We start from the raw sequence: 288,358 nt of genomic DNA, 5'->3' as shown, positions 1-288,358 counted from the left end.
GCCTCATAGCTCACGGCGATTATACCGGATTGGCATACCGATTCCAGACTGTAAGGCCTTAGAATTGAAACTCTTTTTTGGCCCTTTATACTTACGTTACATACGTGAAATGTATTCGTAGTTGCAAATACGGACTTCCATTAGCTGTATAATGGAATGACAGTGAAAATTTGTGCCGGACCCGGGATCGAACCAGTATTTCCCACTTTACGCGAGCAGTTGCTTTAAGATTCATGGGCCAGACTCATGGATGTATGTGCGAAGGAACATCGTACCTTTCATCTCAGCAACACAGGCACTGTAATTCCGTATTTATCCGTCGGTACCAGGCAGCAACGATAAAGTGTATGCATGCCTGTGAGAAGGAAGATTGCATCGTACTACTTAAGCAGAAAGGTACTGTAATATAGTATTTATCTGTCGATACCAGGCAGCGGTTTTCAATTAAAACGTCCTCCTCCGCACGGAAATTACGTAATGTGTGTAAGAATACAGGCTGTGACGCAGGAAGTTTCGTTCTGGCCGTGAGTCGTGCACGGAGAGCCGAAGCGGTTAAGGTGACCGCTCGCGTAAGGCAAGAAATCCAGGTCCGAATCCTAGTATGGCACAAATGTTCACTGTCGTTATTCCCTTAAACAGCTGATGGTAGTTCGTATTCGTAGCTGCGTATGCGTTTCATGTATTTCATGACGGCTGTAGTCGCCGCAGTTCCTTTTCCTTCGGACATGCATGCCTATCGGAAGGAATACTGCATCGTTCTCCTTACCAACACAGGCACTGCAGTATCGTGTTTCTGTTACAGTTCTAACATCTTTGTGCACAGAATTTCTGTGAGGCATAAGTGCTGTGGCATTTGTAATACTGTGCTAATGCTTTTCTGAAGGCGTTTGTAAATCGGATGAAATCCGTTCATCATAAGAATAAACCTGATGTAAACAAACACAAATGTGATGATTGGTCAGAAGCCATGGCACACGTGCACTGGTGTTGTTACGCTCTTGTAAATAGGTCCAACCTATGTATTAGATATCTTTTTACTACGTTGCGTTAAATTAAACTTTGAGGTATTCGAGTGTACTAACAGCCATCAACGTTTTTCTTAATCACGTTTAGCTACGTAGTTTTTATTTAAAATATCCTGTACAGTCACAGCCTCTGCTGCATTGTGCTCTGGTTGTCGCACTGTCAATGCGCAGTATGAAAGTGGCTGAGGCTGCTTTCTGTTTCGTAGTGAAACACACGCGTGGAACACGGTTAGAGAAATTGGAGGCTATTAATGTTTTTTTTTAATTTACGGAGATAATTGGGTTTGAAGTTTTCCCAGCGTTGTATATACTGCAGTTGAAAACTAAGCGACATTGACCAGGTAATGCAGAAGGTAGCATTACAGACTGTGAACCAAATCCAGTTAGTCGTGCTTGGTCTAATCTCCACAGTATAATTTTGTTTCCTCGTTCAGTTTGAAATACCCACGTCTCGCAATTATAAAACCCACCATCATTTTTTTGTGAATAATGCAGGTCTTCTTGTTCCTAATTACATTTGGACGAGACATTCCTGTTCCCATTTCAAATAAAAATTCTTAATTATCGATGTTTTATGAAAGACTGCTAATAAAAGTTGTTTAAATAAAGAAAATATAACAATTGAATTTTTAAGGCAAAAATGAAAAACCAAATCCTCTTTATTTGGACTATGTCCATCGTTTCATACCAGAGAGGTAGATTAGTATCGTGGAAACATGAAAAACAATCATTTTTCACAGCATCGAGCACTTCATACAAATGCTGCATATTTGCATTTCCTGCTGTACCATTACAATATGAATCCAACAGGACTGATCTGGAGCCAAGCAGTGGGATTTGCCCCGCGAAGTAACAAGACTGTTAAGCTGCCAAACGTACTGGAACAAACGCACGCAGCTTTTTCACACGTCGCTGCCGAAAGCTGGCGGGATATAAAACGGCTTGTCATAAAAGAATAAGAGAAAATGCTGCGCCTGGTTGGATTCGTGATTTCTGTTATTGATAGGCTCGTTATTAACGTAGAAGGCGAGAGTTCCAGAAATGAAATGTATTTCTCGGATTCGGATAAGGAAAGAAATTAGAGATTGCCAGACGACTGATTGTAATACCTTCAGTTGCTTCAATATTTAACTATGCAGTGAAATCCTTCAATACTCTTTTACGTTGCACACAGCTTATGCAGAAAAATTACCCTGTGGTTAATTCAGGAATTTTAATTATTCTTGTTTTTAATTACTATGGTACTTTAGCTAAAAACGATATCGTGTTGCGGTTTTCGTCTAGTCGTCTAACGAGCGTATTGTCGGAGATTTGCAGTGTGTTATTTGATTTTGATCAAAAATTAAATGACATTAGAAGTTGTATTGCTTTTCTGCCGCCGGCCGGTGTGGCTGACGGTTTTAGGCGCTTCAGTCCGGAACCACGCTGTTGCTACGGTCGCAGGTTCGAATCCTGCCTCGGGCATGGATGTGTGTGATGTCCTTAGGTTAGTTAGGTTTGAGTAGTTCTTAGGGGACTGATGACCTCAGAAGTTAAGTCCCATAGTGCTCAGAGCTACTTGAACCATTTGAGCTCCTCTGCCCGTCTCTTTTTACGTCACTGCAGGCTAGCTGTACCGGCCGACCGGCCAGTGCTGTCCAAGTTAAATGTGCCGGTAAAGCTATTGTCCCGTATTATCGCTGGGAAGTAAGTAATGGTCTCTTAAACCAATTAATAGTAAATTAACGACTACTTCTGATGGGGAAGTTTTAACCAAATCCCTCAAATATCTCCGCTCCTATGATTCTCTCTATTCATTATATTTTCGGCTACTTTAATTCTATTTAATGAAATACGTCGATGTGTTCGTAACGTACGCTTATTATCGTACTTGACAGTACTCGAGACAGCTTGGCTGCAGTCCCACGTAAAACGAAAATCCAATGAGGTTCCAGCAAACGCGGAAGAATATGTAGTGCAATGTTTACATCAGGTTGATTCTTATGATGGACGGGTCATATTCATACTCCTGGTCTCCCGACCATAATACGACTATTTCCATGGTTTTATATTTCGAACCAACTTTCTTTAGTTTCGAGGCGGCTTTTATGTACAGAGCTAACCCAAATATAATAATAAGTATTAAACCATATGATCTTAATAATCAATGCCACGTGCATTTTTGAGATTGACTTCTCAGTACCATTCTTGATCCTCTAACATAATCGCGTAAATGGTGAGCACAAAACGTTTATATCGTAGGATGAGCTTCTTCCATCTTTCTTCCGGTGCAGACAACCGACTTACGGCCCTTTCCAGGTCAGCTGTCGCCACTGGACACTGGCTCGTTAATCACGTCGCCTGACACACGAATAAAGGATTTCCTCTCTCTGCTGTTATAACTGTCACCCCACGCAAAAGTCATTATTGGCTCTGTGTAGTCACTTACCTAATTCGATTAACATTTCATCTCGCTTGAAGCGCCCGATTTTCGTTCATTACTCTGCTCGCTGAAACGGCTACACACCTGCGCACTTTAGTTTCAGCTGGTGCGTGTCATACACTTGATGCTCGCCTTACTCTGAGGCGCACTTGCACACAGTAGGAATAAATATGGTAGGACGAGTGACTGCAAGAACGCGTAGGTCATACTTCTCTACTAGAAGGGTAGCAAAAGTGATCCAGAAATCCACTGGCCAATCTCACTGGCGTCCACTTGTTGCAGAGTCTTGAAAACCCATTCCGATATCAATTGAATCAGTGGTTTTGGAAAGGTCAAGAGTCCACAAGAAGCAGTTTTCGGGAAATTGATTAAAACTGTTTTTAAAAAAGCGTTATTGATTTATATTTTTTAAGAATTTTTCATTAATGTATATATTTAACATTTATTGTGTAGCTAAATTTCAAGTGATTACCTTTTTTTTTTTGCTTCCGTCCAAATTTGAATAATAGCACTTTCTAAGAAAATGTGTTTTTGTATTTAATGTTGAATTTGAATATGTTAACAATGGATCAAAAATCACTACTTATTTGCATTATCAATTAAAAATAACAAAATATGTACATTTTGAGGTTATATTTTATATTCAGTCATCACTGAGTTCTTCGTCTTGTGTCGGCCATTCACATATTTCTTCATAAAAGGGCTCCTGTGGAATGTACTTACCAACTTTTTAATATCTTCAACTTACTTATGGTTGATTGGGCACTTGCTATGGTAAGCCTCTTCTGTTGGTAAGGAATTGTTTCCTGCCTTAGCCAGTGTAAAGTGGTGTACTTGTAACCCATCAATATGTTCATAAGTTTTTTAACATACCGGCATTATATTTTGCAGACTACAACATAAAATACTTTGGCATATTAAAATTAATTTTGTCCTTTTTTGGCACCCTGTTTCCCAAAGATTCAGTCGACTTAGTTGTCTTTTTGTAAAATTTTGCCCACCAACCTTTATAATGAATAATGCACGATTTTTCTGAAGTACGCTAGTAAATTTACATTTTGAACTTGATTCAACTACTTTCATCGCATACTCTTAGGCGAGTATACACGACCACTCCGCTTTATATACCTTTTAATTACCCCAAAGTCACGGTCACAGGGAGGAAAGAGTGCCCCCGTGTAGGATAATATTGTACAATTTTGTCGAATCTTCCTGTTGCAACCAGACTCATGATAAAGCGTGTGACTGTGTGGTTTCAGTTTTGACCAGCACAGGAATCTGAAAACCAATGTAGCTCCTTAGTGCTGTCAGATATGTTATTACATATGTAATGATTAAGAAGTCAGCACACCTCATTAGGTCCTTTTCTGTCCAAGCCCTCATGATATAAATGATGAAATGAGGTTCCCTTTTTCATGTCATGGATGCAAAACGAGTACACCCATAATTGTCTCATGTAAAATACCTCTGAGCCGTGTGTACTTCCATCTTTCCACGGCTCGTTTCCTGAGCGTCGTGTGGAGCCAATATTTTTGGTAATCGACAGTGTTTGGGCGCGACCGGGCTCTAGCATCTCGCTGCTGTCTTTTATTGCTTCGCTTCTATTTCGTTTTTCCGAGGTGGTTCGGTGTTGGTCTTTTATGAAGCTCTTTCCTTTGAACCCCCGCCCGTAGTGTACCCACTATCGATTGCGATTTCTGTCTTTGGTGTACTTGGAAACCGTAGATTGGTAACACGACCGACTCAAGTGTTCACTCCAGCAGTCGAACCCGCACCTCTACACGTGGAGGAACGCCGGCCTGGTTTGGCCCCTCTGTCCTCTCTTCACTGGTTGTCCGCGGGAGGCGGATGGCGGTCTAATCATCGCCTGCGTCGACGAAGGCAAACAAACAGTAACCAACATGGGGCGGTGGAGCCGCTGTTCGGCGAGGGTTTGAGTCCGGGAGCAGTTCGGCTGGGTCGGTGTCTGCCGAGACGACTGGGGACGGCTCAGTATTGTGCACAGCAGTCCCAGACAAACGACGAAGTGCGCCGAGGGAAAGGAGAAACGAAGTTAAGTGTGAATATTTCGATTTGATCGTCCTTTGGGATTGAATTCACCCAGTCGTCTTTCCCGCCTTGTGACCACCGCTGTGGCAATCCTCTGTTCTGTTCACTGGTGCAATTCCGACAGTGCAGATTCCTTCACGTATCGTTGCTAACCGGTGTAGTGGTATATTTTTGGTAGTTATTTGTTTACATTTGCACTTCTATGTTTTGGTAGTTCATCCTCCCGCCCTATTGTTGCAGAATTTCAGGTGGTGAGCTAGTTCCTTGTCTCCCAAGATCTAGTGCTCTATTATTAAGGTTAATTCCAGTTCAGTCTAGTGTTCTGTTAATCCCTGGGTATGTGTGTCCGCCATACTATTTGCGCTGTATTTATTCTAAGTGAGTTGCACTGACAGTAGTTGGGGGTTCGTCCTGTCACGGAGCTGATAAGGTGTTACATTGGTTTCGGCTTGTCAGTTGGTGTTGCCTTAGCGGTTTGTTAACATTGGCATGTCAGCATCGTCTAGCGCTACCGGGACCTAACGAAGAACATTGTGCTGATTAGGGAATGTTGTTACACGTTCTTGTTTTCATTTCGATATCTGTATTTGTGAAGGCAACCGCAAGAAGTAAGATCTGTTCTGAAGCTATGCTGGATCTTGCGCTCTTTGTATTTTTGGTTTTGTTTTGATCCCGACTATTGGGTATCAGGAATATGAAACTGTGTTATTAATGTTTGGCTTGAACAGCGGACAAGCGGATAGTTTAGTACGTGTGTAGTGGCATGGCGTCCTCGTGAAGGCGTGCCCGCTAGATTTCTATTGCATCTCCTCAAGTGTAATTTCCACCTTACTAAAACCCCCTTGTTAAAAGGGAGGGGAAAAAACCGTTAGAAATACCTTCTATTTGCATTAACTATCTTACCTGTCGCTTAAGTAAATATCTGCTCAATGATTAAGCTAATGGGAGCACCTATCCTAAAAGCAACCAGCGCAATTCTGTTATGGTGGCCCTCGTGCCTATTTTGGTCCGAAAGATTGTATAAACAGACTTACATGCTCCGTATCGAACTTCTGATGTTGATTTTTGAGTGATTATGGATTATTAAAATTCATTATAGTGCAAACGTTTGTATTTTACCAACTGTGTTTATAAGTTATTAATGTGATTGGCTGGAATGTAATACGAAAGTTTTAGGACCATAGGTTGTCCAGGTAGAAATTCTGAAGCCATGCTGTGTTGTGAATTCATGTATTTATATTTTATATTGCAATGAAAATTTAAATGCGATAAACCCACGCTTTGTGATTAATAATTAAAGATTTAAAAGTGTGTTCACTTAGCCCTTACTTATGTGTTGTATTATTATTATTTTAAACAAATTATATTAGGCGTTTTAATTTCTTAAATTAAAGCTTTTCCAATTCGAAAGTGGTGGCCCTCCCATTTTGAGCAATTGTAAGCATTGAAGCAGAATTTACGTAGTTGGTGTTATGTATTGTATGTTATGAATAAATTATTTATTTGTTAAATCACGTCTGATATGTCAATTCCTTGGCCCCGTCCACACCTTGGTCGTAGTCTTTTAATATTAAATGATCAGACCACCGTTCCAACCTCTTGCATTGGAATGTGCGACAAGGACAAATTCTGTATGTAATGAAAACAAATACATGCGATGTCATCTCGATCGACACAATTTGCTCTTACTTCTTTCATTTTGTTGTAGAGCTTTTGTGATCTAAACTTATATGGCAACAGCTCTGCGGCTGCAACAGCCTTAGCATTATCATTTAGAAAATCACTTTTAAGTTTTGACCGAGCTCCTCGCAAGTAGCACTCACGTCTTTTTGTGGCCTTCCAAATGTATAGCCTAAGTTCTCCTTGTAATACTTCAAATAAAATAAATAAGTAACTTTAATGTCTGGATACTTTTTGGAAAAGAGTGCATGCATGATTTGTATTGTTAGCTCGGGAGTTAAATACTTGATACTTCGATTTGCATAATGTGTTTCCATTACCGGGAAAAAGGAAATATGTTAATTTATTTTTTCACAAACTGCTCCTGCTACGGTTTTGTTTCTAGAGTTTTCTGATTTTCCGCGATTTTCTTTTGGACATTCCCCTGCAGCCGCTAAGTCAACAGGTCTGCTCAGCTCTTTTTGGATTTTCCATACAAACTGATAAACGCTTTTTTGCAAATAAAATGTCTCTTACTGCAAGAGTAATGCTTCACAAAACATTGTGGCGTCTGGCCTTTGGAGTATCCTTCCATGGTCTACGGCGATGAACATAAGATAAAGTCAGCTGGCGTTGTAGGATAAATCTGCTCCATTTTAGTTTCAAATTCATGGAAATTTTTCAAAATTGTTATCTTTTCTAAGTCACTGAATATTGTAAAACACTTCATACTGCACCTGAAATCAAACAAAAGCTACTAGTTTTGGATTTAGTGTCTTGTAATGGGCATTTAGGCAAACTGTGTTATCTCCAATCCGTGGAAATATAAATTTAGTACTATAGATTTTTAGTTTTTTAATTTATATGAGCTTAAATATAGGAGAAACTCTTTTTGTGATATGTGGTTGAAGATTAATAGCCGGCCAGTGTGGCCGAGCGGTTCTACGCGCTTCAGTCTGGAACCGCGCTACCGCTACGGTCGCAGGTTCGAATCCTGCCTCGGGCATGGATGTGTGTAATGTCCTTAGGTTAGTTAGGTTTAAGTAGATCTAAGTTCTATTACTGTACATGTTTGCACGCGGATCAAGTATAAATCTAAACTCAACCAGCTGCTTGAAGAGTTTACTAAAATGGTCACCAGACAGCAGCGTAGTTGTTTTCAAAGGGGCTTGAGTCCACGACTAATACCCTTTTCGAAACATTCAACAAACTCATTGTCTCTGCCTATGTTACGCTTTGGACCAACACTGTTTTCATAGAAAACGATGTATCTATCTCTATAGATACCGAATCCTATCATAATATGGGGAAAAAATGTGACTCGTGCCCTTTTCAAAATAACTGATTCAATTATAATGAGATATCTCGAATAGAATGACCTCAGTAATGCCAGTTATTATGAATTCCGAAAATAACGATTATGCGAAAGCCAAATGGTGCTATTCTCTCACGACATTCTGAAAGCCCCGTACTAAGGTGTTGTGTACTACTTCGTGCGAGAGGTGGGCTGCAGAATGGTGCAGCAGCTGTCGCCGCAGGGAAGCTGGGCAGGAGCGGAAATGATTAATGAACAGATGTCTTACTTAACTTGTAGTTTTCCAAGCATTGCAAAGAACCTTTACAAAAGAACAAACAACAATAAAGTCCGGCTGTTACAAGATGCAAAAGAGCATGAGGCAGTGCGGGACTCCCGCTGCTGCTGCTGCTGCATGACCGAGCTGTGGATGACTGCGACTGGGCCGTGTAGCTGACGCTGGACAACCTGTAACCAGGCGGCAGAGGGCCCTCGCAGGCGGAGCTGCTAGAGGCGAGGCTCAGTGGGCGCGGACCATTCGGTCCGCCAGGAGCCCACGCGATCGCTCTCAACGTCGGTCGGAAATGTGCGTTTCCGTTGCCAACTGTGAGCCACTGGTGAGGGTTGAGAGTACTATCGATACGTGAAATCACATAGGACAATCACAAGATGCAGAGTAAAGTATCTGGCTCAGTGATACTCTAACATTTGTTAACATAAATACTATTATTGACAAGAATACGGTCATGCGTGTTACATTAAAATATTTGTGCCTTGATTAACGATTTTTTTGATAGGATAGTGCAGCATGTTGACAGTGACTCATCAGTATACTTAGAAGCAACATCAAATGTGCACCAAGTTCATATGTTGCTGGTACTCTTCTTTATTAACGACATAGTTGCTGTTGTGGTCTTCAGTCCAGAGACTGGTTTGATGCAGCTCTCCATGCTACTCAATCCTGTGCAAGCTTCTTCATCTCCTAGTACCTACTGCAACCTACATCCTTCTGAATCTGATTAGTGTAGTCATCTCTTGGCCTCCCTCTAAGATTTTTACCCTCTATGCTGCCCCCCCAAATACTAAATTGGTGATCTCTTGATGCCACAGAATGTGCCCTACCAACTACTACACAATTTGTGCCACAAATTTATCTTCTCCCCCATTCTATTCAATACCTCCTCATTAGTTATGTGACCTACCCATCTAATCTTCAGCATTCTTCTGTAGCACCACATTTCAAAAGCTTCTATTCTCTTCTTGTCCAAATTATTTATCGTCCATGATTCACTTCCATACATGGCTACACTCCATACAAATACTTTCAGAAATGACTTCCTGACACTTAAATCTATACTCGATGTCAACAAATTTCTCTTCTTCAGAAACGCTTTCCTTGCCATTGCCAGTTATTTTACTCCCCAAATAGCAAAACTCCTTTACTACTTTAAGTGTCTCGTTTCCTAAACTAATTCTCTCAGCATCACCAGACTTAATTCGACTACATTCCATTATCCTCGTTTTGCTTTTGTTGATGTTCATCTTATATCCTCTTTTCAAGACACTGTCCATTCCGTTCAGCTGCTCTTCCAAGTCCTTTGCTGTCTCTGACAGAATTACGATGTCATCGGCGAACTTCAAGGTTTTTATTTCTTCTCCATGGATTTTAATACCTATTCCGAATTTTTCTTTTGTTTCCTTCACTGCTTGCTCAATATACGGATTCAATAACATCGGGGACAGACTACAACCCTGTCTTACTCCCTTCCCAACCACTGCCTTCCTTTCATGTCCCTCGACTCTAATAACTGCCATCTGGTTTCTGTACAAATTGTAAATACCCTTTCGTTCCCTGTATTTTACCCCTGTCACCTTCAGAATTTGAAAGAGGGTATTCCAGTCAACATTGTCAAAAGCTTTCTCTAAGTCTACTAATGCTAGAAACGTAGGTTTGCCCTTCCTGAATCTAGCTTCTAAGATAAGCCGTAGGGTCAGTGTTGCCTCACGTGTTCCAACATTTCTACGGAATCCAAACTGATCTTCCCAGAGGTCGACTTCTACCAGTTTTTCCATTCGTCTGTAAAGAATTCGTGTTCGTATTTTGCAGCCGTGGCTTATTAAAATGATATTTCGGTAATTTTCACATGTGTCAACACCTGCTTTCTTTAGGATTACAATTATTATATTCTTCTTGAAGTATGAGGGTATTTCGCCTGTCTTATACATCTTGGCCACCAAATGGAAACGTTTTGTAAGGCGGGCTCTCCCAAGGCTATCAGTAGTTCTAATGGATTGTTGTCTACTCCCGGAGGCTTGTTTCGACTTAAGGCTTTCTGTGTTCTATCAAATTCTTCACGCAGTGTCATATCTCCCATTTAATCTTCACCTACGTCCTCTTCCATTTCCATAACGTTGCCCTCAAGCACGTCGCTCTTCTATAGACCCTCTGCTGCCAGGGTGGCCGAGCGGTTCTAGGCGCTACAGTCTGGAATCGCGCGATCGCTACGGTCGCAGGTTAGAATCCTGCCTCGGGCATGGATGTGTGTGATGTCCTTAGGTTAGTTAGGTTTAAGTAGTTCTAAGTCTAGGGGGCTGATGACCTCAGAAGTTGTTCCATAGTGCTCAGAGCTATTTTATAGACCCTCTATCTACTCCTTCCACCTTTCTGCTTTTCCTTCTTCTGGGTTTCCATCTGAGATCTTGATATTCCTACAAGTGGTTCTGTTTTCTCCAAAGGTCCCTTTAATTTTCCTGTAGGCAGTATCTATCTTACCCCTAGTGATATGCGCCTCTACATCCTTATATTTGTCCTCTAGCCATCCCTGCTTAGCCATCTTGCACTTCCTATCGATCTCATTTTTGAGATGTTTGTATTTCTTTTGCCTGTTTCATTTACTGCATTTTTAAAATATCTCCTTTCATCAATTAAATTCAATATATCTTCTGTTACCCAAGGATTTCTATAAGCCCTCAACTTTTTACCTACTTGATCCTCTGCTACCTTCACTATTTCATCTCTCAAAGCGACCCATTCTTCTTCTACTGTATTTCTTTCTCCCATTTTTGTCAATCGTTCCCTAAAGCTCTCCATGAAGCTCTCTAGAACCTCTGGTTCTTTCAGTTTATCCAGGACTCATCTCCTCAAATTCCCGCCTTTTTGCAGTTTCTTCAGTTTTAATCATAACCAACAGATTGTGGTCAGAGTCCATATCTGTCCCTGGACGTGTCTTACTATTTAAAACGTGTTTCCTGAATCTCTGTCTTACCATTATATAATCTATCAGAGACCTACCAGTATCTCCAGGCTTCTTCCATGTATCAACCTTCTTTTATGATTCTTGAACCAACTGTTAGCTATGATTAAGTTATGCTCTGTGCAAAATTCTACCAGTCGGCTTTCTCTTTCATTCCATACTCCCATTCCATATTCACCTACTGCGTGTCCAGTCACCCAACACAATTAAATTTTCGTCTCCCTTCACTATCTGAATAATTTCTTTTATTTCATCATACATTTCATCAATTTCTTCATCATCTTCAGAGCTAGTTGGAGTATAAACTTCTACTACTGTGGTAGGCGTGGGCTTCGTGTCTATCTTGGCCACAATAATGTGTTCACTATGCTGTTTGTTGTAGCTTACCCCCATTCCTATTTTCCTATTCATTATTAAGTCTACTCCTGCATTACCCCTATTTGATTTTGTATTTATAACTCTGTATTCACCTGACCAGAAATCTTGTTCCTCCTGCCACCGAACTTCACTAATTCCCATTGTATCTAACTTTAACCTATGCATTTCCGTTTTTTTCTAACCTACCTGCCCGATTAAGGTATCAGACATTCCACGTTCTGATTCGTAGAGCGCCAATTTTCTTTCTCCTACTAACAACGTCCTCTTGAGCAGTCCCCGCCCGGAGATCGGAATGGGGGACTATTTCACCTCCAGAATATTTTACCCAAGAGGACGCCATCATCATTTAACCATACAGTAAAGGTGCTGGTCCCCGGTAAAAATTACGGCTGTAGTTTCCCCTTGCTTTCAGCCGTTAGCAGTACCAGCACAGCAAGGCCGTTTTGGTTAGTGTTACAAGGCTAGATCGGTCAGTCATCCAGTCTGTTGCCATTACAACTACTTAAAAGGCTGCTGCCCCTCTTCAGGAACCACACGTTTGTCTGCCGTCTCAACAGATTCCTCTCCGTTGTGGTTGCACCTACGTTACGGCTATCTGTATCGCTGAGGCACGCAAGTCTCCCCGCCAACGGCAAGGTCCATGGTTCATGGAGGGGGGCGGGGACGGGGGGACGACGACATAGGAGCCAATGTTAATAATAATCTTAGATTTTTTGCATGATGTAGTTACCTATAACACCAACGATCTTGCTGCAGTGGTCACGTCGGTTCCCGTCAGGTCACCGAAGTCAAGCTCTGTCGGGCTGGGCTGGCACTTGGGTGAGCACCCGGTCTCCCGAGCGCTTTGGGCAAGCGGGGTTCACTCAGCGCTTGTAAGGCAAACTGAGGAGCCTGCTTACTTGAGAATTAGCGGCTCCGGCATCGTAAACTGACATACGGCCAGGAGAGTGGAGTGCGGACCACTTGTCCTTTCGTATCCGCATCCAGTGACGCCTGTGGGCTGAGGATGACTCGGTAGTCGGACAAAACCGTTGGATTTTCATGGTCTGTTCGGAGGGAGTTTAGTTTAGTTTTTGTTACCTGTAACGGAAAAGTGCATGAAAAAAATTCAGGAATAAAAAGATGCTGCTTGATAAAATGCTAATGCAGCATGCTTTCTTAAGCGTCCAGAAATATAAAGTTCTGTTACTATTCTATGACTATTGATATCTATTAGTCACTACTGGAATCAGACCACTCATAAAAATACGCTCTAGTAATATTCTGGAGATGTATGATGTGGAATGACCACATAGCCGCAATCGTATGTAAAGCAGGGAAAATGTGTCGAATGTACAGTCGACATTTCTTTTGAAACGGTAGCGGGACGCGTCCTAAAATATTCACCAACAGTGTGCAACCAATAGCAAATAGAACAGGGAAGGCTGAACGTATACAAGAGGGGCAGCAGGAATGGTCACAGGTTTGTTTATCTTGCGGAAATGCGCAAAAACCTAAAGTGGCAGACGCTTGAAGCAGACGGAACCTATCCCACGAAGGCCTTCCTACAGTCAAAAGTAGTACGAGGGTCACCAGAAAAGTAGCGCCTCTACTTCTTCTGAAGCAAAGTTTTTCAGTGAAAAGTTTGAATTTGGCGCTATTCCGCAAATTTTATTCTGCGATCAGTTGCAGTAGCAATGACAGATGCGAGTGCTGCTGTCGCTTGCAAAATGACCGACATCTATACTCGTATGAAACAGCGTTCTGTTGTAGAATTCTTGAATGCAAAAGGTGTGACGCCCACTAGCTAGGCTGAAAAATGTGTACAGTAATGCAACAATAGATGACGATGGGCTCGTCGCTGCAACGAATCTGAAGGCCAAGCACCGTTGGCTGAAGAAATGGAGAGCGGTAAGCAGGTAACAGCTATGGTCCCACACAAGATTCAGCGAGACGATGACGTCATTTGTCGTGGGCAGTCGAGTGACTGTAGATGATTTGTGTCTATCTCTATATATACTCCGAGGCGACAAAAGTCATAGGATAGCGATATGTGCAAGCACAGACAGCGGTTGTATAGTACACAGCGCGAAATGTTAGTTGAAGCTAGCTAGATGGACAGGACATTCCACTTAGGAAACCGTTAGAGAACTCAGTATTCCGAGATCCAAAACGTCAAAAGTGTGCCGAGAATACCACATTTGAGGCATTACCTTCCACGACGGACAAACTAAGTGGTCGACTGCCTTCGCTTAACGACTGAGAGCAGCGGCGCTTGAGTATAGCTGTCAGTGCTAACAGACAAGCAACACTGAGTGAAACAACTGCAGAAACCAATGTGGCATATACGACTAACGTATTTCCGGCCGCGGTGGTCTCGCGGTTCTAGGCGCGCAGTCCGGAACCGTGCGCCTGCTACGGTCGCAGGTTCGAATCCTGCCTCGGGCATGGATGTGTGTAATGTCCTTAGGTTAGTTAGGTTTAAGTAGTTCTAAGTTCTAGGGGACTAATGACCACAGCAGTTGAGTCCCATAGTGCTCAGAGCCATTTGAACCTTTTTTTTTTTTACTAACGTATTCTTTAAAGAGCAGCGAAATATGGAGTTAATGGGCTATGGCAGCAAATGAAATACGGGAGTGCCTTTTGCTAACAGTACGAAATCGTCTACAGCGCCTCTCCTGCGAGCCTGACCATTTCAGTTGGACCCTAGGCGACAGGAAAACTGTGGCCCAGTCAAATGAGTCTCGATTTCCGTTGGTAAAAACTCATGTTAGGATTCGACTGCGGAACAGACACCGCGAAGCCATGGACCCAAGTTCCCAACAAGGCACTGTGCAAGCCGGCGGTGGATCCGTAATGGTGTGGGCTGCGTTTACTGAGTCTGAGTCTTGTGGACCAACTGAACTGATTATTGACTGGAAATGGTTATATTCGGCTACTTGGATACCATTTTCTGCCATTCATGGGCTTCATGTTCCTCAAGAACGACGGAATGACAATGCACCATGTCGCCTGGCCTTAATCGTACGCGATTAGTTTAAAGAACATTCTGGAAAATTCGAGAAAATGATTTGACCACCCATTGTACGTAAATGGGACATAATCAGGAGGTCAGTTAGTGCACAAAATTCAGCACCGGCTATAGTGTGGTGGGCTATAGAGGCAGCATAGCTTAACATTCCACAGACTTACTGAGTGCATATCACATCGAGTTGCTGCACTACACCAGGCAACAGGAGGTCCGTCGCGATACTGAAGATATCTTGTACGTTTTGTGACTCATTGCCTATTTAATAGTCTTACTCAAAGGGTTACAGAAACAGCGATTCCCTCATTCACAGGTACGTAGAGCCATAGACTTCAGACTTCATAACCTTAGTGCTAAGCGGGATTTTGATAGCTTTTAGTGGACCATTCGATTTTGTATTGTGGAAATTATCTCATTGTCAAATGCCTGGAAGCTCCCCACTGTCCTAGTTCTTAAATTAACGGCACTTCTCAAATTTTAGGAACAACATGTTTCAGGTGATACATTTCTTTGAACTGATATTTCTTGAATGTGAAATTAAAACTGCAAAACCTTCCGTGCGAGAGAGAAATATAACGTCTGTCTTAATCTAAGAGTAATCGATAACCTGGCTAAATGTAATGTGATCTGCGGATTTATTAAAGCTTTAATTGAATTGTTGCAGCTACGAATCCAAAGGTGGATAATTGACATAACAGTATCATTTAATGGAACTGGTTACGATACTGAACACGGGATTTAAATAACTGTATCATTTATTATCAAAAGCATATATTTTAATGCAGTAAAACACAAGAATGGTACAAAGATTTTCTCTACTAAACGTATTGCCAACTAACTATCTGAGCTGGCAAAATTACTGAAAGAGGCGGAGTGGCATCAGATATCGGATCTACTTCTGTGAGATACATACAGTAGCTTCACTATCGTGATCACAGTGACAGCTTGTCTGGAACCGACAGCCAAACATACCACACAAATGACCAGGTATAGTAAATGAGCCAGTGGTGGCTGTCTTGCTACTGTTAATGAGTCAGGATTGGCCAGGAGGGGAAAGCTGTAGGCACCCGTAAAGAAAACATATTTTTATATGCATCGAAGTTTAATGCCATAAACAGCCAGGCCTGGAGAAGCCGCCAGGACTGAATGGACTACCGCCCAAGAGAGCAGCAGAAGAAAGCGTCTGGTCGGTTTGGAAGCTGTCAGCAGAAGAGAGCGAACAGCGTGTCCGCTCCCGGCAGCTAGCCGCGGTTCCTTCCCCACTTGACCACCCGCAAGCCTCCCTAATGGCTGGTCAGATCGTAAGACATGCAGTTCGGTAGCGTTACCTCGTCAGCAACACGTGAGTTTAGCTGCTGATGGTTCATCACGTGAGTTTCAGGGTGGTTCTATCAGATTTAGGGCAACGTGACTGAGACGCTGCACCTTACTGACAGGCAGAAGGAACTGACGAACATCAAGTGAAAAATAAAAATAGTAACGGCACCAACTATACAGTACTGAACTAAAATATTCCAGTTTCCCTATTATTCTGGAGCTGTAAGCGATGATTACCATAATCTTCACTGACCTACAAGGAGAGTGGAGACACAGTAACTCGGTGGCTTGAGAAAGCAGCCACAATGTAGTCTCTCGAGCGGCACTTTTCCACATCCTTATCCTGATCGACTCTCTCTGGCCTCATCACCCCATTGACTCAGTTCTCGCGTCTCTGAAAACGTAGCTTCCTGCCATTTTTCGTGTCCACAAATTCTCTATAAAGGTGACAGCGCTGCCCAATGGTGTAATTGTTTCACAGGCTATATTTTGAGCCAAAAAATACTGAAAACCCAGATGGCCAATGAGTGCCTTTTAATCCACTGTTCCTAAAAACCTTGCTGCCCTGGCTTTCATTTACATGATATCACAAGTAACATGGCAATCGGGGTTCATTCTGTCACCAGCTAGCCTGCTACAGTGCCCATCCGTTAAGTAGACCAGAGCTGTTTTCGAGATTTTTGGGGCGCCAGAACATGTTCGTCTACACAAATGTGTCACTTCACAACCGTCCAGTGCCTCTCGCCTGATGGCAGAGTTCGATTTTTGGAACAAAGGTCGTTTTTATCTTGGCTACCCACAGCCATAAACTGACAATATATTGTCCGCTAGTGCTCCGTCTTTCTAAGCGATTTTTATTCCCTCGACTACAGGTGGGCGCCACAACTGCAATCTTTATCTACACTCCTGGAAATTGAAATAATAACACCGTGAATTCATTGTCCCAGGAAGGGGAAACTTTATTGACACATTCCTGGGGTCAGATACATCACATGACCACACTGACAGAACCACAGGCACATAGACACAGGCAACAGAGCATGCACAATGTCGGCACTAGTACAGTGTATATCCACCTTTCGCAGCAATGCAGGCTGCTATTCTCCCATGGAGACGATCGTAGAGATGCTGGATGTAGTCCTGTGGAACGGCTTGCCATGCCATTTCCACCTGGCGCCTCAGTTGGACCAGCGTTCGTGCTGGACGTGCCGCCCGCCTGAGACGACGCTTCATCCAGTCCCAAACATGCTCAATGAGGGACAGATCCGGAGATCTTGCTGGCCAGGGTAGTTGACTTACACCTTCTAGAGCACGTTGGGTGGCACGGGATACATGCGGACGTGCATTGTCCTGTTGGAACAGCAAGTTCCCTTGCCGGTCTAGGAATGGTAGAACGATGGGTTCGATGACGGTTTGGATGTACCGTGCATTATTCAGTGTCCTCTCGACGATCACCAGAGGTGTACGGCCAGTGTAGGAGATCGCTCCCCACACCATGATGTCGGGTGTTGGCCCTGTGTGCCTCGGTCGTATGCAGTCCTGATTGTGGCGCTCACCTGCACGGCGCCAAACACGCATACGACTATCATTGGCACCAAGGCAGAAGCGACTCTCATCGCTGAAGACGACACGTCTCCATTCGTCCCTCCATTCACGCCTGTCGCGACACCACTGGAGGCGGGCTGCACGATGTTGGGGCGTGAGCGGAAGACGGCCTAACGGTGTGCGGGACCGTAGCCCGGCTTCATGGAGACGGTTGCGAATGGTCCTCGCCGATACCCCAGGAGCAAGTGTCCCTAATTTGCTGGGAAGTGGCGGTGCGGTCCCCTACGGCACTGCGTAGGATCCTACGGTCTTGGCGTGCATCCGTGCGTCGCTGCGGTCCGGTCCCAGGTCGACGGGCACGTGCACCTTCCGCCGACCACTGGCGACAACATCGATGTACTGTGGAGACCTCACGCCCCACGTGTTGAGCAATTCGGCGGTACGTCCAGCCGGCCTCCCGCATGCGCACTATACGCCCTCGCTCAAAGTCCGTCAACTGCACATACGGTTCACGTTCACGCTGTCGCGGCATGCTACCAGTGTTAAAGACTGCGATGGAGCTCCGTATGCCACGGCAAACTGGCTGACACTGACGGCGGCGGTGCACAAATGCTGCGCAGCTAGCGCCATTTGACGGCCAACACCGCGGTTCCTGGTGTGTCGGCTGTGCCGTGCGTGTGATCATTGCTTGTACAGCCCTCTCGCAGTGTCCGGAGCAAGTATGGTGGGTCTGACACACCGGTGTCAATGTGTTCTTTTTTCCATTTCCAGGAGTGTATTACTGCATGGCTCCCATGACTCGTTTCGTTATAAAAAAAAATTATGAAGACGAAGTGAACTCATGACATGCCATCACCGTGATAATACATGTCACGTTATGTTAATTCGACACTCCTCCATTTGCATAATTAAAAACGACGAAAAAGTGGAAAAGAGGATCGACGAAGCGCTTGTCACGTTTCAACGTCATGTAGAGGGCGTAAATAAAATAGGGAAACACCATGAGAAATTCATGCATGTACTTAAATGACAATGGCAGCCAAACCTGCAGGTTCCGATGTTGTATTTGATCGTGAACGGCACAAGTACGATGTTCTCAACACGCTGCAAGTGTCAGTCGGGTCAGAACAGTATTCGGTCTAGTTTTGGGTGACTTACGTCGGAGCTACGTAAATTCTAACTTAGGCAAGTGGTTGGAATTCGTATAGTAGGTGCTTCCATAACCAAGTTAGCTAAAGTGTTTGGTGTTTCAAGAGGTAGCTTATCAAGGCTTATACAGCATACCAGGAAAATGGGAAAACATCATCCACTAAGCTACAAGGTGGACGTATGTGTGTGTTAATTGATTGTGATGGACGGTCATCAAAGAATATTGTGACGAAAAATAAGAGGACGGCAGCTGCAAATCCTGCGTTGCTGGTTTTCGAAACTTAAAGCAAGAGATCGAGGATCACAGAGATGCAGTAAGCGAGCACAGCCTCTCTGGCGCGGCTAATGCAAATGGGCCTCGTACAAACTCCACGGAAATCAAATGGTTCAAATGGCTCTAAGAACTATGGGACTTAACATCTGAGGTCATCAGTCCCCAAGACTTAAACTGCTTAAACCTAACTAACATAAAGACAGCACACACATCCATTCCCGACGCAGAAATCGAACCTGGGACCGTAGCAGTAGCGCGGTTCCGCACTGAAGCGCCTAGAACCGCTCGGCCACATCGGCCGGCTCTCCAAGGAGTTCCCAGGCGCCACAAACGCAAAGAACGGCCACAGAAGAGACGCAGTTCTAGTGAACTGGTAGTGACGTTGCTACGTTTGTGTATCCGACACTACAGTATTCTTCGAGTGTTATTAGTCACTGTCGCCGAGTCAGTTCACAGAACTGTCACCAATTCGTTAACTCTGTGCACATTGTCTGGAGTGTGTGCAGTACGAGGCCTGCCGCTGCTAGGAAAATCCTCAATATTGCGGTGCCCGCTTTCATCACGTAACCTGCTTGCCCAAACTGTACTGCGATCGACAGCAGCATCTCCATGCACCTTTTTCAACCTCTTGTGGATGATTCCCACTGTCTCGATTTCACAGTACAGGAATTCTATGACAGCACGCTGCTTCTGACGAACGTCAAGTGTAGCAGCCATCTTGAAGACATGCTGTGACACAGCCCCACTCACGAGAACAAGTTTAACTAAGTTTGAAAACAAGCGGGAAGGATATATATACACACTGTAAAACTTTCACACATGCAGAATGTAACCTGTATTGGTGGTGAGCGTACTGTAAGACCTCAGTACACCCACCATCAGATTATTTGACTTGTCGCTCTAACAAAGTAGGCGAGTATCCGCAATATGTCTCATGGTGTTATCGTGGCATGTTTATCTTCTGCCATTAGGTCAGACGATAGAAATGTCACTTGCACGCTTAGAGTAGCAGATCGAAGGTGACCAAGTTTAAACAGAACTTGATTAATTTTCACACACATTTATTAAAATAATAACAAGCATAAAAATTACTAAACTTGGTTGTGGATGCTATTTACAATTGACAATCTGAAGTTCCTTTGGTATTGATATGTTAATCTTATTCTCACATATACTTGACAAAAGTGTCTATACATTTATCTTCATGGGTGTGTACAGGAATATAGTAATCTTATTAGGCACAGACTGAAACTTGACTATAGATTGGTGCAGACAAATGCAGACTGACTAATCGGAGGTTTGTACACTAGTTATAATACCTCGCACATTCAGGTATCACTGCGCTAGTGTGATCCGCTAGGAGAAAAGGTTCTACGTTAACAGCAATCTCATTGGCTGTATTACATATTAATACGCGTATTGGCGGAACCAGAATTTGGTCCGTCTCTATGGCAGCGCCATCTCGTAGTGCAGAGACGGACGAGAGCTGCGCCTGCGCTGTTGTGCTTAGCGGGGTGCGCTCTAGTGAGAAAGTTCTGTACGCGCTCACTACGCAGAACTATGTACACAACAGTATTTTTACAAAAATATTGTGCATTTCATTTGGAGTGACCCTCATATTATTATCAAAACCGTAGGCACGTTAAACTGTAAGTGACTGGAAGTAAGATTTGGGGGACGTGAGAGGGGGTGGGGAAGTAGCAAACCGTGACCCCTCAGAGCTGAACCCAGCAGCTGCGTCTGGTGAGCGCCATGCAGACACCCTGGTCGCGGCATGTGCAGAGGTCCGCAGTTTCTGTTAACGGCCGCGGCTTGGCGCGGCGCCACTGTGCCCCGGCCTGGCTGCAGGGAGAGGAGACCCACGCCCGCCGCGGCAGTCGCAGTAATCCCGTAAGCTGCTTACTATTCGCCGCTCCCAGGGGGCGCCACAGCCGGCCCAGACAAAACATTTCCGTCTCTGCTGCGGCCGTAGTCGCGAGGAATTCTTCTGGCATATGACAGACTCAAAGGGGGCGGCCGGAGCACCTAAACCTCTCCGAAATGCTGCACGTGCGTAATTTTCCTTCTCGTTACTCCGACATATCATCTGCAGAAATTAGTCTGCCTCCCATTTGAGATAGCTCCCTCCTTTATTCACAGAATTCTAAGTAGTTAAACGCAACAGTGAACGAATAATAATAATAAAAGTAATATGTAGCCTCTGGCTAGTTGGTGCTGTGGGTTTTGTTTGGAAAGGGTTTCCTTTCTCCACGCACACTAGGCCTCTCCGTCGCGGTGAATGAGACTTACAATGATGAGCCAAAACATAATGATCAACTGCTTAATAGGTTATTTTCGTCTTCGGAACGAAACATATTACTGACTCACTGACTCTGCGTATCAGGTATCCGACAGTTTGCTGGGAGGTTTGTGGAGGTATGTGACATTAGATGCCTATACACAGCTCTTGTAACTGGCGTAAATAACGGACCAGTGTCCGTTCCAGTAGCTGAGTTGTGCCGGCACGCTAGCTCAGCGTGTTCGGCCACAGAGCTGGCTGCCCTCTGTAATAAAATAACTGAGTGAAAAGATCAACAACGAGCTTCGGCGGATCACACGTGACAAAAAAAAAAAAAAAAGTGATCAGCGCTGCAGAATGTCAATCCTAAGGGCCCGGTTTCGATTCCCAACTGGGTCGGAGATTTTTTCCGCTCAGGGACTGAATGTTGTGTTGTCCTAATCATCATCATCTCGTCCCCATCGACATGCAAGTCGCTGAAGTGGCGTCAAATCGAAAGACTTGCACCCGATGGGAGACCCTAGTCACACGACATTTACTTTTTTTTTTTTTTTACTTGTACGCGGTGATGGTACCTGATGGGTACCCAGATGAGTTCCATACGATTCACATCAGGCTAATTGGGTCACCGAGATTAACATGAGATCACTGTAATACTCTACTGACCATTAAAATTCTACACCAAGAAGAATTGCAGATGATAGACGGGTATTCATTGGGCAAATATATTATACTAGAACTGACATGTGATTACATTTTCACGCAATTTGGGTGCATAGATCCTGAGAAATCAGTACACAGAACAATCACCTCTGGCCGTAATAACAGCCTTCATACGCCCGGGCATTCAGTCAAACTGAGCTTCGATGGCGTGTGCAGATACAGGTGCCCATGCAGCTCCAACACGATACCACAGTTCAGCAAGAGTAGTGACTGGCGTATTGTGACGAGACAGTTGCTCGGCCACCATTGACCAGACATTTCCAATTGGTGAGAGATCTGGAGAATGTGTGGCCAGGGCAGCAGTCAAACATTTTCTGTATCCAGAAAGGCCCATACAGGACCTGAAACATGCGATCTTGCATTATCCTGCTGGAATGTAGGGTTTCGCAGGTATCATTTGAAGGGTAGAGCCACGAATAGTAACACATCTGAAATGTAACGTCCACTGTTCAGTTCTGTCAATGCAAACAAGAGGTGACAGAGACGTGGAACCAATGGCACCCCGTACCATCACACCGGGTGATAAGCCAGTATGGCGATAACGAATACACGCTTCCAATGTACGTTCACCGCGATGTCGCCAAACACGGATGCGGCCATCAAGAACCTGGATTCATCCGAAAAAATGACGTTTTGCCATTCGTGCACTCAGGTTCGTCGTTCAGTACACCATCGCAGCCGCTCCTGTCTGTGATGCAGCGACAAGGGTATCTGAGGCCATGGTCTCCGAGCTAATAGTTCATGCTGTTGCAAACGTCGTCGAACTGTTCGTGCAGATGGCTGTTTCTTGCAAACGTCCCCATCTATTGACTCAGGGATCGTGACGCGGCTGCACGATCCGTTACAGCCATGCGGATAAAATGCCTGTCATCTAGACTGCTAGTGATACGAGGCCGTTGACATCCAGCATGGCGTTCCGTATTACCGTCCAGAATCCACCGATTACATATCCTGCTAACAGTCATTGGATCTCGGCCAACGTGAGCAGCAATGTCGCGGTACGATACACCGCCATCGCGATAGACTACAATCGGACCTTCATTAAAGTCGGAAACGTGATGGTACGCATTTTCCTCCTTACACGAGGCATCACAACAACGGTTCACCAGGCAACGCCGGTCAACTGCTGTTTGTGTATGAGAAATCGGTTAGAAACTTCCCTCATGTCAGCACGTTGTAGGTGTCGCCACCGTCGCCAATCTTGTGTGAATGCTCTGAAAAGCTAATCATTTGCATATCACAGCATCTTCTTCCTGTCTGTTAAATTTCGCGTCTGTAGCACGTCATCTTCGTGGTGTAGCAATTTTAATGTCCAGTGGTGTACTCCTCAAACGACGGTAGCGTGGTTCTGCCTCCACAACATGGACAATTATAGCGCTGAAAGATGACACCACCGACGCTGGGGAGACATCAGATGAATGACACAGGCGGTTTGCCGCCGTCAGCGTGTCTTCAATTGCTACCACAGGCCCCACGCAAGTTGAGCAGAATGTCTTCCATACCATAATACTGCTCCCACTAGCGTGCGTACGTCGCACGCTGTACTTTTCGAGCAGTCGTCACGTCGCTTTCGGCTTTTAGGGAGACGACGATCGACATAGAGTAGCAAAAACGTGATTCACCTGAAGAGCCGACACGTTTCCATTGATCGGCGTTCGAATTCCAATTGTATAGTGTCTGCAACAATAAGAGTTGACGATGTCGTTGGGTCCACATGTGAACTCGTAGTGATGGTCTACTGTGAAACTCCATGTTCAACAATGTACGACGAACAGTGTGCTCCGAAACACTTGTGCATGGACCTGCACTGTGCTGTTTCGGCAGAGATGCCACTGATCACCACCTATCCAACTTAGCAGCGCAGACAAGCCTCCAAACCCCATGTTATGTGAAGAGTCATGCGCGTCCAATCATTTAGCGCTTACTGGTAGTTTCACCGTACTTCTACCTCTTTCCGTAGTGCTCGCAACAGTAGCAAGTGAACATCCAACTACTTTCGCAATTTCCGAAATACTCATTCACAGGCTCGACGTAATAATAATCTGCCCTGTCGCTTATCTAAATTGATTTCCCCATTTTCAGCCCGTATCTTCTGTAGGTTTATCCCCATCTGTGTCTGCTCCTCTTATGTACTTTCATTACCCCATCATATGATGGCAACAACACCATCTGTCAACCAACATCGCGATGGACAGTGGTCATAATGTTTCGTCTCATCAGTGTATGATGCCCCTTCCACACTGCAACCTTCTTGTTCCAATGGTCTATATGATAAAGGCGGGTCTGCTGCAGCGCCGCTGGTTTATAGTTCTTGTACTGAGATTTCGCTTGTCAGCAACGGTAGCAACAGCATTAACGAACTAACAACGATGGTCTGTTGTTCGTCTGTCAGTGTCAGTTGTTCCTCGTGAGTGTGAGTTGTTCCTCTATGAGTGTCAGTTGTCCCTCAGCGAGCGTCAATTTTTCCTGTGTGTCAGTTTCTCTGTGAGTGTCAGTTGTTCCTCAGCGAGTGTCAGTTGTTCCTCAGCGAGTGTCAGTTGTTCCTCAGGGAGTGTCAGTTGTTCCTCAGCGAGTGTCAGTTGTTCCTCAGCGAGTGTCAGTTGTTCCTCAGCGAGTGTCAGTTGTTCCTCAGCGAGTGTCAGTTGTTCCTCAGCGAGTGTCAGTTGTTCCTCTGTGAGTGTCAGTTGTTCCTCTGTGGGTGTCAGATGTGCTTCAGTGAGTGTCAGATGTTCCTCAGTGAGTGTCAGTTGTTCCTCTGTGAGGTCAGTTATTCCTCTGTGAATTTCAGTTGTTCCTCTGAGTGTCAGTTGCTCCTTAGAGAATGTCTGTTGCTCCTCCGGGAATGTCAGTTGCTCCTCAGCAAGTGTCTGTTGATCCTCAACAAGTTTCACTTGTATCTTTAGTAAACATTATAATGAGTACAGAATACAGATAGAGTAAATCAAAGAAAGATGGAAGTATTGGCTAGCAGCAGAAACGACTAGTAGGCCTTATAATAAACTAAGGAAGCAATTCTGCTACCTTGGGGGCAAAATAAGCCTTGACTGACGAAGATAGCAGACTCAAGCATCAAGCTAACACAAACATACAGAGTATTCTTTGCCAAAAGAAGTCTGTTAGTACCAAATAAACGAGCCCTAATATGAGGAATAAATTTCCAAGAATGTAAGTTGGGAGGGCAGCATTGGTTGGAAGACAGGAAAGCAGATAACAGGAAAAGAAGAAAAACTAAGGGTTTGAGATGTTGTGTTACAGACCGTTCTTCGCACAATCGGCTAGGAAAGGAACATATGGAGAACACTGACAGTCAGCAGCAGCCAGCAGAGGCACAAGCAGCCACAGGGAAGCAACCGATATTGTGACACTAAAATCTGAAGAGCCCAGTTCGAGTGCCGGCCGCAGCACAAATTTTAATTCATCTCTTCAATCATTATCGTACATATTGCGACATTTTACGAGTTCCTAACCAGGAGCGAACTGTATAGTCTCATTTGCGTGATTTGGTAGCTTAGTTTCTTGAGTTGTTGCGTGTTAATTTTATATTTAATAGATACAATTCTCACTTTTTTGTTTGCATCAGAAAGTAAACAGATTTTGTGAATATTGCAAGTTCCTCATTAGGAGCGAATTATTTAGTCTCACCTGTGTGCTTTGACAGTTCAGTTTTTGAATTTCTTCATGTTAATCTTGCGTTTTCCTCCGTGTCTATAGTAGAGTTCCGTAGCACGTGGCGATTATCTTTGCTTGTCTCTGTAGTTTTCCACTGTGTTTAGTATGGATAGAGATTGTGATGGCTGTGTGCGGATGCGAGCCGAATTGGAGAAACTTCGCTCTCAGCTCAGTCACACAGCCATAAGCTGCAGTGGATGGGCAATACTGTTGTGGGCCGGCCGTGCAGATCCAACGGACGTCCAGCAGTTCTGAGTACGCCGATTGGCCCACACCAGTGACCTGCCAGGTTACTTCTGGCACTGAGGTTGACCACTCACTCGTGGTTGAGTGGGAGGTCGCCTCAGGACGTGGCAGGCGGCAAAAAACTTCTCAGAGGGCAACACATAAGGCCTCCCCTTACAGGCAGGTTCATGGTGCTGTTTGTGGCTGACATTGTCCCTCAACCAGATGTAGTCACTTGATCTGTTTCAGAGGGAACGTCTCAACGTGCAAGATCCGGCAGAGGGTGAGATTATTGGCATTTGGGAGCTCCCGTATTGGGCGCGTTACGGGGCCCCTTAGGGACACAGCTGTCAAGAAGGAGAAGAAAGCCAACGAGCATTCCGTGTGCATACCGGGTGGAGTCGTTCCAGACGTGGAAAGGTTTCTTCCGTATGCCATGAAGAGCACAGGGTGCAACCGAGTGGCTCATGTCGGTATCAATGATATATGTCACTCTGGATCGGAAGAGATTCTCTCTCGTTTCAAGCGCGTAACAGAATTGGTAAAGGTTGCCAGCTTTGCTTCTGAGATGAAGGCAGAACTCACCATTTGCAGCATAATCCACAGGACCTATTGCTGACCTTTGGTACAGAGCAGAGCCGAGTGAAGGGTCTCAATCAGAAGCTCAGACAGTTCTGCGCCCGTGTAGGCAACAGATTCCTCGGCTTGCGCCATAGGTTGGTGGGACTTTGGGTTCAGTCGAATAGGACAGGAGTCCACTACACGCAGGAGGCGGAAGTTTAGAGTGTCTCGGGGAAATACAGATAGGGCTTCAGTCTCAAAGGGTGCGAGTCGAATATAGGAAGAGCGTAGATACAGGAACCATCGGTACAACAGTTGTAAATCGTCGTAGCTGTGTTGGAAAAGCGGCAGATCTCCAAGCGCTAATAGAAAGCACTGATGCCCAAATCGCTATAGGCACTCAAAGCTGGCTAAAGCCGGAGATAATTCCAGCTGAAATTATGGCGAAGAACTTAACGGTGTTACGAAAGGATAGGCTAAACACAGTTGGCGGTGACGTGCTTGTTGCTATTAGAAGTAGTTTACCTTGTAGCGAAATGGAAGTAGATAAATCCTGTGAGTTAGTATGGACAGGGGTCATTCATGGCAACATGAATAAAATAATAATTGGATCGTTTTAACGACCTCCCAACTCAAATGACATCTTTGCTGAAAGGTTATTTCAAACACATACCCGACTCATACAATTGTAGCTGGTGGTGACTTTAACTTACACTCGATATGTTGGTGCATCAGAAATTGTGCTACAAGCATTCTCTGACAATTATTTCGAGCTGTTAGTTCATGAGCTCACGCGAATAGTAAATGGTTGTGAAAACACACTTCACCCCTTACCAACAAATAATCCTGAGGAAATAACGACCATCAAAACGGATACAGGGATTAGTGAACGAACACAGGGTTCTCGTAGCGAGCCTTAATATTGTAACCCCCAAATCCTCCAAAAATAAACGAAAAATATACCTATTCAGGAAAGGAGGTAAAGATTCATTTGACGCCGTACTGAGAATCAATCTCCACTCCTTCCAAATTAACAATATACCGGTAAGTGTGGACCACATGTGGTTTGAATTCAAGGAAATAGTATCGACAGTAACTGAGAAATTTATACTAAATAAATTAAGAAACGACGGAGCTGATCTTCATTGGCGTACGAAACGGATCAGAAAACTGTTGCAGAAACAACGAAAAACCATGCCAAATTTGAACGAACAAAGGACTGGCGATCTTTTACAGAAGCTCGGAATTTAGCGCGGACATCAAGGCGAGATCTTTATAGTAGTTTCCACAAGTAAACTTTGTCTCGAACCTGTAAGAAAAACTCACGAGATTCTGTTCGTATGTAAAGTATGCTAGAGGTAAGACACAATCAAGGCTTCTCTGCGCGTAGCAATGGAATTATAAGTACTATCGACAACACTGCTGCCAAAGCAGAGTTACTGAATACAGCCTTCCGAAATTCCACCACCAAAGGAGACGAAGTAAATATTCCAGAATTCGATTCAAGAACGGCTGCCAATATCGCTAAGTGGATATCCTCGGAGTAGTGAAACAATTTAAATTACTTAATAAAAGCAAGTCTTCCGGTCCAGTCTGTATACCAGTCAGGTTCTTTTCAGAGTTTGCGGATGCAATAGCTCCATACTTAACAGTTATATACAACTGCTCCCTCGACGAACGATCCGTACACAAAGATTGGAAAGTTGCAATGAACAATCTTACAGTGCTGTTCAAGTTAGCTTATCGATCTCTTCGTATGTCCAGTTATTTTAAACTGGGTCCAAAATTTAGTAAATAAATTAGTGTAATAGATGAAGCTGCTCTGAAGAAACTTAGTTTGCTTACAAAAAAGGCTTTGCTACCACTCAGAGTTTTATGTGATTTTCTGAACTATCAAAGACGTTGGTAGCGTCATTATTCAGTCTTTTCTGTGGTAAAGTCAACTGAATAACGAAGGTCAATTTTCCTTATAATGCTGTAATTACGGATACGATTATCCTTTTAAAAGTTAATCATAACATTATATATGTTTCACAACGTGTAAAACTCAGCGGCAAGTTTGCCGATATACAGGACTATAAATATTAGGGGCTGAAAAAAATGTCCGTAAGTTTTGACTGTTCATTCCTCATGAGCTATCGTTAGTAGCATAGCGCAATATGTAGGTAAATTTGGGAAGAACTCTAAGCTCTCCACTACTCTGTTTCTCTGGCTCTTCGCTGTCTTCCTCTCCTTGCTTTCACTTTTGATGGGACGCTATCCAGCCTTCAGATGATTGCACAGCCTCTGCAGTGCAGTGCTGCCTGTGGGGCACTTGGGAAATCTTCTGAAACTGACGGATAATGATGTCACTCCAGATACCTGCAAACAGAGCCAACACACAAGCAGAGCCACAAGGAGTCCTTTCCGTTTCATCTACGTCCACTTCACTAATTTGTAGCAAGAGGCAAACACGCAGTCAGTACACTGCAATAACCGCTGAACAATCAGGACGGCATTTCTGCAACAACGTGGAACTAGTTCCTCCTGTTATGGTTGAAGTGTTACGGCACCGTCCCTATGAGTCTTATCTTAGTAAAATATCTACGCGAACTGCCGCCTTATGTGTTTTGCAAATGATACAGAGATTCTAAGGAATACCAACTGGGGAGGACTGAAACCCAGGTCTTGGCAAATAGATGCTAATTCTTTGGCACAACATAGTCATTTTCGCCGTCACTATAATCGTAGGTTGTCGCAGTAGGACTAATGCATGTAGTGGCAGATGTGCCGTCACTGCGACACAATGAATTGTAATTGCAATAAACAAACAGTAATATTGGTTGTTCATGGCGGCTATTCGAACCATTTTGGCTGTCCACTCACAACCCGCCATACACACATTATGTTAGTCCCATACAGGGGAGGGGGACCGATGACCGTAGCAGTCTGGTCCCTTTAATCCCCCAAACCAGCCAGCCATACAGGGGAGGACATTTTAATCGAAAATCGCTGGCAGGTAGCGGCGGATAAATACAATATTTCTGTGTCTCTGTTGTTAATAACGATGCAGTGTTCCTTCTGTCACGGATGCATGTCCGACGAAACACGCACTGCAGCTGTGTATTCGAAGCTGCGAATATTCTCGCTTTACGCGAGACATCCGGGTTCAAGTCTCGGTCCAGCACAAATTTTCATTTTCATTCCTCTATACAGCTGACGGTCGTCGATATTCGCAATTTCGAATACATTTCATGAATTTGATAACAGCTGTAGTGGACGCATTGCCTGTTCCTTCGGCCAAGCAAGAATGACCAAAGGACGATCACAACCTTTTTCTTAACAACACAGGCACTGCAATATCGTAACTATTGGTTGTGTTTATGAGTAACAATAAGCCAACCACAACAACTCTGTGCACAGCAGATGGGCACTGAAGTGCGACTTCCAAATTTTAAAAGTAATCAGTTTATGCATTCAGTACGGCGAAAACTAATAATTGATGCTTTTTAGGGAGGGAGGGACGAGTGTGGGGCTGTGCCGTTGCGTAATGTAATTAGCATCGCATGCTTGTTTGGGAGTACATTACAGTACAAGAACCATTACAACAAGTTATCTTTAATACTGCAACTTAAGTTCTTGCGTCTATCACACTATCTAGTCAGGTACTTTTCTTGCATACATTTTTGTGCTTAACTCTTACTCATAGAACCAAGAATGACAGAGAGCAAAATGTATACACTATATAAGCAGCTGGACCATTATTTTTGATTATTAAATGCTCAGTTATGATGGATTTTTCTTCTGTGTATTATTATTAGATATTTTATATCACGAAGTTTTTTAATGTTAAATTATCTTAGAAAGCATTTGAAAACAGTACTTTTACTGCTGAAATTTGATCTTTGGGAAATTTGTTTCGATTTATTGATTTACACTATGTGATCAAAAGTATTCGGACACCTGGCTGAAAATGATTTAGTTCGTGGCGTCCTCCATCGCTAATGCTGGAATTAAGTATGGTTTTGGCCCACCGTTAGCCTTGATGATAGCTTCCACTTTCGCAGGCATACGTTCAGTCAAGTGCTGGAAGGTTTCTTGGGGGATGGCAGCCCATTCTTCACGGAATGCTGCACTGAGGAGAGGTATCGATGTCGGTCGGTAAGGCCTGGAACGAAGTCGGCGTTCCAAAACACCCCAAAGGTGTTGTATAGGGTTCAAGACTGGACTCTGTGGAAGCCAGTCCATTACAGGGATGTAATTGTCGTGTAACCATTCCGCCTCAGGCTGTGCATTAAGAACAGATGCTCGATCGCGTTGAGAGATACAATCGCATTCCCCGAATCGCGTACAAACGTATGACGCAGGTGACTCCCAATCACTTGAGCACTTCAAAGTCCGTGATTTCTGCGGAGCGCCCCATTCTGCTCTCACACGATGTCTAATGACTACTGAGGTAACTGATATGGAGTACCTGACAGTAGGTGGCAGCACAATGCACCTAATACGAAAAACGTATGCTTTTGGAGGTGTCCGGGTACTTTTGATCACATAGTGTACCTCGTTAATACCGGATCGCCTCAATCAATTGCACGCCATTTTCGTCTGAATACAACAGCGGCAGCAAGAAACTGGTGCGTTTGTTCGCGACCAGGAGAGTCGAATGTGGTGCTCTAGGCATTAGCACCAGGGTCTGTGTACCACGTGTATTAGAGCATGCATCTCAGATAGACCTGTGCAACGAACAGCGGACTTGACCACGTGCAGGGGCTGCTGTACAGCAGAAAGGTAACGGCTCCACGTCTCTCTTCCAAGCTTATTTTATATCCAAATGGGGCTTAGCTGGATGTAGAGGTTCCTTTATCAAATCTATATCTGCATCCTCTCTAGAATCCCTTGAATCGTGTAATATGAGTTGGTAAGCACTCAGTATAACTAAACTAAAACAATAAACAGCAAAGGTTTTCATTAGAGAGCTTTAATATTGTAAGGTGGTGTGGTCTCCCGACCTTCATTTCTTACATATTCCGACCTCACCATCGTATTCTGCGTATCAAGACGTTTCATTTGAGCCCAAACTCGATAGGTTGGAGTCAATTTGACATATTTCAATTTAATCGATACGCAAATCTAATAAATAAATCGCAAGTGCGCACCGAGATTAAAAAGTTGAGGCTGGCGTACACAAACATTCAGGACACAACAGCCACAGGAGGTTTGTCGCCAGAGGCAACCAGCCCGTTGCAAAGTCCGTAAGAGGATGGGTTAGCATGCATCTGTGCCTGCCGGCCAACCACCCACGGACCAAAACAGTTTTTGTCAAAGAAAAGGGATAATGGCCTACGTGTTCACCTTAAAAGCAAATCTGACTGTATTGTTGGGAGAGCCCCAGTATACCCCTTTCTTTTACAGATTTATTGCGCAGAACTCTGACTCACAAGTCAACAGTAAATGCCTAATGCAGGTGCTATATATTTCCGGATTGGTCGACTTAAATGGAGAGCCATTTTCCCGTTTGTAAGAGTAACGCTGATCGCCACGCTAGTTCTGATGCTACAAGCCGAAGGAGTGGGAGAAAGACAGTGGATGATATACTCTTTCGCTTCTTTTGCATGGAGGGAAGTCGTTCCGGTGACGCTCTTGTAGTGGGAATACGTAGCAGGAGCGAGTGCGCCGTGCGTGTACGCGGAGACTGAGGAACGAGGTCTCTACTGAGTACTGCACTGAGAGAGCACCTCTGTCGCTAGCGAATCTGAGTGATACTCTATATTGAGTCGCTCACGATTAAGTGTTTATTCACTGTGTTGGCCATGACACTTAATGTGAGGTGTTAACACAGAGTATGAGTTAGCGCCTGCGAGTGAACACTGAGTGGCAACACGGTAGACTGGTTATCTGACCGGTGTACCATGCCAATAGTTGGACTAGCGGCATATAGGAGTCCTTGACTTCATCCAGGCTTAGTGAGAGTTCGATTGGCGAAGGTCAATCCAGATAGAAAGAAATAGTTTTGTTATTTTTCAGTGGCGAACGACGCAGGCAGCAGTGTCGCAGCTCACGGTATTGTGCGCTACAGCGTAGGCGAGCCCAATCTTTCCTCCATTAGAAATAACACACTTCATTCACGTCACTCGATTACATTTCTCAGGCGACAGCCTCGACTGTACTTACAAAAATTCATTCGGATAATTATTCAAGTTGAGTAGGCACAGCTCTCAGCCATTCTGCCGAGTAAATAACGTTCTTAAAGAAAAGGGATAAAAGAGCTTCCCTACACTTTGTATATAAATGTCATTAACAGGATTCCTATCCATAAGAGGTAACCTCCAGTTCCGCAAAGAACCCGAAAATTTGTGTATCAGTTTGTAAATAAAAGTTTCACTTGATTTCCTTAAATTTTACAATGAATAATATTTTCCGATAGTTTAACGTTTTCCTTACACTTAACTAGCAATACTCCAGTATCCAAGTATCCCACTGGTTACGTAAGAGAATAGAATATATTTATGTCTTTTCCTTACAGTGGACAATTCCAGAAGATATTTATTGCTGATAGTTTTTCAGGCATTTCTTTTTGGTACGTTAGGAGCTCTGTTTGAATTCTGTAGTAGTGTGGGATGGAAATTGCTTCTTGCAGGAGCCAAAGAGTACTTGACAGATCAATCCGTTGCGCAGCTCGTCAACATAACAGACACACACTGACGAACCAAGAGGAAGAATGAAAAAGTATATGTTTGTAGCTTACAGCCGTATGTTATCTTTGCCTACTGGCAACCGGTTTCGGAACACACAACTATCCTCAGGCCAACCACTGGAACGCAGTCGACAAGCTCGCTTACTAAGTAGATGTGTCAAACATTTGTTCTCTGCGCCGAAACCAGCGGCCAGCAGGCAAAAATACTGTTTCACTGACAGTATGTCGGGAGTAAGTAACAGCAAGGATCTGACCAGGCGAAAGAGTTTCCTATAAATCCAAATTGCTGCTAACATCCAAAAACCTAAACGTGCGACCAGAAAATTTTTGATGAAGAGTTGTGTTTGCAGTGCAGCAATGGAACTTAACTGTGGGGTGAGACGGGAAAGAAACCACTGGAAAGCATTACAGGAGGCTGCTGAAGATCAGATGGATTGATCTAGAAAAGAGAAAAAGCACTGATGACTTATGTTTAACAATGGTAAAAGAACAGACCCGCAAAGTTACAGACCAATATCCTTAACACGTGTTTGCCGCAGAATTCTTGAGCATGTTTCAAGTTCGAATACAATAAATTTCCTTTAGACGGAAAAGCTCCTGTCTACCAATCAGAACGGGGTTAGAAGGCATCGCTCATCTGAAACTCAGCTTGCTATTTTCTCGCACCATATCCTCCGAACCGTGGATGAATCTTCCTAGATTTCCGGAAAGCATTTGACGTGGTTCCTCACTCCAGAATGTTACGAAGAACCGAGCATACGGAGTTGATTCCCACGTATGTGAGTGACTCGAAGTCTTCGTAAATGCGTTGTCCTGTATGGCGTGTGTTCAAGAAAGATAAGGGGATGGACAGGAGTGCCCCAGGGAGTTGTGAGAGGACCAGAGTTGTTCTCTATAGACATGAGTGAGTGACCTGACGAACAGTTGAGCATGACCCTGCGACTGCATTCTGGTAGCTTACGGCAGGGGGTCGCCGTTGTGTGACTGCAGCAGGATACAGGATGACTTCGAAGAATTTCTATTGGTTCAAATGGTTCACATGGCTCTGAGCACTATGGGACTTAACTTCTGAGGTCATCAGTCCCCTAGAACTTAGAACTACTTAAACCTAACTAACCTAAGGACATCACACACATCTATGCCCGAGGCAGGATTCGAACCTGCGACTGTAGCGGTCGCGCGGTTCCAGACTGTAGCGCCTAGAACCGCTCGGCCACACTGGTTGGCAATTTCTATTGGTCTGATGAGTCGCAGTTTCCTGTAAGTAAAGAAAAATGTAAGTTAATTCTGATGGATCGAGGAAAACTGCAGCGATGTTCCAATACAGCATTAGTACTGTGTTGCTTGACACAGTAACGCCAGTTTAATATCTGCGTGAAATTTTAGGAAAGTTCAGCTCATCTACAATGCTTGACAACTGCGAAGAAACAGAGACGTTGTTAGACAGGAATAAGCACGGTCAAAATGAACAGCATGAAATGCACTACATACATATTTAGAGCTGGGGTGGCATTTTTATAATGAAAAAAACTACACATTTCGTCACTTTGGAAAGCAGGATAGTAGACATAAATAACGTTTGGACTACCAACTTAAAGGTCGATATCATATGGTTCAAATGGCTCTAAGCACTATGGGACTTACCATCAGTCCCCTAGACTCAGAACTACTTAAACCTAACTAACCTAAGGACATCACACACATCCATGCCCGATGCAGGATTCGAACCTGCGACCGTAGCAGCAACGCGGTTCAGCACTGAAGTGCCTAGAAGCGCTCGGTCACAGCGGCCGGCTAAAGGTTGAACCATCAATAAGGAAGATGTCTCTATCGGGTAGTAATGCACATTTAGCACCTTTTGTTTATGCTGCCTGCCAAACTGTTGACAAGTCCTTGGGGATATTGTCCCACTCCTCTCGCAGGCGGTTTTCAGTTCTTGCACGGTCCGGGGAGGGGGTGTTAGTTGAGAAACATACTCTTCCAAGTGCATCCCAAGCATACTCTATAGGGTTTAAGTCCGAGGCGTACGCAGGCTCTTCCATACGTTCAAATATTCTAATATATATACAAATGCCTTTGTGCATAACATCGGAAGTTCACAGGCTTTTTGTGGATGATACTGTATCATGTCGAGAGGTTGTAACAATGGAAAATCTAAGAATCGACGAATGGTGCAGGGAATGGTAATTGAATCTCAATGTAGACAAGTGTAATGTGCTGCAAATACATAGAAAGAAAGATCCTTTATCATTTAGCTACAATATACCAGGTCAGCAACTGGAAGCAGTTAATTCCATAAATTATCTGAGAGTAGGCAATAGGAGTGATTTCAAATGGAATGACCATATAAAATTAATCGTCGGTTAAGCAGATGCCAAATGCAATCCGAAAACATAGGAAGTAGGTTACAGTACACTTGTTCGCCCACTGCTTGAATACTCCGCACCGGTGTGAGATCCGTACCAGATGGGGTTGATAGAAGAGATAGAGAAGATCCAACGGAGAGCAGCGCACTTCGTTACATGATCATTTAGTAATCGCGAAAGCGTTACGGAGACGACAGATAAACTCCAGTGAAAGACTCTGCAAGAGAGACGCTCAGTAGCTCGGTACGGGCGTTTGTTGAAGTTTCGAGAACATACCTTCACAGAGGAGTCAAATTGGTTCAAATGGTTTTGAGCACTATGGGAATTAACTTCTGTGGGCATCAGTCCCCTAGAACTTAGAACTACTTAAACCTAACTAACCTAACGACATCACACACATCCATCCCCGAGGCAGGATTCGAACCTGCGACCGTAGCAGTCTCGCGGTTCCAGACTGTAGCGCCTAGAACCTCTCGGCCACCCCGGCTGGTGCGAGGAGTCAAGCAGTATATTGCTCCTTCCTACGTATATCTCGCGAAGAGACCATGAGGATAAAATCAGAGAGATTAGAGCCCACACAGAGGCATACCGACAATCTTTCTTTCCACGAACAATACGAGACTGGAATAGAAGGGAGAACCGATAGAAGTACTCAAGGTACCCTCCGCCACACACCGTCAGGTGGCTTGCGGAGTATGGATGTAGATGTAGATGTCCGACACTCAGCGGTACTGTGTGGTCAGGCATTATTGTCAACAGAAACCAGGGCGTACCACACCCCTAAACACACGGACATGATCCAGAATAATCTCCCTGCAGTTCTGCTGTGTTGCAACGGTACCTCGCAGCGGCATTGTTCATCACGAATGCCCACACCTTAACGCCCAGGCCATACCAATGACGTTCATGAACAATTTGTGGTGTGTAATGCGTTCCCCCCTCTCTCCAGAATCACTTGCCACATGAAGCGGGATTTGTCGGTGAGAATCATTCTGGATCACTGTTGCTCACCCCCATCAACATGCTCCCTACACGAACGAACTGTTTCTCGTGGACAGTTTGCTAGAAGTGGGATGCATTTAACAGGCTTCCGATGATACCGCCACGGAATGGTACTGGAAAAGACGCGTGTAGCAGTAAAGGGTTACAAGGTCTGCAGCGAACTGATTAGCAGTGACGTGTCTGTTCGTTTTCGCCACTAGGGTTGCTTGTCGCGTGGCGCGTTCACGACCGCCAGCATGCTTTCCCATAGCATTTCCCCTTCAGCGGCCTTTTATAATCGCGATATGACACTTTTGGACACACCCAGTATTGTGTCCCCAGTAGTTAAACTTTGACCGGTTTCGTCAATTTGCTTGTCCACTATCGTTAGCACTCAAATGATGTCTTGCAGACATGTTGCCGTACCACACGTAATGTAGCACTAATCGGTTCCACAACAATTTTCGTCAAACACTGTTTTGCATGAACTGTCGAATGCATGCAGAGCGTACGTCCACAGCCTTTGTTGCAGTTCCCGTGTCCCACCCTCAACATTTCTTTCTGCTATCATGGGCCGGGCGTTCCCGTTGTTCCGATTACATTTTCCGTTTCTTCGTAGTGATTGTCGGTTGTTCCTTAGCAAGCGTCAGTTGTTCCCTAGCAATTGTAAAATAATGTATAACGAAGACCGCGTGTGGAACACTAGTGTGATCCCATTCTGAATATTGCTCGAGTGTGTCAGAACCGCGCCAGGTCGGATTAAAACTGATTTTTTACTGGTAGGTTCGATCAACAAGCAACAATTACATAGATAGTTTGTGAACTCAATGGGGAATCCCTGATAGGACGACGACGTTCTTTTCCCGAAACACTATTGAGACCATTTTGGCTGACAGCTGCCACCAATGTACACTTCCCGTAAGGGCCGTAAGAAAAGAGATATTAGGGCTCTTGTGGAGGATTATAGATTGCCGATTTTCCTGCATTCCATTTAAGAGTGGAAGAGGGAAGGGAATGGCTCTTACTTGTAGAAGGTACCCTCCGTCATGCACCGTTGTGTATATAGATGCAGTCCAATTAAGGAAGTCTGCAACTAGTCGAATAGAAAAAAAATGTCTCGTAAAGAACATAATGAACAGAAGAGGCAGAATGGTTGAGCAGCTAATAAGACTTGAGAAATTTAAAAGAAAGTAGCAAAAGAACACCAGAAAAGAAATTATTTTCAAAGATATTCAACGTATAAATTCACATGAAAGATTTGTAGGGCTTATTGCAGTCACTTAGGTCAGCGATTAGAATTTCGAATAAAGTAACAAAGTGGATAACGTCGTTCCGACGATGAGACCGTTTCTCTGGTGTGAGTGGAGACTTCTTGTCTATGTAGTGAGGTCAGAACACTCAGAAAAGCTTGTAAGGCTGTTACAGGGTAGGTTGTGCTGAGAAGTAATTGCCGGCCGCGGTGGTCTAGCGGTTCTAGGCGGTCAGTCAGGAACCGCGCGACTGCTATGGTCGCAGGTTCGAATCTTGGCTCGGGCATGGATGTGTGTGATGTCCTTAGGTTACTTAGGTTTAAGTAGTTCTAAGTTCTAGGGGACTGATCACCACAGATGTTAAGTTCCATAGTGCTCAGAGCCATTTTTTAGAAGTAATTGTTAAGGACAAAAAGTTCGATAAGTTGTGCCGTTTGCGATTTAATTAGCATTGAAGTTAACCAGTCGGTCCGTTGCGAGCGCAATCAGCTTGTCGGAGACAGCGCCAAATGTGTCCGCAGTTTGATTTCCTCAAATCGAAGAAACGTAGCTTTTGTGCAGGTACCTTCAATTTATCACTTCCAATAGACACACATTTTAACTGGTAATGAGGGTCTGAACAAGTGGTAACTGACGGCCCCAGGGATGTCTGTGCATTATCGCATTGCAGCGCGTGCTTATACTTGAATTTGCTCGAGCAACGACCTGACTGGATAATATGAATGCTAATTAAATCGGAAACGGCACAACGTATCGATTTTTTTCGTAATATTTATCAGTGCTATTTGCTTTTCAGCACGTTAATTAACTTTTCAGACTGTTTCTGACCAACCTATAAGTTAACGTAGAAAACCTATTCTACATCTATGTCCGTACTCCGCAAGCCACCTGACCGCGTGTGGCGGAGGGTAGTTTGAGTATCTATCGGTTCTCCCTTCTATTCCACTCTCGTATTGTTCGGAGAAAGAAAGATTGTCGGTATGCCTCTGTGTGGGCTCTAATCGCACTGATTTTATCCTCATGGTCTCTTCACGAGATATTCGTAGGAGGGGACAATATACTGCTTGACTCTTCGGTGAAGGTATGTTCTCGAAACTTCAACAAAAGCCCGTACCGTGCTACTGTCTCTCTTGCAGAGTCTTCCACTGGAGTTTATCATCTCCGTAACGCTTGTTTGCAGAAGGCTTTCAAGTGATGTTCGGTCATATTAGCAGTATTATTCTTCGTATTTTTATGGCAAATAAATTTGCTTTTATTCTTTGTAAGGCAATCTCGATGTTGAAGCTTAAATGTATCCTTCGTCACAGAATCTTTTCGATATGTTTTATAAATTGCTTTGCATAAGACGAGGATCGTTGAGGGGAGGCGGTTATAAGGTTCTTCGACCCGCTCTTTCTTTCTGAAAGATCACTGTACTAAAACGTATCAAAATTCAAAGTAGTCTCATCCTAAACGAACGAGCTTAGAAGAGGAGATCTAGGATTTCTATATCGCTGACAGCACCAAAGGGGCCGCTGAACTTAACGTCCCCATCCGACAGACGGATCGCCACCACCTCCAGTCACGTTCCGTCATTTCATGGGACACTGGCGCAAAGAATGGTGATCAGGTACTTTACGCCACCACCTCGCGTCCCCTTACCGACCAAATACTAGCAATTTAAATTCCGTCTGTCAACAAGATTCAAAGTTGCGTACCTCTTAAAAGAGGATTCGTAGGAAATTACGAGCTACCTTCAACACAGAATACTTTCCAGTTTCTGGCCTAAGCACTACGCCACGTGGATAAGTTTGCGGCCCGACTGCCAGCATAAAACGTTCGAGCCGCGTAGAGGTCCAAATTCAGGGGTTGACCGCACCCACTCCCAGCAACAAACCTGAGTATGGCAAACAACAGGAACTTAGTGAATTATCACAGGAAAACAAATAAATAACAGAAAGACTGCCATTTCTTGAACGCATACCCATACGTTTCGAGGATCGTACAGCCACACACTTCAGGTATATTTTCACAATCGCAATGTCGGAATTGTATGTGAAACACATACCGAGATTGCTGCAGACTTCGGTTTTATACTGTGCATACAATGTGGTGGCAAAAGTCATGACATAGTGATATGCACTTGTACTAATGGCATTAGTATCACGTACTCAAGATATAAAGGAGCAGTGCGTTTGCGAGTTATTTGTAACCAGGTGATACATACGCAAAGATTTCCGACCTGATTATGGCCGTACGACGGGAGTTAACAGACTTTGAACACAAAATGGCAGTTGGAGCTAGGCGCATGGGACATTTGATTTCGGAAATCTTTTGCGAATTCAGTATCCCGAGATCCACAGTGTCAAGAGTGTGCCGAGAACACCAAATTTCTGGCATTACCTCTCACCACGGGCTACGCAGTGGTCGGCGGGCCTCACTTAACCACTGAGAGCAGTCGCATTTGAATAGCATTGTCAGTGCTAACAGACAAGCAAAACTGGGTGAAATAACCGCAGAAATCAATGTGTAACGTACGACAAATGTATCCGTTAGAACGGTGCGGCGAAATTTGGTGTCACTGGGCTATCCCAGCAGACGATCGACGCGAGTGCCTTTGTAAGTTATCGCCTGCAGCAACTCTCCTGTGCTCGTGAGAATGGTGGTTGGGTCCTGGACGACTGGAAAACCGTGGCCTGGTTAGATGAGTCCCGATTTTTCACTTGGTAAGAGCTGATGGGAGGGTTGGAGAGTGCTGCAGACACTTCAAAACCATGGGCCATAGTTGTCAACAAAGCCGTTCACAAGCTGGTGGTGGCTGCGTAATGGTGTGGCTTGTGTTTGTACGGAGTGGACTGCACACTTAGGTCCAAATGAACCGATCATTGACTGGAAATTGTAATACTCGTCTATTTTGAGGCCAACTAGAGCCCTTATGGATGTCATGTTCCCAAACGACGATGGAATTTCTATGAGTGACAATGCGCCATGTCACCTCTCCACAATTGTTTGGGACTAGTTTGAAGAGCATTCTGGACAATTCGACTGAATATCTGGCCGCCCAGGAACGTTTATGGGACATAATTGAAAGGTTAGATAGTGCAGAAAACCCTGCACCGGCAACACTTTCGCAATTACGGACGGCGATAGAGGCACTATGGCTCAATATTTCTGCAGGGGACGTCCAATGAGTTTTTGAGTCGGTGCCACAACGAGATGCTACCCTATGCCGGGCAAAAGGAGGTTCTACACGCCATTGGGAAGCATTCCACGAATTTTTCACCTCACTTTATAACGAAATTGCCGAAATTTTATGTGTTTGTTGCGATTATAATTCTTAAATGAATTTGATGAGCTTTAAAAATTTCAGAGATATCCTTCTTGGTAACGTATTTTTGTCAATCAAAGTGATATCAAAGGCACTGACATGAAGACATTACACTTTTATTAAAATATTTTTCGTATTTTATTAATGCTATTATTAGAATTCTAGGAATCTGTGGTGCTCAAAATTGGTGGACACACATTACATTTCGATAGGGAAAGGGGGGGGGCGAAGAGGAGGGACGGGAAGCAGGCGAGATGATGTAAAATACTGTGATTTCTCCCCTCCCCTGTCCCCCGAGGGTGTAAGCGTATATCCACGCCTGCATACTAATGTTTTATATCACATCACGTCAAGTTTGCATCATACCGCTGTCTGAGGCGTCTCCAGATGCGTCTTCGATCTCAAATCTGACTGACTGGAGTAGTATTGTCTTCAGCGGTGACTCACGATTCGAACATAGCGAAGACGTTTCTGGAGATGCCCGGGACAGCGATGGGATACTAATTGTCGCTCGCCGTATGGCCTCACCGCCAGGTCTGATCGTCTGCAATGCTATTTCATTCACAGCGGACCCTTTTGGCCTGTTTGGTTGTCATCCGCGCCATCCTGACAGCACAGCAATACGTCGACGATATTCTACTGCCCGTTTTGTTGCCCCCCATGGCAAGCAATCCTGGGCAAGCAATTTCAGCAAGATAATGCCCATCCGCACACTGCGAGAGTTTCTACCTCTTGTCTTTGAGCATGTCAAACGCTACCTCGGCCAACAATCTTCCCAATTGAGAACGTTTGCAGCATTATGGAAAGGGCCTTCCGACCAACTCGTAATTTTGTCTGTCTAACGCGTCAGTTGAACAAAATTTGGCGGACATCCAACAGATCTATCAACCAATACTAAACCGAATGACCGCTGTCATAAGGACCAAGGATGGACCAGTGTGTTACTGACTTGCTCAATTTGCGAAGCTCTGTGTCTTGAATAAATCATCCAATCTTTTTGATACTATGAGGGTCACTCCAAAAGAAATGCACTCTACTTTTTTTAAATCTATCTTTTATTCTTCATGTTTAGAAGTTTTCAAGTGTGTAGATACATCCTTTAGTAACAATATTTTCATTTCTCCACATAATTTCCATCCCTCTCAACTGCCTTACGCCATCTTGGAACCAGCGCCTGTATACCCGCACGGTAAAATTCTGGACCAACCTGTTGGAGCCACTGTTTGGTAGCGTGCACAAAGGAGTCATCATCTTCAAAACTTGTTCCATGAAGAGAGTCTTTCAGTTTCCTAAACAGATGATAGTCACATGGAGCCAGGTCAGCACTGTAAGGCGGGCGTTTCAGTGTTGTCCATCTGAGTTTTATGATTGCTTCCATGGTTTTTTGACAGACATGTGGCCGTGCATTGTTGTGCAACAGCAAAACATCCTGTCTCCGCCATATCCTTCCTTTCAGAAGTGATAGTTCTGCAAGGTTCATAGGAGAGCTTCTGTAAAGTTTGGAAGGTAGGAGGTAAGGTACTGGCAGAAGTAGAGCTGTGAGGATGGGGCGTGAGTCGTGGTAGGGTAGCTCAGTTGGTAGAGCACTTGCCCGCGAAAGGCAAAGGTCCCGAGTTCGAGTCTCGGTCCGGCACATAGCATTAATCTTCCAGGAAGTTTCATATCAGCGCACACTCCGCTGCAGAGTGAAAATCTCATTCTGAAAACATCCTGCTTTGCCGATGTGGTCGAACACTACTCAGTCGAGCTTGAAGTTTTTTCAGTGTTGTCACATATGGCTTAGAATTTGTGGTGGTTCCACTTGGCTTGATGTCCACAAGCAAGAGTCTTTCGGAATGGAAAAACACCGTAACCATAACTTTTCTAGCAGAAGGTATGGTTTTGAATTTTTTTCTTGGGTGAATTTACATGATGCCACTCCATTGATTGCCTCTTCGTCTCTGGTGAAAAATGATGGGGCCACGTTTCATCACCTGTCACGATTCTTCCAAGAAAGTCATCTCCACGATTCTCGTACTGTTCCAAAAGTTCGCTGCATACCCTTTTTCTTGGTTCTTTGTGAGCCAGTGTCAACATCCTGGGAACCCACCTGGCACAAACCTTTTTTAACCCTAACACTTTCAGTATTCTGCAGACATTTTCTTCCCCTATCCCAATGTAGCGTGACAATTCGTTCATGCGTCTGCTGGCAGTCACCAATTGGTTAACTCTCTGCACATTGTCTGTAGTGTGTGCAGCACGAGGCCTGCCGCTGCGATGACAGTCTTCAAAATTGCCGTGCCATCTTTCATCACGTATCGAGCTTGACCACCGACTAACTGTACTGCGATCGACAGCAGCATCTCCATACACCTTTTTCAACCTCTTGTGGATGTTTCCTACTGTCTCGTTTTCACAGCACAGGAATTCTATGACAGCACGCTGCTTCTGACGAACGTCAAGTATAGCAGCCATCTGGGAGACATGCTGTGACGGCGCCACTCACGGGAAAAGGTTGAAATAAGTTCGAAAACTAGCAGGAAGAATGTATCTACACACTGTAAGACTTTCACACATGCAGAATGAAAACTGTATTTTTACAAAAATAGTGTGCATTTCTTTTGGAGTGAACCTCGTACAATAATTTTCGTACGTCTATACATGTACACGACATCTACAGATTTCGGTCTCTTTCAGACTATTCGTTCCTGCTGCATCGTTAATGCTCAAATTCACACAAAAGATTATGGATCTTCCATAGCCGTCTTAAGCATTTCTTGTTAGAAATTTCTGGTAGTAGTCTGGGTAACTAGTACAACGAACGAGCATTGTACGCAGTCATCAAGGGAGGTGGTCAGACGCTTTCGTATCAGAGGGGGCGGCGGTACAGGTCGCCACCTCCCTTTCCTGGTTTAGTTTTCGCATGATTTCCGTGATTCGTTAAAGGCGAACATAGAGAAGAAAGGTCATGGCTTATATCCTTCTCCACACACACTCCAGTTAAAGCATGTAGTTTGTCTCTAATAACAAGATCGTCAACCAGACGTTAAACCAATGTCCCCCTTCTTCATTACTTACTACTAATGTTGAGAACGTAAATGTAATCGCGAAATGAGAGCACATTTTCTCAAAACTATGTCGGACGATTGGTCAATAATTCATAATTTATTCCCATTTATTTACGGTATATAATTTAAAGCAGAAATAAACAAACGTTCACCGAGGAAGCGACACAAAAATGTTACTGTGTCTTCCTAGAAGGCACACATTGAGAATGGCACTTTATGCAAGCTCAGGTGCAGAGCTTTGCAAACCCAAGATGGCCCACTTGCATAGTTAAAATGTAAGAAGAGAGAAACTGGCTGTTTTGAGTTTGTAGCTCTAGGACTTTCTGCAGGAATAACTTGTTTTGTCCATTATAATTATCTGGGCTGTTGTGCCCTGGTCGGTTGATGAATTCTGTTTATCAGTTCAGTCTCATCGTTCAAAACATAATCTGCCTCCATTCTATGCTAATATAGATATCTATATGTTCAAGAATGTATTTTACAGCTTTTTTGTGAAGACGTGCTCCCGAAAGTTTCCGTTGTAGAAAAACTGTGTGGTGCAACCCATTGATGAACTGGAGACTGGCTGCGCCATTCTCTTGGGACTCCTCTAGTGGTTTGCTATAGTAACGAGCTGCAGGGGATTCTGTGTGTATGACTTCAGACATTTTCCGGCCGCGGTGGTCTCGCGGTTCTAGGCGCTCAGTCCGGAACCGCGCGATGCTAGAGGTCGCAGGTTCGAATCCTGCCTCGGGCATGGGTGTGTGTGATGTCCTTAGGTTAGTTAGGTTTAAGTAGTTCTAAGTCCTAGGGGACTGATGACCCCAGATGTTAAGTCCCATAGTGCTCAGACATTTCCGTGGGAAAAAAGATTGAGTCTATAACTGTTTTTTTCGAAGTGGTAATCAAAATTTTATGATAACCTCTTGTTGTGGTAACTAAACTAACAGTAGAAATAATTTTGGACGCAAAGAAGCTTATTTCTAGAGCTACAGGACGTATAGCTTTCTTTGTGAAAGACCTTCGCTAAATGGATGACCTTGCGTTGGCGCCGCAGACGGAACTGTTTAGTGTGGTTTAACTTGCGGATCACGCCTACTTAATTACCTGCCAAATGAAGTGTCAACACAGAGATGCGTAACCGCCTTAACCAGTTGGATAGGAGGGTAGGGGAGTGGAGGGGACAGGGGGTGCAAACAGTAGAGGGACGGAAATTCAAGAGCCTGAGCGACTCATCACGGAGGCATCGTCAACTGCCGTCAGAACAGTGGGAGTTGAGTTTAGCGCCGAGTTAGCGTCGCGTTAACAAACAGCAGTAACTGTTAACTTAACAAGTGGCGCACCACGCTCTGTTGGCGCGTGGACCGGTACCGGCTGGTGAGTCACGGAGAGTACGGACCTAAGCGGAACATTCCTACGGCACGAAGCCGTGGTGACAGGCGAACGGCGTGCCAGAGTAATGCACTTCCAACGCTTTTATATCCCAACCATCAGCTGTCCATTGAGATGAAGGCAAAAAAGTCACCAGGGTCAAGTTGGTTTTACTATTCCAGTGGTTCAGTAGGTACGATACCGTTGCAGATGTAATGGTCGGCCCTTTCTATGATCACTGAGCTACTTATAGAGGTACCTATAATTCAACACGTAACACAAATCAAGGTGCAGATTGTTTTTTCCATCTTCGACCAGGAATCAGCCTTTTGATTCGATTACAGGATGAAACAAGCTGTGACCGACTACTTATCCTATCAACCTTAGCAATTTCATAAACTGCAAAGTGTAATGATAATATGTCAGTGGAGGAGAAATTTAGTATGATGGTACGGTGTTTCTGCAGTGGATCGTGGCCAGCCATTCGCCCTGATATTTCCCAATAGAGCTTTCAACAGGGTCAGTGACTACACATCACAAGTGTTTAAAGACGTTTTCCCGGCAAGCTCAGATAAAGACGCGCCTGACTATTATTTATGTGGCGCGGAAATTTAACCTTCGCAAGAACAACGGAAAACTAACTCTTGAACTTTAAGAACAATGGTGACCTCCTTACAGTAAACCGCTAGCAATACGCGCATATTTGTATGACCTGTTGCCACTCGGAATGTTACGTAAGTACTACTAATCTCTGAACACGAATGGAACTTTTAAATGAACATCTGGAGAGTGCAGATGTATTGCAAGTGGTACAGCGTAGCTGCATTTACCACCAGTCTTATATATGAATACTTAACTAAAAAATATCTGAAAACAACGTAGGGCTAATCCATACGTATAAAGATTGATGGATGTGTGTATGTTCTATATCTCGTTCTACATCGCTGGACCCATTTCAACCAAACTTTGTACACACATCCCTTACTGTCAGCCAAAACTGGCTATGGGGATAAGAACCATCCATCTATCACGACGTCATAAACCATGAGACCCGTGGAAAACTACCATATCATGCAAGACGTTTACATTTATTACTTATGTTGTAATAGCTCTTTTCACAATAAATTTTGCAGACAGTATCCACATGTGCTGCTAAATGTACCTACAAAATTATATCATGGTACCACCCATAGTTTAGGAGATACAAAGTAATGAACACTGGTGACGATAGGTGAGTTATGGGTGAGGGCGTTTAACAGCAACGTCATCAGCGCTCGTGCATTAATTGTATACCGAAAAATATGGTAAAAGTCTATCAAAAGATAACAGTAAAACGGGAAATCAAGTTGCATTCTATCACAAGAGTTGAAAGGCAACCCCGGTAAGACGAGCGTCACAAAAGCCCGTAATAAAATCCAGACGAAACGCATAGGAATCACTAGATAAAATAGTAGATAAAATACCAGTAAAGACACTGTTAAAAAGGATACAGATGACTGTGGCTTGATAACTATTGTAAATAACGAGTTAACAAACCAACCTGTGACACACTAAAATCTCACGCCCAATATTTTGGGAAGAATTCCGGACACCACACAGCATCCTAAAATAGCGAACACCACTCGCCTCATTATCAGTTGAAAAAGAGGTCAGTTCCTGTGACAGACCCAGATCAACCTCCAGATCATGATATAAAACACACTCAATCAAAATATGTCGTATTGGCAGCTGTGTTCCGCATCTGTGACACACTGCGGGCTCCTCGCGACGTAAGAGGAAGCCATGTGTCAATGGGCAATGTCCCGTTCTCAGCCGTGTAAGGGCTACATCTTCAGACCGTCACGGGCTGTAGAAGGTGAGCCACAACGGTATTGAAGGTTACGTGGAACGTCATTTATTATTACTCACTTTCAGCCATCGAGCCTCCCACCTATGCATAGCCTTCCTGGTCACAAATGAAGTGACAGTCCGCAGAGATACTGAATAGCGAGCAGGAGGAGGAAGGGAGGAAGCTCTTGCTCTAAATGGCTCCGAGCACTATGGGACTTAACATCTGAGGTCAAAAGTCCCCTAGAATTAGAACTACTTAAACCTGACTAACCTAAGGACATTACACACATCACATGCCTGAGGCAGGATTCGAACCTGCGATCGTAGCAGCAGCAGTAGTCACAGTGGCTGGCGCGAGAGAGCAAGCCTCCTTGGCAATCGCATCAACGAGTTCATTTTCCTCAATCCCTGTGCGCCCTGGTACCCAGCAGGAAATGATTTCCTTGTCTTGCCTTTGCAAAAGAAGGAGATCGTCCTGCACCCCTTGCATCACCCGATCTGCTGGGGACATCTGTCCAATAGCGAGAAGGGCATTTCGAGAATCTGAGTAGACGAGGAGTTTCTTGTCATGTCGACATCTCATCTGCTCCACTGCCCTCCAAACAGGAAACAGTTCCGCGTACTAAACTGAAAACTGCTCTGGGAGCCATTTCTTGAGGACAATGTAGGGAAACACGACAACGCTACCAATAAAATATCCCTTCTGAGATTCATTCGCTTAAGCAGTACGCAAATCAGGGTGGCGATGTAAAACCTCGTTAAATTTAATTGTAAAAATATAGTTCGGGATACAGTGCTTCCTGGGATCAATCAGTTTGAGATGTAATCTGGGCCTCGTTTGAAGCCAATGGGATGCTCTGCTCCACTCCTGCTTTGGACCTGTAATAACTGAAGGATCTCTATTTTACAGATTAAATATGGCCTCGTTGCCTGTGCAGGTGAGCGAACAGCCGTTCCAGTGTCGGCTGCGTATAACGTACCTGGGTGTTGGCGAAGTAGGAACGGACAAAGCCGTATTTACTTGGCAGCAGAGACTCACAAGCATCTGCGCACAGGCTACCGAAGGGACTCGTACGACAGGAGCCTGTTGACAGCCTAATAGCCTCATGGAGAACCACATCCTTCGTCTTGAGGCACGAAGGCCTTTCTGACTCATAAACCTGGCAACCAAATTCAAGCTGGAGCAGACATACCCTGTCGGCTACTCAAGATACACCCATTTAAGGATGTTTAAAGCGCTGAGACACCTGTTTCAGTTCTTTAAGGTGTACCAGCCATGTTAGCTTCTCATCAAAAAGTGAGGCCGAAATATTTCACCTTTTCCTTGAAAGTGAGAACGGAATCCCATTTTAAAAATAGGTAAATTAAAAAGAGTGCGGCAGCGGTTAAAATCGTCACAGTTTTCTTCAGAGAGAATTAAAAACCTGTAGTGTAAGTCCTTTCCTCCAATCACCTAATCGTCAGCTGCACCCGCCGACTAGCCGTTGCAAGGTTGGAGGACGCACGGAAGATGGAGGAGTCGTTCACAGACAGGGAACACATTACTGGACGTCGAAATGTGGACGTAATACAGTTTATTGAAATGATGAATGCGGTGACACTTAAAACACTCGCTTGAAGGACACCATTCTCCTGCTCTAAACGGCCACACAGAACATTCTCAGCTATATATCTAAAATATCTGTCCGAGAGGAAGAACCGTATGAAGGTATGCGACCAACCAACCAACACTGATAGAACTGCAACAAAAAATATTATGCCTCTAGATAGATCGAAGAAGGCGTTGCTAATGAAGAAGAACTCGTTGAATTGCTACGTCAAGCAAGGTCATGTTATCGAATATGGAGTGATACCCCATGAACCCACCATCAGATCCAGTGTTCACACTTGCTACTGACCAGGAGGTTACACGCATTTTAGCCCAACCATCCCCCACGATATTCGACGTGCTAGTACAGCCGAAGTCTCCTGGGCAATAATGCATTCAGCTGTTAGGAAAGCACCTGGTCATGATGGCATTCAAAACCATGTCCTCCAGGAGTTCAGTCATAAAGCCACTGAATACCTAAAACACATAACGAATGCCACACTAAAACACCAACACTTCTCCGCCTCTTGGAAGACGGCCAAGGTCCTGTTGTTCAGGAAGCCGGCGAAAGACCACAGCCTCCCACAAAATTACCGACCCATCAGCCTTCTGAGTTCGCTCAGCAAGATTGTTGAGAAGGTGATTTTCAAACGCACCACTAGGCATCTACTACATCTACATGACTACTCTGCAATTCACATTTAAGTGCTTGGCAGAGGGTTCATCGAACCACAATCATACTATCTCTCTACTATTCCACTCCCGAACAGCGAGCGGGAAAAACGAACACCTAAACCTTTCTGTTCGAGCTCTGATTTCTCTTATTTTATTTTGATGATCATTCCTACCTATGTAGGTTGGGCTCATAACTGCATAACAAATGACATCCTGAGACCGGAGCAATTCGGCTTCAGGAATCACCTTTCCACAACAACTCTCACAGGTCGTTGAACAATAACACATGGCTTCAACACAAACAAAGTAACAGGGGCGTTCCTGGGCATCGAAAAGGCTTTCGACCGTCTATGGTCCCCCCATGAACCATGGACCTTGCCGTTGGTGGGGAGGCTTGCGTGCCTCAGCGATACAGATGGCCGTACCGTAGGTACAACCACAACGGAGGGGTATCTGTTGAGAGGCCAGACAAACGTGTGGTTCCTGAAGAGGGGCAGCAGCCTTTTCAGTAGTTGCAGGGGCAACAGTCTGGATGATTGACTGATCTGGCCTTGCAACATTAACCAAAACGGCCTTGCTGTGCTGGTACTGCGAACGGCTGAAAGCAAGGGGAAACTACAGCCGTAATTTTTCCCGAGGGCATGCACCTTTACTGAATGATTAAATGATGATGGCGTCCTCTTGAGTAAAATATTCCGGAGGTAAAATAGTCCCCCATTCGGATCTCCGGGCGGGGACTACTCAGGAGGATGTCGTTATCAGGAGAAAGAAAACTGGCGTTCTACGGATCGGAGCGTGGAATGTCAGATCCCTTAATCGGGCAGGTAGGTTAGAAAAGTTAAAAAGGGAAATGGATAGGTTAAAGTTAGATATAGTGGGAATTAGTGAAGTTCGGTGGCAGGAGGAACAAGACTTTTGGTCAGGTGAATACAGGGTTATATAAATACAAAATCAAATAGGGGTAATGCAGGAGTAGGTTTAATAATGAATAAAAAAATAGGAGTGCAGGTAAGCTACTACAAACAGCATAGTGAACGCATTATTGTGGCCAAGATAGATATGCCAACTAGCTCTGCAGATGATGAAGAAATTGATGAAATGTATGATGAGATAAAAGAAATTATTCAGGTAGTGAAGGGAGACGAAAATTTAATAGTCATGGGTGACTGGAATTCGTCAGTAGGAAAAGGGAGAGAAGGAAACATAGTGGGTGAATATGGATTGGGGCTAAGAAATGAAAGAGGAAGCCGTCTGGTAGAATTTTGCACAGAGCATAACTTAATCACAGCTAACACTTGGTTCAAGAATCATAAAAGAAGGTTGTATACATGGAAGAAGCCTGGAGATACTGACAGGTTTCAGGAATGGGGGAAAGAAATACAGTAGAAGAAGAATGGGTAGCTTTGAGAGATGAAGTAGTGAAGGCAGCAGAGGATCTAGTACGTAAAAATACGAGGGCTAGTAGAAATCGTTGGGTAACAGAAGAAATATTGAATTTAATTGATGAAAGGAGAAAATATAAAAATGCAGTAAATGAAGCTGGCAAAAACGAATACAAACGTCTCAAAAATGAGATCGACAGGAAGTGCAAAATGGCTAAGCAGGGATGGCTAGAGGACAAATGTAAGGATGTAGAAGCTTATCTCACTAGGGGTAAGATAGATACTGTCTACAGGAAAATTAAAGAGACCTTTGGAGAGAAGAGAACCACGTGTATGAATATCAAGAGCTCAGATGGCAACCCAGTTCTAAGCAAAGAAGGGAAGACAGAAAGGTGGAAGGAGTATATAGAAGGTTTATACAAGGGCTACGTACTTGAGGACAATATTATGGAAATGGAAGAGGATGTAGATTAAGATGAAATGGGAGATATGATACTGCGTACAGAGTTTGACAGAGCACTGAAAGACCTGAGTCGAAACAAGGCCCCCGGAGTAGACAACATTCCATTAGAACTACTGGCGGCCTTGGGAGAGCCAGTCCTGACAAAACTCTACCATATGATGAGCAAGATGTATGAGACAGGCGAAATACCGTCAGACTTCAAGAAGAATATAATAATTCTAATCCCAAAGAAAGCAGGTGCTGACAGATGTGAAAATTACCGAACTATCAGTTTAATAAGTCACAGCTGCAAAATACTAACGCGAATTCTTTACAGACGAATGGAAAAACTGGTAGATGCGGACCTCGGGGAGGATCAGTTTGGATTCCGTAGAAATGTTGGAACACGTGAGGCAATACTGACCTTACGACTTATCTTAGAAGAAAGATTAAGAAAAGGCAAACCTACGTTTCTAGCAGTTGTAGACTTAGAGAAAGCTTTTGACAATGTTGACTGGAATACTCTTTTTCAAATTCTAAAGGTGGCAGGGGTAAAATACAGGGAGCGAAAGGCTATTTACAATTTGTACAGATGGCAGTTATTAGAGTCGAGGGGCATGAAAGGGAAGCAGTGGTTGGGAAAGGAGCGAGACAGGGTTGTAGCCTCTTCCCGATGTTATTCAATCTGTATATTGAGCAAGCAGTAAAGGAAACAAAAGAAAAATTTGGAGTAGGTATTAAAATTCATAGAGAAGTAAAAACTTTGAGGTTCGCCGATGACATTGTAATTCTGTCAGAGACGGCAAAGGACTTGGAAGAGCAGCTGAACGGAATGGACAGTGTCTTGAAAAGAGGATGTAAGGTGAACATCAACAAAAGCAAAACGAGGATAATGGAATGTAGTCAAATTAAATCGGGTGATGCTCAGGGAATTAGATTAGGAAATGAGACACTTAAAGTAGTAAAGGAGTTTTGCTATTTAGGAAGTAAAATAACTGATGATGGTCAAAGTAGAGAGGATATAAAATATAGACTAGCAATGGCAAGGAAAGCGTTTCTGAAGAAGAGAAATTTGTTAACATCGAATATAGATTTATGTGTCAGGGAGTCGTTTCTGAAAGTATTTGTTTGGAGTGTAGCCATGTATGGAAGTGAAACATGGACGATAACTAGTCTGGACAAGAAGAGAATAGAAGCTTTCGAAATGTGGTGCTACAGAAGAATGCTGAAGATTAAATTGGGTAGATCACGTAACTAATGAGGAGGTACTGAATAGGATTGGGGAGAAGAGACGTTTGTGGCACAACTTGACTAGAAGAAGGGGTCGGTTGGTAGGGCATTTTTTGAGGCATCAAGGGATCACAAATTTAGCATTGGAGGGCAGCGTGGAGGGTAAAAATCGTAGAGGGAGACCAAGAGATGAATACACTAAGCAGATTCAGAAGGATGTAGGTTGCAGTAGGTACTGGGAGATGAAGCAGCTTGCACAGGATAGAGTAGCATGGAGAGCTGTATCAAACCAGTCTCAGGACTGAAGACAACAACAACAACAATGGCACAACGGCCTCCTTCGCAAACACAGTGCCGCGGGATTCCTCGACGGGCTGGTGCGTCTCATACACTCAATACTTCACAGACAGGAGTTTTAACACTGACGTGCAGGAAAAACAATCAACACAACACGGTATACACGCGGGAGTATCCCAGGGAAGAATCCTAGGGCCCCTACTGTTTCACCTTTACATAAACGATCTCCCAACCACACACAACACAACGATGGCAATCTACGCGGATGACACTGCCATCCTCGCGCAAGATTGGAAACCATCAAACATTACGTCACGCCTACAGACTGCACTCAGAACGGCTGAGCCTTGGTTGGAGAAATGGTGTGTTAGAGTAAACGTCGACAGGTGCGAAGCCGTTATGTTCACTAGAAGACCGAAGCAACTGCGCAAACACCGATACTGCAGACCAATAACTCTACATTCACGCTCAATACGTTTCCGTGAGAAAGTCAAATACCTCGTTGTCTGGCTGGACCGGAAATTACTCTGGGGGGACACAACACATGACCAACCGAGGAAGCGCGAGGCTCAAACAACTCTACCCTATTCTCAACAGGCGTAGCACACTGAACACAAGGGTGTCGAGGTCCGCAGGATCTTGGCTAGAATCGAAGATGTTACGAGAGACTCTTGCTGTCATACAGCTGCTATTGGCGCTCATGAATTGCTCCTGGAGATTCATTCTTTACTTGTGGATGTGAACCTGTTGATGGAGTTCAGGAACCCTTGGAAAGACCTCTGCTTACTCTCCCGAAATATACTCTTCAAATATACTCATAGATGTTCCCACTGATCTTGGGATGGATGCATTAGCAGTATGATGAACCATGGCTGTAATGTGATCCACGAAGACCTGGGCGCAGTGACACTGCTCGAAAACTACAAACAGTCTGTAAAAACCCAGGTTATTGACAACCATCTCGGCGGCTTCCTTTCGGTATCTACGCCATTGGGCAAATGGATTCAGATACGGTAGTGGTCACTACTTTGAAGGTCGTCGCCCTACTGAACAGTGTCTGCAAGGGCAGGCGAGCAGAAGGTTTGGTCTACGGCTGTAGAAAAACCCTTAGTGGTGCTAAAATGTATAACTTGACGCATGTTCATTAGTATGATATCCATCGTGCGTGCAGTTTCCTCAAATATTCGACCCTTGGAGCAATTGGTGTTAGAACCCCATAGTGCACTGTGTGCATTAAAGTCCCCTAAAAGGAGAATGGTTGGGGCAGTTCATTGAGATGATATGTGAGAACCTCACTGTCAACAGGCTAATGTTGTGATAGATATACAGTGACAACAACATGGGCTGTTATCTCAACAGAAACCGCTTGTAGTGTTGTGGTTAAGAGCACAGGTGAGGAGTATAAAGTGTCCTTAACGAACAATGCTGCCTCACATTCGCCCTGTCACAAGTAAGGTTGTCTTGAGGTGATAGACTCCAAGTACAGGCATGTCAGTCTGTTTAAAATGAGTCTCTTTAAGAGACAGGTAAAAAGGTCTGTCCTGTACAAGAAGTCTCAATTCCTTCAGATGATTCCTGTATTCATCCATGTTACAATGGACTACAGGAGCCATTTCAACTGTGTGTGTTTGAAGGGGGGAGGGGGGGTCGAGGCACTTTTAGAGCGAGGGTGTGGAGGGGCTGCCTGGGTCTGGTGATGAGGCATCAAAATCCACGATGTCCTCCTCATCATGCAAACGTGACTAATGGCGCCCAGGATAGCTTTCGAACCGAATGCTGAGACCCTTTCCCTATTTTCCTGGTCCTTTTCCCTTCAGGTATGAGGGGGAAAGGTGGGCCTTGAGAGGCACTCTGGTTTGGGGCTGCCTTCGTAAGGCTCACTCTGTAAACACTGTTGGTCTCTTACTGACGTAACTGTCTGGATCGCTTTGTCTTTGGAAATTTCTGATACTTTCCTATAGGACCTGCTGAGGTCATCAGTCCCTACGCTTACATACTACTTAATCCAACACCTGACCCATACCCGAGAGAGATTGGAACCTCCGATGGGGGGAGCGGTGCGAACCGTGGCAAGGCGCCTGAGACCGCGCTGCTACCCCGTGCAGCCGCTCTGTCTTGGTGGCGCATAGTGGTACGCTGGACGTCGTTTGCGTCCAAGCGTCGACCTTGGGAACAGGTTGCTGCACCATGGAAGCCTTAGAATTAGCAAATACAGGGGTTTTGTTCGCCTTGTACTGGCAGTAATTATTCGGAGATGAAGAGGCTTGCACAGGCTAGAGTATCATGGACAGCTGAATCAAACCTGTCCTCGGACTGAAGACCATAACAACAACACTTCTTTTCTGCTGGTAGCTCAGTTCGAAACATATTTCGCAGAGAGTATCCACATATGCCGCTGAACGTACCTACTCAAATACATCACTGTACGACACATAGTTCAAGATGTGTGACATCAAAATCCCTGAGATCCATCAAAAAATGTCGCATCGTGGATATAGTTTTAATACATGTATTTTTTGCTACTAAGAGATTCCTACAGTCGAGTCAATGTAACGAAATCCGCGGCATCTGGCAGCGCTTTTGACAGGTTTCAACTCCAACGTGTCAACGGCTTCAGTCAAAAACAATAGCTGTCTGCAGAGAGACCAAAAGGCGTTGTCATAGAGAAGTTTAAGAAATCGCACTATGGACAACCACTTACCATTAAAATTAATGAGTCACAGGGGCATCCAGTTAAATACTGAGGAGTGGATTTCACATCTCTATTTTTTTACTCGTGGACAACTTCATGTCGCTTGCTCAAGGGTGACCTCACCCGAGCACATATTCGTCGTAGCTCCTGGACATGAACTAGAAAAGTATGTATAATCGAGTTCTAAGTTTCCAGAATGAGATTTTCACACTGCAGCGGAGTGTGAGCTGATATGAAACTTTCTGGCAGATTAAAACTGTGTGCCGGGCCGAGATTCGAACTCGGGACATTTGCCTTTCGCGGGCAAGTGCTCTATCAACTGAGCTACCCCAGCACGACTCACGCCCCGTCCTCCACTGTCAGGAAGTTTCATATCAGCTCACACTCCGTTGCAGAGTGAAAATCCCATTCTGGGAACATCCCCCAGGCTGTGGCTAAGCCATGTCTCCGCAATATCCTTTCTTTCAGGAGTGCTAGTTCTGCAAGGTTCGCAGGAGAGCTTCTAAGTTTGGAAGGTAGTACACGAGGTACTGACAGAAGTAAAGCTGTGAGGAGGGGGCGTGAGTCGTGCTTGAGTAGCTCAGTTAGTAGAGCACTTGCCCGCGAAAGGCAAAGGTCCCGAGTTCGAGTCTCGGTCCGCCACACAGTTTTAATCTGCCAGGAAGTTTCGAGTTCTAAGTTACATAAACAGTACAAAAAATTTGTCTGACTTATACATTTGTACATGATGCTTATTTCTTTGTACGATTGTTTCGGAATTCGAAAGATATTTTCAGGAATAAGGAGACTAATAGAAAATTGACAAAATGGATACCAGGGTAGTACCGAATTGGTGGCTAGTGTCATAATAACGCTTGTGGTATTGTTGTGGTATTGGGGAGTGTGCCATATTTTTGTTAGCGGTGGACAGTTAAACAGAATATGGAATCATTCTACGGCGTGTTGCAGACAGTGATCTTACAAGCACATGTTTGCGGGAAAGAGTGGCGGAATTTACTAATACACGCTCTGTCACGAAAACCATGCGTTTTACACGATAAGTAGGGGTGCAATTAAGCTCATTAATGAACATCGTAATTCAAGCAAAGCACAAAAGAAATACATCACTTCATAGAACACATAAAATGATTGCAGTATCTAACTGACCTATTACAGAGTGAAAGGTGGGGTTTAGTGTGTAGTGTAATCATGGATGGCAATAGAATATATGTATGTCCCAGTCCACATAGGCACACAGAACTAAGTTCCATTTTCAGTGGGAATACCAAGCAAAAGTATAATATTTACTGTTCGTAACAGCAACATCGTAATGATAAGTTCTTCCTACGTTAACGCATCTCACCAAATTTGCAATGAACTGCTTTGGCCAAAAGCATGTAACATTTCACAAGAAGGAATTTCCGGAAACACTAAAGTAAACGTCGTAACCAAAGAGCGTGTAGCTGACCAGAACCAAGGCAGACACGCGAGAGGTTACAACGCTTCCTCGCGGAAAACAAATAGCGTCCCGTGAAACATATCCGTCTACGTTCAAGATCAAAGAGTGTCACAAGACAGTGCGGTATCGTTATAAGAGTATCTACGTTGAGTGCATCTTTGGATAACACAGGAAAGCTTCATGTTGTTATATCAATAAGAAGTGTGTAACAAATTGCCGTGTCATTTGCGTCTTATCCAAAACCATTGTGCATTCAGGAAGAGATTAAAGCTTTATCTTTTATCACGTAGCTTCCTTCCCTTAGCTTTTCAAATTCCTTTCTATTTCTGGTTTCATCTTTTCATATATTTGCAAATCTTACACTATTATTTCTCGCTCTTCTTCTGAGCGGTCAAATTCTTCACACTTATTCCTTCTGTACTGTTATTATACGGTTATGTTGGTTATGACTACTTGTATTCCGAAAGAACATACTGAGGAAATTGCTTAATGTTAAGAAGGCTGGCATTTCTCAAATTCCATACATTCGTTATTATACGAGGGCTGTCCAGAAAGTAAGTTACGATTGATCGCGAAATTAAAATCACAGTGAAAATCAGAAATGTTTCATTTGTAACAGTTAGCTACACCTTTCAGCTACCTCCATACGTAGTCGCCGTTCTGACTCAGACATTCGACGTAGCGTTGTACCAACTTTTTAATACCCTCATCATAGAAGGCAGTCGCCAGTGCTTTCCGCCAATTCTCTACGCTGGTCTAAAGCTCGTTGCCTGTGCCAAAATGTTGTCTTCATAGCCAGCGGTTCGTCTGAGCAGAGATGAAACTCAGTGGGAGACAATTACGGGCTGTATTGTGGGTAACCAAACATTTCCAATTGATACGATGCAGGAACATCTTCATTGCCCCTGCAGAATGAGGCTGAGAATTTTCTTTAAGAAGAAACCGCACGACAATTATGTAATGTTGGTTGCATAGCTTCAGGGGAAATTCTCACCAGGCCCTCGTACTTGGCGGGAGACACTATTTTCTATAACATCTTCACGTGCTCACTAAGAGCTCAGGAATGAAAAGAGCCACATAATTCTACCTAGAGTCATACTAGAGACACTGCCCAACACATCTTTGCAAAGCTTTATCGGATTTTCATAGTAGTTTCCAATTCGCGACTGATCGTAACATATTTTCTGGACAGCCCTCGTACATATTACTATTATAGTTATAGACAAATTGTAATCCTCAGGTAATCTGTTTATTGCAACTCGATTTCAGCTCTTGTGTTGCTATCATATTAAATTGGAAAGAACACACAGAAAATGTAGTGAGGAGGAGATTGAAAAATCTATTCATTGGTAGAACACTTAGAAGATAAAACAGACCTACTAAAGAGGCTGCTTACACCACGCTTGTCCGTCCTCTTTTGGAGTACTGCTGTGCGGTGTGGGATCCTTTCCAGATACGATTAACAGCGTACATCAAGAAATTTCAAAGAAGAGCAGCATGTTGTAGAGAAATAGGGGAGAGTGTGTCACGGGCATGATACAGGATTTCTGGTGGACATAATTAAAAAGAAGGCGTTTTTCGTCGAGGAGGGATCTTCTCACGAAATATCAGTCACCAACTTTCTCCCCCGATGCTAAAATATTTTGTTGACGCCGACCTACGTAGGGAGAAGCGATCATAATAAAATAAGGGAAATCAGAGCTCACATGGGAAGATATAGGTGTTCGTTTCTTTCATGCGCTGTTCGAGAGTAGAATAAGAGAATAATTATGAAGGTGGTTCGTTGAACCATATCCAGACACTTAAGTCTGATTTGCAGAGTATCCATGTAGATGCAGGATGACTCATCGGAAATAAAATCGTACATGGTAGCACACTGACATTACAAACAACAAACAGTTTATTAGTTATCTTTAATGTCAGTGGGGTACTATGTACGATATTGTTTACGATGAGTCATTGTGATTAGGATGTCATTGTACTGAAGAAAGATACTCAGTAACTAAAATCGATCTACAGTAAACAGATTGAAAATTTACGGCCGTTAGTTTCCTCTCTTCTGTCTACGAGCCAACTGTAATGCCGACTCAACAAGGATGGCTGATTAAAGATAGGGTCTGTAAGCTCTAATCTTGTCAGGTAAAATAAATGCATAAATAAAGGTAGAGGTCCTCTAGTCCATATGTATCACTAAGGCGCGATGAAGAGCGGGTGGAATCTCTCTAGAGCACCATTTTTATTTGTGACCACACCCTGACATTAACGCGCGCTCCGAGGAAAACAAATCGTCAAAATCACACAGTAGGGACCAGATTTTCGCAACGTTACAAGATTGGTTTGCGTGAGGCCCCACCTCTGAAACGCCGATTCATGTTGCTCCAGCATGATACTGGAGATACAAAGACGCAATCCTATCGGGTATGGCTGCACTCTAATATTTATTACTGATTACCCCTGAACATGGATATTAACCACCACAGGCAGTGAAATATGCTGGCCAGCGAGTTTTCCGGTCGTAGCATTAATGTATCGCTGTGATGTCGAATAAAACATAAATATTCCAGCAGCTAATTAAACATCGCTTACATTTCTGCACGACCGGTTGGTTGTCATTTCACCAGAGGGCTGCCTCCAGGAAACACTGGGCAATGTTTCGATGCTATGGGTAGTGGAACATAGTTAATTGCTGTTAAAATTTGTTTATGAAAAAGGTAAATGAGATTATGTTTCTCTCAAATATGTGTATTGAAGCCGTAATAAAATGTGTTTAATTTTTTCAGCTGTCGGTTTCTTCATTTGAACTCCATTTTGATTCGGTGTACTGTGTAGGGTAGTTCAGTATCTGATAAAAAGTATGCGAACACCTCTACGTAATGCAGAAATGGACCAACAGATGCCATGAGAGGCGAACCCGACAGTGTAAAAGGAGGTAGGCAGTATTGTGACGTCAGTACAGCAGTGGTAAAAACAGAATAGGTGGGTCAGCAGTTGTCAAAAGTGGATAGTCATTGGATGTTACTTCCTAAAGATGTCTAAGTCGACAGTTGGTGACGTAATTGTGAAATGGAAACGTGAAAGCTGTCGCCAGCACACCGGTCGGGAAAAATGAAAAGCGAAGATCGATTAGTAGGCGCTGGATCAAGTGCGCCTGTCACAAGAGAGGCCAGGAGATGAACGCATTGTGTACCGTGTAGAGTAGAGGAACAGTTCGTATGTGATGATTGTATCAGCATAACTGTTCACCCTGTCATCAAGGAGCATCTGTGAGGCAATTGCTTACGGACAATCACTTTGTGAAATGGGCTGACTTCCGCAGAGCCCTGCTGTGAACCTAATGAAGCGTCTATGGGATTAGTTACAACCTCGAGCTTGCTCCAGACTCTAGCGTCTAACTCCATTATCTTATGTAGCTTCGGCACATGGGAAAGAATTGGCTGCCATTCCCCCACGGACATTCATACACCTCACTGAAAGTGTTCTCATCAAAGTTCAAAGTGTCATAAAGGAGGAAGATTGGGTACACACAATATTAATGTCTACTTATATGTCCAGATACTTCTGATCACATAGTGCTCGGAGCATGGGTTTCCACGGAAAATTACATGTTACCGGCGTTGTACTTTCGACTAAAATTACTCTAACTGTATTGAAGAACACTAAGGCTCCGAAACCCTTACAAAATGGACTGCATTCCTGAACGAGACGTGTCAATTAAAATAATAAAATATTTGAAATACGTTTATCTACAGTTAAATATGTTGGTTAAGTGTTTTATTTGTTTTATGCATTGGTTTTTAGCTTGTAACCTGCACCCTGCCTTTGTACAGATGATGCACACATTTGATTCGTTATATATCAGGACTGTTGCCATATACACTCCTGGAAATTGAAATAAGAACACCGTGAATTCATTGTCCCAGGAAGGGGAAACTTTGACACATTCCTGGGCTCAGATACATCACATGATCACAGTGACAGAAGCACAGGCACATAGACACAGGCAACAGAGCATGCACAATGTCGGCACTAGTACAGTGTATATCCACCTTTCGCAGCAATGCAGGCTGCTATTCTCCCATGAAAACGATCGTAGAGATGCTGGATGTAGTCCTGTGGAACGGCTTGCCATGCCATTTCCACCTGGCGCCTCAGTTGGACCAGCGTTCGTGCTGGACGTGCAGACCGCGTGAGACGACGCTTCATCCAGTCCCAAACATGCTCAATGGGTGACAGATCCGGAGATCTTGCTGGCCAGGGTAGTTGACTTACACCTTCTAGAGCACGTTGGGTGGCACGAGATACATACGGACGTGCATTGTCCGGTTGGAACAGCAAAGTTCCCTTGCCGGTATAGGAATGGTAGAACGATGGGTTCGATGACAGTTTGGATGTACCGTGCACTATTCAGTGTCCCCTCGACGATCACCAGATGTGTACGGCCAGTGTAGGAGATCGCTCCCCACACCATGATGCCGGGTGTTGGCCCTGTGTGCCTCGGTCGTATGCAGTCCTGATTGTGGCACTCATCTGCACGGCGCCAAACACGCATACGACCATCATTGGCACCAAGGCAGAAGCGACTCTCATCGCTGAAGACGACACGTCTCCATTCGTCCCTCCATTCACGCCTGTCGCGACACCACTGGAGGCGGGCTGCACGATGTTGGGGCGTGAGCGGAAGACGGCCTAACGGTGTGCGGGACCGTAGCCCAGCTTCATGGAGACGGCTACGAATGGTCCTCGCCGATACCCCAGGAGCAACAGTGTCCCTAATTTGCTGGGAAGTGGCGGTGCGGTCCCCTACGGCACTGCGTAGGATCCTACGGTCTTGGCGTGCATCCGTGCGTCGCTGCGGTCCGGTCCCAGGTCGATGGGCACGTGCACCTTCCGCCGACCACTGGCGACAACATCGATGTACTGTGGAGACCTCACGCCCCACGTGTTGAGCAATTCGGCGGTACGTCCACCCGGCCTCCCGCATGCCCACTATACGCCCTCGCTCAAAGTCCGTCAACTGCACATACGGTTCACGTCCACGCTGTCGCGGCATGCTACCAGTGTTAAAGACTGCGATGGAGCTCCGTATGCCACGGCAAACTGGCTGACACTGAGGGCGGCGGTGCACAAATGCTGCGCAGCTAGCGCCATTCGACGGCCAACACCGCGGTTCCTGGTGTGTCCGCTGTGCCGTGCGTGTGATCATTGCTTGTACAACCCTCTCGCAGTGTCCGGAGCAAGTATGGTGGGTCTGACACACCGGTGTCAATGTGTTCTATTTTCCATTTCCGGGAGTGTATTTTTACACACATATAGCGAATTGTATTGGTGTTAGAAATCAGAGACCAAAAAGGTAGTATATCTGAAAAGGGCATCGGAAGAATGGCACTGGCTAAGTGTTAGAATAACAAGAAGTTAGCGATTGACAGCTTCGTTCATGCATAGCTTTTATCGCGTGCTGAATGTGGCCTTCGTATCTGTAAATACTGAAAACCAAAGACGAATATTGCAGCATAATTCAAATTCCAGTCACAGTAGTAGATGTTTCATGTAATTATCTGGATGGAGAATACGTGTACCACTCCAGTAGACTTGGAAAGCACTTTGGTGTAGAAAATAGTATGGATCTTGTAAGCTTATCTTCGACGTGTTTAAATGTTCGGTCTCGTGTGCTGATGGCAAGATCTTCTGCATTAAGAAATGTCAGCGTCTGGGAGGACTTGGTTGATAATTTTCGAACAAATTGAACGATGTCGGTGGTAACACATTAGTATTGTTTTCTCCATTTAGTTTTCAAGCCAAACACGAAATCACCTGTTGAGAAAATAAAGTTTCATTTATTTGAATGTAATGACAGTCTATGAAAGTTCTGCATAACTTCACAAGCAAAAGTACTTAACATATAGCGTCGTACACGTTCTACAGGTCTACCATTCCAACACGAACAAGTATAGCCGCGTGGTCTAGGGCGCCTTGTCACGGTCCTTGCCTCTCCCCCCGCCGAAGGTTCGAGTCCTCCACCGTAAGTTACTTTAAGTAGTGTGTAGGCTTAGGGACCGATGACTTCAGCAGTTTGGCTCCATGAGACCTTACCACAAAATTCCAATTTGTTCTTTATGCATGTTCAAAAGAACAGAAACTACTTTTTGATTCCATGGTAATCTATATTCATTGCCTAACATAAACTCTGATCTCAGTCACAAAAATTGATGACACATGAAAATTTGTGCCGGACAGGGATTCGAATTTCCTGCTTTTAAAGACCAGTCACCTTAATTGCTTCGGCAGTCCGACCCAGACTCTCAACTTGTTGGTAACCTCAGACGCAGCGGCTACTCTCCACTATCATCGTTGATTGCCGCTTCAAGTGATTCTCATAAACGTTCAGACGTAGTGTGCTTCTGTACTACAGGTGTCATTATACGCCATCAGACGCCACACATGTAATGACATGCGTCCGATAGGACAGATACCACACATATATAAAAATAAATGATATCCTGCCTAATATCGTGTAGGACCCCGCGAGCACGCAGAAGTGCCGCAACACAACGTGACATGCACTTGAAGTAATTCTGGAGGGAACTGACTCCATGAATCCTGCAAAGCTGTCCATAAATCCATAAGAATACGAGAAGGTGGAGATCTCATTTGAACAGCACGTTGGAAAGCATCCAAGATATGCTCAATAATGCTCTGGGGAGTTTGATGGTCAGCGGAAGTGTTTAAACTCAGAAGAGTGTATCTTGAGGCACTGTGTAGTAATTCAGGACGTGTAGGGTGTCGCATTGGCCTGCTGGAATTGCCCAAGTCCGTCGGGATGCACAATGGACATGAATGGATGCAGGTAATCAGACAAGATGCTAACGTACGTATCACCCGTCGTAGTGGTATCTAGGCGTAGCGGGGATCCCATATCACTTAAACTGCACACTCCCCACACCATTAGAGAGCCTTCACCAGCTCGAACAGTCCTCTGCTCACATGCAGGTTGTCTCCATACCCGTACTCGTCAATCCGCTCGATAAAATTTGAAACTAGACGTCTAACCAAGCAACATGTTTCCAGTCATCAGCCGTTCAGTGTCAGTGTTGACGGGTCTAGGCTAAGCGTAAGGCTTTGTGTTGTGCAGTCATCAAGAGTACATGGGTGGTCCTTCGGCTCCGAAAGCCGATATCGATGATGTTCCTCTGAAGTGTTCGCAAGCTGACACTTGCAATGAAGATGATTGACCGTGGACGCCGCACGTGCAGAGTGTGACAGGCTCAGAATTTGGGTTGGAGGATAGCGTGGTAAGATAGCCGAAGCTGCTAAGGTGACCGCTCACGTCAAGCGGGAAATCTGGGTTCGAGTCCTGACCTGGCAAAAACTTTCGCTTGGCAGCATTAGACTTATTTCAGCACCTTATCGCGCCTGTGGTCTGAGTTTCTCTCACGTTATGAATAAATAGCACTTTATAGTGCAAAATTTGTGTGCACACGTACTGGCTGGGAATGGAACACACCTCCCTGATGAAAAAGGAACTGTAGCTGAATAGCTTGGTGGTGTTATGGATGACGCCTGCAAAAATACAGCGTTATCCGAACAAATACTATATTTGTGTAGTCACTACAGGCTATGGCCCCTGACACCATTCTACCTGGAGTTCGTCCTATGCGTTGTCACCTAGTATTCTCTGCCCACTCGTCTAATATAAGGTGCCTAGGAATCTGTCTTCTCGGATCGCTAGACAACAATTCAAGCAAATAGTATTAATGGAAGTTCTTACAGTAAATTGACAGTACTTAACTTCATGTTCAAATGGTTCAAATGGCTCTGAGCACTATGGGACTTAACTACTTAAACCTATCTAACCTAATGACATCACACACATCCATGCCCGAGGCACGATTCGAACCTGCGACCGTAGCGGTTGCGCGGTTCCAGACTGTAGCGACTAGAACCGGTCTAATTTCACGTATTAACAAAAGTGTGCCTTAAGCAAATGGCGACATGCAAATAATCAATGTCCTTCGGTATATACACTCCTGGAAATTGAAATAAGAACACCGTGAATTCATTGTCCCAGGAAGGGGAAACTTTATTGACACATTCCTGGGCTCAGATACATCACATGATCACACTGACAGAACCACAGGCACATAGACACAGACAACAGAGCATGCACAATGTCGGCACTAGTACAGTGTATATCCACCTTTCGCAGCAATGCAGGCTGCTATTCTCCCATGGAGACGATCGTAGAGATGCTGGATGTAGTCCTGTGGAACGGCTTGCCATGCCATTTCCACCTGGCACCTCAGTTGGACCAGCGTTCGTGCAGGACGTGCAGACCGCGTGAGACGACGCTTCATCCAGTCCCAAACATGCTCAATGGGGGACAGATCAGGAGATCTTGCTGGCCAGGGTAGTTGACTTACACCTTCTAGAGCACGTTGGGTGGCACGGGATACATGCGGACGTGCATTGTCCTCGAAGATCACCAGAGGTGTACGGCCAGTGTAAGAGATCGCTCACCACACCATGATGCCGGGTGTTGGCCCTGTGTGCCTAGGTCGTATGCAGTCCTGATTGTGGCGCTCACCTGCACGGAGCCAAACACGCATACGACCATCATTGACACCAAGTCAGAAGCGACTCTCATCGCTGAAGACGACACGTCGCCATTCGTCCCTCCATTCACGCCTGTCGCGACACCACTAGAGGCGGGCTGCACGATGTTGGGGCGTGAGCGGAAGGCGGCCTAACGGTGTGCGGGACCGTAGCCCAGCTTCATGGAGACGGTTGCGAATGGTCCTCGCCGATACCCCAGGAGCAACAGTGTCCCTAATTTGCTGGGAAGTGGCGGTGCGGTCCCCTACGGCACTGCGTAGGATCCTACGGTCTTGGCGTGCATCCGTGCGTCGCTGCGGTCCGGTCCCAGGTCGACGGGCACGTGCACCTTCCGCCGACCACTGGCGACAACATCGATGTACTGTGGAGCCCCACGTGTTGAGCTATTCGGCGGTACGTCCACCCGGCCTCCCGCATGCCCACTGTACGCCCTCGCTCAAAGTCCGTCAACTGCACATACGGTTCACGTCCACGCTGTTGCGGCATGCTACCAGTGTTAAAGACTGCGATGGAGCTCCGTATGCCACGGCAAATTGGCTGACACTGACGGCGGCGGTGCACAAATGCTGCGCAGCTAACGCCATTCGACGGCCAACACCGCGGTTCCTGGTGTGTCCGCTGTGCCGTGCGTGTGATCATTGCTTGCACAGCCCTCTCGCAGTGTCCGGAGCAAGTATGGTGGGTCTGACACACCGGTGTGAATGTGTTCTTTTTTCCATTTCCAGGAGTGTACAATTTCAATGCAAGCAAAACAAAACAGTTCATAAGTCACTGCTGATGCGTTTGTAGGACGGCTCGTCTTCCATTCCGACCGCGGCTAGGGGGAGCGGCTCTTATATTCTCTTCGTGTAGGGTCACTCCTTTCGTGGTGTCGTCCTAATCAGCGTACTATTGGCTGACGTCGTCTCTCAGCCCTCTCTGCTGTATCGTTCCAGGCCGACTTGGTATTTACCGCAGACGCACAATTTAGTGCCACCTGTGGCTGGCAACACGGGATTTGCAGCTGTTCTCGAGCCAGTGTGCAAGCGCCTAGACGCCACGACCAGCATCCCTCTAGGCACGTCTCGTAGTCAGGCCCTCTGGTTGTGGTCTACAAACAAAACCGGCTCAGTAGTGCACAGTCTGTGGTATGTTTACTGTGAATCCAATACTAAACCATCTGTCAATATCATCTACATCTACATGACTACTCTGCAATTCACATTTAAGTGCTTGGAAGAGGGTTCATCGAACCACAATCATACTATCTCTCTACTATTCCACTCCCGAACAGCGAGCGGGAAAAACGAAAACCTAAACCTTTCTGTTCGAGCTCTCATTTCTCTTATTTTATTTTGATGATCATTCCTACCTATGTAGGTTGGGCACAACAAAATATTTTCGTATTCGGAAGAGAAAATTTTTTGACTGAAATTTCGTAAAAAGGTCTCGCCGCGACGAAAAACGTCTATGCTGTAATGACTTCCATCCCAACTCGTGTATCATATCTGCCACACTCTCCCCCCTGTAACGTGATAATACAAAACGAGCTGCCCTTTTTTGCACCCTTTCGATGTCCTCCGTCAATCCCACCTGGTAAGGATCCCACACCGCGCAGCAATATTCTAACAGAGGACGAACGAGTGTAGTGTAAGCTGTCTCTTTAGTGGACTTGTTGCATCTTCTAAGTGTCCTGCCATTGAAACGCAACCTTTGGCTCGCCTTCCCGACAATATTATCTATGTGGTCCTTCCAACTGAAGTTGTTCGTAATTATAACACCCAGGTACTTAGTTGAATTGACAGCCTTGAGAATTGTACTATTTATCGAGTAATCGAATTCCAACGGATTTCTTTTGGAACTTATGTGGATCATCTCACAATTTTCATTATTTAGCGTCAACTGCCACCTGACACACCATACAGCAATCTTTTCTAAATCGCTTTGCAACTGATACTGGTCATCGGATGACCTTACTAGACGGTAAATTACAGCATCATCTGCGAACAACCTAAGAGAACTGCTCAGATTGTCACCCAGGTCATTTATATAGATCAGGAACAGTAGAGGTCCCAGGACGCTTCCCTGGGGAACACCTGATATCACTTCAGTTTTACTCGATGATTTGCCGTCTATTACTACGAACTGCGACCTTCCAGACAGGAAATCACGAATCCAGTCGCACAACTGAGACGATACCCCATAGCTCCGCAGCTTGATTAGAAGTCGCTTGTGAGGAACGGTGTCAAAAGCTTTCCGGAAATCTAGAAATACGGAATCAACTTGAGATCCCCTGTCGATAGCGGCCATTACTTCGTGCGAATAAAGAGCTAGCTGCGTTGCGCAAGAGCGATGTTTTCTGAAGCCATGCTGATTACGTGTCAATAGATCGTTCCCTTCGAGGTGATTCATAATGTTTGAATACAGTATATGCTCCAAAACCCTACTGCAAACCGACGTCAATGATATAAGTCTGTAGTTAAACGGATTACTCCTACTACCCTTCTTGAACACTGATGCGACCTGCGCAATTTTCCAATCTGTAGGTACAGATCTATCGGTGAGCGAGCGGTTGTATATGAGTGCTAAGTAGGGAGCTATAGTATCAGCGTAATCTGAAAAGAACCTAATCGGTATACAATCTGGACCTGAAGACTTGCCCATATCAAGCGATTTGAGTTGCTTCGCAACCCCTAAGGTATCTACTTCTAAGAAACTCATGCTAGCAGATGTTCGTGTTTCAAATTCTGGAATATTTCATTCGTCTTCCCTGGTGAAGGAATTTCGGAAAACTGCGTTCAATAACTCCGCTTTAGCGGCAGAGTCGTCGATAACAGTACCATCGGCACTGCGCAGCGAAGGTATTGACTGCGTCTTGCCGCTTGTGTACTTTACATACGACCAGAATTTCTTCGGATTTTCTACCAAATTTCGAGACAATGTTTCGTTGTGGAACCTATTAAAGGCATCTCGCATCGAAGTACGTGCCAAATTTCGCGCCTCTGTAAATTTTAGCCCATCTTCGGGATTTCGCGTTCTTCTGAACTTCGCATGCTTTTTCCGTTGCCTCTGCAACAGCGTTCTGACCTCTTTTGTGTACCACGGGGGATCCGTTCCATCTCTTACCAATTTATGAGGTATGAATATCTCAATTGCTGTTGCTACTATATCTTTGAATTTGAGCCACATCTCGTCTACATTCGCATAGTCAGTTCGGAAGGAATGGAAATTGTCTTTTAGGAAGGCTTCTAGTGGCACTTTATCCGCTTTTTTAAATAAAATTATTTAGCGTTTGTTTCTGATGGATTTGGAAGAAATGGTATTGAGCCTAGCTACAATGACCTTCTGATCACTAATCCCTGTATCAGTCATGATGCTCTCTATCAGCTCTGGATTGTTTGTAGCTAAGAGGTCAAGTGTGTTTTCGCAACCATTTACAATTCGCGTGGGTTCGTGGACTAACTGCTCGAAATAATTTTCTGAGGAAGCATTTAGGACAATCTCGGAAGACGTTTTCTGCCTACCACCGGTTTTGAACAAGTATTTTTGCCAACATACGGAGGGTAGGTTGAAGTCCCCACCAACTATAACCGTATGAGTGGGGTATTTATTTGTTACGAGACTCAAACTTTCTCTGAACTGTTCCGCAACTGTATCATCGGAGTCTGGGGGTCGGTAGAAGGAGCCAATTATTAACTTAATTCGGCTGTTAAGTATAACCTCCACCCATACCAATTCGCACGGAGTATCTACTTCGACTTCACTACAAGACAGACCGCTACTGACAGACACAAACACTCCACCAATTCTGCCTAATATATCTTTCCTGAACACAGTCTGAGACTTCGTAAAAATTTCTGCAGAACTTATTTCAGGCTTTAGCCAGCTTTCTGTACCTATAACGATATCAGCTTCTGTGCTTTCTATTAGCGCTTGAAGCTCAGGGACTTTTCCAGCGCAACTACAACAATTTACAACTATAATTCCGACTGTTCCTTGATCCAAGCACGTCCTGTAATTGCCAAGCACCCTTTGACATTGCAACCCATCCCGCACTTTCCCGATGCCTTCTAACCTAAAAAACCGCCCAGTCCACGCCACACAGCCTCCGCTACCCGTGTAGCCGCCAGCTGAGTGTAGTGAACTCGTGACCTATTCAGCGGAACCCGAAACCCCACCACCCTATGGCGCAAGTCAAGGAATCTGCAGCCAATACGGTCGCAAAACCGTCCGAGCCTCTGATTCAGACCCTCCACCCGGCTCTGTACCAAAGGTCCGTAGTCGGTTCTGTCAACGATGCTGCAGATGGTGAGCTCTGCCTTCATCTCGTAAGCAAGACCGGCAGCCTTCACCAAAGCACATAGCCGCTGGAATCCAGAGAGATAACTTGAATGGTAACTGCAATTTCAGAAAAATGCTCGCTTGGCACTTACCAAACTCTGGTAATAAATTCCCAATAAAAATTGTAGCTCAGAAACATGCAGCACAATCCTCATCAAGTCTAACTAATAGTAGTTCAGTTTACAAGATTTTTATGATCAAAATGCGCCATGGCGTTCTACAAATGATAAATTAAATACCAACAGGTCAGTGGGAAGTAATGTACGAACTTAAGTGTTAGCAGCCATCAGAATGAAGCCAGATTTGTTGAAGAAAGTAGGATACTGCAATAAAGTTATTACTGTTTTACAAATCCAGTCTCGGACCGTCAGCAGACCGACATGAAATGTCTCAGCCTTTTCTAACACCGGACGTCAGTCAGTCGGTGGATATGTCGCTAAGGGAGCGGTCAAGCCTCACGGCCGACCAGTGCAGCGAAACCTGCCCTGAGGTCTCATCGTTAACTGGGTTGGGGTTGGGTTGATTTGGGGACCAAACAGGGAGGTCATCGGTCCCATAGAACTACGGAAAGATGGGGAAGGAAGTCGGCCATGCTCTTTTTCAAAGGAACCATCCCAGCATTTGCCTGAAGGATTTAGGGAAATCATGGAAAATCCAAATTACCACGGCTGGGAACAGGTTTGGACTGTGGTCCTCCAGAATGCGAGTCCAGTCTGCCAACCACTGCGCCACCTCGCTTGGTCGTTAACTGGGGAGATGGACTGAACTACAACAGACTAAAATTGTAAACCAACGTATTATTTAAACACAAGGATGAGCAATTACAGATGGGCCGGCCACTATCGTCGAGTGGTTCCAGACGCTTCAGTCCGGAACCATGGGGCTACGGTCCCAGGTTCGAATCCTGCCTCTGGCATGGATGTGTGCGATGTCCTAGTTAGGTTTCAGTAGTTCTACGTCTAGGGGACTGATGACCTCAGATGGTGTCCCATAGTGGTTAGAGCCATTTGAACCGTTTTTTGAATTACGAATGGGGAACAAACCAATTCCACCCAAGGGAAGTGAGAGTTACATTCTCACATTGGTCCCCACGAACAGTATCTATGCAGAGGATTTGAATTTAAGCTACAAAAAAAACTGTGAACGCAACCACAAGTCAGGCAATTAATATTGGTCCCAAAACATCAATAACGGCCACCAAACACAAGGTAGTGTATTAGTCTTATAAAGCCACAGCGATCTGTCTAAGGTCATGACTATGTGGAACTTCGATTATCACATATTAAGCTTCTTCACTGTCTTAAGTGGCGGCTTCCTAAGTCTCAGCATATGGTAGAATTCTTGTCCATAAGCTTGACTAGAACCTCAAAGCAATGCAGGACGTCGTCCTTTACTTGCAAACATGCACTATCGTTCGAAATATCTCACCAGATTCAGAAACTGGAATTGGCCACATGAGTTAGCAACAAGTCCTGGCTGGAAATCCACACTTGAAGTTTTCCACTCCTTCCAGCGACGATATTAGCATACAAACACCACACACGCCAACACGAAGGCAGCAGCGCCATTGCCCAGGGCTCGGTGCCTCTCCTCGGCTACGCGCATGCCACTCGCCCCAACCACGCCAAGTTCCTGACCGCCCCCTCTTTTTCACAGCATGGCACCCCCCCCCCCCCCCTTATATCCCACGACCTCACTCGTTGCCGACGTACAGCTCGCACCCTCTCTCGGACCTTTCTCATGCCCCTATCCAGCCAATTCTGCGTGCAAGGATAGCGAACCAGCCCGTTTGGATTACATCGAATCGAGCGCTGTGGCTCACACAGTTACTGTCCAGCTGTCTACGCGCAAAGAAATTCGCAAATACTTTATGCCCTGCTATTGACAGGTTCTCTGTTTACTCTCCTTGACAGCTGTGCGGTGAAATTACGCCGCAGCATCACACATTCATGCACTGGACGTCAACGTTTACTGTTTTGTATTTTCTGTCGACATCTGTATGAATATAAATTTGTGTCCTGATTGTATAGCTCTTTCGTGGTGAATCGTTCTTTTTCTGCCCATTTTGATCTCTTTACCAAATATAACTTTCCACCATTCAATCTCGAATTGCATCTCTCTAGCCGTGGGCGAAGCGGTAATAAGTTAAGCGAGGGACACCATCTACAATAAAATGTCTGGCATTTTCGGTACGACTGAAGCCCAATAAGAGCCACGTCCTCCATGAGACCAGCAGTAGGCTAAGCTGGTCAGTGCTGTCATCCTTAACCAAGAAGATGGTTCCTGATATCATCAGAACCAACACCGATACGAATCAGATACGTGACATCCAACGCGTAAGACAGTTCTGCGGTGAAACCATTCTATCATCGCTCCCAGAGGTCCACAGCACGAGATCGCTGATGTTTCGTGCCCGTCTAAGCCGTCATAACATGTCAAGAGTGTTTACGAAGGCAGTAACATCCTCCTAACAACAAACCACTGTGTAGAGTTACTGGTTTACAGACACGAGAAAAAAAAGTTCTCGCTATATGTTGCACGCTCTCCCAGAAGTTAAGAGGTAGCTGTATCTTGCACAAAATTTTATTGTAAGAAAGTGTATGTTATTTGCGTTCGATTGCTTTGTAGCAGTCGATTATCGCAGCGCTTGTTCAGTAGAAGAGATGTTTCACAACAGCCAAGATGTACAACTACTCATAACTCTTAAGTTTTGCAACACAGAGCTCATGTTTAGCTGACTTTTTTTTCTTGTTTTGTTCCATACTACCTGATACCAAAACATGAAAGAACTTGCAGTAGAAGACGTCCACTATCAGAGATGATTCTCGCTTATAACTTTAAACTTTCTCGTTTCGACTCAAGGTCCTTTACCTCAGATTGATACATTTACCCTTCTGCGTCACCTGTGAAAATTTCTAAAAAAAATTACGAAATCACCTTGTATACGGATTTCTCTGTCTCTATTGATCTCTCGCTCTCTTCATCTTCGCGAAACTTGATGTATCGTTGATCGGAACAAAAGGAGTGTCGGTAACGGCAGGCAACTTTGATAAAACTTGTTTCATTGTTCTACTGTGGGTCATATGAAGTGACGTTGCAGGATGCAGGATTCAAGTAATTCTGGTGTGAGCTTCCATTCGGCTGGTCCCAGATTGCCGCAGTCAACCGCAGTTAGCGACTCGTCTTATCAAGAACTCTCATACGCTGTTAAAAAAAAATCGTACTATAAAAAAAAGTACCAACTTCAGTATCTCAGTTGATGTAAGGAACCTCGTTTCAATGTTTTGCCGGCAGGAGTGGCCGTGCGGTTCTAGGCGCTACAGTCTGGAACCGCGTGACCGCTACGGTCGCCGGTTCGAATCCTGCCTCGGGCATGGATGAGTGTGATGTCCTTAGGTTAGTTAGGTTTAAGTAGTTCTAAGTTCGGGGGGACTGATGTCCACAACAGTTAAGTCCCATAGTGCTCAGAGCCATTTGAACCAATGTCTTGGTTACAAAATAAAAACAGTGCAACTCTCAAGTAATTAACCGGCCGTCCTTCCTAAGAGTTGTCAGGCATAACTATATCTGATGTTTGGATAGATATTTGCAGTTTCATTCTTTCAATGAGTAACTGGTTCCAGCCCAAGAGAACACTGCTTATCATATTTTTCATGTAACGCCCTCTATGGAAAGCGTCCGCTTGTTTCCTGTCACAAATAAAATGATTTTTAAAGCGATATTTTACGTGCCCATTTTATAGAGATGCCCCAGATAAGTCTAGTGCAATGTTAGATTTTTATTAACAGGGACAATAAGGCATAGTAAAACCTTTGTCCGTGACGTACTCGTAAGCGAACTTAGTGCATCGCTGGTCCTCGCTGTCTTCTGCCTTCTACCGCCATGCATAAGCGCTACTCATTCGGTGCTCGACTCCTGGTTATTCTTCGTTTTATGCTGTCTCTGTTAATACACGTCGATAAAACGAATATTGCGCTGCACTACACTGAAGTGCCAAAGGAGGCATGCGTATTCAAATACAGAGATATGTAAACAGGCAGAATACGGCGCTGAGGTCGGCAACGCCTGTATAAGACAACAAGCGTCTGGCGCAGTTGTTAGAGCACTGCTGCTGTAATGGCAAGTTATCGAGAAACGTGGGTTTCAACGTGGTTTATAGTCGCCGCACGAGCGATAGGAAACAGCATCTCCGAGATATCGATAAAGTCGGGATTTTCCCGTACTACCATTGAAGGAGTCTATCGTAAATATCAGGAATCCCGTAAAACGCCAAATCTCCGTCATCGCTGCGGCCAGAAAAAGATCCAGCAGAAACGGGACCGACGACGATTGAAGAGAATCGTTCAACGTGACAGAGGCGCAACCCTGCCGCAGACCGCGGCAGATTTTAGTGCTGGCCCATCAGCAAGTGTCAACGTGCGAACCATTCAACGAAACATCATCGATATGGGCTTTCGAAGCAGAAGGCCCACTCGTGTACCGTTGATGACTGCACGACACAAGGCTTTACGCCTCGCCTGGGCCCGTCAACACCGACGTTTGACTGTTGATGACTGGAAACGTGTTGCCTGGTCGGACGAGTCTCGTTTCAAATTGTATCGAGCGGATGGACGTGTACGGGTATGGAGACAACCTCATGAATCCATGGACCCTGCATGTAATGGTGTAGGGTGTGTGCATTTGGAGTCCTATGTCATCCTTGATACGTGTAGATACTGCTCTGACAGGTGACACATACGTAAGCATTCTGTCTGATCACTTGCTTCCATTAATGTCTATTGAGCATTCCGACGAACTTGGGAAATTCCAGCAGGAGAATGCGACACACCAACGTCCATGATTGCTACAGAGTGGCTCCAGGAACATTCTTGTGATTTTAAACACTTCCGCCGGCCAGCAGACTCCCCAGAAATGCCCATAATTGAGCATATCTGGGATGCCTTGCAACGCTCTGTTCAGAAGAGCCCTCCACCTCTCGCACTCTTACAGACTTATGGGCAACCCTGCAGGATTCAGGGTGTCAGTTCCCTCCAGCACTACTTCAGACATTTGTCGAGTCCATGTTACGTCGTGTTGCGACACTTCTGCCTGCTCGCAGGGGACGAACATGATACTAGGCAGGTATACCAGTTTCTTTGGTTCTTCAGTGTAATTTGTGCACGCTCTGTCGAACGTGTGCGTCAAATTCCGCCCTAAGTCATTTTGTTTGTAACTGGGAACAAATCGACACTTTTCGTTGACGCTGGGCATCGAATGAAACATGTAATCGGCACTCTTTTTGTGGACCGACTCGATCTACACAACAGAAAAAAGAAATTGAAAATATCGGCCGAAACACCAATCAAAAAGTATCCCGACTAATCTTAGAGAGACGCCCTGTATACAGATTCTGATTACAGCATATATTAGGATCTGTTTCGCAACTACTTGAGTTAAATTTATCGACGTAAATTCTCTTGCGCATGAATTATTCTATCAGGCGTTATTTAGGAAAGGTATTCCTGTTATAAATGAACTGAAATTTCTTTCACGCTAGTACAAATGTAGTCCACGCTGCTAGACGAGAGATTATAGATGTAGCCATTTGTTTTACACTGATACATTGTAACATTTTACTTACGATTAACGTCGAACAGTTATTTTACTCCCCTCGAAATGGTGTCCCTTGTGTCAATTTCCTGGCGTAGCCAACACGTGACCTCCATGTCAAGCAGTCAGTGTTCGCCACGATGTGTCCCACATTGGGTCCCATGTCGGCGAGATCACATTCACAGAGGTTCACTTAGAGCCTCTAACATAGACCTCGACGGTTACGTTTCGCCAGGGTTGCATTGCATTCACGATCGGAAAGTGAACACTGGCTACACGCCGAAGTACTGCCACCTACACTATAGGTCTACACCAACAGCACACCGACATATTCGTCTGTCGCTTCCCATTGCTCGATTCCCTTCTTTCGACATTCTTCCCCGATATCAGAGATCAGTCGATAATTAAACACGTCGACCGCAGCCGGGGCATGGTTCGTTTCTTAGCTGACGAAGGCTGACTGTGACACCAGAGAGACAAGGATCCCAGAGGATACATGTTTCTGTACTGCGCTCCTTGGTAGCAGGGTACACGCCTAGCACACTCACTCGGAGTTGTAACACAATCACTTTCAGATTAGACGTAGAAGACAGATCTCACCGGCTGTGGAGACAGAATACATGAAGTTGCTTGTAGCGACAAGCTTGTTGGCGGCAAAGTGCACAGGCCACGAATGAGTCCACGGACAGTGCTAGCGAGGCAGGCGACTTTAACAATGGGTGCAGATCAGATGACAACCGCACAGGGCAAGAGGGACCAACATGCAGTAACAAAATGAGAATTACTAAAACTGGCTAGGTGATACTCTGGAATTTCAACTACTAATGAAGTGCAGTTGTACAGGGTGTTCCAAAAAGAATGACCTGATTTTGGTCTGTAATAATTATGAAACATTAGACGTGCCGGCAAAGAAATGCGTGTTGTTTGAATGGGCGTGGCCTAGAGTTTGAGAAAATCACCGTTAGGTGTCAGTCAGTGCGTCTTCTCACTTTGCAGTCAGTCAGAAGTAAGATGGCGTTCACTCAAAACTAGGCGTTTCGTGTACTGCAGTTTGTAAAGAGTGAGTCAGTGATTTCGGTCCAGCGTGCTTTTCTTCAGCGTTTCGGCATCGAACCGCCTTCACTCAAAAATATTCGTCGTTGGTATCGCCAGTTTGAAGAGATAGGATGCTTATGCAAAGGTAAGACTCCAGATCGACTTCGCACTTCTGATGACATAGTGGAAAGAATTCGGGAAACGTTTGAGCGGAGTCCATGGAAATCTATTCGCCGCGTAAGCTGAGAAATGCCAAACGGGTAATATACGACATGTACAAGAGCCAGGAGGCAACAACAAGTGTGGAAGACCAAGAACGAAGTGCTTTCGTCCCTACTGTTGAGCTTATACATCGAAGAAGCAATGACTAAAATAAAAAGAAGATCCAAGAATGGAATTAAAATTCAGGGTCAAAACATTTATAAGTGAAGATTCACTAATGACATTGCTATCCTCAGTGAAAGAGAACAATAATTAGAGGATCTGCTGAATGGAATGGACAGACTAATGAGTGTAAATCGAAGAAGAAAGTAATGAGAAGTAGTAGAAATGAGAACAGCAACAAACTTAACATCAGGATCGATGGTCAAGAAGTAGATGAAGTTAAGGAATTCTGCTACCTAGGCAGCAAAACAACGAATGACGGATAACATAGCTCTTAATTTGCGGAAGAAATTTCTGAGAATGTACGTTTGGGACACAGCATAGTATGTAGTGAGACATGGAAAACCAGAAAAGAAGAGAATCGCAGCGTTTAAGATGTAGTTCCACAGAAGAATGTTAAAAATTATGTGGACTGGTAACGTAAGGAATGAGGAGATTCTGCGCAGAATCGAAGAGGAAAGGAATATGTGGAAAACACTGACAAGGATAAAAGACAGGATGACAGGACATGAGTTAAGATATGAGGGAATGACTTCCATGGTACCAGAGGGAGCTGTAGAGGTCAAAAACTGTAGAGGAAGAGATTGAACATATCCAGCAAATAATTGAGGACGTAGGTTGCAAGTGGTACCCTAAGATGAAGAGGTTGTCCTGTGAGAGGCATTCACGCTCGGTCGCATCAAACCAGTCATAATGCTGGTAATTAAAAAAAAAAAAAGAAAGAAAAAGATCAACCAAACTCCGTTCGTTTTTTACAATATTCAGGTCCATCTAAAACCATGGAAGTTACTCCCTGGTGTCTTAACACATCTCCAATGATCTTGCTCCGTTTTCTGGCAATCTTTCCCTCACCACCCTTTGCTCGCCAATTCTGAATAGAAACTTCTCTTTTCTGACCTCATCAGCCTACTTCATTTCCCGCCTCCTTCTGAAGAAGCACGCCTTAAGCGTTTTAAGTCTCTTCTTTTCCTCCTTCTCCACAGTCCATAAATTAACTTCATACAGTGATTTACTCCAAACCCATCTCGTTTATTTCTTCGAGGCCTACGGTTGATACTAGTAAATTTCCTTAAGCGGTGAATGCACTCTTTGTCTGTGCTTGTCTGGTTGTTACATCATCCGTACTTCATGAGTCATGACTTATTTTAATTCCAATGTAGCAGTATTAATTCGCTTCGTCTATTGCTTGATTTTCAATAGGAAGTTTGTCACTAATCTCCTTCCTACTTCTTTTTGATAGTGTCGTATTCCTTTAGTTTACAGCCAGTAAATTTCTGTGCTCGTTAGACAAATCCGTTCAACTCGTCCTATAACTCTTCCTCACTTGGGAAGAGGTCTCTAGTCAAGTATCATGAGTGAAGGTTATCACTGATTCTTTTCACCTCTGATTTTAAAACTCGCTTTCAGCCCTTCAGTTGCTTCTTCGATGCACATAATGAACAGTAGGGGAGACAGACAGCTCCTTTGTCATACGCCCTTTCCAACACGAGCACTTGCCTCCTGGTATTCCAGTCTGATTGTTCTCCTATACACTACTGGCCATTAACATTGCTGCACCAAGAAGAAATGCAGATGATAAATTCACTGAACAAATATATTTTACTAGAACTGACATGTGATTACATTTTCACGCAATTTGGGTGCACAGATCCTGAGAAATCAGAACAACCACCTCTGGCCGTAATAACGGCCTTGATACGCCTGGGCATTGCGTCAAACAGAGCTTGGATGGCGTGTACAGGTACAGCTGCCCATGCAGCTTCAACACGTTACCAAAGTTCAAGAGTAGTGGCTGGTGTACTGTGACGAGCCAGTTGCTCGGCAACCATTGACCCGACGTTTACAATTGGTAAGAGATCTGGAGATCTGGAGAATGTGTGGCCAGGGCAGCAGTCGAACATTTTCTGTATCCCGAAAGACCCATAGAGGACCTGCAACATGCGGTCGTGCATTATCCTGCTGAAATGTAGGGTTTCGCAGGGATCGATGGAAGGGTAGAGCCACGGGTCGTAACACATCTGAAATGTAACGTCCACTGTTCGAAGTACCGTCAATGTGAACAAGAGGTGACCGAGACGTGTAACCAATGGCACCCCATACCTTCACGCCGGGTGATACGCCATTATGGCGATGACGAATACACGCTTCCACTGTGCGTTCACCGCGATGTCGCCAAACACGGATGCGACCATCATGATGCTGTAAACGGAACCTGAATTCAACCGAAAAAATGACGTTTTGCCATTCTTGCACACAGGTTCGTCGTTGAGTAGACCATCGCAGGCGCTCCTGTCTATGATGCTGCATCAAGGGTAACCGCAGCCATGGTCTCCGAGCTGATAGACCATGCTGCTGCAAACGTCGTCGAACTCTTCGTGCAGATGGTTGTTGTCTTGCGAACGTCCCCATCTGTTGACTCAGGGATCGAGACGTGGCTGCACGATCCGTTACAGCCATGCGGATAAGATTCCTGTCATCTCTACTGCTAGTTATACGAGGCAGTTGGGATCCAGCACAGCGTTCTGTATTATCCTCCTGAACCTACCGATTCCATTTTCTGCTAACAGTCATTGGATCTCGACCAACGCGAGCAGCAATGTCGCGATACGATAAACCACAATCGCGATAGGCTACAATCCGACCTGTATCAAAGTCGGGAACGTGATGGTACGCATTTCTCCTACTTACACGGGGCATCGGAACAATGTTTCACCAGGAAACGCCGGTCAACTGCTGTTTGTGTATGAGAAATCGGTTGGAAACGTTCCTCATGTCAGCACGTTGTAGGTCTCGCCACCGGCGCCATCCTTGTGTGAATGCTCTGAAAAACTAATCATCTGAATGTCACAGCATCTTCTTCCTGTCGGTTAAATTTCGCGTCTGTAGCACGTCATCTTCGTGGTGTAGCAATTTAAATGGTCAGTAGTGTAGTTCTTAGCCATGTTGTGCGTTACTAACTCTTCCCTTTATATTCTACCTATTTTTCTAACGATCTGAAACATCTTTTCTAGGTCGAAAAAGCACTAGGAAGGGTCGTAATTTTTCTTATGTCATGCAACTATTAACAGGGATTTGAGCCACGAGAGAGTTTCCCAGTAAATGCCGGCATGGTTTTACCTTTCATGACGAATAGCTCTGTGAAGACTTGCTAGCAATCAACACTCTTTGCACGTTCTGGGTTTCTTCAGACTGTAATGAAGCGACGCCTCTGTCAACCTGAAAAGTATCCTGGAAGAACCCGAGTCCATACGTGCACACACCGTGTTTATTATTGTTACCAGACCTGGTAGGGTAAGTAATGGACCTGAACAGTGTCATATGTTGAGTGGTCAGTGTGGAGGACACGAAATTGCCAAGTAGTGGGGTGAGACAGCGTTATCGCTACCTGGCAGAGTTTGGAAGTGGCCTCGTCGTTGTCCCATTCGGCCTGCTTTGCGAGGCACTTGGATATGAGAGTGACGCGACGTTGGACTGCACGAGGCAGGGGTACTAGTCGTCAAGGTACGGGTCGGGCACGTGTGACTACCGCCAGGAAGGACCGCCGTGTTGTGCAGCAAGCCTATGGACCTGCCGTACGAGAACAAGTAATCGGCTCCTTGTAATATTTCGCTCCACTGGCCCGAGACTAGCAAGAGTCGGAGTACGGGACTACCGTCCCATAAACGACAGCTTTTGCAGTGGTGCCTGACAAGGAAGAATAGACTGACGTCGCCTTGTGTTCAGCAACGAATCACGGTTCTGGACTGTCGTAGATGGCTGTCGATGATTTGCCTTGGAGAGAGGTATCTAATTCTTCCAATGTTCCGCAGAGACACAGCGGTGTTATTACTGGCGACATGGTGTAGGCAGCGATCGGATATGACTTCAGGTCACAGGTGGTAATTTGTCTATTTATCTGTTACAGTTACAAGTTCATGTCAAGTGATTAATGTTACGTTACAGTTAATTCTATTTCCGAGTACATTACAATAATGGAACATGTTGCTGCTGGCTTCATACAGTGCTGCAACATGAGAGTGATATTAAAACTTCAGTACATGACAATACCCGCCACCATTACTGATTATACTCAACCCTTTTCGAGCTACAACAACAGCTGCTACTACAGCTGAAACTACAAGAGAGATAAGCTAATAGTACGGCTGGTAATGACTGGGTTCTCTGAGAGCACAACGGAACGCCATGAACACCCTGCATCATCACGTGTTCATGTCATGCGACATGTTGTGGTGCCATTTTTGTATACGCCAATGCTCATCTGCACGTGACTCGTGTCTCTATGAACTGTACGCCTGATGTTCGTTCTGAGGCTTCCATGCCCGGCGACGTTTTAGATAAAATATCTTTTGGTGACGGTACTACCACAGCAACTAAACTGCCGACGTTTCGACCGACATGCTGCGGTCATCTTCAGGACGATTCACTCATACCCTGAAGATGACCGTAGCAAGTGGATCGCAACGTCGGAAATTCAGTTCCTTTAGTAATTTACAATGACCCAGCCAAATACCCAAAATTATCTCATCGAAAATGTACGCGTAGTCTTCAGGCACTTCTGTGGCAATTTAGATCCCCAAATGTGTCCGCGATCCCGGCCGGGGTGGCCGAGCGGTTCTAGGCGCTACGGTCGCAGATTCGAATCCTGCCTCGGGCATGGATGTGTGTGATTCTTAGGTTAGTTTTAGGTTTAAGTAGTTCTAAGTTCTAGGGGACTCATGACCTCAGAAGTTAAGTCGCATAGTGCCCAGAGCCATTTGAACCATTTGTGTCCGCGATAGAGCACGAATGGAACCGGCTGAGGCGTTATCTCCATCCCAGTGACGACGTCGGGGACACCAAGGATCACTTATACTACAGCTGTGCGCCAGATCGATTCAGGGGAGGAAACAACTGCTTTAAGACACCATTCCCAAACGAATAAGGGCATACATTCAGGCCACAGCGTGTGCGGCGTCATAATGATAACTGGGCGCAAACAGACAAGCTATTTCTCTGTTTCATTCGACCCTGTTTCACTGCAATATCATCACGTACCCTCTTAATGCGTGGAGTTTCATATCGTATAACATTTCCCATTCTGGTTGCTTCACTTCTTTTTTATGAGGCAATATAGTTCGGTTGGTGACGATTAATTTTATGTAGCGGAAGCGAACAGCCTACGTCCTCAGCATCTCATTGGGTAATAACGCTAGGCGAAGGGACTCTGGCCTGCGTGCTGAACTGGCGCGAAACGGACTCTCCTGGGTGTATGCCGGCCGGCTGCCTGGAGCACTATTCTCGGCCCGTGTGCGGCACCGTACGTCTCCGTTACGACCCATAAAACAGGGGGAGCGCCTGTCTGCCCCTCCCCCTCTGCCCTCCTCTCACCGGACGTGGAACACCCCACCACGTCACACGAGACGGCGGGCGTCATCCTGCACTAACCGCGTGGCGACGGATAAAATACGAGACGCTGCTAAGCGAGCACGTCCTTCACCCGTGTCCCCTTTCGCAGACACTTGAAGTTCAAGATTGCGACAAGAAAACGACACTCCATTCTGCACGGATACGAGGGAAAAAAACAGCAAATGCAGCACCACGTTGCCTTACAGTACGAGCAAACGGTCTCTCAGATACACAGATGTGAAGACGTTGACTAAATACAGGCTGATCATTCCCATGAACTTCTATCTACACTTCCGCGTAACATAGTTTTAAGACAAAAATGCCACGCACCACAAAGGAATTATACGAATTAGATGGAAATCGGTGGATGTGACCTACATGTACAAACGAACAAATGATTACAATTTCAGAAAAATCTGGATCATTTATTTAAGAGAAAGAGCTTCACAAATTGAAAAAGTCAATAACACGTTTGTCCAGCTCCGGCCCTTAAGCAAGCACTTATTCGACTCGGCATTGGCTTCTAGAGTCTTCCTGAGAGATACGTGCCAAATCCTGTCCAGTTGACGCGTTAGATCACCAAAAATCCCGAGCAGCTTGTAAGGCCCTGCCCAAAATGCTCCACGCATTCTCAGTTGGGGAGAGATACGGCGACCTTGCTGGATAAGGTAGGATTTGGAAAGCAGGAAGGCAAGCAGTAGAAACACTCGCCGTATGTGGGCAGGTATTATCTTGCTGAAACATAAGCCCAAGGCGACTTCCCATGAAGGGCAACGAAATAGGAGCTGCTATGAAATGAAATGCCATCTCAGACCATCACTTCTGATTCCAGCCAACATTGTCAAAAGCTTTCTCTAAGTCCACAAACACTGTAAACGTAGGTTTGCCTTTCCTTAACCTATCTTCTAAGATCAGTCGTATGGACATTAATGGCCTCTCATGTACCTATATTTCCCCGGACTCCAAACTGATCTTTCCCAGGGGCCACTTCTACCAGTTTGTCCATCCTTCTGCAAAGAATTGGTGTTAATATTTTGCAACCATGAATTATTAAACTGATAGCTCTGTAATTTTCACACTTCTCAGGAAGTTCTTTCTTTGCTATTGAAATTATCACATTCTTCTTAAAGTTTGAGGTTATTTCGCCTGTCTCATACAAACTGCGCATCAGAAGTAAGAGTTTTATCATGACTGGGTCTCCCAAGGTTGTCATTAGCTCTGGGGAAATATGGTCCATCCCTGGGCCTTGTTTCGACTTAGATCTTTGAGAGCTCTGTCAAATTCTTCTTGGTGTTTCGTATCTTCCATCTTATCTTCACCTACGTCCACTTCTCTTTCTGTAATATTGCTATCTTGTTTATTTCCCTTGTACAGACCTTCTATATACTCCTTCCACCTTTCAACTTCCGCTTCTTTGCTTAGAACTGGTTTTCCATCTGAGCTTTTGATATTAATACAGCTGCTTCTCTTTTCCCCAAAGGCCTCTTTAGTCGCCATCAGGCGTTACCTATCATTTCCCTAGTGATATATACTTCAAAATGTTTACACTTCTCCTCTAGCAATGCCTCCTTATCCGTTTTGCAATTACTAAATCTCAGTTTGAAACGTGGGTATTCCCTTTCGCCTGCTTGATTTGCTGCATTTTTATACTTTCCCCTTCGCTCAGTTAAACTCCATATACTTTGTGTTATCCAAGAATTTCTACTAGGCCTTGTCATTTTGCCTGTTTGAAACGCTTTTGCCTTCAGTGTTTCATCTCCTAAGGTCATCCATTCATCTTATACTGTAGTCCTTTCCCCTGTTCTAGTCAACCGTTGCCTGATGCTCTCCATGAAACTATCAGCAACCTCTGGTTCTTTCAATTTATACAGATCCCATTTCCTTAATTTCCTACCTTTTCCCAGTTTCTTCAGTTTTAATGTACTGTTCATAACCAACAAATCGTGACCAGAGCCAACATCTGCTCCTCAAATGTCTTATAATTTAAAATCTGGTTTCTAACTCTCTGCCTTATCATTATATAGTCTATCTTAACCCTTTCTGTGTCTCCAGGCCTCTTCCATATATATCATCTTCTTTCATGAGTCTTAAACCAAGTGTTAGCGGTGATTAAATTATGCTCGGAGAAAAACTATACAAGGCGGCTTGCTCTTTCATCCGTTCCTCGAGTCCCTATTCACCTACTATTTTTCCTTCTCTTCTTTTTCCTACTTCCAAATTCCAGCCCACCATCACCATTAAATTCTTGTCTCTTTTAATTATCTGAATAATTTCATACAATTCTTCAATCTCCTCATCATTTTCAGAGCTACTTGGCACTTAACTTGTACTACTGTAGGCTATGTGGGGTATGTGTCTATTTTTGCTACGATAATTTCACTACGCCGTTCATAGTAGCTTACCCGCGTTTCTATTTTCTTACTCATTATTAAACCCACTCCTACATTAACCCTATTTCATTTTATGTTTGTAACCCTATATTCACCTGACCAGAAGTCCTATTGCTTCTGCCAACGAACTTCACTTATTTCCACTATATCTAACATGAACCTATCCATTTCTCTTTTTGAATTTCCTATCCTACCTGCCCGATTATGGGATCTAGCATTCCAAACTCCGATCCATAGAATGCTAGTTTATTTCTCCTGATGACAACATCCTTCTGAGTAGTCCTCGCCAAGAGATCCGAATGGGGGACAGTTTTACCTCTGGAATATTTTACCCAAGAGAGCACCATCATTACTTAATCATACAGTAGAGCTGCATGCCGTTTCTGCCATTCACAATATCACCACGGCAAGGCCATTTTGGTTGATGTTACAAGGCCAGATCAGTCAATCATCCAGACTTTTGCCCCTGCAACTACTGAAAAAGCTGCTCCCCCTTTTCAGGAACTGCATATTTGTCTACCCTCTCAACAGGTACCCCTCCGTTGTGGTCGCACCTACCGTACGGCTATTTGTGAGGCGCGCAAGCCACCCCACGGATGGCAAGGTTCATGGTTCATGGGGCTGTTAGCTAGTTATACCTAAATTTCTCTAATTTCAGTTATGTATATTTGCCAAACATACTTATATAGATTGAATTCAATTATTTAATTCAATAAAAAAATACATATTTCAGTGTGTAAGTGTAATTACTCGTAAATACGTAAGTCCATTGCAGTTTGGGTTAATATTAATTAATTGCAATGAAATTTGGCACATTATCAGTACACGCCAAACGTTGACTTGACTTTTTATGTAACCCCCATATAAGGACGACCCTAATGATAGCAATCAAGCACACATGCAAGCGGCAATAAACAACACCTAGTGACATGATGCAACTTCTCCAGCACTGCGGCATGGGCTCCTCATCTTCACTTTCAACAAAATAGGTCTTAAATTCTTCTTATAACAAATGGAAAAAACTAATTGCAACACGCTCCATTACAACCTTCTGTAATACTACGTGTATGTATGAAATGTGTGTGTGTGTGTGTGTGTGTGTGTGTGTGTGTGTGTGTGTGTGTGTGTCTGTGTGTGTGTGTGTGGGTGGGTGGGTGGGCAGGTGTGTGGGTGCATGTGTGTTTGGAGTGTAGTGTAATGTTTGTGTTGAATGATAACGATGATGACGAGAGCTGGGAGACGGTAAAATGCGGTGCCAGCACATTGCTTCACGAATAGCACCAAGGGGCCCCCCAAGCTTAACATTCCCATCTGATGGATGGGGCATTTGGAGCAGAGTGCGTCCTCAGCAAGCTGTACAGTGCATAAATAGTCTCAGGTGAGAAAATTTTTAGTCGTCATCATATACCACAGCTTACTCATCGCGGTGGGAAGGAAAGGCGAGTGTATGTTACTCCACACCCGCTTTTATCCAATCGCTAGATGTCGGCGTTCAGTCATATTAGAAGTAAAAATCTTTGGTTTTAGGCGCCCACGTCATCGGTAGAACATCCAGCACATAACTCATATCGACCAGATAGGTGTGAATGTGACATAGTGGCGGTGCGATACGCCCAACATGAATCAGCAGCCAGATAGTTGTGAACAAATCAATGAGGATCTGCAGAAAATAAATGCAGGGTGTAATGACTGGCACTTATCTCTCAATATCAGTAAGTGTAACCTACTGCGTATAGCATGGCGAAAATCCCCATTAACGTACGAGTACAAAGTAAATGACCTGTCTTTGGAAGCGGTGACATCCGTCAAGTATCTGGTTGTGACTATTCGAAATGTTTTCAAATGGAATGATCAGATTACACAAGTAAAGGGCAAGGCGAATATATTGCAGGTTATTGGAAGAATCCTGAAACGATGTAGTCCTTCAACAAATGAAATTGCTTACAATACGTTAGTTAGTCCAGTCTTAGAGTATTGTTCCCCTCTCTGGGATCCTTACCATTTGGGTCTGATTCAAGGTATTGAAAAGGTCCAAAGAAGAACGGCAAGATTCGTGCTTGGCACATTTAGGCATTGCGAGAACGTTACAAATCCCATAGAAAGTCTGAAGTGCGATACAGTTACAGATAGACGACGCGCTAAACGGAAGGGGCTGCTCACTAAATTCCGAAATCCGATCTTCGCCGAGATTGTAGAGCACATATTGTTATCACCAACTTTCAAATCGCGCAATGATCACTATTCAAAGAAACGTTAGAGCTCGTATTGAGGCGTTCAGACAGTCGTTTTTCCCTCGTGCGATCTGCCTAGTGGAACAGAGGGAGGAAAATTGTGCCCTCCGCCACACACCGCTTGGTGGCTAGCGGAGTATATATGTAGATGTAGATGTAGAGACCGAGACGCCACCTCCTCAGTCAGTGTGCCCTGTTTGAAACACGTAGGTGATGCATTGTCAACAGAAAGAGAGGGCGCCCCCTATTTGGCACGTTTATCTTCCCAATGCCCCCCACATGTGTGGGCAACGCCAGTGTCTTATAATGGGTCTTGAACTGCCTAACATCACTGACGAAATCATCAATGTGTTTGTAATGGTTAAGTTTTGGGTCGAGGTAGTCGGTCAGGAAATATACCTGCATGATGAAGTCAAGTTCTCCTAAGGTATGAAGACGAAATTGGGTACGGATCATAATAAGTAGTCTGCGATACGTGGCTGCTGCTGTATGCTGCGCGTTCCCATGGAAGGTCACTCCCAAGAATTTCGTCACTGGGATCGTGGTAACGGGCCCTGGAATACTGATGATCAGTCCTCTGCCAACATCCACTTTGTGTGACGTCCAGAGTTTGATATAGTTGCTGCCACCTCGCCGTAGCGCTGAAGCCACGTGTTCGCAATACATACATCTTTTGCCAACCTCGTCAAGAAAACTACAGCGCACATGTAGGTAGAACATTGTTGCAGAATGTCCTCCAAACGCTGAATGAGACCATGAAGTGCACGCTCAAGGCCGACGGCGTGTAGAACAGATGACAGAGGGCAACCTTGTCAAACTGAGTGCTCAGTAGTGAATGGTGGCGATCAGCAGCCATTGACCTGGTCAGTGGGAGGGGCCCAGTAGACGAGGCGGAGAGCCACACAAGCCCACAGGCCGATCTTGTCTAAGATAGCCTGGAAATAATCGTGCTCAACCCAGTCGAATGCGAGGGTTTAGGTCAACCGCCACAACGACCCATCCTAAACGACATGCCGACGTGAGCACTCCCACGTTTCTATAAGAGATCAACGCCATGTGTGTGTAACTGCCTTTCCCAGACATGTTTACTCAGCATGAATGGCATCCTTGACACTAGCGCAGAGGCGAGCATGAAGTATGCATTCCAGCAGGTTCCAAGCCGAATTCATTATCGTCAACAGCCGGATGTCTTGTGATGTACACTCCCTATTTGATTTTGGCACAGGGATTACCAAAAATTCGGATGGGTGGAGGGAGGGACACGAACGTCCGAATCGATGAGTTCGCAGCACATCTGCCGCCAAACTTCCCCCATCAGGTCAGACAAGGTGCTATAAAATTCGAGACGAAGATCATCAGGTCCAGGGGATCGTTTCCCGAGCCCTGCAAAAGGGTCGTGTGCAGTTCGTCCAGCACGACCGTCGCTATGAGTGTGTCCTCTCCTTGTGCCCAACCCGAAGGCGGCAGATCGTTCAGGACTTCCTCCACGTCGTTGTCAAGCCGTTGAGCGGCCAGATAGAGAGCGAGACAATAATCTGTGATGACATGGGAGATGGCGGTGAATGTAGCTGCATGTTTCCTTTCGCTGCAATAACTACCGTGATAAGTCGCCTTTAACGATGTCTCCGTTCTCTGACGATATGACAGAGAGAAGCATGTTCATTTAGGACAAAGTTTTGTATTCTCTAAAGTTAAAAGCTCCTTGGTTGTTAAGCTGTGTCCTATTTCCTCTAAAATAATCAACATTTCGACCCCTCTACTGGGATGTTAATGGTCTTCCGGTGTCCAATACTGTTAGAACATTGCAGTCTCGCCCCAAACCCGCCTTCCTTGCAATCCGGCAGCCATGATCTGCAGGAGGCCCGTCCATGTGCAGTGGATGGCCGTGTGGAGCTCTGTTGAAAGTGGTTGCAACACTAGTTGCCTCAAGACCGCGTAGTAAGATTCTCAGGTCTATCGTTGCCATAGCCCTCTGTCTCGCCCATACACCACGTGGAGAATAGCTGGTTGGGCCACTGTATCGCAGAATCATAGGTATGATGTCGCTGTTCATATTTGTGGCAGGTATCTCTGATTGCTAGATGGCAAGCCCCTTCCCACAGAATGCTGATGTTAAGATTCCATACTCCTCCATTACGGCTCTATGGCTCATCAGTTGTCGTAGCAGGGTCACGGCACAGATGAAGGTCTGATGGTAGGTGATTGTAGTGGGCCACAGCTCAGCCGGCCAGTGTGGCCGAGCGGTACTAGGCGCTTCAGTCTGGGACCGCGCGACCGCTACGGTCGCACGTTCGAATCCTGCCTCGGGCATGGATGTGTGTGATGTCCAAAGGTTGGTTGGGTTTAAGTAGTTCTAAGTTCTAGGGGACTGATGAGCTCAGATGTTAAGTCCTACAGTACTCAGAGCCATTTGAACCAAGACAGATCGCCACCAACAGTCGCTGCCTGAAGACTTTGGCAAACGTGAATCCTGTGTAACCTGCTGGCTGAGTGGCTGGTGAAGTATGTATATCCACACCATTCACTGTGGATGATGGTCCATGTATTGTGCAAAGATAGGTCCCTGACCATCACGTGAAGGGTCACACATGGGACATGGTAAAGAATTTGATCCTCAGGGACTATGACGCTGTTAAAATCCCAAGTGACCAATAAGTGCTCTGTGGTGCCTTGAAACAATGGAACCACCTCAGAAGAGTAATAGAGTATATGCTCTAGACGTTTCACCATTCTAAATGGGGCATACAAGCTGGACCAGACCGATGGCAGATATTGAATATCCGTTGCTTCTATGCCTCTGCATATTAGTATCGCTATAGCTCCACCATCGCTGGTAGTTGGGTTGCCGTATTTGTCAGCGTCCTCCCCCCATGAACCATGGACCTTGCCGTTGGTGGGGAGGCTTGCGTGCCTCAACGATACAGATGTAAAGTCTCTGTTGGATTCCTTTCATGTAAATTTCTTAAATCTGTTGTCATTTACGGCATAAATTCCTCTTCTAAATTTACTGTGGCGTTTCTATATGCGAGGAGACTGAGCAGTGGAACGTGTTACTTCTACACTTAAACAAGAACGATCTGTCACACTACTACACTTTAAAACACAGTTTATATGTAATTCATGTCACACAGTCTCATACGGGACCTACATCCGCTTTCTTTTATATACTGTATATGATAAGATACTGTCATCCCCCTTCCCTTCTGTGTGAGAGGATGACTGAGCAAATGTATTTCTTGTTGCTGCTGGATGGTAGCAGACAAGCCTGTCTGCTAAAGAACAGTAGGACCAACGTCGGAACAGGTAGCTACGCTTTCTAAAAGCAAAGAGGTTTCTATCCTTAGTATGGTTCTGTCCGTCCCTTGTCATGTTGGTATAGGAAGCTGCCCCTCTGGTCACTTCCGGTTTGTATACGGAAGCACCCTTGGTAGGAGCGCAGGTCAGCCAGTCTGTCCGCGGCGAGCGTCTGAAGTGGTAAGATCTCCGGCTAAGTGCGTGTCTGCTAAGTCCGCAGGACAATGGATTTCTTAAGTTCAGCCTAACTGAAAATTTAATCACCTTTATTTCAGGTTTTAGCTCTAAAATATCTAATGTTATCTTAAATTGCAACGCAGTGTATTTCGAGTGTCAACTTCAGAATATCTTCCAGTAGTTGCTTTGTCACTACTTTGTGAGTAAAGTGGAACTACGTGTTGATCAGTAACTGTAACTAAGATCATCAATCTTAAATGCGAATGTTCGTGAGATTATAACGTCTCGTCTTGACAATATTTTTCAATATAGCACTTTTCTTTATCTTCAACCCACGTGGGGTGTACATTGTGAGACCAGACCAGTACCACGTGCTTATACAAATGTTTCACCCATCAGGTTAATAGTAAGACGATAGTAACCAGTTCGAGGTTTTTCTTTTGTAAATTGCTTTTCGATCTAATTTATTTTAATTATCAGAATTACTGTGGAGTTACACTCTTTGTGTAAACCAAGTTGACCACGTGAAGCATGTGGTGTAATCATCAAAGTAGCCCTCAGCTATTCTTTTCGAGAAGATTTCACAGAGAGTTAGTATGAATTTTCTATACCAGTGTGTGGTAATTACATGACGGACAGGATTGCGCTACGAACGTAACTTCTTTGGATGAAAATTGAATCGGTTGTGGTTAATTTCCTCTTGCATATGTTTCAACGTTCTTCGTGTGTTAATTATGAATGTAGTGTTGTATGCAGTCTCCCAATCTTGGCTCCATATTTGATGTGTTCCGTAAGATTACAAACTCACATTTTCACAATCCTAAATAAGGCACCAGCTTAGTTGTGACTCAAGTTTAACATTCTGAAATTTCAATGATCAATGTTAAAATAAATTTCCAAATATAAACTGATTTATTTCTTTTTATTTAAATTTATATATGTATCACCGGCTTTCGTATGACTATTAAAAGATTATAATTAATGTTAGTTTGGTTGGAAATTTTGTAAGCTAGGCTGGATACCTGGTGAAACAGTTGCTCAGTAATGCAAGGTTAACTTCCTCAGATAGCTCACAGCTTTTAAACCGCTTTTATTGTCTTTCAGCACCGCTTTCGCATCAAATTAATGCAACAATATTACACAGATAGCCGTACCGTAGGTGCAACAACAACGGAGGGGTATCTGTTGAGAGGCCAGACAAACGTGTGGTTCCTGAAAAGGGGCAGCAGCCTTTTCAGTAGTTGTAGGGACAACAGTCTGGATGATTGACTGATCTGGCCTTGTAACACTAACCAAGATGGCCTTGCTGTCTGGTACTGCGAACGGCTGAGAGCAAGGGGAAACTACAGTCGTAATTTTTCCCGAGGGCATGCACCTTTACTGTATGATTAAATGATGATGGCGTCCTCTTGACTAAAATATTCCGGAGGTAAAATAGTCCCCCATTCGGATCTCCGGGAGGGGACTACTCAAGAGGACGTCGTTATCAGGAGAAAGAAAACTGGCGTCCTACAGATCGGAGCATGGAATCTCAGATCCCTTAATCGGGCAGGTAGGTTACAAAATTTAAAAAGGGAAATGGATAGGTTTAAGTTAGATATAGTCGGAATTAGTGAAGTTCGGTGGCAGGAGGAACAAGAATTTTGGTCAGGTGAATACAGGGTGATAAATACAAAAGCAAATAGGGTAATGCAAGTGTAGGTTTAATAACGAATAAAAAAAATAGGCGTGCGTGTAAGCTACTACAAACAGCATAGTGCACGCATTATTGTGGCCAAGATAGACACAAAGCCCACTCCTACTACAGTAGTACAAGTTTATATGCCAACTAGCTCTGCAGATGATGAAGAAATTGATGAAATGTATGATGAGATAAAAGAAATTATTCAGGTAGTGAAGGGAGACGAAAATTTAATAGTCATGGGTGACTGGAATTCGTCAGTAGGAAAAGGGAGAGAAGGAAACATAGTGGGTGAATATGGATTGGGGCTAAGAAATTAAATAGGAAGCCGTCTGGTAGAATTTTGCGCAGAGCATAACTTAATCATAGCTAACACTTGGTTCAAGAATCATGAAATAAGGTTGTATACATGGAAGAACCCTAGAGATACTAAAAGGTATCAGATAGATTATATGATGGTAAGACAGAGATTTAGGGACCAGGTTTTAATTTGTAAGACATTTCCAGGGGCAGATGTGGACCCTGACCACAATCTATTGGTTATGAACTGTAGATTAAAACTGAAGAAACTGCAAAAAGGTGAGAATTTAAGGACATGGGACCTGGATAAACTGACTAAACCAGAGGTTGTACAGAGTTTCAGAGAGAGCATAAGGGAACAATTGACAGGAATGGGGGAAAGAAATACAGTAGAAGAAGAATGGGTAGCATTGAGAGATGAAATAGTGAAGGCAGCAGAGGATCAAATAGGTAAAAAGACGAGGGCTACGAGAAACCCTTGGGTAACAGAAGAAATATTGAATTTCATTAATGAAAGGAGAAAATATAAAAATGCAGTAAATGAAGCAGGCAAAAAGGAATACAAAAGTCTCAAAAATGTGATCGACAGGAAGTGCAAAATGGCTAAGCAGGGATGGCTAGAGGACAAATGTAAGGATGTAGTGGCTTATCTCACTATGGGTAAAATAGATACTGCCTACAGGAAAATTAAAGAGACCTTTGGAGAAAGGAGAGCCACTTACATGAATATCAAGAGCTTTGATGGGAACCCAGTTCTAAGCAAAGAAGGGAAAGCAGAAAGGTGGAAGGAGTATATAGAGGGTCTATACAAGGGCTACGTACTTGAGGACAATATTATGGAAATGGAAGAGGATGCAGATTAAGATGAAATGGGAGATATGATACTGCGTGACGAGTTTGACAGAGCACTGAAAGACCTGAGTCGAAGGCCCCCGGAGTAGACAACATTCCATTGGAACTACTGACAGCCTTGGGAGAGCCAGTCCTGACAAAACTCTACCATCTGATGAGCAAGATGTATGAGACAAGTGAAATACCGCCAGACTTCAAGAAGAATCTAATAATTCCAAACCCAAAGAAAGCAGGTGTTGACAGATGTCAAAATTACCGAACTATCAGTTTAGTAAGTCACAGCTGCAAAATACTAACGCGAATTCTTTACAGACGAATGGAAAAACTGATAGGAACCGACCTCGGTGAAGATCAGTTTGGATTCCGTAGAAATATTGGAACACGTGAGACAATACTGACCCTACGACTTATCTTAGAAGAAAGATTAAGAAAAGGCAAACCTACGTTTCTAGCATTTGTAGACTTAGAGAAAGTTTTTGACAATGTTGACTGGAATACTCTATTTCAAATTCTAAAGGTGGCAGGGGTAAAATACAGGGAGCGTAAGGTTTTTTACAATTTGTACAGAAACCAGATGGCAGTTATAAGAGTCGAGGTACATGAAATGGAAGCAGTGGTTGGGAAGGGAGTAAGAGAGGCTTGTAGCCTATCCCCGACGTGATTCAATCTGTATATTGAGCAAGCAATAAAGGAAACAAAAGAAAAGTTTGGAGTAGGTATTAAAATCCATGGAGAAGAAATAAAAACTTTGAGGTTCGCCGTTGACATTGACTCGGAAGAGCAGCTGAACAGAATGGACAGTGTCTTGAATGGAGGGTATAAGATGAACATCAAAAAAAGCAAAACGAGGATAATGGAATGTCGTCGAATTAAGTCGGGTGATGCTGAGGGAACTAGAGGTGGAAATGAAACACTTCAAGTAGTAAAGGAGTTTTGATATTTGGGGAGCAAAATAACTGACGTTGGTCGAAGTAGAGAGGATATAAAATGTAGACTGGCAATGGCAAGGAAAGCGTTTCTGAAGAAGAAAAAATTGTTAACATCGAGTATAGATTTAAATGTCAGGAAGTCGTTTCTGAAAATATTTGTATGGAGTGTAGCCATATATGGAAGTGAGACGTGGACGATAAATAGTTTAGACAAGAAGAGAATAGAAGCTACCGAAATGTGGTGCTACAGAAGAATGCTGATGATTAGATGGGCAGATCACATAACTATTGAGGAGGTAGTGAATAGAATTGGAGAGATGAGCACAACTTGACTAGAAGAAGGGATCGGTTGGCAGGACATGTTCTGAGACATCGAGAGATCACCAATTTAGTATTGGAGGGGAGTGTGGAGGGTACAAACCGTAGAGGGAGACGAAGAGATGAATACACTACGCAGATTCAGAAGCATGTAGGCTGCAGTAGGTACTGGGAGATGCAGAATCTTGCAGAGGATAGAATAGCATGGAGAGCTGCATGAAACCTGTCTCAGGACTGAAGAACACAACAACAACAACAACATTTGTCAGAGTGGGATCTTGGTGCGAATCGGCAAGGACACTTCGCCGCGCCCGTTCGTGACTGGGGCGTGTTCTGCCAAACCCAGGAGGTTGTGACATCACCTGGGCCAGGTTAGCTGGATCCGGTTTGCTGACCAACTGGGTGACTGGCCCTCCACCTGAGTATGAGTGGATCCTTGGCCAAGAGGTGGAAACTCGGGCTAGTAGGCAGCAAAGGGCGAGAAGTGCATCCGCTTGTCTGGAGTGTGGGGCATACTTACCGAGGAGTGCTGAGTGAAATCATCGATGACTGGGCCACGGAGGGGGATCACTACATTGCTGACAGCGTGCTTAACCCAGTGAAGTGTCTTTGACCTAGGGGCGAGGAGCCGGTCCAGCGCAAGAGACGGGCCCGCACCCTTTTCACTCGTCTACAATTAACTATGGCAGACCACGAGATACGAGTGCACCTACAAGGGCTTCGATGGTTACTATTCCTACCTCAGAAGAGGGTCTGGGATAGAACGAAGAAACAGTGAGAAGCATGCTAGAATTAATCAAATATTAGATTCAAGTGCAAAAAAAAAAAAAAATGGGAAAATCAGTCCTGGTTATCAACATTGAACTCGCTGCCTGGGCTTTCGCTGGTGCGAAGCTCGAGGGGCGAGTTGAGGAACTAGAAAGAGAAAGCGAGAGGGTGCGTAAGCAAGCAGATAAGAAAACTTCCTGACAGATTAAAACTGTGTGCCGGAACGACACTCGAACTCGGGACCTTTTGCCCGCGAAAGGCAAAGCTCCAGATTTCAAGTCTCGGTCCAGCACACAGTTTTAATATGTCAGGAAGTTTCATATCAGCGCACACTCCGCTGCAGGGTGAAAATCTCATTCTGGAACCAGATAAACGTTAACGGGACTGGATGCGCAAGCAGCCCCACAGAGACAGACAACCAAAGAGACTGTTGGCAAAATACGGAAAAGATCGGACATGGCAGTCTTCTTAAGACCACTGCCGGGTAAGGACATCAAAAAGGTGCAGGAAATCTTTACAACCACAATAAATCCTGCAAAAGATAAACTCAAAATAAACAAAGTAAAGGAGACCAAAATGTGATTATAGTGGATGTCGTTACAAAGGAAGATAGAAACAAAATTTTAAATAATTCAAAACCAAACAAAGTAGTAAAGTGTGAGCTGCCAAAAAAGTGGAATCCTCTAGTAGCGGCATACGATGTACCTGTCACATTATGAGAAAATGAAAGGTAGTTGGTTTGCTCCAGGTCATGAAAATCTGCGGCAGAGCTGGGGTATGCATCCCCTGCAATCTAAGACGGAAGAGAACTTGCAGCACCACCAGAAGAAACTGCCCTACTTACAGGATGTAAGAGCAGAGTCTCATTGCCATAATTGATTATGGCTGAGGCTAAACCTGTACACAGGAAGTCTAAGAAGAAGTCCCCGAGCAAAATGTTGAGTGACCCAATGAGGGCCAGAAGATGTAGGGAATTTCCGCTGCTGGCCTGAGTGGCCGAGCGGTTCTAGGCGCTACAGTCTGAAACCGCGCGACTGCTACGGTCGCAGGTTCGAATCCTGACTCGGGCGTGGATGTGTGTTAGGTTAGTTAGATTTAAGTAGTTCTGTTCTAGGGGACTGATGACCTCAGAAGTTAAGTCCCAAAGTACACAGAGCCATTTAAAGCCACTTAAAGAATTTCCGCAAAAGTTAACCAAGACACAAACACAGAAAGTGGTGATGAAGGATGTATGCATTCAAACAGACCCTTGTGGTCAGAAAGGTGCTCCCTCTCCTCCAAGCCTAAGGTCGCCTGAAGATCATGAACGACCACAAGGGCGTCCTGTGGTAGGGAGTCGACCGGTAACATGGCAGAATGAAACGGGTACTGAAGAGCGAATGCAGGTTAATGTTGTGAGCAGGGCAAGTGCATCAACAGAACCACCTTCCCGGAGGGGTTGGGGCTTGGACTCTGCTAGTGTATACCCAAACCTAGAAAATGCAATGCAATTAGCGCGGCAGCGTGGAGCGGCCGCGCGGTCTGAGGCGTCCTGTTATGGACTACGCGGCTCCTCCCGCTGGAGGTTCGAGTCATCCCTCGGCCATGGGTGTGTGTGTTGTTCTTACCGTAAGTTAGTTTAAGTAGTGTGTGAGTCTAACGACCGATGTCCTAAGCAGTTTGGTCACTTAGGAATTCACACACGCACACACACACACACACACACACACACACACACACACACACACACACACACAATTAGCGCGCCTGGAGGAGCCGGCCGTCCTCACTAGCGCTTTGAGGCATGTGGTGCCGAGACCTAGTCAAAAATGTGTTCGAAAGAAGAAATGAAAAGGTCGATCTGGACGCGTTATATAACCAAACTTTCATTACAAATGGTAGGAAAGAGCCAGACTGGAGGAGAAATTGGCCCGAATCTCATATTCGAACATACTTTCCATGACTGCTACTGTAAATTTTGGACAGATCAACGCTCACAACAGTAAATTGGTAATGCAGGAGCTCCAAAGAGTGGTGGAGGAGAGGAGTCTGGACGTGCCGTCATTGACTCCATTACTCCAGAATAGGAAATCACTTATACTGCCTTTACTTAAGGTAAAACTTGAAGACTGTCGATTTTAGAAAAAAAATTCTGTATTAAGGCAATTACTTCAGAATTAAATTTCATTAAGGCAGCCTTAAGGTGAGCGGAGACAGTGAAGTGGAAGGGAAAGATTGCTCTCTTTAGAAACCGTTTTCCAGGAAATGAAACGATGCTGGAAAGCGAAGCCACGTCCCGATGAAAAAGACAGTGAAGCTCTCAGATGACGGGAGCGGCATCTCTGGGGGCTGCTCGGCAGAAAACCTTTAAGGGAGAAACGATATTCTCCTCTCGAGAGGCCGCAGCGGCGGAAATCGGAGGAGGTGGCAATTTCATGAACAGGCGGGCGGTGGGGTTTGTGGGCGGAAGTAGTGGGCGAACGCCGGCCCCGATATCAGTCGTCCGAGGGGTAAGGCGGGGGCGTCCTGCCAGTGAGAGGCAAGCAGCCTTCCTTGAGGTGCCGCCTCACCCTGCCAGCGGCTGCGTCGCAACTCTCTCTCAGTCTTTGATAGCTATTTTTTATTTTCAATGACCGGTTTCAGGGTGTTCGCGAACCGATGGTTCTGTACTCACAAGTTACTCTGTATATGATCTGAAGATGGGTAGCTAGCCTGATGGGTGATCTGAAGATGGGTGATCTGAAGATGCGTAGCTAGCCTGAAACCGGTCATTGATAATAAGAAATAGCGATCAAAGACTGAAATGCCATATTTTTATTTTATTTGTTGGCGTTGTGCCACTGTAAGTGTGCATTTAAGCTGATTTTGCTGGTGATTCGGTAAGTATTCTCCTTTTACTGCCTTTAAAAGTAACTGAGTAAATTCGCTTCCTAACTCAGTGCCCCTTTGATGTAACTGTCTCACTATACAACTACCTCTGTCCAGGACAGAGTAACGCTACCTTCACGAACAGCTGAGAGGCGCACGTTTTGTTGCTTTTTTGTTGTCTGCCCCAGCAGTCTGTTCCCGTGATTACGGCATGCGACTCTGTGGACGTACCGGAGGGAGTGATGCCAACTCAGGAGCGACGTAAGTGGAAAGTTTCAGGGTAAACTGGAATTCCAAAACTACTCATCAGTGATACAAACGCCCGTAACAGGAAAACTTGGAGATAAAGGCGTGAAGTCTGCATTGTGGGGCAATAAATGAAAGTCATTTCGTCGGATGGATACTGTTGCACACTGTTTCCAAGCTGCGGACGGGTTTACGTCGAAAGAGTGAAACATGGAAGAGCTTCGGTGATGATTTGGGCAGCCATTGCGTGGCTCACTCTGCGACGTCGCAGTACTGTCAAGGGTTTGTGGCCAGTTTGGTTAAACAGGTCCATCCAATGGCACAAAGTCTATTCCCCAATTGTGATATTGAGCTGGCGTACACCTTCGCCAGCACACCAGCCAGCGCTAGGGAACATTGTATAACAGGCACTGAACTAAGCTTGCCGATGGCAAGAGAAGACCAAGACACGGCCTCAGGCTACGCGCCGATAAAGCCCCGTGGGTAACGTCCACATAGACCGCCACCGCCGCCCACTGAACAATTTCAGATTCAGCTCAATATATACTGTGTTTCAAGATGATAGGCCTTTGTTCACACAGCTCGCATGGTCCAGGACTGGTTTTGTGAGCACGAGGAGGATCTCCCAAGGCCACCACAGTCGCTAGATCTCCATATTATGGCACCTTTGTGGTCTACTTTGGAAAGAAAGGTGCGTGATTGGCATTCACCTCCACTGGCCCGTATTTTACAGGAAGACTGGTGTGTGTGTGTGTGTGTGTGTGAGAATTTACAACGGACCAAACTGCTGAGGTCGTCGGTCCCTAGACTTACAAAATACTTAAACTAACTTTCATTTCTTCTTTCGAACACATTTATAACTAGGTCTCGGCACCACATGCCTCAAAGCTCTAGTGAGGACGGCCGGCTCCTCCAGGCGCGCTAATTGTGTGTGTGTGTGTGAATTCCTAAGTGACCAAACTGCTTAGGACATCGGTCGCTAAACTTACACACTACTTTAACTAACTTACGGTAAGAACAACACACATACCCATGACCGAAGGAGGACTCGAACCTACGGCAGGAGGGCCGCGCAGTCCGTCACGTGGAGCCTCAAAACGCGCGGTCACTCCGCGCGGCTTACAGGACGAATAGTAAGAGTATGCAGGCTTTCTCGGCGAATCTTGATGATAAATTCTTCTCGGGTTGACAGCCGAGTCAATGCGTTGTTCTCCAGCAACGTTTCAGCAAGTTTCTTACTTGCCATCTTCAGGCGAAGTGTCGGATTCACGTCTCTTCCGGGTCTTTATAGCCGCTGGACCACGGATACCTCTGCATCCTTGGCGCGGGTCGGGCCAATCAGGCGCGAGCGGAATCGGCGCGGCGGCGCGTTGTGTGGGGGGGGGGAGGGGGGGGAGCCGCGGGTGCCGGGTCCTGGCGTCTCGTCTCGGTGCGGCCTGTTTACTCCATACGCCACCACCGACCTGCCTCCATCGGTGCGCTCTCGTCTCATTCTTGATAATGTTGTATTCCACGCGCTGCTGAGTTGGAAGCCACTGTCCCGATTGACCAGGTTGTCACTAACCCGTATTTCCACTGCCTCTTTAATAACTGAGTCCCAGAAACCTTTCGCTCTTCATAGTCTCTTGGTTTCTTCAAACTGAAATGTGTGTTCTTCACTGAGGCTGTGCTCCGCTACCGCGGATTTTCCTTTTTTTCCGATGCGGACGCTTCTCACATGTTCAGAGATGCGTTGCGTTATGCAACGCTGCGTCTGCCCAATATATTGTTTCCCACATTCACAGGAAATGTTGTAGACACCCGGAGTTCTTAGACCCAAGTTGTCCTTCATTGAGCCCAGCATATTTCTGATTTTTGTTGGAGGATGGAAGATCGTTTTTATCTTGTTCTTCTCCAGTATCCTGGCAATGTTGGCCGTGGGTGGTCCTGTGTACGGGAGGAACGCCAGACTTTTGTTGTTCTCATCTTCCTGAAGGTTCTTCTCCTTCTTCTTCTTGCTCATATGGAGGCCGCGTCTAATCTGCGTGTCGGAGTATCCATTCATCTGGAAGGTTTTCTTCAGGTGCTGAATCTCAGCAAATAAACTGTCCTTATCGCATATGTCATGAGCTTTGCGGACCAGGGTAGTGAGCACGGCTGAAACGTTGCTGGAGAACAACGCATTGACTCGGCTGCCAACCCGAGAGGAATTTATCAACGAATAGTAAGAGATTCCCCCGAAAACCATACCTAGACAACTGGAAGGTGTTTTGAATGCCATCGGTTTCCCTGTAGCGTATTAGGTATGGAAATATTCTATGATTGGTGTGAGCCGTGCGCCTCTCGTGTTCATGCCGTTTCTTGCTTGACAACTTCTCTTTCCGGAACTGTTGTCTCGTTTCTTATTCGATTTACTGGCGTCACTAAGTTGCTGGCCTGCCTGTCCGCCGGCCGCGGTGGTCTAGCGGTTCTAGGAGCGCAGTCCGGAACCGCGCGACTGCTACGGTCGCAGGTTCGAATCCTGCCTCGGGCATGGATGTGTGTGATGTCCTTAGGTTAGTTAGGTTAAGTAGTTCTAAGTTCTAGGGGACTGACGACTACAGTAGTTAAGTCTGATAGTGCTCAGAGCCATTTGAATCTGCCTGTCCGTGAGTGGCAGCAGCTGCGCGTATCGATAAGAGCACTGTCGTATTATCTTTGAAGCGACCGCTAGGATTTCATTGGTTGGCGACTCCATGGCGTGTTGTGTGCACCACGACAAAATAGTGGATAGAATTGGAAGGAAAATCAGCATTGGCCGTATTTTGTTGTTTTATTGTCAGCAAAATCGATTTTCGGTCACTTAGTGACGATGCTCAGTGGTAGAAGTTACAAATTTTCACATAATGATCAGAGAGTATAAAAACGAAAATCACAACTACACCTACGTATGAACATAACAGTTGGTAGGAACAGACCTGTAATATACAATTAGAATTGGTAGGCACTGGTATCAAGCTATAACTACAAACTGAGGCCGCTGTTTACATGGACCTGTACAGCAGACCTAGGTGTGACAGGGCTTGGAAAGCCCCCTATGTGACACGTGTCACGTGAAGACTTAATATTACTGGTTTTGCCAAGATACTAACACAAAATACCTCTTGTGCATTTGTGACTCATGAAGTAATTCAATTTTAAAATGTATGTAAAAAACATAGCAGACGAAGGGGGAAGGAAACATCTACAATACACTGGCGTATTGTTTTTTTTTTTTTTAAAAAAAAGCAGAAATCATAAGACAGATCGATAATAAGTGGTGAGGGTGCAGTTTTAAAAAACTGTGTTATACCTCATTTCATGTTATTCATATATTATTCTTTTTCCTTTTCTTTTTCTCTTTTACTTGTCCTACACACATGACTTGAGTGGCAACGACCTTGGTTGGTCGTTCGGTCGACCGTCTCTTCGTACGACGTGAATTTGGTTGCCGACCGCTTCGGGTTCTCTGTGTGTGTCGACTTGTCATTCGACCTGGTTGTTCCACAGTGATTGCTTTTACGATTGTTTGAGTTCTTGTGGAAGTGTTTTCGTGGAACTGTGTCTAGCTTGTGTAATTTCGACTGAGCAGTTATGTTAATGCTGTCTTCATACTGGAGTAGGTAGTCGGTCGGTTGGGACAGTGCAGCGAGGAAGTCTCCGCGGCGAGGACATTAGCGTAAGTGTTCCGCAGTGTGTTTTTCCTCGCCTTGTTGATGCAGTCCGTATCGTGTGTAGTTTGACAGCTTTTGGTGTTGTTCATATTTTTGAGTGGTTATTGTGCCTTGGCTGGTTTTAGACGCCAATTTTGAAGATGTAATGCTGCTGGTATCTTCGCCCTCGACTGATATTTTCCGTTGTCGTGCCGTTGGTCGGCGCAGCGGAATTGCTTCGGTTGTTGGTCGGTTCTTTAGCCGTTCATGGGTCGGGTTGCCACCTGATTACTTGATCTTATTCTTGGCTGCCGCCGGTCGCGGTGGTCTCGCGGTTAAGGCGCTCAGTCCGGAACCGCGTGACTGCTACGGTTGCAGGTTAGAATCCTGCCTCGGGCATGGATGTGTGTGATGTCCTTAGGTTAGTTAGGTTTACGTAGGTCTAAGTTCTAGGGGACTGATGACCATTGATGTTAAGTCCCATAGTGCTCAGAGCCATTTTTTTTTCTTGGCTGCCTACCTCACCTAACCTTACGTTGGAGTTACCTTCTCAGTCCGACCCTTGGAACACTTCTGAGCACCATTGTTCCGTATTTTTCAGATTGTGATTTTTGTCTCAAGTGTGAGGCCTTCAGCCGCCTATGAATTTAGTTTGCTTTAATTTTTAAGTAAGGCCTTCAGCCGTCTTAAGATAAAATTTTCAAGATTCATGTTTGAACTAAATTTTTAAAGGAAAAAGAGGGGAATCCTTGTTTTCCAGGCCTTAAGCCGTGTGTTGTTCTATGTTCAGTATGTGGCTTTCAGCCGAGTTCTTACGTTAAATATTTTTAAGGCAAGGCCTTCAGCCGTCTTAAATTAAAATCTGAAAATTCATTTGTTTAAAAACTTTTTACATTTTCTTCTCTATTGGTAATTCTTGTTGGTTGGTTGGTTTGGGGAAGGAGACCAGACAGCGTGGTCATCCGTCTCATCGGATTAGCTAAGGATGGGGAAGGAAGTCGGCCGTGGCCTTTCAGAGGAACCATCCCGGCATTTGCCTGGAGTGATTTAGCGAAATCACGAAAAACCTAAATCAGGATTGCCGGACGCGGGATTGAACCGTCTAATTCTTGTTATTTAGGCCTTAAGCCTCAGTTCTTCTGTGTCCAGTCTGTGCCCTTGAGCCAAGTATTTACGTAAGAATTTCTTTTTCAAGTAAGACCTTCAGCCGCGTTTATTCCTTAAAGCATTTGTAATAACTTGTGTTCGGGCTTTCAGCGGTATTGCTTTAAATCCTTTTAAGGGCATGTGTGATTAAGTGTTTTTAGGAAAATAAAGTTTGTTTGCTTTGTGCAACTGACAATAACTGATTTTGGCACCTTTCCACAAGTATAACCTGATCCGCTCTGTCCTGCGAAACCAGATTTCATGGTGTTTCCGTATTTTTGTCCATCCCCTGTATGTGCAGAGTGTTGAGTGCATCTTTAGCACCGCACAGGGGGCAGTCGCCCACGTAGAGAGGCTGGCCCTGGAGGTTCCGCTGTTGTCAAACAGCGGCGGCGACAGCGACTGGCGCAGCCCACTGCAGGCAGCACCTGTGGCACGCCCCCTGAGCTGAGGCCCCACCGGCGAGTAAGAGGCTGTGCGCCCACAACTCTAGCCAGTTCTAGACCAGTCTACGAAAGTAGAATACCGCAACAGGCCCCAAGATTTATATTTCTTCCTGTATACTGAACTGTTTAAGTATTTAACTTACCCCGGCTTCCCCAAGAACTTTTATTTGATTTAGACCAGGATACCCCGTACGAAAGTTGAGTATAATACAGTATTTCTCTCAGTGATTGTGTTCACTCATTCGTTTGATTTGTACCTCAGAACCGACTCATCGACCAGGCGGGACACTGTACTTTTGGCGACGAGACATACTTGGGCACTTTAGAGTCCAGTGAGTGACAGAGCACCTAGGTGAAAGCATACGTTAAGAACAGTTGTACTAGAGCAATATAAAGCCTGCCTGGGTTGCCTGATTCCGAAGAGGACGCACGCACCATCACTGCTCGGTGTTCGGACGCGGGTTTAGGCACTCACTAATGGTACCGCTAGCATTTTCTTTCATACTTTGCAGGTACATGTATGTATTCGTGGTACACATTGAAGTCTCCGTGGTTCAGTATCGTAGCACGGCCGCTAGCTGATCTGGAGGGATCACTTGACACTAACACACCATGACTGACGTACGAAAATGTAAGCCATAGTGGAAAAAGTGAAAATGTATCTCGGTCCAGTTATCAATATTTACACGACATTTTGGGCATGCCAAAGGCCGCTGATAACTGTGTTCCGTGACTGCTGACACCCATTCAACAAGAACTTCGTCCGGAGGAACAGCATAAATGTTGCAGCTGGTCTGACTAATTCAGAAGACCTATAATCGCCATGGGCGAGTAATGGACGTATCGCCATGACCCGGAGACAGAGCAAAACAATGACTGGTTCATCATTACCAATAAATGCTAAAGCTGAATGTTTTTCTCGGTCAGCCACGGTGTGGAGCTAAGATATTGCGCTGGTAAGTGAGCGTACTACCTCAGTCTCTTGTCAAGCTGAAGCACCGCAGAAAGTTGTCTGAGAGGGAGTTTTTGCTCCACGATGTCACTCCATCTCACTCTGCACGGCGCACCTTCACGCGTGCTGCTTCTCTCGACTACCAATTTCGTTCCTTTATTCTCCTTAAATGGCACCCAGTGACTTCTTCCAGTTTCATACAATGTGTGGCAGGCACTTCTAGAGGGACGAGGAGACGATTTACGAGGTAAAATATCTCCTGAATAGCCAAAATACAGAGCTCTTAGAACCAATGTGTCCTCGAAGTAGCCGCGCGGTCTCATGCGCCTCCCCCCATGGGAGATTCGAGTCCTCCCTCGGGCATGGGTGTGTGTGTTGTCCTTAGCGTAAGTCAGTTTAAGTTGTATTAAGTTTGTTTAAGCCTAGGGACCGATGACTCAGCAGTTTGGACCCATAGGAACTTACCATCACCACCCGCGAAGTGATCCATCTTAGTAGAAAATTTGTTGGCTTGAAGACTGAATATGTAGAGAAGGACTAACACAGTTGCTAAGTGTCTTTGTCGGGGTTTAATTTTTGTGGTGATAATTAAAAGCTTATGGCTACTGACCATAATGTCATGGGTGATGGTACATACTATTCCGAAACGGAAACGTAAGATAAATTTTTAACCTTTTTTTAAACAAATATGGGAGGCAACTTCTGGAAATTCAGGTTTATTTCAATTTCTCTTCACCTGAATCAATCAATATATTCCTTCGTCTTACGTATAGCTCGTGAAAAAACTGTGAAGGTAAAAACTTGAAAGATTCGAGCTCACACGGACGCTCGTCAGCAATCGTTTTTGCCACAAACCATTCGCGACTGGAACAGTAAAAAGGGCAAATGGCAGTGGTACACAAAGTAGCCACTGCCACACACCAGACACGAAACCGAGTTAATATTGCAATGTCATCCGATTCTGAATACCGAAAGTTTCAAGTCTCTAGCCCATCGGGAAGTGACAGTGGCAATCAAAGTATGCCTCGCCACACACCAGATAAGAAGCGAATCAACATTGCATTGTCCCCGACTTCTGATCTATGTTTGAAATTTGAAGGCCTAGCTCATCGGTAAGTTGCCTAAACGGCAAAATGTGTACCGAGACCATAAAGAGACCTAATAAAAACCTGATAAAAAACTCATTTATGCTTACATAAGGTCGTGGGTAGTGCTAGCCTTTGGTTCTTACTTTTGTCAGCTATCGTTTTGAGGCTTATTTGTGTTCCAGCTACTACATAGGAAAGGAACACAAATGTCTAACTTCCCGCCGACCATAAGGTTATAGGTGACACGGTGCAACTAGGGAAGAAAAGGTGCAACACTACCACACAATACCTCACATATTTTCAGTCACTTGGTTCTATGATTTTAAAACAATTTTTTAATTGTATGTCCTTTATAGTTTTCTCAGTAATTAGTGTTTATGAAACTATAGTATAATGCTAGAGGAACAAAGAAGAAATGGTTATGCAATATCTGGAAAAATTCATACTCACAAAGTCTAACTAATATCTTTTAATGTAACAATAACATCGTTGACATATGCCAGCGCAGTCGTAGTAGTGGAGGCAAAGTAGGGAGATGCGAATCATTTCTGCTGAGATACGGGCCTAAAATGTTGGTGCGCTAATGCTAAAGGGTGATTGTTCTAAAGTTGGTTTTATAACATGTTACAAGGCAAAAAATGTGAGTGAGGTATGAGCACAGTATATGATTATAAGAAGATTGGGTACTTGAGGAAGGTTATTGTATGGTCCAAGGTTATTAAAGCTGCTCGCTAACCAAGAAGAGCTTGTTATCAATAATGGATACCAAAAAAAGCATTGCGTTGTACCACAGGCAACTCACCGCAAAGCAATGTTATGACATTTTTTAGTTACGCACAAGTCTTTCCAGCAAAGTAGTTAACTTTTTCGAACACAGTGATGTTGTTTAGTTAAATCAAGAAGTTACTGACTGAAGCTAGCAGACGGAAGTCATTAACCGTCATCAGGGTCCCATACTTTCAGCAAAACTACCGAGAAAGGCACACGTGTTAGAAATTATTAAAAGACGATAAATCGAATTAATATACGAATTCATGGTTTCGTGGCGATATGTACTGCTAAAATTCAGTCGAGCTTCCAATCGCGTCAAGTTCAAATGGTCCAACTGGCTCTGAGCACTTTGGGACTTAACTGCTAAGGTCATCAGTCCCCTAGAAGTTAGAACTACTTAAACCTAACTAACCTAAGGACATCACACACATCCATGCCCGAGGCAGGATTCGAACCTGCGGCCATAGCGGTCGCGCGGTTCCACACTGAAGCGCCTAGAACCGCACGGCCTCGCCGGCCGGCAGTCGCGTCGACTATTTAAAAGTCGACGTTCTTTAGGCCGAGTATTCCTCGGGAACTACGTCACTGATGTTCGCTCCAACGCCGTATAAGGGCTTCAATCTTGCGGTAGCCGGGTCGCAAACCGTGCTGAGCTGCAGGCCGCCGTCTTTATTGAGAGTGTTGTCACAAATTTTTATCTCGATCGCTTCTTTCATGACGCTATCCCAGAAACTGTAGGTCTGAGGAATAACAAATGTCTCATAGAATGCAATACTATGTCCATTTTGTAGAAATTCTCTGCTCCCGCTGATTGCTCAGGGCACCGAAGGTGAAATCATCTCTCGTGTTCTAATGGAATAATGGAAATAAGCGTTTGGCGTCATTGGCAGGGAGGTCCCTTGAGGAGCAGGTCCGGCCGCCTTGGTGCAGGTCTTATTACATTCGACGCCACATTGGGCCACCTCCGCACCGGATGGGGATGAAATGATGATGAAGGCAACAACCAGTCCCTGAGCGGAGAAAATTTCCGACCCAGTCGGGACACGTACCAGGGCCCGTAGGTCGGCAATCCGTCACGCTGACCACTCAACTATCGGGAAGGACACATGAGTAATGAAGGTCGATGACTTTAGAACCGACCGGTCTGAACATGATATCAGTTTACTCGGAATTTTATTGGAAGTCCGAATCTGTGTTCATAATGAAAGAATTAATTTTATTATTCTCTCTTCCTTTGTGGTGGCAACTGGTCAGGACAGACGCTGTGGCCTCGCCATGTGATTTATGTGTTTGACAAAGCCACTGGATTACAGCTGCCCCTCAGGAGACGCCATTTACGTGCATATCCATCAAACCTTCCAGTCTACTTTCCCAGTTATTTAAGGACATTATTGTGGGTTTATTTCAGCACACATTAACATCACAGTATTTTTTGTATGGTGGAGAATATTTTAACGAGACGGCGTGGCGATGGGGAGCCCATTAGCTCCAGTTGTAGCCAACCTGTTGGTGGAACAGTTTGAGGACACAGCCCTGGACACGGCCCCCGAAGAGCCTAGCGGCTTTTGTCGTTAGGTCGACAACACGTTCTTTGTCTGGACTCATGAACCTGAAAGTCTGGAAGAATTCTTGAACCGCGTCAACGATATCCATCACATCGCGGTGGAGGTGGAGACGGATGGTGCCTTGCCGTTCTCGTCCACTTTAAAACAAATGTGTATCCCAGCCACAGTGTTTACCGGAAACCTACACATACTGCACTCTATCAGCTATCACCACTCGTCGCAGAAACGTTCTGTTCTGAGGACCTTGGTGCACTGAACGGAAACAGTCTCAGACGCTAAAACACTGCCGAAGAAATTGAGTCACTTTCGGAAAGTATTCCAGGAAAACAACTACAACAACTGCTAGATTTCACAATCCTCCTTTCGGAAAATGCATAAGCAGAAGGACCCTAGGAGAACACGAAGATGTTTGTGTGTCTGCTGTTCTGTGGCTCAGTAGCCACAGTAGTATCTTACCGTGTGTGTGTGGATAGTTTTATGCCGGACAGACTATTTAACAGCGATGTGTAGAACACGAGAAATCAGGGACATAGTACTGCATTCGACGAGACATTGGTTCAAATGGCTCTGAGCACTATTGGACTTAACAGCTATGGTCATCAGTCCCCTAGAACTTAGAACTACTTAAACCTAACTAACCTAAGGACAGCACGCAACACCCAGTCATCACATCTGTTATTCCTCAGACCTACAGTTTCTGGGATAGCGTCATGAAAGAAGCGATCGAGATAAAAATTTGTGACAACACTCTCAATAAAGACGGCGACCTGCAGCTGAGCACGGTTTGCGACCCGGCTACCGCAAGATTGGAGCGGGTGCTGAGGGCACGCAACGAAAACATTACCTTATACGGCGTTGGAGCGAACATTAGTGACGTAGTTCCCGAGGAATATTCGGCCTAAAGAACGTCGACTTTTGAACACTTGACGCGACTGCCGGCCGGTGAGCCCGTGCGGTTCTAGGCGCTTCAGTCTGGAACCGCGCGACCGCTATGACCGCAGGTTCGAATCCTGCCTCGGGCATGGATGTGTGTGATGTCCTTAGGTTAGTTAGGTTTAAGTAGTTCTAAGTTGTTGGGGACTGATGACCTTAACAGTTAAGTCCCATAGTGCTCAGAGCCATTTGAACCATTTTTGACAAAGACCCTAGCCACAGCTACTGCTACACAACCAACAATCAGACTACATCCTCAGTCCTCCGTCTGAAGTGTTCTACCAGTGAGAGACTAGTGTAGTGCAGGGGGCATCGTCGTTATCTTTTGATGACGATCCGACCTTCTTTCTACGTACTCAAGAATGGCATGCTGTCGATGTTTCTAACTTAAAAATAGCCAAGCTGATTACGTGCTATCTCAGCTACTTGGTTGAAAAATAACTAACTATTGCTTCCAAAAACTTGAAACGGACATGACGTTAAACATGCATTGAAGATTGCCGGATTGTTTTCACTCGATTTAATATAAACACTAATTCTTGTATTAATGATTGTATGTTGAACACAAAAAAAACTCTCCATAATCAGGCAAGTTTTTTTATACGGTTCCTAATAGCACCTTTGATTCAATTGGGAATGAGAGGCCATGAAAGTCTTCCGTTCCAGACGATGAAAAGAAAGTGAGGTAAATTTATCGTAGGTTTGTTCTCCGTAAAGGGAAAAGTTGATGCAATACTCTACCACGCTTTACGGTTTGCAGGTGGCACGCATTACATTCGCAAAGATCCTAAAATGTGAGATGCAGTTAACTAACAATCATATTACGGTTGTAATTAACTTCGTAATATCCGTTACTATACTCTTGAGACGAGATAAAGAAATTCCTTGCCTAGTCTAACGTCGCGGAATTGTGAATGGCGCATAATCACCGACCCATTACATGTAAAAGTCGTTTTACATGTTATATTATGCGTAAAGATATTTGTTTGTCATGTGACTGCAGAAACAGTATTTTTCTCTTTATCGTGTAATGATCACGGGAAGAATGTTTATGCTTTTGATAACGGGCCGCGCTTGGAATATGTTTTCACAAGCTGTAACACGCTAGCAGGTGATCAGCTTGGCGATTTTTAAGCTAGAAACGTTTTAAGTAAGCGCTCCGTGAGTACGTGGAAAGAAGGACCAACCGTCATCAGACTTGAAAGATAGTCCCTCAGAGCAACGATGGCATATTGTTCCTCTCTGTTCCGTGAGACGATTAATGTGAGATATGCTTTTGGAACTGGACTGAATGGAGTTTCAGTTTCTCACATAAGCTGGTTGGTATTAATATACGAAACTTATAATATCAATAAATCTTTATTGTGGGTACAAAGCTAAACGTAGAGGCTCTGAATTCGAATATATCGATTTTGCGCAGGCGATGGAATTTAATTTCGTCGGAACAATATATAATTTTTCCTATAAGCTGGAGTCTGGAGAGGAGCTTATGGGACGCATGACAAAAGGTTGGCGAATTACTTATACGTAGACCACCTTAAGAGACAAGAATTCGATTTAATATGTTTAAGCCGTACAGGGAAGCTTCGTGGCACACAGCGGGGATTTAATGAATGCTACTGACGACTCTGTTGGTCCATCATGGGCAGGGGACATCAGCTGATTAAGTAATTGCCGATATCAATGAAATTCTCCAACAGCCGTGTAATTAAGATGTTATTTTATTTTATTTCGATGACAACCAGTTTCGGCATTCCACTGCGCCATCTTCAGGCCCCATATGCATCTCTCAAAATGAAAGATAATCCCATCCAGTGCCATATATCCCTGGATTTCGTGAATTCAAGCCTTTCAGCAAGAACGAAACACTGTATGGCACTATCCTTTATTTTAAGAGATGCATATGGGGCCTGAAGATGGCGTAGTGGAATGCCGAAACTGGTTGTAAAAAAGAAAAAAAATAACATCTTAGTTACAGAGCTATTGGAGAATTGCATTGACATTGACAAAGTATCAGCATTTTACCACGGTAGTCATCCCTCCTCTGCGTATCCTGCTATCTTTTCCTTTCCACTCTGGACATTGCCGAACCTGCAATCTAGAAATAGAAATTAATGTCATTGGTCAGTGAGGAACTTTGGTACACAACGATCAACGTAAAATTTTGGCAGAGATTCTTTGCTGTCTGGCGTGTTATGTTGCTCTCAGCAAACTTGGAGATGATTACACACAACAAGGAGAAGTTACATCGACCAACCACGGCACCACACGAGATAAAACTTTACTGTTACAGTCACCTGAGGATCCCAACCTCGCTCTCATAGTGACAGTCGCGAATGTAAACTCATGGCAAACCTAACGGAGACTGGCCCTTCTATCCGCAAATACCCACACCAAAGAAAGTCTGCCACCCCAAGGAGACATGACGCTAATATCTCCTCTACCCATCAAAATGGCCTCATTTCAACGAGGAATTGAGTCGGCAAGCTCCATCACTTATACCATTTCCAGCTGAAGCCTCTCAATGATTATTATACCCCGTACAGACACAAAATTGAAGGGATGTTGACTGCAACGTTTCGCCCCCAGTTCCAACTATCACACACGTTTTCTATGTGGTTGGTGTTGGGTCGTTTAAAGGGCCCGTCAAGGTGACATACGGCGTCTGGATGTTAATTGAGCGTATAGTGATTAGCCAAAACATGAAGACCACTGCGCACCGCGAGATTGAATCCTATCAGTTGGCGTTACAGACAGATGGCGCGGTAAGCAACGTATACTGTACGTAACGGGCAGAGACGAATAGGGAGCCATTTTGGCAACGTTAAAGTCTGAAAATAGGGAAATCCACAGACATAAGCAATTTTAGAAAAGGCGGATTCTTATGGTGTGGCGATTGGAAACGAGCATCTCGGGAAAAGCTAAAACTGGTCGGTTGTTCGCGTGCTACTGCAGTGAGCATCTACCAAAATCGGTTGAAGAACGGAGAAACCACGAATACGCTTCAACGTCTGGATGTCTACGCCAGGTAAAGGAACGTGGACATCAGAGGCTTGCGCACTCTGTAAAGTAGGACAAGCGACGATCTGTGGCCGAGCAAAGATGGTTCAAATGGCTGTGAGCGCTTTGGGAATTAACATCTGTGTTCGTCCCCTAGAACTACTTAAGCCTAACTAACCTAAGGACATCACACGCAACCATCCCCGAGGCAGGATTCGAACCTGCGACCGTAGTGGTCACGCGGTTCCAGACTGAAGCGCCTAGAACCGCACGGCCTCATCGCCGGCTTGTCGAGCACACCGCCGGTGCAGGCACAGGTGTTTCAGAGAACCCTGTTCAGTGCACACTGCCAAACATTGCTTTCCGCAGAAAATTGCCCGTACGTCTTCTCATGTTGACCATTGACAAAGAAAGGTAGTATTGCACTGGCACGAAATCATCGAGACTTGACTGTAAATAGTTAGGAACGTGTCACTCGTTCGGATGAATTACGTTTCTTGTTACATCATGTCGACGGTCACGTCCGCATACACTTTTAACCAGGCAAATGGCTGCTCAAAGCATGCACCACACCACAACGCAGGAATGTGGCGTTATGGGGACGTTCACCTTGTGCTCCATGGGACCCACGGTAGTAATCGAAGGCACCGTGACAGGTGTTGACTCAAAACATTGTTGCAGACCATCCGCATGTCTTCACGGCTGACGTCTTCCCTGACGACGGGATAACTGTTCATGTCACCAGGCACGAACTGAGCTCCAATAGGTTTAGGAGTCACCAAACTCGCGTGATTTTAACCCTATGGAACACATCATGGATGCTGCTGGGCGCGATCTCTGCTCATAGAAACCACCAGCCCGTAATTTACGGGAGTTGTGTGGCCCGTACGTCGACAGCTGTGGCCAAATACCTCCGGATTTCTACCGAAGACATGTTGAATCCATGCCACACAGAACCGATGCTTATTGCGTTGCAGATTTGGACCAGTACGTTATTGAGGAGGTTATCACGCACTTTCGTTCATCATTGTAAATGGTGACTCCTAAAGCCTTTGCATCACACTGAGGTGACAAAATTGATGGCATGCCTCCTAATATCCTGCCTTACCTCCTTTTGGCCGAAGCAGTGCAGCAACTCGACGTGACATGGATTCAACAACTCCTTGCAAATCCTTGCAGAAATACTGAGCCACATTGCCTTCAGAGCCTTCCGTAATTGCCAAAGTCTTTCCGGTGCCGGATTTTGCGCACTAACTGTTGTGTCTCATAAATGTTCGATGAGGTTTATGTCGGGTGATCTGAGTGGCCAAGTCTTTCGCCGGAGAGCCCAGAATGTACACTACTGGCCATTAAAATTGCTACACCACGAGGATGACGTGCTAAGGACGCGAAATTTAACCGACAGGAAGAACATGCTGTGATATGCCAATGATTAGCTTTTCAGCGCATTCACACAGGGTTGGTGCCGGTGGCGGCACCTACAACGAGCTGTCATGGGGAAAGTTTCCAACCGATTTCTCATACACAAACAGCAGTTGACAGGCGTTGCCTGGTGAAATGTTGTTATGATGCCTCGTGTAAGTAGGAGAAATGCGTACCATCACGTTTTCGACTTTGATAAAGGTCGGATTGTAGCCTATCACGATTGCGCTTTATCGTATCGTGACATTGCTGCTCCCTTTGGTCGAGATGCAATGACTGTTAACAGAATATGGAATCGGTGGGATCAGGAGGGTAATATGGAACGCCGTGCTGGATCCCAATGGCCTCGTATCACTAGCAGCCGAGATGACAGGCATGTTATCAGCGTGACGGTATGGTGTGCCATTGGTTACACGTCTCGGTCACCTCTCGTTCGCATTGACGGCGCTTTGAAGAGTGGACGTTACATTTCAGATGTGTTACGACCCGTGGCTCTACCCTTCATTCCATCCCAGCGAAACTTTCATTTCTCCCAGGATAATGCACGATTGCTGCCCTGGCCAGCACATTCTCTAGATCTCTCACCTACTGAAAATATCTGGTCAATGGTGGCCGAGCGACTGGCTCGTCACAGTACGCCAGTCATTACTCTTGATGAACTGTGGTATCGTGTTGAAGCTGCATGGGCAGCTTTTACTGTACACGCCGTCCAAGCTCTGTTAGGCTCAATGCCCAGGCGTACCTTGGCCGTCATTACAGCCAGAGGTGGTTGTTCTGTGCACCCAAATTGCGTGAAAATGTAATCACATGTCAGTTCTATTATATTTTTCCAATGAATACCCGTTTATTATCTGCATTTATTCTTGGTGTAGCTATTTTAATGGCCATTAGTGTACTTCACACCACATCGCGAAGGATGTGTCCCAGTGATATGGGGGCATTGACATCCATAAAATTTCCCTCGTTATTTTGGAACATGAATTCCATTAATGGCTGCAAATGGTCTCCAAGTAGCCAAGCATAACCATTTCCAGTGAATGATCGGTTCAGTTGGACCAGGGGACCCAGTTAAGTCTATGTAAAGACAGCCTGCGCCATTACGGAATTACCACCAGCATGCACTCTACCTTGTTTACGAATTCTGTCCATCGCGTCGTGGTATCTGCCCCAGATTTCTACAGTACCATCATCCCTTACCAACGGAAAGCAGGGCTCATCTGATCAGGCAACGGTTCTCCAGTGGTCTGGAGAGGTGCTGCAGGCGTAGAGCTGCTGGCAAAGGCACTCGTGTCGGTCGTCTGCTGCTGCCAAACATCGCCGCACAGTTCAAAGGATTCATTATTCGTCCGCCCCACAGTGATTTCCGAGATTCTCTCACACAGTCTTGCTTTTCTGTTAGCACTGACAACTCTACGAAAACGTCGCTGCTCTGGGTCATCAAGTGAAGGTTGTTGTCCACTGCACTGTTTGTGGCGAGTAGCACCTGAAATTTGATATCCTCGGCAGATTTTTGACACTGTGGATCACGGAATATTGAATTCCCTAACGATTGTACAATTTTGGTAAACATTTTTGGAAACAGTCATCAGTAGAGTATTATATTTTAACTAAAGTTCAGTCTTGATCACAACACTTATGTTTCAATAACATAGGTGACCGGTTTCGGCTATATTTATATAACCATCTTTAGACCTGTGAATTAATTTTAGAAAACAATAGAGACCAATCTTAAAATAAAATGAAAAGTATCTAATGACGACAAAACTGTAACAAGATAAAATGAAACTTATTACACCCATGGCATCCTTGGAGGATGGTAGGCGGAGCTTTCATCAGCTGCTACGAAGTCAACTGATTGATGATACTTTTCATTTTATTTTAAGATTATTCTCTAGTATTTTCTAAAATTAATTCACAGATCTGAAGATGGTTATATAAATATAACCGAAACCGGTCTCCTATGTTATTGAGACATAAGTGTTGTGATCAAGAATGAACTTTAGTTAAAATATAATCCCTAACGATTTCCGAAATGGAGTGTCTCATGCTCCTAATTACAGCTAACGTTTCGCGTTCGAAGCCCGTTAATTGCCGTCGTGTGGCCACAATCACCTTTTCACATGAATTGACAAATGACAGTTCCGCCAGTGACCTGCCCTTTTATATTTTGTACACGAGATTCTACCGCAGACTATTGTGTACATATCGCTATCCCATGACTTTTGTCGCCTCAGTGTAGGAGTATCATCATTTCGTGCAGCACTGTACAGAGGTTACTGCTCAAGAATACTCAAATGAGTCCACAGCAGCTGTCGGTGTCGAGAAGGAATGGGACCCACGTTCTGTAACAGGTCTGCCGGTGTATCTGACGTCACTAGACCGGACGGTGAATACAGAGGGTGAGAGGGCACTGCGGTCTATACAGTAGCTGGGTGGGTCCCGAGGTGAGGAGCGCGGGGTGACCGCAATCCACTCTGAAGGGGACCACGCCCTGCCAGACACGCCCTCGCCCTCGCCCTCGCCCTCGCCCTCGCCCTCGCTCTTCCCTGCAGAAGTTTCCGCAGCGGCGCACGACATGCTGCCCCATTAGGCGGCCGCCGCTCTGCCATCACTGTCGGCGGCGCTGACGGAGGGCCGCCACGTAATGGCCGGCCGCCGCGCCGCCGCTCGCCCGGCTTCGCGCCCCGGGCGATAAGGGCGTGGCGAGGACGCGCCTCGTACGGCACAAACCTGCTACTACAGAGCACGCTTTCACGGCCGCTATTTCCGTCGTTGGTGAGTTTAGTTTCATGGCTGCGGACATGTTTCTCCCCCAACGTTCTGCCTTCCAGCGCAGGAGACATCACAAGAGGCAATAGAGTCTCAGATAACAGGACGATGTTCAACGAACTGTTTATAGGCACATTGGTGTGCAAAATTAAAAGAAGAAAGTAACTTTCACGTGGCGTGTTACTGCTGAGTAACTTAGCTCAATGAAACGTGGGCCAGACATAGATGTAGCTACTGCAGTATAGTGTGAAAGAAACAGTAATAAATACCCAACGAGGTGAAGAGAAATGACGCCTTTGTTGAAATACAGTAGTTACACTGAAATCAATGCGATTCACGATGGTCCACTGGACATTACAAGTGGAGGGACAGTTCCTAATAGGGTGCACAATCACAAGAGATGGCTATGCAGCCTCTGCAACGTGCTCCCATGCTGGTCTCCAGGTTGTTAAGGAGTTCTTGTGGTAGGGCATTCCATTACTCCATCGGTGCAGGTGACAACTTCTGGATGGTCATTGGCACATGTGGACGTGCTGCCAAATGTCCCCCCAACCCATCCCACACGTCCATGACGTATGTTGAAGGAGCCAACAAGCCATTCCATTCGCTGCATATCCTCTTATTCCAAGAAAAATGCAGTCGCGCATTATCATTAACAAAATTTAAGACAAGGCTTCGAAATGCGCACATGGGGAATAATTATAGTGTTACAATAACGTTGGCAAGTATGAGTACAATCTTCATACTTTTGGATATCAGTGCACCGATGCAACATTACACCTCCCCACACCATAATACGTGGAGCCGGCCGGAGTGACCGAGTGGTTCTAGGCGCTACAGGCTGGAACCGCGCGATCGCTACAGTCCCCTCGTCCATGGATGTGTGAGATGTCCTTAGGTTAGTTAGATTTAAGTAGTTCTAAGTTCTAGGGGACTGATGACCTCAGAAGTTAAGTCCCATAGTGATCAGGGCCATTTGAATCATAATACGTGGACCACCATATGTTCCTCAATGTTTCTGGCTACATTACGTGTTCTCACCACCCAGCATATGAGGGTGCATGCAGCAGGACGTTTATCACCGGTGACAGTTATTGGGGGTACTATTCTAAATCTAGTGAGACATCTATCACTGATGGCAGTTAAGTGGCACTATCACAAAATCAAAGTTCAGTTGAAGGAAACGACCCGAGGAACACAGCGTCCGAATGAGACTGAGATTGGTGGAGTCGAAAGCTCAGGCTCCAGCTGTGACTCTTGGCTCCTCAATGCAGTGTTGCTGCGGTGGTGCTCCTTTGCTAGTGCTGCAGTTACAACTGGCGATCTTTGGCCTGATGGACACTTAAAACAGATTAGGTGGACTGATACGTGCCCAGTGTTCTTGGTGGTATATGACTGGTGGAGACAAGTAGTACTGCACAAGCAATTTTTGCTGTGGTGGTGCAATCATTGCAGGTGGCGAAGCTACCACTGCACGTTCCTGCTGCTTGAAATCGGACTAGCTTGCTTTGGTCAGCTGCTCTGTTGCCTTACAATACCTCTGGAGTTGTGGAGCGAGTGGGGCACCTAAGCTGTAGCAACCCTGCCAATTGCGCCTGTATTGCAGACAGATGGAATTGCCAGATACATCATACATACCATCATGAATGCATGTACCTATGAAATAAATAAATACGAGTGGCTTTTATTCGCAGGCGAATTTTGGTTGAAAAAATGGGTAGTTTGTTGTGGGACATCGTGGAATGTTTCCACTTCGCTCCCCATAGTTTTAGAGATTCTGATACGTGGCAGCACTACATGTAGTCTTCAAAATGGCGCCGGTAATGGAGATCTTTTCCAAGTAGACAGCTGTCATTGCGTTTCTTGTGGCAAGACACCAAAGCATCTCACGTATTCATAGGCAGAATGTCTACAGAGGCCTGACAGTGAACAAAAGCTCAGTGAGTCGTTGGGCGAGGCGTCTGTTATCATCGTAACAAAGTCGCAAAAACCTTTCCGATCTTCAGCGTGACGGCTGGCCGCTCACAGCTGCGACTGCTGCAATGTTGGAACGGGGAGACACTCTCTTTCGAGGTGATCAACACATCACAATCCAACAAGTCGCTGTTCAACTGGATGTCTCTGTTGATGGTGCTGGTACAATCTTCCACCAGGTATGTATGCTCGCTGGGTTGCTCAGCGCCTAACGGGCTAAGAGACCATAGAGAGCTTGCGTGTTTCGAGTCTGAACGAGACAATATTTTTTCGAGATAAGTTCATCATCTTGAAACGTAAACAAAACGGGAATCCACGGAGTGGCGTCACACCACCTCTCCTCAGAAAAAGGTTTCTAAGCTGGTAAAGCCCATAAAGTCATGGCGACGGACTCCCAGAAATATGAAGGGATTATTCTGTTTCATGTTATGGTGCAGTGGTAAACTCTGCAATGTATTTTCCTACCCTCAGGGAATTACGGGGAACTGAATAAAAGACTTCAGCGTAATCGTCGCTACAAAAATGCAAAAGAATTTCTTTGTCCCTATGACAACACAAGGCATCACACAAAGCTGTGTACCCAAGAGGATCTTACAAAACTTCTTGATCCAACCTAGAGCCCGGATATTCCACCGTCCGGCTTCCATCTGTTTGGGCCTGTGAAGGGTGCATTCCGATGGGAGCAGTCGTAGATGATGAGGAGGTTACTGAAGCAGGAAGACGTCGACCATGTGGGCATAGGTGCCCTCTCAGTAAGGTTGCGTAAGACCGTCGAACTAAACTATGTTGTTGTGGTGAGCCTTGTCAGCTCCAGCCAGCCGCCTTGCGCAGCTTTACACCGTGGTGGCACCGAGTCTGCGCTCCAGCCCCACCCCTGCAGGTGGCAGCTTGTAGTCTACTGGGCAATGTCACTCAGAAAGCAGAGGCTAGCAGCCCTCCCCACACCATTATCTCCAGTTCTAGATCTGGACAGAATGGCGACATGACTCCCCATTAGATCCTCTTGGCTCGCTTCTTATTATTAGTCTATCCTTTTCCCTACCCCTCGGCATAGTTCCTTTGGAGAGGACAAGTGGCACAAGTGGAGTGCTCTTTAATAAGTACAGTATCAGCTTTCCTCAGCACACTTCAGTCCCTAGACAGAGGTCACTACGCGCTGTTGTAACTACAACATATGGGTTCTTCACAGCACATTAGTGCCTGCCGGGCCTCCTGCAACAGTGTTGTGAACCTGCCACACAGATCTGTTTGTTAAATATCAACATTGCCCACGCCTACCACCCTATGTGAACCTTTCAGCCATAGCTGCTCCGAATCCATGGGTTTACTTATTTTTGGCTCAACATACATCTGCCACTTCGAGAAGATTCGTCCTGAATGCTTATCATCGTGCTCCCTTTGAACTGTTCACCATACAAGGCGTCCGCTCACACTTAACTGCTACCATGTACACCTTATCATAGCCCTATACACAAATTAAGACCTCAATTCTGATTCCTTTTCCGACTAACGCTGGTCAACCGCTCTATTTGTAACTGGTGTGTTGGAAAGTCCACACCCTGTGTTCTCCAAAGCCTGCTAGGAACATGCTACAACTGGTGGCCAGTATAGTCAGCGCTAGTACTTTGTGCTCTAGTTCTTCCCAGGAATCGCAGACATGCTGTCACGTTTGTTCCATCGGATTCCTCCTTGCTGGGACTCTATTGATGTGCCCAAGGACTCCAGGAAGTCTGAACTGAAAGTGTCGTTTAAATAAGTTTAATTTTGAATGGGCAATACCCTGAAATATCCCTCTGGACAATACGATGTATTCCGAAAGAATGTCATAATACTTGAGCCTGTAAGTGTAGCCGGAAGCCGAAAATCCGTCCCGACTACCTGACAAGTCGTGCCATTAATGATCATTCCGCTTTCCCGAAGCTGGAGTTTTTTCAAACCTACCCGTCTGCCTCCTTTCAAGTAATTCAACCGTAAAGGTTCTGGCGTGAATACGCAATATAATCAGTGGGTACCCATATAAGGGAAGTATGTTTGAGCTGGCAGAAGACCCTCCTCACACTTCTATTTACTTCCCCCAGAAACAAAGTCTCTTCATGTGTCCGCATATCATCCTCTACTTGGCCATCTGGACAGATCACAACCTTCCTCTGTACACATCATTCCAACTTTCCGTGTGACATTACTACATGAGCCTGCCTGTCCTACGAGACTAGCAATACTTCACATGTTCTAATCTCCACGCACTTCCCCAATATCACCCAATTCAATGGGTAAGGGTGAATGTTGTAGCAATGAAACTCTGAGTTTCTCCCCCCAAACAGGTACACAGATTCTTATATGTACCCTGGCTCCATCTGTTTCCACCTCCAGATGTGTCAGATTTGGCCGTGTGGTTCTAGGCGCTACAGTCTGGAGTCGAGCGACCGCTACGGTCGCAGGTTCGAATCCCGCCTCGGGCATGGATGTTTGTGATGTCCTTAGCTAAGTTCGGTTTAATTAGTTTTAAGTTCTAGGCGACTGATGACCTCAGAAGTTAAGTCGCATAGCGCATTTGAAACATTTTTGTGCCAGATTCTCCCGCGACACTCTGACTATACACTGTAGCGTCGCGGGCCAGTAGTTTTCTACTGCCAGATTCCCATCATGAATTCTCTCGGTGTAACCAATATGGGAATAAGTTGTCCATTCACTGCACGAAACATCGCCTCTTCACTCCTAGCATCCCCAAGTTGGTCTACTAGCCCACGCAGCTACCTCGCTACATACAATTCGTTGTCCAACGCACTCATTTCCTCCTGTATTTTCTCCAAGTCGCTATTCAGCATCTCCCTCGTTTCACTAGATCACTGGGATAGCTCTGCGGCTAATTCACATTCTAGTCTATCGTGGCTTAACACCCCTTGTTCTAAGATCGATAACTGCATTGCTTGCCACTCCACGGCATCCTTCATAGAACTTGCCATCTGCTGAACCTGAACAACCGTTCTATTTAACTCCTGCACTTTCTCTTCGTGTGCTGTTCCAAATATTGTCTTTAACACTTTTCCTCCAGCATGTACTCTGCAACTCTTCTGCCGATCCTTACCTTGAGAAACCGCATTCACGAATTTTGACAACTGCGCCCGTAATTTAATGTAAGTGTACTACAACTTCTGGTACACTCCCCCTAAATAAATTATTCCCCTGTGTCTCCTTATACAGCATCCTTATAAAACATCCTCCTACCCACTAATACCATTCCTAATCTCCCAGACCTCCATTGTTGTTTTTAGCATCCATTTATGACTAATAAGCCACACATCGGGTCGTCTTGAGAAGATCGCAGCCGATTCTAGAGGCTAAACAACTGATACCTGTCCCTCCTAGGCCTCGCAGATTTACAGCAACATCAGGACCATTCTGTTCCACAATACGTCCTTATTCATTTGCCACGAAATTATTCTGTCACCCCTTTCTTCCTTCTGAGAACAAACAATTCACAAAGAAACGATATTTAACGACATTAAAAACCAAAAAAACCGCAAACAAAAGCAACAAATATCTCGATGGCAATAAAAATAGATACTCCCTGATATACTAAACCAAGAAGAAATCCAAATAAATTCAATTATACTACAAGCTTACCGGACCTTAACCTATACGACACATCAATTGCAGGTTCTTTCATTTTACCCTTTGAAACTTTTACCTCCTGGGTGATTGCAGATATCTGTGATATACCCTATACAAATATTTTTAACGTTTTTATGCGACGTGTATAACAGACGTTTTTGTGGGAAACTGTATCTTCACTTTGACCAATGAGGTCATTTCCAAGATGTATGGCCCCTGGTATTTTGTTAAAAATTGCTTCGTTTTCTCCTTTGACGTATAGTGACTGGTGACCAGTAACCCCAAACTTTAATATCCAGCTGTTTGCTTGCCAATACCTGCGCTACAGTACTAACCCGTTGGTCGGGCATTGGTACCAGTGCCAATACTTGAGAAAAAATATCGATGATTATGAGAACGTAGCTATTTCCTGCTGGTGTTTTATTGAATGGCCCGAGGACATTCAATCCTAACACGGAAAATGGACTGGACGCCCCTGGTAGCTTTTGCAATGGCACTTTCTGATACATAATTTCGGCCCTGAGCACACATGGCACACTGACTTTAACATGTCACATTTCCTGTTCTTCCACCAAAACTGCTCTGCTACACGTCTATCTGTCGCACATCACCCACCATGACCTGACACACATGGTCGTGCGCCAGCTGCAATACTTCCTTCCGAAAACCGTCTGGAACGACCACACCTGCTCCACAACTTATCATTCTTCACAAAAAAAATCTTATGCATAATGAAATGTGGCTGCAAGTTAAATGTCTGCAACTCCTTATCCCTTGCCAGTGCCCGCTGAAACTCTTCAGTTCTCTTTCATAGCATACATGACATCACTACCCCATGGCTAAATGAATCTACAATTGTATGTGATCTCTCTCGCTTATGGACCCCCGCACTCGAATTCACTAAGCTTAAGTGTACACCGAGTTAATCTACTAGATGGATCTTTCGAACCAAGCAACCCTTTCAGTGAAGCAGGACTTGTCACGACCTTAAACTTCATACCATACAGATAACATCGAAAATACGTAATACTATTGAAAAGTGGCTACACTGAGTCACAGCGCCAGAGATTGCGACAAAGATTATTATTCCGCCGCCTCCACTGGCCAGTAGTAGATCAGAGCATGTTGAGGACAGTTGCTGTTCGGTTCGGTGTAATGTATAGATGGAAGAAATTGCAATTGTCAGAATATATTTGAGAAAGAAGATGGGCTTTTGATTTATGATCCTGGTGTAATGGAATATTTTCGTCAATATATAATGAGGTAAAAAGGTATTACAGATTTCTTTAATGACAATCCCTCTTGCTCACAGGTACAGTCAACAAAGCATCTGGCTCGTGTTCATTTATTATACTTGTAATTCTGGTTTCTATGTGCAATTATAGTATTCTGGTTTTTCAATCCGTTCATTGTAAATGGTGTTTAAAATATTTTGTCGTATTGAGAAAGAACCGAGCCAGATGCATGTACGTTGAGTCACTCTACCACACATAGAACATTCACACTTTTGCTTTGTTGTTTCGTATCTTTTACAGTTGCAGGGGGCTTAATTAATCAATTGTGTTAATGAAAATTCCTTGTCATTCTTTATTTTTATGTTATGCAGTCAGATTACGTGCTAATACTAGTCAGGGCCTACGGGTTACGAGACTTGTAACCGGTCACACAGCTACTAAAATGATTGCATTTATTCATTAATATTAGTCCTTTCTTTTTAATTAAGCCCCTATGCACCATATCGTAATATCATACATGACTGCCAACATCTCTTACTCCATTGTTGAGTGGTTATGCTCCGACTTGTTTAATTGCCTTTAAGTGTAAGCTACTGGATATTCCTAACAACCTGCCATCTGTCCCAAATCACAACTGACTGCCTCATTTGAAGCACCATACGAAAGCCGAAAAAACCAATACTGGATCTGAAAGTAATATTTCTGTGACAAATGGAATTTCGTCCCCTTCTTCAGTAACTTGTTCAAGGGTCTGGCTATTTTCGCAATGTCCTTCACGAACCGTCTATAATAACTACAGAGCCAAATGATCGACTGTACATGCTTAGTTCTTTGTGGTAGTGGATAATTTTGAACTGCATGTGTAAGACAAGGATCAGTTTGTACGCCACGCTCCATACCTCACATCAAATGTGTTAAAAACATCCTCCAAACGTCTCACGTCCTTCGGTAAATCCTTTGAATAGAGAGTTGCGTCATCGAGAAAGACCAAACACGATTTTGGCTTTAATCCTCTCAGTACGCCATCTGACAACCGCTGGAAAGTGGCCGGTGCATTCTTTAATCCAAATGGAATGCGTTTGTAATGAAAATGTCCTGCTGAGACGGTAAACGCTGTTATTGGCCATCTTTCACTCCAGAAGTCAATAGCTGTAAAGGACCGACACTGATCCAGATTAGACGAAGTTGCCGTGATGGTTGGAATTATATAAGTATCCACTATGATTTGCGCATTTAAATATCTGTAGCCACAGCAAAATTTGTATTTCCGTGTCCCGTCCGCTGATTTCTTCAGCACAGTGACATTGATATTCAGTAAATTCTTCTAACAAAGGTTTCACCCGCATTGCTTTATGGTATGGCTTCCCATAAGCTGGTGTGCTATTCCCTGTTGGTGTGTGATTTGCGTCAGTGGGCTTACCAGTAACCCTCTGGACGCACAAATTATATCACTAAACCTTCATAGTCATTCGGCCACTGCCCTTCAAATAACCTCCTTTCTCTCTTAGCACTACCATATCTACAATTCGCTTGTGGTTTGCCTCTGGGCTCGACCTACGGCAGGCATCTTCGAAGAAGACTTCCACAGCGGCTATTGATACGCCCGCTAAATCCGCTGGGCACAACACGTAACAGGATTATTTAAAGGGCCAAAGGTTGAGGTGTTTCTTCTTCTAATTGTCCTTTTTTTTTGTAACTTAATAGCCCGTACAACCAAAGCGTCACATAGCCGGACCTTTACCCAACACAACCCTTTCACGGCTGAATGCTCCCAAACAAAAAATCTTAACAAATCAACAGGATAAAAATCCAGTTAAGATAGCAATAAAATAATTTTTAAAAAACTAGCAAACATATGCAAAGTGCAATACAAATGGCTGAGGGCCACAATTAAATTTCAAAATTTTAGAATATATTACCATAGACTTTTAAAGGCAGAAGGCCAGAATGTTTAACAACAAGAAATCTTAAAAAATCAACAAGATTAAAATCTAATTAAAGATGCAAATCAAATAAATAAGAAAATCGTATCACGGCTATGTGAAAGCCTCAAGGCTAAGCAGATAGAACATACATATGCAAGGTGCAACACCAATGGCTGTAGGCTGCAATTAAATTTCCAAATTTTAAAATGTTGTTGTTGTTGTCTTCAGTCCTGAGACTGGTTTGATGCAGCTCTCCATGCTACTCTATCCTGTGCAAGCTGCTTCATCTCCCAGTACCTACTGCAACCTACATCCTTCTGAATCTGCTTAGTGTACTCATCTCTCGGTGTCCCTCTACGATTTTTACCCTCCACGCTGCCCTCCAATGCTAAATTTGTGATCCCTTGATGCCTCAAAACATGTCCTACCAACCGATCCCTTCTTCTAGTCAAGTTGTGCCACAAACTTCTCTTCTCCCCAATCCTATTCAATACCTCCTCATTAGTTACGTGATCTATCCACCTTATCTTCAGTATTCTTCTGTAGCACCACATTTCGAAAGCTTCTATTCTCTTCTTGTCCAAACTAGTTATCGTCCATGTTTCACTTCCATACATGGCTACACTCCAAACAAATACTTTCAGAAACGACTTCCTGATACATAAATCTATATTCGATGTTAACAAATTTCTCTTCTTCAGAAACGCTTTCCTTGCCATTGCCAGTCTACATTTTACATCCTCTCTACTTCGACCATCATCAGTTATTTTACTTCCTAAATAGCAAAACTCCTTTACTACTTTAAGTGTCTCATTTCCTAATCTAATTCCCTCAGCATCACCCGATTTAATTTGACTACATTCCATTATCCTCGTTTTGCTTTTGTTAATGTTCATCTTATATCCTCCTTTCAAGACACTGTCCATTCCGTTCAACTGCTCTTCCAAGTCCTTTGCCGTCTCTGACAGAATTACAATGTCATCGGCGAACCTCAAAGTTTTTACTTCGTCTCCATGAATTTTAATACCTACTCCAAATTTTTCTTTTGTTTCCTTTACTGCTTGCTCAATATATAATCGGGGAGAGGCTACAACCCTGTCTCACTCCTTTCCCAACCACTGCTTCCCTTTCATGCCCCTCGACTCTTATGACTGCCATCTGGTTTCTGTACAAATTATAAATAGCCTTTCGCTCCCTGTATTTTACCCCTGCCACCTTTAGAATTTGAAAAAGAGTATTCCAGTCAACATTGTCAAAAGCTTTCTCTAAGTCTACAAATGCTAGAAACGTAGGTTTGCCTTTTCTTAATCTTTCTTCTAAGATAAGTCGTAAGGTCAGTATTGCCTCACGTGTTACAACATTTCGACGGAATCCAAACTGATCCTCCCCGAGGTCTGCATCTACCAGTTTTTCCATTCGTCTGTAAAGAATTCGCGTTAGTATTTTGCAGCCGTGGCTTATTAAACTGATAGTTCGGTAAATATATTAAAATAATCTTTTAAAGGCAGAAGGCCGCAATGTTTAAAATTAAAAGATAAATTCAAACATTAATTTTGAAACTTTTGTAAGAAAATTAAAAAATAATCATAAGCCTTGAATTTTAAGTAACTGACAACAGATAATTAAACACCGGTGGCACTCAGAAGCCTCCAGGGGGGGGGGGGGGGGTCGGTCTGCCCTCGTTCACTTAGGCGAGACAGGTGGTGAACCCAACCAGGGGACAGACACAGACCGACCGACACAACGACTTGCTTCCCATCAATCATTACATGAGAATTCAAACAGAAGAGGTTACAAACGTGACAATCCACAATGGAGTATGTATTATCTGTCAAAATTACACACCATGATGGACAGCGGCAACAGGTGAGGAAAGGACGCTGCCTGAAATTACGTTAGTGGCCAGGGCAGGTAACTAGAACACTAACGGCCACAAGGCAGAAAATTCCGCTTGTGCACTTGAATTGTCGTCAACCAATATAGTTAATTCCACCGAATGGCGGCTAAATTTCAGCACTACACACACTCGGTGTTGCTCACTGGAAAACAGCCGACCTCTCAGAGGCAGTACTGCGAAATCATTTAAAATAGTCGTCAGTGGAACTAACGCCAACTGCACACACAACCTGACAAACACTTGCACGAAGACCTGAACGATACCCAACAATAACTTAACACGCACGAAGGCAGATGGGGAGTCGATGCACACGCACACAGCCGGCTCATGAATGACCGGCGAGCCAAAGCGCGTCGTCCGGTAGGACGACCGACCGACGATCCACCAGGACCGAGGCCCGGCTCAAGTGATGCGTGGCGGCAATGGTTGGGCGAACCATGTCGACGCAGACCTCACTGCTGCTCCAACCCGACTGCACCAGTGCCGCATTGCAACTCCCGACTGTTAGGTCCGGACTGCGCTCCAGACACGTTCCCGCTGAGTGGCAGACCCGAACTCGCAATCCGAACCCCAACCAATTCACTTACAACAGACAACGAGCGGGAAGTAATAGCAGTCGAGCTACCCCTACGAGAGGGGGTATATCGATACGCAATGCAAGCTCCGTTCACGATCAAGAAAAGCAGCAACTCTGTGACAGCAGTAATTTAAATTAACGTAGTGAGATGGAAATACGTTAAAAACAGGGTGTACAATACATGATGGTGGGAACATGAGCCACGCACGGCTCAGCTATTATTGCACCCTTTGACGGAGTCATCTCCCCTCCATCAAAGTTATTCACACTAACTGGAATCATCTGTTGCCTGTTAATGTTGCTTCCCAACTCCTCACTGCTTAAGAGCAGTTCAAACACATATAACGTTTCCCTTGGCAAATCCGTATCGACTCAAACCCGCGCTATCTTTCCCATACCTGTTGGTATTTTATCCTGCTGATCGATCTTTACTGAAAATGTACGTAGTTTTGTTGGTCTCACCCCCATGTTAGGTGAGCGTTGCTCCATTGTCTTAATTGCAACTATTTCTCCCACTTAAATGAGTCCCATTGAGTTCCACTTGTACTGCAAAAGAAGTCTTAGTACGATACTTGTCAGAAAAGTCTATCCAAAGAATCGCTGAATAACCTTCGCCTACACATGGCGACACTCGATGCATTCTTTGTACGTAGTTTTCCCGGCCGAAAACTCCAGCACTGCCGTACCCAATGATTCCACCGTGTTATCGCCAACCCCACGAAACCTATACCGTGGTGACCCCAGTCTCCTCTTTCCCTCCCCTAGGGGCTCAGCATTCACTTGCTGAGTACGGGCTTGGGGACCCCGGGGTCCTGAGCTGGGGACTGGTCTGCGCCACCAGTCTCCTGTCACCGTAACCCCCGGACATGCTTCAGCGACCACCGTATGGCGCGGCGGTGGAATGTTGTGTGGTGCGGGGAATGGTAATCTTGGCTTGACCGCCTGGATTGCGAGGAAGGCCAACCTCTATAAAAAAAAAACTTCAATCTTTCGGTGTGCTCCGCGCCTAGAAGATGCATGGCTGTTGGGATGGAACAGTCGCAAGCGGGCAACCTCTGGGGCACCTGCCGCACCCCAGTTGTATAAGGCTTACTCAGGCACGCGGGGCTCTGTCTGAGCGGACTTTTAGTTCCCTAGCTGCTCGTGGGACCGCAATGGACCCTTCGACCTCTACATTTCCCCCTACCAGTGGCTTGGGTGGGCCACTGGCAGGGAAACACACCCCATCGAAAAAGCGGCTACGCGCTGCGAGTCCTCCAGCGCCTGGTGTTGCTAGAGATTTAACAGAATGTAGTAACGGAGCACATGCTGATAATCAGAATGTGTTTTTGATTATTAAAAGGAAGGAGGGTAGCTTTGAGAGGGTTTCTCCCTTTTACATTCACTAGGGTCTTGAGGGAATTGCAGGAACACTGAAATCTGTAAAGCGACTGCGCAATGGGACTCTGTTAGTTGAGACTTCTAGTTCCCGTCAAGTCGCTGCCCTTCGGAAAGCAACCTGTCTAGGAGAGTACGCTGTCGAGACCGAGCTCCACTCCACTTTGAATTATAGTAAGGGTGTTGTGACTTGTAGGGACTTGGAGAATATCCCCATAGACGAGTTAAAATCTGAGTGGGCTGACGAAGGTATTGTTGACGTGCAGCATGTTATGAAACGAGTCAATGGGGACCTCGTCAAATCTGACTCGTTTATTCTCACGTTCAGTTGCCCGAGACTCCCAGAGCATGTTAAAGCGGGGTTCTTACGTTTGCCAGTACGGCCATATTTACCCAACCCAATGCGCTGTTTTAAATGTCAGCGCTTTGGGCATACTACGTTGGGGTGCAATGGGATAGCCACTTGTGGTAAATGTGGTCAGCCTGCCCATGACGGAGCCGATTGTTCATCGCCTGTGAAGTGCGTGAATTGCTCTGGGAGTCACCCTGTCTGGAGCCGGGTCTGCCCCAACTATATCGAAGAACGGAAGATACAGGAGATCAAAACATCTAAGCGCATCCCCTATGGTGAGGCCAAGAAGCTCTTTAAGGCCATGCAACCTCCTGTGTTTTCAACATATTTCGCTTCCGCTCTCAAAAAAACCTGTACAACTGGCGACTGTTGCTACGCAAACGGAGGTTGCTAGTGTTAGCACTAATACCTGCGCTTGCCAGTGCACTTGTGCTGCTGCGGTTGTTTTGCAATCTGCGGCTCTCTCCGCTACATCGGACAAGGCCGTGGTTGCTGACATTGGGGTACTTCCTGCCTCTCCCCATGTGGAGCCTTCTGCCCAGGCGAGTAAACCTCCTACTGTTGACAAGGCTCTGCATTCTAAGCTCCCCAAGACAAAGCCGCAGAAGGTGAAGGTTTTGCCACCTGAGGAGACTAGTCAGCGTCGGTCCGATGACGAGGCCATCGTACTGTCTGACATCTCCCGTGGGTCGTCATCAGAGCTTATGGACATTGATGTCGACTGGGGGCGAACTTCTCGCCCCAGGAATAAATCTTCGGCCAGTATGGTCTCTCCTCCAAAGCACAGAGGCAGGGTGAAAGTTCAGCCACCCTGATCACTGGCTCCCATATTACAGTGGAACCTGGATGGGTTCAGGACGCATGTGGCCGAATTACAACTCCTTATACGAGAGTGCCCCTTGTGCTTATGTCTCCAAGAGACACATTTTCGGGCCACTGATGCTCCTTCTTTACGGGGCTATACCGTATATCGAAAAGATGATCTGACAGGGGAAAGGGCAAAGGGCGGTGTTGCGGTTTTTGTCCGTGACCTGCACCCCTCATCTGAGCTTCCTCTCGTCACTGACGTGCAAGCAGTTGCAGTTGACATTCTTGTGAGTCGGAGGCTCACAGTCTGTTCAGTTTATTTACCGCCTCCGGATGCGATAGACTCTGAGGCTCTCACGGACCTTATTAGCCAACTCCCCCGCCCATTTCTTCTTCTGGAGGACTTCAACGCTCATAATGTCTTATGGGGCTCTCCGACTACTTGCCCCAGGGTTCGCATTCTGGAAAGCCTCATGATGTCTGAAGAACTGTGCCTCCTCAACTCTGGTGCTCCCACTCATTTCTGTACTGCTTCTGGGTCGTCATCGGCTATTGACCTTTCCTTTTGCTCTCCAGCACTTGCGGATTCTTCTCTGTGGGAGGCTGCAGCTGACCTCCATTCTAGTGACCACTTCCCCCTTTGGATTCGCCTCCTGGATGAGGCTGTGGCATTACCAGTGCCGCCCCGGTGGCACCTCTGCAGAGCTGACTGGACACTTTTCAGCCAACTGGCTGTTTTGGAACACCGTGCCAGCGTCCACGAATGGGTAGACCATGTTACAGCCGTGATCTCCCATGCTGCTGAATTGTCAATTCCACGGTCATCCGGTCATCCCAAGAGGCGTCCTGTCCCTTGGTGGACCACTGAGTGCCGCTCATCCATCCGAGCCCGCCGTGCAGCTCTGCGCCGCTTCAAGTGCCGTCCCTCAGCTGACAATCTTGCGGCCTTTCGGGTGGCAAGGGCCAGAGCGCGGCGAGTGATTAAAGAGAGCAAACGACGGTCATTGCAATCGTTCTTGAACTCCATCTCTCGCTCCACTAGTTCTACTAAAGTATGGGAAGCCATCAGGAGGATTTCCGGGAAACTCAGCCAGCTACCTGTCACGGCATTGCTGCATCAGGGATGTCTCCTCACGGCGCCGAGAGACATTGCCCAGACACTGGCCATGCATTATGCGGACTCTACCGCCACTATTAACTGTGATCCAGATTACTGCCGCTACCGCACTGCCATCGAGAGGGGTCATTTGGACTTCCGGTCTCTAAATTCTGAACCCTATAACTGCCCCTTCACAATGTGGGAACTGGATTCTGCGCTGTCTGTGGCTCATGATACTTCGCCTGGTCATGATCAAATCCGGTACAGCATGCTGCGGCACTTGTTGCTGCCATCCAAGGAAGTTCTCCTGAACTGTTTCAATATGATATGGTTATCCGGCACGTACCCTGACTTGTGGAGGGAGGCGATTTTGATTCCCCTCCTCAAACCAGGGAAGGACCGAACGCATCCCAGTAGTTATCGCAGTATTGCTTTGACGAGCTGTGTTGGGAAGACGTTGAAACGCATGGTCAACCGGCGCCTGGTTTCGCTGCTCGAGACCAGGCAGCCCCTTAGCCCCTCTCAGTGTGGCTTTCGGAGATGTCGTTCCACTATAGACAACTTGACCCTGCTTGAGGCCGCCATCCTGCAGGCCTTCCTACGTAACCAGCATTGTCTAGGGGTCTTCTTTGCCATTAATAAGGCGTATGACACTACTTGGCGCCGCCTTATCCTCAATCAACTCCATGAGTGGGGCTTTCGTGGCCGTCTCCCCATCTTCATTCGGTCCTTTCTTTCTCACCGCCTCTTTCGGTATCGGGTTGGTAATGTGCTATCTGATTTGTACGTGCAGGAGAATGGTGTTCCTCAGGGCAGCGTTTTAAGTGTCTCCCTCTTTGCCGTTGCTATTAACAGTATCACGTCCACTATCCGGAGTCCTGCCCAATGCTCCTTGTTTGTGGACGATTTTGCTGTTTTCTGTTCTTCCTCCAGTCTCGTCACTGCTAGTCGGCAGTTGCAGCTTACGATAAAGCGCTTAGAGGCATCGACTACAAAGACGGGTTTTACCTTTTCTGCAGACAAATCTGTGTGTGTTCATTTTAATCGTTCTCGGCGTCTTTTTACCTCCCCTGAATTGCGTCTGAGGGACACCGTTCTTCCTTTTACAGACACTGTGAGGTTCCTGGGCCTCACTTTTGATTCCAAGTTGTGGTTGCCTCACCTTAAAGACCTCAAGGTGCGGGCCCTGAAGGCACTGAATATTTTGAAGTGTCTGAGCCATCGGTCCTGGGGAGCAGATCGGGCGCGTTTGCTGCAGTTTTATAGGGCTTTCGTCCGATCGCGTCTTGACTATGCTTGCACCGTGTATGGGTCAGCAAGGCCTTCGTATCTGAAGATCCTTGACGCAGTACACCATGAGGGTATCAGGCTGGCCACTGGTGCCTTCCGTACCAGTCCCATCCCCAGCCTGTGTGCTGAGGCAGGGGAACCGCCGCTCGCCATCCGGCGGAAACTCCTCATGGTGCGACGGGTGTGTCAATTCCTTGCCTGTCCTACCTCCCCTGCGTACGTCTCTTTTCCAGTCGTCCCAGGGCAACGAGACCATTTGGGATTCGTGCCAAGCATTTGCTTGAGTCCCTTGGTGTGGAGCGTGTGGCCCCCCAACGACAAGGTTTTACTCGCCTGCCTCCCTGGTTGCTCCAGAGGCCCAGCATCTTTCTAGACTTGTCGGAGAACCGGAGGAACTGCACTCCGGCGTTTGTTTTTACCTCCTTATTTTACGATATTTTAAACCAGCATCCCGACCATGTACCTTTATTCACAGATGGCTCTAAACAGGGGGACTCGGTTGCGCTGTTGTTTCCCCGATCGAGTCGTCAAGTTACAGCTTCCTGCGGCGTTTACCATCCTCGATGCCGAATTGTTTGCAATCTTGCGGGCATTGGAGCAGATGAGATGTGTTCCCAGTCTTAAGTTCCTCATCTGTTCTGACTCCCTGAGTGCCCTTCAGACCATGCAACACTTGTACCCAGCGGATACGGTCGTCCAGAACATCCATGATATACTCCACCTGCAACGGCAGCGGAAGGAGGTTTCTTACTGCTGGGTGCCGTGGTACGTGGGTATTAGGGGAAACGAACTGGCGGATGTGGCTGCCAAAGATGCATGTTCCCTCCCTCACGTTGTTGAATGTGCCGTCCCCCTCCATGCTGTAACCTCCCTTTTGCGTTTTCGTGTTATGCATCAATGGGAAGAGGAGTGGCTGGCAGTTTCTGACAATAAGCTGCGTCTGGTCAAAGCCACTACGCGACCATGGCGTACGTCATACCAGTCATACAGGCGGGATGAGGTTCTCCTCACTCGCCTCCGCATCGGGCACAGTCCCTTAACGCATGGTTTTTTACTCCGGCGGGTGGACCCCCCAATCTGCAGTGCTTGTGGCGTCCAGATTACTGTCCGCCACATTTTAGTTGACTGTCTTTAATTCTCTGACCAGAGGGCGGTGGTTTCTTTGCCACCGGATTTGCCCTCTATTTTGCAAGACTACGCAGCGACCGTGGTTAAGGTCTTACGGTTTTGTGTCCTGTCCAATCTGTTGCCTCGGATTTTAGGGAGAGGGTTTTAATGTGCCTCTGGATGACTGGCTCACCCAGGTTTTAGGTAATAGGTCCGCCATTCACGATTACCTCCTTGTTTCCCTTCGGTTTCTGATCTCTTTTCCTTGAGTTGCCTTTCCATTTTTAGTGTGTTTCTTCTCCTCTTGTTTTGCCTCTGTATGTGAGCATTTGGAACTGCGTCAGGCCTGTGTCTTTTAGCCGTTCTCCTTGTTCGGTGTCCGTCTTCGCCCCTTCACCGCATGTGTTCCTTTTTCAATGCGTTTGGGCGCTGATGACCACGCTGTTTAGCGCCCGTAAACCTCAAACACACACACAGACTCCTCTTTCCCACGAGGTCCAGACTGATAACGGACACATTCGCACCTTTATCCATCGAAAACTCTCTCTTTCCTGCCACCCACTATGCCACTAAGCTGCATTCCGTCTATGAACTAACTTTTGCCGTGTTACTGTCTATTGGGAATGCCTTTCTACAGTTTAAGCAATCCGATTTGCGTTTAACAGCTGCTTAGCTAGTTTTTCAACCTTCATATTTCTACACTCACATGTTTATTGGCCCACTATGTCAGTCGGATAGCATTCTGGTTGCTTACACTGCTTCCTTACACGCCCCTCCCGGCCATAGCTACAACATTTGATTTAGGAAGCCAACACTTGAAGGTCCACTCTCCACTTTGTAATCATATGCACCTCCTCTATAAGTGCTACGATCTTAAGAGCCGACTCTAAGTCCTCCGGGTTCTTCACCTATATGCTCCATGACATTTCAGCAAATATGCCAAACAAGAAACATCTACCGCTCTATTATATGGCTCCTGTAATAGTACCCTATCAACTTATGCATGTATCTTATACATATATCTTTGTATTTAGCTTCTGACTTCTGTCGAGAATGCTTCCACAGACTCATTGCACTGCATAGACAACGTACTTAATTTCTCCGGAAAAAATCGTGCTGTGTTCAGCGTTTGGTACAGCTGGCACAATCCAGCGGCCCACTCCTGTAACGTATGTGCTTTACTCAATGTTCCGTGATAGACAACATATGGTTTCCCCCGGCAAACGCACGTTGCCGGCATATAGGGTTACTTCATCTGACCACCTGTGTGTTTGCATAGCATCCATAACATCATTAACGAAAATTGTCACCAACTCCGTTGCGTTTCCCGAGAAGGGATTAATCAGTGCGACCTTTGCTGGGTCTTACGGAACAGAAGGCACTCTCAATCCAGACTTACTTCCCCTTGACTCTGATTGACAGTGACACTCCTTACGAGGCTCTGACTCGCAATTAAATTCGAAATATTTTTGTTTCACGTCCTCAAACGGCTCTGCTAACCCTTGCACTTGTTGAGTTAAAGCACCAACTGCATCTGAGGCTGTAGCATGCATTCCCACTATTTTGCATAGCCTACCCCAATCTTAATTGAACTGATTAAAGGAATTCCCATTTAACCCTACGCAAATTATTACCTCCAGCAAGTCATCGCCCACCTACACTCAGTACAACTACTATACAGATAAGCAGAACTCCTACATGCAGAACAAAGAGCTGCTACAGCCCTGGTACATAGAAACTCATGCCCAGACAAACTGCAGAATGGACGCTTCACCAGAGCTAAATTACCCTGTCCTTCGTTACTTATGAACAAAGACAAGTCCACGAGTTCCTGTGGATTCTCAAAAGTAACTCTAAACATCGTGTACCCTAACTCATACGACTAACACTGACAACGACTGCAAACACCAAAAATAATGTAAATAAAACTTAGACTCACCAGACCATATTGAGCGCCGGCTGCTGTGGCCGATCGGTTCTAGGCGCTAAGGTCGACAGCTACGGTCGCAGGTTCGAATCCTGTCTCAGGCATGGATGTGTGTGATGCCCTTAGGTTACTTAGGTTTAAGTAGTTCTAAGTTCTAGGGGACAGATGACGTCAGATGTTAAGTCCTATATTGCTCGGAGCCATGTGAATCATTTTGAACCATACTGAGCTGAGTTAGTATAACTAAACCTACGTCAAGTGTCACTGCCTCATTCGCCACTCATCAGAACCGACTCTCTCACCGAAACATAGTGTTGAACACTTCCTGACACAATGTATTGTGTTGAAAAGTGAAACGGCTACTTTCTGACACCAATTTCTACAACCCCCTGAGCTTGGGGCTGTAATATGTCAGAACGACTAAGGGGTAAGTTTTGGGAAGGAAGGGTGACTCACACCGAATCTCGGAGAGGAACACTGGCAATTGGGTCATTGACTTCATTGCATGAAAGGAACACAGCAGGCCTTCCGCTGACCCCGTCGACAGCGCCGAGTGGTGTGCATGCGTGCGTGGGTCAGCGCCAATGCCAGAGGTGGGATATGCTGTTTGTTACCGCGCGCCGCGGAATTTCAATCCGCGCCAGACGTCATGGACGTCGATGACCCCTAGAGGTCTCTCCACCATCGAGCCGTAAGCTGTGGCGGCGCACACCTCCTGGCTCGCTTTTAGTGTGTGGGCGCCGCAGCAGATCATGTGTTTCCAGCGGCCAATAGCGCCTCCCCCCCCCCCCCCCCCCCCGTACCCCACGATAGCGTACCGAAGCGCCTGCCTCTCGCTCAGCCAGCCAGTTTAATCTCGCATCACCTGGCATTAGACCGCTTACTTACTTGTTCTGTGTACGAATGTTGCGTTTCTTGGACGTTGTAATGGGCATCAGCTGCCATATTATACACATATACCAAGTTACAGCAGCAGATACAGGGTGTTCGGAAATTCTCGTTATAAATTTCCAGGACATGTAAAGGGGAGTGAGTACATAATAATTGGAATAGGAACGCATGTCCGGAAAATTATAGTTTCCGTTCTGCGACCTTTTGAGTTCGTATGTGTAATGTGTAATGTGTCCACGTCTGGTGAGGAAAAAAGTTTCAGAGTTATTGGTCCTGATATGCACTAGGGTAGGCATGTTGAAATGGACTACTACTTGTGGGGTCGTAGATAAAATTTAATTTACGTGACTCCTGTAGGGACAGAGAACTCCTGGCACGAGTTCTGACCGCTGCACTACAAACTTAAGAGGCACCAGGTGGGATGAGGAGTATCTAACAGAACATGCTTTGTAAGTACAACGTCTGTAACAACGTTGGTGGTCGCCACATCGAACCGCTGTTGTTATGCATCAGTACTGTTCTGTACGTGCAGCATGCTGGGTTCTTTTTTGTATTAGAACAATGTAATCACGTAATGTTTAGGTGCTAATACAGACAAATGTGCTTAAGTGGTAAATGAATGTTTCATTATATTTCCATTCGAAATATTACCTAACAACTGTACTGCGTCACACCTAAGTCCCTTGCTCAAAGAGAAGTGGATTAGTTAAACATCTCAATTATAATCGTCGTACAACTAAAACGATACGATTCTGATATGGGTTCCTATTCAAAATATTATGTACTCTTTGCCTTCTACAAGTCCTACAACTTTGTAACGGGAGTTTCCAAATGTCCTGTGCACGAAGTAAATACTCTGTCAGTTACTTAGTTTTTACGGCGTCATCATCGGTCTCGCTCCAGTCCAGAATTATTTCAGGTGACTGATTTTTCACATAAAATCCGAACAGGAATGACTGTTTCTTAACGTAAAATCCGAACGGTGCACATACAAATGGTGCCATTAGATGAGGATTAATTTCAGACCCATTAAAATCTTTAGCAAAAGGAATTAATCGATTCGCGCAATTTGTCTGGACGCCAGCTCCGGTTCGTGGTTCGAAACTTGCTTAATATAGTGCAACATAGCTATAGAAGACATGTTCGAATGGCTATACAAATAGCCACTGGTCTGCGCTAAACCAGAAACGTTTTACGTGTTTGTTAGGTTTCCTTGTGACTCCGTTGTTCGATCTTGTTGTTGTTCGTTCTGTCCTTCGTTGGTCGTGTCCGCCCTCTCCCGTTGTGCTGTTGTTGGCGGGCCTCTCCGCGGGTCCCACCGCGCTTCCCGTCTTTTCAATCCCGCGACCGTCCGGTCGCAGTTACAACATGCTGCGTCGGCGTGTGGCCGCTCAGCTTTGCAGACGTGGTGGTCCTACTCACGCCACCTCAAAGTCGCTACATTAGTAGCCCAGCACGCAGCTGAAGTGCAACTTTCGGACCCCATCCAGAGAGCCGAAGGGAAACACCAAGTGCCGTCGTTGCAGTGAGCCTTAGCATCTTCGGCCGTCCGTCCACGCAGCTCAGCCAGTGACCGCATATAGCCCCTGCACCCGGCAGCTTGCAGTCCCCTGGACGATATCACCCAGAGAGCGTAGGCTAGCAGCCCTGTCGCTCCTCACGCCAGTGCAGCTCCGTGGTGTTTCCCGTCCCGATACAGCTACGTCACATCCGTGCAGCGGACGTTGGTGGTAGTTTCAGCTGGCGAGTTGGCCGCCAGTACCAGTCACCAGAAGGTCGTCGTGGCTGGCCTGCAAATTTGTCGTCACTTTCTCCGGTTCTATACGTGGACAGAATGGCGGCACGACTCCCCATTTGAGCCTCATGTCTCGCTTATTTATACCCGTCCCCCTACACCTCTGACGTCCTTTCTCTGGAGAGGAAAAGTGTTGTTTAATAATTACAACGTTAGCTTTCCTCAGCCCGTACACGCGGGTCGTAACTGCAACGTACAGATTCTCCAAAATCGCTTCAGTTCCCTTTGCTGTCCTCATTACTACACACTTGTATACAGCGCCTGCTGGGCTGTGCCTTCTCGCTTGCGAGCTGTGGCGTAAGCTAAATATCAACATTGACCGCGCCTGCCGACCTATGTGACAATGTGTCCCGTAACTACTACCTTCCAGCTATAACAGCGTGAAATTTATAGGAATTCCCCAAATCCACGCCTGCATATATTCATGGCCGCCCAAGTTTACAATTTTGCATTTTTCGTGGATACCTGTATCAATATTAATTTGCGGCCAATTTGCGAAGTCCTTTCCTTATGCATTGTTTTTTTCTTTTTGGGGCGTGGCTGGCTCATGTATGCATTGGATTAAACCTTGGTTGCTATTAGGCTGTTATCCTCTCTCTCTGCGAGTTGCAGCAGCGGTGTGTATCTATATTCGCCACTTGTACTATCTTTGGCGCTTATAGTTTCCGGCTGTGCTGTGTGCGAGCAGTTAGTCGGTTGGTGAGGAGCAGCGAGGAAGTCTCCGCAACGCGTAGTTTGGCCGGGTGCGCTGGCGGCGTCCAATTGTTGTTGGAGTGTGTGCTGCTGTTCCCATTGCTACGAGGTCGGCGACTCACCGATCCTTGACACGAAGGTTGAGTTTTGACTTAATCTACCAGCGAGTCACGACCACATTGTGTCGTTTGGATTTCGTTGTTGGCTGTCCAGTGTAATTTAACTGTACTTGGTTATTTTGAATTCAAGTGCACCAGCGGAATGTTCTGCCTTGTGGCCGTTAATGTTCTGGTTACCTGCCCTGGCCATTTACGTAAATTCAGGTAGTGTATTTTTCTCATGGTGTTGTCGTTGTCCAGCACAGAGTGTAGTTTGACAGCCCAATGTAGAATTGGTTGTGGGCCCCAGTACTTTCTACGCTCTTCCATTGAACTCCGTGTTGTGTGCTGATTGCGGGGAGTGGGAGTTATCTTGTCGATGGGTCCATTGACTGTTAGTCGGATGGGATGTCGTTGGATCGAGAATGGTTGGGCCAACTGCCTGTCTCACCTGAGCGAGCGTTAGTGTTCGAATTCTAGGCTGACCCTCGGAAACGTCTGAGCGCTGTTCGGTGTACTGCCTTTTCTTATTTGTGCTTGTTGTTTGTATGGCTTCTAGCCGATTTTTAATTTAAGATTGTTTTGCCCTTAAGGTATAAGATTCTTTGGGCCTTCAGCCTAATTAAATAACTGTTTTAAGGTAAGGCCTATGGCCTTTTAAAAATACTGATTTTGGTTTGAGCCTTAAGTTATTGGCTTTCAGTCAATTTTAAATTAAAGTGGTCTTGCCCTTATGGCATGACATTGACGGCTTATTCAGCCAATTATTATGTTCCAAAAATTAATGCTGTTTGTTTTAATTTTCTTGGCTCTTGTAATGTTTGGTCAAATAAATGAAGTTGAATGTTCGAGTATACCTGACAGCCGCCTATTATGGCCCCTTTCCACAATTTAAACTACCTGTCCTGTCCTGCAGTTTTTGCAGGGAGTCTCACTTTTGGAGTGTAGAAAAACTAACCATCTTATGACCTGAGAAGAACAGTTGTTGTTGTTGTTGTTGTTGTCTTCAGTCCTGAGACTGGGTTGATGCAGCTCTCCATGCTACCATATCCTGTGCAAGTTTCTTCATCTCAAAATACCTACTGCAACCTACATCCTTCTGAATATGCTTAGTGTATTCATCTCTTGGTCTCCCTCTACGATTTTTACCCTCCACGCTGCCCTCCAATGCTAAATATGTGATCCCTTGATGCCTCAGAACATGTCCTACCAAACGGTCCCTTCTTCTCGTCAAGTTGTGCCACAAATTCCTCTTCTCCCTAATTCTATTCAATACCTCCTCAATAGTTATGTGATCTACCCATCTAATCTTCAGCATTCTTCTGTAGCACCACATTTTGAAAGCTCCTATTCTCTTCTTGTCCAAACTATTTATCGTCCATGTTTTACTTCCATCCATGGCTACACTCCATACAAATACTTTCAGAAACGACTTCCTGACACTTAAATCTATACTCGATGTTAACAAATTTCTCTTCTTCAGAAACGATTTCCTTGCCTATGCCAGTCTACATTTTATATCTTCTCTGCTTCGACCATCATCAGTTATTTTGCTCCCCAAATATCAAAACTTCTTTACTACTTTAAGTGTTTCATTTCCTAATCTAATTCCATCAGCATCATCCGATTTAATTCGAGTACATTCCATTATCCTCGTTTTGCTTTTGTTGATGTTCATCTTATATCCTCCTTTCAAGACACTGTACATGCCATTCAACTGCTCTTCCAAGTCCTTTGCTGCCTCTGACAGAATTACAATGTCATCGGCGAACCTCAAAGTTTTTATTTCTTCTCCATGGATTTTAATACCTACTCCGAACTTTTCTTTTGTTTCCTTTATTGCTTTCTCAATATACAGATTGAATAACATCGGGGATAGGCTACAAACCTGTCTCACTGCCTTCCCAACCACTGCTTCCCTTTCATGCCCCTCGACACTTATAACTGCCATCTGGTTTCTGTACAAATTGTAAATAGCCTTTCGCTCCCTGTATTTTACCCCTGCCACCTTTGGAAGAGAGTATTCCAGTCAACATTGTCAAAAGCTTTCTCTAAGTCTACAAATGCTAGAAACTTAGGTTTGCCTTTCGTTAATCTTTCTTCTAAGATAAGTCGTAAGGTTAGTATTGCCTCACGTGTTCCAATATTTCTACGGAATCCAAACTGATCTTCCCGATGTCGGCTTCCACCAGCTTTTCTATTCGTCTGTAAAGAATTCGTGTTAGAATTTTGCACCTGTGACTTATTAAACTGATCTGTAATTTTCACATCTGTCAACACCTGCTTTATTTGGGATTGGAAATATTATATTCTTCTTGAAGTCTCAGGGTACTTCGCCTGTCTCATACATCTTCCTCACCAGATGGTAGAGTTTTGTCAGGACTGGCTCTTCCAAGGCCGTCAGTAGTTCTAATGGAATGTTGTCTACTCCCGGGGCTTGTTTCGGCTCTGGTCTTTCAGTGCTCTGTCAAACTCTTCACGCAGTATCGTATTTCCCATTTCATCTTCATCTACATTCTCTTCCATTTCTATAATATTTTCCTCAAGTACATCGCCCTTGTATAGACCCTCTATATACTCCTTCCATATAGTCCTCTCTGCTTTCCCTTCTTTGCTTAGAACTGGGTTTCCATCTGAGCTCTTGATATTCATACAAATGGTTTTCTTTTCTCCAAAGGTCTCTTTAATTTTCCTGTAGGCAGTATCTATCTTATCCCTAGTGAGGTAAGCCTCTACATCCTTACATTTGTCCTCTAGCCATCCCTGTTTAGCCATTTTGCACTTTCTGTCGATCTCATTTTAGAGACGTTTTTATTCCTTTTTGCCTGCTTCATTTACAGAATTTTTATATTTTCTCCTTCCATCAATTAAATTCAATATATCTTCTGTTACCCAAGGATTTCTACTAGTCCTCGTCTTTTTACCTACTTGATCCTTTGCTGCCTTCACTACTTCATCCCTCAGAGCTACCCATTCTTCTTCTACTGCACTTCTTTCCTCCACTGCTGTCAATCGTTCCCTTATCTCTCCCTGAAACTCAGTACAACCTCTGGTTTAGTCAGTTTATCCAGGTCCCATCTCCTTAAATTCCCACCTTTTTGCAGTTTCTTCAGTTTTAATCTGCAGTTCGTAACCAATAGATTGTTGTCAGAGTCCACATCTGCCCCTGGAAATGTCTTACAATTTAAAACCTGGTTCCTAAATCTCTGTCTTACCATTATATAATCTATCCGATACCTTTTAGTATCTCCAGGGTTCTTCCATGTATACAACCTTCTTTCATGTTTCTTAAACGAAGTATTAGCTATAATTAAGTTATCCTCCGTACAAAATTCTACCAGGAGGCTTCCTCTTTCATTTCTTCCCCCCAATCCATATTCACCCACTATGTTTCCTTCTCTCCCTTTTCCTACTGACGAATTCCAGTCACCCATGACTATTAAATTTTCGTCTCCCTTCACTACCTGAATAATTTCTTTTATCTCATCATACATTTCATCAATTTCTTCATCTGCAGAGCTAGTTGGCATATAAAATTGTACTACTGTAGTAGGAGTGGGCTTTGTGTCTACCTTGGCCACAATAATGCTTTCATTATGTTGTTTGTAGTAGCTTACCGGCACGCCTATTTTTTTATTCATTATTAAACCTACTCCTGCATTACCTGTATTTGATTTTGTATTTATAACCCTGTATTCACCTGAACAGAAGTCTGGTTCCTCCTGCCACCGAACTTCACGAATTCCCACTATATCTAACTTCAACCTATCCACTTCCCTTTTTAAATTTTCTAACCTACCTGCTCGATTAAGGGATCTGACATTCCACGCTCCGATCCGTAGAACGGCAGTTTTCTTTCTCCTGATAATGACATCCTCTTGAGTAGTGCCCGCCCGGAGATCCGAATGTGAGACTATTTTACCTCCGGAATATTATACCCAAGAGGACACCATCATCATTTAACATTGCAGTAAAGCTTCATGCCCTTGGTTTCAGCCGTTCGCAGTACCAGCACAGCAAGGCCGTTTTGGTTATTGTTACAAGGCCAGATCAGTCAATCATCCAGACTGTTGCTGGGGGCGATGATGAAGATGAAATGTTGAGAAGAACACCGAGTACCCCCAGTAACCGAGCGTAGAAAAGTCTCCAACCCGGCCGGGAATCGATCCCGGGCCCAGGGCATAGGAAAGACAAGCATACTACCGTCCAGCTAAGCAGGCGGAGTGTGTCATGGTGTTACGTCCGTTTGCAAATGGGATTTGAATGGAAGGGACCGCCAGACGTATTTGTTTGACACAAGTACCAATTTCACGGCTCTTTCGTTTTGTTTTGGAAGTTTTGACTTCCGAATTCCTTTTTAGTAACATATTTCGCTCCGGTTTATTTGTTGTTTTCGTTTCTCTTAGTGGTCTGTGCGGCATCTCGCCTCCTCTCATTGTTCGTCACGTTTACTTGCAACGATAATATATTCTTACCATACGACTCATATTCTATAACCAATGTATAGTATTACAATTTCCAAGACTGCAGAAGAAGAACAGACCGGACGGAAAGTTCATAGTTTTGCGGAAAAAAAACAACATATTGGGCACGGGAGAGGTTTGAACATGGTTCTCCCGGCTTGAAGGCCAACACAACAACGACAGCATGATTCAGTAAATCTCTCGATGTTGCACAAAATGAGCTTCGGCAGTTCAGTATTTTGTATTTGTATTTTGCTCCTTTTTTCACTGTGCGACGTCTCGTTTTGTCTCGGCTCGATGGTGATGGTTGTCCCAGTGAAGATGACGTGGAACGGCGACCGTCGATCGCGAGAACGCCAGCCTGTAACTATTAGAAAAACAAACTCCTCTCAAGGTTTGGTTATTTTTCAGATACTGTCTCTCTAAACTGATGTCAACGTCTCGATGGAGCAGCACGCCGGAGTGTGTGCGCCACCCTCGCCTGTAATTAAAGCAATGGTGTTCGATGTGTATCTATCTTCTCCACTTATAAATGTAGCGACTGCACCACTCGATAACGCGATCTCCCTTGATCTGAAAAGATAACCAAAAGTCCTTTGGGTGTTCGCGACAGACTTTTCAGTTTACGCGAACTTGCTGACTAGTTCTTATGCCCGGTTTGAGAATGGGTATTCAAACGTTGATAATATAATGTCTTGAATCATCTATCCATCACGCAAGCCGAGGCCACATCATGATTTTGCGAGGATATTGAGTTGTTAATTATTATTCCGTCGTCAAGGCGTCGCTACGTCGCTTATCAACAACTACACGACGTAATTCGAGAGATCATATACCTTTGAGCAATGTTCAGAATGCGTCGTACTTCGATGTAAGCTTATTGCTGTTTACAGTTAAATTAACGCTAAATCACTTTTCACTCTTATGTTATACGAAGAATCAATTAATTCCATAAATACACATTGTCTGTCCATTAAATGATGTAGGCGACACGGAGAATTAAAGTTGAATTAAAGTTCATTGTTCTTCGTAATTGTTTGTCTTTACACTTGATCACACACACCGATATGTCGTTCAGGGGATTGCGTCTGTTAACATCAGCATTTCTAACTTCGACGATACCTTCTGACAACACGGTGCAATTGTAAGTTTATGTCGGCGATCAGTCTCTTTCTGTGTCCTTTGATGTTCGTGACTATTAAGTATCACGAAGGCTCAGTCCCATCACCAATCAGTAATCACACGAGTTATTTTTCTGTCACGTATCAACGGTAAAGATGATTTTACTTCAGTCCGACTTCCGGCTAATACTTCCGGTCTATACCGTAAAACATTTAAACTTCAGATCGGTTTTAAAACAATCTAATAGCGCTTAACATGCGTACTACTATTGCAAGATTACAAGAGAGAAGTGAAGGTAACGTCACCATTGCCGAGTAATCTTTGGTCAGTCTATGGTCTGGGCTTTAACCTTCGTAAACATTAATATTCTGAATTCTTTCTTTAAAGTTTCTGTTTCGTATCATATGGTCTTCTTTCATTCAGTTCTTTCTTTATCGTAAGCAGTAGTATTCTTGTTAATCAAACTGCCAAGGGTGTAAACTTTGTTGTCAGTAGCTGTAATTACTGCCAGGGGGACTGATTTTTCTATTTCTTTTAGCAAACAAAAGGGTGTTCATTATGGGTTCTATAATTAGGGTGTTACAACTGATCAGTAAACCTTCTTCCTGTTTTCATGTTTGTTGTGTGTTCAGTTTTTAATGGGCTATCCACTGCGCCATTTTACCACTAAACCTGAAAGGGGTGAGATGGGGAGTTTCCCTTGCAAGAGTACGAACGAGCAGTATCTTACGTATGTTGACATTTAATGTCTGTGTTAAAAGTTAGGCAGATGTATCTGATGTACGTTGTTCCCAAATAAAGCAGTAATAATTTGTTATAAGAAAGTTTGTTTTAACCTTCTCATCCATGGAATGTAGCCATGTATGGAAGTGAAACATATACGACAAATAGTTTAGACAAGAAGAGAATAAATAGAAGCTTTCGAAATGTGGTGCTACAGAAGAATGCTGAAGATTAGATGGGTAGATCACATAACTAATGAGGAGGTATGGAATAGAATTGGGGAGAAGAGGAGTTTGTGGCACAACTTGACTAGAAGGGATCGGTTGGTAGGACATGTTCTGAGGCGTCAAGGGAGAGCAGCATAGAGGGTAAAAATCGCAGAGGGAGAGCAATAGATGAATACACTGAGCAGATTCAGGAGGATGTAGGCTGCAGTAGGTACTGGGTGATCGAAGAAGCTTGCACATGATTGAGTAGCATGGAGATCTGCATCAAACCAGTCTCATGACTGAAGACCACAACAACAACATGTACGGGATAAGAGCCGTTAAATACTAATTACATACTCTTTTCCGACTTTCCTGTAATGGAGTGACAACAAGGAATCTTTGCGCCCGACTTGGACCTGAACCCGGATTTTTAGTTTTACACCTGCGGTCGCATTAAGCACTTCATGGTCGGACGCAAATTTCCATATGTCGTCGTGCATGGGTCATACCTGCACTTGTACATCGCATTAATGCCATTCCTGTACAGGGGAGTCATTTTACTTGAAAGTCGCAGAACCGACATCAGTCGACGAATACGGTATTTCAGTGCCTTTGTTGTGACGAAGTGCCTGTTACTGATGCAAGTCCGAAGGAACATTACATCTTATTTGTTGACGAAACTGGCATTGCATTATCGCGCTACAAAACTTGTTTTCGTCCGTTTTACTTGCATTCCAGCATTCATTTGAAGATAAATAGCGTAATTTTAGTGCGATTTTGGCTTGCGTTCGAATAGGAATGTAATTTTAGAGTGATATTCACAGTGTGCTTTAGCACATTAGCACTTGATAACCGACTGCCACAGCTGGGGAGCACGCTGTCTGACTTAAATCCTCTCTTCTTCGACCGCGTTGCCGCACGGTCCGGCTCAAATTTTCGCCATTGATTTAAATTAATGCCAACTGGCAGCCAATGTCGTTAATTCCTCTGTGTCGTTTCCTGAGTGGATCGACTCACATCCTAAGGGCGGAGGCGAGCGACGAGGGAAACAGATTACGGGCGGGGCGCAGCGTTTTGTGGGGCTGTCTGGCGGGACAGCTGATGAGTCGCATCCTGCCCTGCCCCTGGCTGACATCCATCACGCGCCACATGCTGCTGCCGGGAATCCAGGAAGGGGAAAGGGGGGGGGGGGGGGGAGGGCAGATGGGGCGCCGCCAATCACTTACTGCTGGCCACGCGACGGGCACCGGCTGCGCTGGCGCTGACGTCATCAGCCACGGCAGCGACGTCTAGCAGAGGAAAGGTGGGGCCGAGGCTGGCGGGTCGTGCGGACGAGATGAAAGAAAGGCCGAGTGCAGGATAATCTAATAAGCGAGGATAATTAAACGCTGGGAATCAAAAGCTGGAGAGGTGTACTGATTCCAACCTACGCATCTCTGTTTTATTTACACCTCGCTGTCAGAAGCCATTTTGAACGTTATTATGGACATCTCCGCGGACACATCAAAGTGGACATTGGCTCGTGGGAAGATTCAAAAATTTATATTAAAAATGAAGAAATTCCTCCAGCTGTATTTAAGGTGGCGATTTTATTTTGGCAACTAGTTTCAACGTTGTAACATCATCTTCGGGTCCATACACTTGTTGAAAAACATAATGAGAAAATAAAAATAACAACAGTTGATAAAACAGTGACATTGTAAAAAACTGTAAAATGACGGAAAGTTGTGGATTTTAAATATACACGGCGTTGACGATGCAGATGAAGACGCACAATAAGTAGGCACAATTAAAAAAACACGGCGACAGTCTTGTTTCTGTTCAAAAAATGGATCTGAGCACTATGCGACTTAACTGCTGAGGTCATCAGTCGCCTAGAACTTAGAACTAATTCAACCTAACTAACCTAAGGACATCACACACATCCATGCCCGAGGCAGGATTCGAACCTGCGACCGTACCGGTCGCTCGGCTCCAGACTGTAGCGCCTAGAACCGCACGGCCAATCCGGCCGGCTTGTTTCTGTTCGTACGAGATAAAAGACACACGCTGACAGGGGACGCACAACACTGAACATTCACTTTAAACAGCACTGTAGAGTCGACACGTGGCAGATGGGAGCGGGAGAGGGGGGGGGGGGGGAATATCCCGGACCGATGAGGGGGAAAAAGGGGGAGGCTGATTGAGGGAGAGGACACAGAAAAAAATTGGGGGGCGGGGAGGGCAGGGCGGACGTAGAAGGATTGGGGAAGGCAGTGGAGGGGAAAAGTGTGTATCCACCTGCTCTTACGCAGTGTTGTTGCGCAGAAGAGACCTACTATCCGAAACGAAAAAAGAAGAATATTTAGGTATTACGTTACAATACCCGTACGAATGAAAAGTGTTTACTGTGTGAAAATAAAGACTTTAATGCGAAGGGCATCCAATAAGTAATGCGTGACTTTTTTTTTTTTACCTCGCGAAGTATTCGTTGAAAAAATCGGAATTTCTTGTGGGGTGTCGTGGAATATTCCCTGCTTCAGCCTCTATAGTTTCAGGACGTTCCGATATGTGGCGGCACTGCAAGTAGCCTTCAAAATGGCGTCTGCAACGGAGATGTGTTGCAAGCAGAGCTGTAATTGAGTTTCTTTTGGCGGAAAACCAGAGCGCGTCCGGTATTCATAGACGGTTGCAGAATTCTTCGGAGACATGACAGTGAATTAAAGCACAGTGAGTCGTTGAGCAAGGCGTCTGACTTCATCACAACAACGTCGCTAAAAACCTGTCCCCATGTGCCGGCCAGCCGCACACAGCTGTCCCTCCTGTAATATTGGTACGAGCAGCCCATAGTGGCTCGCGTTCACTCATTCCTTTTTATATAAATTGTGACTAAAGCCCTTTTGGCCTCTTAATTATTTTATACGTGACATGTAAGTACTGCATCTATCTTCTGTTGTTACTCAGTAATTACACTTTTTATACAAGAAATGCCTTTTCTTATAAATCTGTAACTATGTTATAGGCCATTTCGTTTTAATTCTGATGAAGGCACTCTTAGAAGTGTTGAAACCTGGTCAACAAGACTAAAAATAATACTGACCGAGGGCTCATTTGTTTCAGTTTCAATTGTAGGTGCAGGCAGCAGACTCCAAGTATACCAGTGCGTGTCATAATTAAGAAAATCCTGCTTACTTAGTTCCACTTCACTTGAATAAAAAATACTTAACACTGGTATCATTTTTTTTCTTATTTCGAAACAAATATGATTCAAAAATCTCGTAGCCCGTCATACTCCAGCCGTGCGGTTCTAGGCGCTACAGTCTGGAGCCGAGCGACCGCTACGACCGCAGGTTCGAATCCTGCCTCGGGCATGGATGTGTGTGATGTCCTTAGGTTGGTTAGGTTTAATTAGTTCTAAGTTCTAGGCGACTGATGACCTCAGAAGCTAAGTCACATAGTGCTCAGAACCATTTGAACGATTTTGAACCCGTCATACGGTGCATGGCACTTCTTAACAGAACTTTAACATACAAGAGAGTGTGAGAACCAAAACCATGTGCAAAAAAATGAATGCTGTTTTTTTTCATTTGTCTGCGCCTTACCGATCATTTATAATTAACGTCTTTGCCAATGCTAATGGTCGATCGGTGTTTCGTTTTTTGTTTTTAATAAATATTAACTTTACGATATCCTGTGGGTCTTTCATCATGTACCTGTACACAAATAGTTCAAAAACATCACAGACTACACTAGAAGCGTGACAAGTACAGACATTTAATACGAGTAACAGACCGCTTGCATCCTTCGCAACGAAGACTAATGATGTCATACAGGACGCCATGGGTCACAGTGGGCGGGTGGAATCGAACCGTGCTCTTGACCTGAGAAGCCAATACACACAAGTTACGTGCATATATGATCTCGCACGTTATAAATTTCAATAAACTACAGTAGAATGCTAACTTGAACAGTATTGTTTGCTAGCTAAAATCGGCAGCTACTGAAAACTAGTCATTACCGGTGGCCTTCTGCCGATACTTCTGCAGCTGGCGTCCTGCGTGAAAAGTGCCGACTTTTACCGCACTTAAAGTAGTTTGCGATGATTTTGCCACCTTACTTAGGAATCTCTGTATCTTTTGCTAAACGACTCCTTGCCGTTTTTGATTTCTGAAATGCACAGGTTAATAAGTAAAACTTTTATCTTTTCGTAACTGGAGATTTCAAATCACACTATAACCATCAAAAAATAATGAGTGAATAGCCTGATCTATAATCATAATATCCTGAATTTAATATACTAGTTTGTGAAATAAGTATATCTTTAACGGAATGTAAATACTTTAATTGGGCAGTGGTATCGGAACATAATCAGGAGAGGATGTCAGTTTGGTTGGATAAATGGGTGCGGCGTGCAAATGAGAGTACCCTAAAACTTGATTAATTATAACCAAAAATTGCCAAAATTTGTTAATCGAATTCACATTATAGTACACCATCTTATGTATCGCTGTAATTTATGTACTTGCGGAACGTTAAGAAGAGTATCTGCAAAACCTCACCGATTCAGTGAAATCCTTATTACGATACACCATCTTATGTATCACCAATCTATTTATTTGCGGACAAGAACATTTACAAAGTCACTGAGATATATCCACTTGAGTAGGTGCTGAAACGTTTCTTATAGTTATATCACAAGAACAACAAATTGCTTGCAAGAGAGCGTGATTGTTATAGAACGCTAGCCCTTCTGTGTGGAGAGTATGTTAACATCGAGAACATACATTTCCTTGTCCCAAGTTAAAAAATTATAGGAGCAATTGGCATACGATCGCAAAACATACGAATACAGATGATGCAGGAAACAAAGGGAGAAAATACGGCTATTAAATGCAGATTCCATCTCATAAATAAATTAACAGTCAAATGTATTCTACGAGTCGAAGCAATCCAGGGGAAGAATATACGTATTGACTTCCCTTCAGGCAAGATCACTTTCAGATCGACGGAGCCATCGCTCAAGCAAATTCGAGCAGGGAAGAAGCTAAGAATGGTCAATACCGCCGATGGGCAGGGATAAGTTAATAGCGAAGAAGAGCTGACCAAACTACATGTCACAAATAAAAGAAATGAACTTACTTGGATTGTCACAACAAGTACAACTCAATTCGACTAAGTCAGGACACCTAACAGTAGAACAGGTAAGACAATTGGCTGACTCATAGAAATATTATAGAGTGTTCGAGGAGAATCCCCGAGTAATACATGGATTCATCTACAATTCAGATGTTCTGGATCGTTGCACATACTGCCATAGCTTCTTGGCGGGGGGGGGGGGGGGGGGGGCAGCTTGTTATCAGCGCCATAGCTTATAATCCAAATTTATTGAACGAACATGAAGTGGAGTATGAAGAGATACAGAGGTTGTTGAAGTCGGACATAACTGAACCTTCAAACAGTACTTGTTGTAACCCGCACCTAGTGATAAACCAACCAGAATGGAGTGTATGTTTTGTTTTGGGTGCCGAATTGATTTTCAAAGTAAGTATTATTCATCGATGTTATGGATAAACTAACTAAACAAATCCGAGGAAATTTACATTACACCAGCGGAATTGCTGTACAGAAGGGAAAAAAGAAATGAATGATTGAAAGGATTCCAAAGGTATCAAACGAAGAGGTACAGTGGGAAGACAAAGTCAGATTGTCACTTGTTTCTCGCTGAGAAAGCAGAGAGGAGAAAGATCGAGTGTGACAAAAGGGGTTACTGCGTACACAACGGCACATTTCGTTGTTACATAAATGGAAGAAGGAATGGCAAATGCTGTACGTGGGCCCATTTGAAATACAGAGCATACGACATCCATGGACTTATCTACTCAGATACCTTGAGATACATAGAGGGAAAGGCTTATATCCACATTAAGAAATATTATGCCTGATGCAAAATAAAAAAGATTTGACAGATGATAAGGGTAAAAATGTTTATTAATGATAGTGAAAGACTGATATCTGTCTTTGGTATAAATTATAATATAATCTTTTCTTTCTCTTTAATTTTTTAACATTGGTTACCCATGTGGTTATCTATTACTATTCACCTTACATAAATATTGTTTGTGTTTTGCATGTATATCCATTAGTAATCATTTATGTCAGAGAATAGGTAAACAAAGTGTATTATAAAAGTAAATGAAAATGTGTGTGCTGCTAAAACTCACATGTATATGCATTAGTAGTAATTTCTGTCAGAGAGTAGGTAAACAAAGTGTATTATAAAAGTAAATGTACAATGTGTGTGCTGCTAAAACTCATAAATGAGTCCTCGTACGATCAAGGGAATTATTTGGTGTGGTAGCCCTCTATCCCCCACCGATGAATAAGGTACCCGTTTTTACCTGAAGGATGTGCTTTGGAAGATATAAAGGCAAGTTTCGCCCTCTAGAAATTTCTAGGATGTTCCAGAACATCCGAATGTATTCAAGAACATTCCAGAACATTCGATAATATTTGCGAGCATTCTAGAATGTTCCGGAATTTTCCACAGTGATTCAGGATGTTCTGGAATGTTTGGAAATAATTTGGAAAATACGGAAAGATTCCACAATGCTCGAAAACATCCTATATCATTGTGAAACATTCCAGAACACTCTCGAATGTTGTGGAATGTTCTGGAACATTGTGAATCATTCGAAAGCTGTTTGGTATGTTCCGGCATTCGCCGCTGGTGGGGCTACCCATTGGTAGGGATATACAGGGTGAGGCGTTTAGAACTGTTTGTAGCAATATTTAGCGAAATACACATCGGGTTAAAAAAGAAGAAGCAATAAAAGTTGTCCACCTCGAAGAGGGACATCCATTAACATAATGCTCGATTCCCTGTACCACCCGTGGGGACAGGAGGAGTGGTGACTTTGAAAAATTTTATAGAAACCTCTACTTTTTATTGCAGATTTGGATTCTCCATGAAAAAATATGTAACTTTTGTATGCAACTTTCTTTCGTTTCATGATAGATGGGGCTATAAGAGGCACACATGAATATCGAATGACAATTGTTGCAAAACGGTAATACCTCACCAGAATACACATCCGATTAGGAAAATCAAAGTACACTACTTGATACTTGGTAAACTGCTATCACGTGACTCCGTGTACCCTCCCGCAATGTTTTCTTAGATTACATTTAGCGTTAGCCAGGAACAACGAGGCGGACGCAGTAATAATGTGTTCCCCTCGGGGTGCTTGATTTTGGTGGTTCGCCTTGCCTCTATCTTGCAGGTGCTTGATTACTGTGAGACCCCTTGCCTCTCACTGTGTCGGGATGCTTGACAACTGTGAGTCCCCTTGCCTCTCACAAACGTTTCGCTGCAGCAAATGTTCGAAATGTTATCCGTTGTTTCTAATGCACATTGCAATTCTGTGTCTGAATGACAATCTGACATGTATTAGTGTCTCAGCACTAATGTTTGCACACTCATTGCGAATTCGCTGCCGCATATCTTCCGGGGTTGTTGGTGCAGCCATGAAAACTCTCTCTTTTACCCATATCCAAAGGAAACATTCATCAGAAGTCTTATCAGCTAAACGTGTGGGACATGTTTGAGGACCTCCTCGTCCAATCCATGGACGCAGTTAGTTTCAGTTCAAAACTTCTCGAGCTAGTCGCTAGCTGCGCATCCATCGTGTTGAAACCACATATCCAGTCTCGTCTGAAATGGAACATCGTCCTGGGTAAAACATTATCCACAATGTCGCTGTACATTTGACCAGTCAGATTACCTCGTATGAAGTATGGGCCAATTACCAGCGTACCTAAAATACCGCACCAAGCGTTGACACTCCATGGGCGTTTATGTTCAACTCGCCTTACCCAGTTGTAATTTTGCACTGACCAATAATGCATATTATGTCGATTCACTTGACCACTATTCGTAAAATTTAATTTGTCGGAGAAAAGTATCTGTGAAATGAAATTATCACTGAGTGCCAGTTGTTCCTGTATCCAGTTGCAGAAATTCGGGCGATTGTGAAAGTCGTCACCTTGCAGTTCTTGATGCTGCGAATAATGAAATGGATGCCATTTTTGCGCATGCAGTACGCGTACAACAACTATTTGCAAAATTCCTCAACCTCGCGTAATTTGCCGAGAACTAATATGAACATTTGAAGCAACCACAGCTAAAATATTCATTGTGCTATTTTCGTTTGTCACAGGCAGCGGTCGGACATGCGGCAATGATATCGACCCTTTCTGCAATCGTTATTATCGTGGAACAATTGCGACGAAATGTGTACACTCCGAATCATTGAAGTAAGATGCACAGCCTGACCGCGGACTGAGCGCATGATGACGCTCTGTGCTTCATTCGATTGTGGGAGGTGCCACATGATAGCATTATCAAAAATATCAAAAACGTACTTCTCTTGTCTTAATGGGATGTGTATTTATCTGAAATAGTATCGTTTTGCAACAATTGTCACATCAATTCAATTTTTAACGATTACAGTGCTATCTATCAAGTAACGAAAGAAGTGTTTAATACAAGAGTTGGTTCAAATGGCTCTGAGCACTATGGGACTCAACAGCTTAGGTCATCAGTCCCCTAGAACTTAGAACTAATTAAACCTAACTAACCTAAGGACATCACACACATCCATGCCCGAGGCAGGATTCGAACCTGCGACCGTAAATACAAGAGTTACATATTTTTTCACGGAGAACGCAAATCTGCAATAAAAATAGATGTTCCTATTTAATATTTCAAAGTCGCCCTCCCCCCCCCCCCTCCTGCCCCTTGGAGTTATGAAGGGGATCGAGAGTTATGTTAATTGTTAATGGATGTCCATCTCCGAGGTGAACATCGTTTATTACTTTTTTTTAATCCGATGTGTATTTCGTCAAATATTCCGACAGACAATTTTAAATACCTCAAGCCGGAATGAAGCAGGACCCGTCGTGTGTTCGAATAGCAGTTTCTTATCAGGAAGAACCGGAAAAGTAGTGCAGTGAGTCAATAAAAACAAACAGTGATGTGTGTGGTGTCGAAGTGATGCAGTGACTGAATATAAAGCGGAAATTTAGACAGTGCCGAAGCATAAAAGAGGAGGAGATCTTGCTGCTTCTGAAGCAAAATGGCGAAAACAAAAAGAACAGCGTAAAAACAAAACAGAAGAAGAGCGCGAAGCACGATTAAGTTCCCTACGAACGAGAAGAAGAATCTCGAGAAGCAGAGAAATCAAAGAACAACAAAAGAACGGATTGAAGAATCAAGAATTGCGACACATTCTAATCACAAAAGACTGCGAACCGAAACTAGCCATGAAAATATGACGCTACTAAAAATGCGGGTGAGAACAAGTAAAGAGTACAATATAGCAAATGAAGCATTCCACTACGATGCAGCGAAAGAATAGAACAACCACAAACCCGTCGGTATCGGAAAAATGGATAACATCTGCCAATTCTGCAACGTGAAAAAATTCAGTAAAGAAGCACCAGTATTCTGTTGCATGAACGGAAAAATTCGATTACCACCACTGGAAAACTCCGCAGGAATTTTTACGTTCCATGAGCCGAGAAACTCCAGAATCAAAACAGTTTCTTCAAGCCGGCCGCGGTGGTCTCGCGGTTCTAGGCGCGGAGTCCGGAGCCGTGCGACTGCTACGGTCGCAGGTTCGAATCCTGCCTCGGGCATGGATGTGTGTGATGTCCTTAGGTTAGTTAGGTTTAAGTAGTTCTAAGTTCTAGGGGACTAATGACCACAGCAGTTGAGTCCCATAGTGCTCAGAGCCGTTTGAACCATTTTTCTTCAAAATATAAAAAACGTACGCCCGCTTCCAAATGACTACTTTGGTGTCACTTCTATCAACAATGAGATGAAGTCGGTTATGTTTTTTTCCCATCCAAGAACAAATCTATCACGACGTTGGTTCATTAATACCGCTAACAACGAAATGCATTTCATCGTAAATGAAGAAACAGAAATTGATCAATGCTGCATAAACATCAGTGAACTGAGACGAAAAGTAGTTCAAATGGTTCAGAGCACTATGGGACTTCTGAGGTCATCAGTCCCCTAGATTTAAAACGACTTAAACCTAACTAACCTAAGGACATCACACACATCCATGCCCGAGGCAGGATTCGAACCTGCAACCGTAGCGGTTGCGCGGTTCCAGGCTGAAGCGCCTGGAACCGCTCGGCGAAAAGTAGTCCGAGAGAGGATCTCACATGTGTACAGTCAACTAATTCACATATTCAGAACAGCACAAGACCGAATTATTTCTGATAACTATATACATTCCTGGAAATTGAAATAAGAACACCGTGAATTCATTGTCCCAGGAAGGGGAAACAATTGACACATTCCTGGAGTCAGATACATCACATGATCACACTGACAGAACCACAGGCACATAGACACAGGCAACAGAGCATGCACAATGTCGGCACTAGTACAGTGTATATCCACCTTTCGCAGCAATGCAGGCTGCTATTCTCCCATGGAGACGATCGTAGAGATGCTGGATGTAGTCCTGTGGAACGGCTTGCCATGCCATTTCCACCTGGCGCCTCAGTTGGACCAGCGTTCGTGCTGGACGTGCAGACCGCTTGAGACGACGCTTCATCCAGTCCCAAACATGCTCAATGGGGGACAGATCCGGAGATCTTGCTGGCCAGGGTAGTTGACTTACACCTTCTAGAGCACGTTGGGTGGCACGGGATACATGCGGACGTGCATTATCCTGTTGGAACAGCAAGTTCCCTTGCCGGTCTAGGAATGGTAGAACGATGGGTTCGATGACGGATTGGATGTACCGTGCACTATTCAGTGTCCCCTCGACGATCACCAGATGTGTACGGCCAGTGTAGGAGATCGCTCCCCACACCATGATGCCGGGTGTTGGCCCTGTGTGCCTCAGTCGTATGCAGTCCTGATTGTGGCGCTCATCTGCACGGCGCCAAACACGCATACGACCACCATTGGCACCAAGGCAGAAGCGACTCATCGCTGAAGACGACATGTCTCCATTCGTCCCTCCATTCACGCCCGTCGCGACACCACTAGAGGCGGGCTGCACGATGTTGGTACGTGAGCGGAAGACGGCCTAACGGTGTGCGGGACCGTAGCCAAGCTTCATGGAGACGGTTGTGAATGGTCCTCGCCGATACCCCAGGAGCAACAGTGTCCCTAATTTGCTGGGAAGTGGTGGTGCGGTCCCCTACGGCACTGCGTAGGATCCTACGGTCTTGGCGTGCATCCGTGCGTATCTGCGGTCCGGTCCCAGGTCGACGGGCACGTGCACCTTCCGCCGACCACTGGCGACAACATCGATGTACTGTGGAGACCTCACGCCCCACGTGTTGAGCAATTCGGCGGTACGTCCACCCGGCCTCCTGCATGCCCACTATATGCCCTCGCTCAAAGTCCGTCAACTGCACATACAGTTCACGTCCACGCTTCGCGGCATGCTACCAGTGTTAAAGACTGCGATGGAGCTCCGTATGCCACGGCAAACTGGCTGACACTGACGGCGGCGGTGCACAATGCTGCGCAGCTAGCGCCATTCGACGGCCAATACAGCGGTTCCTGGTGTGTCCGCTGTGCCGTGCGTGTGATCATTGCTTGTACAGCCCTCTCGCAGTGTCCGGAGCAAGTATGGTGGGTCTGACACACCGGTGTCAATGTGTTCTTTTTTCCATATCCAGGAGTGTAGTTATAATTCGAGCCGACAAAACTTCACATGTAGAACGCAAACGTCGATTTAATGTACTTAAGATAGTCGAAGTCGCCATCGTAATTGTGGGCAATGAAAGCACAATCCTTGACATAATCGTACAACGAAGAAGAGCAGGGCTACAACGCATTGTAGGGCCACACCGTTCATATGATGCCCATTAGTATCCAATATTATTAATGCACAGAGAGGACAAATATTATTTTAATGTGAAAGAAATTCAACCTGAAATAGGCTAGAAACAAACAAAAAAGTCACAATGAAACATACAACCAATTTCTCAACACTCGCCGTTCATTCCAACAATTCCTCATATATAATTATGCAAAAATAGAAGCGGATCTCATGTGAATTAAGTTGTAAGTTAGGGATGAAAAATCAAGAATAAGAGAAATCTCTTAAGAATACTAGGAATGAGTGCCTCAAGGACGAATATTTGTGCCCAAAGACCCTCAAAAGTCCAAAATGATGCCCCGTTTTATGCAGATAAGTTACCGTACCCCCTATACTTGAAAGGCCAACCTCCACCGCAGGTAGAGCCCTGGCCATCGCACAAAAAAAGAAAAGATTCGGATGTACTAATTAATCAATTACTATTTAATGTATGAGTGGTAGTAATCTCAAGTGTGAAGTCGTGATGAATATTATAACTACCAACAACCAACTTCTGTTGAAGTGTAGTAGGGTGTTACAGTAACCAATATCGCAATATGAAAATGTGCATCTGCAATGCAATGAGAGATTGCAGTGTGTGCATAGGCACGAACTGTGAAACTTCCTGCTAAATACCGTTGATCATTTCATCTTCAGTTTATGATATATTGTTATTGTCGATGATAACTATAGGAGTTGTTTACTATTGTGACAAAGATGTGATACTGCCAGTGTACGACGGACAACCAGTTACCGCTGGCAGTTCACAAGAGACAAATAATGGAATAGGGATGTTCTTTTACAAACGTTACTCGATCGTAAATCGGTAAATCGGACTTACCCAGTTTTGTAACGTCTTGATTCCGAATCTTACAATTCAGGCCAGATACGAGTTCGACAAATCATATGTACTATAATAGTGGCGTTATGAAGTCTGCTCTCAGCTCCTTCCAGTCTGAAAGCCCATTCCTAACTTACCCACCATCCACATTGGTTTAGAGATCAAGGACTTTCTTCCAGCTCACCACTAAGATCTCTCCCATCTATAACTTCACTTGACGTCACCTTCAATGCACTGAGAAATCGGATATTTTGTTTCCATGCATCAAAGTGGACTAATCTGGCTCTATCAAGAATATTTAGAAACTTTGAGAGAAATTAAATCACTTTATTCTAATTAAGTATACGAAATGATGCCTCTAATTGTGTGGATGGCATAATGATTGAGTCTGTGGTACTGGCTACATCAAGAATATTTAGAAAACTTTTAGTGAAATTAAAGTACTGTATCCTAATTAAGTATACGAAATGATCACCTCTAACTGTATGACATAACCTTTACTTCTCTGCTACAACAAATTCAAACCTCTCTGTGGAATTGTACGGTTGTCACACCTAATTATGCACCACTGGAAAGCTATGTACACTCATTACACTCTTCATAGTTTTGACTAGAGAGTGCTTGTATACGCACTGATCTCATTTTTGTGGAATGATCGTATTGTTGCTGGCAACCATTATACGTTTGTTTGAAGTTGATTTAGCTTCAACTTCGAAATTTGTGTCAGGAGTTAACATTTTGACTAGAGAGTGCGTGTATCTGCACTGATCTCATTTTTGTGGAATAATCGTATTGTTGCTCGCAGCCATTAACCCTCTGTTAGACGTTGATTTAGTTTCAAATTCGAAATTTATGTCAGGACTTAACATTTCACCTCCAAACTTACGTAAAGGGTTCAAAAATACATGTCCGTTAGTGGAAAGGTGTAGACTCCTAAGTAAGGTACGAGCATATGGGATTGGTTCCCAAGTATGTGAGTGGCTCGAAGACTTCTTAAGTAATAGAACCCAGTACGTTGTCCTCGATGGTGAGTGTTCATGGGATGTGAGGGTATCATCTGGAGTGCCCCAGGGAAGTGTGGTAGGTCCGCTGTTGTTTTCTATCTACATAAATTATCTTTTGGATAGGGTGGATAGCAATGTGCGGCTGTTTGCTGATGATGCTGTGGTGTAAGGGTAGGTGTCGTCGTTGAGTGACTGTAGGAGGATACAAGATGACTTGGACAGTATTTGTGATTAGTGTAAAGAATGGCAGCTAATTCTAAACATAGATAAATGTAAATTAATGCAGATGATTAGGAAAAAGAATCCTGTAATGTTTGAATACTCCATTAGTAGTGTAGCGCTTGACACAGTCACGACGATTAAATATTTCGGCGTAACACTGCAGAGCGTTATGAAGTGGGACAAGCATGTAATGGCAGTTGTGGGGAAGGCGGATAGTCGCCTTCGGTTCATTGGTAGAATTTTGGGAAGATGTGGTTCATCTGTCAAGGAGACCGCTTATAAAACACTAATACTACCTGTTCTTGAGTACTGCTCGAGCGTTTGAGATTCCTATCAGGTCGTATTGAGGGAGGACATAGAAGCAATTCAGAGGCGGGCTGCTACATTTGTTACTGGTAGGTTTGATCATCACGCGAGTGTTACGGAAATGCTTCAGGAACTCGGGTGGGAGTCTCTAGAGGAAAGGAGGCGTTCTTTCCGTGAATCGTTACTGAGGAAATTTAGAGAACCAGCATTTGAGGCTGACTGCAGTACAACTTTATTGCTGCCAACTTACATTTCGCGGAAAGACCACAAAGATAAGAGAGATGAGGGCTCGTACAGAGGCATATAGGCAGTCATTTTTCCCTCGTTCTGTTTGGGAGTGGAACAGGGAGAGAAGATGCTAGTTGTGGTACGAGGTACCCTCCGCCACGCACCGCATGTTGGATTGCGGAGTATGTATGTAGATGTATATGTAGAAACATTTTTTCCCGTTTAATAGTGACTTATATACAATTGTGCCTATCGACTATTCGTTTGTTGTATTTTTCAACAGCCAAATCTGCAAGCACGGTCATTTATTCTTTGGAAAAAATATTATCACGTTATCTGATTTTATAAAATTCAAATCCAGATTCATCGCACGACTGTAATTGCACATATACAGACTCTGTTAATTCTATGAGCGCAACTAGAGCTAATCTCTAGATTACAGGCGACCGGATAATTTATTTAACGCAGTCGCAGGCGAACTACGCGATCTTCGGAACCAGCACGAAGACTTCTAGCACGTTTTCGCGTATGTGAGCTTCATCAAAAGCATTTCAACAATAATGAAAGGCCTAAGTAATACATTTAACTCAGAATTAAACCTCTAATAGTAATAACACTAATAACAATAATAGTAAACCACAATAATCTGTCTTTCTAATATTTCTACTTTACCATGTACGACAGTGGACTTGTGAAGATCTAATAGCTGTCATTATTGCAATCTAATGACGACTTCAGCCCTCATTTAGTGGTCTGAAAATCACTGAAAAGTTAAACAAATACTACTTACACCTATTCACAGCTGTACCAGAGAAAATGCTGACTCATGCCAACATAATTCCAAGTCTAGATTGATTTACTACCGAATAACGCAAGTCCGTCTTCCATCTGCTGCCCATAGTCCTGCCAGAGTTAAAGTCGCGAGCTGCAGAAAAATACACAATTTAAAAACAGTGTTGCATCATCTCGATTACAAACTCTTCTGAAGAATGACTATGTGTGTTTATATTTCATCAATAACAAAGTGTGGCCGAGTGGTTCTAGGCGCTTCAGTCCGGAACCCCGCTGCTGCTGTGGCCGCAGGTTCGAATCCTGCCTCGGGCATGGATATGTGTGAGAACCTATGGTTAATTAGGTATAAGTAGTTCTAAATCTAGGGGGCTGATGACTTCAGATGATAAGTCGCATAGTGCTTAGACCCATTTTTTTTAAAGAAAACGAAGTCCCTTACATTGTTCATAGATATCAATCAACCCGCACAAAGATGTAAACAACCATGGATTCGGATTGCCTGTGTTAAGGAGTGTGTAAGGCAGCGGATCAGTTCCAGTTATAACATCAGATACGAAGTACACCGCTTGTGTTGTCTTTAGTTCCGCCATGCCAAGAAGATCGTTTCCGAAGTTTGATCGCATCCGCATTCTTACATTGTGACAGGAAGAGCACTCATCAAGGGAAGTTTGCAGACGTCTGAGAGGGAATCAAAGCGATGTTATTCGGAAATAGTGGTGGTACAGAGAGATTTAGGAAATGTCTGACTTTCCTCGCTCAGGCCATTACTGCAGCTGACGGCCGCTACTTACGGATTTCAGCTACGAGGAAACCTGAGAGGAATGCCACCATGCTGAATAATGATTTTCGTGCGTCGTGTTTCGACTCAAAATGTAATAATAGGCTGCATGATGTGCAGTTTCTCTCCCGATGTCCATGGCGATGTCCAACTTTTGACACGTACAGCGCGGTATAGATGAAGCCAACAACATGCTGAATGGTCTCTTCAGAATTGACATCAAATTCTATTCACGGATGAGTCTCGCATATCCCTTCAACCAGACACTCGTCGGAGACGTTTATGGAGGCAGTCTGGTCAGCCTGAAGGTCTTAGACAGCCTATGGAACTTAGACAGACTGTCCAGCGAGTTCACCAAGGTGATGGATCCTTGACGTTTTGGGGTGGCAATATGTTTGGACAACGTATGCTACTGGTGGTTACTGAAAGCAATCAAACGGATACAGGATGACATCCTCTCATGTATAGTGCAACCATATCAGCAGCATTTTGGAGAGGGATTTGTCTTAATGGACGACAATTCTCGGGCTCATCGTGCACATCTTGCGAATATGTTCCTTCATTATATCGAAATCGCTAGGTTAGAATGATCAGCATGTTCTCCAGAAATGAACACTATCGAACACGCCTGGTAAACACTGAAAAGTGCTGTTTTTGGAGGAGATGACCCGCCAACCAATCACAGAGATCTACGCTGAATTGCTGTTGAGGAGACGGACAATGTGGACCAATAGTGCCTTGATGATCTCGCTCTGAGCCACAGCAGTTGTGGTCATCAGTCCTCTAGAACTTAGAACTAGTTAAACCTAACTAACCTAAGGACATCACACAGATCCATGCCCGAGGCAGGATTCGAACCTGCGACCGGAGCGGTTGCTCGGCTGCAGACTGTAGCGCCTAGAACCGCACGTCCACTAAGGCCGGCCCTTGATGATCTAGTGGACAGTATGCCACGACGAACACAGACATGCATCAGTGGAAGAGGACGTGTATGAGAGGTGCTGGAACATGCTGTAATCTTGAACACAAGTTCAGAAAGTCTAGATTATTATTGTACAACCAGGAATTTTTTGTTTTTATGAGCAATACAGAGAGCTGAAACGTTGCTTTTGTATATCTTTATTCCATTTTTACGTAAAGAAGCAGGAACTCCTAGTACTGCGATGATGAAATACTTTTTTGAGGTGTGTAATTTATAGTCCAAGTGTCTACAAACGTGAAATTTTTCTAAGTTCGAAAATCAAGCTCAATTTGCAGCACTGAGTGACACAAACCCTGCATCTTCAAATGTTTCCGAGAACCCTGTCCTTGATGGCAGCAGTCTTTTGTAGACGAATTACAAATTTGTATCCTTAAATGCACCTTAAAGAAAGAGATACCACAACAGTGGAGCGCTGTTTAAAATGACGGAGCACAATAAAGTTTTTGGAATAAATGTTTCGCTGTAATTATATCATTAGTGAACTATAGTTCGAAAATTTACAGTAAACAAGAAATAGCACTAAAGTCCCTTAGGAAATGACCTCTTTTTTCTACTGATGTAATCCAAATGTATGTATTTGTGATAGAATTTAAATTACTGGTGAAAATCAGTAGTTTTCCAACACTGCTCCATTGCTGTTTACGTATCTGTCTAGTATAATTTGTTATTCTGACTTTACTTTTTAATTCAGACTCTTCGCATCGGGTAATTAAGTACACAAGTAAACATATGAGTAGCTCACTCGACTCACCTCGACAAGAGCTTTAATTTGGTACGTCGATATTCTCTGTGCCTTAATTAGTACAAATGTTATTACAGCTAGTGCAAATGTTGTAACTGAAGATTTTTCACCCATTAACTGATTAAATATATCAGTTCCTTACTCAGTATAAAACAGTCTAAAAAGTCTGTTAGGGTGTTGCAGGGTAGGTTGTACTGAGAAATTATTGTTAAGAAAAAATTCGTTATGTTGCTCTGTTTCCGACTAAATTATAAGCTGTACCGATAAAAACTGTTAAAAATAAAATTAGATATATTGAAATGTTTCCGAGTTAATTAGCCCTGAATTCCAGATTGGCTCTACTACCGAAAACCGCAAGTATAGCTGACCTGCTTTTATGGACTATCCATCCCGACTTAAAATCGTGACGCACAGCATAATAATTTAAAATCCAGTCATCTACAGATGTCAAACAGATGTGAAATTTCTCCGTGTCTGAAAGTCAAGTCGCTAAATCGACGTGCATAGTGACGCAGATCCTGATTCTTCAGACTTATCCAGCAGACTGCCCCAGGCTAAGACGGCGGCCCTTATTTACAGACACGACCCGAGGTTCCCGTCAACTGTGACAAGCAACTAGTAGGGTGGTTCGCCAGTACGAATTTCCACTTTGTATCTTCATAAGCTATCTTAAAACTGGAGATACCACAAGCCGCTCGCTGAAACTCTGATTAAAATGACATGTCACAGTAATTCTTTGAATTCATAGTTAGCCTGGAATCTTAATTAAAATGACAGCAATTTTAACACAGTCAGAACCATACTGAATCTTAGTTAACGGGGCCTCGACCATTTGCAACATCGCTACAAGTGGCAGTTCAGACACATAGCAAATGAGCTGCTCTATCACTGCTGTATTCCAAATTTATGTAGCTCTGTTAGAATTTAGAAGTCTAATTGATTAATAAAAACGGCAACTAAACATCGGAGACTCACAATCTAAATGTTTCTCATCATGCGTAGTTACGCTTTCAAAATGGCTCTGAGCACTATGGGACTCAACTGCTGTGGTCATCAGTCCCCTAGAACTTAGAACTACTTAAACCTAACTAACCTAAGGACATCATACACATCCATGGCCGAGGTAGGATTCGAACCTGCGACCGTAGCAGTCGCACGGTTCCGGACTGCGCGCCTAGAACCGCGAGACCACCGCGCTTTCCAACATGTGCCACAATGTTGTCTGGGTGTCTGTATCGTATAATCAGTTATGCTAACACTGAATAATAACACTGTTCAACAAAGATGCATTTTGAAATTCTTTCCTGAGCCATGCTGGCCCCGGCTTGTGCGCTGGTTTAAACCTTGACTGTTACTCTGTGTTTGGTTTCCCTCGGTTATTGCGAATATACCGTGGTTCTTCCTCTTTCTACGTGTGGCAGCGATATTCGCACCTTGTGCTATCTTTGGTCTGGTGCTCATAGTTTCCGGCTAGCCGGTGTGCGGCAGTCCGCGGGTTGGTGTGGATCAGCCAGGAAATCTCCGCGCGGCGCAGTGGGCCAGTCCATCTGGCGATCTCTATGCAGTGTGGGAGTGCGTGGGAGTGTGTGGGAGTGTGTGGGAGTGTGTGGGAGTGTGTGGGAGTGTGTGGGAGTTGTTCCGATTACTACGAGGTTCGGGTCTCACCGACCCAGGACATCAAAGTTGAGTGGTGATTCAATTACCGAAGTCAGTCTGTTCACATTTTGCCGCTGGTTTCCATGGTTGGCTGTTGGGGGTATTCCCGTGAGCAACAGTGTTCGAGTTGGTGAAACTTTGGCCACCATCCGGTGGCAGGGCCTTGGCCGTTGAGGCTGCAGCAAATGAATTCCATTTGGCCCTTGTCTTACCCCATCAGGCTTTTCAGTTGCGCCATTTGTTGCACAGTTTTCTCCAACGCCTTATGATAACCTGAGTGTCACTAGCGTTCTCGAATATTATATCCGTCTGTCCGATGACATTCCGGTCAGGCAATCTCCATACTGCCTCTCACCTCCGAAGGTGAATATACTCAAGGTTAAGATATTTCAGATGCTCCAACAAGGAGTTATTAGGCCCTCTACTTCTGTTTATGCTTCCCCAATATTTCTTGTACCTAAAGATCAGGGGCGCGATTTCAGACCTGTGGTTGACTACCGCCGTTTGAACGCCAAGGTTGTACTTGAAGCTGTACCTCTGCCGGATATTCATAATTCTTTTACTTGGTTTGCTAATTGGTTTACGGCTGAATCAGGCCTGTTATCAGATTCCGTTGGCTGAAGAATCTAAACATGTTAATGCAATTTGTACCGATTGGAACTTGTCCGAGTTTAACAGAGTTCCTTTTGGGCTAGCAACCGGAGCGGCGGTGCTTACCCGTTTGTTGGATAATATCCTTGCCGACTTAAAGTTAGTCTGTGTCTGTAATTACTTGGACGATTTGGTTATCTATAGTCGTTTGTTTGAGGATCATTTGGAGCATATCCAACAAGTTGAGATTACAGCGAACCGGTCTGTTAAGCCTAGTAAAATCACAGGTGGTACCTTTCTTAGGCCATATAGTGCCGGGTCAATTATTCGCATTGACCAAGAGAGGACTGAAGCCTTGCGGGCGTTGCCTCCACCTATTGATAAACGGGGAATTGATAAATTTATAGGTATGGAAAATTACTTTAAGCGTTTTGTTCCAAATTTTGCTCAATTGGCGGCACTCTTTATCTGTTAGCCAAAAGGGCATTCGTTTAGAATGGGGACTCGCCCAGGAGGCTGACTTTGAGCACATTATGGGAGCAATAGTCAACCCTCCGGTTCTTTGGGTACCCGACTTTAATAAAAGGTTTTTTGTTCAAACTGACGCTTCTAATGCGGGTATTTCAGCTGTTCTCCTCCAGAAGTTTGAGGGACAGACACAGCCATTAGCCTACGTGTCTCGTCGGTTAACTGATGCCGAGCTTAAGTACTCAACGAGTGAGAGGCCTTTGTTGTTTTATTTACCTTGGAGAAGTACCGATTCTACCTTGAACATCGAGTTTTCCAATTGGAAACCGACAATCGAGCTTTGAGCTGGGTGTTGGCTAGGCCGCGTGAAACTGGCCGTATTGTTAGGTGGGCAGTTCGTATTTCGGCATTTCAGTATGAAGTCAAACATGTAAAGGGCTCTGAAAATGTCCTTGTGGATGTCATCAGCCGGATGTTCACCGAAGCTACATCTATTGAGAGAAGACAGCAGGTAGAGGGCGACAACCTCAGTTGTACGGTGTTGGGTGAAATTCCCCTCGTGTTCGAAGACGTTGCTCAGCATCAGGATCAGGACTCTGTTTGGGTCGATATTAAGCAACGTTTGTTGGCAGGAGAGCTGTCGGACGAGTATGTTGTTAAGAGTGGTATTCTCTGTAAGAATGTGGGTGATGCTAAGCAGTGCAAGATTTGTTTGCCTGTAGCTTTGGTGCGCCGGGTTTTTCGTTATCTTCATTATTCGTTGGTGGGTGGCCACTTAGGTACTTATAAGACTTTCCAAGAAATCAAGGAGCATTTAACTTGGCCCTCCATGGACCGGGATGTGAGACAAATGATATCCCAATGAAGCTTGTGAAATGTAGCCAAACGTAGGAATGCTCTTCATCAGTATTTGTTGAGATCTGAACGAGAGTCCTGTCCTCTGCACAAGCTCTATATTGATTATTTGGGGCCTTTACCTCGTACTAGGTGTCATGGATATGTAATAGTTATGACTCCAGATTTACTTGGCTCCTTCCCAGTCGTAACGTTACCGCTGCCACCACTATTAATCATTTAACTAGTGTCGTCAGTGTTTTTGAAACGCTCAAGCAGCTAGTTAGCGATACCGCTCCTGACTTTCTTTCGGCCCCCTTTAAAGGCCTTCTGTTTTGAGAACGGTGTCAAGCATGTCACCACCACCTCGTATTATCCCGAATGCTCCTTTGCGGAGAGAGTTAATCGGAATCTTAAGTCCGCTTTGATTACTTATCATCAGAAAACCCCCAGTAAATGGAACTCCAGTCTTCCCTGGTTTACTTTTGCTATTAATACCGCCAGTCATGAAGCCTTGCGAGCTACGCCTGCATTCTTGACCTTTTCCTAACCAGTTAATTCCCCTCTTTCTAACTTGAGAGGAATTCAAGATCTTATTCCAGCCAATATTAATCAGCGTTTTGTCAAGGAAAACTGGAACCGGGCCAAACGTAATATACTCAGAGCCCAGAATAAGCAAGCTGAGCGTTATAAGCGTAATCGGGAAACCTTTAAGGGCAGGCTGGGGTACCAAGTTTATGTCCGCAACTTCCAGGGGAGGCAGGTGCGCGGTGGGAATCATAGTAAATTTATCTCTCGTTTTTGTGGCCTTGCACTATCATGCGTATATCTACATCTACATGGATACTCTGCAAATCTCATTTAAGTGCCTGACAGAGAGTTCATCGAACCATCTTCACATTTCTCTATTATTCTAATCTCGTACAGCGCGTGGAAAGAATGAACACATATATCTTTCCGCACGAGCTCTGATTTCCCTTATTTTAGCGTGGTGATCGTTCCGCCCTATATTGGTTTGTGCCTACAAAATATTTTCGCATTCGGAGGAGAAAGTTGGTGATTGGAATTTACAGAGAAGAATACGTCGCAACGAAAGACGCCTTTCTTTTAATGATTTCCAGCCCAAATCCCGTTACATTTCTGTGACTCTCTCTTCCATATTTCGCGATGATACAAAACGTGCTGCCTTTCTTTGAAATTTTTCGATGTGCTCCGTCAGCCCTGCCTGGTAAGGATCCCACACCGCGCAGCAGTATTCTAAAAGAGGACGGACATGCGTAGTGTATGCAGTTTCCTTAGTAGGTCTGTTACATTTTGTAAGTGTCCTGCCAATAAAACGCAGCCTTTGGTATGTCTTCACCACAACATTTTTTATGTATTCTTTCCAATTTAAGTTGTTCGTAATTGTAGTACCTAGCTATTTAGTTGAATGTACGGCTTTTAGATTAGACTGATTTATCGTGTAACCGAAGGTTAACGAGTTCATTTTAGTATTCATGTGGATGACCTCACACTTTTCATTATTTAGGGTCAAATGCCACTTTTCGCACCATTCAGATATTTTTTCTAAATCGTTTTACAGCTTGTTTTGATCTTCTGATGACTTTATTAGTCGATGAACGACAGCGTCATCTCAAACAACCGGAGACGGCTGCTCAGATTGTCTCCCAAATCGTTTATATAGATAAGGAACAGCAAAGGGCCTATAACACTACCTTGTGGAATACCAGAAATTACTTCCGTTTTACTTGATGACTTTCCGTCAATTACTACGAACTGCGACCTCTGTGACAGGAAACCGCAAATCCAGTCACATAAATGAGACGGTATTCCATAAGCACGCAATTTTACTACGAGCCACTTCTGTGGTACAGTGTCAAAAGCCTTCCGGTAATCCACGAATACGGAATCGATCTGAAATCCCTTATCAATAGCACTCAACACTTCATGTGAATGAAGTGCTAGCTGTGTTTCACAGGAATGAGGTTTTCTAAAACCATGTTGACTTTGTGTCAATAGACCGTTTTCTTCGACGTAATTCATGATGTTCAAATACCATATATGTTCTAAAATCCTGCTGCATATCAACGTTAACGATATGGGCCTGTAATTTAGTGGATTACTCCTATTACCTTTTTTGAATATTGCTTTGCAAATTTCCAGTCTTTGGGTACGGATATTTCGTCGAGCGAACGCTTGTATATGATTGTTAAGTATGGAGCTAATGCATCATCATACTCCTCTGATTGAGACCCTCCACTCAGCTCTGTACCAGAGGTCCGCAATGGGTCCTGTCGACTATGTTGCAAATGGTCAGCTCTGCTTTCATCTCGCAAGCAAGACTGGCAGCCTTTACCACTTCTGTTAGCAGCTCGAAACCAGAGAGAATCTCTTCTGATCCAAAGCTCATCATTGGTACCGACGTGAGCAACCAACTACAGTTGGCTGCACCCTGTGCTCTTCATGGCATCCGGGAGGACCCTGTCCACATCTGGAATAACCCCACCCGGTATGGACACGGAGTGCACATTGGTTTTCTTACCCTCCTTGTCAGCCACGTCCCTAAGGGGCCCCATAACGCGCCTAACGTTGAAGCTCCCAACTACCAATAGTCCCACCCTCTGCGATTGTCCGGATCTTGCAGGCTGAGTGGTTTCCTCTGGAAAAGGACAGGCGACAGCATCCGGCTCAGCGACAGTGTCAGCCTGGAACTTGTTTGTCAGACAAACGGGGAGACCTTACGTGCGGCCGCCTGGAAAGTCTTTCGCCGCCTGCTTCGCCCCGGGGCGACCTCTCACTCGACCATTGGTGAGGGGTCAGCCTCAGTGCGAGCAGTAACTGGGTTGGACACCGGTGAGGACCGATCGGAGGACTCTGGCGCGCTGGACGTCCGCTGGATCGCCACGGCCGGCCCACAACAGTGGCGCCCATCCACTGCAGCCTCAAGCTGTGTAACCGAAGCCTTCACGGCCTGAAGCTGAGAGCGAAGTGTCACCAACTCGGCTTGCATCCGCACACAACAATCGCAGTCCCTGTCCATACCAAAGATAGTTGAAGACTAAACTATGCAGATAAACGGACTGTACAACTTTAATGTACACCTTGACGAAAACGCACGAACTGTGTCTAGTAATAAGCAGATATTCGGGAACCTACCGAAACACTAAGGTGAAACTAAATAATTTGGCCCTGATAAGGCACTTGTAATATATTACAAAATCGGTTTACTTTCTGCGGCTATTAGATTTTAAACTCAAGAAACTAAACTATTGAAGCACACAGATGATATAATAAAATTCGCTCTTGGTTAGGAACTCGTAAACGTCACAAAAGTGGTTTACTTATCTGTTGCTGCGACTGTCGCGGACGGCTACTACTGCCTTGGGCCCGGTAAATCTGTTGGTCAAGGAGAACAGGTCAGGTAAGCAATATGGGGTATGGGCTTCACCTTAGTCAAGTAAAGTTGACGTAGTTCAGGTCTGGATTACCCCCTCCGTGGGTTAAGTTTGATTAGGGGTGGGGGGGGGCAGTTCAGCCATGCCGACCCCGGTTTATGCGCTGGTTTAAACCTTAACTGTCACTCTGCGTTTGGTTTCCCGTGGTTATTGCGAGTAAGCCGTGGTGCTTCCTCTTTGTACGTGTGGCAGCAGCTGTGTGTATCGATATTCGCACCTTGTGCTATCTTTGGTCTGGTGTTAATCGGTGTGCGGCAGCCAGTCAAACTTGAGCCAGTCTGTTCACATTGTGCCGTTGGTTTTCATGGTTGGCTGTTAGGGGTATTCCCGTGAGCAACAGTGTTCGAGTTGGTGAAAATTTGGACACCATCCGGTGGACTTTAATTGTTTTAGGTTATGTGAAGTCCAAAGTGCACCAGCCGAATTTTCTGCCCTGTGGCCGTTAGCATTTCGGTTCCCTGCCCTGGCAGCTGATGTAAAATTCAGGCAGTGTCCTTTCCTCAGCGTGTGGTCGCTGTCCAACACGTGAGTGTAGTTTTGCTGCCGACTGTTTGAATTTGTATGCTTTTAGTTGGGTTTTAAATAATGGGTCTTCAGCCGTTTTAACACTGAAATTTCCTTACTTGTCAAGTCTTGCATTGTTTGGGCCTTCAGCCTCATTTAAAATATTTTTTTTTCTCTGAATAAAGCTTCTGCCTTTTGAAAATTTATTGTAGCTGTGTTTTTCTATCATGGGCCTTCAGCCATCTTAAAATTAAAATTCCTTACTTGTTATATCTTAGATTGTTTGGGTCTTCAGCCTCATTTAAAACAAAAATTGATTAAGGATAAAGCCTTGGACGTTCTGCGTTATAAAAATTTGTTATAGTTGTGTTTTGAATCAAGGGCCTTCAGCCGTTTTAAAAATTAAAGCGGTTGTGCCCTTAAGCCATAAGATATATTCAGTTCAAAGTTAAGCTCGGTGACTAAATAACGTTATGTGTGGTCGAGTGTAACTGACAGCCGCTCACTTTTGACACCTTTCCACAATTCCAACTACCTGTTCCGTCCTGCTTGTTAAGCGGGGTGTTTCATTTCCTTTCTCAAAATAGCTAAATTTTTGGGTTCACAAAAACCAATGTGGCACTAGACATTAGTTAGTAAGCCTTCACTAAATTCAAGTAAAAGTATTTAGTCACGTGTACAATTTGTAGCAGAATTCGCAAGACCCCTCGCCTCACCGTTATTCTGAACTGCACAGTTTTACAGTCCTCTAAAACATCACTCGTGGTCCAGGCTGCTGAGCATTGCCACTTCGCATGTCGGGCGAGAAGGGTCCGCCTGTTCTTGCCTCTATCGTTGCGCTGCGACAGCTTCCTTGTTTGTCCCCAGGGTCGTGTGAGTCAATGTGTGTGTCACAAAACGTTGTTTGTCTCTCACCGTCTCGTCTTTGTGACTCAATTTTGACGCGGCGTTGTCTTCCGCCGTGATGTCGTCCATGGCTCCAAGGAACATGGCACGTATAGTTGCCGTCAGTTTAATTTTGACAAGTCCACGCGGCATTTTCCAAGTTCGTTATAAATTCGTGATTGGCTTGTGGACATGATCAAGGTGATTTCAGAACAGGTTCACACTGCTTACTTCGATTCTGAATCGAATGTGTTTTATGCGAAGTTTCTAGTTCGACTTAAGGTTGACAGGCTCCATTTTCGGCACAGACAACAGGCCCCTTGTTCTCATCGCGGTTCTGGCGAACGTGTTCATGAATTTCAGGAAATTTAACCCTTCGCTCGACGCTGATGACAGTTTCCTCAGACAGCCATACTTCCGTTTGGGGATGTGAGGAATGTACAGCGGAAACTACGGTCCGCTCAACATCGTTTACACGTTTATAGCGGATTCGAACTGTGGACATGGTGTCCACACGGAATATCCCCTCTCTTTTACAGGTGTGTGGATGCTGGCCACATACAATTTACACAGGAGAAGAAGCACCTGTTTCGTATGTATCATGAGCTGACACCTCCTCACAAATTGTCCACGTCGTGCCATGATATTGAAACCCATGCTAACGTCAGCGGATCTAGCCCCCAGATGAAGTTGCGCCTAAGTACCAGGGGGCAACGTGAGTCTTTGCTTGACGACCCTAGTGCATTTCCGCCGTTAACCTTGCGTAGGGACTTTGGTACTACAGCTTCTGCATTGTAGCCACCCGTTGCTTCAAAACAAGCGTAGTCTGACGTAAGATGGTGAGCAGTTAAACGATTGTGTGCCGGACCGAGACTCGAACTATGGACCTTTGCCTTTCGCGGACAAGTGCTCTACCATCTGAGCTACCCAAGCACGACTCACGTCCCGTCCTCACAGTTTTACTTCTGCCAGTACCTCGTCTCCTATCTTCCAAACTTTACAGAAGCTCTCCTGCGAAACTTGCAGGACCAGCACTCCTGAAAGAAAGGCTCAGCCACAGCCTGGGGGATGTTTTCAGAATGAGATTTTCACTCTGCAGCAGAGGTCCCAAGTTCGAGTCTCGGTCCGGCACACAGTTTTAATCCGCTGCAGAGTGAAAATCTCATTCTGGAGTTAAACGATTCCTCTCTCTCTCTCCTCTTCTCCACGCTACTGAAAAAAATCCGTTAGAGGAGTCTTCTCCCAGAGTTCAGGCTGGATGATAACATGTCAGCTGCTCAAGATTTGAAAGCGTTGTGCACCCCCTCCCATGTATGTCCCGAGACCGCTTATTCGGGATAATATGAGGATAGACCTGTTCCGGAGTTCCGTGCAACATCAACATTGCCAGGCATCTCTTAGTCTGTAACGTATTCCCACTCTTTTTCTGCGGACCCAATCAGGGAAATCATGACACATGCCGCTGCTGCTCAGGCACAGATTGGCCCAAGTGTACCAGTAGAACACGGGATAAAAGACATACACCAGTTTTCATTTTCGTTGATTCTCAGGAGCCGCACCAGCCACCTGTGGAGGGGTGGGGTGAGTCTTCTGCAGCTGATTACGAATTTCCGCAGAAAGCCCCACATTGCCCCACGCGGCAGTCGCCTTCCTGCACAGCCGCAACAAACAGCGTTTTCAAGCTGATGCTGTGGCATTGCGAAAAAAGAAAACAGACAGAGGCTGGAACAAAGGGATCCAGTTCTTTAAACTCAGATTCATCCGTTGATTCTGCCACAGACTGTGATACACATTCTACATGTCACTTGCAAGTACTCAACTGAATTGTTTTAGTAGTAACTGGAGGCAGGCCTGTAACTTTCATATCTTGAATGTGAACAGAATTAGTTCCGATCTTAGAGTTGCGTCGCTGCGGCAGTTTGTTTACGATTCAAGTGCAAACGTGATATTTTTGCAAGATGTGTTATTTAATCATTTTTCTATTCTCGGCTTTTCTACTTCTTTTAATGTGGCTCCTGATCTATATACTGCTACTGCGTTATTTTACATTGGGAGAATGCCAATGACTAATTTCGAAGTTTTTGATAAGGGGCTAGGGATAGGCTGCAATTTTTGTGATCTTGCTTTAATCCTTCTTTGTGACCATTCAGCATCTAGCCATTCCACAGATCGATAGCGTTTTGACAGATAGTATATTGTTTCTTTATTTCGTATAACTCCGCAGAAACTTCTGTTAGTTGGAGTCCTTTTTAATTTCATAAGGCAGTGAAGGAGTTGGTATGCTCTTCGCAAATACGAGATGCATGGATCTGTCCCTATCCCACTCTCGTCACGTATACGTATTTTACAGCTACTTTCAGCAGCAACAGACTAGAACGTTTTTATCTTTCTGATTCTGGGCAACTGTTAGCGATAGGCATGGTACACACTTGTTTTACTGATCACTGTGCCGTAACCTTAATCTTAAACTACGTGGCGCAGCTAGTAAAACTGTATCGCTTCCCGTGGATGTCGGACACATCTCTCTCAAAGGACCCTTTCCTCTAGATTATCGCTCGAGGGGTTTGCCCGTAGCCTGCGTCTGCAGGACAGTTTTCTTTCTCTGGTGGAATAATAGTCAGGGCACGCAAAACCATTGCTCCGAAAAACGTTAATGCGTCCACTGCGCTGAGAGGGCGAGAGACCTCCGGTAGACCCAGAAATTTTATTATTCCGTTTTGAGACAACTTTATGAAGGTGCGAGACAAGATCATTTACAGATTATGGATGTCCGCCACGCTAAGACGAAGCGTCTTCAGTTAAAGAGACAGAAATTGGGAGGACTCGGGGTGCGAGCAAAATTCCGCTCAGGATGAACTGACCTCCTTAGATCATCTAATCCTGTTGTGGGTGCCTCGAAAAAGAGCATGTATCGCGTCCCTATGTTTCCATAGCGATCTATAAATACTTTATGAGCTGGGGCAGACAGGGGCAACGTTGTAAAAGGAGTGCGTTGCAACATCTGCATGTTATCGATAAGTATCCTATCAGGTGGTGCCATCGTGTGGAGGCACCTTCAACTGCGTGTTGTATTCACTGTGATCTTCGTAGTTGTCTCTAGAGGACGTTTTCTTTGTATTCTCTTTCTTTGTTTGAAATCGTCGTTGTTGAATAATTAATTATAGTTCTGAAAACTTGGTATATATATTAACGCGACCGGTGACATAGATTAAATTTCACAAGTGATAAAAAGTTTCATTACGTAGTTTAACAATGTTATAGCTGATTTTGCGTTAGTCGGAAGGTTACTTGTGTTTTATTTGGCGGCACGAAGTGGGGCATGCGCTTCCTGACAACCTCAGTAAGGCCAACCACTTCGCTTCCCACCTTTCCGAGGTCTTCTCCATCCCAGATGATCCCCACTTTGATTATTCTCTTTTCCCCACTGTCATGAAATGTGTCGATACCTCGGTCGCTCCACTTGCTCCTAGTCTCCAGTACTTGGGACAGTTGCCCTCCTCCGACATCAACACTCCAATCACAGCACAAGATATTATTCTCCGGTCAAATGCAACATAGCCTCTGGTCACGACTGTGTCACCTACCGCCGCCACCTTAGAGAAAGCCCCTATTGCTTCCTGACTGTCGTCGCCCACCTCCATAACGTCATCCTCTCTATTGGCTTCTACCCTGACCTGTGGAAGACTACCAGCATCCTCTTATTCCTCAAACCCAACAAACCCCCTTCTGCCGCCTCTTCCTATCGTCCCATCTGCCTCACCTCCGTTTTCAGTAAGGTCTTCGAATCAATCCTCTCCCACTGTACCCATCAGCACCTTAATCAACACCACGTTCTCCCCCTTACCCAGTGTGGCTTCTGACCCTCCTTCTCCGCGGAAGACCAACTCCTTAACCTCGTTCACCTTCTCTCCCTCCAGCTCAACTCCCATCACTCAGCCATTTTTGTTTCCCTTGACCTCCAAAATGCCTATGACCGTGTATGGCATCCCAGTCTCATCTTTAAACACCAAACCTATTCCCTAACTATCAATTTTGTCCATCTGGTCGCTTCCTTCCTCTTGTACCGTCCTTCCTATGTCACCCTCCATAACACCAACTCCCATATCTGTTATCCCACTGCTGGTGTCCCCCAGGGCTCTGTCCTCTCCCCTCTCCTTTATCTCTTGTATACAGCTGATATGCCTGAGCCACCACCACCTGTCGACCTTCTCCAGTATGCTGAGGACACTGCCCTCCTGGCTCTCTATCCTAGCCTTCAACGGTCCCAGTGCACCCTTCAAACCCATCTTAACCAGTTCACCACTTGGTGTAACTAGTAGATTCTCCATCTCAGCCCCTCCAAAATGCAGGCAATCATCATAGGTCGCACCACTCGCTCCTTTCATCTCCATGATTTCTACCTCACCCTTTATGGTTGTCCCATCCAGCTCACCTCCACCCTGAGATACCTTGGCCTAACCCTTGACCATCAACTCACCTGGACCCCTCACCTCCAGACCATCCAGCAGAAAGCCCATTTCAGCCTCCATCTCCTGAAGCTCCTGTCTGGCCAGACATGGTGGCTGCGTCCTTCCACCATCCTCCACACCTACAAATTCCTCATCCATCCTATCATCTGTTATGCCAGCGTTGCATGGATCTCCACACCCAAGTGCTTTTACAAGGCCCTCCAAATCCTCGAACACCATGTGCTCTGCCTTGCCTTCTGTATCCGCCTTCCTTCCCACATGGCTCCTGTGTGAACTCATCCCCTTCCCCCACCTCCTCCTCTTCCTCCAGCATCTCCACATCCTTTACATTGTCAGCAGGCTTGATCCCCCCACCCTCTGGTGTCCTCCTTCCTCTCTACCCCCTGCCCATTGCAGCACCTCTATCATTGTCTCCCTCATTCTCTCCACCTCCACACCCTCCATCTCCTTAATCAGGGCAATTTCCAGTGCCTCCCCCTCCTGGATGATGAACTTAACTGTGACATATATCCTTCCTTCCAACTGTAACCTGACCTTGTTCCCCCCCTCCCCAGCGCCCCCTTTTTCCTCTCCCCTCCCAGAGTGGATTTTCCTCCTTCCACCCCCCCCCCTGAGACCTTGCAACCCATCCTTGCCTCTTTACCTCCCACATTCCTCCCCACCTGGCCCTCCCTTCTTCCGGTCTCCTCCATCTACTTGCGCCTGGCAGATCCTCTGTTTTGATCATCATCAGTGTGCCACATCAGTGTTGTGTTTAGTGCTGTTTCTCCTGTGCATCAAGTGGTGTGGTTTTAATTGTCTGCTGGCCTTGTATTTAGTGTTAGTGTTTGTTATGTCCTACGCCATATGTCGATACTTTTATGCTCCGGTCATACTGTGCCTTATGTTCTTTTGTCTCAGTGTGTGGTTTTTTTGTGTGCGCTACTTTTTTACGGTTTTTATCTCCATTTTACAGTCGCCCCTTTTTTGTCTATTGTCTTCCATGATGTTCCCCCTTTTTTTATATCTATGTTCACCATGTTTTCTCCTTTATTATTTTTAAATGTCTATTTGCCCTATGTCTTTCGGCTGAAGAGCAGCACATATGCTGCTGCCAGCCTGCCTCGATGGGGAATTGAAATACAATAAAGGGAAAAAAGTGGGGCTTGTTATAACACACTCTTACTTAGGTAGACATTTTATGCCTGTTGAATGATCTAATGCTTTCATTTTCCTTCTTCTTGTAATCTTCATTTAGTCAATCTGAATTTTTTTCTTTTGGATAAGCAAAACGCGTCATTACAAACGTAAAACAAAAAGGTGTGACATCTTTAGTGTGATCTAGAAGGCCGCCACACTGGTTCTGAAATATAGAAGAAAGGGCTATTATTTAATTAGAAAAATTGTAAAAGAATTCAATATTTGTCACTGAACGCTCTCACTTTCCATCAAATAGAAAAGGAAAACATACGTAAAAGTTTCTTGTGGGTACTATTATTCCATAAAAGTAATATTCAGGGATTATGTAGTGAGATCCAGAGAAATTAAATTATAAGCAAAGACGAATTACGAAAAATGAGATATCTTTGTGCAAAATGCTTTAACTTGAAACCGTCATTATCTTGGGCACAAAAGGAAACAGCTGAAGCCGATTGGCTTTCATGCTTTTTAGAGACAACCAATGGTCCTTCCACCAGACGACGTTTGGAAAGAAAGATAGCATTTAATTTAAAAAAAAGTTGGAGAATTTTTCCAAAAGCTAGGAGCTGTCTATTCTTGTTAGTCTCTTCCCCCTTCCAGCATAGAATGGGTGTAATTACAATGTTGAAGTTAAATAGGGTAGTTGCGCAGAAATGTGTGAAACAAGTTGGAATTGTAAGCTCTGCTGAACGGGGAGAAACGGTATCAGTAGCAGCTGCTATAAGTGCTTAGGGGACCTTTACTCTACCCATGATAATTTTGCCAAGGAAAAATTTTATAGATACCTTTTATCGTGTCGGGCTCACAGGATGCATTGGTGCTGCCACAAGTTGAGGATTGATGGTGGAGCAATCATTCTTTACATTCTCGCTCATTTTACTAGGCAAACCAAACCAACAAAACTAGATGCTGTTCTACGACCGCTGGACAACCATTCATCCCATCCTAAGATCTTAATAACTGTAACAACAATTGTGTGGTGCTTTTATCATCTCCTCCCTACTTTTCTCACAGAATACAGGTCCTATATGTAAGCGTAGACGGCTCTTTCTAGAAGACGTGCACCAGGAGAATCGATGCCTGATTGAATTCAAATCCAAGAAATTCACTAACAGTTCATGATTTGCCTTTTGTTATAAACAAAGGACTTCTCGCCACTATCACACCACCAAACATCACTTCAGTATTCTCAACAATAGGCATATTCCCATTTCACCCTGACGAATTCCAAGAAAGATATTTCCGCATCTTTTGTGAATGATAGGCCTGCTCTGGAAGAAAAACTTTCAGATCCTTTGGTTAACTCCGAGAATGTGGAAAATACTGTTAATGGTGTTCCATGAAGTTAAGCGGGGAAGCAATGTTTCACTGAACATGTTCGCCGTCTCCCTAAAGCTGTATCAAGGAAAGAGAGCTAACGTGGAAGAAAGAAGAGGAAGTGTGCTATCTTATCTTAACAGACACTGCTGAAAAACAGGCTATAGAAAAAGAAAAAGAGGCGAGAAATATGGGAAGAAGAGGAAAGAAGTAAGCAACAACTAGCAGCAAATATATATATATACTCCTGGAAATTGAAATAAGAACACCGTGAATTCATTGTCCCAGGAAGGGGAAACTTTATTGACACATTCCTGGGGTCAGATGCATCACATGATCACATGATCACACTGACAGAAACACACGCACATAGACACAGGCAACAGAGCATGCACAATGTCGGCACTAGTACAGTGTATATCCACCTTTCGCAGCAATGCAGGCTGCTATTCTCCCAAGGAGACGATCGTAGAGATGCTGGATGTAGTCCTGTGGAACGGCTTGCCATGCCATTTCCACCTGGCGCCTCAGTTGGACCAGCGTTCGTGCTGGACGTGCAGACCGCGTGAGACGACGCTTCATCCAGTCCCAAACATGCTCAATGGGGGACAGATCCGGAGATCTTGCTGGCCAGGGTAGTTGACTTACACCTTCTAGAGCACGTTGGGTGGCACGGGATACATGCGGACGTGCATTGTCTTGTTGGAACAGCAAGTTCCCTTGCCGGTCTAGGAATGGTAGAACGATGGGTTCGATGACGGTTTGGATGTACCGTGCACTATTCAGTGTCCCCTCGACGATCACCAGAGGTGTACGGCCAGTGTAGGAGATCGCTCCCCACACCATGATGCCGGGTGTTGGCCCTGTGTGCCTCGGTCGTATGCAGTCCTGATTGTGGCACTCACCTGCACGGCGCCAAACACGCATACGACCATCATTGGCACCAAGGCAGAAGAGACTCTCATCGCTGAAGACGACACGTCTCCATTCGTCCCTCCATTCACGCCTGTCGCGACACCACTGGAGGCGGGCTGCACGATGTTGGGGCGTGAGCGGAAGACGGCTTAACGGTGTGCGGGACGGGTCCCAGGTCGACGGGCACGTGCACCTTCCGCCGACCACTGGTGACAACATCGATGTACTGTGGAGACCTCACGTCCCACGTGTTGAGCAATTCGACGGTACGTCCACCCGGCCTCCCGCATGCCCACTATACGCCCTCGCTCAAAGTCCGTCAACTGCACATACGGTTCACGTCCACGCTGGCGCGGCATGCTACCAGTGTTAAAGACTGCGATGGAGCTCCGTATGCCACGGCAAACTGGCTGACACTGACGGAGGCGGTGCACAAATGCTACGCAGCTAGCGCCATTCGACGGCCAACACCGCGGTTCCTGGTGTGTTCGCTGTGCCGTGCGTGTGATCATTGCTTGTACAGCCCTCTCGCAGTGTCCGGAGCAAGTATGGTGGGTCTGACACACCGGTGTCAATGTGTTCTTTTTTCCATTTCCAGGAGTATATATATATACTCCTGGAAATGGAAAAAAGAACACATTGACACCGGTGTGTCAGACCCACCATACTTCCTCCGGACACTGCGAGAGGGCTGTACAAGCAATGATCACACGCACGGCACAGCGGACACACCAGGAACCGCGGTGTTGGCCGTCGAATGGCGCTAGCTGTGCAGCATTTGTGCACCGCCGCTGTCAGTGTCAGCCAGTTTGCCGTGGCATACGGAGCTCCATCGCAGTCTTTAACACTGGTAGCATGCCGCGACAGCGTGGACGTGAACCGTATGTGCAGTTGACGGACTTTGAGCGAGGAGTATATATATATATATATATATATATATATATATATATATATATATATACTCCTGGAAATGGAAAAAAGAACACATTGACACCGGTGTGTCAGACCCACCATACTTCCTCCGGACACTGCGAGAGGGCTGTACAAGCAATGATCACACGCACGGCACAGCGGACACACCAGGAACCGCGGTGTTGGCCGTCGAATGGCGCTAGCTGTGCAGCATTTGTGCACCGCCGCTGTCAGTGTCAGCCAGTTTGCCGTGGCATACGGAGCTCCATCGCAGTCTTTAACACTGGTAGCATGCCGCGACAGCGTGGACGTGAACCGTATGTGCAGTTGACGGACTTTGAGCGAGGGCGTATAGTGGGCATGCGGGAGGCCGGGTGGACGTACCGCCGAATTGCTCAACATGTGGGGCGTGAGGTCTCCACAGTACATCGATGTTGTCGCCAGTGGTCGGCGGAAGGTGCACGTGCCCGTCGACCTGGGACCGGACCGCAGCGACGCACGGATGCACGCCAAGACCGTAGGATCCTACGCAGTGCCGTAGGGGACCGCACCGCCACTTCCCAGCAAATTAGGGACACTGTTGCTCCTGGGGTATCGGCGAGGACCATTCGCAACCGTCTCCATGAAGCTGGGCTACGGTCCCGCACACCGTTAGGCCGTCTTCCGCTCACGCCCCAACATCGTGCAGCCCGCCTCCAGTGGTGTCGCGACAGGCGTGAATGGAGGGACGAATGGAGACGTGTCGTCTTCAGCGATGAGAATCGCTTCTGCCTTGGTGCCAATGATGGTCGTATGCGTGTTTGGCGCCGTGCAGGTGAGCGCCACAATCAGGACTGCATACGACCGAGGCACACAGGGCCAACACCCGGCATCATGGTGTGGGGAGCGATCTCCTACACTGGCCGTACACCTCTGGTGATCGTCGAGGGGACACTGAATACTGCACGGTACATCCAAACCGTCATCGAACCCATCGTTCTACCATTCCTAGACCGGCAAGGGAACTTGCTGTTCCAACAGGACAATGCTCGTCCGCTTGTATCCCGTGCCACCCAACGTGCTCTAGAAGGTGTAAGTCAACTACCCTGGCCAGCAAGATCTCCGGATCTGTCCCCCATTGAGTATGTTTGGGACTGGATGAAGCGTCATCTCACGCGGTCTGCACGTCCAGCACGAACGCTGGTCCAACTGAGGCGCCAGGTGGAAATGGCATGGCAAGCCGTTCCACAGGACTACATCCAGCATCTCTACGATCGTCTCCATGGGAGAATAGCAGCCTGCATTGCTGCGAAAGGTGGATATACACTGTACTAGTGCCGACATTGTGCATGCTCTGTTGCCTGTGTCCATGTGCCTGTGGTTCTGTCAGTGTGATCATGCGATGTATCTGACCCCAGGAATGTGTCAATAAAGTTTCCCCTTCCTGGGACAATGAATTCACGGTGTTCTTATTTCAATTTCCAGGAGTATATATATATATATATATATATATATATATATATATATATATATATATATATATATATATATATAATTCCATTCGTCTACTGGATAAGCAGAACAAGAAGAAGGAGAAAACATTATTGTTTGATCTGTGGGAATATTTATAGAAATGGAAGGGATGGGTACAGTGTAGGAAACTGCAAATTATGCTCTCATTGTTCATGTGCGAATAATGATCCATTCTTCATATGAACAGACTGGATATAATTAAGACATGTCAGATATTTCAAACTGAGTAGGCTATTTCCAGTGAAATTTTGATACGTTGCAACAACATGTGCCATTGGTGAGATAAACTCATACACGTGTCAACTTCTATATTTTATTATAGCCATTGTGATAGTTGAATCGGACATTGTATTTCTACTTTCTGTGTGTAGGAGTAATTTCTCAATATCATTTCAAATTTAACCAGTTAAATGTAAAAAAAAAAATTATAAAAGTTACAAGTTGTTTTTGTTGCAGTATTCCCTTCGTGCCATACGTGCTACTGATACTATTACCTCTGATGCACCTCTTCTGCATTAGATAATAACCTTTTAAGTGACTTTGTTCGAGATGACATATATCACCTTATTACTGGTTCACCATTGCACAAATAGCAGGGGTTTTATCTACATTTTTGGCCTCTTATAGATGATACCACTACATCACTGGTAAATAACATGCTTCGAGCGGTTTGATCGATGCCCCTTTCAAGGGTGGTAAAATGGTTCTTATTCCGTAGACAACCGAACGAAATTGATTAAATGCATTCGCAGTTGCGAATGTAGACAACCACCAATAATGGAATGACGACTGTGAAAATTTGTACTGGACCCGGACACGAACCCGGATTTCCCGCTTATCGCGAGCGGTCGCCTTGCTGTTAAACTATACGAGCACGATTGAGAACCAAGCCTATGCTGCCATATGTCGTCTATCACATGACTGACAGTGACCCACAGTTTGTCACCGCCGAGTTTCAGCAGTTTTGTGCCTCTTCAGGCATCCACCACATCTCGATTGTCGTGCTCCACGCCTAATTGAATGGTAAAGTTGAAAGTTCATTCACACCTTCAAGCAACAAATGGAAAAGCTACGTGCTACCCACTCACGCAGGCAGACTCTTCTCTTGTTTTTGTCTTCGTACAGAACCCATCCACGTGATGGACCACATGCTGCTGAGTTGCTGCGTGGCCGCCGCCAGAGCACCTTGTTCGAGCTGCTGCACCCGACACACTGGACGGTACTTACGCCACCTCCACCTTGGAGGTGCAGTGTATCTCTTACAGGGTCGTACCAGTGTGCTGAGACGCCATCTTGACAGTTGATGGTTGTAGTACTGACACATTATCTGCGTATCCAATAATCCTAGCAACTGATGGATTGCACATGAGAATCATATCAACCTGTGCCGCATCAAAGACAGCCTGCAGATGACGCAATGAAGGGTTGAAACTGGTAGCGACAAAGTAAATTAAAATCATAACGACGTCTGTAGGTGTTTTTATTTTGTGTGACGATAGCAAACGGCCGTAGTCCCAGAGACCTCCTGCTAAAAGGATGGACGTACAAAAGCTAATCTGAATTAGAACACTGATGCCCAGGTGCCCGCCGCTTAAAATACGGTCCTGGCGGTCTTCATTGATTGGTGGCCTGAAGATTCTTCATTGGTAGCTTTATTCAAAGTTCCACTCGCGACGCGTGAAGTAATCTTCGGGGCGCCAGCTCCGGCAGTATCGATAAGCTATGGTACTACACTACCCCCCACCCCTCGCCCGAATTCCCTCACCTTAGTCGTGTTGTGGCGACTGCAACAACGACGGCGTTGAGCGGGGGAGAGGCGTGGATGCAGTAAGTCATGAGGAGACAGGAGCCGAGGCTGTGATTAGTGCCGGGCGCCTGTCCGCGGTCCGGAATTCGCCTTGAGACCGTCCTGGACGGCGGCCGAGAAAGGAGACGGAGGCCGCGTCCCTGCACCCAGCGACGGTGCGAGGCCTTCTGGCAGTCGAACTGCAACGACGTCTTGAAGAAGTGCGGCGACCCCTGGTCAGCAGCGGAATGTAGGGAACCAACGCCTGCGGGCGTCTGCTGTCCGCTTGGCGACGGATGAGAAGTAAACCACGTCCATCTGTTCAGGGGCAGGTGCTCGGCCCTGTGTAGCTCAAGGGGATGCAGGCTCCATCATCCTCACTGGGCATGAATCTGGAAACATAGTCAGGGGGAGGATCGCGTAATTTACACGTGCGGATTCAGGTGCCTCCACTGCAATCCGCCTGGACCCTGTATCAAAAGCAAGCAGTTACCAAGCAACCATACGATCATGCGACGTTCCCAGCGCTTCTGGCCGCTGTATGATCTGAAAAAAAAAACTACTTCGTCGTTAATGTGAGACATTGTGTGTGAAGTAGGCGCCGGCCGCCGCAGTATGTGCAGGAGCTGGAGAAACTGTCGTTCATGAAGCAACTCCGTCGTCGCGAGGCTGGGAGCGGTAGGACGACAAGATAAGCGGCAAAGCTTGATTCCACGTCTGGTGGATGCGTAATTTATCCCCCTGTTGTTTAATGTGTGAACGAAGCGTTCCGCTTCTCCGTTGGACTGTGGGTGAAAAGGTGCGCTGGTGACGTGACGAACTCCGTTGGCTGTACAAAAGGCCTCGAATTTTGCAGACATAAGCTGAGGTCCACTGTCAGTCACAACCAACTCTAGCAGGCCCTTAAAGGCAAAATATGGATTGTAATAACTAAAGAGTACAACGTGGCGGAGCAGAGTGCGTGGGAACCGAAAAAGGAAACTTGATATATGCGTCGACAACAATTAGCCAAGTAAGGACCAGCAAAATCCAAACGGAAGCACTGCTAAGGAGCTTCAAACTTCGGCCATTCAAAGAGCAACTGGTGTGGAGCTGCATGGTGTTGGGCACAAGTGTTGCACTGAGCCGTCATCTGCTCTATTTGCGAGACCTTGCCTAAGGAATGTGCAATGACGGCAAGCTAATTGTTTGGTGCGCACAACGCCTCATTGGCCCTGATAAAGTAAACTAACAACATGTATCTGGAGAACCTCTAAAATCACCACACGTATGTGTTCAGATTCAGGGCGTAGCAATAGTACGCCTTGTAACACAGGAACGTCATGCTGACGTGCAAAGTATCGGGGAACCTCCGGGATAACAATTTGTTTCATAGTGCGAGGCCAATCAGCGCAGACGCACCGCAACAGAATCTGCAAGTTCGCATCCACTGCCGTGGCCTGGGCGATCTTCCAGTGATTTAATGGAAACTGGTCCAGTCCGTTTGAGTACTCTCCATCAAAGTGGCAACAAGATGCTTCTGATACGTCAAAGTCCGCCTACTATCGCAAGGGAAGACGCGAAACTGTGCTCGCACTAGCATGCATGGAAGTGGACCGTTACATCATCTCGTATTGCAGTTTGCCTGAAGGCTCCTTGACGAGTACTAACAGAAACGAATAATACAACTGCCCTGCCATTGCGAGCGTTCCTGAGCGACCTCTTCACAGAGCGTGTGTTCTACAACGCGATCCCTGAAGCAGCGAGGCTGTGCATTGTCTGTCATGGTAACATGGGCGACAAAATTAGATCCTTCGCCTAAGCCATCAACAAACAAGTCTTTCAATTCAGCACACAAATGAGCGACACTGCAGTTCGAATCGAAAGGCGTAACTGGCAATCCACCACATGCAACCCAAACGTATCAGACGAATCAAGGCCAATATTTGCACTGTCCCTTGAACACGAAACCTGAAATGTCACAGTCTTTTGCAAATTCTGTTGTACGGCAGGAAAGCTGGGAGAACCTGGCACTGGAATGTCTTGTCCGTTATATACTGCCAGCGTAGTGTCTGATTTCTGCAGCTTCGGCTTGCCAAGAAGATCGTAAGGGTTGCGATTGGGTAAAGAAACTGAGGCACCCGTATTTAATTGCAACCGAATAGTTTATCCAGCTACCACAAAGCCCACAAAGAATTTGCGGGAGTGGCGTTGAACGGAAGAAGGAGTTACTCATATCCTGAATAGCGAACTACCGCTTTGAAAGCGCTTTTTGGTTCGAAATACACATGTATATCAACGTCTGTAAGCTTATTTGTCCGTCGCTGACACAGAAGACCGCAAACCTTCTCTCCTTCCCGTCTGGGCAAGCTGTGCAGTGACTAGAGTACATGTAAAGCTTACTGGGACCAGGAAAATGCTAGCTATAATGAAGTCGATAATTCGATTGTAATATTGGCATTTTTATTTGATATCCCCCACAACTGACAAAATTTACAAAATAAAATGTGAATTTCTTTGTCCAACCAAACACACTCCTGCAATTACGTGAACCTATTACCGGCAGCTGCGTTGATAAATACCCGGGACCTCGCAAGGGTAACTACCAGATCAAGAATATTAGGTAAGTTGTTGGAAGTGGTTAAGCGTTGGTGAAAATCTCGCTTCTGAGCACACAAAGAGCTCTAACCGCAGAACTCTGCACGGAACACGCGTTGGTGCAGAGCTGCGATACAGACCGTATATCTCCCTTCGAAGACGATGGCCAAGATGCCGTCTCCAATTCCGTACCGCTCGATGGCTGAAGGCGAAGTCCCTTCTCTTCACAATTCTCCCGTCTCCTGCGCGTACGAAAGCGTGGCGGAAGAATACTCAGTTTCAGCTAATGTCTAACGCTCTATCATCGCCGAAATAACCTCCAACGGCACTTCTGAGATCTACCCGATGATCCAGTTGGTTACATCGCCCCTAGGCAAACGAAATTTCCGTCTTCGTCACGTGTTGCCCAGCACAGGTGGCTCCGGACGCCGGACTATCCCCAAAAGCTCCGTATTGTCCCGCGTTTCTGGTGACCGCTACCTGCCGCCCACGGCGGCCTGGCGAGCTACGGCCATCTGCAGACTTAACATTCCACAGTTCTCAACTTCCGACGCTTTTCACCAATGCTTTAAGTTAGTGACTTAATCATGCAGACATGCAGGGAATACTGCTCGAGAGTGCCTCATACTTATCATAATTCAACAGTCATGATCTGACGCCCTTTCCAGTCCTTTTATAATTAATACTGATGTTGGTAAGCTAACGTGTAAGTGCCCATGTTCTTTTTCTGTAAGCATACCGCTTGAAGGTGCCCATTATTTCCACTTGAAAGACAAGATGCGCTTCGTGACGGACATAGTAACGCTTGTGTGCAGAGAAGCAGCACCGGTACCTCGGCGGCCTGTCTGTTGACATGGCTGGCTACGCCGAGCCCACGAGGGCCGCTGTACGCCCGACTTTGAAGCGGCCTGTTTACACGGCCGCGCGACGCTGTTGCTAGGCGCTACAGCACAAATGTTTACCGACTGAAAACTTAGTACGGCACTGTCACAATAGCCTTGATAGTAATCTGCAAAACTTGCTGCAGGAAAGGGTCGGGATACTTGGGAACCTGTTCCCTTAATCTGTTATCAGTCTCGTTCTGAGTAATGGCGTCACGTAACATGAGGTCACTATAATACTCGCCACACTCACATTTAAACGTACACTGCCTAGTAAGCCTATGTATGGCTGTCACCCACTGTCTGTTAATTTGTCGTGACTGTTTCTTTAGTTTGAAAAATTTAAACTTGGCTGCCGCCAAGACTTTCTCATCATAGTGCAAAATTGCCGTTGTTCCTGCTTGTCTTTAATATTTGTGGACAGTTGCCGTTGCTCTTGCGTGTCTTTAATATTTGTGGACAGTTGCCGTTGCTCTTGCGTGTCTTTAATATTTGTGGACAGTTCCAATCACTAAATTTCTCTCTCCCTCTGTTCAATAATGGTTCAAATAGCTCTAAGCACTATGGGACAACATCTGAGGTCACCAGTCCCCTAGACGTACAACTACTAAAACCCGAGGCAGGATTCGAACCTGCGACCGTAGCAGCAGCCCGGTTCCGGACTGAAGCGTCTAGAACTGCTCGGCCACAGCGGCCGGCTTTGAATCTCTAGGGCTCGTTATCTGAATAATGATTTAAGCTCACATTGTTACTGATACTCTGTTGCGTTCCTTGATTCAGTGCTTTGCAAATAATTATTAAATTGACAGTCCGGATTGCTTAACTGGTTATTACATTACATTTTATGATGATTCAATTCTGTTTCGAAACAGGTAACGTAGGGAGGGGGGAGGAGTAGGGGGCAGATACAAGCAAGCAAAGAATACAGCTACCCGAGAGCATCTGCACCACTATCAGATACGATATACTCCCACCTGGGATCTTTACTTTCATTAATTTCTGATTTCACATTCTGTATTATGAGGACTCATTTCAAGATTCCATAAATAAATTCTGGTAGATAGTAGACGGTGGCTGTGTTATAGGAAGAGTAAAGGAGACAATGACAGCGTGAGAGAAAGAGACGGAGACAGTGGCAGTGGAAAAAAGTTGATAGTGTCAGAGCAGTGCTAGGAAAAGAGAGCGGTTGGAATAAAGATATATTGGAAATGGGTGAGAGGTTCAAATGGTTCTGAGCATTATGGGACTTAACATCTATGGTCATCAGTCCCCTACAATCTAGAACTACTTAAACCTAACTAACCTAAGGACATCACGCAAAACCCAGTCATCCCGAGGCAGGGAAAATCCCTGACCCCGTCGGGAATCGAACCCGGGAACCCGAGCGTGGGAAGCGAGAACGCTACCGCACGACCACGAGCTGCGGACATGGGTGAGAGGCAGTGATAATATGAATATATGGCAGTGACAATGATGAAGAGAGAGAAAGTGAGAAGAGACAGGTGCAGTAGGCAGGAAGGAATTAGATATTAGCAGTAAGAGAGAGCAGGACAGTTACAGTAACAGTGAAAGGAGACTGTAATAATAGGACAGATTGGAGGGGACGGAGGAGACAATGACAGAGACATACCAAGAGATTGTGACAATGAGCTGGGCTAATGATTGAGTGGGAAGGGCAACTGCGAGAGAATAGGTCTGAGTGACTTACAGCGATGGACTAGTCGGTGTGAGTGAGTTCAGTTAGGTGAGCTTGTAGGAGTTTGAGGTGAACTGCACATCAAGAAAAGCGCGAAATGTTCGCATGTCATAAATTTTTGGGAAATTTTTTAAAGGGCGTGAGGAAGGTAGAACGAGGCAGCTCGTACCCTACTTTTCAGTGAGAGACTTTTAAATGAAACGAAACATATTCTCCATTTTGTGGTTTAATTTACTCAAGTTGAGCGAAAGAATTTCTACACTGTTAACAAGTCGGGGAAGGTGCGTTTAGCGATAAACAAGGGCGTGACACGGGCGTGTGTCTAAGTACAGTGAATGTTTGGCGGTAGAGTTTACTATCAACAAATTGGTTCAACGTTGGGTAACGTTCGGCTCCGACTGGCAACATGGAAGTAATTTCGACTAGGAGACTGGCGTTCTGGTGGCCTCCGCTGGTTAACACCATCCTGGCGGTCTTCATTGGTCGGCAGACTGGAGATTCTTCATTGGTCACGATGTTCAAGGCGCCGCTCGCCGTGCCCGAAGGACTCTTCGTGGGGCCGGTTCCGCCTCTATCGATAAGCTACAGCACTACGTAGACCTTAGTGCATGGTATAACTTATTCAACTTTTTACCTGTATCTGTTTCTGAAGAAAGGGGCCGTAGCAGTGGGAAAAAAGTGATTCTATAAGTGTTCGGTTTTTACCAACTGAGGTATGGAACTCTATAAATTGAGCCGTTTCTGTACGTTATTGACTCGTGGGATGTCCAAAGGTATACCTCTTTATACAATGGTCTGGTTGTCGATGAAATCGGAGTACCGATGTGTTTATTGAAACTAATTCCGCCAAAGTGTATGTCATTCTGTCTATTCTAACACTGGAAAGAGAACAATTCGCCCATTACAGCAATTGTCTGTTCTCAACGCACAGCAAGCGGAAATCACAAGTACAAGCAATTAACTTAATAAAATATACACTTTGATCCGTCATCAATTGCAGGCTCCAGCTTTCGAGAAGACTTTGATGTGCTTGGTTTGCCGCAAAATTATTGCTAGATCGCAGAATGTTTAAAACGTTAACTAATTTGGTTTTAAAAAGTATAATCACTTCAAAGGATGTGACTGACCACATTGCTTTGAATGTTTTTATGATAGATATCACCCTGAAGAACACGCTGGTCCTCTTGTACTATAAAAGTAAAAATCAAAAACAAAAACTGATATACTGCACTTTATATGTTTCAAAAATGGTTCAAATGTCTCTGAGCACTATGGGACTTAACAGCTGTGGTCATCAGTCCCCTAGAACTTAAAACTACTTAAACCTAACTAACCTAAGGACATCACACACATCCATGCCCTTGGCAGGATTCGAACCTGCGACCGTAGCAGTCGCACGGTTCCGGACTGCGCGCCTAGAACCGCGAGACCACCGCGGCCGGCTTAATATGTTTTCCATTTTCAATTACTGTTACGTAAGATTATATAAGATTAATACTGATAAAATCTAATTGTAATAATACTTAAAATGTTCATCTACTTTGTGTACACTCGTGTTTGTCAACGACACGAAAATATTGATTTCAAATATTTCCACGACAGCAAAAGGAAAAAAGTAACAAGATAACGAAAAGGCAAAATATGACATGTCTTTGTCTTGTACATCCTATTCGTACTCCAAGGTGAACATATATGTTGACAGCACACCTCTTAAGTCATTGTAATACCTCGACTTTGTTATGGTACGTCTTTATTTAAAGTTTACTATTAGCTGTAATCTGAGCCGTGCTGCGGCTCTTGCTCGTGCTGTTTGTAGGTTTCCGCCCTCTCTTACAAGCCAGACGGTCTCGTTTAGCTGGCATGGTTGCGGTTGCTTGTCTTCTTCTCGTGTTGACCGGCGCCACTCGGTTTCGCAAGCTTTGCCTGTACGGTGGTTATCGATATGTAATAACTGTTGCCCTATCTTTGAGCCGAAGTCGTTATTTTTCCTGGTCGTGTGAGTGCGTCAGTTCGGTTGGGGACTCAGTAGGAGTCAGGTCCGCGCAGTGCCAGAACACTCCGGGACCGCTGGCGGAACGCATGGACTGCCGGATGGAAGGGCTGTGGTCACCAGGGTGCACGATCTCGCTTTAAGATGACTGCATTTCAGTCCAAGTTGAGAAACCTCAACCATTGTGACATCTCGCGATTCTCCAGTGACTTGGGTTCGTGTTGCTGCTCGTAGGAGCAGCGAGTGGAGTGCTTGGGGAAAGCGGATCTGATTAGCTTTCCTCGACTTCTTATTACTATTTATTGTGTTCAGTTTGTTAAGTTCATCAGCCGTTATTTTTCCTGCCTAGTGGCCGCTAACGTCCCAGTTACCTGCCCTGGGGGTTAGGCAGTGTATGTTTCCTCGCCTTGCCCGTTTGTTGGTCAGTTGCTTGTTTCTTTTAATTAACCTTTGCTTGTATTTGCTGTTTTACAGCAGGTTTCTACATTTTTTATATAATAGCCTTTCCTGGCGTGTAAGGCCTTCAGCCGTGATTGTGGCCATTTGCTTTGAAAAAATAATTCGATATTTGTATTTTAGCAGTAAGCCTTAAAACCATATTTATTGCCATTCCTGGCGTCTGATACCTTCTGCTGTGTTTGTAGCCACTTACTTTTTAATATTTCAGTACCTGTAAGTTGTAATTGCAGCGAGTTCCTAACATTCTTAATTTATTGCCATTGTTGCCATATAAGGCCTTCAGCTGTGATCACAGTGGCTTGTTTTTACCGTTATCTGTATCTGTATTTTATTGTGATTTGCTAAACTGTTATGCACTGAAAACACTATTACTTAAACAGGTATTTATTCCTCCATTAATAACGTGTGGTATTTTTTTGTTTATTGTTGTGTCTGGAATTAATGTTTTAAAAATAAATGTGTGTAACTGTAAAAAAATATGGTTCAAATGGCTCTGAGAACTATCAGTCCCCTAGAACTTAGAACTACTGAATCCTAACTAACCTAAGGACACCACACATATCCATGCCCGAGGCAGGATGCGAACCTGCGACCGTAGCGGTAGCGCGGTTCCGGACTGAAGCACGTAGAACCGTTCAGACACAACGGCCGTTTAACTGTAAAAGGCAACCAATAATAACTAATTACGGCCTCGTCCACAATCGTAAACGAATCCTGCCTTCCCTTTACAACCAGGTTTAATATTCATCATTATATTCTGCCTTCTGATTTTACCCCTCAATATGAGCAGTATTTTATGAGAGTTATTTTACAGCATATTGTAATATAGTATTTTCTCAATGTGACAGAGTGGTTTAATCATTGTATGATGTAACCAGCTCTGCTTGGTTATATGGGCATCTAATTTTCCTCATTGAGCTGTTGTGTATACCCTCCTGCATTTTTATATGACTGTAAGACTGTAACCTAGGTAATTTCTTTTCTATAGATCTGAAGGTGCCAATACACGTTACCGAAACCAGTAATACAGCAATTGTGTTAACAAAGCGGTATTGACAAATAAATTGATTTTGATCATGTCAGGGAACCATAAAAAAGGTTTCTATCGAAGACGTGGGTGTTTGACTCTTATGGATAGAAACGAATGGAGCCAGTGAAAGACAAGGAAACAAGCTAATAACCCTAACATGCATAAACTCGGAAACTCTATACGATGTATTATTACTGAGTACATGAACACTTATAATGTTGCCTCGAAGGATCCAAACTGTAGAAGTACACTTGAGGACAAACACATCATAAGAAGTCATTGACATGTCCACCGTTCGTGTAAAGACAGGGTTCAGCACCAGAGCGATGCCAGTACGCGTTGAAAAAACCCAGGATCGTTCTCAGCACAGCATGTTCCCATTGTCATTCACGGTATCAACAGGTTTGTAGTCCACCAAAAATTTTAAATATTTCCACACGAAAAATCCATACGGTTTAAGTCGGGGGATCTAAGAGGCCATACCATTAGCGAGCACAACTAACGCACTTGTTGAAACTTCCTGGCAGATTAAAACTGTGTGACGGACCGAGATTCTAACCAGGTTCTGGGTTGATCCATTTACTTAGTCTTTTTTATTACAGCGGGTAGCTAACCCTCTGACCGAGCACGCTGAGCTACCGTGCCGGCTGCCCTGCGCAGGAGAGCTTCTGTAAAGTTTGGAAGGTAGGAGACGAGGTACTGGCGAAGTAAGGCTGTGCGGATGGGGCGTGAGTCGTGCTTGGGTAGCTCAGATGGTAGAGCACTTGCCCGAGGAAAACAAAAGGTCCCAAGTTCGAGTCTCGGCCCGGCACACAGTTTTAATCTGCCAGGAAGTTTCATATCAGCGAACACTCCGCTGCAGAGTGAAAACCTCATTGTGAACGCACTTTTTGTTGAAGGTTCGAGCTATACATTCCCGAACAGCTACGCGAAACTGGGCCGGTGCACTATCACCCATTTACCATATACATATCCTTTCACCATAATGAACTTCATCCAAATAGTAGTCTTAAACATTAACATTGTTGTATCATTGGCGTGACTGATTTGTGCATACATCGTACAGGGTAACCAGCCGTTTCCATTCTTACGTTTCTTAGAATAACTTGTTTGATTTATTGTGACTCGAGTACTGAATACAAAAAAGACATTGATCTTTGGTCTGACGGTATTACAAAAGGAATGATTGAATATTGGGCAGATAAACGTACCAGCAAAACTTCAAAACTTTGTAGAGTTCTGTTCTGCAAGATCAGGTGCTAGGTAAATAGAAACTTTGCTAGGAAAGATTCAAAGAATGTTCATATGCTAGAATAAAATTCAAGAGAATGTCAACCGATGCTGGCTTATTCTTCTCCATCTACGAGTAGTACATTTTACGATGTATGTAAATTAATCTTCGTTCATAAGTCCGACTGCTTAGCTGAAATGTAAAGTGTTTGTTTGTCATGCAGCGGGCCTGGTTTCGATCCCGATAGCAGTATACGTTTCAGCTGTTCAGGAACTATTTCATCTCGGAAATCACCTTGTCGTTATTCTGGAGATACCTGCCACAAAATGTTTTCTTCTTCATAGGAAAACTGAAGAAGCTACTGCGTGCCTTGTCAGGAAATACAAGGTATGAGGTAAAACTTGATAAACCAAAGAAGCAGCACGTGTGACTTCTGCCCTGTGCAGAATGAGCTGGGTCATTCTCGTTGAGCAAAAACAATCACTTCGATGGTCAGTAGTTGGCTGTTGTGACGATATGTCCCTTACGGGCGCAATATATTAGCACACCGTGGCAGTCCTAAGTAACATTCAGCACTACTTTGCGCAGTAATGCTTGGGTCTTCACATTTTTCAGCGATGGGCAATCCATGTGTTTCCACTGCTTCCTTTGCCGCTTTGTCTCCGGACCAGAGTGATACTCTGAGCATTCGTGATGGTGATTACGCTCCTAAGAAAGTCATCAGGATGCGCCTGGGACAGCTACAAAATGTCTGTTGTTCCCTTAGTAGTGTTGGTCTTGCTATCACGAGGTGAATGTTGCCCTTTCCGTATATCTTCACACACTCCCAAGACGCGCAAAGAATATTAATTCCATTCTAAGTTATATCACCCGCATCAGGGGCCTGATATAAGACTCAGTGAATGTGAAATGGTTAACTAAAGTGGTGGCTCTGAATATAACGTTTTGCGCGTGACTCTTAGTTAACCTTCTTCCTTGCACGCAAAATATAAAAGTCTCACTTCTCTAATTCTTCTAGAAAATGGTTCAAATGGCTCTGAGGACTATGGGACTTAACATCTTAGGTGATGTCCCCTAGAACTTAGAACTACTTAAACCTAACTAACCTAAGGACATCACACACATCCATGCCCGAGGCAGGATTCGAACCTGCGACGGTAGCAGTCCCACGGTTCCGGACTGCAGCGCCTAGAACCGCAAGACCACCGCGGCCGGCTCTAATTGTTCTAGATTTTCCAAGGAATAAATGTTCTGCTTTCTAGATAATTATTTTCCAACAATGTAATAAAACTGTTGAGTATATTAAACTTCAGTTTAATCCTTTCAGAATTACAGTTATAAACAAAACAACTGCTCTAATGTAGGTCTGCAGTTCTGAAAACTTATGCAACTTATGTCGACTACTTCTAATAGCTTGTTTGTCCGTCTTCAGAACGAAATACAGATTGCTTCTGTATATGAGGGATCAGACAGTTTGTTGGTAGGATTATGGAGGTATGTGGCATTAGATTTCTACGTACAGGTCACATAATTTGCGTAAATAACGGACCGCTGATTTGGGTACACGGTGATGGCATCCGATAGCGACCCAGACAGATTTAGTAAGATACATTAACGTGAGCTCACTGTAATTTTCCTCTAACTAATGCGTCACGGTTCTGGCTCCGAGGTACGGATAATTATACTGCTGAAAGAGGACATCGTCGTCGGGGAAGACATCAAACATGAACGGAAGTTGATTGTTCGCAGCTATCAGCGTGTCTTCGATTACTACCACAGGTCCCATGCAAGTGCAAGAGAGTGTCTCGCATAGCATAATACTTCCTGCACCAGCCTGCGTCCGTGGCGGCTGGACGTTTCGAGATGCCATTCATCTCGACGACGGCGTGTGTGGAGACAACCATCGATTTAGTGTAGCAAACATGTCACTCACCCGAAGATCCAACACGTTTCCATTGATCGACTGTCGAATCGCGGTGGTTCCCTGCGCACTGTAATCGTATTTGACACCTAGCGGTTGTCTACTGTTGAGATGTATGTTCACAACGAACGGTGTATTCCTACTCACTTGCGCAAGCACCAGCACTTTGCTCTTTCGGCAGAGATGCCACAAATCACCATCTATCCTACTATACAGGGCAGAAAAGACTCAGACCCCTACGTTATGTGAAGAGTAGTGGACGCCCAACCGTTTAGCTCCTGGTGGTAGTTTCATCGTCCTTCTACCTCTTTCCGTAGACGTTCACGACAGTAGCGCGTGAACATTCGACCAACTTCGCCGTTCATCCTCGTGAACTAGTTCACTGGAGATCGCTCTTTCTTGGGAACCGCTCATTTTTAATCGTTCACCGTTCATCTGTGCTTGGTATACGGTTCTAATGAAAAATTGAAAATTTGTAGCATAGGTGACTGAAGATGCAAGGCGCCAAGAGGGGACACTTGCCTCCGTCGTGGTTCAAAAAATGGTTCAGATTGCTGTGAGCACGATGGGACAAGATCTGAGGTCATCAGTCCCTTAGACTTAGAAGTACTTAAACCTAACTAACCTAAGGACACCACACACATCCATACCCAAGGCAGGATTCGAACCTGCGACCGGAACGGAAACGCGGTTCCGGACTGAAGCGCCTAGAACTGCTCGGCCACAGCGGTCAGCGCCGTTTTCGAGATACTCGTTCACATGTTCAAAAATAATCTGCCCTTTGTCAGCGTCCTTTATCCCAATGCATTTCCCCATTTGCAGCCCATATCCTCGCAAGGGTGATCCATCGTCCCTGTCTGCTCCGCTTACACACTGACGCATCACGTGCCCACAACGCCACTAAGAGGGATGCACTGTCTCAGTCGGCAGTGATCATAATGTTTCGCCTCATCAGTGTACACTGTGGGCTACTATTCCAACCGAAAACGTTACTTTCCCTGCAAATATTCATGCCTTTGTTTTGATTACCGCTACTGTCTATCTACGTTTGATTCAGATGCGTAGATGAACGCAGGAGAGGTCTCATAGACACGCGTCCACTGCGCCAGCGACGTCACAGCGAGCTGCGACAAACCCGCGCGTGCTGAAATCCCGGCGCCTTAAACTCGTTTACGGTCGTTGGCGGGTGCGCCCTGATTTATTCACGGCCGCTGCAACATTCATGCCCCGCACGCCCTGCCTCAACCCGCAACAAGTCGTTCGCGGTCCGATGCACCTCATCGCCCTCCCGCGTAAAATATGCCAATCCTCTAACGAGACTGCAGGCACACCTTCCTAGCTAGAAGGTCGGTCACAAGCTGAAAATGATATTTTTGATTTTTCAAAAGTTTTTCCCCCTACTTCTGTCTATAATACTAGGAGCCTCAAAATTCCAGATTCTTGAAAGCGTGGGAGATCCGTGCAGGCAATTCGATAGCCAAAAAATGCCACCATCAAGTGCTCTATACGACGCTTCTAAAACGACAACTTCGAAATTCTTATAGATTTTTCTTGCCACTTATAGAACTGGTCCCGATATCATTTTTTAGCAAAGTAAATAACTAAACCAAGCATCTGGAGTCGATTTCTGCGAAAGTCGCTGCAGCATTTCAATGTATTTCGATCAGCTGAGGAGATTATTCTTCCTCTGAGCTCTGCTGAAGAAGCCGATACGGGGCATGCAAATACTGTATCCTTGATAACTCCTCACAAGGAAAAAATCTGTATGTTTCAGTTCCGGTGAGCTCGGGGACAAGGCTATCGGCACAGCTCTAAAGATGGGCAAACTCGTCAATCCTTGGGAACTGGTTGACTGGTGATCGCTCTTTTTTGGAAACCTTTGATTTTTACTCGTTCACCGTTCATTTGCGCATTGTATATGGTTTTTATGAAAAACTGAAAATTAGCAGCATAGGTGCCTTAAGACGGAAAATGCCAAAAGGGGGCACTTGCCTCCCCCCTGGAATACAAACTTTTTATTCATTACAGAATTCTCACACACTTCTAGAAGTAATTTTCGTGATTCTGCAAAACGTCTCGTTTAGCCAACTGTAGCGTTATGTGGCTGATCGCAGTGAAATAATATAAGGTGTAGCACGAAAAACCAGCCCCGAGTACAGACTGAGCGCCAATTACGCACGACTTTTAGATCGCTACGAGCAGAACAGATAAACATGTAATAATTAGGCAGTGAAGAAAAAACAAATAAGCTAATGCATACAACAACTTCGAAACAGTACATGACGATTGGTAGGCGATAATGAGTAGTCTAGCAAGCGGGGCCGATTTTTCGTGCCCCACCCTCTACCACTGAAATAATATTGTAGAAGTTATCATATTCTCCTTACAAAATGTGACACCATGCACTCTATTATGGAACGTGATTCGGTTGTAAGTCGGCCTGCCTTCCATAAAAATGAACATGCTCTTTTAGCTTGGATCAAAAAAAGTCGGAAAATGGCCATTCGTGTGTGCCGTGCCGACTTCCTTTGTATGTGTAATAAAAAGAGCTTGCCTTTCTGCAAGTATTTCTTCTGCTGTTTATCGAAATACTGAAGTAAGCTGATGTGCTGTTTTGTTACCTCAAAAGATGTATGTATTACATACCACCTAATTTTATGTAATTTACATAATTATAAAATACATTTTAATTAACGGTCGTGGACGCTGACTAGAAGTTCAGACTTCAAAAAAGGTTTGGAACTGATCCAGAATGGGCGTGTGCAGCGAACGAAATGACAAACAACTCGATACTGAACTAACTAGGAGCAGTCGGCAGTGGAACTGCAACGAGTGGCCACGCGAAGAAGGACGAGTGCGGCCGAGCGAGACCGAGACCGAGAACGAGACCGACGGGAACGGCACCGAGGCTGGAACGAGACCGGCCGACGTGCCGTTGCGGGAACGAGACCGACCGTTTCCCGTTCCCGGGAACTATAAGTAGAAAGCCGCGACCGAAGTGAACTATGAAAGACCGTTCCTTAGAATTCGTTCGTTGCTGGCTCCGTTCCTCTTGATGAACCGTTCCTTTGGACCCGTTAGTTCGCTAACGACCCATCTCTACCCAACTCCGCCGATCCATTTACCTCCAAAGGGGTTACTGAGGAAATCCCATGCATCAGTGAGGAAGCGCGACTGCGTGAAGTTTACGCTGTGTTCGTCAACCGATGGTGTTAACAACGATAGTAGCATATCTAAGTACAGTGTTCTGATGATTCGTCTCTCTTCGAATAAGAAATGGCTATAAAACTGATATTGATCGATGCACAATAGACGTAAATTTTTGGGCTATCACGGACATGTTGCAAGGTTTTTCGAGTCATTTCAATACCCCAAATCCTATATCTGCGCTTATTAACTTTACCACTTAAGTCAAAATTAAGTCGTTAGCTTTAACATTTCCAATGAAATCTCGGTCTTCCTGCAAACGATGTAACGTTTCCCCCAAAAACTACCTCACGAGCAATCCTGTCTGTATATTTTGGGTTTAGCACCAATGTTAATTTGTATTCTTTGAAATGGAAACTTCTTAACACACGCAAAAGCATTTCGTGTGGAGCGCCCAGCTCGTGCGAAGCATACCGTATCCGTTCTGTAGCACTGTTGACGAAGCTATGCATCGTTTATATATGCGGTTGACGCTATGATTTTTAACGGCTTATTTTAGCATCCAGTTTCAATAAAACGATCCTGTCATTCGTTGATGGTAGAGCTACTTTACCCTACTTGGTAGGGAATCACGTTAAACAGTTGTCGTACACTTTGATGTTTCAAAACAAACAGCCAGAACGATGGGGCTCAGAGAAGGCAGATATCTCTGCTACTTCTGGCGCCATCGCCTGCTGTGGCGTTTTTCGTAGTAGCGGGCTAGATTAGTCAAAACTTAACGTTTTCTCTTATAAAGCTACGCCAGAACTAGGTCTATATATGGTATGAGTGAGTTTTTAAAATTATTGATCCCATTTGGGAACACATTGTATTATTATAGTTATTATTTCTCTTTCCTGTCTCAGACGTTATGTCTGGTTAAAAATGGAAAGTGAAGCGGACCTTGATGAAGCGTGACTTACTTTTAAGTGTACGGTATATGTTACATTGCATTTAGGAACTTTCGGGTAGTTGAACATGTATCAGTAATTACAGATATCTATAGTTGTATATATACGTTTGGATGTAGCTGTATTGCGTTGATGTACTGGTGGATATTGTGTGGTATGACTCCTGTAGTTGATAGTATAATTGGTATGGTGTCAACTTTATCCTGATGCCACATGTCTTTGACTTCCTCAGCCAGTTGGATGTATTTTTCAATTTTTTCTCCTGTTTTCTTCTGTGTATTTGTTGTATTGGGTATGGATATTTCGATTAGTTGTGTTAATTTCTTTTTTTATTGGTGAGTATGATGTCAGGTTTGTTATGTGGTGTTGTTTTATCTGTTATAATGGTTCTGTTCCAGTATAATTTGTATTCATCATTCTCCAGTACATTTTGTGGTGCATACTTGTATGTGGGAACGTGTTGTTTTATTAGTTTATGTTGTATGGCAAGTTTTTGACGTATTATTTTTGCTACATTGTCAGGTCTTCTGGGGTATTCTGTATTTGCTAGTATTGTACATCCGCTTGTGATGTGATATACTGTTTCTATTTGTTGTTTGCAAAGTCTGCATTTATCTATTGTGGTATTGGGATCTTTAATAATATACTTGCTGTAATATCTGGTGTTTATTGTTTGATCTTGTATTGCAATCATGAATCCTTCCGTCTCACTGTATATATTGCCTTTTCTTAGCCATGTGTTGGATGCGTCTTGATCGATGTGTGGCTGTGTTAGATGATACGGGTGCTTGCCGTGTAGTGTTTTCTTTTTCCAATTTACTTTCTTCGTATCTGTTGATGTTATGTGAGCTAAAGGGTTGTAGAAGTGGTTATGAAATTGCAGTGGTGTAGCCGATGTATTTATACGAGTGATTGCTTTGTGTATTTTGCTGGTTTCTGCTCCTTCTATAAAGAATTTTCTTAAATTGCCTACCTGTCCATAATGTAGGTTTTTTATGTCGATAAAGCCTCTTCCTCCTTCCTTTCTGCTTAATGTGAATCTTTCTGTTGCTGAATGTATGTGATGTATTCTATATTTGTGGCGTTGTGATCGTGTACGTGTATTGAGTGTTTATTATTATTATTATTATTATCGAGTCAAATCGTCATGTTGAGTTGTGGTGTTCAATCCGAGGTTTGATGTGAAACAGCTCCTCACGATAGTCCACCCTGTCTCTGTATTTTTACAATACCACTGCAGCCTTCGGGAGGTAGTCATGAGGCTAGCCATTATCACTTCGAAAAACTTTTACATAATTAATTCCCTGTTCGTTTGCTGGTACATTTCTACAGTCCTGGCAACGATTACATTCCTCCAACTACACTATTAAGAAAAAGATTGAGGAAAGGACGTTCCTGTGCCGAAAAGATCATAAAATTTGAATGTGTTCTTCCTTACCTGAAATTCAGAAGTAAGAAACATATAGTGTCCACAGTACATTTAAAAAAAATGTTATGATTCAATTGACAGAATAACTTTTAGCGAAATCCTGAATGAAAGTGGTTTGGATAACGAAACAGGCTGTTGCTGACACCACCAGCAAGGCCAGGTCTATGAAAGGAGATGCAGGTGCTTTCGAAATGAAGGCAGGGGTCATGGAGGACGAAGGGCTCCCTCCAGTAGTTTTCAGCTGCGTGCGCGAGAAAGTAATCCAAGGATGGCGAATGAGAAACAAAAGCGCTGAAAACGGAGTCAGGATTGAACACAGGAACATAAATCCGACAGTTGAAACGAGGGAACGTAATTTATTACAAATACCAAGGCAGCACTCAGAGTACCACAGATAGAAGACGGGCTACCAAACGGACGGAATGTTAAAATACCTGCGAGGGCGTGCTCAAAAGTAATTCCACCGATTTTTATGTGAAATCTCTTAAAGCTTTTTAAATGAATCAGACGTTATTAACATCCTTTCTTCATTCTTCATATCAGTCTATATATTTCTCAACATAATCACCCGGCTGACAAACACATTTCTCTCAACGAGAATTCAGTTTGTTGATGCCATCACTGTAGAATGTTTGACCTTGTTGACGGAGTTGGAACCTCATTTCTGCTTCCTGTGTGGAAGAACTCTTCGAATGCTCATGTACCGACGTATACATACGCTATGCGCTACAATTCGGTGCCGTCTACCGGTAGAGAGCTGCAAATATGTAGACACGAAGAATGAAGATGTAGACTGTTAATAACGTTGGTTTTATTTAAAAAGCTTTAAAACTTTTTAAGTAAAAAATTCTGAGACATTGCGTTTCAGCACGCCATTCCACAAGCGTTGGCAGAGTCAATCCCCTCCCACCCCCCCCACCCCCCCACCCCATGAGAAAGAAGCCTTTATATCACAGATCAGTATTTGTGAGCAGCACATCAACTAATCAGAAGTATTTACAAAAAAAAAGCAATATCACATAATGCCAAGATTCTACCTTATTTTAAAGTAATACGATAGGAGGCCACATACGCCGCAAAATACTTTGCCATGAATGGAAAATATCGAGAAGATATAAATAAGAGAAAGACGGATCTTCAGGAATATCCTAGGACCAGTCAAAGAAAATGGTGAATTCAGGAGTCGATACAGCCGTGAAATGTACCGATATAAAGAAGATCGCTGACGTCATTCGTAGGAGAGGGATGACTTTTTGTAGCCTAGTTGTCCGTCTGAGTCCTACAAGGGTGAGCTATCGAATCCTCCGTAACTCTCTCAACAAGAAAACCAGGCAGATGTGGTTCATCGAGGTAGGATGACTATTAATGTGTTCTACTCAAGCAGGAACTCTAAGAGCGCCTTCGTTTCCACAGAAATTCAAAATTAAATACCAGGAAACGTGGACTTCATCGAGGGAGGGTCAGCACAGGAGACAAATGTCGGAATACTGGGCTAAAGTTAAGGCCCAGGCGCAAGTATCAGGGAAATTTTGGAAATTTGTGGTAAGTTCCTATGGGACCAAACTGCTGAGGTCATCGGTCCCTAGGCTTACGCAATACTTCATCTAACTTAAACTAACTTACGCTAAGGACAACACTCACACACACACACACCCTTGCTCGAGGGAGGACTCGAACCTCCGACGTGCGGGGAGCTGCGCGAACCGTTTCAGGACGCCCCTGACGGCACGGCTACCCCGCACGGCTCAAGGAACAGGGAAAGTGCAGGTGAAATCGTGTTGTCCGCAGATAGCAAATATGAAAAGAAGAATAAGTAAAAACGGAAAGAAGGAGGATTATAATTTAGCGTACCGTCGACGACGAGGTCATTACAGACGAAGCTCAAGCTCGGATAAGGAGAGGATGAGGAAGGAAATCGGCCGCGCGCTTATCAAAGAAACCATCCCGGCATTTGCCTTGAGCGATTTAGGAAAATCACGGATAATCAATATCTGGGTGGCCAGAGTGCGATCTGAGCCAGGCAGACGTCTAACCACTACGCCACCCTGACGCAGCAGCTTTTCACAGCTGCACGGGCTACCCTAGCACGCCTCCCTTCTCAGTCCAAATTTCCAATCACGCCTCAGCCCGCTTCAGTACTGAATGGGTATTTGGGCCTTGCTACAAATACTGGCCTTGCTGCAAATTTTCCTTCGTTGTTCGAGTCTGCATGTGTACATCATAGATGTTTGAGACTTGTTAAGGCCTCTGTAAACATAGAGTTCCATCTGAATAAAATAAATATAAACAGGGTTCCGTTCCATCCCAGACTGCACATGTATAACATCACACTCTACAAAATCAATAATATTCATTGGTCATAGCAGATGCCCGCATCAGTAGTTTCAAAAACCCCTCATTCTTGTTATCAAGTGTTTTACGGATATTGTATTTCCTCAAGATCCAACTCTGAATAACAAGACAGACAACGTGCTGAAAGAAATCATGCATCAGTCCTGAAACTGTCCGTTTTACCTAAATTTCACCGTTTCATGGTCAAATTTTATTTATGTTTGAAAAATATCAGGTCAAAACCTGTCTTCCTTTTTGATCAATAATACACTTTAACCAACAAAGAAAAGTATCCCGTGAATGTAACTAGATTCATGTGGACCTGGAATTATCAGAGTTAAATTTTTGATTTTAGAATGATTTTATCTGGATTGAAATTATGGAAAAACGTATAAGAAATCAGTAGCAAAACACAATTACTCTCCTCACAATAAGAAACATGAAGTATTGCACACTTGTCGTAGCAAAACATTTGAAAATGGCTTTAACATACCACACACCAATGTTTTCTACATTCCATAAAGTTTTCTTGGGCGTTTATCCCCCACTACATACACGTGATGTATATACCAGCAGAATTACAGAGGTGTGTAGTAACGTTTCAAAACAACATCTATGGTCTATAAGAAAACACAATTAGTTACTTCAGACGTTCTTGCTGTGGAGAATATGATGATGTGATGTGATGTTCATGAAACAGTCACACTACAAACAAACGCCGCCCCATTTGATCGCTGGCAGCTTCTAAATATCCATTCCATGAACCGTAGTATTTTTCTCCTAGTTCTGGAAGCAGCTCGTTATAACCTAATACTAGACATATGAGAAATATGCCATTTACGAGATACAGCTCAAAACTTCCGACTACTTTAGTGACACATATTCTTCCCAGCAACCGCAAAAGCGTTAATCATAACAGTTACGAAAGATCTAAACAAATTATTAAAGTGAAAATGTTGTAATTACTTACGTCGAAAGTTGCTTGCCATTACGTTGCAATGCTGACTGCTTGTGTTCATGCAGTAGCGAAGACTATATGAAGCACTTTTTAATATAATGTAAAGCTCCACTCACACACACCAAAAAGGTTTGCCACATGGGTGGATGTATACAAAGATGGTGATATCAGAACTCTCTCAGAGATATTTTGATATACACATTGATGTGAGAGTAGAAATTTACAAACTACAAACGTTACACTACTTGAAATTTATTTATATTAAACGATAAATGATTAAAATTAAGATGAGCAAATAAGGCAGCGCCAGCCGCTGTGGCCGAGCGGTTTTAGGTGCTTTAGTCAGGAACATCGCTGCTTCTACGGTAGCAGTTTCGAATCCTGCCTCGGGAATGGATGTGTGTGATGTCCATAGGTTAGTTAGGTTTAAGTAGTTCTCAGTCTAGGGGACTGATGACCGCAGATGTTAAGTCCCATAGTGCTTAGAGCCATTTGAACCATTTGAAATAAGGCAGCCAGTTTGTTATAAAGTGTTACTGTAATGATATTATGTAAACAACGTGGTATAATATACGCACAAACAAAGTTGAGACTCGGCACGGTGTCCGATTGGAACGACTTTATATGGGAAATTCCTTTGTGGTCGCTCCCAGCAGGCACCACGGCGAGTGTCATCCTAGTGCGTGGATACAGTACACTGGAAGTAAACTAAATGATAAATGAATATTACAATAGTAGACATTATTTAAAATTTGATAGCTAGTTAAAAGTACCATAAGCACTTAATATCTTATTTACTACTTCAAGTTGAGTTAGTGTGTGCATGTTGTTATTGTCAAAGTGAGTAGTGCGTATTTTAAACTGGAAAGTAGTAACATTTAATAACAAACTGTTTTACTTACTTATTTACTTATCTTAAATATAATCAGTTCTCGTTTAACATAAATAAATTGTAAATAAAAGAACGTTTGTAGTTTATTAATTGATACTGTCACGTCAATGTATATATAGAAATATGTCTGAGAGAGAAATTCTTTGGCATTGTTCTGGATGCGATATCGCCATATTTGTTAACATCCTCCATTGTGGAAACACTTTTTGGCGTGTGTGAGTGGAACTTTGCATGATATGTGAACATATATACAAAGAAAGTGCTTCATATAGACTTCGCACTGCATGAACACAAGCAGTCAGTATTGCAACGTAATGGCGCGGAATTTTCGACGTAAGTAAATAAAACATTTCACTTTACCGATTTATTTACCTTGTTTGAAATTTTTGTGAGGTCCAATTACAGGTAAACATATTACATATCATGTATTGCTTGTAGGGCACCATCACCCCAAGAAATCTTCATCATATGGGGGAGTAAAAAGTGAAAACTAATGCAAACTACAAGAAAATTTTATATTCAGCCACCTGATGATGAATCTGTCCATTCGAAACATGCATTATATAAAGTGGTATGTTGCCTCTCTGCAAAAATCAACAAATGAATTAACACCCATAAATTTAATATGCCAGATGCATTTGGTAACATAATTTATGGATGAATCTCGGTAATGTACAAAATTATTATTGTAAAATGCTGTTAAAATAATTCTCGCTGATGTACAACTTCATAAGAATCTCTGTAAATCATAAAACACACAAAATCAGTAACATCTTTGTTTCAGTATTTAAGTTTTGTGCAGACTATAAGGTTCGAAAGCTGACGAAGTTATGAGACAATAAAACTTGATATGTGGGAAATGAGTTCCAAAGCTGTGCCGTTACCCTGGTCCATCAAGTGCTTGTACTTGGCAGCCCACTTAAGACCCGCAGTTGGTGAGACGAGTCGAAGGATGGAATGCATGGTCCGAGGTCGAGAGGATTCATCTGGCGGCTGAGATGGAAGGCAGCTGGGGGACTCGTGGCGAGGAAACAAGTGTCGCGACTTTCCAGACGAGTAATTCACCCACATAGGAGATAAAGTACAGATAGAACACAGTGAAAAGGGACTGTCGCTGGGGGTATATTACTTGAAACAGATTCTGGCAAAAGTTGTCTTCATTAAAGGTTATCTGTTTGTGGGGAAATTATCTATTCTTAGTTATGGATATGTTTTGGGATATTTTACTTTAACGATAAGGAAGAATTTTGCAATTAGTTTACACTGTTTTTCTGTCATAGGTTCTCAGAAACTTCCTTCATCTGTATTACAGCCCTCTATGGGTGTGGATATTAAACACGCTGGTCTACGGCCAGTAGAAACCGACAAGACTGCCGGCAATTATGGCGGTGTTTAGCGATATTTAGGCCCCGATTGGTAATAATGCGCAACGGATTCTTTTGGAGGGATCAATGAAGGGGTTTTCCGTCATAGAACGCAGCATACCTATTGGCAGTCTGTGCCATTAATATTTATAATTGTTAAAGGGGTATCGGGTTTGTTCAAGCATAGAATACAGAAGTTATTCTGAATAAATTTGCTTTATTTCTTTCATAGATGTTTCTCCTAATTTAATATAATGTTAGGTGGAGGTGAGGTCTCTTGTTCTATTGGGCAACTGCACGCAACAAGTACGCTATTTCTTGGAAAGGTAGACTTTTTAACAGACTGGATTGCATCTTATCAGCCACTAGTAATGTTCGCGCTACTTTAATACTAGAACACATAGGACAGGATAGATAAGAGCTCAAAATTGCAACTAGTGCACAGATTCAATACTAGCATGCAATGGAGTGACGACAGAGATCGGCTTGGCATTAGACGACAAAGTTTTCTTTTCTATAGTCCTATTCTGTACTGTACAAAAACTTCAGTTAGAATTTATCCAGTATCAAAGGGTACTGCGTGTGCACGTGGTGGCTATGACCACGTGGGTTCAAAGTGGCTTTCCACATGCGTACAAGATTTTAATCAAACGGTTGAAACTGTGTAAATGCCTGTAGCGTGAGGCGGTAGCAGTTTATTTAAGTAATCTATTGCTTCTACTCGAGTTTCTCTAAAGTCGAGCATAGCTGCCTTGTTAATAGATCGTCACACGTGGAGCACGTGGCCCCTATTTGTAATACACAGAAAACACACATTAAAAATCAATAAACCCTTCTAAAATTCCTAACACACATAAATAAATTGAACGTCACACGGTTTGTTACCTTGCTCTATCGTATAGATGGACAATTTCATTATCCATGCCTTACGTTGCCTACGTGGCGTGAACACAAAGACGTACTTATATCACTCCCAATACACAAAAATCATACAACAGAAAATAATCAAAATAACCATGAGCGGAATTATTGGTTTCCCTATTCAGAGCTGGGCTGAAAAAGAGTGGGTTAGTCACAAATATTTACTATTCCAATACCTTTTTCCATTACCAATCGAGACGGACATGCTGAAGGCACGTCCACTCGCTTACCCTTTCTTCGCAGAACAGCCCCTTACCATGGCGGAGCTCCTGAGAGCCTCTGGTATTCAGTGGAAGGGGTAGCATGACCAACCTCGCCCCGTTAAACCCTATGTTCTCACATCCTATTTGACAAAGTTTTGCCTGTGGTCGATCTCTGCCACTCAAGCCCAAGGAAACAAAGTTGGCACTACTACAGTCTACCATGAGTTGTCTTCTTCCAAACTAATGGCTGACATCGCTTCAGGAAAGATGGGAGTAGGTTGTAACAGATATTTCACGTACGTGAACATATTAAAATCAAATAAATATTCTACAACATAATAAATATTCTACAACATAATAAATCAACGTTCCATCCTACATCATGGGAGTTTCGTGGCGCCCGCCGAGGGGCCGCGTTACAAGAGAGACAAAAACGGCAAGTGGCCGCACCCGTGAATATCTATCGATGATGCTGTCCTTTTAAGAAGGTACAATTGCAAAACATCGTATTTAATCATGGAACGTTACATACAGTACCGTTTCAACAGGACATCGTCTAAACGAACAAAAATCTTCGGGCTTGAAAGGAACTTCGGGTGTAACCCAAAAAAGTACTACAGGAAGAATAGTTTTCACCTCTCATGTAATTGACCAAATGGATAACGCCGGAAATTGCATGAGTCTGTTCGCGCATGATGCTTTTGTATACAGATAAGTAGCAACGCTAGACATTTGTAAGTAAATGTAGGAAGACCGTCGAAGCTCCATTCTAGGAGTGACAGTTGAACCTCAACATAAACAAACGCAAGATACTCCGCATAACTAGACAGAAACACTCACTTTATGTGATTATACGGTTACCTAACAAGCAATGGAAGCAGTCACATACATTAAATATAGGAGAGAATGCGTACGGAGCTATTTAAAGTGGAACGACCTCATTAGTCGCAGATGCCAGACCTAAGACTCAAACCACGAAGGGTTAGTCACAGCTGTGAACGAAATGTTCATCTAACTCAACTGGAAGAAGCTATTTCCACGAAACTTTCGGCTCTGCCTCGGGTCTCGTTGACTGGAGTAGAGCTGTCTTCAGCGATGAGTCATGCTTCGAACTCAGCGTCGATGACCAGTGAAGATTTGTTTTTGGAAGTACCAGACAGCGGTGGGATACCAACGTATGTGTCGCCTAGCGTGTGACGTGACAAGCAGGAGTGATTGGGGTGGCATTTCATTTCCTAGAAGGCACACTTTGATCACGGCACTCTTACAGCACAGCCATCCTGGGCTTAAATTTCACCAAGATAACACCCGCCCTCACAAGGCGAGGCTTTTTAATGTTTGTCTTCCTGCTTGTCAAATCCTATCTTGTTCAGCAAGGTCGCTGGATCCCTCACAAATTGAGAAAATTTTGAGTATAACTGTCAGGTTCTCCAACCAGCTCGAGATTTTTACTATCTGACGCGCCAGTTGGATAGAACTTGGCACGATGTCCCTGAGGATTGCATCCAACAACTCTATCAAATCAACGGAAATCGGAATAACCGCTTGCATAAGATCCAAAAGTGGACCAACGCACTGTTGACTTGCTCAACGTGTGAAGTTCTTTCTCTTCAATAAATCATCCATATTTTCTGAAATTTTAATCATTTGTTTCTGTGTGCAAGTGCGTCGTATCAACCAATTTCCGTTCCATTCGGATAATTCCTTCATAGTGCTCCTTTTTATTTTTCTTACAGTTTTCAAGATTCTCTATCTCTTTCTGTCTGACAATTGAAGTGGCAGCTTATAAGACTTATAAATATTTTATGGCATTTCGTTGATGGTTTCCCTCTGAATTCATGACTGCAGTGTTGCAGTACAGGAGCTTATCGCAGGGTTGAGATGCTCTGGTACTTCGGATATAAGGTACTTAATATGTGATGATTGACCTTAAGGAATCTACTCGCACTCGTCTCTGATCATTAGAGCACGTGTCATACTTGAAATAATTTAATGGAATTCGATCATACACCATCTGAAATAACGATTTACATTTGCGTTATAAGGACATCATTACTCAAGTCTGAGACTGACTGAATAAAAAGGTTCAAATGGTTCAAATGGCTCTGAGCACTATGGGACTTAACATCTGAGGTCATCAGTCCCCTAGAACTTCTTAAACCTAACTAACCTAAGGACATCACACACATCCATGCCCGAGGCAGGATTCGAACCTGCGACCGTAGCAGTCACGAAAGGAAGGAAGAGTCGTAGGGCAGTGTTGCCTCGGACGCAGGGAGGTTTGGGCTCTGCCGACTGATCAGATAGGCTATTCTCCCTCGGCTCACAACGGTCCTCGCTCGGGCTATATGCAGGTTGCGACGTAGGTGTAGGTCTCTCTCTGTAATGGATTTCTGTATAATGTGCTGTCGTATTTGCGTTGCAAGATAATGAGAAAAATGTAATCCTTTCGAAGGATACCAAGCGTATTTTCAAGCTCAACATCTCGATCCGACTGACAGCTCACCATCATACAGTGTCATTTGGCCTCACTCCATCAGACGCTGAGCACTAGTTTGGAATTTGATCCAGGACATTTTCGCAAAGTCTGAATTTACACTGTGAAACAGAATTAGATTCTTTATCAAATTTTGTGGACATGTACATCGCATAACGAGTATTAAGTGATAATATATTCATCCTATTCAGAAGCGATTTTCATCGACAACGGTCTGAGGTGTCACTCCCACAGGCACGACAACATTGTGTATCCATCGAGCCTTCCCATCGTATTCCAGATAAGTCTTTTTATCATCATTTTATCCTTTTACCCTCAACGGCGCCTTTACGGTATCACGGAAATCATTCCCAGATGCCTTCACAAACCTCTTGTCCCTTCTTATTGTCAGTGTTCTCCAGATGTTCCCTTCTTCGCCGATTCTGCAGGAAACCTCCTCATTCTTTGTCTTAACAGTTCACCTTGAGCCGTGCACGGTTAGCCGTCCCACCATTTGGTATTTTACACCCTGCTTTAACGCATTTCCATCTCACCACGTTGACTTAAATTACTGGCGTTACTTAGTCGCTGTTTTGCCTGACCGTCATCGGCGCTAGTAGCGCGTATCGATATATCCCCTCTGATAGGATCTTTGCTCGGCTGCTATTACTCCCCGGTTCTCATCGGTCATGGAGTCAGTCGGAACTTGCGAGGAGGAGAGTTGTGAGTTGGGCCCTGGCAGTCATTTGCGATGCGCCTGGAGCGCAGCCCGATCCAGCCAGTCCCAGGGTTGCAGCAGCAGTGAGCCCTGCGTGGACATCGCCCACCAGACCGTTGCCGCTACGGGAGTCTGTCTGGAGCTGTCCGATCGGTACCAGAATCGTCGCTCGCCGACCCAGGACGTTAAATCTGAGTGGATTTGAACATTACGTTGTTGGTACCCGCGTTGCTGTTGAGATTTTCCTGTGAGCAACAACGAGTGAAGTGTTCGAGATAGCCGCCGTCAGGCGGAATTGATCAAATTAATTTATCCATAGTCAAGTGCACCAGCCGAATTTTCTTCCTTGTGGCCGTTCTGGTTACCTGCCACGGGCGCTAACGTAGTTTTTTGGCAGTATCTTTTCCTCAGCTGTCGCTGCTGCCCAATATGGTGTGTAGTTTTTGCAGCTCAGTTCACATACGTGTTTGTTTGGGGATAGTGATAATTGTAATTTGGGGGGGGGGGGGCTTGAAATATCGTGTACTGCGTCGTGGGAAGCAAGCGGTTGGTCGGTCGGTCCGTGACTGTCCCTTGCTTGGGTTCGCACGAATTAAGTGTAGTCGGATTCACCACCTGTCTCGCCTAAGTGAACGAGGGCAGACCAATCCACTGGAGACTCCTGAGGGCCGTTCTCTTAATTATCCTTTTGGCAGTGTTAATGTTGTTGTAATTTAACTGTATTTTATATTTTTCATTTGGCAAGGTCAGTTGTGGGCCTTCAGCCCTGGAAACATGTTCTCAGTTTCCTTCAAGTCCAAATATTATCGCCTTCTGCTCTTGAAAGGTTATTGTAATTTACTCTGAAGGATTTTACAAGTTATTGTGGGACTTCCGCCGTTGGTGTTGCAAAAAGGAAATTTTTAAACTTAATGTATTGTTTTACCGATTGTTGCAATGTATATTTCCTTAATTTCCAGAATTTAACTTTGCGGCCTTTAGCCATCTTATTGCGTTTATCTCTTTCTGTGCACCTTGTGGGCCATCAGCCCGGTTAGCATTTTCTGACTTCAGTAATCATAATAGTATACTTGGAATTTTGAAGACATAATCCGGCGGCCTTCAGCAGCTCCGCATGCTGATCTCATATATGTATAAGATTTATCCTATCGTAAATTTAACTATGGGTCATGTCTTTACAAAATTGAACTTATTCTAAAGCATCTGTTTGGAGGCTCTCAACCGCGAAGCAAATTTAATTCTTTCAAAAGTGTATTTGTGAACTAAATGATAATAAATTACATATGTGAAATGAATCCGACCGCAACTCTCTTCGCCCTTTCCACAACCCAAATTACCTGTTAGACCTGCGTGATTTAGAGGGCGTTTCACACCTAATTAATTTCCTTCTGCAACACAACAACTCAAACTCTTCCATGCTTTCTTTTCATGTTCTCCGTCTGTCTATGATCCATTGGTATACAATTCTGTGCTTCAAACGTAAGGTCTCATAATTTCTTCCGCATATTAAGGTCAGTGTTTGACACTAGGCGTCTTCTCTTGGTCAGCAATGCTCTCTTTGCCTGTGATTATCGGCGTTGTGTGTCCTTCTTGCTTCATCCGTCATATGTTATTTTGCTTCCAAGATAGCAGAACTCCTTTCCTTCGTCTACACTCCTGGAAATGGAAAAAAGAACACATTGACACCGGTGTTTCAGACCCAGCATACTTGCTCCGGACACTGCGAGAGGGCTGTACGAGCAATGATCGCACGCACGGCACAGCGGACACGCCAGGAACCGCGGTGTTGGCCGCCGAATGGCGCTAGCTGCGCAGCATTTGTGCACCGCCGCCGTCAGTGTCAGCCAGTTTGCCGTGGCATACGGAGCTCCATCGCAGTCTTTAACACTGGTAGCATGCCGCGACAGCGTGGACGTGAACCGTATGTGCAGTTGACGGACTTTGAGCGAGGGCGTATAGTGGGCATGCGGGAGGCCGGGTGGACGTACCGCCGAATTGCTCAACCCTCTGGTGATCGTCGAGGGGACACTGAATAGTGCACGGTACATCCAAACCGTCATCGAACCCATCGTTCTACCATTCCTAGACCGGCAAGGGAACTTGCTGTTCCAACAGGACAATGCACGTCCGTATGTATCCCGTGCCACCCAACGTGCTCTAGAAGGTGTAAGTCAACTACCCTGGCCAGCAAGATCTCCGGATCTGTCCCCCATTGAGCATGTTTGGGACTAGATGAAGCGTCCTCTCACGCGGTCTGCACGTCCAGCACGAACGCTGGTCCAACTGAGGCGCCAGGTGGAAATGGCATGGCAAGCCGTTCCACAGGACTACATCCAGCACCTCTACGATCGTCTCCATGGGAGAATAGCAGCCTGCATTGCTGCGAAAGGTGGATATACGCTGTACTAGTGCCGACATTGTGCATGCTCTGTTGCCTGTGTCTATGTGCCTGTGGTTCTGTCAGTGTGATCATGTGATATATCTGACTCCAGGAATGTGTCAATAAAGTTTCCCCTTCCTGGGACAATGAATTCACGGTGTTCTAATTTCAATTTCCAGGAGTGTACTTCCTGGTTCTCAGTTTTGATGTTAAGTCTACCGCTAATCTCATTTCTGCTACTTCTCATTACTTGCGTTTCACTTCGCTTTACTCGGAATACGTATTCTGTACTTCTTAGGCTACTAATCCCATTCAACATGTCCTGTAATAGTTCTTCACTTCCACTGAGAATAGCAACATTATCAGCAAATTTTATCATTGATATCCTTTCAACCTCAATTTTAATCCCACTCTTGAACGTCTGGAAGCCTTCGATGTGCTCTGTCCACGTATACACTCTCTTTTTCTGTGCTTCACAGTGGAACATCCATTGCACTCTTAATGATGACGCCTTTCCTCTTTATTTCACGGAAGACTATTTTGACTTTTTTATATTTTTAATCAGTTCTTCCGACAAGCATATCTTTCTCGACTTCTTCACATATTTCCTGCTTCCCTTCACTTCCTATTTAGTTCACCTTTAAGCGACATATTTTTCTGTTTCTCCCTGGGCAATTTTGTATTTCCTTCGTTTGTTGATCAGTTGAAGTACGGTATATCAATTGAAGTAACCCAATGTAGTTACCCTCTCCATAGCTACATTTTTCTGTCCAATTTCTGTGATTTCCACTCTCAGATGTCCAATTCTCTCCAACTGACCCCCCTACTGTGGTCTTGTTTATTCCAGTATTGACATCTTTAGCGAACTTCAGACGTGTCTGATCCTTCCTCAGTACTTAAGTATCCGACTTCCTTCGACACTGATTGTTCCACACGAATTTCCTGTACTCCAGTCTATTCTTCATGGTTACTAAATTGTGTTCTGAGTCTACATCAGCACCTGCGAACACCTTACAATCCAACATCAAATTTCGAAGTGTGAGTCTGATTACGATGTAATCCAGTAGAAATCTTCCCGTATCTCCGGGCCTTTGCTATCTCAACCTCTTGTGATTTTTGAAAAGGGTAATTGATATTACTAGCAGAAATGCATTGCCTATCTCAGTCTTTCTTGTCTCTCATTCCTGCTGCTTAGCCCGTATTCCCCTTTAACCCTTTCTTCTATTCCATCCCCTACTATTGCGTTCTGCCTGCAGGAGTCGGCATGCGGTTCTAGTCGCTACAGTCTGGAGCCGGGAGACCGCTACGGTCGCAGGTTCGAATCCTGCCTCGGGCATGGATGTGTGTGACGTCCTTAGGTTAGTTAGATTTAATTAGTTCTACGTTCTAGGGGACTGATGACCTCAGAAGTTCAGTCGCATAGTGCTCAGAGCCATTTGAACAACATTGCGTTCTGTTCCTGTATGATTGTTAGATTATCATCTCCTTTTAGGTACTGAATTACCCTTTCAATATTCTCATATATTTTCTTCATCTGGTTGTGACCACGGCAAGTGTAGTTGCACAACTCTAGTCGACCTTGGTTTGCTGTCGATTCTGATGAGAACTGTCCTACCATTTAAAAGCTCATAATAAATTACAATGAATCCTACTGCCGTTATACAATTCCCTGCTACTGTGGATATTACCCTGCATTCATCTGACCAGAAATTCTTACCTTTCTTCCATTTCACTTCACTTACGCCCACTTTATCTCGACAGAACTTTTTGCATTCTCATTTTCAGATTAGTTAGCTAGCTACGCTGCGACTCGTAGAATGTTACGCGTTGTTCCTCTGTTGACCTCCCCCTTAGCTGTCCTCTCCCGGAAATCCGAATGGGAGACTAACCCAAAATCTTTTGCCACTGCCGAGATTGTGATGACACATTTACAGTTACAGGCTACATGTCTTGTGGATAAAAACTGTGTGACTTTAAGAAAATTATTCGCATTGCCCTCTGCGTCACTTGTTGATCGTTGCTGTGTCTTCGCCCTTTTTGAATCAGTTTCCCACCCCAAGGGCAAGTGGTTGCTTTCAACGTCTGTCTGCTCCTCCACCCTCTTTGACAAGGCCGTTGACAGAACGAGGTGGCATCTTGTATTGGGAGTCTTTGGTAACCGTTATTGATGATTTTTATCTAAATTTTGATACTGGCTGGGTTCGAATAGGGGAGCTGGGACATTTTGATTACGAGTCGATGACGATACTCTATATCAGTGGTCCAACTATATATGTTCTACAGGTGTCAAATTAGGGAACTGGCCAGGACAGTCAAAGATTTGTACTCTACAAGGCGTTTTTGGTGTAGCTTTGGGTCTTGCATTATCCTGCTGAAATAAGCCATTTGCTATCCCGGTCATGAAATGTGTGCCAACAGGATTTACCACATTCATCACGTACTGGTGAGTATTCGGCTCCCCTCCAAGACATAGGAGCACTATACCGACACATCGCAGCGACCAGACTGTTAGCGATAGACAGAGTGACAAGAGGGGCAGGCACGGGCGGGTGCATCCTGAAAGATTACACCTCGAGAAGTTATCAGAACCGTTGCACTAGGTCTGACGGATATATGGAGGACAGCTGAAATCCAGACAGAGGTTATGGGGAGATTCTCACCACGATGCGTCGGCCACAGATTGCTGAAAACCGGACTGAGATAGCTGCCACGCGTCCAATTGGAACGTCTCAGGAAGCTACGACGCTCAAGCCACACATCTCCAATTGCTGAAATTGTATTGTGAGGACCTGTTGGATGTTACAACAGGACTTACCAAGTAAGTAAGTCCTGTCCCTCTTGTCACATTGTTCCGCTGAGTCCCTGCCGTCACCAGTGGTTCCGGTCTCATTTCACTGCCGCTAACTGACTGGTCTCTGCGATCTGTCGATGTAGTGCTCCCATGTCTCTAACGAGAATGACTCGTTGTTTCTCGAAATCCGAATCATGGTGATAAGCGGGACTTGCTCATGTTGTAGCCATGCTGTGTTCCGATCTTCAATTTAAAATTTCCAGTATCGTTAGGCACACGCAATAACCATAATATACTCGAGCTATTCTCCGGACGTAGGAAGGCATTTATTTCCATTGAAAATTCTGAAAATAATTACGTATTAAGTTGGAATATTGATGAATGTATTACAGAAGCATGAAAATAATAGAGCATCAGTTTAATAGTGTTCGGTCAAGATGCTGATAGTGTAACACTTTATATTTTCGTCGGTATTTCTTCTACGAATAGGATTCGAACCCCCTACATCGGAGTCGAGAGCTGTCACACTGCTATACTTGAGCGACCTTAGCTTCACAATTAATAAACTGTTACCATTCCTTCTTATACGTTCACGGTGTCACCAACAGTTACTCATCAGTATAGCTCTTGTAGTTAATCTTTGCTTTAAATCGTGGTAAGCTCCTCATCCTACAGTGTAAGTTTATTACCATTGTCTGGAGTTCGATTTTTGTGAGAGTCAGACCCTTCCTGACGAACTGCCAGGCGAGCTAGAGCAACTAACGGCTCCTTACTCTAGTGCGGCCTACGTGATTTCACACTGGGACCTTGAGTTATGAATCAGGAATATTTCAGCATTTTACAATACAAACCACACAGTTTTTAAGAGTTAACATACAGTGTTTCTGATTTTATACAGGGATTAATGCATGTTCGAACGGAAACGTAAAGTAGTTCTACTTTTTACAGTGTCCCGTTTATCACGGTCAAGCCACGTAACTTCTTGTACAAAAAACAAAATAAGTAATGTGTCAAGCCAATTGTTTAGCTTGCGAGGGAGATATGAACCACCGTGATTGCCTTTTTGTAATTCTGTTCGTTATGGTGATATGAACAGTAATACGTCTTGTTTAAATGTCACCATACACTGAGGCGACGAACGGATACGGGTAGTGGCAATATCGCGTACGAAAGGTATAAAAGGGCAGAGCGCTGGCGGAGCCGTCACCTCTAGTTGAGTAATTCCTGTGAAAAAGTGTCCGACGCGTTTACGGCTGCACCACGGGTCTCAACAGGCTTTGAACGCGGAATGATTGTTTGAGCTAGACGTGTGGGGCACTCCACTTCGGGAATCGTTACGGAATTCAGTATTCCGAGACACACAGTCAAGACTGTGTCGATAATGCTAAATTTCAGGCATTATCTCGCACCACGGACTATGCAGTAGCGGACTACCTACACTTAACGATCAAGAGCAGTGAGGTGTGCGTAAAGTGCTGAGAGACAACGAACACTTGGTGAAATAACCGCTGGGACGTACAACTAAGGTATCCGTTGGGACAGTACGGCGAAATCTAGCGTTAATGGGTCATGGAAGCAGACGACCGAAGCGAGTTACTTCGCTAGCAACAAGAGATTGCCTCCAGCGCCTCTCCTGGTCTCGTGAGCATACCGGGTGGACCATAGAGGACTGGAAAACCGCAGTGTGGTGCGCGTACTCTAAGACCTTCAGTACACACACCATCAGATTATTGGACTTGTCGCTCTAACGAAGTAGGCGAGTGTCAGCACTGTGTCTTGTGGTCTTATCGTGGCGTGTTCATCTTCTGCCTTTAGGTCAGACGACAGAGATGCCACTTGCATGCTTAGAGTAGCAGATTGACGGTGACCAACTTTAAACTGAACTTGATTAATTTTCACACACATTTATTAAAAAATAAGAGGCATAAAATTACCTAACTTGGTTCTGGGTGCTATATACAATTGACAATCTGAAGTTCCTTTAGTATTGGTGCGTTTTCTCTTATTCTGATACTTGAGAAAAGTGTCTATACATTTATCTTCATGGCTATGTACAGGAATATGGTAATCTTATTAGGCGCAGCCTGAAACTTGACTATAGACTGGTACAGACAAATGTAGAGCTCGTACAGACTGGTACAGACAAATGCAGACAGACTAATCGGAAGTCTTTATACCTGTTATAATACCTCGGGCATTTATGTATCACTGCGCGAGCGTGATCCGCGAGGAGAGAAAGTTCCACATTAGCAGCAATCTCATTGGCTGCGTTACATATTAAAACACGGATCGGCGGAAGCAGAATTTGGTCCGTGTCTAAGGCAGCGCCATCTCGTAGTGCGGAGACGGACGAGCGCTGCGCCTGTTGTGCTTAGCGGGGCACGCTCTAGAGGGAAAGTTGTGCACGCGCTGACTACGCAGAACTATGTACACAGTACGTAGCCTGATCAGATGTGTAACGATTCAAGTTGTGGAGAGCTGATGGTGGAATTACAGTATGGAGAGCTGATGGTGGAATTACAGTATGGTGTAAAGCCCACGAAGCCATGAGCTCAAGTTGTCGACAAGACACAAGAAGGCAAGCTGGTGGCGGATCCATAATGGTGCGGGCTGTGTTTGCATGAAATGAACAGGGTCCTGTGGTCCACCTCAACCTATCGTTGACTCGAAATGGTTATGTTTGGCTACTTGGAGATCATTTGCAGCCATTCACAGGCTTCAAGTTCCCAAACAACGATGGAATTTTTCTGGACGACGATGTGCTGTGTCGCCTATCACAACTGTCGCAAATGGTATGAAGCACATTATGGACAGTCCGAGCGAATGACTTGGACATTCGGATCGCCCGACATGAATCCCATCGAACATTTATCGAACATAATGGGGGAGTCAGTTCGTAGAAAAAGTCCTGCAACGGTAACTCTTTCACAACTGAGGATGGCTGTAGAGACAGCATGGCTCAGTATTCTGCAGTGGACTCCCAACGACTTGTTCAGTCCATGTGAGGTCGAGCTGCTGCACTACTCTGGGCAGAAGCAGGTCCGACAAGATGTTGGAGGGCATTCCATGACTTTTGTCACCGCAGTGTGTATGCCGAGTGGTTGGTAAAAGTCTGGAAACCCTGTAAGGGTGCCGTAGGTTAGGTTGTGCTAAGAAACAATTCTTCAGAAAAATTTCGATTCGTTACGCCGCTCACGAGTCAATCAACATTGAAGTTAGCCGTTTTTGGGCAAATTCAAGCTGTCCGCCTGAGACTGTCGCCAAACGTGTTCTTCGTTTGGTTTCATTAAACCGAGCGAGGGAGCGATGCAGAAATTGGACATGGAACGGCGGTAAGGATCGAACCCGAGCCAAAGGCTGAGCAGTCTTGTGCGCTATCATCTACGCAGTGAGAACAACTGACACTAATTACATCCTGTTGGGCACTTGAATCTCCAGGTGCAACGGTCTGAGTGGCTGACTTCGGTGCTACTGAACATGAAAACGACGCAAGGTATCAACTTCTTTTAACAGCTACTTCTCAGCACAACAAATCCTCTTAACAACTTTTCAAAAAGGTTGTTCAAGTGGCTGTAAGCACTATGTCCCGCCGGCGGTTCTAGGCGCTAGTCTCATACTGCGCGACCGCTACGGTCGCAGGTACGAATCCTGCCTCGCTCAGAGACGTGTGTGATGTCCTTAGGTTAGGTAGGTTTAAGTAGTTGTAAGTTATAGGGGACTGATGACCTTAGAAGTTAAGTCCCATAGTGCTCAGAGCCATTTGAACCATTTATCAGTCCCCTAGACTTAGAAATACTTGAACCTTACTAACCTAAGGACATCACACACATCCATGAGTGAGGCAGGATTCGAACCTGCGACCGTAGCAGCAGCGCGGTTCCGAGCTGAAGCGCCTAGAATCGCTCGGCCACAGCGGCCGGTATAAAATTTACGCATTGTTTATGACCACCGAGTATATTTCATTCCGTCCACACTTTCTCCTCAACATCTGTCCAAAGAAGAACCACACGGTATCATTCGCGGAAAAATGATGTTATTAAAAATGCAACACAAAACCTGCTTTGACTCTCCTGTAGTAACATACAGCGCAGATAATTCGTCCACTTGCTGCATCTGAGGGAGAAATACGAGAGAAATGCATTACTCGTATCTTCAACCACAATAAAAGAAAAGTAACGACGACGCAATTTTTAATGAAGATCTGCCTTTATTATACATAATTTGTAGTATAAACGTAGTGCAGTACTCTACTATTCGTGCCCAACTTTAAATTAAAAAAAAACGTTATCGGCATTCCTGTCCTGATAACTTAAATTCTTTGTAGGGGAGTAGTATTTCTACCTACTCTTCGTTGCTATACACTGTGCTCACACAAACCTTGAACTGAAGTTAACGTTAGCCGGGTAGTGCACTGCAGGCCATTGCAGCAGAGACAAAGTCCATTTTGTGTTGCATTCTTGAGAACACGATGATTAAGAGAATGGTACACTGTGATAAGTTTTGAGCACGTTTTGAGACGAGTAAGTTGATTTCGAAATAAAACATAATACGTTGCTGCTTTTTTTATTTTGCTTCTAGACAAGTAGGTTTTTGTGGTCGTCATGCTTTTCAGTTCCGATTTTTTTTTTCGACATTTACACTTCCTTTTCATTTATGTGTTGGTCTTATGCCTGTAAGAGAACTATAGTCTGTGCAATCTATTACGATGTTTACTTTGATACATGAAGGATATAACATGGGGTTTATTACATCAATCCTCATTATAGCTACACACATTTAATATCATATATGTGTCTGGGAAGAGGGGCGGGGGAGCATGTGCATGTCTGTGTTTTAGAGAGAGAGAGAGAGAGAGAGAGAGAGAGAGAGAGAGAGAGAGAGAGAGACAGGCAGAGGGAGAGAAGATATGTATGTCAGTAAATAACGATTCATTTAAAAGGTTAGGTCCGTTTTATAGCGCTTTTGGGGTTTTGCGTTAACGTAGAAGGCTACATGAGCTTCGCAACGGCTCAGCTGAACGCGAGTTTGCTCTTTTCTGTACAGCACAGGCTCACACGTGCTGCTTCACTGGGCTATCATGTTATCCCCTACGGCCGTATTCTCCCCACATAGCACTTCGTGACTTTCCATCATTTCCTCGGATGAAAAGATCATTGCGTGGCACGCATTTCCAGATTCACGACGAAGTAATTTTGAAGGTATTACGTTTCCGGTACAGGCAAATGTAGGCTTCTAGAAAAAACGTCTTCACGAAGTCATCCACCTTTACGACAGATGTGTCGCATTGGTAAATATGTGCAGACTATCAGAAAGTTTCGTCATAGATGCAACATGTTTCTTTTCCGAGATGATAATTAAAACTTACTATTATTCGTCGTTCAATGGCAAGTCAGTAGATGCGATAAGAGAGAAAGACGTTTCTCGGACTACTGGCGAAACATGTTTCAGGTTTTCTCAGTATACGCATCCAATATGGAAGGAAAATAATTGCTTCGCATCTAAAAGCGAATATTATTGTCACCACATAAGGGAACGTGTAACATATCTGTCGGAAGCCAGTGCCCAGTGAGCTATTACATTTCATTTGTTGACTCATTTCTATTCGTATCGTCTTCTGCGAATCACAGGATTACGCAGCCACCTCCGTGTGATACTGTATATATATAGGAAGAGCTACTTGTGAAAAGTCGGTGCGGCGAAAGCGACCGATGTATAAATAAAGCAAGCGGTGCGTTGTACTGGTTGGCCCGTGGGAAGTTCGCGCAGCGCCGCTGAAGCGGAATGTGCGTCAACAGGTCACCATAGCGATCGATAGCGAACATCACTAATCAGGACAAGGAGAGAACTAATTAGTCACAGGTGATCTGCCTCTATGCAGAGGCACAAACGAGCAAGGAGACACTACAATGCGGGACAGTCACAGAGCTTCATTCTGAAAGCCTAACACTTATTTTGAAACTCAATTTTACAGCTTATGTTAAAAGCAAATATTCTGTTGTGGGCATCCACAGCTGTAGTACTGTATCATGATGAAAAATACCGCTTCAACTCAATGATGAATATTTATTTACGATCAGTTTCGCAGCTTTAGAGCCATATCTGCGGGGATACGTCTGTATACAGGGGAAGATTAATAAGACCGACAAACTACGGGGATGCATTCCCGACTGAAAATGGTGGAAAGAAGGTCCTACGGACATGCGTCCTGAAGTGCATCATTATCACGGAAAATGGCGCTGACGAATGGTGACGTTCCCTGCATTCTGTGGTATTTTAAATTGAACTCCCGACTTTTTGACGGCTGAACGTTTCTATCAGAACACCACAAAGAATGTTGGGTCATCTACCGGTTTAGGTTTGAAATAAATTACGAAATACATGTTATTACGTGATTTTACTGTGCAGTGGCTCTGAGCACTATGGGACTTAACGTTTGAGGTCATCAGTCCCCTAGAAGAAGAACTACTTAAATCTAACTAACCTAAGTACACCACACACATTCATGCCCGAAGCAGGATTCGAACCTGCGACCGTAGCGGTCGCGCGGTTCCAGACTGTAGCGCCTAGAAGCGCTCGGCAGGCTATACAGTTTGATCCAATACTGTAAATGCTTTTTTAATCCAGCCTATGATCACAAATGAATTCTTTAGACGATGACCGGTCTCAGTCTGTAATGACCATCCTTAGATCTTTTTTTCACCATGTCCTAAAGTGATACGGCCATAATGGCATCGTCAAAACGTATAAATATGTGACGATGCTACACTGATTACGTTTTGTCGATGCCATTATGGCCGTATCACTTTAGGACACGGTGTAAAAAAGATCTGAGGATGGTCATTACAGACTGAAACCGGTGATCGTCTAAAGAATTCGTTTGTGATCATAGACTGGAATAAAAAAGCATTTTACTATCTTGTTTATTTACAGACTTACCGCTGAGGATGTGGTTCTAAACTAGTTGGATCATAAGTATTTATCACACAGCGGAAGCGATTTTGTTTTTCTTCATCATGCTCAAATATGTTTATGAACGGGATTTCTTCGCCTACCAGGGTGAATCAAGGTCTGAGTCTCAAAGGGTGTGGCTGGTGCTGGGTTGACAGGGAATGCACCAAAATTTAGAAGTCGCTAAAAACATTTATTATTATCCCACCATTAGCACATTCCTAGAACACTTTTACTTGCACCCCTAAGCAAAGTTTCGTTCAGAAATTACCGAATTTCTTATCAGAATTGGAATACTCGAGCACACCAAGCACAAATGATCATAACTTCAGTCATGCTTCAGCAACTGCCATATAACCTGTTACACTTATCTAGGAGTTTACTCAAATGGAATATACGTAAAGCTCCAATAACAGGTCTGCTACGTCTCTCTCTCTCTCTCTCTCTCTCTCTCTCTCTCTCTCTCTCTCTACGAAACTTCGATAGTTACGCGATCGTCAGAACTTTATATTCATTCAGCTACCCCAAAAATTTAAGTAATTGCCACTACAGCAGAAACATTTAGAAACGAGAACATTTGTTTCACATTTAGTTAACGAAGCAACTCCCGGGCCTTGTAGTCCAACAAACACACCTCGGCCTTCCACTTACTGCCCACAGGTCGCATGAATTCAGGTAATGGACACGACAAACGGGAGCAGCTTAGTTCAGATCGCACTCGGTACAGTCAGGAAAGCAACGGACTGTCGCCAGTAAACGAGGAACAAATATCAGGATATATATCGTGAGAGGAAAATTGTGAAACGGCCGAAAGCCATCCACAATTTTTAATGGCAGCTTGCCAGTGAGTATTTGTCAGGAATTTAGCATGTGGTGCCAAGCCCGACAATTACAAACCCTTCCTAGGTCACTCTCACCACTCTCTGGCCTCAAAAATTAACATACGTAAATACAACTGCTTGAACTAAACTAAACCTGTTGTGTACACAGTTCCGCGTAGTCAGCGCGTACACAACTTTCCCGCTAGAGCGTACAACCTTTTCTCCTCGCGAATCACACTCGCGCAGTGATACCTGAACACTTTGTCAAGTATCAGAGATATGTGAGAATAAGATTAACTTACCAAGACTAAAGGAACTTGAGATTGTCAGTTGTAAATAGCATCCAGAACCAAGTTAAGTAATTTTGATGCTGGTTATTATTTTTAATAAATGTGTGTGAAAATTAATAAAGTTCTGTTTAAAGTGGGTCACCGTCAATCTGCTACTCTAAGCGTGCAAGTGGCATTTCTATCGTCTGATCTAACGGCAGAAGATAAACACACCATGATACATATTGCTGACACTCGCCTACTTCGTTAGAGCGACAATTCAAATAATCTGATGGTGTGTGTACCGAAGGTCTTACAGTACGCATACCACAAAACCACTTATAAGAAAATGACCATAAATAAACATCGACCAATACCAATACCTCTTATCTGAACTTTAATCGCACAAGGTAACAATCCACCCAATACAGCTAGCCTTGCGTTTATTCAGTTTTCTATACCACATGTAAATGCAGAAAGTCGTATAACACCGCAACTCCTGTTCCACACCTCGTTACAAGACGCGGTCTCTCCGTCATTCTGGCCAATAGCGCGCTTATATGGACCGAAAGCACGATGGAGATTCCACAGTAGCACCACTGCTGTGAACCCAGATGAACACAGCCTCTCCAGACGGCAGTGAAAAGTCAAGACCCAGAGACCCGTTCTTGTTCTCGCCAAGTTCCGCTTCTGGCGTCTCTAGCGCCCTCTTTAAGGCGCTGAGGGCGCGGGCTCGTGTAGCAGCCACGGCGCTATGCAGCCGCACACCGCGGCGGCAAGTTTAAGCGGAGGCGCGGAGGGTGGCGATGATAACGACAACCCCCTTCCCCCCTCCCCACAGCTTGTAGCAGCGGTGGAGGTGCGGAGGAGACAAGAAGACAAACGCCGATCCCTCGTAACAGGTGCCGCCGTGCGCACTCGTGGGTGCAGGTAAAAGACAGCAGAGCGTCACGATTCTGCTGTCCGCAGCTCGTGGTCGTGGGGTAGCGTTCTCGCTTCCCACGCCCGGGTTCCCTGGTTCGATTCCCGGCGGGGTCAGGGATTTTCTCTGCCTCGTGATGAGTGGGTGTTGTGTGATGTCCTTAGGTTAGTTAGGTTTAAGTAGTTCTAAGGGACTGATGACCATAGATGTCGAGGGCGCCTTCACACGAGCCACCACACCGGCGCCCAGAACCCTAGCTTCTCTGGTTTCGAACTGAACGTAACCAATTAATAATGCGATGTCACTACACATATTTAGTTCATAAGATGCCGCAACTAAAATGAGACGGGCTTATTTGGAAATACGGGGTGTCCAAAAAATCTCTGCGCAGTGCTGTGTGATTGTTAGCCGCTCGTGCCGTATGCCGCAGTGAGTATACCAAAAGAAAACTCAGGAAATGCAAGTTATTAATTTATTTAATATTCATTTTTATTTACAAATTTTCACGTTAAATGTTGAAAGTGTCACCCTGTTGTTGAATGCACAATTCAATTCGTCTAATCATGTTTCCACACGCAAGCTGTAGCAGTTTATCTGTAACAGAAGCAATGAAAGTGAATAAAGCAGGTTTCAATTCATCGATGAATTTTGGTCGGTTTTTATAGATAGTTGCTTTCGCTGCATCCCAGAAACAAATCAGGTGGTGGTAGGTCAGGCGATCGTGGAGGCCAAAGTCGCTGTAAAATCATGCGATCACCAAAACCATCAGCAAGCAGTGACACATAAACGCGAGCTGTATGCGCGGTTGCATTATGTTGTTGAAAATAACCGTGCAGTATTTCACTTAACACAAGTTCTCCTATGAATGGGTACAGAATATCACTGCAGTATCGTTGTGCGTTTATTGTTTCGTTGAAAAATATGGGACCCACAATCCAATGTCTAGAAATTGAAATCCAAACTCCTATTTTCACTGAATGAAGTGGTTCCTGATGAGAATTTTGTGAATTCATGAAACCGGATAAATAAAACCACGCCACATCAGTGAAAAACCTTTCTTTTAGAATATCCCTTCCATTTTGTTGAATGAAAGCTGTGAACCATTGACAATAATGTAGTCTCTTGCCATGATCAGTATTTCTCAGTTCTTGCACGACTGTCACTTTGTATGGGAAAAGTTCTGCTTTTTTCCTTACAGCTATGTGGGGCGTTCCGACACATCGATTTCCTGGACAAGTTTTCTTACTGACTTGTTATGACTCATGGACATTTTATCGGACATATCGAGTAGTTTATCCTCAGACAAAACGCTAGGACGACCACTTCCCGGTGCACCTGTCACTGAACCCGTACTCCGAAAATTTTAAATCAAATCTCGCACAGTATAGCGATGTGGGAGTGTTTTCTCCGCGGAAACTAAATTAAATGTTTGACGAAGTGAAACTGTGTATTTAAGCTTTGAACAGTTGTTTGACTAAAAACACACGGTCTTCAATGGTTAGCATTTTAACAGTGGCAAAAACGAAACAAACGATCAAACGTCAACAAGTAGCGACACACACCAACGATATATTACAGACGCTGGCTGAGATAAACGAAACTGTGGAATGTTAGAGGAGTCTACTCGAAGGGAATTACCCACGCAGGCGAACGATCATACGAAACGCGCAGCTAACAATCATACGGCACTGTGAAGAGACTTTTTGAACAACCCGTAACACAGCTGGTATTTGAACTGGAACATGGACTGCATACACCATTCTATGCTGTCTCAAAGTGTGTTCATTAGGCCGAGTAAGCTCAATTTCTGTAGGAAAAATATGTTTGTCAGTTGTGATCTACACTGCTTAATAACTTGAAAACTGAGAACTTATGACGTGGTAAAACAAGTTTCGATGACGTCTCTCATGTCACATGCGTCGAACTGCTGCATTTACGTCGTTTTACCCGAATTGCAGAAAAATTCTTATAAAAGATAATGTCAACTACTATTTAAGTATGTATTATAGCTCATGATCAGATGGCAATATAGGTCAGCGGAGCATGTTTCTACACGAAGCAAATCTTAAGTTTTCACACATTCATGTATGGTACACGTGGCGTAATTTCTGAACAAAGAGAAACGTCCAACATAATAATCTCACGAAGATTAAACTAATTATAAATACAGTATAATGTTTCAGTAAGCAATATACTTCAGAATAGTCGTCATTGCTAAACACAAGTATCGGATTAAACTGTGTACCATCACCTCCGAGCATGAGTATACGAAAATATTCAAAAATTGAGTTACGCACTTCTGAAACATGATCTTGCAATTGAGCGAATCCACATGTAAGTCACTTCAACTTAACAAATGTATAAAAATCACCGTTTGCTCTGATGAGACCTGTTGCAAAAATGTACCACGACAGCAGTTGTGATCGGCTATGGTCAAATCATTTTTTAATCCACAAGTTACTTATATATAAAAGTGCATCATTATGAAAGGCATTCGGATAATCACGGCCCTCTTTCAAATTATCACCTAGAAGAAAGTAACGTTATGTAATTCATTTGTTAGTCCTTTTAGATGTGTGTGTGGTATCCGCGCACATAGAGGCCAAGACGAAACTTCGCTGCCCCTCTCGTGTTAACAATGGGTTGTGCTATATCGTTTTGTCTCATCTAGGACTGCAGGAGCATTCACGCGAAACAAACTTTTTTCTAGGTGATAACTGAGTCAGATAGCTGTGCATTGATCTCATTCTTGTACTCTTCTTGTTCTATCGCTGGCAAGTGAAAGATTCATTTTGGATTTGGCGCCGGTTCACAGCTGCAGAGGATCGTTGCGGAATCTCATGACCACACACTACTGACGTTCAGGCCTTGGATATTGAGCACTGCTGAATGTGTGTGTGACAAAGAAACTAATTTTTATTCGCTCATTACTGCTGTCAAAAGAAGAGGACATAAGAACAATAATGTGTGATAAGAAGTGAAACCACGAGGGTATGTTGTGAAGTAATGCGTCAAAACTGCTGCAGCCTTAGAAGACGTGTAATTTAAGTTTTGGAAAGTGATGAAGATCGAATGGTGCCAAATCGAGACTGTATGGTGGATGATCGATGAAGGTGAACCCAAGGCGTCGGATTGTGGCCCATGTCGCAGCGCTCGTGTGTGGCGCGGCATTGTCATGCTGAAGGATGGCGTTCTCCATGTGTGGACTCGATTACAGCAGCCGTAGTTACGCTACACACCGCCGTGTCACGCGCTACTGTTTGGAGCCCTTTGGCGGCAGAGGATTGCAGCTTGTGTCAGCAAAGGCGGAAAGTCGACCGAGTAATGTACATGACATGTAATAGCCCAACCTGTATTGAGAATAGAATAAAAAATTCGGAGGCATTACTTCTTAGCTCGCCCTCGTATTAATAACGCTCCATTTCTAAATCCAAGAATTGTTTAGGTATTATCAAAACGTGCAAAGACATTAAAGTGTTATGATGCTGCAGACTGTATGTGACATGCATTCATTCATACACTAGCAGAAACGTGTAATCTGATGTATTAACGGTGTAAGGCACGCTATTTAATTATTGCAGGAGTTCCATCGTTTCAATAACTTTCCCAGTTGCGATATAGATATTCATAAAGAATAAAGCGAAACAAACTTTGCATTTTACTGTCAAATATTAATGAGCATGTCAACGAATGATTGTCCGAATACTAACACTCTGAAATACAGTTCATACAAAAATATGAATTTGTCGCGATGCGGTTCTTATGGAGAATTTCCGGTTGGAAACTTCACATAAGTTTTTACCAATCCTTAACAAATTAAATTTCAGTGCGTGGCAAGTACTGCCCGTGTTCCAAACCGCGGCAAACCGGCTACGTACAGAGCGTTACTTTCCGCTACTGAAAGTACTGCATGACATCTCCTGCTCTGCCGTTTCGACGCTCTGAATACAGTACACGCAGCGTACACACGAACTCCACCAATAAAATTTCTGAGCTTGTTGAAGGATATTTTCAAAGTTTTGAGGTACAAGGGAGCAGTCGCCTCCGATGGCTCACTGCATAGTAATTGCGTTCCGTTTGATTTATTGCCGTGTTTAACTTTTGTACCTGTACTGCATGGAAACAATTGAACAACAGTGCGCATCTCGATGCTATGCACTGTTTGGCTTGTTTGGAAACCAAATTGTTCCACTCCCTTATGGTATTTGGCGTTGACAACAGTAATGTCTGCTTTACCCTTGACGCTCAAGCTTCAATTCATTACTTCGCAGTTCTCTCTTAGGTTTATTATTCTGACACCGTTAGTTGTACGCTACAAGTGATTTTGAGCAGTATGGATACGTTACCGGTATTAAGTTACTCGACAGAAAAATTTTTGAATTTATTAAATGGGCTATCATTGAAAAGTTATCTTAATTTAAATAATATTTCGTTGTACATACAAATAAATAAGGAAAAATGTTCCTAAATACCTGTTTCTAAATAGAAGCGACTAATTAAAATTTAAAATGAGACAAAGCGAGGTGTGTGTGACTTATATTAACTAAAATTCCATTACATACTAGGTCTGATGAAAATCTTCTCAACATTGCCCGCCTAAATCGAAGAGCAAAGTAAATACAGCCGGTATTCGTGAGTCGTTATACGCAGACGATGCAACTCTGGTAGCAATCACAGACAATGAGATACAGCATCTAATTAACAAAATATCATAACGATGTGAAAAATTTGGACTCACCATCAGCCTCCAAAAAACCAAGGTCACGGCGCAGAGCACCACCAACCTTCCATTTGTCACCATTGACTGCAACTCTCCATGTATTTGATGACGTTACCTTCTCGGGATCTAAAAGATAGTTTGTGGACACTGAGATTACTAACAGAATCGCAAAAGTACCATCTATCATGGCTAGATTGAAAAACAGAGAAAAGAACAATAGACTGTTCACAATAAAAACCAAATTACAAGAATAAAACACTCGTGTTGTCAGCACTCTTTTTCTGCAGCTGTGAGACATGGAAAATTCTTGCTAAGCACTGAACAGCTTTCATGTCCGCTGTCTCCTTAGAACCGTTCAGATCTCTTGGAGAGTTACAGTACTCAACACCGAAGGCTTACAGCTCGCAAGTACAACCAGCATTCATGCCCTTCTGAGCCTCCAAAGTATGAGATGGCTGGGACATGTTAGGCGCACGGATCTTGAAGGAATATCGAAAAATCTGCTGTACGGAGAACTTCAGGCGAGTGTGAGGACAGTAGGGAGAAAGCACATTCGCTTCAATGATGTCTGCAAGAGAGACGTGAGCAGTGCCAATATTAATCCAACTCGCTGGAAAAGCATTTCTGGTGACCGTATCAAGTAGCGACTAGGTGTGCGATATGGGATCAACCTTGGAGAGGGCGAACAAAAACAAATCAGGAAGGGGAAAAGACGGAAATGGAGAGCGGCTTCTGTTAGAAGCTAATTTCAAGTGCTCGAACTGCAGTATGACTGTAAATCTCGAGTGGCACTTTTCAGCCACAGCAGACGTTGCAGACTGTGTACTAAGTATACTGCACCGTCATCCTTCGAGGACAGACGAATGCACCAATATCGTAAAATGTATGAAATGAGCCTCATTCAAACAACACTGTTTTCAACAAGTTCTGCAATCTGTAAATCATCGCCTGCTGAAATAATGTGAATCAAGCCAGTCTCAGGAAGAGTGATCCCAATCTGCACAGACAAATTTTCGGAGGTTTTTCAGGAATATTTTGCGTGTATTTTGCAGTAAGGGGCCGGTGGTCTCCGATGGCTCTGTACAGTGTAATAAAGTGATTACGATTTACTCCTTTTCTTAGCACATTTATCGTTATTTGTGTGTGCACACCTGAAGTATACACTTACGGAAACGTACTTCAAGAAACATTTGCACAAAAGTTCTGAGTTGTCGTTGCCGTCGCACAAAAGTTCTGAGTTGTCGTTGCCGTCGCTGGAGAGCATCTCAACATAGTGTCGCCATTCCGCTATTCCGCTGCATACAGTGACCCATTAAAACAACACTAGAACCGCCCAAACGACCTACGAGACGAAAAAAGTCATATTATTTCTTGATGCAATAATTTAACTACAGCGGGCGTGAGAAACGAGAACGCTACCGCACGACCACGAGATGCGGGCTTCTTTAAGTGAAGGCCGTCGCGTCGATCAGTGCGTTGTCCGAGGTGAGAAGTAATGCCTAAAATCTGGTACACTCGTGACCCTGTGTATCTCATAACAATGAACTCCCTAACAATTTCCGAAACTGAATGTCTCATGTGTCTAGGTCCAACTACCACTCCGCGTTCAGGGTCTGCTAATTCCCGCCGTGTGGCCGTAATGATCTCTGAAAGTTTTTCACGCGAATCATCTGAGCACAAATGACAGCTGCGTCAATGCACTGTCCTTTGTATCATGTGTACGCGATACTACCGCCATCTGTGTATCGGTATCCCATGACGTCAGCCGTAGAAGAACGATCGACGAAGCAGCAATGTCGGTGTTATGCAGGGGACTAGACTTGTTCAAATGGCGCTATCCTTCTGCAACTGAAACAGCCTTCCGTATGAGTTCAATCACCTCGATATCACGTTCCGAGTGAAGGGGTACAGTAAGAAGCAAATAAGGCGTGTGTTCAGGTGAGGCAACGGTAGGAAGAAAATCAGGACCACACATCATTAGTGTGCATCCCGTTTATCTTGGAGCCGCACAATATTAAACGTCTATCACACCCACCTCATTGGACTACTACGTTCAGTAAAGGATGATGTAGCCTTCGCAAACCTGCGTTCTACCAAATACCTGAACAGCTGAGCTTGGTATACATTGGGGAAACTGTATATACGGTAGCAGGGAGATGCCTGAACATAGAAGGCACAGCAGGCCACCATATCAGCAATGGCTGACTGCTACAACTCACCGCGGCGGCTGCACGGACGGCCAACACGAATATAGGACGCTGATCCGAGCAGAGCACCAGTCGTCAGCAACCATCTGAGGACGGTAACTACCGGGATATTGTGCATAACCTAGGACGTCACAGGACTATTCCTCGAGATATCTATAAATCCATTCAATGATCATACTGACAATGAAGCGGAAGACATCAATCAGAAAGCCGAAGTACTGAATTTGTTCCAGAATTGTTACGCTGCTGATAGTCATGGCTTCTTCTTTCAATCACAGCACGACTGCTGAAATACCAGGCATTGAGATAAATGACTGGTCAGTAATAACTCAGATAAAATCGTTAAACATAGGAGTTTAACGTTCCCTCATGGTCATCTGACGGGCGCACCAGTATCAACTGTGCCACGGCAAAGAGGTTTGGTATTTAATTCATGATTGCCATGATCTATAAGCTACCACTTCTCCTGGTGAAATATTGGCCGTGCAAACTTCTTCCACCAACGGCATTCCTAACTGGCTACCCCCGAGTGGGGTGCTACCGCACATAAGCGATGTCGACAGCACAGCGGGTCCGTAGTGTACTCAAGCTATGGAATACGTCTGGCAAATAATGGACGGTAAGCGCCTCGTCATAAACTACAGAAATTGTATTACCTTCTCCTGTACGTACGCTGTCTTGTGGAGCCGGCCGGTTAACAAGAAACAATAGAATCTATATCTCTGTGGACTAAACTGCTGTGCATGTCACAACTCTTGCGGTACATTACCAGGAGGAGGCTATAATGTTATGTGGAGAGAAGAGAAGACGTCTTTGCAAACGGGAAAGTAATTGAACAAATGGGCCTACAAACTGGCCACAGGCGGTCTAATCGCAGCCTGATCGCTCTCTGTTATATGTTTGATTCGAGTTACACCAGCAGTTGGAGATCCCAGAAAGAAAAGAAAAAAAATTAGGCTGTTAGCGCAGAAGTTTGTCCATCGGCTGGGACATTACGATTATGGAGACGATGAAATGAAACAGCAGTGGTAGTAACGTGAGCGCCGGTGCTTAAATCGAGGGCGGCGACTTTCGCTATCGTGTTGCGTTCCGTGCTATTCGGTGGCCGCTCCAAACGATGATGGACGAATCGGGACTTGAGGTAATTCAGTTCATTGGGCGGGTTATGGCTACGATTACAGTAGACGACTAATTGTCGGATTATGCGACCGGCACAATATCCAGCTCATCCGTCATCATTCCGCATATCGATTGGGGCCAGCGCTCTAGTTGGCAGCAAGCCAGGAGGCTCTGCTTGTGATACGTGTTTCAGCAGGCTGATCCACTACTAACTATACAGCAACGAATATCATCCACTAAACACAGAAGTGTTATATATATACATTTTTTAATTCACGCAGGAAATTGCTCACGTGTTCTATGACACTTCAAATTGACGCTTACCAAGAAAAGACCTGAAAGAAAATTCTTTTTGTTAAGTATCTCCGCGTGTCTCACTCCAATGCAGCCATAGTATAATGTTCGCATCCAACACACTGAAGAGCTAACGTAAGTCGTACACCTGCCGAATGTGGTGTAGGGACCCTGCGAGCAAGCAGAAGTGCCGCGGTGCACTCGTGAAATGGTCCTACGGAAAAATCCCCACTTCATCGCTGCCTAGGATATTCAGTGCCCCATCGCTCGTGCGCCAACTATAAAAACACGTTCAAACTCATTTAAATCTTGATTGTAGCAGCAGTAACCGATCTAGCAACTGTACAAGACACTTGTTCTCAAACAGGCACCACCGCAGCGTATTCTGCCTATTTACATATCTCTGTATTTGTATACGGATGCCCATGCCAGTTTCTTTGGCGCTTCAGTGTATATTGAGTTGAGAGCACTTAGTCACTTGAAACAAACTTAAACATAATATCAATCCTTCCCGAAATATTTTTTTTCTGACAACCTCCACATATGCTGAAACGGGAAAGGTTTATCGTTTAATAAGTTACCGCTTTTCATGCAATAAAACTGCCGCATGAAGCATGACGTTTTAATTTTGTACATATTTACAACTAACTACATGTTTTGTAGGTAGTATTCACATATACCGCTGAATGTATCAGCAAATTATGTAATAGCAGGACGTACGACTTCATAAACATCGTGAGAAAAACTGTCGCATCATGTTTGAGGTTTAAGTTCATTACTTCTTTGCTACTAACTCTATTCATAACACATCATGCAGACAGTATCCATATACGTCGGTGAGTGTACCTGCAAAACATTATCATTGTACGACACATAATTGAAGAGATATGGATCCCTCCGTCGGAAGTGTGTGTGTTGTCTTTAGCGTAAGTTAGATTAAATTAAGTAGTGCGTAAGTTTTACGGACCGATGATCTCAGCAGTTTGGTCCCATAAGAATTTACCAAAAATTTCCAAATTTTGAAAAGATATGACTTCATAAACATTCAGCTTCGTGAAAATGCAACTGTAGGGCGAAATTCCCTAGAGATAAAAGTGAAGTATGTGTACAAATAGGCGTGAAATGTGTTAAATGCATGTGGAGTATATCTGACATGTGAGTACGCAGCCAAAGCCACATGTAGAAATCTGGTCGAGATCCCAATGAACGATTTCGACCAAACTTTGCTCACATATCAGTTGTTGTTGTTGTTGTCTTCAGTCCTGAGACGGGTTTGATGCAGCTCTCCATACTAATCTATCCTGCGCAAGCTGCTTCATCTCCCAGTACCTACTGCAACCTACATCCTTCTGAATCTGCTTAGTGTACTCATCTCTCGGTCTCCCTCTACGATTTTTACCCTCCACGCTGCCCTCCAATGCTAAATTTGTGATCCCTTGATGCCTCAGAACATGCCCTACCAACCGGTCCCTTCTTCTCGTCAAGTTGTGCTACAAATTCCTCTTCTCCCTAATTCTATTCAATACCTCCTCAATAGTTATGTGATCTACCCATCTAATCTTCAGCATTCTTCTGTAGCACCACATTTCGAAAGCTCCTATTCTCTTCTTGTCCAAACTATTTATCGTCCATGTTTTACTTCCATCCATGGCTACACTCCATACAAATACTTTCAGAAACGACTTCCTGATACATAAATCTATATTCGATGTTAACAAATTTCTCTTCTTCAGAGGCGCTTTCCTTGCCATTGCCAGTCTACATTTTATATCCTCTCTACTTCGACCATCATCAGTTATTTTACTTCCTAAATAGCAAAACTCCTTTACTACTTTAAGTGTCTCATTTGCTAATCTAATTCCCTCAGCATCACCCGATTTAATTTGACTACATTCCATTATCCTCGTTTTGCTTTTGTTAATGTTCATCTTATATCCTCCTTTCAAGACACTGTCCATTCCGTTCAACTGCTCTTCCAAGTCCTTTGCCGTCTCTGACAGAATTACAATGTCATCGGCGAACCTCAAAGTTTTTACTTCGTCTCCATGAATTTTAATACCTACTCCAAATTTTTCTTTTGTTTCCTTTACTGCTTGCTCAATATATAATCGGGGAGAGGCTACAACCCTGTCTCACTCCTTTCCCAACCACTGCTTCCCTTTCATGCCCCTCGACTCTTATGACTGCCATCTGGTTTCTGTACAAATTATAAATAGCCTTTCGCTCCCTGTATTTTACCCCTGCCACCTTTAGAATTTGAAAAAGAGTATTCCAGTCAACATTGTCAAAAGCTTTCTCTAAGTCTACAAATGCTAGAAACGTAGGTTGGCCTTTTCTTAATCTTTCTTCTAAGATAAGTCGTAAGGTCAGTATTGCCTCACGTGTTCCAACATTTCGACGGAATCCAAACTGATCTTCCCCGAGGTCTGCATCTACCAATTTTTCCATTCGTCTGTAAAGAATTCGCGTTAGTATTTTGCAGCCGTGGCTTATTAAACTGATAGTTCGGTAATTTTCACATCTGTCAGCACCTGCTTTCTTTGGGATTGGAATTATTATATTCTTCTTGAAGTCTGAGGGTATTTCGCCTGTCTCATACATCTTGCTCACCAGCTGGTAGAGTTTTGTCAGGACTGGTTGTCCCAAGGCCGTCAGTAGTTCTAATGGAATGTTGTCTTTCAGTGCTACATATCAGTTAAGTTCTGGAAATAAATGCCGTGGAGGTAGGAAGACCCGTCCTCCTTTTGGGATTTGGGAGATGACGTGGAGTGAGGAGATGAACGGGCAAGTATGGGAAGGAGTATGCGGACGCAAACAGGGAGTAGGAGGAGATGGACAACGAGACGACGAGGAGGAAATGGATAGAAAAGGGAAGAGACGGACAGGGGTGAGGAGGTGATGGGCAGAGAGAGGAGGAGAGGAAGAGATCGACAGAGTGCGTGGTTGGAAGAGGTGGAGAGAGAGAGTGTGTGGAGGAGATGGACAGAGTGTGGCGGAAGGAGGAGATAGACAAATAGTGTGGAGATTATGGAAGATCGGAATAATAACATATCTGCGGATTTTTTTTTTATCAATAACTCTAACTGTGGGTAACACCGTGGGCACAGCTAGTGCGAAAAAGTCGTCGACATTTCCGCTGTTCTCTCGAGATACAGCACACTGATGTTATGTATTGTAGTCACAATAGTAGTTGTGAAATGGACAATAGTCACTCTTGAAAGTTATCGTCTGATGCTGCAACTTTACTGAACGTCGAATTCAGTAGTCAGATACAAGTACTATAATCGCCATGGGGATTTTTAATCCTATACTGGGACACTCCATTAGACAAACTGGTCCACGGCATTCCAATAGCGAGACGCCAATAAATGCGTTTAATGAACTCACATACAACTAAACGTAAATCTAACAAAACGTGTACTTAAAGATGTACACAGCGTCTCCAGGAATCGCCGTACAAACTAGTCACTGTCCTGGGAAATGTCTTGTACCCAACTGCTCTTCAAACTACGAAACAGGGATCCACTCAGCTCCTCTCTACCGCGAAGCAGGAGTGCAAAAAAAAGTGGAGATAGACTCGAAAATCAGCCGACACCTGGCATTGCCCCCAGAGTCTGTGGTTCGGTCTGCATTTTCATTATTACTGGATTTTCATATTTAAGCTTACCTCAATTAATTGAATAGAATTTTACAGCAAAATCGTTTTGTTCTTATTTACGAAACATTTTCTGTGGTCATTCTGAATGTATCCGGAAATAATACGTTTGTACATTTCAGTTTTTATACAGGGTGCTTGGAAATACCCGTTACAAACTTCTAGCACTTATAGAGTAGAGTGAATACATAACATCTTGAATTCCGTCTATGGTCGTTTGAAAACGTGTTAGCAAGGTAGGTTTGCAGCAGAGTAGTAATGGCACGGGGTGCTTACGTCAGACTGGCTGATGTCATTTGAGGTCTATCCCACCTCTCTGACTTGGTTCGAGTCTCATTCACGTGGCTGTGAGTCTTACAGCAACATGATTGAGTACACTTTTGCAGATTGAACCGATTTGATCTCACGGTTATTGAAGAACTGCTAGTCACCTTTATTAAGATCGTTATGCGTGACGTCCGACACCTTCACACGCCCTTTCCGCCACAATTACGTAACGGCTTGGAGAAAGGGGGAGATTCGGAGTCAACAGGCGTGACTGTGGTGCTCCTAGGAGACGCCGCACACCCGAAATGGAAGAGGCCGTTCTGCATCACGTTGAAGAAAACCCGTCAACGAATACACGAGCAATTGCACATGCAATGTATGTTGTTTCCATCACCGTGTGTTATGTTCTAGACAGCTACGTCCATACCATCTCCAACACTTCACACCATCTCTAACACCCACAGAGGCGTGAATGAAGCCCGAACCAGATGAAAGAGGTAAGACGGACATCAAATGAGATCAGCCCCCTCCATCACGACTACCCTGTTGCAAATCTATCTAGCAAATACGTTTTCAAGCGGCTATAGCACGGAAACTGTACGTTTCCGGACATGGGTTCCATTCAAAATGTTATGTACTCACTCTCTTCCACAAGTCCTAGAAGCCTGTAATGGGAATTTCCGAACACACTGTACATTAAAAATAGTATTTCCTCATAAAGCAGGTGCGTGAAATTTACTTACTGTATTTCTGCCTCTTGCTTACATATTCTGCAAAACCATTTCTTCGTTGTTAGCAGCGACTGAGGTCTTTGTAAGTCAAAGTGAATCACATCTGCTTTAAAACACGTTTTAATCAAATGTAATAAGTTTAAGACTGAGAAACAATTGATTGTAACACCTACTAGGGAAGATGGCCATGCAAACCAACATAGTGTGTACCTGCTTTGTTCTCTCTGCTTTACTGCTGCTTAGCGTTCTTACAACGTGGTCCTTTTATTTTTTATCTATATGTTACTAAATGGTTCAAATGGCTCTGAGCACTATAAGACTAAACATCCGAGGTCATCAGTCCCCTAGAACTTAAAAATACTTAAACCTAAACCTAAGGACACCACACACATCCCTGCCCGAGGCAGGATTCGAACCTGCGACCGTAGCGGTCATGCGGTTCCAGATTGAAGCGCCTAGAACCTCTCGGCAACTCCGGCCGGCTATATATTACTAGACGGCTAAAACCGACACCACAGGTTGCCCGTGTAACGGCCTCTGGGGAAACAAACATTTCATTTTCAGTACGTATTTCATATGTACACTCCTGGAAATGGAAAAAAGAACACATTGACATCGGTGTGTCAGACCCACCATACTTGCTCCGGACACTGCGAGAGGGCTGTACAAGCAATGATCACACGCACGGCACAGCGGACACACCAGGAACCGCGGTGTTGGCCGTCGAATGGCGCTAGCTGCGCAGCATTTGTGCACCGCCGCCGTCAGTGTCAGCCAGTTTGCCGTGGCATACGGAGCTCCATCGCAGTCTTTAACACTGGTAGCATGCCGCGACAGCGTGGACGTGAACCGTATGTGCAGTTGACGGACTGTGAGCGAGGGCGTATGGTGGGCATGCGGGAGGCTGGGTGGACGTGATGCCGAATTGCTCAACACGTGGGGCGTGAGGTCTCCACAGTACATCGATGTTGTCGCCAGTGGTCGGCGGAAGGTGCACGTGCCCGTCGACCTGGGACCGGACCGCAGCGACGCACGGATGCACGCCAAGACCGTAGGATCATACACAGTGCCGTAGAGGATCGCACCGCCACTTCCCAGCAAATTAGGGACACTGTTGCTCCAGGGGTATCGGCGAGGACCATTCGCAACCGTCTCCACGAAGCTGGGCTACGGGCCCGCACACCGTTAGGCCGTCTTCCGCTCACGAACCAACATCGTGCAGCCAGCCTCCAGAGGAGTCGCGACAGGCGTGAATGGAGGGACGAATGGAGACGTGTCGTCTTCAGCGATGAGAGTCGCTTCTGCCTTGGTGCCAACGATGGTCGTATGCGTGTTTGGCGCCGTGCAGGTGAGCGCCACAATCAGGACTGCATACGACCGAGGCACACAGGGCCAACACCCGGCATCATGGTGTGGGGAGCGATCTCCTACACTGGCCGTACACCTTTGGTGATCGTCTGGACTGGATGAAACGTCGTCTCACGCGGTCTGCACGTCCAGCACGAACGCTGGTCAAACTGAGGCGCCAGGTGGAAATGGCATGGCAAGCCGTTCCACAGGACTACATCCAACATCTCTACGATCGTCTCCATGGGAGAATAGCAGCCTGCATTGCTGCGAAAGGTGGATATACACTGTACTAGTGCCGACATTGTGCATGCTCTGTTGCCTGTGTCTATGTGCCTGTGGTTCTGTCAGTGTGATCATGTGATGTATCTGACCCCAGGAATGTGTCAATAAAGTTTCCCCTTCCTGGGACAATGAATTCACGGTGTTCTTATTTCAATTTCCAGGAGTGTATATTGACCGAAGCTAGAAATTTAAAGTGCTGCGACAATCCAATTAAGAAGTATAATCCTACATTATACAGATTGTCGCAGTTAAAAGTAGCCCGTCTCTACTTCTAATGCGAATACAATATTTCGACTTCTGAAACTGTGTAAACACCTATAACGATGGACAGTTCTATGCAATAACCGATTGTTAACATCCCTCTGTCAGCACTCAGTTTATTTCCTCAGTGAAGTTAGATGTGTTAGAAGTTTTTCTTTTTGGTCTGCAAAATCACTTTCTTGACAGATGAAAGAATTGAAATTGTGGAAGCATATGTGAAAACAGGTTCCATTTAGGAAACTCACGAAATTTTCGGGGTCCAGTATCCGAATAGAGCATTACGAGCAGAGAAAACAATACAAAATCTGCATAAAAATTGGTGCACCTACAGATCTGTGCAAAATGTAAAATGACAAAGATTTCCTTCAGTTTGTACACCAGAAGTTATTGCAGACAAACTCCGGAGAATTATTCAGAGTACAAAGAAGTCTAAACGAAAAGTGGCGCAAAAGGCGCCTGTTAAGGAGGAGGAGGTGCCAACGGATGTTGAAAGGCCTTAATTTGACGCCATATCGTGTGACGGCTGAGCACTAATTACGGGAGGATGACAGTAAGAAACCTGAACGTGGCATTTGGATAACATCAACTATCGTTTGTTAGACCCCTTCCTTTACATCATGAGCATGGTTTCATCTTCCTGGTCATGTGAATTCACAGGATACCAGATACTGGGCAACAGAGGACCGTAACATTGTGTGTCCATGCTCAAAAAATCGGCGTTTAGGGCTATGTAGCAGGAATGCGCATCATGGAACCGTTGTTTTTTGACACTACCCTCAACGGCGTTGCATATACGGAGATTTTCGATACATTTTGTGCTCAAGTCACTTCCAACAACATACAGTTACATGCCACATGTCTAAGATATCCCTGGAACGACTCCATGATGCCTTCGATAAAGAACGAAATGTCGGCAAACATTTATGGCCACCACATTCACCGGATCTAATAACACGTGATTTTTTTCCTGTGGGGATACTTCGAGAGCAAGGTCTATGAAACAAATCCACTCACAACACAGGAAGTGAAAGGCAACATCAGCCCTGAAGGTGCTGTCATCGACATCCGAACTATACGTACATTGTATTTGAATATACTTAGATGTGCACAGTTGCTTACTGATGTTCCAGTGGTCACTTTCAACACTTTCTGTAATCGAATTTTTCACTGTATTTTTCCTTTTAATAAATGGTAAGCCAATTTGAGCTCTTCGTTTCTGTGATTTCACCGCGTTTACTTTATGGTGCACGGGCTATTTTTACCTGCGCCACCCTGTATGTTTAACACGATAAATCAGGTATTAAAGTTAGAAATTTTGTGTGCGTCTTGAGGCAGTATGAATCGCAGCGCACAAATCACCCAGGCTGTATTCGTCCAGTATTTGAGAACGAGCACACTTTGCGAATTCCAACAAACGTTACGCTTCATTTCAAACTTTCTTGAAACTTTGTTCCGCTGACACCCAGGAATAAAATTAGCGCCTGCTTCGTTTTCGCTATTCACGCAGTAGAATTTCAGCATCAGGTACGGCGTTTCAATTTGTTGCTTCTTTACCACTACCTCTTCTCAATTCGCAACACGTTTTTCATACAGTATCCACGCATACCACCGAATGTACCTGCAACATTATATCACTGTACGATACAAAGTTCAGGTTGTGGTTGTGTCTACGGTACGGCTATCTGTATCGGTGAGGCACGCAAGCTTCTCCGCCAACGTTAAGGTCCATGTTTTATGGGTCGGGGGGGAAGAATTTTTTAAGTTAAAGGAGTAAGGAGTAAAATATTAGAAATAGTTTGAAACCGTATATAAAGTTATTTGGATGTCGGTAAGTTTTTCTATTAGACCAGTGGATGAAAATATCACATAATTTTGGGGGTACATTGAGTAATATACATAGATAGTGTCTGAAAAATGTCTTGCTAATAGTAAAGAAGTAATAAATTGTAATTTCGTGCCTGATGCGGCAGCTTTACTGCATGAGCAACGAAGAGGTAGTCACGAAAATGTCTTTTTTACTTTTATCATTTTATGCACTGCCAATGAGAGCAAATATTGTAAAAGTTTGAAATTATGTATGAAGTTCGTTGCAAGTTACTAACCGCTCTCATTGTGAAATATTGGTTGAATATAGTTTGGGTATTTGCACAGTGTGATTTACCCTGCCTCTAGACACACAAACGTTTTCAACCGTATTCAAAAAAAATGGTTCAAATGGCTCTGAGCACTGTGGGACTTAACGTCGGAGGTCATCAGTCCCCTAGAACTTCGAACTACTTAAACCTAACTAACCTTAGGACATCACACACATCCATGCCCGAGGCAGGATTCGAACCTGGGAGCGTGGCGGTCGCTCGACCGCTTAGGCCGGCTTTCAACCGTATTATCCCTCTTCATAGGTGCACTATGAGAGCATTTTAAATTTTCCGGTGCGGTTACTAATTACATCCAATAACGAAAATCAAATATTTTTGCCACTGGAAAGCCGTTGTATAGGTGACTTGTAACGAGACCGTGCTCCATGAACCGTGAACGGGCTTAGCTGTTTGAAAATGCGGAAAACGTCGGTTTGATGAAAGTCATAGAACTATTGAACTTTTGTCGAAATTTTGATGAGTTTGATTAAGTGGCGGAGCTCACCAGTGGTGTTATACAATACGGCTGCTTGTACCAGGTTATCATTAAAGTGACGGTGTTCCGGGCGCTGCAGTGTGGGTTCTACACTGAGATGATAAAATCCACGAGACAGCGGTAAGCACATTGCAGATGGCGGCAGTATCGCGTGCACGACGCGACGCATTGGTCGAGCTGTAATCTGTGCTCAGATGATTTGTGTGTAAATGGTTTCCGGCGTGATTATCGCTGCACGACGGGAACAACAGACTTTGAACGCGGAATAGTTGTTGGAGCTACAAGTACCATTTCGGAAGTCGCTAGGGATACAATATACCGGCATCCACTGTGTCCAGAGCGCGCTGAGAATGGCACATTTTAAGCATTACCTCTAACCACGGGCAACGCAGCGACGTTTGTGTAGGTGTTGTCACTGTAGACACACAGGTAACACCGTGAGATCACTGCAGAAACCAATATGGCACTTAAGACGATCGTATTCGTGACCACAGCACGGCTAAATTTGGCGTTAATGGGCTACGGCAGCAGAAGACCGACGCGATACCTTTGTTAACAGCATGTCGCCTGCAGCGCCTCTCCTGGATTTGTGTCCGTCTCGGTTGGACCCTAACGAGTAGAAAATCTTTGCTGCGTCAAATGAGTCCCGATAACGTGTAAGTAGGCTGTTTAGGTTTTTTTATTGGTAACGCCGCCACCACGTAGCGCTCTGTATGAAAATCACTGGCTGTGCAGTGTGCAGTCTGTGGCTGGTTGGCATTGTTGTAATACTCGCCATTGTAGTGTTGGGCAGCGGCAGCTGGATGCTAACAGCGCGTAGCGTAGCGCAGTTGGAGGTGAGCCGCCAGCAGTGGTGGACGTGGGGAGAGATGGCGGAGTTTTGAAATTTGTAAGAATTGGTGTCATGAACTTATGAAACGTCCTCTTAGAAAAAATTATACAAGACTGTGCTTAAACTGAAACACAATATTTTTGGCGCAACGCAATCTGACTTCCAAAAATCCCTACGAAAGAATGGCCCTGACTAACATTAACCTATACGTTTCACAAATCACTTACCTCACAAAAATCTTCATTACTCAAGCTACTGCAATACAGCGAGCGCCACTACTGCCAGATAAATAAAAGATTCAAACTACTGAAGGCACTAACTACTGATAGGCATAGTTAGCAAATGAAAGATTTTAATAGAGAACAAACAATGTATTTACCTCACTAGTCATAATATATATAGCAGTTCATGACACCAATTCTTACAAATTTCAAAACTCTGCCATCTCTCTCCCCACGTGCACCACTGCTGGTGGCTCACCTCCAACTGGGCAACGCTACGTGCTGTTAGCATCCAGCTGCCGCTGCCCAACACTACAATGGCAGACAACAATGCAAACCAGCCACAGACTTCACATGGCACAGCCAGTGATTTTTCATACAGAGCGCTATGTGGCGTTACCAATAAGAAAACCTAAACAGCCTACTTACATAGCCCCCATGCTCCCCACAAAAAATTTTTACAAATTGTTTTGGGCAGTGGCCAATAATGATTTGATAAAATTTGTCATAATTACTATAACAAAGATATCAAATGCACACACTTATAGATACAATGTTGGTCAAAAGCTAAAATTTTCTCACAGTCCATATAGACAGTCCTGATCATTCATCACAGTAAAATAGTAGTGTTTTTCTCAAAGACTGAGCAATAAAAGAAAATGCACACGGAAGTAGTGGATTTCCATGCAGTCTTGAAGAAGTAGTGTTGTCCTTCAACGGAAAGACAGTGCTGACTCTTGACATGCAGACAGGTAGTGGGCCACAGCAGTCAGTCGACGTTGAAGACTATCGGTAGGTAGGTCATCACAGAGCAGACCCACTGTAGTCCTGGTAGAAATTACTATTGGTGGGCCACCAGAGATGCAGACCCACTGCAGTGCTTGTAGAAATAATGGTATTGGTGGGTCATCAAAGATGCAGACCCACTGTAGTCCTCATAGAGATGGCCAGCAGCCATCTATTGCGACTGTGCAGGTGCACAATCACCCTCGAAGAGTCTTGCGGAGAATATAGCAAGTCCCTAAACCACCACTTGCCCAATCACAAAAAAATTGTTTGAAATGTCCTTAGAACCAGCAATGCTGTTATCCAGTCCCTTGCTGAATTATTAACACACGTGCAAACACTATCAGTCCCTACTCCTCACATATTGTCCATATACTATGACCGACAGAAACGTGTGCAGTGAAATGGAATTTACAAGTTACTTAATTTGATGGACTAGTGTCAATTACAATTTTATAACATGAGAATACAATAACAAATGCACAAAATATATCATTAAAGAACGTAATAGTGCAGATAACATTTGCAGTAATACAGGCTTTACAAAAGAATCGAAATAGCAAATACATTAGTGTTACAAAAATTACGACATAAGTACATACATAAAAGATCAGAATAACTTTTGAAACATCAACTTCACACATGAGCATTAGAACAAAACAGAATAAATGTGTAAACATCTTTACAAAGTAAATAACATGTTATTAATGCAAATTATATTTGAGGATAACAGTATTCCTCATCATAGTGAATGTAGCTTAGTATTAGAAAAATTCTGCAACATAAGTCTTATCAGATAAACATATAAAGACAGGAAGAACATAAATACACAAGGGTACACAAACACATAGTGGGATAACACAAGGAAAGGCCAGGGTTTGTTTTACTGCAGTATTTTGCAAACAAAACTTTCTTTACTTCTCGGAGATCTCCCTTCGTTCTTCATTATTTCCAAAAAGTCCTATCTATACCTGCTTTCTGTACTTTTCTCATATAACCTCTCAGTGCATTTCTTCAAATCCATCGCAACTCATTCTCTTATATAGGTTACCCGCTCTTAAGCTAACTTAAATCTACTGAGCTCAGATGCTTAACTAAGGGACGAGGCAATGCAGCAGCACAAAACAATTTACACAAACAGCAATGATAAAAAAATGGAAATTGACAAAAAAGGCAGCAATATTACAACTAATATAAGGCAATGCGCAGCAAACAAGAAAAATAAATCAGTAATAAAATTGGCTTAACTTAGTAATACAAAGTGACATTCAGTAGCACTATGAATGGCAAACAGCCGCAGCAAATGCTATAACTTATACCTAAACATGACAAAGCTTAAGCAGAAAAAATGTTACACTAAAGACAACAATGCAGATAAGGACAATGTCAATTCACATCTTAATGTCTATGCAATTAAAGTGGTGCACCACAAAAACTAATGCCACAACAAATTACCAAGTACTTGAAAAGAAAATTATATATACAGTTACTGTTATTAGTCGCTTCTTATTGCTCTTTCCATTCCAAGAGCTCATTTTTCGAAGAATGTGGATCATAAAATAATTATTTAATAGATCTGTCGAAAGAAAGTGTTCACATTAGCAAATACATTTAATTTTATAAAACCAATGCTGCAACACAGCTGGAAAACATATCAAATGAAATAAGCAACTATGGACAAAGCATAAAAATATCATTCAATAGTCATGTGACATTTCATAAGTTAGTAGAAATTCTCTCAATTCTAGTAGAAAGACGCTTGTCATTATCAGGTGTGCAGATGTAAGAATGTTTTCCAAGAAATTAGCGTATCGTATTTGCGGTGCTTTCTACAAAGGACTGTCAATAGCGAGGATAATGGCCTCTTTTTTTTTCTTGTGCCTCTGAAAGGCACACACTAATGGCTTGTTTCCTGGTGGCTGTCGCCCAGCTGGGCGCCCACGACGCATTACGTGCAGGTGGTCACTTAAGTTTCTTACCGAAATATTTACGACACCAGTTTCCGCTACAGTGGCAGTCTCATATAAAAAAAAATTCACAGGTCAAGAATTTGCGTTACAAATCTGTAGAAATAAAATCATTTAAATATAATAGTGTTCAAAAATTTTCGACAGCATAGTGATACATTCACGCATATACACACATTTTATAACTCAAAGTACGATTCTCGGTTTCCAACATCCTTTTTCACAAACCAGAGTCCCTAACCACTACTCATTATTCCTTACCTTATTACACATATACATATTCGTAGACACTTCTTCAATATTTCATCATAATAAATACGTAGCATAATCAGATTCCTCATATAGCATCAGCTTATTGATCATAAACATACCACAACAGCATAATTCACATAGTCATCGTAATAATAACATCATAACACCTCAGTCAACTCTCAAAATCGTCGTAGCTTCCTCCAGTAATTTCAAAAACTAATAAAAATTTTCTGCTCATGTCAAAAATGTCATCTACCTCAAACGTACTTCAAAAATCATGATCCCATACCAAATACATCATTCAAAGCTCTCATAGTATCACAATAGTTCTGAAAAAAAATATGAACAGTTCACAAAGTACAGACAAAATACAATTTCGTAAGTATGAAGTTATCCAACTGTGTAATTACGTAAACATTGTCACTGATGTAGTAAAAAAAATTGTTTGTTCCTCTGTTAAATGATCAGGTAGCTGTGTAATTTATGTGTTAGAGGAATATGGTACCGATGTGTAAAGTTGTATAAGCAAATACCGTATTAGCTAGGGCTCCTTGTGCTTGCCAAACACATGGTACACAAAGTAAGCGTGTACCACAGAGCTGATGGTAGGGTTCTAGTATGGTGTAGGCCTCACGAAACCATGGACCCAGGTTGTTGACAAGGCACTGTGCGCGCTGGTGACGACTCTAAAATATTATGGGCTGTCTTCACATGGAATGAACTAGGTCGTATGGTCCGATCATTAACTGGAAAGGGTTATCGTAGGCTACTTCGAGATGATTCTTAGACATTCGTGGACATCATGCTCCTAAAGAAAGATGAATTTGTTAGGGATGACAGTGCGTCATATCACCGGGCCACAATTATTCGGGATTGGTTTGAAGAACAAACAAGACAGTTCGGGCGAATGATTTGGCCACCCAGGTCACCCATCATGAACCCCAACCAAAATGAGGCATAATCGAGAGGTCAGTTCTTGCAGAAAATTATTTATGGATGTCTATAGAGGCAGCATGGCTAAATATTTTTACAAGGAACTTTCAAAGACGTTTTGAATGTATGCCACGTCGGGTTGCTGCACTACGCCGCGCAAACCAGTGTATGCATAGCACTACGTTGAAACATCCTAAGTACGTTCATTAATCGGTGCGCTCGCGAAATACACTCAAAAAATTATTACTCTCACTTTCTGCCAAGAGGCCAAAGCATGGCGCTGTAAGCAGTAGGAATGGGAATGTTTCCTATTTTGACGTCAGTATGCTCCTCGTCTCTTGCTGGTACATGTTGATTTATTGTGTGAAGTGACTGACGGTGTAAAGGGTTAAGACGATTGAAGTTGTCGTACGAAACGCAACGGCAATTGAGAAGAAGAGTAACGGTAAGATTATAAAAAGGACGTTGATCGGGGGCACTAAGTATAAATTCTTTAATTTGCCCTGTGTAGCTATTGTTTCATTTGAGAATTAGGTTCTTCATTACCTACAGTGTAACAGTTACTAGGAGAAAGTGGAGTATCTGTTTCGCTTTCGGCTGTATTCGTGTTTCTCGAAAACGACTTCCAGCATGGAGGGCTAGTGAAAAACGCGAAAAAAATGTAAGTCTACCAGAAACGCATTCTCTGTATGTCGAATATCATAGAATACGCGAAGTATGACAAAGGGACTCCATATGCAACGAAATACCACAGGAGAAGACAACTGTGAGGAGCACGAAGTTTAGAATTAAACAGCTTTCTGAGTTGAAACACAGACCAAACAGACGTATAACCTCCCTAAAGTTTCAGAACACAGATAATTCCTTTTCTATCACAGTCTACAATTCTGAAAAAATTCTGGTGTGACCTCGAGTAAGTAAATTTTTGTTTAACACAAAAGGGATAGTTGGAACAGATAAATATTTAATTTAAATACCTATCTAATATTTGGGTTTATATAAAGTTGTACTTTCATCTGCAATAATCGTTCCCGATGACACAGTTCTCTTGTTGGTAATTCCATCATGCAAGTAGATTTTATGATCCATACTTTCAACATACGGTTTTCGTTTTTCAGTTTTTATATATTTTACATATTATATTCCTCTTTCACACCGGCACTTTAAAACAGATTGCAGCTCTAATCAAAACACATGTCCTCTCCGTGGAGTCCAGCATTGAGTAGCCACAAAAAATTGGCCATAACAAAAGCTCATAATCTGCACATTAAAAGTCATTCAATTCTTGATAACATAATTATTTTCTAACGTAAATACTCTTCATACATAATCATTATATTACTTTTCTCTACATAATTTATTTTTTTCTCTCAGTCAGGTACAATTAATGTAATCAGCATCAAATGCGTAAATTTCCATTATGATTCGAGTGGTATTAATATGAAAAGCTCTCAAGGACATTAATACAAATCTTTTAATTTTAATTATTTAGTACTTCGCACAGTCGATCGTCGTGATTACTTCATACGTACGTGGAATCAATAGTAGTGACATTGTACTTCACAAATTCACCATAGAAAAGGTTTTAAATTTAACATACAACCTACAGTGACAATTTCATTTAAAATCCAAAATAACTTTAATAATTATCAAATGTGATCAATTTTGGTAATGAAAAATGTGAATTATTAGGGTAACCTAATATGTAAGTTATTTTAGTTTTTCAGTTCAATACATTTGAGGAAATTTACCAACAACGTATTGTTTATGCATTGCAAACGAACTAATTAATATTTTTTGATTAAGATGTCATAAAGAAATGAAAGTAAAATGTATGACTAATTAGAAACTATACATCTGTAAATTTAATGTGGTACAATGTCTAGTTTCGTTACAAATACGGCAGCAAGAATTTTAATAATGTCGTCTTTCTGCCTCCAACAGATGGACTATAGCAGAACCAAACAATCAGCAGACAGCTACGCTTGTGTCTCGCGTCTTTCGGGAAAGACGCAGTGGTAAACCGATCCGCGCGGAAGTAAACTCTCCTGACAGAGAGACAGCACAACTGTTCAACAGATGCCGTTTCGGCGTTGCCACCGCAGCCTTCCACGAGAAAAGAACGTGCAGGGCTCACAGTCCAGCCTCTGATATGTTCGGTAGCGGAGTTGGCGACGGAAGAAGGAGAGAGCACACTGGGAGTGTGGTGGGGTGGGGTGGGGTTGGAGATGGGGGGGGGGGGCGGACCGCTTGTAGCTACACTTCCATAATGTAGTAGTCGATACCTATAAAAGCTCTCGGTACTGACATATCTGAATTATGTGATACACATTAACACACGTAGATAATTATTGTATCCAGCATGTGCGGTAACAATAAAATCATTTCGTATGAGGCATAGTTAAGTACAAAAGGTATGTTTAACTTACAGAAGTAGATGTTCATCACATCTATTTCAAAATAAAGGAAGCAATTAAAACAAAAACGTGAACTAATGACTCAAATAGCCCGTTATATTTCCTTTATGTTGTTTACTAAATGCGTTAAGTGCAATTAATATGTTCCAGGAATTGTCGAAATTGGATTAAATATGTATCTCAATAAACTTTATTATTCAGTATGTTTTACAGGATGTAAATAATTTGAAACTTTGTAATCGTAGCCACTTGCAGATTAAAACTATATGAAATAATGTCACTGCATGCTCACAGATACAGCATGGGAGGTCCCTCATATCCCTATTCGATTTACCCATTCATTTTAAGCGACTTCATTTTCCAGAAGGATTCGTTGAAAACAAAGCTCCAGGTCAGAGAGAGGACAGAAGAGAAAGTGAACAGGAAAGGGGGAGGGTGGATATAGAGAGGGATTGATTGGTTGAGTTGGTTTGTGTGGTTGAAGGGACCAGACACCAGACTATAGATAGGGGGAAGAAGGAGATGCACAGAGAGGACGGGTAGGAGGTGATGGACAGGGAGAGGAGGAGGACGACCAGAAGGAGAGAGAGAAGAGGTTAGAGTAAGTGGAGAGAGAGAGAGAGAGAGAGAGAGAGAGAGAGAGAGAGAGAGAGAGAGAAGGAAGGCTGAGAAAATGAGATTAGGACGTACATCCAAGTACCATACATATTTAGTAGTTGCGAAGCATTTCCGGATTCGCTAGTAGAGTATAAGTACAAACAACTTTGTGGGGAGAGCAACCACAGCTCAGAGACATTCTGAATAACAGTAGAAAAGCACTGAACCCCCAACAAGTTATCGTATAAATTATAGCAATTAATAAAGTAAGGACTGATCATGTGTTTCCAAAAGCCCCATAACTGTATAAAAGTGGTTTACTCGTGACTACTGGTTTCACGTCAGTACAGAAACGTCTTCAGATTTATCTGCCGAGAATAAAATTCACGGTATGAAATTTTATGAAATGGTAGAAATACATCTGCATCATGAAGAAAGAAAAATTTTGAGTACCTGTGTTATTCTCTGATGAATTCCAACACTATCTATAGTTCTGTATTCATACATACATACATACATATCAGCATTCCTTACTTTTTTAATTGTTATAATTTTTATGATAATATAAAATGGTTACTGAGGTTTGAGTGCTTTTATTGTTATTTATTAGTATACAGCGTGGTCCATTGATCGTGACCGGGCCAAATATCTCACGAAATAAGCGTCAAACGAAAAAACTATAAAGACCGAAAGTTGTCTAACTTGGAGGGGGAAACCAGATGGTTCTATGGTTAGCCCGCTAGATGGCGCTGCCATAGGTCAAACGGATAACAACTGCGTTTTTCAAATAGGAACCCGCGTGTTTTATTACATATTCGTGTAGTACGTATGAAAGTGTGAATGTTTCGCTTTGTGATAGATGGCGTTGTAATAGTCACAAACGTATAAGTACGTGGTATCACGTAACATTCCGCCAGTGCGGACGGTATTTGTTTCGTGATACATTAACCGTGTTAAAATGGACCGTTTACCAGTTGCGGAAATAGTCGATATCGTGTTGATGTATGGCTATTGTGATCAAAATGCCCAAAAGCGTGTGCTATGTATGCTGCTCGTTATCCTGGATAACACCAAAAATGGTTCAAATGGCTCTGAGCACTATGGGACTTAATTGCTGTTTCTATGCACCAGGAATTGCATGGCGACGATTTTGAACGTCGTGTACAGTTCTGCCACCGGGAAAAAGAGAAATTACGGGACGATGGCAGATTTTTTGCACGCATTCTATTTAGCGACGAAGCGTCATTCACCAACAGCGGTAACGTAAATCGGCATAATATGCACTATTGGGCAACGGAAAATCCACGATGGCTGCGACAAGTGGAACATCAGCGACCTTGGCCGATTGATGTATGGTGGCAGGAAGGATAATTGGACCCTATTTTATCGATGGCAATCTAAATGGTGCACTGTATGGTGGTTTCCTACATAATGTTGTACCGATGTTACTACAATATGTTTCACTGCATGACAGAATGGCGATGTCCTGCCAACATGATGGATTTCCGGCACATAGTTCGCGTGCGGTTGAAGCGGTATAGAACAGCATACACTCCTGGAAACTGAAATAAGAACACCGTGAATTCATTGTCCCAGGAAGGGGAAACTTTATTGACACATTCCTGGGGTCAGATACATCACATGATCACACTGACAGAACCACAGGCACATAGACACAGGCAACAGAGCATGCACAATGTCGGCACTAGTACAGTGTATATCCACCTTTCGCAGCAATGCAGGCTGCTATTCTCCCATGGAGACGATCGTAGAGATGCTGGATGTTGTCCTGTGGAACGGCTTGCCATGCCATTTCCACCTGGCGCCTCAGTTGGACCAGCGTTCGTGCTGGACGTGCAGACCGCGTGAGACGACGCTTCATCCAGTCCCAAACATGCTCAATAGGGGACAGATCCGGAGATCTTGCTGGCCAGGGTAGTTGACTTACACCTTCTAGAGCACGTTGGGTGGCACGGGATACATGCTGACGTGCATTGTCCTGTTGGAACAGCAAGTTCCCTTGCCGGTCTAGGAATTTTAGAACGATGGGTTCGATGACGGTTTGGATGTACCGTGCACTATTCAGTGTCCACTCGACGATCACCAGAGGTGTACGGCCAGTGTAGGAGATCGCTCCCCACACCATGATGCCGGGTGTTGGCACTGTGTGCCTCGGTCGTATGCAGTCCTGATTGTGGCACTCACCTGCACGGCGCCAAACACGCATACGACCATCATTGGCACCAAGGCAGAAGCGACTCTCATCGCTGAAGACGACACGTCTCCATTCGTCCCTCCATTCACGCCTGTCGCGACACCACTGGAGGCGGGCTGCACGATGTTGGGGGGTGAGCGGAAGACGGTCTAACGGTGTGCGGGACCGTAGGCCAGCTTCATGGAGACGGTTGCGAATGGTCCTCGCCGATACCCCAGGAGCAACAGTGTCCCTAATTTGCTGGGAAGTGGCGGTGCAGTCCCCTACGGCACTGCGTAGGATCCTACGGTCTTGGCGTGCATCCGTGCGTCGCTGCGGTCCGGTCCCAGGTCCTCGGGCACGTGCAACTTCCGCCGACCACTGGCGACAACATCGATGTTCTGTGGAGACCTCACGCCCCACGTGTTGAGCAATTTGGTGGTACGTCCACCCGGCCTCCCGCATGCCCACTATACGCCCTCGCTCAAAGTCCGTCAACTGCACATACGGTTCACGTCCACGCTGTCGCGGCATGCTACCAGTGTTAAAGACTGCGATGGAGCTCCGTATGCCACGGCAAACTGGCTGACACTGACGGCGGCGGTGCACAAATGCTGCGCAGCTAGCGCCATTCGACGGCCAACACCGCGGTTCCTGGTGTGTCCGCTGTGCCGTGCGTGTGATCATTGCTTGTACAGCCCTCTCGCAGTGTCCGGAGCAAGTATGGTGGGTCTGACACACCGGTGTCAATGTGTTCTTTTTTCCATTTCCAGGAGTGTATTTCATGACAAGTGGATTGGTTGTCGAGCACCAGGCCGTGGCCCGCACGTTCACCAGATCTGACGTCGCTGGATTTCTTTCTGTGGGGAAGTTGAAGGATATTTGCGTGATCCACCGGCAACGCCTGACAACATGCGTCAGCGCGTTGTCATTGCACGTTCGAATATTACGGAAGGCGAACTACTCGTTGTTGAGAGGAATGTCGTTACACGTATTGTAAATGAACTGAGGTTGACGGACATCATGTTGAGTATTTATTGCATTAATGTGGTATTTACAGGTAATCACGTGGTAACAGCATGCGTTCTCAGAAATGGTAAGTTCACAAAGGTACATGTATCACATTGGAACAACCGAAATAAAATGTTCAAACGTACCTACGTTCTATACTTTAATTTAAAACACCTACCTGTTACCAACTGTTCGTCTACAATTGTGAGCCATCTATTTGTGACTATTACAGCGCCATCTATTACAAAGTGAATATATTCATATTTCTTTACGTACTACACGAATATGTAATAATTGTGGGGGCTTCTATTTTTAAGAAACGCAGTTGATATCCGTTTGACCTATGGCAGCGCCATGTAGCGGTGCCATCTGGTTTCCCCCTTCAAGCTAGACAAGTTTCGTTCTTTGTAGTTTTTTCGGTTGACGCTTATTTCGTGCGATATTTGGCCCGGTGACGATCAATGGACCACCCTGTAGAAGTTTTAGACAGCCATTTGTCGGTTTTCTCTGGTACGAAAACAGCCCAAAAAATCGACGGTGTCGAAGGTAGGAGAAGACACGCAGAGGATTAAACACGCTGATGGCTGTTAGATTAATCAGCGGCGAAAAACAGCGGTGAGAACCGAGCCGCCAACACGTCAGGGAGTGCGGCACTAGGGACAGCGCAGCGCCTTGGCGGGTGACATTTGGGGCGCGAAATGCCAGCGCGAGGCGATCCCAGGGGCGCGGAAGGCGCGCTGGGCCGGCACGGCTGCGACGCTCCGCAAAGGTTGCCGCCGCGTCCAGCGCCGCGCGCGCGTCACACGCCTCGCAGGGTCGCCGGCAGGCCACTGCGGGCACAGCTGTAAGCTGCCCAGCTTCTGCCCAGTTACATGCCGTACCGAGCGCAATTTGTGGCTGGACTGAGGATTTCTTGGTACGCAGGATGCAGCTTGCTATCTTCAACGAAGAGTCATGGAAATACAGTCTGCAGAAATGAGGTTTCCTCAGAAAACCAGCAAGCTGTAAGACTATCCGACAGATTAAAAAGTATAACAGTTAGGAAAGAACTATAAAATCCTAAACCGACGGATCAAGAAGAATATAAATAACGAAAAGATTTTTTCGTATGAATGCAATTAGAGTAATAGTAATGAATTATCGACCAACAGGGGAAATATCAATGGGCAGACCAATAAAGTGTTCATTAAATAGTAACTGTCCACACACAACAGAAGCACTGAATAAAAGGACGTACACTGAGCGCCAAAGAAACTGATATAGGCATGCGTACTCCAATAGAGAGATATAAAAACAGGCAGATTACAGCGGTGTGGTCAGCAAAGCCTATATAAGATAAGAACAGTCTGGCGCAGTTGTTAGATCGGTTACTGTTGCTATAATGGTAGGTTATCAAGATTTAAGAGAGTTTGAACGTGGTGTTTTACTCGGAGCACGAGCGATGGTACACAGCATCTGCGAGGTAGCGATGAAGTGGGGTTTTCGCGTACAACCGTGAATATCAAGCATGCAGCAAAACATTAAATCTCCGGCATCGCTGCGGCCGGGAAAAGATCCTGCAAGAACGGGACCAACGACGTGCGAAACATTCAACGAAACATTATCGATATGGGCTTTCGGAGTCGAAGGCTCATGACAGCACGACACAAAGCTTTGCTCCTCGTCTGGGCCCGTCAAAAGCGACATTGGACTAACTCGAAACAGGTTGCCTGGTCGGAAGAGCCTCGTTTCAAATTGTATCGAGCGGATGGACGTTACGGATATGAATCCATGGACCCTTGAAAGTGTTGTTAATAAAAATTCTCTATTTAAACTAGACTGAACTGCATGTGACTGCTTTAGTCTTTAATAAGACTTGAATCTGACTGCGTATTTAACTGAACTGAACTTTATCTGACTGCATGAAAATATTGTTGGAAAATTAATACTCAAAATACACATCTGACTGCATGAAAGTTTAGTGGTAAAAAATAAATGAAAGTCACCAACCTGCATCTGACTGCGTCTGTGGACTTTGTTCGTGCACTCTTTCCCGTTTAGCCGATAATAAAACATGCATTCAACTCAGCCGTAGTGTAATGGCATAAAATTGTCATTCCAGATAACTTTACTCATTTTGGCCCTGTTTGTTACTTAATAAAAATTCTGTCCACATATGAATAACTTGCCAACTGTGCAATGGCATATAGATTATTTTACTCTGATAAATGAATTTATTAGCTTTACTCATGGGAACTTTACGTTAATGTACCTTTTGGTTCAATGCAAGCACAGGATGCAGAGAACGACATAAGGTGTGAGATGAAACTCTAATTTTATCTAAAAAATATTTATTGTTCAAACTTTTAAGGCACATGTGAAAAACTAAAAAAAACTTCTGTATTATGGATTTACGAGAAAGTTTCACAAAACGCTTATTGCATCAACAATGGGATTTCTATCTAGGTTTTAGACATTATTTAACCAAAGAAAACCTATTTTATTAATTATTCTTTCTAGTTTCCGCAGGTATGTGCCGAGTTTCTCTCAATATACAGCTTATTATGTGCGTAGCGTCAATTCTTACTTTGATGCTGTCACGACCCGGCTGCCACCTGCAGGCATGTAGCTCCGACTCGAAGCACGTCTGCTGTCTCTGCGCATCTCTTCACCACTACTCCAACTTTTACCGCGTGCACCTTGCTCTGTTAGCTGTCAAAGATCTTACTACTCGAAAATGTACTACTCGTCCAACCCTGCGGTTGGGAAATATCTACATTTTTCACTGGCTCTATCCTGATCGAATCTCAGCACATACCTTTCACCCTGTCTGTCAGCAGAGGACTGTTCAAGCTGGTGGAGGCTTTGTAATGGTGTGAGGTGTGAGCAGCTGGAGCGAGTTGGGATCCCTAATACGTCTAGATACGACTCTGACAGTTGACACGTATGTAAGCATCCTGTGTGATCAATTGCTTCCATTCATGTCCATTGCACATTCCGACGGACTTGGGCAATTCCAGGAGGACAATGCGACGCCCTACACGTACAGAATTGGTACAGGGCGGCTCCAGGAACACCCTTCTGACTTTAAACGCTTCCGCTGCCCACCAAACTCTCCAGACATGAACATTATTGAGCATATCTGGGAGGTCTTGCAACCTGCTGTTCAGAAGAAATCTCCACCCTCTCGTACTGACACGGATTTATGGTCAGCCTTGCAAGATTCATGGTGTCACTTCCCTCCACTTCAGACATTAGTCTGTCCATGCCACGGCGTGTTGAGGCACTTGAGCGTGCTCTCGGGGGCCCTGCACGATATTAGGCAGGTGTGCCAGTTTCTTTGGCTCTTCAGTGTAATAGGCAAATGCCTGACACTTGAATAAAGAAGACAGAAGAAGAAGAATGAGGAGAGTTACCGACACATGAAAAAGTAACCTCATGCCTGTCCCAGTGAACTTTGTTGAGCCATTTGCTAACCAAGTTGTGTATTAATCATCTGGCAGAGAATATTAATAGTAACCTCAGAATTCTTGCACGTGATGGTGTTACCTATAAAGAAACACAATCTGCAGAAAGCTCCACAAGTGAACAGTTAGTTATTGGTAAGACGCAATAGCAGTGCAAAAATCAGCAACTTATTTCAGATGTTCAAAAACGTAACTTCATGCAACTTCACGAAACGAGAAAACATAACATCATATGAGTACAATATCAGCAGTGATAAGTGGAATACGTCTACCCATACAAATACCAGGTGGTAATAATGTGTGTGGATATGAAACGGAACGATCACACAGGCCAGTTCCCAGGTAAAACATATGTCTGCATACTCAGATATAAAATTTTACTTAGCTCTCTCCATGTTGGTTTCGTTCTCTTCTTTAGAAGCGTGATAACGTCTCCATGTTTTTCTAGTATGTACAAAATTAACTGATAACAGGATTATGCAAATCATTTAATTATTAAGTTACCGTACTGACAGAAGCAAAGCATTTGAACTTTTAAACGTTAGTATTCTGAAATTTTTCACAGATTATGGTGACACAATTTGAAACAACACTTCAAATAATACTTATGCTTTCTGCAGCATCACAAAACAACTTGACCACTATTAACAACTTCCCTCCAACATTCTACACAATGAAAAAGAACAGAAATACAATATAAAACAAAGACTTGACATCTTCATCAGAGATAATTGTTGGTACACATTTGACAAAATTAGTAGAAATGAGTTTGCAAAATATATGTAAAAAGTTCAACTGCTTTGAATTCATGGAATATACATATTTAATAGTGATATATTACAATTAATTTTTATAAATGTAGTTGATTTGCAACCTTCCTTTTTGTAAAAGGTCTACTTCACGGACTTCCTACACTGGGATACTGGAGAAATACAATAAATCTACAAAGGAGATCGTTCACAAAGCACTTTTGCGTCACACCTTAGAAAAGAGACTGCGTGCGAGAGGAATGCTTACCCTGTAGGACTAACGAGGCTCTAGCACGAGTGCTGACATGTCTGATTGACCCAAGGAACGGCAATACTAAAACTCTGAAATACCGGAACAGGCTGGCGCTTGACAGAGACGCTACCGTCGGGCGAAAGCATACCAACAAAGTTCATGAATCAGTACAAAATTAGTAACCTAGAAATACAGTACAGCCGTCTACGTATCTCGTATCGCTCCCGTAGCTACCAGACTGGAATGGACTAATTACAGCGAGCACAGAGGCATTCAGGAAGAAACTCTTCATCATAGATTCGTTCGAAGGACCTCTCTAGCACTTTTCCGGCCTGCGATAAGTCTTCGTCATTGATACCATAGAATGCCCCTGCGCCTCCCATACGTCTACGCTGTTCCTTTGCCAGCTACTGTGTCGAGCTTATCATAGAGGTCGCTGTAACAGAATGAAATGGCTGCAGCACACGACTTCCTTGCCTGAAGATATAGAAAAATAAAGTGTTACTCTCAGAAAGTTACCAGTAACGATGATATCTAGTCAATCCGTTCTAAGACGTCATCTCTTAATATGAACAAACGCTTTTCAACCAAAGTCAGTTTCGCTGTTCCCCCTCCCTGTCAGTTAGAATGAGTTTCATCAATCTTTTTTCCATCAACACATCAAAAATTAATCGAAAAACTGACAACAAAAACACACATCGGGAACAATTCTAGTATTTCTACAGTATGCACGGAAAAACAACTAAGAAACTTCTCCTGACAATTAACAGCAGGTGACCTAGCCAGGGAAGCTGTCTGCGGCGGAGAGAAGATGCGGAAATGACTACTCCGACGTCTTAAGAACTTTCAAATTCGCAGCCTTAAAGTGATCGGTTTAGTTCAACAAGGTGACCCAGTCAATTCCATATCAAGGAAATCCACACCATTATGAAGCCGCAACCAGCTTGCACAGTCCCTTGTTGACTGCTTAGACCCAAGGCCTCGTGGAGTCTGCGACATACTCGGAAGCCTACCGTTGAGCCAGCCGCTGTGGCCGTGTGGTTCTAGGCGCCTCAGTCAGGAACCGCGGTGCTGCTACGGTCGCAGGTTCGAATTCTACCTCGGACATGGGTGTGTGTGATGTCCTGAGGTTAGTTAGGTTTAAGTAGTTCTTAGGTGACTGATGACTTCAGATGTTAAGTCCCCTAGTGCTTAGAGCCTTTTGAACCATTTCACTCTACCGTCAGCTCTTAGCAGCTGAAGTCGGAACTCATCTCACCAGGCCACGGTTTTCCACTCGTCTAGGATCGAGCCGATATGGTTCCGAGTGCAGGAGATACGCTGAAGCGATGTCGTGCTGTTGGCATAGGCACTGCCGTCGGTCGTCTGCAGCCATAGCCCACTGACGCCAAATTTCTCCTAACGTATGCGTTCGTCTGACGTCCAACATTGGTTTCTGTAGTTATTGAACGCGCTATGGCTTGTGTGTTAGCACTGACCACCCTAAGCAAAGGCCGCTGACCTCGGTCGTTAAGAGAAAGTCGTCGCCCGCTGCGTTGTCCGTGGTGACAGGTTGTAAGGTGTCAGGCAAATCCAACACCTTCCATGGAAACCCTGACATGATAAGCAAATCCAGTAGTATGTCACATAGCTCCGAATAAATCCTGACATTAAATTAACCAAAGTAATACGAGTAACGAGGGAGCAAATGGAATACCACAGACTAACACAAGAATGCCTAAATGCATGTCGTACCTTCCCACCATGAGACCGACGCAGTTCCGAATGGAGAAACGAGAACAGAAGCCGAGAGCAGAACCGTGTTAAGCTAGAAGGCCCTACGATAAGAGACGGACTGGACACCCACGTCGCCAGCTAACCACTAGGGCACACCACCTCCACGTTTTAGCGTGAGACTTTTTCGCGTCTCTGTTACGTCAAGGACCACCCCCCAGCCCATGTTAACAGCTAGAGCCCTCCAGAAAAACAGTATAGATCTTACGATAACACAAAAAGGGCCACTACCACCCGCAAGTTTTAGCGTGAGATTTTTTCGCGTCTCTGTTACGTTGCGAACTTTAAAAACATTGCCCCCCAACGAAAAGTATAACGTTTCTCATTGGATGGACTGAATTTTTGTAGGCAGAGCTTAAGGTTAACATTGAGACCCTGATTGGTCAGATGAAAACACAGCCAGATAGTTTTTTTTAAACCAACTTCGATAAATTGTAGTAAGGAGAAGTTGAGACAGTTGCTTCCGAGATGGCGAGGTGAGCGGAGCTGTGCTGCCGGCCGCTGCCCTGACGCTGTCTAAACACCGACAAGGCAATGAACGCACGCGATGCCGCATTTTTGAGCGCATAAGGCTTCACTCAGAACTGCAGAAGTCTCATCTGTTACACCCCCTTTTTGCGTAATACTAGTGTCGATCGTTAATTAAAACTCATGGTGTTCACATTTGCCACTTGAAGAACAGATCTGAAACGCGATGATTTTTCTTTTATATAGCTATTGACAAGCCACATCAGCCACTGTAATTTACGACAAGTTAAATAAGTAATTAAAGATAATTGAGGGTCACTGTAGACCATTTTGATAATTATCTCTTTTGTGAAACTTAAATTAAACCTAGATTATAGATGTGATATGGCATAGGTCATCCTTCGATCGATTGTAGAACTTGGAAACCCATTCAGGGAATATTCGTTCACATTTTTGGTTGAATGCAGTTTGTTTTTACCATCCTGTATTAAAACATTTGCTTTTATCAGTAGTGCAATTTATAAACAATGTTTTGTGAGTAGAATAAAATTTCCAATGGTAAACTTAACTGCTTTTTCGAGGTTATTTTACAAGCTACCTAAAAATAGGAAAGCCTTAAACCCTTTCCACTAAATTGAGTTAGTATTAAGATTCTTTTACAGGGAGTGCAGTGGAGCTGACGCTGAGATCATTTAGTATTTGGTTATATCATCGCTAGTCTCACTGAACTCTTCTGAATTCTACATGTCATGTGTGGTCTGGCGTCTCCTTACCAGTAACAGGTCCCAGGTTCAAACTAGTCAATTCCCTAAAAAACACGTTCAGAGCGTCGTTGCGCGAAAGTGGTAGGAAGACACGATGTAGAACAATCAGGCACCACCATGAATGTTTAGAAGGTAACGCATGAAATTTGGTATACTAGGCACACTCTTGATACTGTGGATCTCGGAATATTGAATTTCCGAAATGGAATGTCCCAAACGTCTAGTTCCAACTACCATTCCGAGATCAAACTCTGTTAATTTCCGTCGTGTGACAATAATCATGTCATAAAGCCTTTCACGTAACTAACCTGTGTCCAAATGACGGCTCTGCCAGTGCGCTGCTGTTTTATACCTTGTGTACGCTATACTACTGCCATCTGTATACGTGCATGTCGCTATCCCATGAGGTCTGTTACCTCAGTGTAAATGCCCTATGCGCCAAAGCGCCACCACTGTAAACTCCCCCAAGGCGGTGCGAAATATTTAGCCCGTATCGATCGCGGCTTCGTAGCTGGAAGAACGTCGACCTCACATCGGAGGTCAGATACTTGCCACTTCTTTTTGGAAAAGTGTGCGATCGACCCGTCTCTGCTCGCTCTGATTCTTCTCGACTTGCCTGCCGCTCTCCCGGACAACGTCTGCTCCTCTCCCAGCGACGGCTTCTCTAATTCCTGACGTCACCGGAAATGTCTGCAGCCGTCTCCTGGAAAGCCAGGCGTTGCCGTATCTGGCGGTGGCGGCGGCAGTCGCCTTCTGTCTGAAGGCCGCCCCAGTCTCCGAGTACTGCTCTCTCTCTCTCTCTCTCTCTCTCTCTCTCTCCCTCTCTCTCCCCCTCTCCCTCTCCCTCTCTTTTGTTTCTGCTGCTCCTCGCTTGCCGTCCTCTTTCGCTTTCCCTTGTCGTCGCAACGGGCGGTGGCCAGGCTATAATGTTTGCTCGGAAACACAGCCGTCCCCCTTTTTTACTCTAGCAATTCCATGAAGTGCCTTCGTGTCCAATAAAAAAGAAAAAAAGGCCGTAATCATTTCCGGGGCTGTCCCTCTTTAAATGATGCTCCTCCCATAACAGCGTTTGTAAATGAACCGGCGCCGCACTGCAAATGTTAGACCCGCACAGTACGTGCATCCGGAGATATTAAATCTGGTGGTGGTGGGGGAGGGGGGAGGGGGGGGGACTGAGGAGCTCGCCCGCTCTGCCCTTTCCACCTGCGGAGAAGGAGAGACGAGGAACCGAGCGGCAGAGGAGGATATAAATCTTCATTTGGCTTAATAAATGCCGGCCAGGCTTTGCTTCCACTAAATCAAATCCTTTTTTATCCAGACTCGTCGAATAATCTCGTATTCATTCTCCCTCTAACGCAGACTTATTCCTCAGATAACAAAATATTTCAACGATGCTCTCCTCTAATACGTAATTATAATGCTCATCGTTTTTGCTTTTCGGTTTAGTCCTCTTTCGCGGAAGCAACATTTCTAGCTGCTATTGCATTTCCTTCTGCAAATGTTACCTCATGGGGCAAAACTCTTTTGACACCTAATTTGTCTTTTGTAATCCCCTCAATCTTCGAGGAGCGACGTGCGTGGAATATTTCTGTTTCAGCTATGGCCACTGCCGATGGGTTTTTCGAATGAAAATAATTTGCCGCTCTCGCTACCGCAGCTTGGATCACAAAAGCTTTTCTTTTTTGCCATAGAATTAAGGCTTTCACGGCATGTGTTGTCATCACTTAACACTTCCGGGCTGAGATACCGTGGTCCACACATAAGACTCTCCCCTGAAGTTTCGCCTTCGACTGCGGAAGGCATCCTCCGAGGACAATCGGCAAACTGCAACGAGAGCGCGAGAGAGCGCCGTATATAGGGTGAGTCACCTAATGTTACCGCTAGATATATTTCGTAAACCACATCAAATACTAACGAACCGATTCCACAGACCGAACGTGAGGAGAGGGGTTAATGTAATTGGTTAATACAAACCATAAAAAAATGAACGGAAGTATGTTTCTCAACACAAACCCACGTTTTTTTAAAAATGGAACCCCGTTAATTTTGTTAGCACATCTGAACATATAAACAAATACGTAATCAGTGTCGTTTGTTGCACTGTAAAATGTTAATTACATCCGGAGATATTGTAACCTAAAGTTGACGCTTGAAACTTCCGACGTTCAGTTGCGTGTTGTAACAAACACAGGCCACTGTCGGCGAGCAGCTGCAACATACAACGCGTTTCTACAGAATGATCTGCCAACGTTGCTCGAAAATGTCCCACTGGAAACGCGTCGACGTATGTGGAATAAGCATGATGGTGCACCTGCACATTCCGCAGTTAACAGTAGGCTGACCCTTGACAGGATGTTCGACGGGCGTTTCATAGGACATGGAGGACGCATAAATTGGCCAGCCCGTTCTCCTGATCTTACACCTCTGGACTTCTTTCTGTGGGGTACGATAAAAGAGAATGTGTACCGTGATGTGCCTACAACCCCTGAGGATATGAAACAACGTATTATGGCAACCTGCGGCGACATTACGCCAGATGGACTGCGGCGTGTACGACATTCATTACGCCAGAGATTGCAATTGTGTGCAGCAAATGATGGTCACCACATTGAACATCTATTGCCCTGACATGTTGCGACACACTCTATTCCACTCCGTAATTGAAAACGGAAACCACGTGTGTACACGTACCTCACCCCTCTTGGTAATGTACATGTGCGTCAGTGAAAAAGACCAATAAAAAGGTGTTAGCATGTGGACGTAATGTGCTGTTCCAGTTTCTTCTGTACCTAAGGTCCATCACCGTTCCCTTTGGATCTCTACGTAATTCGGTGCTCTCCGATACACACGATCGAACAGCGGAGGAGTGGTACTCAAGCGTCAACTTTAGGTTACAATATCTCCGGATATAATTAACATTTTACAATGCAACAAACGGCACTGATTACGTATTTGTTTATATGTTCAGATGTGCTAACAAAACTAACGGGGTTGCATTTAAAAAAACGTAGGTTTGTGTTAAAAAACATAGTTCCGTGCATTTTTTTATGGTTTGTATTAACCAATTACACTAGCCCCTCTCCTCACGTTCGGTCTGTGGAATCGATTTGTCAGTATTTGATGTGGTTTACGAAATATATCCAGCGGTAATGTTAGGTGACTCACCCTGTATATAATTCATCGAGAGGGCGCAGCTGTCAATCACGTGACGTCGGCTGTGCTATGATCTCTGATATTGACAACTTTCTCAATTGAAATTAATGGATGGTGACGTTGTTGCTGCAGTGTTGACATTCATATCTTGTCCAGCTTAATGTTTTTATCTTTTCTATTAAAATTATTGCAGTGTTTGGCAATCCCAATGGCCTCCCTGTACATTCGAGCATAATAATGCGACGTCTTTGCTATGACGGTCGCCTCACTAAACTTTATTTCGTGATCACCTTCTTGAAATACATGTTCCACTACAGCCGATTTATCAATACCCAGACGGGTGTTGACGCTTCTTTTTGTTGTGCCTATATTGACCTTTCCACAATTGCACGGGATTTTATAGACACCTAGTGTAGCTAGAGGATGTCATTTGTCTTTTGCGGATCTTAAACATTCTTTTATTTTCGTGGTGCGTCTGAAAACAGTTTCCAAATTGTACTTGCTTAAAATTTTTCGAATGTGATCAGTGACCTTATTGATAAATTGTAAGAACACTTTCCCTCTGGTTTGGCGCCGATCCTCGTCCGTCTTGGTTGTCAGTCTAGGGCGTAGTGCTCGATCTGTCTCTCTGTTGGAACACCCATTCTTCTTGTAGGTCGCTCTAAGGTGTTCAATCTCATCATCCTAGTGAGCTGGTTCACGTATTTTGTACGCCCTGTCAGTGTTTTAATCACCCCTCTTTTATGTCTTGGGTGGTGGTTAGAATCCTTCTGCAGATAACGATCAGTGTGTGTGTGTCTTTTATGTAAACCTTATGATCGAATGATCCGTCCTCTCACTTGATTACAGTCACATCTAAGAAGTTCAGGTGACCATCGATTTCCTTTTCCATAGTGAATTGAATTCTTGGATTAATACTATTCAGATGTATCAGGAAGGCATCCAGCTCCTCTTCCCCATGGTTCGATGTAATAAATGTACCGTCTACATAACTTTTATTTTTTCTTCCTCACTACTGTACAGATTCGCTTATGTCCGTGACTGGGTGTTTGTGTTGTCCTCATAATTTCACCGACATTCATGAAAGTGACGAGATTGCACTGAGCAAAGTTGAGAATTTGTACGGGCGCTGATAATCGCGCCATTAAGCGCCCCACATATCAAACATCATCGCCTAATTCCGAATTTTTGAAACGCATGCAAGATGTAACATAATCACTAGAAATACGAAACAACTATTTCTCATAAAACAAACATTAGTTGTTTAACAAACGCAATAAAAATTAAAATTAAATAAAACGAAATAAAATTAGATTTTTTCTGTTCTGGCTGTGAATGATTACTTTGGGGAAAAAACTTTGAAACCTTCCCGTCTAATATTGGATGTACGTTTGCTTGCTGACTGAACGCTGCGTCTCTTAAAATCTTTTAACTGCTGCTCTGTCAAGACTACCTGCTGATTATTACGACGAAACATAAAATGTGTTGTCGCCGTGGCCCTCAGTCGTTACCTGAAATTATTAAGACTGATTCTTACCTTTAATTATTTATACTGGATCGCCATCTGACTGCTACAGCAAACTGTGGAATGAATATACTTACTTCTCTTTAACATAATTATAAGCTGCTGGTGGAGTTTCATAATACTTTGTGACTGGAATTCTTTAAGTTGAAGTTAATTTAGATTTGATAAAAGCTGAAGCTCAGTTTAGACTTTTCTTTTAAGATAACAATAAATTCCGTAAAGCATTTACGTGAATGATTTTGGGATAGAAAATTCTTAATGCATTTAATCTGGTAGAAGTTAACTATATTCTGAGAACGATCTTGACAAACAATTACAAGGGGTATAGTTCTTTACAAAAATTCTTAAAAACTAGCATTGCGCTACATATAGCGAGTGGCTGGCGAGCACACCGCTTCTTTCAAAGTGTTAATTCATACCTCGCTTACAGCGACCTCCTCTCATGTCTCGCTAGCTACGACTGCCTCGTCTCACATCTTACTCGCAACTGCTCGCTTCCAACGCTCAATGCTACAAAAGTGCGGTCTCGCCGCCAACAATGGTTTTTGGTGCAGACAATCCCTGCTACCATTACAGATGTATTACTGCGCGCTGTTTCCCGCTCTTTCTCAAAATGTATCTATGCGCGGTTTCCCGCTCTTTCTCAATAATACACAATGCAATTTAATTAACAAAACAATTTAAATAAGAAACAGTTCAGATAATTACATGCTAAAACAGTTTAAATACGCCTATTACATAATTACATATGCCGCTACTCGGCTTTCTTAAAATTTTACTACGTTGTTGAGTCATATGGACTCAACATAAGTATAAAATTTGATTATAGAAAATAGTTTGAACAAAGTGTATACACAAATGCTGTCATACGAAATGATTTGTCTATCTCTAATAAAGAGAATATGTAAATAGAAAGGGTTTTAGTAGGAATTGTACATCAAGTAAAATTTGGTTCCCTTCAATTTAACAACAAGAATAAGAGTAAATGTGAAAATCAATATACAGATCATATGAAGGAATTGAAAGTTTACATTATGAAACATTTAATTCAAATTGGCATCTCTTAGTACCACAATTAAGGAAGGTACAAAAGGAATTGGATAGCATGGTCAAAGCACTGGCAACTGTCTGTGAATGCACTCAAAAGTCTGTTCCTTTCCCTCACATAGCACAACACCAGGTTTCGCCATGTGGTTCCATCATCGCCTTGCTCCATAGTTTTAGTGTACCCAAACACTAAGTACGTCGTCGAATAGCCTGAGTTGCCGCAGCCACATCAGGATTAAGTTCCATCTCCAATGGTCCATTAAGGTTGGTGGTGTGCATCTTGGTATGCAAACACCTATTGTCGTACATCATACTGTGGTGTGTATCTAGGTATGCAGGCACCAATTGACACACATCGGGCTGTGGTGTGCATCTAGGTATGCAAACACCTCGTCGAGAACATCATTGGTTGAAGTCACGTGTTTCACAATTCACTGATTCTGTGCTCAATAACCATGGGGATGCACAGGAATTAAGGTACGGGTAAAATTGTTTTGGCAATGGGTTCACGGACATTGTTGGTACCATAATTTGACTACCAAATAATTTTCCCTATGACAAAATATGTTGTGTCGTAATTTGTAACAATATGTAGTTTTAATTTAAGAATTCTTCCAGAAAATTATTCCCATATATAAAAGACATAAAAGTTCCTACTTATTCAGTATTTGATAGTATACAGATTTGTTATAGACAAGTACATTATTACTTATTCTGTATTTACATATCTTAGTTTCTTACATCATTAATTATAAATTTTGTTGACAATGCATTTCTTGACTTACTGTCCTAAAATTTTATCTTCCACTCAGGGGTGTAGTCGTCAGTTATGAGTCGTCAAATGTCAGGTCATAATATACAATAAAATTACTGTCATAAAATTATTTAAAGTATTCTTTTGCAGCTGAAAATTAAGGTAAACATTATTCTGGTTAGACATTGTAATGTGTGGTCCCCATCCATAGTGTTGCAATGTGTCACATGCTAGCAAAATTATTTCTTAACATTATACATTTCTTATATACTAACATAACATACACATTCTTCTTCTGCATCTGTGTCAACTCTCTGCATAACCTGTTATAAACATTCAGCATTAATTAACGTCAGCGCACGGCATGACTTATTATAAAACATTCAGTATTAATTATCGTCAGTGCACGGCATGACTTCAATAAACATCTTCTGGTACTTCTCGTCCGCTCCTGGCATGACCTATAAAACACTTTATCATAATATTAACTGCTGCAAAATCACGTCAGCTCCCGGCATGACCTATAAAATTTCTGTAATGACAATTAGCGTCAGCTATCTGCGTGACCTAAAGATTCACATCCTTATTCTAACTAAAACTACGTTTCATTTTGATGACGTGTGACAACAATGCTGCATTCTGGAATAAAGAGTACATGTTAATGTCACCACTAAAATAATTGATTAATGAACGATCTATATTATCAGTTTAGCTATTGCAAAAATCGACATTTTCTTAAGTAATTATGTCACGTTATAAAAAAAATTTCTTTCATTTATGAGCTCTCAGTGCACAAATTCATACGTCGTGTCGTTGTCTGCATGTTCTCTTTAAGTTAGGAAATGTTTCTCGTGTTTTTATTTGTCTTGGCTGGCGTAGCATCATTAAGTACTGCTGTGTTCTTTAAGGTACGGTGAAATATTAGCGGCCCGCTGCGTGTCGCGGCTTTGTTTGTTACTGAAGCGCGCTGAAACTACCATTGTTGCATACTTACGTGTCACGCCGTCCTTTCGTCAGCTGAAATGCAAAAATTGAAGTCAAGAAATGTTTCACGTTGGATACATGATGATTCCCTAATGATTTCTTCTTACGTAGCGTTTCCACATGCACTACATTAGCGTGTGGAATATTACGAACTCTGTAAGGGCCTGCATACAGAAGTTCGAATTTACGGCATCTGTGCTTACCTTTGTTGGAAAGAAAATGAGTGCGAATCAGTACTTTGTCGCCAATCTCGTACTTCTGTAGTCGACTTACCTGCTTCTGTTGTTTCTTCCGCCGATCTGCAGCTCTTTTAGTGTTTGCTAATGCTGTGTCTATTATTTCACAATGTCGAAGCCTACGCGTCTTAGGAAAAGTAATTAGTTCGGTAATTTTGTTCGGTGGGTCTTTATTTGTCAATATTACGGTTGGTGATAGCATCGTAGATTCATTGGGTATTGCATTTATCACTTCTTGAAACTGTAAAATATATTTATCCCATGTTGTATGTCTTTTATGACAATAAATTCTGCATAACTTCCCGATCTCTTTCATTATTCTTTCTGATGGGTTGGAAGAACTGTGATTATTACCAAATCGTGTTTGTTCAAAAGTAGCTGAGTTTGATTGTTTTCCGTTCTGTCGTGAAAAATTTTTGTTAACAAATGCGTAGTCTGCCTGGTGTGCTTCTAATAGTTGTAAGATGTCTCTAAAAGCGGATACATTGTCCTTTTGTTGCCCTGTCAGTAATGACACTTTCAAAGCTCTGGGCAGTTTTGAAATGCAAAGCTGTATTAATGCCGATTGACTGTATGGCTCGTTGAGGTACTGGTTCTGTTCCACCATGTACTCGAAAAATTGTGTGATTGTTGGAAAGGTAGAATTTTCAAAGTTTGGGAAACTAAGTAGCCGGTCTTTGATGCTGTTTTGTGTAGTGTCAGACCAATATGCTGATAAAAATGCTTCCTCAAATGCTTCTACGGAAAAACATTGTCTAGCAATTGGTCGCATTCGTCGTGCTGGTTCTCCTTCAAGAAAACTGACAATAAATTCTAACTTATGTTGTACTGGCCATGATGGTGGAAGTGCTCCCCTGAACTGTTGGATAAAATCCAACGGATGTATTTGCGCCCTGTCGTTTTTAAATGTTTTAAACTTTCTAACTGAAAGAAAATGTTTGTGATCAAAACTGTCATGTCTGTGTGTGTAAGTGTTGTCGTATTGTCTTGAATATGGATTCGGGTGTCTTTCTTCCTGGGTAAAATCTCTTACTCTCTGAAGTCTACCAACATTATATGTATTATGGATCTGAGGCATTTCGTAACGGTGTGTGTTCTGTTGAAAATGATTATGTGCGGCGGTTTCTTGTGTGTCCGCTATCTCTTGCTGTAGAGAATTTATTTGCTGATGCAATGAATCATTACGCGATTTTAGATCTGTGATAGTTTGTTGTATATTTGTCAATGGCGTGTTATTACTATTAGAGTTCTGTTGCACTGGGACTGGTGCAGTGTCGTCTGATCTCTCGTCATTGTTAGTATCTATAAGATCTATTCTTGTAGTGAGTTCATTGATCTTTTCTGTCAGTTCGTTTCGTAATTTACGGTTGCTTTTGGTGACTTTCTTAAAATCTGCCTTTAAATTTTCTGTGTCATGGTTAATTTCTATGTGTTCTATTTTGTCAGTTAGTGTCTGAACGTCCTCTGTTAATTTATCTTTAACATTCTGGTTTCAGTGTCTGTAGAAGTTTTCACATCGATTGTCTGTGTTTGGATGGACTGGTGCAGTGTCGTCTGATCTCTCGTCATTGTTAGTATCTAAAAGATCTATTCTTGTAGTGAGTTCATTGATCTTTTCTGTCAGTTCGTTTCGTAATTTACGGTTGCTTTTGGTGACTTTCTTAAAATCTGCCTTTAAATTTTCTGTGTCATGGTTAATTTCTATGTGTTCTATTTTGTCAGTTAGTGTCTGAACGTCCTCTGTTAATTTATCTTTAACATTCTGGATTTCAGTGTCTGTAGAAGTTTTCACATCGATTGTCTGTGTTTGGATTTCTGTAAGCCTGTCTTGTATTTGATTATTTGTTTCTTTGACCGTTTCGATTTCTTCCGAGATCGACTGTATGTGATTGTCTACATATGTTTTGCCCTGGGCAAACACTTTCTTTTTGTCGTCCTGACGCTGTTTAGTGATTGTTTGTAGTAATTCTTTTCGTTCTTTATCCTGCGATCGCACCAGTTTACGGTGACGTATCAAACAGTTTTCTGTGTGATTGTTAAAACGTTCATCAATCTGAGCGTTTTGTTTAGCAAAGTTTTCTGTCATTGTTTCCCGTATACTAACTGCAAATGTTGCTTGGTTATCGGATATTTCTTGAATTTTGTCGCGTAATTCTTGTGTTGATTGTGAACATTTTTCAGCGACTGTTTGAATTTCTACTTTGATTTCGTGTTTTAGATTTTGGTACATGTTGTCTAATTTCTGATCTGTGTGTGCGTGTTCTGCCTTAATTTCGTTTTTTAGATCTTGTGACCTTTTTTCTAATTCTTGTGACCCTCTGTTAAAGTTTTGATTCATGTCTTGTCTCATTTGTAGCAAAAATGCCATTATTGGATCCGTTTCGGATTGACTTCTGTGTGTATTTGTATTCGTTGTTAAAGGCTGTAGATCTGTGTTCATTTGAACATCCTCAGATGATTGTGACTGCGTCACGTTTTCCGTAATTTCGGAATTTTGGTCATGAGAACTGTTGGATCTGCTACGCAGGTTGTGTAGCTGTGTACCGTTTGAATCTAAATCAGTGCTTAATGGAGTCTCTCTGTCTGACTGCATTGTAGTGGTTTCGTTACTGAAACTGTTATGTCTACTATGCGGAATTTGTGACTGTGTACCGTCTGTTGCATTTAATGCCAAATTATTTTGCACTACCGTTTCATTGTCTGTGGGCATTTCTGAAGTTACTTGTTCGTTAAACGCTTCCATATTGTTACAGTTATTAAATGTCTGTTCACCTAACGTTTCAGAATCAGGGTTTTCACACGTATTATTACTGCCTATTCCAGAAAAGAATCTCTCGTCAGTATTTTGTACAGTTTTATCAGTTTGAGAACGAGTAATTATTCTGCGGGACATTGTCTATAATCATCACACGCAACAAAAAGTTTTATCAGTTTGAGAACGAGTAATTATTCTGCGGGACATTGTCTATAATCATCACACGCAACAAAATATATCACTGTTCAAAGCGGATTCAACACTGAACAAACACTTTTCAACGCCGAATCAATAAAGCAAACAGAATTGCCGATGACCTGTGAATAAAAGTTATACACTTTAGTATATGCGTTGCGCCACTTAACAGTAACTTATTCACACTATTATCAAAGTCAGTATATTCATATCCACAGTAGATTCACTAAAATGTCGTACTGAATGGATATCGCCAAGTGAAACCTTCCCGTCTAATATTGGATGTACGTTTGCTTGCTGACTGAACGCTGCGTCTCTTAAAATCTTTTAACTGCTGCTCTGTCAAGACTACCTGCTGATTATTACGACGAAACATAAAATGTGTTGTCGCCGTGGCCCTCAGTCGTTACCTGAAATTATTAAGACTGATTCTTACCTTTAATTATTTATACTGGATCGCCATCTGACTGCTACAGCAAACTGTGGAATGAATATACTTACTTCTCTTTAACATAATTATAAGCTGCTGGTGGAGTTTCATAATACTTTGTGACTGGAATTCTTTAAGTTGAAGTTAATTTAGATTTGATAAAAGCTGAAGCTCAGTTTAGACTTTTCTTTTAAGATAACAATAAATTCCGTAAAGCATTTACGTGAATGATTTTGGGATAGAAAATTCTTAATGCATTTAATCTGGTAGAAGTTAACTATATTCTGAGAACGATCTTGACAAACAATTACAAGGGGTATAGTTCTTTACAAAAATTCTTAAAAACTAGCATTGCGCTACATATAGCGAGTGGCTGGCGAGCACACCGCTTCTTTCAAAGTGTTAATTCATACCTCGCTTACAGCGACCTCCTCTCATGTCTCGCTAGCTACGACTGCCTCGTCTCACATCTTACTCGCAACTGCTCGCTTCCAACGCTCAATGCTACAAAAGTGCGGTCTCGCCGCCAACAATGGTTTTTGGTGCAGACAATCCCTGCTACCATTACAGATGTATTACTGCGCGCTGTTTCCCGCTCTTTCTCAAAATGTATCTATGCGCGGTTTCCCGCTCTTTCTCAATAATACACAATGCAATTTAATTAACAAAACAATTTAAATAAGAAACAGTTCAGATAATTACATGCTAAAACAGTTTAAATACGCCTATTACATAATTACATATGCCGCTACTCGGCTTTCTTAAAATTTTACTACGTTGTTGAGTCATATGGACTCAACATAAGTATAAAATTTGATTATAGAAAATAGTTTGAACAAAGTGTATACACAAATGCTGTCATACGAAATGATTTGTCTATCTCTAATAAAGAGAATATGTAAATAGAAAGGGTTTTAGTAGGAATTGTACATCAAGTAAAATTTGGTTCCCTTCAATTTAACAACAAGAATAAGAGTAAATGTGAAAATCAATATACAGATCATATGAAGGAATTGAAAGTTTACATTATGAAACATTTAATTCAAATTGGCATCTCTTAGTACCACAATTAAGGAAGGTACAAAAGGAATTGGATAGCATGGTCAAAGCACTGGCAACTGTCTGTGAATGCACTCAAAAGTCTGTTCCTTTCCCTCACATAGCACAACACCAGGTTTCGCCATGTGGTTCCATCATCGCCTTGCTCCATAGTTTTAGTGTACCCAAACACTAAGTACGTCGTCGAATAGCCTGAGTTGCCGCAGCCACATCAGGATTAAGTTCCATCTCCAATGGTCCATTAAGGTTGGTGGTGTGCATCTTGGTATGCAAACACCTATTGTCGTACATCATACTGTGGTGTGTATCTAGGTATGCAGGCACCAATTGACACACATCGGGCTGTGGTGTGCATCTAGGTATGCAAACACCTCGTCGAGAACATCATTGGTTGAAGTCACGTGTTTCACAATTCACTGATTCTGTGCTCAATAACCATGGGGATGCACAGGAATTAAGGTACGGGTAAAATTGTTTTGGCAATGGGTTCACGGACATTGTTGGTACCATAATTTGACTACCAAATAATTTTCCCTATGACAAAATATGTTGTGTCGTAATTTGTAACAATATGTAGTTTTAATTTAAGAATTCTTCCAGAAAATTATTCCCATATATAAAAGACATAAAAGTTCCTACTTATTCAGTATTTGATAGTATACAGATTTGTTATAGACAAGTACATTATTACTTATTCTGTATTTACATATCTTAGTTTCTTACATCATTAATTATAAATTTTGTTGACAATGCATTTCTTGACTTACTGTCCTAAAATTTTATCTTCCACTCAGGGGTGTAGTCGTCAGTTATGAGTCGTCAAATGTCAGGTCATAATATACAATAAAATTACTGTCATAAAATTATTTAAAGTATTCTTTTGCAGCTGAAAATTAAGGTAAACATTATTCTGGTTAGACATTGTAATGTGTGGTCCCCATCCATAGTGTTGCAATGTGTCACATGCTAGCAAAATTATTTCTTAACATTATACATTTCTTATATACTAACATAACATACACATTCTTCTTCTGCATCTGTGTCAACTCTCTGCATAACCTGTTATAAACATTCAGCATTAATTAACGTCAGCGCACGGCATGACTTATTATAAAACATTCAGTATTAATTATCGTCAGTGCATGGCATGACTTCAATAAACATCTTCTGGTACTTCTCGTCCGCTCCTGGCATGACCTATAAAACACTTTATCATAATATTAACTGCTGCAAAATCACGTCAGCTCCCGGCATGACCTATAAAATTTCTGTAATGACAATTAGCGTCAGCTATCTGCGTGACCTAAAGATTCACATCCTTATTCTAACTAAAACTACGTTTCATTTTGATGACGTGTGACAACAATGCTGCATTCTGGAATAAAGAGTACATGTTAATGTCACCACTAAAATAATTGATTAATGAACGATCTATATTATCAGTTTAGCTATTGCAAAAATCGACATTTTCTTAAGTAATTATGTCACGTTATAAAAAAAATTTCTTTCATTTATGAGCTCTCAGTGCACAAATTCATACGTCGTGTCGTTGTCTGCATGTTCTCTTTAAGTTAGGAAATGTTTCTCGTGTTTTTATTTGTCTTGGCTGGCGTAGCATCATTAAGTACTGCTGTGTTCTTTAAGGTACGGTGAAATATTAGCGGCCCGCTGCGTGTCGCGGCTTTGTTTGTTACTGAAGCGCGCTGAAACTACCATTGTTGCATACTTACGTGTCACGCCGTCCTTTCGTCAGCTGAAATGCAAAAATTGAAGTCAAGAAATGTTTCACGTTGGATACATGATGATTCCCTAATGATTTCTTCTTACGTAGCGTTTCCACATGCACTACATTATTGTTCGTGGGAAGAAGGATTGTCGGTATGGGTCTGAGTGGGCTCTAATCTCTCTGATTTTATCCCCATGGTCTCTTCGTGAGATATACTTAGGAGGGAGCAACATACTGCTTATGTTCTCGAAACTTCAACCAAAGCCCTTACGGAGCTACTGAGCATCTCTCCTGAAGAGTCTTCCACTGGAGTTTATCTATCATCTCCGTAACCCTTTCGCGATTACTAAATGATCCTGTAACGAAGCGCGCTGCTCTCCGTTGGATCTTCTATCAACCCTATCTGGTACGGATCCCATACTGCTGAGCAGTATTCAAGCCGTGGGCGAACAAGCGTACTGTAACCTACGTCCTTTGTTTTCGGATTGCATTTCCTTAGGATTCTTCCAATGAATCTCAGTCTGGCATCTGCTTTACCGACGATCAACTTTATATGATCATTCCATTTTAAACCACTCCTAATGCGTACTCCCATATAATTTATGGAATTAACTGTTTCCAGTTTCTGACCTGCTATATTGTAGCTAAATGATATGGGATCTTTCTTTCTATGTATTCGCAGCACATTACACTTGTCTACATTGAGATTCAATTGCCATTCCCTGCACCATGCGTCAATTCGCTGCAGATCCTCCTGCATTTCAGTACAATTTTCCATTGTTACAACCTCTCGTTATACCACAGCATCATCCGAAAAAAAGGCTCAGTGAACTTCCGATGTCATCCACAACGTCATTTATGTATATTGTGAATAGCAACGGCCCTACGACACTCCCCTGCGGCACACCTGAAATCACTCTTGCTTCGGAAGACTTCTCTCCATTGAGAATGACATGCTGCGTTCTGTTATCTAGGAACTCTTCAATCCAATCACACAATTGGTCTGATAGTCCATATGCTCTTACTTTGTTCATTAACGACTGTGAGGAACTGTATCGAACGCCTTGCGGAAGTCAAGAAACACGGCATCTACCTGGGAAGCCGTGTCTATGGCCCAATCGGAATTAAAAGCGCAGTAGACATCCGGTGGAACTTTGTATGCCTGTATATCGCGCACTGTACACTTCTCAGCACACAGTCAGCACGGTAAGATTCCCAGAAAAAAGTGTCATCCGCCAAGTTTGAAATCCTTCTGATTTCATCCAGCCCCATAACGCAACTGCCGTGTGTTTCCTTCTGTATGACAATTCTCGGCAACAAAGAGGCTCCCGTAGCATTTTCGATGGGTAGCGTTTGATCGCTCACCATACGCCCAGGACGTGATATCCTCTGATTTTTATCTTTTTACTCACACGAACTGCTGGCTATGACGGCATTCTGGCATAGCCAACGAGTTGCAGACCGGCGTAGAGAACTGCCGGAAATAACAGGCAGCTGCCGTCTTTGACGAGGGTATTAGAAATGTGATACATCGGTGCGACAAAAGACTCAATCGGAGCGGGGACTATGTAGAAAAGTAGCTGGATGGTGTTGGTAAATGTGTGCAAATAAAACATTTTCAATTTCACTGTGGTTTCCATTTCACAACCGATCAGACGCCGGAAAGAAAATAGCTGCCGTAATACGGAGCTACGAAAGTAACAAAAAAAAAAAAATTGGAAGTTACTGTTTCCAACAGTGATTGTAGAGTTTCCGAGTACAGCATGTGTAGATGTATTAACAGGGTGACAATTATTGAACTGTATGAAATAAAACCCCCCCATGAACCATGGACCTTGCCGTTGGTGGGGGGCTTGCGTGCCTCAGCGATACAGATGGCCGTACCGTAGGTGCAACCACAACGGAGGGGTATCTGTTGAGAGGCCAGACAAACGTGTGGTTCCTGAAGAGGGGCAGCAGCCTTTTCAGTAGTTGCAGGGGCAACAGTCTGGATGATTGACTGATCTGGCCTTGCAACATTAACCAAAACGGCCTTGCTGTGCTGGTACTGCGAACGGCTGAAAGCAAGGGGAAACTACAGCCGTAATTTTTCCCGAGGACATGCAGCTTTACTGTATGATTAAATGATGATGGCATCCTCTTGGGTAAAATATTCCGGAGGTAAAATAGTCCCCCATTCGGATCTCCGGGCGGGGACTACTCAGGAGGATGTCGTTATCAGGAGAAAGAAAACTGGCGTTCTACGGATCGGAGCGTGGAATGTCAGATCCCTTAATCGGGCAGGTAGGTTAGAAAATTTAAAAAGGGAAATGGATAGGTTAAAGTTAGATATAGTGGGAATTAGTGAAGTTCGGTGGCAGGAGGAACAAGACTTCTTGTCAGGTGACTACAGGGTTATAAACACAAAATCAAATAGGGGTAATGCAGGAGTAGGTTTAATAATGAATAGGAAAATAGGAATGTGGGTAAGCTACTACAAACAGCATAGTGAACGCATTATTGTGGCCAAGATAGATACGAAGCCCACACCTACTACAGTAGTACAAGTTTATATGCCAACTAGCTCTGCAGATGATGAAGAAATTGAAGAAATGTACGATGAAATAAAAGAAATTATTCAGATAGTGAAGGGAGACGAAAATTTAATAGTAATGGGTGACTGGAATTCGAGTGTAGGAAAAGGGAGAGAAGGAAACATAGTAGGTGAATATGGATTGGGGCTAAGAAATGAAAGAGGAAGCCGCCTAGTAGAATTTTGCACAGAGCACAACTTAATCATAGCTAACACTTGGTTTAAGAATCATGAAAGAAGGTTGTATACGTGGAAGAACCCTGGAGATACTAAAAGGTATCAGATAGATTATATAATGGTAAGACAGAGATTTAGGAACCAGGTTTTAAGTTGTAAGACATTTCCAGGGGCAGATGTGGACTCTGACCACAATCTATTGGTTATGACCTGTAGATTAAAACTGAAGAAACTGCAAAAATGTGGGAAATTAAGGAGATGGGACCTGGATAAACTGAAAGAACCAGGGGTTGTACAGAGTTTCAGAGAGAGCATAAGGGAACAATTGACAGGAATAGGGGAAAGAAATACAGTAGAAGAAGAATGGGTAGCTCTGAGGGATGTAGTAGTGAAGGCAGCAGAGGATAAAGTAGGTACAAAGACGAGGGCTGCTAGAAATCCTTGGGTAACAGAAGAAATATTGAATTTAATTGATGAAAGGAGAAAATATAAAAATGCAGTAAATGAAGCAGGCAAAAAGGAATACAAACGTCTCAAAAATGAGATCGACAGGAAGTGCAAAATGGCTAAACAGGGATGGCTAGAGGACAAATGTAAGGATGTAGAAGCTTATCTCACTAGGGGTAAGATAGATACTGCCTACAGGAAAATTAAAGAGACCTTTGGAGAGAAGAGAACCACGTGTATGAATATCAAGAGGTCAGATGGCAGCCCAGTTCTAAGCAAAGAAGGGAAGGCAGAAAGGTGGAAGGAGTATATAGAAGGTTTATACAAGGGCGATGTACTTGAGGACAATATTATGGAAATAGAAGAGGATGTAGATGAAGACGAAATGGGAGATACGATACTGCGTGAAGAGTTTGACAGAGCACTGAAAGACCTGAGTCGAAACAAGGCCCCTGGAGTAGACAACATTCCATTAGAACTACTGACGGCCTTGGGAGAGCCAGTCATGACAAAACTCTACCAGCTGGTGAGCAAGATGTATGAGACAGGCGAAATACCCTCAGACTTCAAGAAGAATATAATAATTCCAATCCCAAAGAAAGCAGGTGCTGACAGATGTGAAAATTACCGAACTATCAGTTTAATAAGCCACGGCTGCAAAATACTAACGCGAATTCTTTACAGACGAATGGAAAAACTGGTAGATGCAGACCTCGGGGAAGATCAGTTTGGATTCCGTCGAAATGTTGGAACACGTGAGGCAATACTGACCTTACGACTTATCTTAGAAGAAAGATTAAGAAAAGGCAAACCTACGTTTCTAGCATTTGTAGACTTAGAGAAAGCTTTTGACAATGTTGACTGGAATACTCTTTTTCAAATTCTAAAGGTGGCAGGGGTAAAATACAGGGCGCGAAAGGCTATTTATAATTTGTACAGAAACCAGATGGCAGTAATAAGAGTCGAGGGGCATGAAAGGGAAGCAGTGGTTGGGAAAGGAGTGAGACAGGGTTGTAGCCTCTCCCCGATGTTATTCAATCTGTATATTGAGCAAGCAGTAAAGGAAACAAAAGAAAAATTCGGAGTAGGTATTAAAATTCATGGAGACGAAGTAAAAACTTTGAGGTTCGCCGATGACATTGTAATTCTGTCAGAGACGGCAAAGGACTTGGAAGAGCAGTTGAACGGAATGGACAGTGTCTTGAAAAGAGGATATAAGATGAACATCAACAAAAGCAAAACGAGGATAATGGAATGTAGTCAAATTAAATCGGGTGATGCTGAGGGAATTAGATTAGGAAATGAGACACTTCAAGTAGTAAAGGAGTTTTGCTATTTAGGAAGTAAAATAACTGATGATGGTCGAAGTAGAGAGGATATAAAATGTAGACTGGCAATGGCAAGGAAAGCGTTTCTGAAGAAGAGAAATTTGTTAACATCTAATATAGATTTATGTATCAGGAAGTCGTTTCTGAAAGTATTTGTTTGGAGTGTAGCCATGTATGGAAGTGAAACATGGACGATAACTAGTTTGGACAAGAAGAGAATAGAAGCTTTCGAAATGTGGTGCTACAGAAGAATACTGAAGATAAGGTGGATAGATCACGTAACTAATGAGGAGGTATTGAATAGGATTGGGGAGAAGAGAAGTTTGTGGCACAACTTGACTAGAAGAAGGGATCGGTTGGTAGGACATGTTTTGAGGCATCAAGGGATCACAAATTTAGCGTTGGAGGGCAGCGTGGAGGGTAAAAATCGTAGAGGGAGACCGAGAGATGAGTACACTAAGCAGATTCAGAAGGATGTAGGTTGCAGTAGGTACTGGGAGATGAAGCAGCTTGCACAGGATAGAGTAGCATGGAGAGCTGCATCAAATCAGTCTCAGGACTGAAGACAACAACAACAACATGAAATAAAATCGTTGCAACTTGTGAACAGTTTGCGTTCAAACTGTACGGTTGGCCGCAGGGCATGATGGGAATTAGTATGCGCTTTGTGGTTTTACCGACGAAGCCCACTTTCAATTGGATAGGTTGGTCAATTAGCAAAACTGTAGCATTTGGGGGACTGAGAATCCGCATTTAGCGATCGAGAAGTCTCTTTACCCTAAACGGGTGACTGTGTGGTGAGCAATGTCCAGGCACTGGATAATCTGTGCGATCATTCCTTAATGGCAAGGTGGCTATCGAACGGAACGTGAAGGTTTTGGAATCGAAGACCCAATCGAAACAGATTTTTCGGTGTCCTGGTGTTCTGGTTGGGTAGTTGTGGGGTACTCAGATGTCACTGGCATGGGCTTCGATTGGCCACCATATTCTCCGGATCTCAACACGTGCGGCTCCTTTTCTGACGCTATATCAAAGACTAGGTGTACAGCAACAACCCCAGACTTTTCTCAAGCCTGGAGTTCACGTCCGAGCAGCGAACTACGTGTGCTATCGGACTGACAGACCAACTCATGGCGGTGGTACTGCGGTCTACGTCCGGACTTCACTGGCGCACCATCAGATTCAGCTTCCGCCACTACAAGCGATGGAGGCAACTGCTGTAGCTGTCGACACCTCACATGGGCGCATCACGTTTGTGGCTGTCTACCGTCCACCTGGCAGGCAGTTACTCCAACAGGACGCTGAAGCGCTGCTGACATTACCTGGAAAGGTCTTTGCCGGCGGTGATTTTAATGCAAAACATACTGAATGGCATTCTCGTCTTACCAACAACCACGGACGAAAACTTCTCCGAGTCGCACAGCGGTGGAACGCCATCATCCTCGGACCTCATGATCCCACCCACTTTCCTAACAATGGTGGACCTCCAGACGTGCTTGACATTGCGGTGGCCAAGGGGGTGCCCTATGTTATATCTGCCAGCACTCGCAACGCCTTATCCTCGGACCATGTTCCAGTTATCTTTGACATCGATGTCGATGCTCAGCCAGTGTCGCGGAGAGGAATCCAGACCAGGAACACCAACTGGATCCGATACCAGGAGCTGATCGCTGAGGGCCTCCGAGATGCACCAGATGCTGCTGAGGTTGGAGTTGATGGCTATGCCCGATTCCTTCAAGACTGTGCTATTCAGGCGGTGCACCGGGCCACACCGCGGCCGCGATCCGAACCACCTGACCGATCACGGCAACTGCCACCACATCTAATGGAGGCGATAACCACCAAAAATCGCCTATTCCGTGAATGGCAGCTGACACGAAACGCAGCAACGAAGAGGGCACTAAACCGGATGAGGAGAGAGATAAAGGTTGCCGTTGCAGATCACCGCCATCAGGAATGGTCCAACCGCCTGGCCACTCTTCGGGTTGATGATGGTACTGCTTGGAAAGCCACGCAGTTCTTCCTCCGCCGACGACAGAGGATACCGCCGCTACAAGTCGGTCAAAACATCGCCAGCAGCCCAGAGGACAAAGCCAACGCCATCGCTGATGTTTTTGAACGAAATTTCCAGCCCATCATGGACCCCATGGATCCGGATCACATTCGACTGGTTGCACAACGTCTTCCGGTATTCCTCAATGCACCTGTGGGCGACGATCACATCGAAGAGGTGGATGCTGATGAAGTCTCCGTAGAACTTCGGCGACTCAACAAGCGCAAGGCGGGAGGCCCTGACCAGCTCACAAATGAAATGCTGCGACAGATGCCACCAGCAGCCATAGAACACCTGGCTCGACTTTTCAACAACATTCTCCGCACTGGACACTATCCTCAAGCATGGAAACATGCGGAGGTAGTGCCCATCCAGAAGCCTGGGAAGGACCCTCGTTTACCAAGTAGCTACAGGCCTATCAGCTTACTACCAGCAGTCAGCAAGGTCTTTGAAAGACTTTATCTCCGACGCTTACAACGTCACATTCAGGAAGAACGTCTACTGCCGGACGAACAATGTGGTTTTCGCCCTGGTCATGCAACAACGCACCAACTGCTTCGACTAGTCGAAGAGGCCCTTGATGCCATCGAACGACGGGAGTTTTTCGGGGCCATCTTCCTGGATGTCTCACGGGCGTTCGATTCTGTATGGCATGAGGGGCTCCTTTTCAAGCTTCTGGACCTCGGTGTGCCCCTGCCGCATGTCCGCCTTCTACAATCTTACCTCGCCAACAGAAGCTTCCATGTCCGCACGGAGGACTTGTCGACGCGCCGTCTGGTCAGGGCTGGAGTTCCCCAAGGCTCCGTCCTCGGCCCCATACTCTACATCCTGTATACTGCAGACATGCCGCGGATGGACAGGGTCCATCTTGCCCTCTACGCAGATGATACAGCGATGTACGCAAGGAGCATGAATGCAGCTCTACTCCAACGACGCATGCAAGCAGCAGCTGACACACTTAGTCAGTGGGCCAGGAGGTGGCGCCTCAGCTTCAATGGGGCTAAGACGCAAGCCCTCCTCATCACGAAGAAACATATTCCAGCTGCTCTACCGCAGATCACCATTAGGGGAACCGCCGTACCTTGGGGCACTACAGCAAAGTACATGGGTGTAACGCTGGATAGAGGGCTCACTTGGAGACATCACATCGATGATATAGTCAAAAAGGTCAGGGGTAGAATGACACAGCTCTACCCCTTCCTCAATCCATCAACTGCACTCCCACCTGACCTGGGTGTTGCGATGTATCTGACTCTAATCCGTCCACTCATCGACTACGCCGCTGTGGTTTGGGGCAATGCCGCAGCGAGCCATGTCGGAAGACTACAACGACTCCAAAACCGGATCCTACGGCTGGCGTTGCACCTCCCTCGGGACTTCCCGTCGGACGACCTTCACCGAGTCTCGAACATTCCAACTGTTAGAGAGAGGTTTCGCCAGGCTGCACGACTTTTCTACGAGAAGACCATGCAGTCAACAAATCCGCTCCTCCGAGCACTAGGCCACCGTGTGCAACGTCTCAACGCCACCAGATGGCCACATCTGCTTCGCGACCAATAAGTTGCAAGCACGCCAGGAACGCCGTCCCAGCAGACTGAAAGGACATAAACACAACGAAAGGACAACCCACACACACCGCCAGCTTGGAGGAATAGCCAACCAGCTTAGACTCCACCGAACAACAGAGACCAATCTGTCTCTGTCAGGCTGAAGCAAGCAACAACCCCAAAACCATTGCTGAGCTGGAAAAAGCCTTTCCGGAGGTCATCGACAGCATCGATGTTCCGACAGTTCAGCGGGTCATGCAGAATGTCGCTATTCGTCTGCGCCACATCATCACCAATGGTGGCAGGCATATCGTACACGTCATAACCTTAATCCGAGTCCCTGTAGTGAAGTTTCCATTCAAAGTAAGGTGTATGCACGCCGTAGTTTGAAACTACTTTACATTTTTTCATTCAGTTCAATAACTGTCACTCTTTACATACATATTAACGTCACCAAAACAGCATAGTTGCGGTGGCGTACCAACATATTTGTTGCCCACCATACGGCACGACTACCATGAGTGATGGTCTGGGGCACCATTTCTTTTCATAGCAGGATCTCTTACGTTCTCATCCGCCGAGCCCTTACAATGCTACGTCGACGATATTCCACGGTCTGTTTTGTTGCCTTTCGTGTGTATCCATACTGGGCTAACAGATAGTGCCCTCCTGCGAGAGTTTCTACTGCGTGCCTGGAAAACCCTACCTTTCCCAGCGATTTTCTGAAATTGTGGTCGTTAGTTTATCTGTATATGTACATCACATCTACCGATTACCGATTTATTCAGTTTATTCAGATAACTCTCGTGGTGTGGCGCGACTATTTTTTTTCTTTTTTCATTTTTTTTTTTAAGAGAAGGGTCTTACCAATAAAACTCCCTCAAACTAAATCCATTGAAGACACATCTTGGTCCCTGACACATTCCCTCAAAACAGGCAAACAGAAAGCTGGGCGTCCCCTTCAGCGGAAGAAACCTTGGAACATACGGACAAACCAGCATAGCTAGGTGTCGTTCTGGGCAGTACACTGACAGACAGACATCATCGCGAGATCACTCATCAAAATTTTGCACCCTCGATCATCATGAGGAAACTCTTGAACAGTAAACCAGGACCCAGACCATCTGTATTAAGAACAGCTTCCCAAGGACTTCGCTTTTCCACAGTGAAATCTGCATGTCCCCTGTGCTGCACATTCGCACGTACCAAGAAAGTGAATACAAGCCCAATGTAAGCTAACTATAGGATGCATGAAACCAACATCGCTTCAGAAGCGATATAAAGTGTCAGGATTATCAGATCCTGAATCCCGAACGATTGGAAATAAGCATACAGAATAATGTAAGCAGGCTTCCCATGAGCGTCACCCCCTACATGACGCTTCATGCTGAGCTGGCACAAATTCGTTTGTACCGAGCAAAATCAGCCCCCGATGGACACCGCACTGCGTACTCACCCCGCCGAAAGTGGTGACAACTGGATCATAATCAGGCAAGGAGAGGCTGATTGTGTTGGTTTTGACAGACTTGGTGTGAAGCTAACAATTTATACTCATAAGAGGCACACAGTCACAGCAGTACACTAGAACATGCTCACGTCGTTACAGGAACCCTGTCGAGATAAAGCGTCACAGAAAATTGTATAATGTTTCGCTTTTCCCCATGGGAACGGCCCACCTCGTTCTGCACACGACGCAGCCACAAATGCTGCTTACTCAGGCTGCCATATTCTCCTGATAGGGAGCGCAGTGACTTCTTTCTCTTTCCCACCATTGGAGAAAACACTGCGTGATAGCGTTTTCCAAAAGGGTGACGAAGTGATTTTGTAAGAGGAATATTTCTTGAACAGTGAAAATGCAGGATACTAGAACGAAGGTCTCCACCAAGTCATACATCGCTGGCTTTGGATCCGTAAGATTGCATCCCAGGTATCACTTCATAGTTTGGTAAGAAGTGGTGTGATAGGCAGACAAAGGATGGTACAAGGAGTACGCTATCCGTACGAAACTGCGTCAGTTTAGTGGGAAGATATTGTGGTTGACTTCCACCATAGGAGCCCGAGCGCCACATATGTGAAATTCAGTATTTTATAGCATATTACTAAGATTTAATTATCAATTATGTCAACTAACCTCTCAATAGTAAGATACACTCCTGGAAATGAAAAAAAGAACACATTGACACCGGTGTGTCAGACCCACCGTATTTGCTCCGGACACTGCGATAGGGCTGTACAAGCAATGATCACACGCACGGCACAGCGGACACACCAGGAACCGCGGTGTTGGCCGTCGAATGGCGATAGCTGCGCAGCATTTGTGCACCGCCGTCGTCAGTGTCAGCCAGTTTGCCGTGGCACACGGAGCTCCATCGCAGTCTTTAACACTGGTAGCATGCCGCGACAGCGTGGACGTGAACCGTATGTGCAGTTGACGGACTTTGAGCGAGGGCGTATAGTGGGCATGCGGGAGGCCGGGTGGACGTACCGCCGAATTGCTCAACACGTGGGGCGTGAGGTCTCCACAGTACATCGATGTCGTCGCCAGTGGTCGGCGGAAGGTGCACGTGCCCGTCGACCTGGGACCGGACCGCAGCGACGCACGGTTGCACGCCAAGACCGTAGGATCCTACGCATTGCCGTAGGGGACCGCACGGCCACTTCCCAGCAAATTATGCACACTGTTGCTCCTGGGGTATCGGCGAGGACTATTCGCAACCGTCTCCATGAAGCTGGGCTACGGTCCCGCCACCGTTAGGCAGTCTTCCGCTCACCCCCCAACATCGTGCAGCCCGCCTCCAGTGGTGTCGCGACAGGCGTGAATGGAGGGACGAATGGAGACGTGTCGTCTTCAGCGATGAGAGTCGCTTCTGCCTTGGTGCCAATGATGGTCGTATGCGTGTTTGGTGCCGTGCAGGTGAGCGCCACAATCAGGACTGCATACGACCGAGGCACACAGGGCCAACACCCGGCATCATGGTGTGGGGAGCGATCTCCTACACTGGCCTTACACCTCTGGTGATCGTCGAGGGGACACTGAATAGTGCACGGTACATCCAAACCGTCATCGAACCCATCGTTCTACCATTCCTAGACCGGCAAGGGAACTTGCTGTTCCAACAGGACAATGCACGTCCGCATGCATCCCGTGCCACCCAACGTGCTCTAGAACGTGTAAGTCAACTACCCTGGCCAGCAAGATCTTCGGATCTGTCCCCCATTGAGCATGTTTGGGACTGGATGAAGCGTCGTCTCACGCGGTCTGCACGTCCAGCACGAACGCTGGTCAAACTGAGGCGCCAGGTGGAAATGGCATGGCAAGCCGTTCCACAGGACTACATCCAGCATCTCTCGATCGTCTCCATGGGAGAATAGCAGCCTGCATTGCTGCGAAAGGTGGATATACAGTGTACTAGTGCCGACATTGTGCATGCTCTGTTGCCTGTGTCTATGTGCCTGTGGTTCTGTCAGTGTGATCATGTGATGTATCTGACCCCAGGAATGTGTCAATAAAGTTTCCCCTTCCTGGGACAATGAATTCACGGTGTTCTTATTTCAATTTCCAGGAGTGTATAATCCACTGATCGTTTTTGTAACAGACTTCATTAACATTAAAATACCGATATTCAGACAAAGCATCTTGGGCATCTTCGGCTCCCACTTAAAGTGTGCGCCGAGGGAAATGATTCGTGCCGGCTGCATGAGCATGGCAGTTGAGTCTGTTAGTGGAAGCCATAAGACACAGTTCGCGGTCCGAGCCACACGATTAAGACATAAATTGCGCGTTGTACAACAATATTTTTAATAATATGACCTTGCGCCCAGTGCTGGGAACAATAGAGCACGAGTACAACTGGATTTTAAGGATATGTTTTCTCCAACGTATTTAATGTACAAAATTTAATAGGTTCGTAACATGGACTAGGATACATGTGACTTTGCAGGCGAAAGCGTGTAGAACATCTTTTAGCAGTTCATATCCTTTCCTGATTCGTGTGTTATGAATACATAAAGAGCAACTGACGTCCCAAAATTGGAAACTTACGCAGTATTTCGTGAAGCTTAGGGCCTTATTCATCTGTGTAACTTCTCACAGCATCCCCTCAAGAACTACGGATTCGCGATCTGAGTGTTACGTCTGCGCTGGCACAAGGGCATCTTCACGAGGCATCAGGCTGGTGAATCATTACAGAATTCCTGTGTCGTGCCTTGGTGGGGCAGAATACGTAGGTCCTGCATTTCCCGTACAAATGGGAAAAGCTACATTTGCGGTAACACAGAGGAGGGATATAACCAATGAACGTGAAGCCCGCGTGTTGCGCAACACACTAAGTTCATTCTTCTCGTACGGTTGTCTGTTCAGTTTCGGAAACTCTGACTGCCTTCCGCAACTTTCTTTCATTCCTATTAACGCCGTATAGGGAAAACTGTGTAGTATAGAAGAGTGAATATCAAGACCACTAACACCATCGCAAAGTTTCATGGTCGCAGCTTGATTTTATTCTAGGTGGATGATTAAAGCCTGAAGATGTCCTACAGAAAGAAGAATGGGAGATCGTATTTAACGTCCCGTCGACACCGAGATCATTAGAGAAGGAGCACAGGCTCGGATTGTGTCAAGGATGAGGAAGATAACCAACCGCGACCTTTCAACGGAACCATCCTGGCATTTGCATGGAGCGATTTACAGAAATCACGGAAAGTCTAAATGTGGGTGGCCGAACGCGGGTTTGATCCGTCGTTCCCCCGAATGAATTCAGTGTGCCAACCACTGCGCTGCCTCCTGCGGGTAAAATTGACTGATGTATAGGATTCCATAATTAAAGTTTTAGTTGAAAGAGACTCATTGCTCAGAATGATGTCAATTTGAACAGCATATTATTAATGCAGTGGGAAACGTCATGTAACAAATTCATGTGGAAAATGTGATACAGATTGCACTTGAAGCGACAGAATATGTATACCAACGTGGCTGTTCGTCAGTTTGCG

This window comes from Schistocerca gregaria, chromosome 8 (assembly GCF_023897955.1).
Source record: "Schistocerca gregaria isolate iqSchGreg1 chromosome 8, iqSchGreg1.2, whole genome shotgun sequence".
Taxonomy (NCBI): domain Eukaryota; kingdom Metazoa; phylum Arthropoda; class Insecta; order Orthoptera; family Acrididae; genus Schistocerca; species Schistocerca gregaria.
Note: the sequence above shows the minus strand (reverse complement) of the source record.